Source organism: Malania oleifera, chromosome 13, assembly GCF_029873635.1.
Source record: "Malania oleifera isolate guangnan ecotype guangnan chromosome 13, ASM2987363v1, whole genome shotgun sequence".
NCBI classification, from domain to species: Eukaryota; Viridiplantae; Streptophyta; class Magnoliopsida; order Santalales; family Ximeniaceae; genus Malania; species Malania oleifera.
In genome coordinates, this window is record NC_080429.1 from 66,535,120 (window position 1) to 66,823,477 (window position 288,358).

The 288,358-nt window shown below is 35.6% G+C and overlaps 1 protein-coding gene across 1 annotated transcript; it reads left to right on the top strand.

Annotated features, from left to right (window-relative positions):
• Positions 1-135,202: 135,202 nt before the first annotated feature.
• LOC131146251 (uncharacterized GPI-anchored protein At4g28100) lies at positions 135,203-138,724 on the top strand. The gene is made up of 2 exons (XM_058095724.1): positions 135,203-136,320; positions 138,166-138,724. Exons 1-2 carry the CDS (start codon positions 135,358-135,360, stop codon positions 138,523-138,525), a joined length of 1,323 nt encoding a protein of 440 aa, XP_057951707.1. The 5' UTR covers positions 135,203-135,357; the 3' UTR covers positions 138,526-138,724.
• The last annotated feature ends 149,634 nt before the right edge of the window (positions 138,725-288,358 follow it).

A 288,358-nucleotide genomic window follows, 5' to 3' on the forward strand; every position in this document is an offset into this window, starting at 1 on the left:
ACATTTGTGGCACATGAAGTAAAGCCTGAAGACCCTAAAGATTAATTTATGTTGTAATTTATATCATTATTCAATTCAGGTCTGTAATACTAATTATTGGAAAAAAGGTTTGTAATAATCTCTGCATATCATGCATATAGGTTTATTGTAAGCTCATATACCTTAGAAAAGATCTTGGGTCCCTACACAAATGCACAAAATAGTCTCCATAATCACTTATAATATCAAGGGAATAAATTAAAGTGTAAATGGACTTAATAAGAAAAAATGTGAGAGGTCGGGCGACCGAACCCTTTGTGTTTAAAACACATCGGGTGCTTGAACCGCGGACTAGTCAACAAGTTGACCTGAGTTTGGAAAACTGAACTAAAATGAACACACCGTCCATTGGCAACCAAACCATTGAGGTGACCCTTTGTCACCAATACAGCCAACCAAACATTACATTCAAAATGGCCTCGGGTGACTGAACACTTGAGTTCGGTTAATCGAATGAGAGACCAAGCAACCGAAACGCGCACATAATGAAATCGCCTTAGTTCAGCATACCAAACATACATTTAGCATCCGAACGTTCAAAAGTTGTTTTTTTAACTAGAGTCTATTCGGGCGACCAAACCATGGTTCAGCCACTCTAAAACTCTCGGGTTGTTTATTTTTTACCAAGGATAAAATTGTTTAAACGGGGTTATTTTTTCTAATTGGCTTTTAAATAATTCTAATAATGCCCTATGAGTCCTTAACGGTTATAATTTGGGCTACCTCTATATATAGGGCCTCATTTGTGTTGATTAGCAAAAGATTAGTGAAATCAATTAGCAAAAATCCTCTCAAATTCAAAAAGTTCATTTTGCCCAATCTTCTTCAAAACCTCTCACATACTCATTCTTTTGATCAATCCTATCATTGTGAGAGTTCTTATTGTGCTTATTGTTTTGATATAGATTGCTTAACACTCTCATTAGATTGGTTGTTGAATATTTGATTTTGGAGAGTTAAGCAAGAGTGTTTCCCATAGATTTAATTTGATAAATCTTGTGTTTGGGAAAACTCATTAGCTTTTGGATCTTTGCATTGTTATTGCAAGATTCCTATAGCTATATTTTTGTTATGCAAAATATTTTACAAGCTATAATTTTTCAAACAACTCTTGTGCTTATTTCATTGAGGAAAATATTTTGAGTTGGTTTGAATGTTTGATTTGCATCTTTGAAACCCTAAACTATTATTAAAATTTGTTATACTTTGTTTCAAACAAATAGCTTATTAGAACACTCTTGAGCATATTTTTTTAATATACTTTGCTGAGTGGTTGCTTGCACAAAACCACATCACTGAGCTTACAATTTCCGATACTGTTGATGTGTGGTTGATTGATTACATTTGGTACATATTTGCTTAATTGAGAAGCATAATCACTGTACTTAATTATTATTGAGAAATAATGTTGTACTCTAGGCGTGGCCTGAGGGAGTGGTAATCCAATCCAGTAAGGATTGTATGTAAAGGTTGAGGTCAACCCTGTGCTAATTGACCTGGTTGTTTAGGTGCCGCTCCACCCGTTAAGTGAGCTTTTAGTGTAATCCTTTTGCTTGTCAGCCAAGGCGGGGACATAGGCAGTTTGCCAAATCTCGATAACATGTTTGGTGTCATCTCCATTTATTGCTTTATTGTGCATGCTTAGTTAAATCAATTGTGCAATTTAATTTCCATTGATTATTTATATAGATTTATTTTATATGCACTAGATTGACCTTAGGCTTGTGTAATACTGCTATTAGTGGATTGACTTAGGGAACAAATTTTTAAAATGCCAATTCACCCCCCTCTTGGGATTATAGTAAAGCTAACACTTATCTTCGTTCTACGGAACCAATCTTCGGTAAAATACTTGATATCTCATTTGTTCATTCAGAATTTTCAGACATCCTACCAATGTTTCAGGAAATTGGTTGGAAAAAGTTCATAGTTTATCAATCAAAAGGCCTTTATCCAAACTGAGTGAAAATATTTTATGCTAATATGGTACAAGGTGAGTCCATATTGACTACTGAGGTTAGGGGAAAGGCTATTTCCTTAACTCCACAGACTTTGGCCCCTATATTGCACATTAGCTTAAGAGAATTTGAATGTCCAACACTTGTTCAATCATGGATTTTGCAACAAGGTTTTACACCCCCCCCCCCCAAGGAACTTTTGTCGTTGATCATGGTAGAGGAACAGGTATACTTTGGATATCCTCCCTTGTATAAGCAGCTAAACCTACAAGCACAAATCCTTCATTAAATAATCACGAACAATATTCTACAACAAGCCGGCTCTGATCACATATCCTATGTTGATTGCTTTGTGTTATGATGTTTGTTAAAAGGAAAGAAACTCAACTTGTCAAGCTTAATTCTGAAATGGATGTGGACTAAATTGGAAGCCCGTCGAGTCACTTTTCCATTTGGTGGTGTTCTGAATCTCCTATTTGCACACCTTAGTGTCACCACTCCTACCGACCTGTTCATTAAGCAAACTTGATATGATTTTTTCAATTCTATGACCCAAAAACAAATGGGATATGAAAAACATCAGTAGGGTTTGTTTTTGAAAAGAGGACGACCACCAAGGCCAGCAGCTGTACCTCCACCTCCAAATCAGCAATAAGAACATGCACCTGTTACTCCATCTTGGTTTGTACATTTCCATCATTAGTTCGATACCTTTAGTAGTGACATGCCTTCAAGACTTCAGTCACTTTAGGAGAACGTGACCTCACTCTAGACTACTTACTCCTCACTTGACCATTGCCTTACTCACGTAGAGCAGCATAGGGCTAGTTCTTCTTGGAGTGTTGATCCTATGGAAATCAACTTTGTGCCCTGTAGTGATGATACATCTAATGGGGAATCAGAAGAAGCTAGTGATGAAGGTACTGTTGACCCCATGGGTCACACTCAGTTTTGACAATGACAAATACTCCTGGTATTTAACGTTTGCCAAGTTTGTGTGCAGGATCATATTAGGAAGTTCAAATTGATAGCACATGAAAGCAAAACATGAAGACCCTGAACTCTTTAATTTGTATTGTCAAATCAATGATTGTAATATGGGTCTGTAATAGTAATTAGGAGAAACGATCTATAATAATCTTTGTATGTCATGCATGTACGTATTTGTAAGCTCTCAAAAAGACTGTAGTTTGGCCATAGGGACCGAATGACTTTGGGGCACCCTTCGGTAGACCGAAGGTCGAACGACGCTAGGTTTTTGGGCTTACTTGAAAAGACCCTAGGCTCATACACTTAGGGCACAAAGTCCCCAATATCATTTATAATATCAGGGGAATTAATCAAAGTGAAAATGAACTTAAAAGACATAAAATGTGTGAGGTCGAGCGACCAAACCCCAGTTGAACAAATCACCTCGGGCGCCTGAGCTGTTGAGGAGTCAACAGTTTGACTAGACTTCGGGCGACCGAACCTATTTTGACCTTATCGTCCTCGGGCACCTGAATCCCTTGAAAGGGACTCCTCACCAACTCGGGCTACAGAACCATATAGTTCAAAAGGACCCCGGGTGACCGAACATATGAGTTTGAGCTACTGAACCCTAGACCGGGCACCTGAAGTTACGAAGAAAACTTTCTGACTTTGATTCGGGCAGCCGAAACATGACACGGGCGACCAAACCTATTTAAATCACTTATGTGTCTATTCGGGCGACTGAACCTCGGTTTAGCCACCCAAACCTCGACGGGTTAAAATTAAATTAACCATGGTAAAATTGGGTTAATGATCTTTTAACATTTTGAATCTTTTCTAATTATTCACAACAAGTCCCCAACGATTATAATTTTACCCCTGCCTATAAATATGGGTTCATTTGTGAGGATTAGTAACAGATTAGCAAAAAATCATTAGTAAAAATCCTCTCTATCTCAAATACTCTTTTTTTCCAAATACTCTCAAATTTTCTATTCCCTTGATACATTTTAGTATTGTGAGAGTATATTTGTTGTGCTAGAATATATTAAGTATTGCTAATACTCCTAGTGTGCTTGTGTGATTAAGATATTATTTTTGGGGAGTTTAGCTTAGGTTTATCCCACATATTTTCATACTATAAATCTTGTGTTGGGATAATCTAGTAAGCTTAGGATATTTGCATTATTATTGTAAGTGTCCAATAGCTTGGTTTTTGTTGTGCAAATATTTTTCAAACAAGAAAAACATTTTCAAGCTAGTATTGTGCGTATTTCATTGAGGAAAATCTTATTGAACTAGTTTTATTATTTGATTCATATTTTTGGAATATTAATTTTCTACTGAGTTATGCATTGCTTAGATTCCCAGATACTGCTTGTTTAAGAACACTCTTGAGCATATTAGCGATCATATTTTATTGAGTGTAGCACAAAAATACACATCACTAAGCTTACATCTATCTACATTGTTGATGTGCATTTGATTGATTAAGTATACTGCACGTATCTGGGTACACATTTTCTTTACATGAAAGCATTATCACTGTACCAATTCGTTGTATTTCAAATATTGTTGTATTTCTATGAACGGGCCTAAAGAGGGAGACTAGCCCTTTGAAATAGTCCCAGATTGGCTTAGACCCAGTTAAGAAAGTTAGGTGCACCATCCTGGTAAGGCGTGTAGGTTGAGGTTAGAGCTAATTGACCTGGTTAAGGTTGAGGTTAGCCCTGTGCTAATTGACCTGGTTTTATTAGGTGCTGCTCCACCTGTTAAGTGTGCCATTAGTGGAATCCTTGGGCTTGCGAGCTAGAGGTGTGGACGTAGGCACAGTTGGCCGAACCCCAATAACATATCGTGTGTCTGTTTATATTTCTACACTTTATATTTATCGCACGTGTATGTTATTGGTGAATGATGCGTGTGGTTTGAATTTTGCATATTGTACTTATCTGCGCATTTGGGTAGATAAACCTAGGTTGTGAATGTATTGTTGCTGAACTAGTTTAACCTAGGAGAAAAAGTCTTAAATTCCAATTCACCCCCCCCCCCTCTTAGGAATACACCAAAGCTAACATTTGGTATTAGAGTCTCTTTACCTAAACTTAAACGTTATTTTGTAAAAGATCAAAATGACTCAATTTGGTGTATCCTCATTCCGTGAGGGACAGTCACCCACCAGTCTTCCATTGTTTTGTGGTGTTAACTACACCCACTAGAAAATTCAAATGAGCATGTTTATAAAATTTATGAACTGGAGGGCCTAGCAGGTGATTGTGAATGGAATTTGTATGCCTGTAGAAAATAATATTACTTTAATGCATGCAAATTCATATGTCATGGATTTATATTGCCGTACTTTAGCTACGGATATTCTTCATGAGATTATGGTATCCAGTAGTGCACAAGAGATCTGGGTTGAGCTGGAAAAGAGATATGGAGGACCCAAGAAAAAGAAATTGCCACTCCAAACAATGATCAGGTAGTGGCTAATCATGGCAGGTTGCATTAGTAGATGATAAGTGATATAAATCTTACTCTACCTCATTTACTGATTCATGTAATGAAGCATGTGATGATTCTTTTACTAAAACTTATGATATATCGTATGTTGAATCATCAATTGCCTCTAATGATTGCTTTGAAAATGACACATGTATTAATTTATGTGATGTTTATTATGATGATTCTTGTGCCAAATCATGTGATGCGTGAAATGATGAATCATCTGTTGAATATCATAATAATCTGTCAATGATGCATGTGATGATTTTTATATTGAGTATTGAAATATATTATGGAATGAATCATCTATTCTATTTTGTGATAAATCTGCTAATGATGCATGTAATGATATATGTGAAAATGATTGTTTTAAATCTTGTGTTGAATCATGTGCATCAAATTTTGGAAGCATGGCATCTTATGAGAAATGGAAAAGAAAAATCCTTAATGCTCATAAGATTACAGTTAGGATGTCTAAGCAGAAAATCTTTCTGAAAAACAAAAGTAAAAAGTTGGCAGCATAATTAGAAAATCTAAAAGACTATCATGCCATAATAGAAAAGAGAAAGATAAAGAAAGTATTGAAAATTATCTGCTTAGGAGAAGACATGGATGATTATTTTGTAGTTGCACCCAAAGTTAAAAATGAAAAGAATGATCATGTAAAACATTTTGGAGTAAAAAGATTTATTTCTTTCAAAAATGGTTCATCTTTTGAAACCCATACTTGTCTGTAGGGGTGAGCAAACGGTCGGTTCGGCCAAATTTGGGTAATTAACCGAATTAACCAAAAAAATTGGTTAAATAAAAGCATTTACCGAACCGACCGAATTGGTCACAGAAACCGAACTGGACCCGACCGAATTACCCAAACGGGTAATTCGGTTAACCATTTAAACCAATTTTAACCGATTTTATTTAAAATTGATTATTATACAAAATTGGAAGAAGAAGAAGAAGAAGAGGAGGAGGAACCGAGGACTCGAGGAGGAGGAACCGAGGACTCGAGGAGGAGGAGAAGAGGAAGACTTACTGAGTTACTAGGGTCCGGCCGTCCGGGTTTGCACGGCGAGCTGGTGGGCCGGTGGCTAAGAGTCTGAGACGCTGAGGACTCTGGAGAGCCGAGGCGCCGAGATGCCGAAGACGACGAAGAGGCCAGAGGGGATTTGTTGACTCCGACTCTCCGAGAGGTGATCCGATGAGTCGATGACTCCAATGAAGAGGCCTGAGAGTTCCGGCCTATGGCTGTGCGCCGTGCGGGGCAGATCGGCACTCAGCAGAGTGCAGAAAAATTGAGAAACCGAGTCGCCTGAGTCGCCCGAGCCCGACGCCGACGGCCCCAACTGCCCTATTATAAATTATATTAAAAATATAAAGTATTAGTAATTCGGTTAATTGGTTAACCGATATTTTTTTAACCGTTAACCAAACCGAAACCGATTAACCGAAAATTTATAGATTTTTAACCGAACTGACCGAACCGGATTTTTTACCCGAACCGAACCGGCCAATTTCGGCCGGTTAATCCGGTTAATTCGGTTTTCACCGAATAATGCTCACCCCTACTTGTCTGTATGCTTCATCTAGTATAAGTAAGCAAAACTTTTCATATGCACATAAAGTATGCTTATACGGTGAAAGAAAAGGGCACATCATATACATTTATCCATCTAGAAATGCTAAAGGTTTAAGCAAAGAAATGATATGGATGATCATGAAAGCAAACCCCGTAGGACCTAAGGAAAAATAGATTTAAATTAAGATTGAAATTAGGAATAGCTTCCCAAGAGGGGGGGTGAATTGGATTCTAAAAATTTCTTTTGATTCCTTTTAAAATACCTTAAACTTCTTTTATTTCTTTTAATCAATTCTTGACTTGTTTTTTTAATTCCTTAATCAATCAAAAACTTAGTTCTTTTGTCCAATCAATTAAACACAATCTTCAAACCAAACAATCAATTTATTTGCCAAGTACAAGTTAAACAACAAACAACCAAACCAAGATATAAAGTATTCAGCACTTTGGTAATATAAGATCTTGAGATAGTTTGTTTGTTTATATAAGTCCTGTGATTATAAATTATAATTTATGCTTACTGAAGTAAAGCCCTGTATAAATAAATCCAATCACTCTTTCCAAATATTTAAAATTCAAATAAACTCTTAGCAAATTTATCTTTGGGGTGTTAACCAAGTAACGTACTCCCGTATGGTTTCCGCAAGATATGGTGTAACCAACGTACTCCCTTTCGGTTTCCGCAACCCAAATCAAAATAAGATTTTAAGTTTACTTGATTTCCAAATATGCGTAGTATGTATAATTTAGATATTTAAATCATCCACGCAGTTGTATATGAACTGAAAATAAAGAATAGGGAAAGAGAGAGTGAGACGGAGATTGTTACGAGGTTCGGCTTATACCCAGCCTACGTCCTTGCCTTTGGAAAACCACCAAAGGATTCACTAAACTTGTTCCATTGATGGGTGGAACAAAACCGATTACAACATTCCTTGGTTAAGGCTAGAGCCTGCCTTCTCCAAACGATATTCCCTCGTTCGGTCACTCCTTACATAGGTTAGAGTCCGCCTCTCTAAGTAATATCCCCTTGCTTAGCCAACGATCCAAACACCTTGGAACATCAATGAATTACAAGAAACACAAGATAAAATCTGCGTACAAGTATACTCTCTCAAAGAGCAAGTTAGTACAATTTCAGCACTATATACTTCAATGTAAAATATCAATAGGAAATAGAATGAAGCTCAAGTGTAGAATTCGCCAATATCCTTCTTAGAAGAGGATTAGCAGTAGGAATTCAAAGGAAGAAGGATTAGCACTTCAAAGTTCTCAGCAAAAGAATTTTTCATTGAATGAACAAGAGAACTTAGGAAGAACAAGAGTACTTTCAGCTTCTCAAAAATAGATTTTTCAATTCTTGGATTTCTTTTGTTTTTCAAAATCATGTATTTATAGGCTTTCAAACTTTCAAAAGTTTCCTTAAAGAATTTCCCTATTTATTAGAATATTTAAGGTTCAAGCAGCTATAATTTAAAACATTAGAATTTTAAAAATTTGCCCGTTGAACAGTGTTTAAGTGTTTGACAGCAGTGACCCCATTTCAGTGTTTTGGCCATAAATTTTTCTGTATAACTTCAAATTAGGTGTTCTTGGTGTCAAAAGAAATATAATAGAAAAGCCTACAACTTTCATGTTTACCACTCTTTAGAATAATGAGTTTTTGATAGAGAAAAATTCACCTCAATGCGGCTATATAAAAACTGACAGCATTTGGGAAAAACTCTTTTTGGTGCTCTTTATTCCAAAAATGATTCTAACCTTTTTAAAATAATTTTGGACCTTATAAAAATATTATTCAGGTATTTTAAAAAGTATCTAGGTCTAAGAAGTTAACCTAAGAGTTTCAAAATATTTCAAACGATATTTTAAACATTAAAGCACTTACATGAGACTTCTAAAATATTAACATTCTAAGTTCTTGAGTCTTCATGCTTTGTCCTTGGATTGAATTCATCTTTTCTTGAAGCTTACATATTCTTTAAGCTTTCTTACTTTGCCTTTCTTTGGATCTTTTGACTTTAATATGCCTTGACTTTCAATAACTTATTCATATCCTCATGTTCTTCAACAAGTAATTCATATATTGGCTCATTTAAGCTTCATTTGATCCTTGTGAGCACTTTGACCTTGCTTCCATCATATTTGATCCTTGTGGGCACTTTGACCTTACTTTCACATATATGAACCCTGAAATATCATTACTCACACAAATACATTAAATTTCACTTGTTTGTTAGCATCAAAACAAGATAACAAGATTTTAAGCCTTGTAAGGCCAACAAAGATTATCAAATTAGTTAATTCTTCCTTAGATCTTAAGATTAGGTTTAGGGGGTAGTGATGACGACAGGGTCGGGAAGTGGTGCGTACTTAAAATTCCTTGAAAATTTTTCCAATACAAAAAATCATGAAAACTATCCAATCTAATCACTTAATGAAGAAATATCATGATGATTGGATAAAGTATGAAAACATTGGTTGTAGCATAATTGAACGAAATCCACTTCCAAATGGACAAAGCATTATTTGCCTGGTAAGTAATTCAAAATGCTTAATTCATACTTAAATGTAAACATCTAAAGTTAAGCATACTACATCCATTGCACAAGTTTGAGTTCTAGGAAATAAATTCTTCTATTTAAACATCTTGACCTAAACTCATCTTCGAAGCCTTAAATGCCTAATAAAATTGTTAGTCATCATTTTAGGCTTAAAGCACTATTGACCATAAATGACCAACATATATTGAGTGCTTTTCATAAGACATCCTTGAAATCAAAATTAGAGGCATCCATTAGGGGATTGCTCCCTTGAGCACTAAATACAAATCCTCTGATTTTGGTTCTTCTCCTCCATAGGAAAAGCTTTACCACATCATAATCACATCTGGTAAAGATCCATTCTCTCATTGGTTCGTATCCTTGCTCCAAATATGTGATCATATATAAAGGATATTTTCCAATCACCAAAGAGCAGTGTTCAAAATTCACATACTCCTAGTTGCTCTTTGTCTAAATGGTTTGGACATATTCACTATCATAAAACTATTTTAACGATGTCCTACCTCTCCTAAATACTCTTCTGAACTAAATGATAATTTGATTGTCAAGAGTATTTACTCATTTTCACTTCACAAGCTCTCAAATTATTAAGTCATATACTTTAGAGCCTTATATACTTAGAGATGAGTTGAATGACTAACATGATTGCCTAGGTCTCAATCTAGATGAATGCATAAAATTCAAGTAGACCTATGCATATGTACTTTTAAATTGAAAGTCATTCTAACTGCCTCTCACACATATTGAAATTCATATCAATAGAGGCAATATTGGCTTAGCTCACTTAAAGAAATCTATTGTGACTGTTTGGTCCGCTAAGTCTAATCATGTACCGCCAAGATATAATCACTTAAAATACTATAACACTTGGCTAAAGAACTTGAACTCTAAGAAAAGGCATAAAATTAATAAGTACATAACTCCGGGGGAGCATCTCTTTTTTATGACTATTTATATTAAATGCTCTCACGATCATAGTTTATATGCCTTAATGAATGACAACACTGTATTGAACTCAAATCTATCCTCTACTCTCTACCATTTATATTCCTTATCGAATAAATTATATTTTATGAATTGTTGTTGGCTACCTGATTGCATGCTTAGTCTAGAATGCCTCCTGCATGGCGGATGCAGTTGATGTGTAATTGCATGCTGGTAGTGGATTATAGGTTCTCGCATGCTCAAATTGAAATATTTTTGAATTGATTGCTTGAATCTATCAGGTTTTGGTGCATGAAAATTTGGGAAATGTCCGATTTACAGACTGCAATCTGCAGAAATTTTGACAGGATTTTTCCCAAACCAAAACCTTGTGATAAAGATGATTATGATGAAATTAACTTTAAAACATTTTTTGAAAGGATGAGTGAAAACTCAAGTAGATAATTAATCTTCATCCTAGCATAATCATCAATTGTTTAGAAAGGCTCAGATCCATCCTTATAGGAAGCGCATAATTGATCCATATGCATCACTTTCATTTATTGAATATCGAGGCTCTTGAGAATACCCAAAGCATTATATCTAGCACTTAAAGGCTTATGTTTTGATATGAAATGTTTTTGGGTCATAAACACTATTGCATGCCTTAATATACACTTTTATGATGCATCTTTGGTCTATAGGGACAACTATACTGATAGGGGTAAATAGAGTTGATTAATATTCAGTATAGATGTTTTTAAAGTGTCAAAATGAATGGCTTATACTATTGAGTAAAATGAAAATAATCTTAGATAGTATAAGTAGTCAAAGAATCTAAGCACGTACTCAAATTGACAGGGGGAGCATCTAAACATAAATTCCTATTTTGTTTTGCTCACAAACTTTTTAGCTTAGATATGGCGTTGAATCAAATGTGGCATGTGCTTGAACAAAATGGTTATATTGAAAATGTTTAAGTTGAAATATGTTGTTTTGCCACTATCAGTTGTGTAGCCGTATGATCCTTGTTTTGAATTGCATGATATCTTTAGGATCTTTACGGTTATAGTTTTCTGGTTATATTATGAATTATACTTAAATGCTAAAACCAGAAAAATGTTACTTGCTTGCATGAAATTCCTTTTGGCAAGCAACCCCATAAGGGGGATATATATTTATATATACACATATATATTTAGTGTAATACTTTATGACAAGAACTAATTTCAAAACTAAAACATTTTCTCTTGCCTCATTATTACTATATATATGTTTTTAAGTCACATAACTAGTTCGGTAACTAAACATGAAAATGCATGCGAACTAGTTAGACTGTTTTTATGCTCAAACCTTAAATTTGGTATCATATGCTGTATGTTTTAAACTCATATCTTTTGCAAGTTTTATGATATGATTTAAACTGCTATGGTTTGTGGATAATTTTGGTCTAATTACGTTTGTTATGTCATTTAAATCATTTAAATAACCAGTTATTTAGTTTGTGTGCTGAATTACTAAACCTGTCAATGCTTTATACTTCATGAATTCGTTTGTGCCATGAAATGCATAACTATCATATCTCCTGCATGTTGATAGTTATATTTGTATTTTGAGAATATTAAACTGTTTGAGTTGATTGTTGTGGATATATTTTAAATTTTAAAACTCCAAACAGGTCATTTCTATACAGGTATTTTTGGGAAAATGCTCTATTTTTAAATGGCATGCTACTAAAAGTTCTAAAATTTTTCCCAATCTTATCATGTATTTAAATGATTCATACTCAAATGCCTTGCTTACATGCCTTATATTTATAGCCCTTTTTGTTGTTGCCAAAAGGGGGAGAAGAGGCAAAAATTGGGTACTTGAAAATTGAAAATGTTTACATTGACAAATCTTTAACATTAAGCATATTGCCAAGGGGAACTATTCAAGGCTGTACCCACTTTTTTCCATAGTGTATTTATCATCATCAAACAGGGGGAGATTGTTGACCCCATGGGTCACACCCAGTTTTGATAATGACAAATACTCTTGGTATTTAATGTTTGCCAAGTTTGTGTTCAGGATCATATTAGGAAGATCAAATTGATAGCACATGAAAGCAAAACATGAAGACCCTATAGATTTTAATTTGTATTGTCAAATCAATGATTGCAATATGGGTCTGTAATAGTAATTAGGAGAAATGGTCTATAATAATCTCTGTATGTCATGCACGTATGTATTTGTAAGCTCTCAAAAAGACCGTAGTTTGATCATAGGGACCCAATGACTTTAAGGCACCCTTCGGTCGACCGAAGGTCGAACGATGCCAGGTTTTTGGGCGTACTTGAAAAGACACTAGGCTCCTACACTTAGTGCACAAAAGACCCCAATATCACTTATAATATCAGGGGAATTAATCAAAGTGAAAATGAACTTAAAAGACAAAAAATGTGTGAGGTCGGGCAACCGAACCCCAGGTGAACAAATCACCTTGGGCGCCCGAACTATTGAGGAGTCAACAGTTTAACTAGACTTCGGGCGATCGAACCTATTTTGACCTTATCATCCTTGGGCACCCGAATCCCTTGAAAAGGACTCCTCACCAACTCGAGCTACCGAACCATACAGTTCAAAAGGACCCCAAGCAACTGAACATATGAGTTCGGGCTACCAAACCCTAGATCAGGCACTCGAAGTTATGAAGGAAACTTTTTGACTTTGATTCGGGCTGTCGAAACATGACATGGGCAACCAAACCTATTCAAATCACTTTTATTCCTGTGTTTGTTCGGGTGACCGAACCTCAGTTCAGCCACCCAAACCTCAGCGAGTTAAAATTAAATTGACTACGGTAAAATTGGGTTAATAAGCTTTTAACATTTTGAATCTTTTCTAATTATTCCCAACAAGTCCCCAACGGTTATAATTTTATCCTTGCCTATAAGTATGGGTTTATTTGTGAGTATTAGTAACAAATTAGCAAAAAATCCTTAGTAAAAATCCTCTTTATCTCAAATACTCTTTTTGTTCAAATACTCTCAAATTTTCTATTCCCTTGATACATTTTAGTATTGTGAGAGTATATTTGTTGTTCTAGTGTATATTAAGTATTGCTAATACTCCTAGTGTGCTTGTGTGATTAAGATATTATTTTTGGGGAGTTTAGCTTAGGTTTATCCCACAGATTTTCATAATATAAATCTTGTGTTGGGATAACCTAGTAAGCTCAGGATATTTGCATTATTATTGCAAGTGTCCAATAGCTTGGTTTTTGTTGTGCAAATATTTTTCAAACAAGCAAAACATTTTCAAACTAGTATTGTGCGTATTTCATTGAGGAAAATCTTATTGAACTAGTTTGATTATCTGATTCATATCTTTGGAATATTAATTTGCTACTGAGTTGTGCATTGCTTAGATTCCAAGCTACTGCTTGTTTAAGAACACTCTTGAGCATATTAGCGATCATATCTTATTGAGTGTAGCACAAAAATACGCATCACTGAGCTTACATCTATCTACATTGTTGATGTGCCTTTGATTAATTAAGTATACTGCTCGTATCTGGGTACACATCTGCTTTACATGAAAGCATAATCACTGTACCATTTCGTTGTATTTCAAATATTGTTGTATTTCCAAGCGTGGGCCTAAAAAGGGAGACTAGCCCTTTGAAATAGTCCCAGACTAGCTTAGACCCAGTTAGGAAAGCTTGGTGCGCCATCCTGGTAGGGCGTGTAGGTTGAGTTCAGCCCAGCTAGTTGACCTGGTCAAGGTTGGGGTTATCCCTATGCTAATTGACGTAGTTGTATTAGGTGCCACTCCACCAGTTAAGTGAACCATTAGTTGAATCCTTGGGCTTGCGAGCTAGAGGTAAGGATGTAGGCACAGTTTTCCGAACCCCGATAACACATCATACGTCTGTTTATATTTCTACACTTTATATTTACCGCACATGTTTGTTATTATGTGAATGATGCGTATGATTTGAATTCTGCATATTGTACTTATCTGCACATTTGGGTAGATAAACCTATGTTGTGAATGTATTGTTGCTAAACTAGTTTAACCTAGGAGAAAAAGTCTTAAATTCCAATTCACCCCCCCTCTTAGGAATACACCAAAGCTAACAGGTACTAAAGAAGATGTTGCAGCTGATGATGCTGATGCAGCTAATGGTGATGATGCCTTTGATGATGATTGATATATTTGTTGCCTTTTGTGTTGTGTTTCAGTTATATCTATGTATTAGCTTTGCATCTTTGCTGGTTTTGTTTATTTTTGGCACAGTTGTGACATTTTTGTTCACTGTGTTGTACAAAATGAATATGCTTATTATTGTGCATTATTCTAAATATCCTTGTGACTATACTTTTTATCTCCTTTTGATTGATGTCAAAGGAGGAGAGACCAACATTCACTTACACTGAATTATCCTAGATCTATCCTATAATTCTCCCTTTCGGTAGCAAATCACAAGACCAACATTATATAATTAAAGGCCAATTAATTAAAAGCATTAAGCACAGAATGACTCAAACAAACGTTAAAGAAAACTACTTCAGATTAGAATCGAAGAGCAAGCATAGTTTAAAACTGGGCTACATCATTTTCTTAGAATACAAAAATTGGCTCATGCCGAAATTTAAATAAAACATAAAATTTTTCACCATGTGTTCTTTTATTTGGAGAGTAGAAGAAAAATCAACAACCACAGCATTGTCGTCGCGTGCCGTAAACACCCCGAGCACCACTGTTGTTTGCCACTTTTAGGTTCCCTAAAAGATATTATTTTTTCCACATGCTGTCAACCCCTCTTTCTGTTCATTTGTTGCTTTTGTCTTCAGTGCCACCTCTCAAAGATTCCAAGAAAGACTCCAAGAAAACCTCCTGCTCATGGCTACCTGTATCTCTCCCACCAAAAATAATTTATTCAAAACCTTTCGTGTGTGTTGCAGCCTCCCTAAATCTCTCTTTTATTTTTTTTTTTTCTCATGCCAACCTCTTGTAAAGCTGTTCACGGTGTCCCCCCCCCCCCCCTTTCACCCATACAGTGGTCTCCTCCTAAAGTAATCTTAAGTCCCCTTTTCAACATAGCCCCCCATCTTTGACTTTTCTTTTCCTTTTCTTCTTTCCTTTCTTTTCCTTTCTTACTTTCCTTTCTTTGCCTCACCCAGTGCATCACGTAGTGCTCACTAAGGGGACCCAAATGCATGGTCAGGTCATATCATCCTTTATTTTTTATTTTTTATCTTTTTTATCTTTTTTTTTAAAGCACACAATCTGCCTTCCACTTTTATGCCCAATTTCGACCTTCCTACAGCCCGTAACTCTCAAAGCTAAAAACACAAAAATTGTAGAGAATTTCCTCAGTTCTCCACAACATTTTGAATTATCTCGATTGGAGCTCGAACAAGAAGTTACGCCCAGATTATGAAGTAGTGTTGAAATAGTCCATAAAAATAGAGAATGGTAACTTCACGTCTGATTTCAACCTTGATACAACTAGTATTTCTCAAAACACAAAACATGAACATTGTATAGGGTTCTCTTATCTCTCTGCAACATCTTGAATCATCTAAATTGGAGGTCAGATGTGAGATTTATGCACAAATTACGAAATAGTGTCAAAAATGGCCTCTCTTTGTGTGCATGGCTCGGCTTCCAAAAATTATCCTATAATAATAAAATATGATTGTCCGTAGACTTTCAACAAAAGTATGATAATTATCTTTAAATTATAAAATGAACTCAATGATCAAAATAGTATACGTAATTGGACATTTAATCGAAATTATGATCTTTAATGCATGAATTTTAAATGCTTAATTATGAAATTGTCATGCGTAATCACACCCCCCCAACTAGCGTTTTGCTTGTCTCTAGAAAATAATGTAAATGCAATCTACGGTGGTGCCATATCAATTTCAGAGAATGAACGCACATGCAACACAATCATACCTTTTCACATACAAGAATATCACCAGATTACACGCAAGCTCATTTATACACAATTTATGCAACCTTGAAGCAAGTCACTCATGCAAATTTCATCATTATTTAGCCATTAAGAACAATAAACTCACATAAAATTAACCAGTAAGAAAAATTCAGAGTTAATGTAGCCATATAAATTCGAGTATAAATAGATGAAATCTAGAAGCATGTGTAATGTGTGTGACTCGTTACACCCAAGATATCAATGGACACCTACAAAACGGTCATTTTGACTCAGCCTAACTGGTATACCCTAAAAAACACTAAAAAAGGATGGGATCACTCGTCATATGTGAGGAGAAGTGTCATGATCAAATATCTCACATACTGTAAGGAACAAACGCTAAATGTATGGAGTGGACTAGTCTGAAAAGGATCCAGCCTATTTAGGAGGTGTTGGGTCCTTCACCGTAACATCTTCTTACCTACTCGCCATATCCAACCAAGACCACCCTAAGTCAACTTATTCACAAACTAGGAGTGAATACATCTTAGGCATTAGGCTGTTGAAGAGTCTTCATATGTAAAGAAGATGTGTCGTGTCCCTGACTTTTGTTGTAGTTGTGTGGAGCAGGTATTAATCTTTCACCTTTTTTGGGGTATTTCTATTTCTCTTTTTCTTTCTTCTGCTCATTTTTCAATTTCTTTCTTTTCATGGTCAGTAAAGACAATCATAACACTTTTTTTTTTTTGGTTTTCATACCACCTAAGTGCATTAAGCTCGAACAAGAATCCATGAAATAAGTCTATTTCTAGGGGGTGGCTCAGACCTAGGTTTTTATCTCCCCACTAGATGTCACCCCTAGGCTAGCAAGTCAAAAACCAAGACTAGTGTACAAAGAATATCCGAAAAAAATACGGAAAGTTGAGTGTCATGAACTATGAGTTGACGTAAAAAACTCAAAAAAACGATAAATGACTCAACAGTACCTCATAAGGTGTCAAAGTTGCCACGGGTGCTCTCTCGGTGTTCACAAGGAACCCTAAGTGCTACAAGTCAAGTGAACGTGTATTTTTTTTTTTGGCCTCAAGAGATACCATGTAGATATAAGAGTTTATATAGCCATATTAACACAATTGAACAACCAATCAACCTTCAATGAGTTACAATTCATAGTTTAGCCATATAAAGAGAAAGTGCACATAGATGACCCAAGTGTGTACTCCTAGGTTATATGCAAGTATGTGAATGGCATAATTAGTGTCACTCATGGTCTAATCATCCATATTCACATTTCTTTTTCAATGTTATTTAAAGATGAGAAAGATTGAAGAAAAGAAAGCAAAACTTCCCTAGCTTCTTCGTGAATCCGTCGAGGAATTAAATTTTCAACTCTGTACTCGTGTCAAATAATATTGCATGAAAAATCTAAATTATTAAAAAGTGCACAAATAAATAAATAAAGTAATAAAGATAAAAAAAAATAAAAAAATAAACAGTTTTTTTGGTTGCCTTCCATAAGCGCTTATTTTAATGTCTCCAGCTAGATTTTTCAATCTTCATCAACCAGGATCTCCAAGAGGAATAAATGCACAGTTCATCTCCATTTCTTCTCCATAGTAGTGCTTCAGTCTTTGACCATTAACACTGAATAAATTCTCTGTCTTGTCCTTCAAGTCTATTGCTCCAAAAGGGAAAAAAATTTCAATTGTATAAGGACCTGTCCATCTTGACCTCAACTTACTTGGGAAAAGTTTTAATCTTGAGTTGAAGAGTAGAACCTATTGTCCTAGAATAAACTCATGCCTAAGAATCTGTTTGTCTTGCCACTTCTTCATTTTCTTTTTGTAGATTTTTGCATTTTCGTACGCATCACCTGAGAACGCATAGTGAAGATGCTCAGGGAATTGCTTTAACTCTAGATATATAAGTTGCTGCATCTTTTCTTTAGAGATTACAGAATCCGTATTTACTACCATAGGTTCTAGCCTCCCCACACACTGTTGTGTTGTAATTTGTTGTAAGGATCATTGTAGGTGATTAGCTGGTACATCTTTTTGAAAGGCTGTTTCTACACCTTGCTGAATGAAATCTACTCGAAAGCAAGTACTTGGATCTTTTGGGAATCTAATGTCTTGGTAGGTGTTGAAAATAACCTCTTCCTTGTCCACTCTCAATGCTAACTCACCCTTTTGAACATTAATTAAAGCCCTTCCAATGGCCAAGAATGGTCAGCCAAGAATTAGTAAAACTTCTTGGTCTTCCTCCATATCTAACACCACAAAATCAGCAGGAAAAATGAATTTGTCAACCTTTACCAATACATCTTCTATGATTCCACGTGGACACTTGATGGATCAGTCTACCAATTGCAAGGAAATGGTTGTTTGTTTCATCTCCCCAAGTCCCAATTTCCTGCAAGCAAAAAGTGGCATAAGATTAATGCTAACACCAAGATCACATAAAACTTTATCAAGAAATGAATTTCCAATAGTGTAAGGAAAAGTAAAACTCCCTGGATCTTTTAATTTTTGAGGCAATATTTTTTTAATAATAACACTACAATGCTCGGTAAGCTTCACTGTTTTAAACTCCTCCAACCTTCTTTTCTTTGAAATGATGTCCTCCAGGAATTTGACATAGTTTGACATTTGTTCCAAGGCATCTGCAAAAGGAATGTTTATGTGAATTTTATTAAAAATATCAAAAACTTAGAAAATTTCTTATCTTATTTTTGTTTTTGAAAGCGTTGAGGATAAGGAAGTGGCGTAGATTGAATAGGCGGATTGTTAGGAAATGAAATTGCTGGTGACGTGCCAGCCTCTGCTAGTGTGTCATCCACCATCTTGTCTTCTTCTACTTTATTCTTGCCTTGGCCATTATTTTCAGCTATAGGTGTGGACATGATTTCATTTGATGGTGATTTCTCAATTTCTCTTCCACTTTTAAGTGTGATGGCCTTGCATTGTTCTTTAGGATTCACTTCTGTGTGCTAGGAAAAGTTCCTCTTTGTTGGGAATTTATGGTCGTAGCTAGTTACCCGATTTGCGTTTCAAGATTCTTCAAGACGGCTCCCATGTTGTTACAATGAGTCTCAATGTTATCCAGTCGTGCATCTGCCTTTTTTAATTTTTCTTTTGTCTCTTCAACAAATGATATCATGGCATCCTTAAGTGATATATTCTTCTCACTTTGTTTACTATCAAATCCTGCAAGAGGTTGTAGCACATTCTTTGTATTTCCATAGGAAAAATTCTCATGATTTCGAAGCCCTGGATGGTAGTATTGTGACATAGGATCACTACGATAATTCTAGTTCCAATTGTTGATGTATTGAACCTATTCTTGACTCCCTCCATTGCTCGAATATGTCCTGCTCGTAGCTGCCACATATTTTGCACCTTGTGGTATCCGCTACTGGGTTGTCAAAGCTGAAATTTGATGAGACAGAGAAGCCACTTGAGCTAAAAGTGCAGCAAACAGTTCAAATTCATGAATCCCAGCAACTTTCTTAGTCATAGTTCTTTTGGTTGGCCATTGATAGTTATTTGAAGTCATTTCTTCCAAAAGAGCAGTAGCACCCTCAGGTGTCTTTGACATCAAAGTTCCCCCAGATGCAACATCAACTAAAGTCCACATTTTCCTATTCAACCCATTATAGAACATCTAAATCTACAACCAATCTGGCAATCCATATTGTGGGCAGCATTGAATCAAATCCTTATACCTTTCCTATGCATTATAGAGTGATTCAAAATCATGTTGCTTGAATTGACGAGACTCACTCCTGAGTTGAGCTGTTTTTGCAGGTGGAAAGAATTTAGCCAGAAATATTTTTGCCATGTCCTGCCAACTAGTGATACTCCCCGATTCTAGAGACTGCAGCCAACCTCTTACTTTGTCCCTCAAAGAAAAAGGGAACAATCTCAGTCTAATGGTGTCTTCAGTAACATCATTGATCTTTATAGTGTCATAAATCTCTAGAAACATCGTCAGATGGATATTGGGATCATCAAGTGATGATCCACTGAATTGGGCCTGCTGCACCATGTTGATTAATGCAGGTTTGAGTTCAAAATTGTTGCCATTAATGGGTTGGCGTCTATACCCGAATAGTTGTCATTCACAACTGGCCGTACATAATCCTTCAAGGCACGTGGCTGCACATTTTCTTTTCCATTCTCCATAGCTAGTACCTTCTTCTTCTTTCTTAGTGCTCAGAGCGTTCTTTCATTCTCCGGATCAAAAGAAATAGTGGCATGGGCTCTAACATGGTGCATCCAACACAAAAAACACACCTGAAATAAAGAAGATAAAAATAAAATAAAATAAAATAAAATTGAATTAAAAGCAATAAATAAATATAAAAATAAAATTCTAAATTAAAACCAAGATTACTTTGTATCAATATTGGAAAAAATAAGAAAAACTCAATCCCCAACAATGGTGCCAAAAACTTGATCTGTGCAAAATTGCAAGTGCACAATATTGTAGTTTTATAATATAGTGATGTGAAGAGTATTTTCCTTAAGGATTGATGTCTTAATTTTACCAAGGACCGAAATTGTACAAATCCTGATTTTATTTAGAGAGATTAATAATTTTAGAATACAAAATTGAAATAAGGCTACTTTAAATAAACTATTCTATGGAAAATAAAACTAGTTGCCATGTATCAAATTAATGAGGGTGAAAACTTCTAGGAAACCAAGTTAACCTAGTTTTTTACTATGCTTTACTCATCTAGCTAATTCGACTTCGTTTTCTCTGTTTGTTAGCAAATCTCCAATTTTTTTCCCAAAAACCTCTTTCGATAGTCTATCAAAACTTATTCTTGTTTATTATTTAACATAAGAGTATGCAAATTAATAATGCAAGAATCCAATTAGACCCTCAATTTTTTTAACATTATGTAAGTCCATACAAGTCTTTCGATCTCTATAGTCATCTTAGCTGAATTATCTTAGATCTATCCTATAATTTTCCCTTTCAGTAGCAAATCACAAGACCAACATCATCTAATTAATGGCCAGTTAATTAAAGGCATTAAGTGCAGAATAACTCAAACAAACATTAAAGAAAACTACATCAGATTAGCATCGAAGAGCAAGTAGAGTTTAAAACTAGGCTACATCATTTTCTTAGAATACAAAAATTAGCTTATGCCGAAAATTAAATAAAACATAAACGTTTTCACCATGCGTTCTTTTATTTGGAGAGTATAAGAAAAATCAACACCCAGAGCACCGCCGTCGCACACCGCGAACACCCAGAGCACTATCGTTGTTCTCTGCTTTCCGGTTCACGAAAAGATATTATTTTTCTGCGTGCCGTCAACCCCACTTGTTGTTCATTTTTTTTCTTTTGTCTTCAGCACCACATCTCAAAGATTCCAAGAAAGACTCCAAGAAAACCTCCTACTCACAGCTGCTTGTATGTCTCCCACCAAAAAGAATTTATTCAAAACCTCCTGTGTGTGTTGCAGCCTCCTTAAATCTCTCTTTTATTTTTTTTATCTCATGTCTGCACATCCAACCTCTAGGAAAGCTATTCACAGCCTCGCTCCCCCTTTCAACCCTATAGTGGTATCCTCCTAAAGTAATCCTAAGTCCCCTTTCCAACATAGCCCCCTATCTTTGACTTTTCTTTTCCTTTTCTTCTTTCCTTTCTTTTCCTTTCTTTCTTTCCTTTCTTTGCCTCACCCAATGCCTCACTCAGCGACCACTAAGAGGAGCCGACTACATGGCCGGGTCACATCATCCTTAATTTTTTTTTTTTTTAATATTTTTTCAAAAGCACACGATCTGCCCTCCACTTTCAATCCCAATTTCAACCTTTCTATAGCCTGTAACACTCAAAGCTCAAAACACAAAAATTGCATAGAATTTACTTGGATTTTCACAACATTTTGAATTATCTCGATCAGATCTTGTACAAAAAAGTTACGCCCAGATTATGAAGTAATGGCGAAATAGTCCATAAAAACTGTGAATGGTAACTTCACATCCGATTTCGACCTTGATGCGACTAGTATTTCTCAAAATGCAAAACATGAACATTGTAGAGGGTTCTCTTAGATTTTTATAGAATCTTAAATTATCTGAATTGGAGGTTTAATAAGAGAGTTATGCATAGATTATGAAATAGTGTAAAAAACGACATCTCTTTGTGTGCATGGCTCAGCTTCCAAAAATTATCCTGCAATAATAAAATATGAGTGTTTGTAGATTTTCAACAAAGGTAGGCTAATTATATTTAAATTATCAAATGAACTCGATGATCAGAATATTCTACGTAATTGGACATTTAATCAAAATTATGATCTTTAATGTGTGAATGTTAAATGCCTAAGTATGAAACTGTGATGCGTAATCACATAGCAAAAGTAAGAGCATATTTGAATAAATAGCAAGGGGAAGAAAGCCAAAATGCCGAAAATGAGGAAATATAAAAATGTGGAAATATAAGCAAATTGAGAAATTTGAGCTATAATGCAAAAATATATGAGATAATGCTCTAATAATGATATGATGTGATGACTTGAGACATGCTAATGAACTATGATGCTGTAATACTTGATTATGATATATAGATCTTTGAACGTACATCTAAAATCCTGATTTTGATACATATGAATGATTTTTCCAAACATTGTTAAAAGTATGCTTATTGTAAGGAGGAGCCTTATCAAGGCACTCTCATCTTTGCTCCTTATTTGTCATCATCAAAAAAGGGGAGATTGTTGGCCTAACATAGTTTTCAAATCTTATTTTGATGATAAAAAATCAAGGTAAATTTAACATGTTGTGGTTTAAGTGATGATGTTTCAGGAAACCAAGTCTATGAAGTTCAAAAGTTCAAGTATTAAGAGTCCAAGATCACAAGTGATTATTAAAAGATCATACTCCAACAACAAATGATCAAAAGAAAGCTTAAAGGATCAAAGACAGAAAAATCTTATGTGAGCTCAAAGGATATTGAAGCTCAAGATAAGAAGGAATCAAAGCAAAGACATACATGAAGACTTCAAGTTTAGAAAATTTTAAAGTCTTAAGGAAGTTTTGTGTAAGTACTTCATTTAAATATCAAAATGAATGCTTTGAAGCTCATTAGGGTTAATTATGGACTTAGAGACCTTATTTTGAAAATCTTGGAAAATGTCTTTGAAAAGTCTCAAAACAAGTTGGCAAGAGTTTTTGAATACAAAATTTAAAAATAGTGCTTTTAACGGTTTAGGCGACTGACCCTTGTCTAGCCAGGCGACTAACAATATTTGCTAAATTAAATTTGGAAGACAGTATAGGATCAAGTGACTAACCCCTATGATTTTAGGCGACTGACTCTATTCTGAGCTTGAAAATACGCTGATTTTCAAAGATCGGGCTGATCTCGATGGGTTCAGGCAACTGACTTTCGTAACAGCTAGTTTTAAAACAACATTGTAAAGTTTCCAAATCGAGTTGTGTGTGCCCCAAACTTTGTAAAAACTTGGGAAATAGTCAAAGTAACTTGGGCAACACAAATTTATGACATTTTAGCTCTATAAATACATGATTTCAAAATCAAATTGAATACCAAGAATTGAAAATCTCATTTCAAGCTTATATTGCTCATACTCTTTCAAAGCCTTGTTGCACACATCTACTTGCTGAGATATCTAAGAATTACTAAGTTATTGTTCACCGATCTTTGAGCACTGAGTTTTGAATCAATCAAAAAAAAAAGAATCCCAGTGATATACTATTTGAGCTTCAATTATATTCTTCATTGATATTTACATTAAAGTATTGATTTGCTGCACTATATTTTGTACTAATCTGCCCTATTGGAGATTAATTCTTCTACGCAAGAAATTTTTCTTATTTTCTTATTTCATTGACAGGTTAGGGCTGTTGAATCGTTGTACCAAGTGCGGGGTACGTTTGGAGAGGTGTACTATAGCCTATTGAAGGAGGGATTATAAGGTTGCTCCTATCCGTAAAGTAGTGTTATAGTAGAATCCTTAGGTGGTGTTGTGTAAGGCGAGGACGTAGGCAAGTATAGCCGAATCTCGTAAAAACTCAGTCTCACTCTCTTTCCCTTAACTCTCTTTAATTTTCAACACATATATAACTGCACAGTTGTTTATTTCAAATCTATAAACTGTGTGGATTGGATATTAAATAAATCAATAATTAATTTAACTTTGGGATTGCGGAAATCAAACGGGAGTGCGTTGGTTGATTAATACTTATTGCAGAAATCATAAAGGAGTACGTTGATTGATTAACACCCAAGACTCATCAATTGAAAGTTTATTTAAATTCTGAGTTTTTTTAAGAGTGTTGTAAATTTCAATTGTGCTTCATTAAATCTATCAACACAAGACTTTTTATCAAACTCTACTTTGAGTTATTCAATCATTGAATCTTGGAAGCTTTGCTGAATTCATTCTATAGTGGGACTCTTGTTTTGATTATCTTGTTGAGTGGATTAAAATATTCAAAATCTAAAAGTATTACATTGGGAATCCATTGGTTGGGTGTTGATTGAAATTACTACAAGATCAAGTTGACATACTCATTTATGGAGGCTTAAAATTTGAATTTGATTTTCAGTTGGACTAAGTGATTAAAACATAAATATTACATTTGTGATTGTTGAGTATAAAAAGGTTCAGAAAGAATTTATAAAAATATTCTTAAAGAAATTTTTAAAACCTAAATCACCTCCCCTCTTGGGACTACACCTTAGTTTTCAGCTATATTGAAAACAAACTGTTTTTCCCCCGTTGGTGCTCTGTTTCCATCCTAAACTGTCAATGGGTTTTTGAAAATGTTGACTATATTTCCTTGAAGATCTTCAATGTGAAAGTTGTGAAATTTTTTCTTACTTTCCCATAGACACCAAGATCGCCCTTTTTGGAGTTTTCTAACAAAAGTTATGCTCTAAATACTGAAAGGTGTTCAGGAAACTTTAGAGGTGCATAACTAAGGTTTTAAAGCCAACCAAAACTGAGTTTTTAAAAAATTATAACATTAATATGATTTAAAACTTGTTCCATATAAAAAATATATTTTAGTAAAGGATATTTTTATAAAACTCTTGTTTTTTACTTTGAAAACTCATAAGTACTGAACTTATGATTTGGTGATATCATATATACTCTTATGTCCTATTTTAATCAAAGTTGAGTATAGGTTATTTTCCATAAAACTCTTTGTTTTTTCTTTGAAAACTCTTGAGTGGCAAACTATGAAAAACTTATTTTTCATTTAAGTGATAACCTATAAACTCATATATACTAATATGCACATGCATTTTCCTCAACTCTTGCTCCGTAATCATGTGTGAAACAGAACTGCAAGAGTTATAATGAATGCTACCTCAAATACTCCCCATTACATATAATTTTACATTATGCTTCCTTTGATGTGCTTGAGTTCTTCCAAGTGAGTGACCTTTCGATATTTCCTACTTGAGGTCTACTCAGTCCGATCTTTGCCTTTGATCCAATACTTCATGTTTTTGTCACTTGTACCTATACTAAACATGATCTGTAAAGATAGTATACAATAGGAACTACAAATAGGTTAATATCATCAAAACACATATGATTATGTAGCCACTAAGGCTAACAAACGATTTTAACTTCTTAAGACAACTTCCTTTTGGTTGGAAAATATAAAATAATTTTTTGTTGGGTATGATTATTTGGGCCCTAGATTAAACATTCTAGACCATGTATATTACTTATAGAGTTTGATTATTTGATAAATATCCTCCCATGATAGGATATAGCTAAGGTTTTGTTTGGTTGGTCAATGAAAAAATTAAAAAATTAAAAAAACTTATGAGAAAGAGTTTAATTAAAGTTATAGTAATTTTTTTTTTTTTAATTAGAAAGGAAGAACGATCTTGAGTGTTTGACAAAATGATAATAAGTTTTTTGAACTTTTTAAACGACCAAGATAGATAAGTTATTTTAAGTGATTTTGATAATGTGTAGGTGAATTTTAAGTATAAATATAAACACAATACATACATACATATATATATATATATATATATACATATATATATATATAAACATTATCTCTTGTAAAATTTTAAAACTTGAAAAAAAAATATCTTTTTTTAAAATTATTTTGAAATCTAAAAATGAAAAATGATTTCCTTTTTTTTTTTTTTCTACTCATTGAAAAGGTCTCTTTATTTTATGTCTTTGTAATATGAATTTGAAAATTTTTAAAAGCAAGCCCAAAGTTTTATAATTTCTTTGAAAAACTTAAAATTAGATGGAAACAATTTTCTATAATTAAACGAGCTTTAACTTTTTTTTTAAAGAATTCATTGTAGAAGATATAACTTTAATATTGGAGGAATATAAGTTTTGGCACGGTATGGAATCTATACAATACATTAAAATTGAACCTTGGTGGGACAAATGTCACCACCAGGTTTTTTTATTCCTCACGTACATTGCTCTAATATTCCTCTCTCTCTCTCTCTCTCTCTCTCTCTCTCTCTCTCTCTCTCTCTCTCTCTCTCTCTCTCTCTCTCTCTCTTATGGTTCTATCATGTCTTCCTCACAAGCCCATTTTGTCTTTATCCAATGCCTGTCGTCAAAGCTCCTCGATGGTTCCTCCAATATTTCTATTTCTTTCTTATGGTTCCCACATTTCCTCCTCCATTGCATCGGATATTTCTATTTTTCTCTCACGGTTCTCGCGTCTCTTATGTCACCATGATAGAAATCGTAGCCCCTTAGAAACTAAATACACCTACAAAACATAGAGAGCATCACCTACCCTATTTCAATTCCTCCACTCTAACACTAGTCAGACTCTCTATCTGGTCTCCAATATCGCAGCTCTCTCTCTATCTCTCTCTCCCTTTCTTCTCTCTATCTCTTTCTTTGTTTCTCTCTCTCTCTCTCTCTCTCCCTCTCTCTCTCTCTCTCTTTCTATCTCTCTCTCTCTCTCTCTCTCTCTTTCTCTCACATTACAAAAAAACCCAAATATAAGTTCAATGAAAGATGCGCGTCATTTGGCACATGAATTTGTAGGAGTGAGTACTGTTCACTCATATGGTATGACATCCATTTGCAATTCATGTGCTTTGATTTCCCGATCAGTTGGGGTTGTAAGCTACTTCTGTTAATCACATATTCTATGGGCTAATTGCACTATTTTTTTCATTTTCAACGTTGTGAAATTTCAGTTGGGGACTTCCCTCAAGTTTCATGGTTTATGATCTCTAAATAGATTTTTCATTGGTCTTCATCAACAAAAGAGAAAGGTTAGTTTATACCTTTGCTTCAATATGCTCTTCTTCTTTGTGCTAACCGTTTCTATAAATAAATCAGAGTCTTCTATTGACATTTTAAGTGATTATCTCCAAGTTGTTGCACCTCTGTCCATAATTCCCGATTGTCTCCTTCTTTCCTTTTTATTTCCTTTGTTGTTAGTCATACATAATAGACTAGGATCTCTATTATTATTAGTTTGTATCTTGGTATCAGAGCAACGTTCATATCACTGCTGAATTCTTATATTTTTTGCACCTTGTCTAATGAAAAACCTGAATCAACTTGAACACCAATTATCCATTTTCAAATAGAAAACTCCGGTTTCACAACCAGCATCATTCTTACTGAAGTCAACTATGATGTATGGTTTAAAATCATGGAGATGCAGATTATAAGACGTGAGAAGCTTGAGTATATTATGGGCAAAACATCCCTTCCACAGACTACTGATACTTTTTATTTCAAGTGGTGTGCTGAAAATCAAACAGTCAAGGGTTGGTTTCTCACTTCTATTTTTAGAGATTATGAAGTGCTATATTCGATTGCGCACTACATTAGAAATTTGAAGTGCTCTTGCTAAAGGTTTTTGTGATGGGTCAAACAAAGTGTAACTCTTTGCACTGAATCAATGAGTCTTTTCACCCAAATAGGTCAGTTGCCTTTTATCATTCTACTATAGCGATCTTGTAGAAATCTTCTAAGAACTAGATCATCGTGATATGATTGTAATGAAATATCATGATGATGTTATCGCCTGTAGAAATTTAGTTGAACGATTGCATGTACACATTTTCTTGAATGAACTGGATGCAGAATTTGAACAAATTCGAGGTAAGATTCTTAGGAAGGATCCTATATTGGATCTTGAAGAAGCTTATGCATATGTACGTTGTGTCTCTATCTCATCACTAACCATAATTGGTCATTTGGATCACAAAATCGTAGCTATGAAATTGGAACAACAGTATCAAAATGTATTTGTACTAATTGTGGTGAAACTTCACATACTAAGTCACGATGCTATGAGTTGATTGGGTTTCTAGAATGGTGGAATCTTGCTGAACCACCATGCAAATAGAACTCAAAACCAAACCACCATGCTTCAATTGCAGTGGTCGAACCTTCCACCAACACTTCTAAGGAAGCCTTATCTTTACTTGCTACATCTGGTAAGGATCTTCATACTTCTGCTCCTATTAGTAATAGTGAATGGATAATTGATTCTAGTGCTACTGACCATATGACCTTTGACAATCATCATATTCAATCTTTGAAGCCATCTGAACAACATATAGTATCCACAGCAAATGGTACTCCCTCTCCTGTTGCTGGGGAAGATTCTATCACTCTTACTGAAAATTTGAGTCGAGATTTTGTTTTGGTTTTTCCTTCCCTCAACCATAACTTATTGTCTATTTCTCAAATAACTCTCACTTTGCATTGTATTGTGATTTTTTGGCCTAACCTATGTGTTTTTAAGGACATCCGAACTCGGAAGACAATTGGTTATGGTACTAGAAGGGGGAAGCTATATTATCTTGATCTAATGCCAGCAAGCTCCCATTAGTTAGCCCAAGATTTCACGGTGAATAAGTATGCAACAAATCAGAATTCTAAAATTTGGTTGTGGCATAGATGCTTAGGTAATGCATCTTTTGGATATTTGAAGAAATTGTTTCCAAAGCTTTTTACTCAATTAGCTATTTTAGATTTTAAGTGTGACATTTGTGAACTAGCTAAAAGCCATCGTGTCCCATTTCCTGCAAGTATGAATAAAAGTCTAGCTCCATTTATGGTTATTCACTCTAATGTACAGGATCTAGAAAATACCTCCTTTATTAGTGGTAAACATTGGTTTGTTTCATTTATTGATGATCATACCCGTATGACTTGGATTTGCATAATGATATTGAAATATGAAGTCAGTTCTTTATTCTAGAGATTTCACAAAATGATTGCCACCCAGTATCAATCTAATATACAGGTTCTCCATAGTGATAATAGTGGAGAGTTTCTTAATCAAGATCTAAAACAATACCTGGAGGATCATGACATTACCTATCAAACAACTTGCCCTTACACCCCTTAGCAAAATAGGGTTGCAGAATGCAAGAATCATCACCTTCTTGAAGTTGTACATGCTTCCTTGATTGAAGCTCATATGACTAACACTTACTAGGGTGAAGCTATCACCGTTGTAGCTTTCCTCATCAATCATATACCTTCTAGTGCATTACAGTTTCAGACCCCCTTTAATGTTTTTCATAAGGCCATGAGTGCTCATACTATACCAAATCTATCACTTAGAGTATTTGGGTGTGTAGCTTTTGTGCATCTTCAAAACCATTAAGAAATAAGTTGTGTTGACCTTATTAGTCACGCCTACTTTTGATTATGACAAATACTCATTGCAACTAGTGGGCGTTTGAGGTTTTATGCTCGAACTTATATTGGGAAATCACAATGCACGAAGAGAGAGTGAAGTTGAAGACCTTTTTCTAATTGTATTGTACTATATATTTATTTAAGGGGCTTTAATAGTAATTAGGATATTTGGTTTGTAATAAGCACACACAACACATGCATGGTTTATTATGTAAGCTCAAACCAAATACGAACTAAAAGTGACCGTAGAATGACCTTAGGGTTCAGTCGACCGACACCGGATCCTTTCGGTGTCTTGATTTTGGACAAAAATGACCCTAGGACACTCACCTTTGCAGTTGCATCCATTAGGCACTTGAATATGGTGAATGTGTATTGAAACAGGACCAAAATGCACACATTGTGCACTTTCGGTCGACCAGCCAAGGCAGTTCATTTTGCCTTCGTCGACTGAAACAGGCCTGGGTCAACAGTTGACCAGGGCCCTGGTTGACCAAACCAATGCAGGTCAAAACCCCCCAGTCAACCGAAACCCCCAGAGGTAAACAATTTGACCATCTGGTCGACCGAACCAATTTTGTACTCCAACTACCTAGTCGACCGAGGGTCCTCGGGAAAAATCCCAATGGTCTAGTTAACCAAACTAGCCAATTCAAAATGGCTCTGTCCATTGAACCTCGGTAAAATGGAAAATAACCTTTGGAAAAGCACTTTCGGTCGACCGACCATTCAGTTCAAAAATGCCTTGGTTGACCGAATCATATGAGATCTGGTCGATCAAAACCTTTTTGGTCGACCAGACCTCTCGGGTTGCCCCTCATTTTTTACCGCAGTTAATACTTTTAAATAGGGTTAAAATGTTTAAAATTTCATTAAATTTTTCTAACAATTCCTAATAGGTCCCTAGCGATCAAAAATCATGGGATGTCTATATATACCCCTTTATTTGGGTAAATTAGTAAGTTGATTAGCAAAAACAAAAATCCAAGTTTCTCCCTCAAGCAAAATATTTCCTATTGCTCATATTATTTCCAAATCCACTCAAACTTACTTTCTTCACCTCAGTATCATTTGTAAGTGTATTGAGTGTTATTGGTTAGAGGTTTGCTCTCTCATTTCGTGAGTGTTTGAATCGATTTTTCATGAGAAGATAACCTACGTATTCTTATGAGGCTTTTCTAATAAGCCTACCCTAAGAAGACTTGTGTTGAACTTCCGAGTGTTGCATTCTCATTACAACATCTTAGGAAGTTTGTATTTGCTTTTGACTTGCAAAAATATTTTCCAACTTACTTAAATATCTTGTGGTATTCATATTGACATTTTTGTGGAAAGATATTTTTGTTTGATATACTAATCTTTGTGGCAATATTTATTCTAGTTTATATCATTTGTTGAATACAAAGATTGCTTAGCTTTTGCAAACCAAGCATATACACTATTTGAAGTGATTGACATATTCTGCTAATTGAGATATTTGAATCTTGCATGATATCTTTGTTTGAGTATCTTAATTGAGAAAATATTGAAATACGAAGATTGCATGTTTTCACTCTCATATACGCATTACACTGATAGAAAATACCTTTGAGAGTTGAACTATCTAGACCACACTGAGCATACATTTTAAATCATCTGTGGTATATGTGATTGAACGCATTTGGGTACAAATCTACTTTACGTGAAAGCACTTTTATATTGTACCATTTGATTGAATATCTAAGTGATTTTAGGCGTGGCCTGAGGGTGCGGTAATCCAGCCCAGTAAGGATTGGTGTAAAGGTTGAGGTTAGCCCTGTGCTAATTGACCTGGTTTGTATAGGTGTCACTCCACCTGTTTAAGTGAGCAAGTTATTGTGGTAATCCTTGTGCTGGTTAGCCAAGGCGGGGACATAGGCAGTTGGCTGAACCTCGATAACATATCTGCGTGTCACCCTCTCTTTACTGCTTTCAGGTGCTTGTGTGATTGATTAAACTGCTTTATTTAAATTTCTAATATATTTATGTTATTCGCACTAGATTGACCATAGGGTTGTGAACATACTGCTATTAGGAAGAATACCTAGGGGTTAAATTTTAAAAATACCAATTCACCCCCCCCCCTCTTGGGATCACGATAAAGCTAACAATTGGCATCAGAGCCACGTAGCATAGACTAGTTGTTATTTTGCAAAAAGATCACATATGACTCATAGCTCTGTGACCCTTTTCCATGAGGGACCATCTTCCACACGACCTTCTTTTTTTAGTGGTGTTAATTACTCCTTCTGGAAACAGAGGATGCGCATCTACCTTCAGAATTTTGATTGGAAGGTGTGGAGGATTGTCTCTAAGGGAAACTATGTCCCTATGAAAACTGAAGGTGCAGCTAGGTTTCCTAAGACTGAGGATGAATATGATGATGATGATATGAAAGTTGTTAGTCTTAATGCCACTACCATGAATATTTTATACTGCAATCTTAATATATATGAATTTAACAGGATTATGGCATGTTCTACTGCAAAAGAAATATGGGATAAGTTAGAGGTCACATATAAAGGTACTAGAGATGTGAAAGACAGCAGGATAGATATGTTGACCGGTGAGTATGAGGCCTTTAGGATGAATGTAGGTGAGTCCATTCAGAGCATGTACACTAGATTCAGACACATCATAAACTCACTGCATGCATTAGGAAAGACCTATCCCACATATGAGATGATCAGAAAGATCCTTAGAGGCTAACCTCTTGTTTGGGAAGCCAAGGCTACGGCCATTGCTGAGGGTAGAGAACTTAAGGCCATGAGCTTAGATGAACTGATAGGTTCCTTGATCCCTTATGAATTGTCCATAAATGAAAGACTTAATGAGCATAACAGGGCTAAGAAAGTAACTGCACTAAAATCATCTAATAACACATCTAGTGAGTATAGTGAGTCTGACACTGATGATGAAATGGTCATGCTAACCAAAAAGTTTAGCAGATTTTTCGGGAAGTACAGGAAGCCATTTAAAAAATATAGAGACTCCACTAATGAGAAGGGAGAGTCCAGCAAAAGAAAGGAAAAATCAAATGTTCCTACGTGCTACAACTGCAACAAGGTGGAGCACATCAAACCTGACTGCCCACTACTAAAAAAGGAGGCTAAGAAAAAGAAGAAGGCCATGAAGGCTGGGACTTCATGGGACCAATTCAACAGCAACGACTCAGATTCAGATCATAGTGACACGGAGGTCGCTAATTTGTGCTTGATGGCACAAGAGGATGAGGTATTGTCTTCTTGTTCATCATCTTCTTACTATTCATCTGATGATTGTGATTCTGACAGCATGCCTACATTTAGAGAATTATAATTTGAATATATTCGTGTTTCAAAATTGTTAGGCAAAATGACTAAAGAGAATAATGATTTGAAAATGAAATGTGAAAATTGATCAAAATTATTTAATATGACAAAAACCTCTCATGCCTCTATTTTAAAAGAAAATGATACTACTATTGTTGAGCTTGAGAGGAAATTGGAGGATAGCTCCAAAACTATATTTAAATTCACCTAAGGCAAAGAAAATTTTAAAAAATTACTTGGTGCCCAAAGAAACTCCTTAAGTAAAGAGGGTCTTGGTTTTAATGGTATTGAAAATGTTAGACGACCTAATCTTTACTTAGGACATTTTACACGTGAGTCAAAATCATATTCCTTCTAAAGAACCTAAGTGTAGATTGAAATGTTTTAAATGTAAATAGATTGGTTACATTCAATTTGATTGTCCACTTAGAAATAAGCATGCTAGAATTAGGAAGATATGGGTTGTTAAGGGAGATCCTGCTACTAACCCCCGTGGACCCAACAAAATTTAGGGACCAACATCAGTCACTTAGCTTATTTTGTAGGTATGCCTAAGATCGTCCTCCTCCAAGGACAGATGGTACTTGGATAGTGAGTGCTCACGACACATGACCGGCGACAAGGGCAAATTCACATTAATCGTTCCCAATGATGGAGGTTATGTAACATTTGGAGACAATGCCAAATGGTGTATCATCGGAGTAGGTAAGGTTGGTAAGGATTCCTCTCTTACTATTGATAATGTTTTACTAGTTGATGGACTGAAGCATAATCTACTTAGCATAAGTCAGTTGTGTGACATAGGATACAAAGTATCTTTTGAAAATGACAAATGCATAGTAGAAAATAAAACAGATCACAAAGTGTTTTTTACTGCTGATAGAGATGAAAATGTTTATACTACCTCTCTTGATAATTTAGCTTCATAACAAGTGAAATGTTTTTCTGCTATAAATGAAGCTAGTTGGTTATGGCATAGGCGTTTAGGACATGCTAGCATGGATTTATTGTCTAAACTTGTTAGAAAAGAATTGGTTAAAGGCTTGCCTAAGATGTCTTTTGTAAAGGATAAAATACATGATGCATGTCAAATGGGTAAGCAAACAAAATCTAGTTTTAAGAAAAAGAAATTCATATCTACTACTAGACCTTTAGAGATGCTTCACCTAGATCTATTTGGGCCTAATTCTATGCAAAGTATTGATGGTAAATCTTATGCTTTTGTAAATGTGAATGATTTTTCTAGATTCACATGGGTGTTGTTTCTTGCACATAAAAATGAATCATGTGAACAATTCACCAAACTTTGCAAAAGAATTCAGAATGAAAAAGGATATAAAATCACTCACATAAGAAGTGATAGAGGCACAGATTTCAAAAATGAAAGCATAGAAAAATATTGTGACTTAGAGGGCATATCACATAACTTCTCTACACCTAGGACACCTCAACAAAATGGTGTAGTAGAAAGAAAGAATAGGTCACTGCAAGAAATGGGTAGAACTATGTTGAATGAGCATAACTTACCTAAATATTTTTGGGCTGAGGCCATTAATACTACATGCTATGTTATGAATAGGGTGTTAATTAGACCATCAACTAATAAAACCCCTTATGAATTGTGGAACAACCATAAGCTTAATATTTCCTATTTTCATGTGTTTGGTTGTAAATACTTTGTGCTTAGAGATAATGAACATCTAGGAAAGTTTGACTCTAAATCTGAGGAAGGCATCTTCCTAGGCTATGCACTTAATAGTAAAGCATATAGGATTTTTAATAAAAGAACTTTAACTATGATTCAATCTATTCATGTTGTGTTTGATGAGTCTAATCCATTTTCTAATAAAGATGATGAGGATGATATTGATATTAAAAAATGCTTAGATAAAATTTCTATTGAGAACAATGCAAGTAAAAATCAAGAAGCAAATGAAAAATCACTTGAAGATAATGAAAATGAAAATCAGGAGTTGCCTAGAGATTGGAAATACATTAGAAGTCATCCTATAGATCAAATCAAAGGCGAACCATCCCGCGGTGTAGCCACAAGATCCTCTTTGAGAAATATAGTGAATCATTCTGTTTTCTTATCCCAAGAAGAACCTAAAAATATTAAAGAAGTCATAGAAGATGAGTCTTGGGTGATGTCCATGCAAGTAGAACTTAATCAATTTGAAAGAAGCATAGTGTGGACCTTAGTTCCTAGGCCTAATGAGCACACCATCATTGGAACTAAATGGGTATATAGAAATAAGAAAGATGAGAATGGGGTAGTAACTAGGAATAAAGCTAGACTAGTTGCCCAAGGGTATAACCAACAAGAAGGGATTGACTTTGATGAAACATATGCTCTTGTTGCTAGATTAGAAGTCATTCGTATATTACTTGCCTTTGCCACTTTTAAAAATTTTAAATTGTTTCAAATGGATGTTAAAAGCGCTTTTCTAAATGGCTACATAAATGAAGAGGTATACGTAGAACAACCACCCAATTTTGAAAATCATAAATATCTTGATCATGTTTACCGGTTTTCTAAAGCCTTGTATGGATTGAAACAAGCTCCTAGAGCTTGGTATAAGAGGCTTAGTGATTTTCTACTAGAAAATGGGTTTACCCGTGGCAAAATTGACACTACACTCTTCATCAAATCCAAAAATGATGATATGCTCCTTGTTCAAATTTATGTGGACAATATTATTTTTGGAGCAACTAATGATGAGTTTTGTAATGAGTTTGCCAAATGCATGCAAAGTGAATTTGAAATGAGCATGATGAGTGAACTCAGTTTCTTCTTAGGGCTACAAATTAAGCAAGCTAATCATGGAACTTTCATATGCCAATCTAAATACATTAGGGGCTTGCTAAAGAAATTTAATATGGAAGATTGCAAAATTCTTAGTACACCTATGAACCCTTCCATTAAGCTTGATAAAGATGAGCAAGGAATCCCTATTGACGTAAAATTGTATCGTGGCATGATTGGGAGTCTCCTATATCTCACTGCTAGTAGGCCTGATATTATGTTTAGTGTATGTATGTGTGCTAGGTTTCAGGCTGCTCCTAAGGAATCTCATCTAAAAGCTGTTAAACGAATCCTTAGGTATCTAGTTGGGACCATTGAATTAGGATTGTGGTACCCTAAGCATACTACCTTTGAGATTGTTAGTTACATTGATGCTGAATTTGCCGGTAGTAAGGTTGATAGAAAAAACACTAGCGGCACTTGTCATTACTTAGGACAATCTCTTATTTCTTGATTCTCCAAGAAACAAAACTCGGTTGCCTTATCCACAGCCGAAGCTGAATACATTGCGGCTGTAAGTTGTTGTGCCCAAACTCTTTATATGAAACAACAACTTGTAGATTTTGGATTGCACTATGAAACAATACCGATCAAATGCGATAATACTAGTGCAATCAACATCTCTAAAAATCCTATCTCACATTCACGAACTAAACATATTTAGATTAAACATCATTTTCTTCATGATCATGTGCAAAAAGGAGATGTGGCTCTTGAGTTTGTATGCACTAATGAACTGTTGGCCGATATATTCACTAAACCATTACCTGAGGATTGATTCATACAAATTAGACGTGAGTTAGGCTTAATGCATAATAAAGAAGCTTCCTAAACATAAAAGTCTCATAACTTGAGTTAGGCTTAATGCATAATAGAGAAGCTTCCTAAACATAAAAGTCTCATAACTTGCATAATTTTAGGGGGAACGCTCTTATGGAAACTTCTTAAGTCTTAGCAAATAATTATATTTTTGACTTATCCTTTTGCTTGAGACTTTGTGAAAGTCAATTATTGATTGCGTGCACAGTTTATATTTCTATCACATGCTTATATTGATTATCATCTGTGTTACACAATTTGTCCAATTCATGTTCATATTGATATTTTATTTGCTTGATTGGACCACACTGGACTGTTGGAGTAGTTGTGGATAAACTGCTAGGAAATATAAACTCAAACAGGTTATATCTTATACAAGATTTACTTTGGAAAGTCCGATTTACAAACGGCACTATAGCGAATTTTTTAAAAAAAAAATCTTTCCAAAATTCATCATGTATAAATGTAACTCTTACCCATTGCCTAGGATTTTAATTCAAATAGCCTTTTTTTCTGTTGCCAAAAGAGGGAGATGGAAAGGGGCAAAAATAATGGGTAAAATGAAATTGTTTTAAAACTAAATTGGATGCATATTGTGAGGGGGAGCCTTCTTAGGCTTAACCCTATATTTTTGCTAATTGTATTTGTCATCATCAAAAATGGGGAGAATGTTGACCTTATTGGTCACGCCCGATTTTGATTATTACAAACACTCATTGCAACTAATGGGTGTTTGAAGTTTTATGCAGAAACTTATATTGGGAAATCACAATGCACAAAGAGAGAGTGAAGTTGAAGACCTTTTTCTAATTGTATTGTACTTTATATTTATTCAAGGGTCTGTAATAGTAATTAGGATATTTGGTTTGTAATAAACACACACAACACATACATGGTTTATTATGTAAGTTCAAACCAAATACGAACTAAAAGTGACCGTAGAATGACCTTAGGGTTCAGTTGACCGACACCGGATCCTTTTGGTGTCTTGATTTTGGACATAAATGACCCTAGGACACTCACATTTGCACTTGCATGTACTAGGCACTTGAATAGGGTGAATGTGTATTGAAACAGGACCAAAATGCACACATTGTGCACTTTCGGTCAACCGGTCAGGGCAGTTCATTTTGCCCTGGTTGACCGAAACAAGCTTGGGTCAACAGTTGACCAAGGCCTTGGTCGATCGAACCAATGCAGTTCAAAACCCCCCAGTCGACCAAAACCCCCAGAGGTCAACAATTTGACCATCTAGTCGACCGAGCTAATTTTGTACTCCAACTACCTGGTTGACCAAGGGTCCTCGGGAAAAATCTCAACGGTCTGGTCGATCGAACCAGCCAGCTCAAAATGATCTGGTTAACCGAACCTCGGTAAAATGGAAAATCACCTTCGGAAAGGCACTTTTGATTGACCGACCATTTAGTTAAAAAAATGCCCTAGTCGACTGAACCATATGACATCTAGTCGACCGAAACCTTTCTGGTTGACCGGACCTCTCAAGTTGCCCCTCATTTTTTACCGCAATTAATACTTTTAAATAGGATTAAAATGTTTAAAATGTCATTAAACTTTTCTAACAATTCCTAATAGGTCCCCAACGGTCAAAAATCATGGGATGTCTTTATATACCCCTTCATTTGGGTAAATTAGTAAGTTGATTAGCAAAAACAAAAATCCAAATTTCTCTCTCAAGAAAAATATTTCCTATTGCTTATACTATTTCCAAATCCACTCAAACTTACCTTCTTCACCTCAGTATCATTTGTAAGTGTATTGAGTGTTATTGGTTAGAGGTTTGCTCTCTCATTTCGTGAATGTTTGAATCGATTTTTCACGAGAGCATAACCTAAGTATTCTTAGGAGGCTTTTCTAATAAGCCTACCCTAAGAATACTTGTGTTGAACTTCCGAGTGTTGCATTCTCATTGCAACATCTTAGGAAGTTTGTATTTGCTTTTGGTTTGCAAAAATATTTTCAAACTTACTCAAATATCTTGTGGTATTCATATTGACATTTTTGTGGAAAGATATTTGTATTTGATATACTAATCTTTGTGGCAATATTTATTCTAGTTTATATCATTGCTAAATACAAAGTTTGCTAAGCGTTTGCAAACCAAGCATATACACTATTTGAAGCGATTGACATATTCTGCTACTTGAGATATTTGAATCTTACATGATATATTTGTTTGATCATCTTAATTGAGAACATATTGAAATACAAAGATTGCTTGTTGACACTCTCATGCATGCATTACACTGATAGAAAATACCTTTGAGAGTTGAACTATCTAGACCACACTGAGCTTACATTTTAAATCATCTGTGGTGTATGTGATTGAACGCATTTGGGTACAAATATGCTTTATGTGAAAGAACTTTTATATTGTACCGTTTGATTGTATATCTTAGTGATTCCAAGCGTAGCCTGAGGGTGCGGTAATCCAACCCGGTAAGGATTGGTGTAAAGGTTGAGGTCAGCCCTGTGATAATTGACCTAATTTGTATAGGTGCCGCTCCACCCATTTAAGTGAGCAAGTTATTGTGGTAATCCTTGTGCTGGTTAGCCAAGGCGGGGACATAGGCAATTGGCCGAACCTTTATAACATATATGCATGTCACCCTCTCTTTACTGCTTTCTGGTGCTTGTGTGATTGATTAAACTGCTTTATTTAAATTTTTTATATATTTATGTTATTCGCACTAGATTGACCATAGGGTTGTGAACATGGTGCTCTTAGGAAGAATACCTAGGGGTTAAATTTAAAAAATACCAATTCAACCCCCCCCCCTTCTTGGGATCTTGGTAAAGCTAACAAGTTGTAACCTCGAGCTCTCAGGTGTATATTTGTTGGCTATGCTCAAAATCAGAAAGGCTATTGATGCTATCACCCCACTTATCGCAAGTTGTAAGTTACTCTTAATGTTGTATTTCATGAGGACAATATGTATTATTTTACTCTCGAGTCATCAATTCAGGGGGAGAATAGAAATGAATTGTAGACCCTTAATCATCCTTTATAAACCTTGGATTTTATAAGTGGTGAAAAATTGGATAAGAGTGGTGAACTCTTAAATGGTGAATGTCCAAGTGGTGAATTTTTGGATAACAACAATGAATGTCTAGATAATACAAATTAGCATAATTTGGAGGATGAGAATAGTCAAAATTAGATAGAAGTGGTACAACAAGTTACTTAGCCAACTACTTCCTCCTTTCACAATGTACCAATTGATCAAGCCAAGCCCATGTCTGAGTCTTAGGTAACTTCTTAAACCCAACTAAAGGTACTACCTGTGACGCCCCGATCTTTGGTTCAATTTTTTTTTTCAATAATAAATAAATAATCATGTCATAAATCCACAAATTGGCCACTTCAACAATCCTACTATCATTTATACGACCCGACCCGCATTAGGTATCGGGTAAAAAATTATTTTATTATACAACCTAACAGTGGAAGACAATATACACATATCAGTCAGAATACAATACCCAGAGTATCCATATACACATGTACACAATACTATCTCATATCCAAAAATAATACAACCTCAGGGAATCACACCTCCCTAGTCCAAACTCACTTTATATATCAGGGTCCCAGCTCCTTATGATCACAGAGCTCTATCACCTGGTCTATCTCTGTCCCCTGAAAAATTTAGATAATTTGGGTGAGACACATCTCAGTAAGAAGGAATAAATTATTTACAGTGTGTGTCCATATGAGTTCAATTATAATACACTTTACTTTTCAAATCATCATTTCATTTGAGAAAATACACTGATATACACATTCTCATGATCGTATAGATATACAACACAAGCTTTTACAAGCTTTAAAATCATTTATCAAATTCAATGATTTCCAACACATATTTACCCGCGAAGTTCCTGAGAATAGGGAAGATTACCCGCCCATACATGTAGCTTCCCTCTTCCCCTAACACGTTATGCAGCCAGGTATGGCCACATCTAATACCTATCAGGGCACTCACCTTAGTCAGTAAGCCCTCAGGCGGAGAGTTTCACTTCGCCTTAATTATTTATATTATTAACTCACAAGGTTCCATTTCTCAATTTTATCATTCTTTATTTCTCAATTTCCATTCTTTATTTCGTTTCTCATTTTAGCCAATTTGATCATTCTTTCACTTTTCGTTTCCATTTTACTTTCTGGCTCATGAGTATCCTCGGTATCAAATACCAACATCGTGTCTGTAACTCATGGCCACCCTGAGGATCTTTCTATACATGCCATGCTTCCCCCCATGGTCAAGGTTGTGCGGCTCGAAGGCTGGATCTAACCGCGGTTGGCCGACCCGGTTAGATCAAATATCATATCACATATCGCGTCCGTAGTACGACTAGCCGGCCTATAACCCTGATCCGGACTCAAGGGGCCCAACAACCCTACACAATGGCACAGTCGATTGTCACTCCACACGCTCCAGGAGTCCGTGTGGTTGCACTAACACCACTAGCAACGGTACCGTGCTCAATATCATAACCATCCAATAGGGTTTACCACTACATACCTGCAATCATTATGCAGTATTGGCATTTTATCATTCATATTTCACGTATTTCCACATTTCTCATTTTCATATTGCAGAATTGACATTGCAATATTTTCATTTCACATATTCACATTTCAATATCAATATTCTCAACACATTTCATCATTTAAATGATATTTTCTCAGTTCATAATTCATCTCATCTCATACTATCATATACATATCTTATTTCACAATTACTCAATATTTCTCAAAACACATTTCAATATTTCACCTTTCTTTATTTTCTCAGAGAATACATTTTTTTGCACATTTTACTTTCATCATTTTCCCACATTTCAATTCTCATATTAAAACACATTTCAGTATCACATATTTCATAGGGTAAATCATCTAACTCAGTTTAAACATTTCTCAATATAAATCATATGCTACACAAATTTCATCTGATATTTATATCATAATAAATTTCAGGTAAAATAACATACACCATTTTCACATATTTCTCAACCCATAATTTTCATTAAAAAAACTGTTATAATTTGTTCCCCTTACCTCGCTTACTAAGAGTCTCGCTAGAATCTCAAATCCTACGCCCTTGGCGCCCAAAATATAACTCCTGCAATTCGCATTTTCCCCAGATTAATTAATCTATTTCTCCAAAATAATACTCATCTAGTCTTCCCTAGGCTCCATATACCTCAAATTAATATTTAAACTATTATTTAACACCCTCACTTAATTTTCTGAATTTTACCTGCGGGTCCCAAAATTACACCCGCGGTGCTCACCCGGGCCCTAAATTCCAAAAATCCTACTTCAGCCCTAGATGGTCAATATTTTAACATTTCTAAATTAATGCTAATTAATTAAAAATAAACCCCTTAATAACCCCCGTACCCCAAATTTGGGGTTTTGGCCCGACACCCCCCCGAGAATTCTGTCCTACTAGACTTGTAGAGAATCATCCATAGATTCTCGTGGTAGTGTCCGTTCATCAATTGGGCTTATATTTTGCAAGAAATTAAAGAAAAAGGAAAAAATGGCTTACCCCAGGTAATACACCTATGCTGCTCCTACCATCGATCCGCTCCGGTAGAAATGACGGCAGTGGAGAATGGAGTCCAGTGGTATCTTCAGATTTTTGATCGGGCGAAAATCCGTTACGAAATCGAGGAGAGAGGGAGAGAGAATAAGAGGAGAGAGAGAGAATGTTCAGAGGGGTGGGGCCTGCTCCTGCGCAGGAAGAAGAAGAAGAAGAAATTTTTTATAACATTTCATCCTAAAGCTTAAAGAACCTTCAGGATGTTAATAATAATAATAATAATAATAATAATAATAATAATAATAATAATAATAATAATGATAATATATTTTATTAATAAAAATAAAAATAAATTTTAATTATTTGTTTATTTTCTTTCTTTTTTAAATCCGATTAATTAATTAATTAATTAATTAATTATTTTTTTTTTAAATCATTCCACTAATCTTTTATATCCCTTTTTGGGATTATTACATAATGTAATAATCCCAAAAAGGGATATAGAAGATTAGTGGAATGATTTAAAAAAAAAAAATGTTATAATTTATTCCCCTTACTTGGCTTACTCAAAGTCTCGCTAGAATCTCAAATCCTACGCCCTTGACGCCCGAAATTTAACTCATGCAATTCGCATTTTCCCTAGATTAATTAATCTATTTATCCAAAATAATACTCATCTAGCCTTCCCTAGGCTCTATATACCTCAAATTAATATTTAAACTATTATTTAACACCCCCACTTAATTTTCTGAATTTTGCCTGCGGGTCCCAAATTTACACCCGCGGCGCTCACCTGAGTCCTAAATTCCAGAAATCCTACTCCAGCCCTAGATGGTCAATATTTTAGCATTTTTAAATTAATGTTAATTAATTAAAAATAAGCCCCTTAATAACCCTCGTACCCCAAATTTGAGGTTTTGGCCTGACACCCCCATGAGAATTCCGTCCCACTAGACTTGTAGAAAATCATCTATAGATTCTCGTGGTGGTGTTCATTCATCAATTGGGCTTATATTTTGCAAGAAATTAAACAAATAGGAAAAAATGGCTTACCCTAGGGAATATGCCTATGCTGCTCCTACCACCGATCCGCTCTGGTAGAAATGACTGCAGCGGAGAATGGAGTCCAGTGATATCTTCGGATTTTCGATCGGGCGAAAATCCGTCACGAAATTGAGGAGAGAGGGAAAGAGAATGTTCAGAGTGGGGGGGGGCTTGCTCCTGCGCAGGAAGAAGAAGAAGAAGAATGTTTAAAAAAACATTTCATCCTGAAGCTTAAAGAAGCTTCAGGATGTTAATAATAATAATAATAATATTTAAATAATAATAATATATTTTATTAATAAAAAAATTTTTAATTATTTTTTTTCTTTCTTTTTTAAATCCGATTAATTATTATTATTATTATTATTATTATTATTATTATTATTATTATTATTATTATTATTGTTATTATTATTATTATTTTAAAATCATTCCACTAATCTTCTATATCCCTTTTTGGGATTATTACATTTACCCAACCAAACCACAAGAGGAAAACCGAAAGTAACCTATGAACCTCATCTTAATGCCAAGTCTCAGTACCCCATAAGTAATTTTGTGTCTTACCATTGATTGTCAAAGGAAAGTGAAGCACTTGTGAATCAATTATCTACTATGTCTATTCTTAGTAGTGTTTAGGAGGCTTTGAAAGATTCTAGATTGAGGGAAGCGATGAAAGAAGAAATGAGGTCCCTCCACAAGATTTCAACATGGGAAGTGGTTGACTTGTAGGAAAGACACTAATTGGATGTAAGTGGGATTTCACTATTAAATATAAAGCTAATGGTACCATTGAACAATTCAAAGCAAGGCATGTTGCCAATGGATATACTCAAACCTATGGGATTGATCATATGGAGGCATTCGCACTTGTGGCCAAAATCAAGAAAGTTCATATTCTACTATCTCTGGCTATGAATCTTGGCTGGCCCTTACACCAGTTTGATGTGAAGAATTCTTTTCTACTGGGAGATCTCCACGAAGAAGTATATATGGAGTTGCCTCCTAGATGTATTATGCAGACCAAAGGAAGCAAATAGGTATGTAAACTAAGGAAGTCTCTATATGGTTTGAAGCAGTCCCCTAGGGTGTGGTTTGGAAGGTTCATGAACTTTTTGAAGTCTATTAAATACAGGCAAAGGAACTCAGTTCATACTCTCTTCTTGAAGAATAATAAAAAAGCTATCACAACTCTTATTATGTATGTTGATCATATGATAATGCTTGGAAATGATCCTGAAGAAAAGAAGGCATTGTAGAGTCTTCATGGCCCAAGAATTTGAAATGAAAGATCTATGTCAATTAAAATACTTCATTAGAATTGAAGTGTCAAGATCAAAAAAAGGTATCTTTTTTGTCTCAGTGAAAATATACTTTAGATCTATTGAAAAAAACTGGTACAACAGCATGTAATCCAGCCAGCACCCTTATGGAAGAAAATATGAAACTAGGTACCCATCCAAATCAGGTTCATGCTAACAAGGAATGTTATCAAAGACTACTTGGCAGGTTAATGTACCTTGCACATACCAAACTTGATTTATCTTATTTACCGAGTATGCTCAGTCAGTTCATGCACTCTCTGGAAGAAGAACATATGAATGTTGTCATCCGTATCTTGCGCTACTTGAAATCATCTCCAGGAAAGGGAATTCTGTTTAAAAAAGGGGACTTCCTGAATATTGAAGATTATATTGATGTCAATTAGGGTAGGTTAATCAAGGATAGATGATCTACATCTGGATACTTCACATTTGTAGGTGGAAATTTAGTTACATGGCGATGTAAGAAACAAGAGGTGGTTGCTAGATCCAGTGCTGAAGCTAAGTACAGGGGAATGACCAAGGCATATGTGAATTATTATAGATCAAGAATCTAATGCAAGAGTTACGTATTGAGCAAATAAGTCCTATGAAGCTATACTACGATAACAAGGCAGCATGTGATATTGCCCACAACCTAGTTCAACATGATTGAACAAAACATGTTGAGGTTGATAGGCACTTTATCAAGGAGAAACTGAAAGCAAAGCTTATTGAAGTCCCTCATGTTCGATCTCAAGATCAGCTTGCTAATGTGCTTACCAAGGCAGTGTCCAACCAAGCATTTAACAACTGTCTCAACAAGTTGGTCATGAGTGATATCTATGCACCAACTTGAGGGGGAGTGCGACGTTTTGAGTGATAATCTCCAAGTTGTTGCACCTCTATCCATACTCCACGATTGTCTCCTTTTTTCCTTTTTTGTTTCATTTGTTTTTAGCTGTACATAATAGACTAGGATCTTTGTGATTATTAGTTTGAATTTTCATAACCTTCTTTTTAACTTCTTCATTGTGGGTGTTCATCGGAGTAGCAGTGCCATTTCATTGGTCTTCATTAATAGAAGAGAGGGGTTAGTTTATACCTTCCTTTCAATTTGTTATTTATCTTTGTGTTGTTGTTGTTCTAATGCAGTGTGCATGAGCAGCAATTCCTTATTTGCTCTAATTTCCCATTATGGTTTTCACTAATCTCTTCTCATTATGCTTTTGATTATTCTATTTTTTGCTTTTCTCCTTGTTTGCTCTAATTTCCCATTATGCTTTTGATTATGGTTTTCTCATTATGGTTTTCACTAATTTCCCATTATTGTTATTTATCTTTGTGTTGTTGTTGTTCTAATGCAGTGTGCATGAGCAGCAATTCCTTATTTGCTCTAATTTCCCATTATGCTTTTGATTATTTCCTTTTTTGTTTCATTTGTTTTTAGCTGTACATAATAGACTAGGATCTTTGTGATTATTAGTTTGTATTTTCAGAACCTTCTTTTTAACTTCTTCATTGTGGGTGTTCATCGGAGTAGCAGTGCCATTTCATTGGTCTTCATTAATAGAAGAGAGAGGTTAGTTTATACCTTCCTTTCAATTTGTTATTCATCTTTGTGTTGTTGTTGTTCTAATGCAGCGTGCATGAGCAGCAATTCCTTATTTGCTCTAATTTCCCATTATGGTTTTCACTAATCTCTTCTCATTATGCTTTTGATTATTCTATTTTTCGCTTTTCTCCTTGAATTTTCATTCTATTCTCTTGTTGTGTTTTTTGAAGTAGTTTTCCATATTCCCTTTAATTATTATTGGTTGTGTTGGAGGATTGTGTTCGATTATTTTGCTTTATTATATTTATATGTGTTTTTTTTGGGTATTAAGTTTAAGCGACACTCTTTTTACTCAACCATGCTTCCTGCTATACAACAGTACTGATGCATACTCAACCACACATAGTTCCTTCACGGTGTTCGGACCCATTTGCCCCCCTATGTTTTGTATTGGAATATTTTTTTCAGACCCTGCTGTTGCTCTGGAACTTTGTCCCACTTTTTCTGTAACTTTTAGACCCTACCTTTAAAGCTTCTGATATATATTGTTGAATATTGCACAGAGAGGAAAATCTGCCCTTCAGTTTTTTCAATAGCGCACTTTATTCCATTAAGACTGTAGGTGTTTTTGAGTCTGGATTGCCTTTTTAAGTTATAGACTTTTAATTATTTCTATGGGACTGGACTTGGTACTCTAATGGCTCTTAAATTGTGTTGTGCCTCAAAATAAATCTGGACTGAACCTACGGAAATTTGTTGATATTATTGAATTCTACCTACTATATGTACTCTATCTCATGATGTTACTTTATGAAATTGTATCCACTGTTTAGCACAAAGTAGTGAATTTTTTCTCTCTTTGGTTCTTTTCAATTGTAATTTCAGGTTTTTTTTTTTTTTTTTTATTGATTTCCGTATTTGAAACTTCTTTTTGCTTTTTTTTTTTTTTATCTTTTTGTTAGACTACGAAAATATGGTAAACTGTTTGTAAATCACTAATGATTCTTATTTTTGCTGCAGCTAATTTCAATCTCCAATGACTTATTTAAATTATTCATACATATTAACTTTCTCACACTAAACACCTAATGTCCCGACGCATATGAAAGAATTTATACTATTATTTTGTTGTAAACAAGATCTTAAATTATCATGATCTTCATATATATATATACTACCTTCATGTGGAAAAATAAATAAAATCATTGTTGGCATGAGCTGTCTCGTTTCATTTATGGCTGATTGGCCATGATTGGATTTAAAATATTTGATGTATATTCTTCCTTCTATCTTTGGCACATAGATAATTTATTTTTAGGAAAGGATTGTGCATTTGCTAAAATTAACTTCCCTTGTATCTATATAAATTGATCGCTGATAATCATTGAATAATAAGAAAAAGGGAGGAGTGACCTTTCTCATGGATGTAGGCCGGAGTTAGTCAAGCCATGTAATTATCGTGTGCATTTTCTTTGTGTTTTAACATGGTATCGGAGCGGGGATTCTAGAGCTTCCGTTCCTCTTCTTCATCACGACATTTTCTACTATTTTAGCCAATGATGGCTAACATGGTTTCTCACAACAGCAACAACACCACGACGATGGTTGATGACCTGATGACCAGAATGACCGATGTTCTGACCAAGAACTTGGCTCCCAACTATGATCCAATGAATTAGATGGGGCAAACTATGCCCTTCGGTCCCAAGTTGTGGAGATGTTCATCTCCGGCAAGGACAAACTTGGGTATATCAATGGCCAATATCCTAGAACCCTTGGCGATTGACCCGGCATTCCGAAAGTGGCATACTAAGAATGCAGTCATGGAAGGATGGCTCATCAATTCTATGCACCCATCCCTGATAAGCAACTTCATTCGTTTCTCCACTGCGAAGGATGTGTGGGACACAATTGAAACAACATATTATGACAAAACTGATACCTCACAGGTATGTGATCTAAAACGACGTGTCTCACAAACATGCTAGGCGAGCGACTCCATTGAAACCTACTACAACAACCTCCAACGACACTGGCGAGAAATTGATTTTTTCCAGCCGAATCCGATGACATGTACCGAAGATATACGAAAATTTATCCCTTCTCTAGGAGGACCGGGTCTATACTTTTCTAGATGGGTTAGATGACCGATTGGACAAGGCCCGGAGTGACGTCATGCAGATGGAGTCATTTCCCAAGATGGAATAGGAATATGCATATGTACGCCGAGAAGACATTCGTCAAGCTATCATGCTTGCAAGGATCGAGACCATGACCGGCGCTGTCATGGCCTCCAAAAGCACCAAGATGGGGCCATAATAGCTTCCATCTATTCAATTGTCCCAAAAGATGCTAATGGGCGGTGACAAAGTCTCGCATCTTAACCGGGGCAAGTCCTAGACAAAAGGATGGGGATGCAGCCATTGTGGGAATCTCAGGCACACCTGCAAAACATGTTTCAAACTTCACGGGTATCCTAAGTGGTGGCACGACCTTAAGGTGCGAAAGGCCTGTGAGATCAAGGGTGGTTTGGGTTAGGCAGCACAGGTTGAGGCAACACCACAACTGTCCCTTATCCCGCAAACCGTGCCTACTACAACATCTCCTACTGATCATGGTAATGAGGGACAAGCTTGTTTGAGCTCGGCTTAAGGTAAATATGATGGTTGGCTAGTTGATTCCGAAGCCATTGACCATACGACATTCGACGACTCAAACTTTATTCAGATCACCAAACCTCGATGGACTAGCATAATTAATGCCAATGGTGTTCCTTATCCTATTATAGGAGCTGGCACAATGACCCTACCACCCACCCTCTCCTTATCCAATACTTTTCTTGTCCGATCTCTCTCGAATAAATTAATGTCAGTTAGTCAAGCTACTAATGAATTGAATTGTGTTGCCCTAATATATCCTACCTTTTCTCTTTTTCAGAATATTCTCACCAAGGAGATCATTGGGTGTGGTACTAAAAGGGAGGGGTAGTACTACATGGAAGACTTGTGTTCAGATTGGGCTCATGTGATGCAACCTGTGCAGAGTAGTAAGGAGAAGCAGATTTGGCTATGGCATCATCCGTTAGGCCATCCATCGTTTAGTTACATGAAGTACTTGTTTCCAGACTTGTTTTCGAATTACTTTCCTTCAGAATTTAAGTGCGATACTTGTGTTTTAGCAAAGAGTCATCAGGTATCATTTCCGATGAGTATGAATAAAAGTTCCAAACCATTTTCCTTAATTCATTCAGATGTGTGGGGGCCATCTCCTATAACTACCTACAATAGAACTCGATGGTTTGTTACATTCATTGATGACTACACCCAAATGACATGGTTGTGCCTTTTAAAAAATAAAGATGAAGTGTTTGATATTTTCTGTGCATTTCACTCTATGATCCAGACTCAATCTTTTGAAAAAAATCCATATACTCCGGTCTGACAATGGGAGGGAATACATCAATCAAAAATTCCAAGCGTATTTCCGAACTCATGGACTGATACATAAGACTTCTTGCCCACAAACCTCTCAACAAAATGGACTTGCTGAAAGGAAAAACCAGCATATTTTGGAAATGGCTCGTGCACTCCTGATTGGGGCGCACGTCCTTTGACAATACTAGGATGATGCATTTTCCACTACGGTGCATCTCTTAAAGCGTATACCATCAAAGGTACTCAACTATAAAACACCATTGCAAGCCTTATTCAGTTATGTCTCACTACCTGCTGTTTTCGTGATTCGTCCGCGGGTGTTTGGGTGTGTGGCCTTTGTTCATCTTCATAAAAATCAAAGGACTAAACTTAACCCATGTTCCCTATGGTCTTTCTTTGTGGGGTATGCTACCGACACAAAGGGCTACAGGTGTTATCATACACCTACCAAATGGACATACGTCACATTAGATGTCACATTTTCTGAATATGAAACCTTTTTCTCTCCTAAGTCAGATTCGTCTCTTCAGGGGGAGCGTTTAGAAGAAGAGCCAAATTGGTGAAGGCCAAATTGGTCAGAGTGGCCTAGTTTTGTAATTGATGGACCCAATGGACCCCACATGGATGGGTGAATCTGAATTCATGGAAAATGATTATGCGTTTAAATTGCGTAATTAGGTGTTTTAATTCATGCATTACAAATTATATTTTTAATTAAATGCCTAATTACTCTCAATATTTTAACATTATGTCCTATTTATAATATTTGGGTTTTATTGAGTAATTTATGAATTTTTGGTATTTTTTTATTGCAAGGCGATTATTGGAAGCTAAAAATTGATAGTATTTCGTAATCTGTGCGAAACTCTCTCATCCGACCTCCGATTTAGATGATTCAGGATGTTGTAGAAATATAAGAAAATGTTCTAGAATTTTCATGTTTTTTTTTTTTTTTGATAAATACTGGCTGCATCAAAGTCGAAATCAGACGTGAAGTTATCATACGCTATTTTATGGACTATTTCAACATTATTTCATAATCTCAGCATAACTTTCTCGTTTGAGCTACAATTAAGACGATTCAAAATTCTGAGGAAATCTAAGAAATATCTATACAACTTTTGTTTTTCAATATTTGAGAGATATGGATGTTTACTAGGTCAAAATTGGGATTGAAAGTGAAGGGCAACTGGAGCCAAATTGAGATGAATAAAAAGACCCATAAATCCTTGACATGAACCAACCATGTGGAACGTGCACTGGGCTCTGGGGGAGGGCAAAAGGGGCAGCAATGTGTTTCATATATATATATGGAAGGATTTTGACAAGTCAAAGAGGGGTGTAGGGTTTGAAAAAGCTTCTTTAGTTTTTTCTTAAGGTTTTCTTTACCTTTTCTTTTTGGGGGCAACAATAGTTGGGGCTGGAGGAGGCCGTGCACAGCTCCATAACTAAGGCTAGCTCTCTCATTCTCTCTCTCTCTCTCTCTCTCTCTCTCTCTCTCTCTCTTCCTTTCTCTCTCTCTCCTTTATTATTCTTTAATACTTGTTCAAGTTATTTTCAATGATAATTTCAGTTTTGTTTATTTAAAATATTTCTTTAGAATTTAAATATTTGTCCTCACTTCCGCAAGCTTATTTGTTCTACTCTCTCAAACTCCTTTTGATAAAATCATTTTTTATAGAGAATCATTTTTGTTGTTTTCCTTACTTGCAAATTAATTGCAAGATTAAAAGGAGATTGACTTGGTTTTATTATGTGCTTCAAATCTTTGTTTGAAGTATCATCACTCTCATGTACTACATATTTTAAAATTCTTTTGAGAGTATTTTCTTTAAGTTCCTCCCATATTTTGATTGATACACATTTAGCTTTGGGAAAAACCTTTTATTGTTGGTGTGTCTTTGCAAATTCATTGCAAGACTCAAGAGCTTCTTGTGTGATTATCGAAAATTATTTTAGAAGCTAAATCACTACCTACACTTCGTTGTTGAAATACATTTGAGGTAGAAATTATATTGTGCCTTATTTTCCTTGATGAATATTTAGAGTGCATTATACATTTGGATCAAGGATCGTATAGATATTAGCATCTCTCACATTATCATATATTTTGTTTGATTGAGAGATATAGTTGAAAATCTCACTTGAGCATTAAATCTTTTTCATTGGTGAGTGCATTGGTTGTATTGTGCTTAGTGGTACATATTTTCTTGTGTAAGAAGCTTTTTTCTATATGTAAATTTTAATTTTTGTTGTATTCTCGACATATGATTGGAGGAGGGAGACTAGCCTTGCGAATAGTCCCGGGCTTGCTTAGACCCGGTTCGGAAAGCACCGACTTGGTTCAGACCCAGTTAAGAGAATTAGGTGCACCATCCTGTAAGGTGTTGTATTCGGTGCCGCTTCACCCGTTAAGTGAGCCATAGTTGAATCCTCTTTTTTGATAGCTTGAGACGGGAACGTAAGCACAGTTGCCAAACCCCGATAACATATCTTGTGTATGCTTTTAAATTCCTGCACTTTAATTTCTTACACATGTATGCTTAGATTTAATTAATTATGAATTTGTGCATGATTTAAATATTGTGAATGATTGGGAAATACTTAGACATACCCTAGGTTGTGTATTACTATTGCAAATAGAATTGAACCTAAGCATAAATTTTTAAATACCCAATTCACCCCCCTCTTGGGAATACACCAATTCCAACAGAACCCCTCACCTCCAGAGTACCTGCTGACCCGACTCCTAAGAATATCCAGGAGGTAAGTTCCCCTACTACTTCTTTACTTACTAATGATTTACATGCTTTTAATGGCTATATGTTCACTTTATGAGTCCAATCTCTGTTTTGATGCTAACAAAGTACTGGTATCTTATATGTGCATTTAGTGTGTGAACATGTTTTCATTTTAGAACGAACATAAGATATCGAAAAATGGAAGCCACCAGGGGCATAAAGCTTACACACTCTTGGCGAATTCCATGGAAAATGAAGAGCAAAAGAAGAAGACATTTTTATTCTACTTGTACTACATTTAATTTTCATTATTTTGGTCTATAATAATGCATGTGATAACATGTCAAAGTTGCATAATTAGGCGTTTAAAATTGTGCATTCAAGATTATAATTCTAGTTAAATGCCCAATTATGTCTAGTATTTTTAATGTCAAGCTCATTTGATAATCTTGAGATAAATATCCCTATTTTTGTCATAAATTTACAGCCATTCATGTTTTAATATTGCAGGAAATTTTTTGGAAATTTAAATTTAAATTAAAAAAGTGCTTGAAGCCATGGACGTGGCTGTGAGCCATATACGTATTTGTTTCAGGCCACATGATTGAACTTGTGTCTAAGTGGCTGTTTGCATGCGTGAAAGGAAGTCGTGAAGAATCCATGCACGTGAATGTAAGAAAATTGAAGCCATGCAAAAGAAAAAAAAAAAATAGTGACCGTGTGCATGTGTGAGTAGCAGCGGATGGGCTTTATGCACATGGAGTTGTGTGTGAAGCGGGCCCATGAGCATGAAGAGGCTTGGAGGGCTTTACCGAAAGGGGAAAAAAAAAAATTAGTGGGCTGATGTGACCAACCCATGTAGCAAGCCCAAGTGAATCATGCATGAAGGGAATGGTCGTGTGCGCTGGGTCTCTTTGGGTAGCCACCTGAGGGAATAAAAGGGGGACTATTCTTCAATTTAAAAAGTAGGCTTTAGGTATGGTTTTATTTTTCTTTCGGGTGTCGTGTGCAGCGGGTTGAGGAGGAACCGTAGCAGCAGGCTTTCAGGCAATAGTTGTTGTGCTGCAACCCTCCTCCATACTCTCACTGTTTGCCATCTCTCTCTCTCTCTCTCTCTCTCTCTCTCTCACACACACACACACACACACACACACACACACACACAACTCTTCTACTCTCTCTCTTCTACTTTCTCCTTCTCTCACATATCTCTCTTTCTTTGAATTCAATTTTGTTAGACTTAATTTTACCGTTAAGTTTTTAATTTATTCAAAGTTTGGAATTTTTGTTTAAAAATAGTTTGTTTGTATAATTTAAGAATCTTCTTTTCATTAGATAAGGTTCTTTTTAAATCTCTCTCTCTTGCATTTATATTCTTGTTTGAGCATTATTATTGTTAATTTCAGTTGCCTTTTTATTTTTTAAAGTTTTTGTAAGGATTTAGATATTTTTTTGGGTGTTTTTATTATTAAAGTTAGTGTTTTTATTTAGTTAGAATTTATTTTTGTTTGAGTTTATGTTTAAAGTTACTATTTTTATTTTGTTGAATGATTGTAGAGTTTGTTTCTTTCATTATTCTGGCATTGAATCTGGTGTTTATTTAGTTATTTTCGTACATATTCAATCTTAGTTAGGGTTTAAGTTCCACAGAAAAAAATCTCAAAAATCCAAGAAACTGAATCTGAAATGTGTTCAGTGAAAATTTCTTTTCTTATTTTCTTTTGGAATTACACAAAATTTGGAATTAAACAGCATTTTCTAAGGAGACGATTTGACCCTTGGGCAAATTATTACACCACTGAACTCCCATATTTGGGATAGCTTATAAGCTGCTCATTTTTAGAGTGAGTCAAGTTTTTGGCGTCGTTGCCGGGGAATGCCAAATTTAGTTTTAAACTAGTGCTTTTCCATTTTATTTTTCTTTTCTTCATGAAAAAAAAAAGGTTTTGAATATATATATATATATATGGCTGCATCTGCACCACGCACACTTATGGATTTTCTGTTGCCCATGTAAATCACTACACCGTCTTACACTATTTTACCTAATGATGCATTTAATTTTCCAATTAAGCTTGAGAGGAGGTGAGTGATACCTTAGTTTCCATGGGACGGAATCTGAGTGTCCTTATCAACATCTGGCAGATTTTGACTTGACTTGCAATAATATTATTACTAGAGTTAGAATTGATGAATTTACTAAACTTCATTTATTTCCCTCTTTGAAGGATAAAGCGGAGATGTGGTTTAATTCTTTGAGACCTATCTCCAATTGGGCTGATATGGAACATGAATTCTGCATAATTTTTGTCCCTCATAGAGAATTCAACTTTTGTAGGAATAGATCATTCAGTTTATGCAGAAGGGTGATGGGACTTTTTGAGCTTTTTGGGGGAGATTCAAGGATCTGCTAAATATTTGTCCACGTCATGAGTTTGAATCATGGAGGTTAGTCAATTGTTTCTATATAGTTCTTACTCCTGAATGCAAACAATTTGTCCAGACTATGTGCAATGGTGAACTCTTTAGCAAGGAACTGGATCAAGCACCATCATTCTTTGATTATTTAGCTGAAAATGCCAAACACTGGAATACACAATATGATTGGGCACCAATGGCAGTACAACCTCTCAACGCAATTGGTGGTGGAGGTACATATAAGGTCAAAGAGGAGAATGATCTTTCGGCTCTTGTCGCTACACTGGAAAGGAAGGTAGAAGGATTAGAAAAGAAGAGTAGTTTTGATCAGAAACAATCTGCAAATTGGATTAACAAAGCTCCAAATCAGCCATTCTCGAACACCTACAATTCGGAATGGAGGAATCACCCAAATTTCTCATAGAGGAATGATCTGTCTTATCAATCTTTTTCACAGTTTCAGCAGCTTCCTTAGTCTTATGCCCCACCTTCGCAGCCAACTTATTATCCAAATGCTCCTCCGCATCAATATTAGGCACAGTAGATTTATCAGAGCTATGCACTTCCAAGATTTCAATCTAATGAAGCTCATGTTCCACCGATGATGTCGTTTGAGGATAGCATGGCACAAATGCCTAATACACTTCAAGAATTTATGCATATTAATACACAAACCATAAATGAACTGCGGGGCACCATTAATAAGTTGAGCATGCAATTAAGTACCCTAGAATAGGGGGTATTTCCAGCACAACCTTAGTCTGATCCTCTAGTATACTAGCAACAACATCAACAAGTACATGTTGTCTTAGGGGATTCTCTTGAGATAGAGAAGCTCGTTAGTACTCTGAAAAGTGAAGAAGAAGTTCCCTTCGTCCTTGAAATTCGCTAATCAACATATATTAATATATTATATCACACATTTCATACATTTCAATATATTCTAGCATGTGAGCAATTGCATCACCCGGAATTAAATAAAACTTATTATTTTTCTCAAACATACACACATTACCTACACCTCTAGAAGTGTCTGTTCCAACTGGGGCAAGTGTGTAAACATGCACTGGCCCGTCGCATGGCACCAGATTATTCCCCCGATTCTGATCTAGAGTGGGTGCATTGCTCAGTTGTCCGTAGTTTTGACCCAGTAGCTCAATCACAAGCTATGTGGTCATACTTGCCACATCGATAACACATAGGACCCCTACCCTGGCATTCTTCCCAATGCCTCCGATTACACCTCACACACTTTGAGGGTGTTGAATTACCCCGATGAACTTGATCACTCCTAACTGGTTTCTGACCCCCAGTATCTCTTTCTCCCTTCCATGGACTCTGTCTGACATTAGCATGGTAGCTGGGAGACATAGCTCTTTTCCTTTGCTTTGATATCCCTACACCTCCCTGCAGGCTCAGCTCTACAATGGTGGCTTTATCCACCAATTCTTAAAAGCTCTATATCTATAAGCATGTCACATGCTCGTGGATTCTTTATTTCGAGCCCCTCTCAAACTAGCTCACCTTTTGATATTCATATGGAACCATGAAAGGAGCAAAGTGAGAAAGCTCCACGAACCTAGTAGCGTATTGCTACATAGTGAGACTCCCCTATGTCAGGTTGAAGAATTCCTCTGCCTTTACATTCCTTGTGGTGGTGGGAAAATACTGGTCGTTGAAGATCTCCTTGAAACACTTCCACATCATAACAGTAGGTACTACCTACTGCTCTTCCAAAAGCTTAACTACCAACCACCACCACTCAGCCTCTCCAGTCAGTTTGAAGGTGGCGAAGAGGACCTTCTATTTCTCAGTGCAATCCAGAACTTTAAATATCTTCCCTATCTCCTACACCTAGTTCTCTGTTACGATTAAGTCAGCACCTCCCACAAAAGGAGAGGGTTTCAGGATGATGAATTGATTGATCAAACAACCCTGGTTCACTGGTGGGTAGCTCAATTCCTCGAGGTCTCGTCTCATCTCTTCCTTAACCTGTCGTACTATACCTTCAACATTCGGGAGGTTTCAATCTTATCTCCAATGGAAGCCCGCAACTCATTGCCCCCATCATCATCCATGCCTTTACCTCTAGGATCCATTCTGAAGACATAACAAAGACAAGTTTAAAATCTCCACATCTTAATATAACTGGCACAGTTATAAAGTAAGGAACTAGACTAACATTCAAATCTCCATTAAACATCCAACAACCAATTAACCACAATCATCTTAATCTTCAAGTTCAAATTCCAAATTTTAGTTTCTCTGCCTAGAAACATCACCATCGATGGATTTACAGTGGTTTTCTGAAAACGTCGATTGATTCAAAAAATTACAGAAGTCCGTCAAGGGATTTTAGCCTCCATGCTATGACATAAAGTTGTAATTCCTATCAATACCTTAGTCTACTTGTTTTTACCCTCATCCTAAATTGAACCTATACTCTGGTATTAATCCTCTTAAAGTCTACAGAATCTATAAGCTAAAGTTATGATACCACTTTATCACGCCCCAAACCCGCTAAGTGGGGCCCAGGGTGTGATGAGACCATTAGTTGTCTCTGATACCATTCACGTAGTGAAAAAATAATGAACAACCTCAAATAAAATACCAGAATACTATATATTCACCCCAAAAAGGAGAATCATCCACATATATTACATAACCAGAAATTCTAAAACATTATTTTACATATTTTAGTTCTTACTACCATTCACAAGTCACCAAAATTCTAAACCCTGCCGCGAAGCTTTCTAAGCTTGATCTCCTGAAGGACATGAAAAGATAATAATTCGTTCGGATGAGACACCTTTCAGTAAGGAAGAAATAAACTATAGTAGGGTGTGGCAGAATAGTTTTGATATACATATATAATTATAAAATCATCAATTAATCAACGACAACTGGCAAGGCACTTACAAACTGTATTCACACAGCCACAACCAATATTTATAGAAAAAGTTCCTGAGGATTTGGAAGATTACACGCCCACACATGTACCTTCCCTTTGCTCTAATACCATTACAACTACCAGGGCACTCACCTTACATAGTAAGCCCTCGGGGTTATGTTTATAAGCAAAGTCTCTGAGAATAGAGAATATTACACTCCCATACATGTAACTTCCCTCTACTCTGGTACCATTACAACTACCAGAGCATTTTCCTTTCTCAGCAAGCCCTCGGGCAAAGAGATTTACTTTCCCATATTTATTTATGCATTTAAGTTCATATACCACTATACATGCACATTCTTATCAATCATTCCACGTAGTCTGCAATGATATACACCACAATTCAGTCACGCATAATACAATAAAATCCACTAAACTCAGTACGTGGCCCACCTAGGGCAGCTACATACCTTGCAGTACATGGCCCATGTAAGACAGCTGTGTACTTTACTGTACGTGGCCCATATAATGCAAATGCGTACTTCACTATATGTGGCCCACGTAGGGGAACTACATACTCCACTATATGTGACCCACATAGGGCAGCTACACATTTCACTATACGTGACCCACATATGGCAGCCACGTATTTCATTATACGTGGCCTATGTAGGGCAGCTATGTATTTCATTGTACGTGGCCCACGTACGGCAGCTATGGATTTCACTATACGTCGCCCACATACGGGAGCTACGTATTTCACTGTACGTGGCCCACGTATGGTAGTTACGTATTTCACTGCACATTTATACTCACAACTGACAGTATTCACAATCAACCCATGTTCACCATCAAAGAATGTTCATAGCCAAGCAATATTAACAACTAGATAGTATCCACAACCAATTAGTATTCATAACTAGGCAATACTCACATCCATACAACACTAACAAGCATACGAGATTCACCACCATATAGTATTAACGACTAGTCAATTAAGAAGGATTATTTTCATGCCACATGATTTTTACCAATTATGATTTATAATCAAAATAATTATTTTCAATTGCCTAAACTGTTCAAAATATCATACTATAATTACACGATTCCTATACTTGAAAATAACCAATTCAACTTTAATAAAAAGCTTGGTATATTTTATTTCTCCTTACCCGCTCCTCGCAATTTTTCCCAAATCGAACGGAAAACGGAACCCTGTATTCCAAAATCCTTACTTAATCAATTCCAATCCTAAATTTTTATCATTTAATATCTCCTAGGCCCACACACTCCCAATGATTAATTTAATATTAAAAATATACTTTCTATCCTTATTTTGGAGTGGTGCCCAAGAACTCCAAATCAAGTTTCTGCTCCGGCTAACTTGGACAGAAACACCCCAGAAACCTTGTGGTGGTTTTTGATCATCGAATCGGGCTAAATTCGAGCCATAATTGAAGAAAAAAGGTGGGAGGACCGAAGCCTTGGGTAGATAGAGTGAGATAGGAGAGGGAATTCATGGAAGAAAATGATCCTGGGTTTCTTTATAATCTGGCTTTTGTTGATGAGTCCAAAAGGTTTGTCGATGAACCAAATAAGGACATTCGTAGATGAGAACATCAGGGTTGTCGATGAATCATTTAAAAACCTAAATTTTCTCTACTCTCAATAATTACTCGTTGACGAGACGCAGAAAGTCATTCGTCAATGAGGAAAACAAGTTTGTCGATGAGTCCCTACTTGATGCCCTTTTTGAATTTCTTTTTCCCTTCTTTTCTTTCTCTTTTTTTTTTTTTTTTTTTTAATTTTCTTGGTTCGAGTTATTACACCTCAACTTGTGATACCGAAAGATAGACAAATAGTTTCCCGGACACCTGAAGTTGCAATGGAGACAGATGAAGCTAGAGAAAAGTCTGAGGAAGCGTGCTCAGAATTAAAGGAGCCGTTATCCAAGCCCGATACTCAAGTGTAAGTGACAACCATGGAATCGTCATTACCTACTATAGTACATGTCAAGGATTGTAATGCTGAAGCAAATCTCTGCAACGGTAATGTAATTGGTGCATCAGATGAATAAGTTGAGCAGAATGGCGAGAGTTCAACTTTTAAGGAACCAGGTAAAAATTTTAATGTTGATGCTTCTGAGGAACTAAAGGTAACTGTTCTAACAAATTTTTTTCAAAAACCAGTTCTTAAAGAAGTAAATTCCCTGGAAAACATACTAAATGAAGATCCTTTCTTGTTAAAATAAGAAATTCAATCTGCACATGTATTGTCTGGTATTTTGAAGAGCATTAATTCATTTAAGGCTAACTTTTGTGCAGGTAATAAGACTAATTCATTGTGGTGGCTAAAATTTGAGACCTGCCAGTTCAATTTATAAAACTACACCCACCGGATGAAATTCCTCTAGAGCCTCCACCAGACAAACTGTGATGTTTTTCTTTCCTTTCCTTTCATTTTGTTTTACCTTGTTTTATTTTTAGTTAATTTTCAGGTACATTTTTCCTTAGTTTCAATTTTTATTTTCCCTTACTTCTCCCCCCAGGTATGCTCTACTTCCCCCGTGCATATCTTTTCTATTTCTCATATGCTTTCACATTGAGGACAATGTTCCACTTTAGTTGAAGGGTGAGAATTTGAATGTGACACTATGTGCTTCCATTTTATGAGATTTAATTTTTTTTTTAAATTGATTAGGTCATTATTAATACTGACTTACACTCTTTACATACTTACATATAACTTAGGAGTTACATAATAAAGTTATTTATGTGTAGTTTCTCTTTATATGGCTAATCTAGGAATTATAACTCTATCAAGGTTGACTGGTAGTTCATTCGTGTTAATGTGGTTATATAAACTCCTGTATTTACATGGTATCTCATGAGACTGAAAATACTCATGTAACTTGTAGAACTTAGGGTTCCTTATAAGCACTGAGAGAGCGCCTATGGTGACTTTGACACCTTGTGAGGTACTGTTGAGCCACTTATCGTTCTTTTGAGTTTTTGACGTCAGCTTAGAGTTCATGAAACTCAACTTTCCTTTTTTTTTTTCCTAGATATTCTTTGTACATTTGTCTTAGTTTTTGACTTGCTAGCCTAGAGGTGACATCGAGTGGGGAGATAGAAACCTAGGTTTCGTAACCTACTCAAGATGTGAAGGCTGAGCACCACCTAGAAATAGACTTAGTTCATGGACTACTGTTCAATCTCAATTCACATGGGTGGAATGAAGGTAGCAAAAGAAGTATAATGATAGTCATAACTAACCATGAAAAGGAAAGAATTTGAAGAATGAGTAGAAGAAAGAATAAGAGAAATAGAAATGCACAAGAATGAAGTGAAATAATAATTACTTGCTCCACACAAATACCACAAAAAGTTATGGACACGACACATGTTCTCCACATATGAAGACTCTTCAACCGCTTAGAAATATTAATGTTTGGTTTGTGAATAAGTTGATCTAGGATGGTCTTGGTTGGATATGGAGAGTAGGTGAGAAGATGCTAGGGTGAAGGACCCGAAACCTCACAAATAGGTTAGATCCTTTTCAGACTAGTCCACTCCATACATTTAACGTTTGTTCCATGCAATATATGGGATGTTTGATCATGACACTCCTCCTCACATATGACGAGTGAACCCATCCTTTTTGAGTATTTTTAAGGGTATACTAGTTAGGTTGAGTAAAAACGACCGTTCTTTAGGTGTCCATGGACATCCTGGGTGTAATGAGTCATACACATTACATATGCCTCGAGATTTCACCTATTTATACTCGAATTTATATGGCTACATTAACACTAAATTGTAATTAATAGTTAACTTTATATGAGTATGCAATTTTTAATGGCTATATAATGATGAAACTTGCATAAATGACTTGCTTCGGAGTTGCGTGAATTGTGTGTAATTTGGTTATATTCCTGTATGTGAAATGGTATGGTTGTGTTGCATGTGCATTCATTTCATGTTTGTTGGAATTAGTATTTATGGGTACCGCCTTGGATTTCATTCATATCATTTGCTAGAGACTAGCAAAACGTTAGTTGGGGGGTGTGATTATGCATCAAAGTTGTGTAATTAGGCATTTAAAATTGTGCATTCAAGATTATAATTCTAATTAAATGCTCAATTATGTCTAATATTTTTAACATCGAGCTCATTTGATAATCTTGAGATAAATATCATATTTTTGTCATAAATTTACGGCCATTCATGTTTTAATATTGTAGGAGAATTTTTGGAAATTAAAATTGAAATTAAAAATGTAAGTGAAGGCATGCACATGACTATGAGCCATGCACGTATTTGTTTAGGGCCGTGTGATCGAACTCGTGTCCAAATGGCCATGTGCGTGCATGAAAGGAAGCCATGAAGAATCCGTGCACATGAAAGCAAGAAAATTGAAGCCATGCAAATATATATATAGTGGCCATGTGCGTGTGTGAGTGGTAGAGGATGGGCTTCATGCACGTGAATTTGTGTGTAAAGCAAGCCCAGAGCATGAAGAGGCCTGGAGGGCTTTAACAATATAGAGAAAAAAAAAAATGGCTTAATGGGCTCATGTGACCCACCCATGCAGCAAGCCCATGTGAAGCATGCGTGAAAGGAATGGTCGTGTGCGCTGGGTCTCTTTGGGTAGCCACCTGAGGGAATAAAAGGGGGGCTATTCTTCAATTTAAAGGGTATGCCGGCCTTACAAGGCTTAATATTCTATTTTGATGCTAACAAACAAGTATGACTTAACATGCTTCGGTTGAGTGTTGTATTTTTCAAGAATCAATGTTGAAAGTATTCATGTAGCATGGATCAAAGTTTGAAGATCATAAGAGCATGAGAATTAAAGAGATCAACATGAAAGCTCAAAGAAAATAAAGCTTAGACCACAAAATGCCATATCTTGAAAGCTCACAAGGATCAAGGAATGTGGAAAGTTTACATTAGCAAAATGATCTAGTTCAAGAAAACTCAAAGATTATAGGAGCTCAAAGTCTAAATCAATGATGAAATATCAAGAGAATTTAAAGAGACGAAAGCTCATAGAAGTTTGCAAGATCAGAGACCAACAATAAAGAAAATTTAGAGCAAAGAAGAATCAAAGGGGTCTTTAGGACAAGACTTTGTAAGTACTTCAAGTTCATTCAAGTATGAAGTTTTCTTTTTGAAGCTCATTAGGCAAAGAGACTTAGAGACCTTAATATAAAACTTGAAACATGTTTTTTTTTTTTTTTTTATGTTAAAAAAATCTATATTCCAAGAATATCTAAGCTAAAATGAGAGAGAAGTCCAAAATGACTAGAATAGAAAAATAGTCAGTGGACAAACAACTGTCTGTTAATAGACAAACGACTGTCTGCCTATGTTTTTTACAGTTATATTATATGGACAGACGACTGCCAGGACTTCACAGTCGTCTGCTTTGCGGCATTTTTAAAACTTTCAACGGATATAATTTTTAAAATTCAAATTTTTTGAAAACTTAAATAATTTTAATATTTGGAAACAACTTTAAGTATTCTTCAGGAACAAGCAAGGAGGTTTTCTAATTCTATAAATACCTCAAGATACATTGAATTTAAGACACCAAGATCATTAAGAAATCATATTTGTTGTCTTACTCTCTCATTCAGAAATTCTGAAAGTACTTCAATTGCTCACATCCTTGCATGAAGTTAAGAGAAGTTTTGCTGAATCTCTCACTGTGTTTATGCATCAAGTTGTTAATTCTTTCATTTATTGAAAGATACCTACATATTCTGAATTTACTAAAGTACATAAGTGTTTCAAATTTTTACTAATCAGCTCTTTGAGGAGCAAGTTCTTGTACGTCTTGTTTTCCATCCTTGTAATAGGATTAGTTGACGATTCAAGTATTAAATCATTGAACCGAACAAGGGGATATTGTTTGGAGAAGGCAGGCTCTAGCCTTACCCAAGGAGTGCTTGTAATTGGTCTTGTTCCGCCTGGTAAAGGAACGGTAATTGTAAATCCTTTGGCGGTTTTTCCAAGGGCGAGGACGTAGGCTGTGTTGAAGCCGAATCTCGTAAAAATCCATGTGTTCTTCTTTCTCTACTCTGCTCTTTATTTTTCTTTTTACAAAAGATATAATCTGTGTGGTTGCTTTAATTTCAATTCTGAATGTTTGGTTGTTAAATAGATCGAAAGGTAATTCGTTTTGGATAAATCAGCATTGATTGTGGAAATCGAAAGGGACTACGTTGGCTGTTTATCCTTGACCTATTAATCTGAAAGTTTAATTAAAAAATGAACATTAAGAACAAGAATAATTGTGATACAGGGCTTATACTGAGTTCAGCAAATTTTCACATAGGTTATTGTTACATAAATTGAGTGTTTGATCTTACTGTGTTGAGTGTGATTGTTTCTAAGTCTTGATTATCATTACAACTTAAAAGAACTAATCCTAAAGGGAATAATTTTTTTTTTAAAAACCCAATTCACCCTTCCCCTCTTGGGAAGCTATTCCAATTTCAATTGATATCAGAGCCTAGTTATAGTAATTCCTAACAAGAAACTATAAAAAGATCAAATGACAAATATAGGAGTAGCCCCCTTTGGTGAAGGCCAATCCTCAACCTGTCCACCAATTTTTTGTGGACATAATTATACATTTTGGAAAAAGAGAATGCAAATCTATCTCCAACACATGGATTGGAAAGCATGGGAAGTTGTTATGGATGGAGACCTTATTCCCACTAAAATAGTATATGGAAAACAAATTCCAAAAGAAAAAAAAAGATATGATCGATTCAGACTATAAAATACTTCAAATCAATTCAAGCGCTATAAATGTTTTATACTGTGCCTTAGATGCTGATGAATTTAGTAGGGTTATAACATGCAAGATGGCTAAAGAAATATGGGACAAATTAGAAGTGACATATGAATGAACTATTGATGTTAGAGACAATAAGATACACATGTTAACAAGCGAATATGAAGCATTCAAGATGAATCCTGGTGAAACAATATCAAGTATGCACACCAGATTTACCCACATAATAAACTCCTTAAGTGCCTTAGGGAAAACTTATACTACCTACGAAATGATCAGAAAAATCCTAAGAGGCCTTCCCTCAATATGGGAACCAAAGGCTACAACTATCACTGAAGGTAGAAACCTTAAGACTACCTCTTTAGATGAACTCATAGGTTTACTTCTTACCTATGAAATGGCCTTAAAAGAAAGGAATCTTGAACCAAAGCATAAAAGATCCATTGCACTAAAAGCGTCTAGCCACAACTCTAGTGAAGAGGAAAGTGAGACAAGTGACTTAGATCAAGATGAATTAGCATTCATCACTAAGAGACTAGGTAAGTTCTATATAAGAAATAAGAGATTTCCTAGGAAGTTCAATAAAAAGAAACCTAAAAAAGGAGAGACAAATAGGAAAGAAAATAAAAGTAAGAATGAACCTCCAATATGTTATCACTACAAGAAACCAAGGCATATCAAACCGAATTGTCTGTTGCTCAAGAAAGACGAGAAGAAAAAGAAGGAAGCTATGAAAGCTATGTGGGATGATTCAAGCTCCATCGAGACAAAAAATGAATCAATCAGACAAGAGATGGAAAATATATGCTTCATGGCGAATGAAGAAGAGGTAAACTACTACTATTCCTCTACAGAATCTTACAATGAGTCGTGTGATGAGTCATGTGACAACATGCCTTCCTATAAGGAATTGCAAGCTGAGTTGTTTTCTTTGCACAAGAGATTCATAAAAATTTACAAGGGAAATATAACTTTGAAAGATCAAAATAAAGAACTATTAAAGCAACTTGAATCATTCAAAATCATTGAAAAAGAAAATGACACTTGTATTGAGAAGTTAGAAGAGGAAGTAAATAACGTAACTCAAGAATTAAGCAAAACTCAAGAAAGATAATTTGAATAAAAAGGATTTAGAAGTAAATGAACTTAAGAAATTAGTAGAAGATAAAGATAAAATTATATATGACTTTACCAAAGGTAAAGATAATTTTGAAAAGATGACTGGACAGCAAAGGCTACATGGAAATAAAGAAGGGATAGGTTATAATGGTAAGGCAAATAAAAAGAATAAAAAATTGTACATGGGATACTTCGTCAAGGAAGCCAAGCACTATGCTAGCACTTCCTCAAACAATAAACATGAACACACCACTTGCTATATGTGCAAGATTAAAGGTCATGTAATGTTTGACTGCCCACTAAAAAGAAAGTATGTTAAAGTGCAAGGGGAATGGAAAGTCAATAATGGAACTAGCAACAAAACAAAGAAAATTAAAAGAATTTGGGTTCCAAAGACTAACACAAAAAAATCCTCCATTGTAGGTATGTTTTAGGACAACATGATCAACGGATAAGAGGTACTTGGACAGCGGGTGTTCAAGGCACATGACTGGTGATAGGACCAAGTTTACCTCTGTAAGACAAAAGGATGAAGGATATGTCACCTTCGGCGATAATGCCAAAGGTAAAATTATGGGCATTGGAAAAATAGGTAAAGAATCTTCTCTCACTATTAACAATGTGCTTTTAGTAGAAGGATTGAAACACAACCTTTTAAGCATTAGTCAATTAAGTGACAAAGGTTTTGAAATAATCTTTAAGAAAGAAAAATGCGTTATTCAAAATTCTAAGAACAATGAAACCCTGTTTATAGCTCATAGGATAAATAATGTTTATTGTATAAATTTTGAGAACTTAGTAAATCAGAATATAACTTGTTTGGTAGCAATGAATGAAATAAGTTGGCTATGACATAGGAAACTAGGACATGCTAGTATGGACCTATTATCCAAATTATCAAAGAAAAATCTTGTCAAAGGACTACCTAATACAAAATTCATAAAAGACAAGATATGTGATGCATGCCAAAAGGGAAAGCAAGATAAAACAAGTTTCAAAAAGAAAAAATACATATCTACAAAAAGACCCCTAGAATTGCTGCACCTAGACTTGTTTGGTCAAACTAGAACCTTAAGCCTAGGAGGTAAATAATATGCTTTTGTAATAGTGGATGATTATTCAAGAATCATTTGGGTATTCCTAGCAAAACATTATGTAAGAAATTATAAAATGAAAAGGGTCATAATATAACAAACTTTAGAAGTGATCAAGGTAGGGAATTTAAAAACAAAAATTTTGAAAAATTCTGTAATGAATATGGAATAAACCATAATTTTTTGCACCTAGGACTCCACAACAAAATGGAGTTGTTAAAAGAAAAAATAGAACCTTACAAGAAATGACAAGAACCACGCTAAACGAAAATGATTTACCCAAGTATTTTTGGGCAGAAGCAGTAAATACAGCCTATTACATAATAAATAGAGTATCCATACGATCTAGTATAGACAAAACACCATATGAATTATGGAAAGGAAGAAAACCCAATATTTCTTACTTTCATGTATTTGGTTGCAAATGCTTTATCCTTAATACTAAAGATGATATAGGAAAATTTAATGCAAAATCTGATGAAGGAACTTTCTTAGGTTACTCAACAAATAGTAAAGCTTATAGGGTTTACAATAAAAAGAACTGTTGCAATTATTGAATCAATACACATAATGTTTGATGAATCAAATGATCATTTAACAAAATTAAAATTGATGAAAAAGAAAATAGTTCACATAAAGAAGAAGATATTGAAATAAAAGAAGAAAATAATAATGAAGTCTCAAAAGAAAACACAATTGAAAATCTAGAACTACCTAAAGAATGGAGATATGCTAAAAGTCACCTAAAAGACCAAATTCTGGGAGAACCATCAAAAGGAATAACCACTAGAGCCTCATTAAAAAACATTTGTAATCATTATGCTTTCTTGTCTCAAGATGAACCGAAGAATATAGACGAAGCCTTAAAAGATGACTCTTAGATCATAGCTATGCAAGAGGAACTAAATCAATTTGAAAGAAGTCAAGTATGGAAACTTATACCTAAACCCAAAGAAAAGTAAATTATAGGAACTAAATGGGTGTTTAGAAATAAAGAGGATGAAACTGGGGTAGTTGTAAGAAATAAAGATAGGCTTGTAGCCAAGGTTACAATCAAGAAGAAGGCATTGATTATGAAGAAACCTTTACTCCTGTAGCAAGAATGGAAGCAATAAGGATGCTTCTTGCCTATGCAGCCTATAAAGACTTCAAATTATACCAAATGCATGTAAAAATTGCTTTCCTAAATGACTATATTAATGAAGAAGTTTATGTTCAACAACCTCCAAGTTTTGAAGACTCTAAAAATCCAAATCATGTATTAAAGGTAACTAAATCCTATATGGATTGAAACAAGCTCCTAGAGCTTGGTATGACGCACTAAGCAAATTTCTACTCCAAAATAATTTTTCAAGTGGAAAGATAGATAACACTTTATTTATAAAAACCAAAGATAATAATATGCTTATAGTACAAATTTATGTTGATGATATTATATTTGGAGCAACTCAGGAAGACTTGTGTAATGAATTTGCTATAACTATGTAGAGAGAGTTTGAAATGAGCATGATGGGAGAATTAAATTACTTTCTAGGATTGCAAATCAAACAAGCTAAAAATAGAACTTTCATAAATCAAACTAAGTATATTAAAGACATGTTAAAGAAGTTTGATATGAAAGAAAGTAAACCTATAGGAACTCCCATGAGCACCTTAACTATTCTAGACAAGGATGAAAAAGGGAAACAAGTTGATACCAAGCATTATCGAGGCATGATAGGAAGCTTACTTTACTTAAAAACAAGTAGACCAGATATAATGTTCAGTGTGTGTATATATGCTAGGTTCCAATTGGCTCCTAAGGAATCACATCAAAGAGCAGTGAAACGGATCCTTAGATATTTGCTAGGCACATTAGATTTAGGGTTATGGTATCCAAAAGGAACTGATTTCGAAATGATGAGTTATTCAGATGCAAATTATACAGGATGCAAAATAGATAGAAAAAGCACAAGTGGGACTTGCCACTTCTTAGGACACTCACTAGTTTCATGGTTTTCATAGAAACAAAATTCCGTAGCATTATCTACAACTAAAGCAGAATACATAACAATTGGGAGCTGTTATGCTTAAACTTTATACATGAAACAACAATTAAGGGACTTCAAAATTCAATACCAAACAATCCCCATAAAATGTGATAATACAAGCGTGATAAATATCTCAAAAAGTTCGGTATCACATTCAAGAACTAAACATATTGATATACGTCATCATTTTTTAAGAGATAATGTAGACAAGAAAGAAATAGTTCTTGAATTTGCTAATATTCATGCTCAATTAGCTTATATATTTACTAAACCATTAGCTAAGGATCAATTTGTATTTATTCGACGAGAATTAGGCATGTTACATATAAGAGAAGTTAACTAAAAAAAGAAGGAATTCAGTTGGTCAAGGCAGATGACTGCCAGTAAGTTAGCAAGCGATTGGCAGACTACTGTCTGTGTAAAAGACAGTAGACAAACGACTGCCAGTGAGCTAGCAGGCGACTGGCAGGCTACTATTTCTTCGAAGTTCTTTCTCTCCCAAGCTATTCCTAATGATCCTCAATCACAACCCTAATCCATACACATCTAGGGTTTTTGAACTTCAACTAGTTCATCAAGATGATTCGTACCAAAACAGTGGGAAAGAAGGACAAAGCCTCCTCGTCTTCTTCAAAGCCTACAAGCAACAATGACATAGAAAAGAGGCTTGTCTCTTCGCATGCGAAAGCATTGTATCACAATCACATTTCTACAATCGAACCAATGTTCTGTAAGGTTTTAGACGTAACTTTCTTTGAAGAAAATTTTCCTGATATTATTGAAATGTTCAAAACTATAGGGTGGGACAAGTTCATTCTTCATCAAGTGAAAGGGTATTACCCAAATCAGATTAAGATTTTTTATTCAAACTTGGTAAAGAAGGAAGTTAGAATTGCTACTGAAATTTATGGTCAAAAGATTACTTTTACCCCACACTCATTAAGGAAAATTCTTCATATCAAGCATGGAAGTTTTGAGTGTACTCTAGTTGAGAAGCAATGGACTATGGAACAAGGATTTTCACCACAAGAATTTTTTCCTCTTGTGATGAACGATGCACCTATTTATTTTGGACATCCTCCACCATATAAAGAGCTCAATCTTCAAGCACAAATCTTACATAAGATCATTGCATACAATATAATTCTGAGGTCTAGATCCTTTGATCATGTATCATTCTTCGATTATTTTATTATGTGGTGCTTACTAAAAGGGAAGAAATTAGACTTATCAACCATTATACAAAAATGGAAGGTGATGAAGCTTTAATCTCCTAGAATTGGGCTTCCATACAGCAGCATTCTTTCCTTAATCTTTGCCCATTTTTAAGTTCTCTCTCCAGCTTCAAAAATAGTGAAACGAACCCATTACCATGTTTTCTCATCTACTACACTGAAACGAATGGGTTACAAAAAGTATACCGAAGGTTGGATGTTTCGAGGCAAGAGACCAGCAAGACCTGCACAAGAAGAAAGGAATCCAGCTCCTGAAGAAGCTGATATGCCACCTTGGTTTGTTCCGTTTTATCATAATTATACTAGCTTTAGTTCTGAAATGCGAGAAAACTTTGCTTCTCTTCAGGATAAAATCAACCATTGATGACAAGTATACCTTGCTAGATAATCGCATTGCTAAAACAGAGCATCATGTCATTAAACATGGCACTAATTTAGATAACGAGGGTAATGGGAATACTGATGAGGAAGAAGTTGAAGATGAAGAAGGTGAAGGAGAAGAAGAAGAAAAAGAAGAAGAAGAAGATGCAGGAGATGATGAAGAAGCAACTGAAGAATAAGAAGAAGAAGAAGAAGAAGAAGAAGAAGAAGAAGGCTCACAGCAATCCAAAGGAAAAGGAATTGCTGAAGATAGTGATACTAACTCTGATACATAGACTTTGATGGTGTTTTTGCTACTTTGTATGCTACACATCAAATTCTAAATGTATTTTATTTTTTTGTTGATGTAAAAAGGGGGAGTATGTGTACGCAAAGACCATGAGTCTTTAATTGTATTTTTTTCTAGCTCTGAAACCCTGAAACTTTGAAATGCTTTGTTCTAATGTTAATGTTAAATCTAAAACTTTGAACCTTCTGATCTTATGACTTAAAAGATATTATTGAGTATGGTGATTGACAGGGGGAGTGTTATGATTTATCACTGGCATATGATCATTTCCCTATAAATAAATTGATATCATGCATTATATTTTAAATTGGTATCACATATTTTGTTAAGTTGGTATCATGAAATCAATAATTGATATCTTGGATAAGAACAAAGGAAGAAACAGCTGTTAGAAAAGATATGCCTTTTAAAACACACTACCTATGCTATATTGAAACATTAATTGAGGTATGTACACATGCTTGATGATATACTCAACATGATATTCGAACTTGATCATCACATTTTCTTTTTTATCGAAGTCAAAAGGGGGAGAAGTGTTTAGAAAAAATTGAGTCACAAACATTGAGCTTCAACATAATATATATTCAAAAGAGCTTGAACATAATATATATTCAAAAGGAGGAGAAGTGAGCTTGAACATAATATATATTCAAAATGAGGAGAAGTGTATTGATACAATTGAAATTAATATTGATCCTATTAAGATAAAGCTTATTGAAAGGGGGAGTCTTTTTAAGGCTCACTCAAATTTTTTATTCTTGTTTGTCATCATCAAAAAGGGGGAGATTTTTGGCCTTACAAGGCTTAATATCCTATTTTGATGCTAACAAACAAGTAGGACTTAACATGCTTCAGTTGAGTGTTGTATTTTTCAATAATCAATGTTGAAAGTATTCATGTAGCATGGATCAAAGTCTGAAGATCATAAGAGCGTGAGAATTAAAGAGATCAACATGAAAGCTCAAAGAAAATAAAGCTTAGACCTCAAAATGCCATATCTTGAAAGCTCACAAGGATCAAGGAATGTGGAAAGTTTACATCAACAAAATGATCCAGTTCAAGAAAACTCAAAGATCATAGGAGCTCAAAGTCTGAAACAATGATGAAATATCAAGAGAATTTAAAGAGATTAAAGCTCAGAGAAGTTTGAAAGATCAGAGACCAGCAACAAAGAAAATTCAGAGCAAAGAAAAATCAAAGGGGTAGGACAAGACTTTGTAAGTACTTCAAGTTCATTCAAGTATGAAGTTTTCATTTTGAAGCTCATTAGGCAAAGAAACTTAAAGACCTTAACACAAAACTTGGAACATGTTTTTTTTTTAAGTTAAACAAATCTATATTCCAAGAATATCTAAGCTAAAATGAGAGAGAAGTCAAAAATGACTAGAAAAGAAAAACAGTCAGTGGACAGACGACTGTCTGTTAATAGATAGACGACTGGCTAAATTAACAAAGCCTAAAACTTAAAAACAGAAGCCTGATAGACAACTATCAAGGCTTTGACATACGACTGCCAGTGCAAAGTGAGAAGTCTGTGAATTTTTTACCAGATGACTGTCCACCTTCTGTGTTATTGAAAAAATTAAAATAATTCATGAACAGACGACTGTCACCATATGGACAGACGACTGCCACCTCATAGTCTGGTGACAGACGACTGCCACTCAAGGGACAGACAACTGCAACCTCTCTGCCTATGTTTTTTACAGTTATATTATATGGACAGACGACTGCCTGGACATCACAGTCGTCTGCCTCGCAGCATTTTTAAAACTTTCAACAGATATAATTTTTGAAATTCAAATTTTTTGGAAACTTAAATAATTTTAATGTTTGGAAACTACTTTAAGTATTCTTCAGTAACAAGCAAGGAGATTTTCTAATTCTATAAATACCTCAAGATACATTGATTTTAAGACACCAAGATCATTAAGAAATCATATTTGCTATCTTACTCTCATATTCTGAAATTCTCAAAGTACTTCAATTGCTCACATCCTTGCATGAAGTTAAGAGAAGTTTTGTCGAATCTCTCACTGTGTTTGTGCATCGAGTTGTTGATTCTTTTATTTATTGAAAGAAACCTACGGTGATAAGTTTCTAAGAGCTTCATTCTGAAATTCATATTCTGAATTTACTAAAGTACATAAGTGTTTCAAATTTGTACTAATAAACTCTTTGAGGAGCAAGTTCTTATACGTCTTGTTTTCCATATTTGTAACAGGATTAGTTGATGGTTCGAGTATTAAATCGTTGGACCGAACAAGGGGATATTGTTTGGAGAAGGCGGGCTCTAGCCTTACCCAAGGAGTGCTTGTAATTGGTCTTGTTCTTCCTGGTAAAGGAACGGTAATAGTGAATCCTTTGGCGGTTTTGCCAAGGGTGAGGACATAGGCTGTGTTGAAGCAAAACCTCATAAAAATCCCTGTGTTCTTCTTTCTCTACTCTACTCTTTATTTTTCTTTTTACAAAAGATATAATCTATGTGGTTGATTTTAATTTCAATTCTGAATGTTTGGTTGTTAAATAGACCGGAAGGTAATTCGTTTTGGATAAATCAGCATTGATTGCGAAAACCAAAAGGGACTACGTTGGTTGCTTATCCTTGACCTATTAATCTAAAAGTTTATTTAAAAACTGAACATTAGGAACAAGAATAATTGTGATACAAGGCTTATACTGAGTTCAGCAAATTTTCACATATATACAGGGTTATTGTTACATAAATTGAGTGTTTGATCTTGTTGTGTTGAGTGTGATTGTTTTTAAGTCTTGATTGTCATTACAACTTAAAAGAACTAATCCTAAAGGGAATAAATTTTTTTTAAAAACCCCAAGACACCCCCCCACTTGGGAAGCTATTCCAATTTCAAGGTAGGCTTTAGGTAGGGTTTTATTTTTCTTTGGGGTGCCGTGCGCAGTAGGTTGAGAAGGAACTGTAGCAGTAGGCTTTCAAGTAGCAGCTGCGGTGCTGCAACTCTCCTCCTTATTCTCACAACCTGCCATCTATCTATCTATCTATCTCTCTCTCTCTCTCTCTCTCTCTCTCTCTCTCTCTCTCTCTCTCTCTCTTCTACTTTCTCTTTCTCTCTCATATCTCTCTTTCTTTGAATTCAATTTTGTTAAAATTAATTTTATTGTTAAGTTTTTAATTTATTCAATGTTTGGATTATTTTTTGTTAAAAAATTGTTTGCTTGTTTAATTTAAGAATCTTCCTTTTATTAGATAAATTTCTATTTAAATCTCTCTCTCTTGCATTTAAATTCTTGTTTGAGCATTATTATTGTTAATTTTAGTTCCCTTTTTTTTATTTAAAGTTTTTGTAGGGATTTAGATATTTTCTTTGGGTGTTTTTATTATTAAAGTTAGTGTTTTTATTTAGTCATAATTTATTCTTGTTTGGGTTTATGTTTAACGTTTGTAATTTTATTTAGTTGAATGATTGTAGGATTTATTTATTTTATTATTTTGGTATTGAATCTAACATTTATTTAGTTATTTTCGTGCATATTAAATCTTAGTAAGGGTTTAAGTTCCATTGCAAAAATCTCAAAAATTCAAGAAACCAAATCTGAACTCTGTTTAGTAAAATTTACTTTTCTTATTTTCTTTTGGAATTATACAAAATTTGGAATTGAACTGCATTCCCTGAGGAGACAATCTGACCCTTTGGCTAATTATTGTACGACTGAACTCCTATACTTGGGATAACTTCTAAGCTTCTCATTTTTAGAGTGAGTCAACATGCATTTGCATGATATGGATTGAATGCTCAGATCGACCATAGATAGGGACCAATACCCTTAGACTTGAATGCCACATGCTTTTTCACCAAGGTTAAAATAGCATAGAGACCAAAGGAGGACATAAATGCTATTTTTGAGTAGACTTGGGCAACCAAACACTTGGCATTATAAATGCCTCGGTTGACCGAATAGGTTAGAGGTCAACAGTTACACCACGCCTCAGCCGACTGACCATAGATTGAACGTATTGCCCACGGTCAACCGAACCTTAGATGTGACCTAATTCACCATACTCAACCGACCGAATTAATAGTTCAAATTGACCTCGCTCGACCGGAGTTCAAGACTCGGCAAACCGAACCTCTCACCAAGCGATCAAAACCATGTTGCCTTGGAAAATTGCCTCGCTCATCCGATTGAGTATGTCAATGGTCAACCGAACTCGAAAAGTAGTTTTGATTTTGTGTGAGTGCTCAGGCGACCGGACCTATCCGCCGATCAACCGAACCTCTTGAGTTGTTCAATTTTTTACCACATTTAATTGAGGTTAATTTTAATTAAACATCATTAATATTTTTTCCAAAATTACCTCCATGTCCCCAACGGTCATATTTTCCTAAAAATCTAAAAATATCTCCTCATTACTCCAAATTAGCAACTTTGATTAACTCCAAATTTCTCTCTAATCCTTTGTTAATCAAAGTTCCCCCAAACAAATTTTTATTGCTAAAATTACTTTTTTGGGGAAAAATCTTTTAAACAAATCTCCGCAACTCTCTTCTATTCTTTTATCTCAAAAAATTCTTTTGAAGAGAGTACATTTATTTTTGGGCATTCATATTGTTAATCCATAACTTTTACTCTCACACAGCTTTTGTCTTGAAAATTATTTTTGAGTGTATGTCTTGAGTTTCTCCCAATTATTTCTTGATAAATATTTTTCGGGACATATTATTATTGCATAAATATTTTTTTTGAGCTTAAACTCCAAATTCTCCAAACATTTTTATCTGCAAAAATCTTTGTTGGAGAATATATCTTTATACACACACATATATTTTATTTGTGCATATATTATTTGATAAGCACCCTTTCTCTATTGAGCATAACTCATATCATAAGAGAATGCATGAATTTGAACTTTGAATGTGCACATCCATGCTTGGATTTTCTAGAAGCATTTCATATGTACGAAAATTAATTTTATGTACTGGCTGGGTTTAGCCCGAAATTGAACTAGGAAGTCTCAGCCTCATAAGTAAGGCTAGTTTGGTTCAGCTCGAAAACTGAATTGGGGTGTCTCTGTCTCATAAGGGAGACCAATTGGGCTCAACCTGGTAATTAAGTTGGGGGTTACCTCGCCCCGTAAGGAAAAGTTGTAACGGCTTCTGCTCCACCCATTTGAGTAGAGTTAGTGGAATCTTTGGGGGTATACCCAAGGTGGGGACGTAGACTAGTTTAACAGAACCTCGATAACAAATCTATGTGTCACACTCTCTCTCTATCTCATTTAAATTTTTGCACTTAAATTTCTATATGTGTATGCTTGTTTATTCACGGTTCCAATTATTTTCATGAACATATTTAAATTAAATGGGATATAGTGCACACGTGTATGCCTGCACTCATAGCTTAATTATTTTACATACACATTTGTATTATGAAAATGGGATATGATATGTGGTGAATCGGTATAAAAGTTTAATTTAACTAAAAAGTTTTAAAAATCCAATTCACTTCCCTCTTGGGATCACACCATTTCCAACAATTGGTATCAGAGCCTGGTTGCAAAAAGCTTAACCGCTTATGCTAAAGATTGCAATGGCTCATTTTCGGTGTATCTCTGTTTTGAGGGTCAATATTTTACAAATCCTCTACAACTTATATTATATAGATTTTCCCATTTGATTATTGAAAATGCTTTTGTAAAATCAATTTATTGGAGGATTCGGAAAGTATTTGTCAAAATTATCATATCTCATAGAAAAATGATTTTAAAATGCATAGTTTCCCAATATTTGAAAATGATTTGTGCATGACCTGTTTCTTAATGTATATCATCTTGTATGTCATGCATACTTTCATTGTACCTTAGTAGCTAATGCTTTTATAAGTTTATATTTTTCTAAGTGCTAAGGATTTTGGGAACCATAAGAATCTTGAAAATCAAGAGAGAAAAAAACACCACTTCGAGCTCAAATGCTTAAGAAGGAGTAAAACACAAAGGTATATCTTTTCTCCTTCTAATTTATTAGTTGGTTCATGTTATGATTCACTTGATGCATTTTATGTTAGATTATTATTGTGAATCATATAATATTTCTGTGATTGTATGCCATCTTATGAGAAGCTAAATAGGAATATTTTTTTTAAATACTCATTATATTTTATGCAATTGTTGTAAATAGGCTTAGAATGCCTTAAATGCTTAAATAGTGTATACTGTTTAAAATTCTAAACCTCAATATACACTATCATTATACTGAGAACCCTAAGAAAATCTAGCAAATACGTGAGTTTTAATTGATATATCCAATCTAAGATTAATATATACATATCATCATGATTGGATAATATATAAATGTATTGGCTATCCCCTTCAAATGGACAAAGAAGATTTATTTGCCAAAAGAGTTTTAATGCTATATATATGCTTTAATATAAAAATCTTAAATATAGCATAATTTGTCATTCATACAGTATCGAGTCTTAGGAAATATATCTTATGGTATGAAATGTAAAATCCTAAACTCATCATTGAGCTTAAATTATAAATTTAATCTAAGAAAATCTTAAGCTCATCCCCACATCAGAGAATATCAGTTATGCCAATTACTATAAATTTTTTTTGGGCTACATAACTTAGGGGGAGCAGAGAATTTAATTTGAACTGCAAATCACTATTTATATACTATGAGATGTTTAAACTCTTGGTGGATTGTTAATCATAATCATTACTCTGAATGCTCACAATCCATCCTTCATTCAAAGATTAATTATATAAAGATGGATGCACTATATTTTTTTATGAACGACAATGAGCTGAACACTATTGTCCATTGATTGATAAATGTTGAATTGTCTGATGGATAGTTCTTTTTGTTTTAAATGAATTGATTGTCTACTAATATTGTTGGCCCGATTGAGCGTGTAGAGGGGGGGTGAATAGACGTTTCTCGCGGATATGCAAATTTTTTACAAACACAAAAATCTTGCCAAGAACAAGCGTATTATATCTCAATATAAAAGTGAAGCAAATGACAATGAATGAGCAATATAAAAGAAAGAAGAGAGAAGAGAGAAGAGAAGCTTAACACGGCTATATTAACATGGTTCAGCACCCCGCCTATGTCCACGCCTTGAGACCAACTTAAGGATTCCCAAAATCCACTATACGATCCTCCTTCGGGCGGAGAAGCCACTACACACAGCTGCTCACAAAGAGCTTTTACAAGATACTCACTTAGAGATAACCTACAATGGCTCACAAATGGCCTTTCTATACAAGTAGTTGATGAAGGGTAGATACAATATTAAGTTCTCCTCTTGAGCTGAGTATCACAACCAAATCCTCACACACTATCCTCTTTTTCAATGGAGTAAGACAAGAGCAAGAGCAAGAGGAAGAGGGCAAGTGAGTTGCACAAAGAAACCCTAGAGTGAATGCACAATAAATAATTTTGATAACTAAATGATCTTTCTTAGTTTGAAGTAAATGAAAAAACCCTTATTTAAATGCCAAATGGGCAAGCTGGGCGCTGGAGAGCCAATGGACATTTATTGATGTAAGACAAGAGCAAAACTAGTCGTTCTATTACATTTAATGAACCCTGTAGCCTGACATTCGTCGACGAGCTCTTCAGTACATTCGTCGACGAAGCCCTGTGTTCGTCGACGAGTTGCTGGTTCTGAATTCAGAAAAGTCTCGGTTTGTTTTCATCGATGAGAAACCTATGTTCGTCGATGAAGTTTGCATATACCTCGTCACTGAGTCCCCTGTATTCATCGACGAGGGGTGCTCTGAATTTTTAGTCACTCTCGTATATTCTCGTCGACGAGAATCCTATGTTCGTCAATGAGGGCATGTGTTATACTCATCAACAAAGCCCTGTGTTTGTCGACGAGGCTCCTCTTTCTACTTTAGAAAATCCTTTTAAGTTAAAAAAAAAAGGTCCTTGTCTATTTATGAGGAATGATCCCTGATTCATTGTAAGATGTCTTAAATTTAGTGAAACATGTTTTGAGGGTTTTTAGACACCTTAAGTAGCTTTACTTGTCTTGTTGTGTGTGTGTGGGACTGTGCCTGTTGTTCAAGTGATGTGTGTGTGTGATATGCCCATTTCTTGCTCTTTATTGAGTCACTCCATATACAAGGGATTTACAAAAAATAATTTCTCTCACTCTCACACTCAATCTTTAGAACACTTGCATAATATGCAGAGTCCATGAATGCTTTGGTTTTAGTGGCTGAGCTTTCGGTCATGTCATGAGTTGCTTTTGGCTGATTTGAAACTTACTTGCTTTGGTGCCAATCTGTGCAACTGAACATGACTAGAGAAAAAGGTTAGTAGCCTTAAAGAACTGCTAATGGGTTGTTGTCATCAAAACATAGTTGGAACGAAAGGCCCTTAACCACTTGGTCTAACATTCTCCCCCTTTTTGATGATGACAATCCATTAGTGTTCTTTTTGAAAAATATATGCTCCCCCTTACTAAATGTATATGTTAAGAATTTAAGTAAATCCTCCCCCTTAATGTTTGCATTATATGAATGGAGACTTTATTTAAATTTTTGGCAACATGCCGTCTATAAGTAAGACATTTTCCAAGTTGTGTAATCCTGTATAAAATCATTATGTAACAGTCCAGTATATCAATTACAAATACAAATAGTGCATTCATGTTCAACAATTACAAATACCTTCCAAGTACAATAATTTCAGTGGAGTACTAAACTACTACATTAATCACTGTGACTACAAAGCTACTATAGCTAAAGAGTATCCAACTGATTACATCCAAAAAAAACCTATCAGTTATCTATTAGTTATCTCTCCCCCTTTGCCATTATCAAAATTAGGGGAAAGTAGGAATAAAGGACTACTCGCACGGGCGATCCAGGAGGTCGAAGAGGGAAGCAAAGGAAGCGTCAAGGTTATCAAAATGAGCTCGGTTGGTGTTTTCCTGACGGGCAAGGGATGCATCGAGAGAATCAAAATGAGCACAGTGATGCATTTCGGACTGCATCATGGCATGCTGAAGGCCGTCCAGGTGCTCCAAGATATGGCCATAGAAGGCATCCTTATCCGCTTCTTCTTCTTCTTACACCATAGCGGCCTCAACTTCATCGACTGGAGTGTGGCCCTGCTCGTGGGCTTTGACCCACATGTTGGTTGCATCATCCTTTTCAAAATGCATACGACGAAGGGTCGCCTCCATGTATGTATCCTCGGGCGCAGGATGAATGTAGAGCATGCTAGCGTGGATGAGCTCGAAATGATCGAAAAAGGTCGTGAGGAGACGACCATAGGGAAGGCAACCCCTCTGCTGTTTGAGGCTCTCTTCCATATTCTGAACAATAATGGAGGGAAAGTAGATGCCACGCCCAACCCATAGGTAGTACATACTGAAAAATATTGCCCAATGTGACCTAATCCCGTCCACCAGTCTGAGGGCAGAGATTATATGTGATCATGTGGTGGAGGACCCTAAATTCAACAGTGAGGTCCTTGGATTTGGGGCGGGCAATGGATAGGATTTGAGGGTTTCCAGTAGTGAGCTTTAGTGCAGTGTGTGAGTCAAACCATTCAAAACAAGTAGGCCAGGAAGCATTGGGGAGGCCGCGGAGTAAATAGATAGTGCAACCAAGTACGGAAGAGAATGTATGCTCGGAGAGTCGAATGATGGTCCCACGAACTGTGGAGTAGGTGGTAATGCCGCGATGTGAAGGAACAAAATTAGTGTAGAATTCACGAACCAAGTCCTCATAGACAAGCTCTCCTAGGTCGAATAGAGCATCCCAGCCGAGAGCTTTAATTTTGGAGAGGAGAGTGGGAAAATGGAGCTGAAGAAAGTCAGAGGGCACAATCTTCCCGTGAACGATGTGTTGTTTTAGAATGTCATTCTGATAGCAATAAGCGGCCTCTAGAAAGATGAAATGGGGGTCAGAGTGTGCGGGGGTTGTCGGAGGAGGAATGGCAGTGGGACGATGAGAGGAGCCTTCACCGGCCTCGGTTTGAAGGTTACAGTGCTTAGGTCTTGGAGCCATGGAAGGTTGAAGGGGATAGAGAGAGCTGGGAGATGGGAGAGATGGCAGCTACAGTGATGAGTGGAGAGCCAAGGAGATGGGAGGCTTTGGAGAGAGTGTGCATTGGTGAGACTGAAGGAGGTGGAGAAAGGTAAAGGGTCAAGAGGATGCTCGGAACAAGGTGGGTTGAGAGAAGGAGGTGAGAAAGAGAGGCAGAGGGTCGAGAGGAAAGAGAGGGATCAAGATAGGATGGCTAGGGTTTGCAAAAGAAGGGGTTGTGCGAGCGGGAATATGAAGTATTCTATTAGACTTCGTCGATGAGGCCCTGAGTTCATCGACGAAATTAAGGAAAGTTCGACTATGAGCTCCCAGTGTTTGTCGACAAATATTATAGATTTCTCAGTGATGAATACCCTGTATTCATCGACGAGGGCAGGAAGAAAGATTAAGTTAAGCCGAGGATGAGCTAAAGATTGGAGGAAGAACCAATATGAAGATCCTATGATAGATCAGAAGGAGTACACATGCCTAGGGCATGCCGAATTTTATGGAATCTTTCTTCATTGAGAGGCTTACTTAGGATGTTGGCTAGTTGATTTTCAGTAGGAACATAAACCAACTCAACGTCTCCCTTTTGGACATGGTCTCGATTAAAGTGGTGCATAATTTCAATATGCTTAGTTCTAGAATGGAGGCACGGATTTTTTGAAATGTTGATGGTACTAGTATTGTCACAATGGATTGGAGTACCCTTAACTAAGATTCGGAAGTCCTCAAGTTGTTGCTTTATGTATAAGGCTTGAGCATAGCAACTACCGGCTACAATGTATTCAGCCTCGGTGGTGGAGAGAGCTACAGAGGTTTGCTCTTTGCAAAACCAGCACACAAGTGAGTGTCCTAGGAAATGACATGTTCCACTAGTGCTTTTTCTATTGGTTTTGCAACCACTGTAGTCAGCGTCAGAGTAGTAGGTGAAATCAAAGGGAGCATTCTTAGGGTAGAAGAGTCCTAAGTCATGGGTGCCTACTAAGTATCTAAAGATTCTTTTGACTGCATGAATATGAGACTCTTTAGGACATGATTGGAATCTAGCACATAAACAAACACTGAACATTATATCGGGCCTGCTAGAAGTGAGGTACAACAAACTACCAATCATTCCATGATTGAGTTTTTGGTCAACATTTTTTTCCTTTTTCATCACCGTCAAGCTTTGTTGTGATGCTCATAGGGGTTACTTTAGACTTACCCATTTCAAGACCGAATTTCTTTAGCATGTCCTCAATGTATTTGGCTTGATTTATAAAGATTCCATGTTTCATTTGTTTAATTTGTAATCCTAGGAAGAAGGATAGTTCACCCATCATACTCATCTCAAATGTTTCCTACATGGTTTGAGCAAAATCCTGACACAAAGTTTCATTGGTGGCACCGAAAATGATATCATCTACGTAAATCTGTATAACTAGCATATCATTTTCCTTATTTTTTAAGAAAAGAGTAGTGTCAAATTTACCTCTTGTGAACCCATTATCTAGGAGAAATTTACTTAAACGCTCATATCATGCTTTTAGTGCTTGCTTGAGTCCATAAAGAGCTTTTGAGAGTTTGTATATGTAATCGGGATGAGTGTGGCTCTCAAATCCTTTAGGTTGCTTGACATATACTTCTTCATTTATGTATCCATTTAAAAATGCACTTTTTACATCCTTTTGAAATAACTTAAAGTTTTTGTAGCAAGAAAAGGCAAGTAGCATTCTAATAGCTTCTAGTCTGCCACAGGGGCATAAGTTTCATCGTAGTCGATACCCTCTTGTTGGTTATACCCTTGGGCTGCCAATCTAGTTTTGTTTCTAACAATATTTCCATTTTCATCTTTCTTATTCCTAAACACCCATTTGGTGCCAATTATTGTAGTATTTTTGGATTTAGGAACCAAGTGTCATACTTTATTTCTTTCAAATTGATCTAAGTTCTTCTTGCATGGCATTTATCTAGTTTTCATCATTTTCAGCTTCCTTAAAGTTTTTGGGTTCTAGATGAGATAGGAAAGCAATATGATTACATCCACTTCTTAGGTGAGATCTGGTGCTAACTCCTTGGGATGGACTACCTATGATAAGATTAGTTGGGTGATTTTTTACAAACTTCCAAGCTCTAGGTAGTTCATGATTCTCTTCTTTTGGCTCATTAGGCTTTTGAGGAGATGATCCATGGTGATCAATGTTTGTGTCTTGACAGTCTTTATCTTGATCATTATTTAACTTAAGTTGCTCAAGTTCTTTTTCAATTCTAAAGGTGTTTTGGATGTGTGAGGGTCTGTTTCATCAAACACAACGTGGATTGATTCTTGAACAGTTTAAGTTCTTTTGTTAAATACCCTATATGCTTTGCTATTCATGGCATATCCTATAAAAATTCCCTCATCGGATTTTGAATCAAATTTAGCCAAATGATCCCTATCATTCAATATGAAACATTTACATCCAAAAACCTTAAAGTGTGAAATTTTAGGTTTCCTACCCTTCCATATCTCGTATGGGGTTTTTCCTAACTTGGATCTAATGATGACATGGTTACTAACATAGCAGGCTGTGCTAACGGCTTTTGCCCAGAAATATTTTGGCAAGTTTTGTTCGTTGAGCATTGTCCTAGTCATTTCTTGGAGTGTTCGATTTTTTCTTTCAACTACTTCATTTTGTTGTGGAGTTTTTGGTGTGGAGAAGTTGTGTGAATAGCCATTTTCATTACAAAAGTCTTCTAGTTCTTTGTTTCTAAATTTTCTTCCTCTATCACTCCTAATGTGTACAATTGACATTCCCTTTTCATTTTGGATTTTTCCACAAAAATGAATGAATGCATTACAAGTGTCACTTTTGTTTGCAAGAAAAATTACCCATGAAAACCTAAAGAAGTCATCAACTATAACAAAGGCATACAACTTTCCACTAATACTAGCTATATCATTTGGACCAAATAAATCTAGATGAATTAACTCTAAAGGTCTTGAGGTAGATATCATTTTCTTGGTTTTAAAAGAAGTTTTAACTTGTTTTCCGTATTGACATGCATCACAAATTTTGTCTTTTACATAATTATCTTTTGGTAGGCCATTTACTAGTTCTTTAGATGATAGTCTATGAAGTAGATCCATGCTAGCATGACCTAGTCTTCTATGCCATAACCAACAATTTTTATTGGTAACTGCTAAGCATCTAACATCACAAGTTTTAATGTCATTAAATTCAATTGTGTATATGTTGGATTCACGTTTTCCCACGAGGATGGTTTTTCCATTCAAATCATTTATTAAACATTGAGTGGATTGAAAGGAAATGTTTAACCCTTTATCACATAACTGACTAACACTCAACAAGTTGTGTTTGAGAGTATCTACAAGAGCAACATTTTCAATAGCCAAGGATGAATTACCAATTTTACCTTTATCGATGATTCTTCCTTTGGCATTATCTCCAAATGTGACTAATCCTTCCTTTTTGTAGATGAGAGAGAGAAATTTTCTTGCATCTCCTGTCATGTGTCTTGAGCATCCACTATCGAGAAACCATTTGTTTCTTGTGGAGTTGGTCTTCAAGCATACCTACACACAGCATTAAGTGACTTGTTTTGGTACCCACCTTTTCCTGGGTCCTATGGGGTTAGTGTTCTTAATCACTCATTTGTAATTCATGTTCTTTTCTCTATTTCCCCTGAAGGGACAAGTAAATCATACATGACATTTTCTTTCACAATATAGGCAAGCTTTATTAGCATGTGAGGGGTTTGGTTTAGGTGCAGGGTTTTTCGTTGATGCGGAGCTTCTTTTAGCATAAATATTTGCAAATCCTATTGATTCTGATGATGATAGGGCGTATCCTAATCCTTCTTTGAAAATTCTAAACCTTTGAGCTCCAAGTAACTTATCAAAATTTTCTTTACTATTTGTAAATTTATAAATTGTATTGTTTTAATCTTCCACCTTCTTTTTCAATTTAGAGTTTTCTTGAAGAATTTCGATTATTTTTATTTTTAAGTTTCCAATTTATTTTTTAGAAGACTCTTTGCAATTTATGTATTCCTTAGTGAGATTTTCATTTTCAAGGCTAAGAGATGCATTTTATTCTTTCAAAGTGTCACATGAGCAGATTTTTTTTTGTTTGCATCTTGAATGATTTTCTTCTAAGAGTTTGTGTTTCTTTTTAGATGCTATTATTTCAATATAGAGTTTTCTACAATTTTCTTCTAGTTCTTCATAAGAGGGAGATATTCATCATCAGAGTTTAGCTCACTTTGTTTGTCTGCCATAAGGCAGAAATGGGCAATTTCTTCCTCGATTTCTTCGTCGGTTGAGGTTCCATCTAGTTCATCCCATTCGATTGCGTTCATTGCTTTGAACCTCTTTTTGTCTCCCTGTTGATTGTTACCTTTGTTTTTGAAGAGGACAGTCATCCATGTGGTGCCTGATCTTTTTACAATTGTAGCATCTTATGCTCGATTCTCCTTTCTTTTGTTTGCCACTTTGTTTGTTCATCATAAAATTCTTGAATCTTCTTGTAAGGAGAGTGACTTCATCATCATCATCATCATTTTCTTCCTCTTCTACAACCTTGTTTTGCTTTATGGCTTTTAGAGCAATTCCGGTAGCTTTCTTGGGTGCTTAAGCTTCTGCAGCAGCATTTTTCTTCTTGATCTCATAGGTCATGAGAGACCTGATTAGCTTATCAAGGGTGACCTTTGAAAGGTCCTTTGCTTCTTCAATTGCTGTGGACTTGGCATGCCAAGAAGCCGGTAATGAGCGAAGGACTTTCTGCACATTGTCTTCCATAGAGTACTCTCTACCGAGAGCTTTAAGTCCATTTATGATGTGTGTGAATCGAGTAAACATGGCAGTAATTGTCTCACCTTCTTCCATTTTAAAAATCTCATATTCTTTTACCAACATATAAATTTTTTACCTTTTTACCTGGGTTGTACCTTCGTATGTCACCTAAAGCTTTTCCCACATTTTCTTAGCCATGTTGCATCCGCATATTCGGTTGTACTCTTCATCATTTACAACGCAATGGAGGAAGTTCTTGGTCTTGAAGTTTAGTTATGCTAGCTTTGCATCCGCCTCAGGAAGTTTTCCAATAGGTATGTCATCGCCTTCTTTGTTCTTGAAGGTGTAGTCTCATTCAGTGATGACGTTCCACATTCGGTAGTCATAGGATTGGATGAAGATTGAAATTCAATCCTTCCATGCTGGGTAGATAGCTCCAAAAAATTTGGGGGGATGGTCCATGGATTGACCTTGGGCAAACATATCCGCCACATTGATCTTTTCGCCTAGGCGTTACTCCGAAATCTAGCAATTGGCGCTCTGATACCACTTGTTGGCCCGATTGAGCTTCTAGAGGGGGAGTGAATAGACGTTTCTCACGGATATGCAAATTTTCTACAAACACAAAAATCTTTCCAAGAACAAGCGTATTATATAAAAATATAAAAGTGAAGAAAATGGCAATGAATGAGCAATATAAAAAAGAGAAGAGAGAAGAGAAGCTTAACACGACGATGTTAACGTGGTTTGGCACCCCGCCTACGTCCACACCTTGAGACCAACTGAAGGATTCCCAAAATCCACTATATGATCCTCCTTCGGGCGGAGAAGCCGCTGCACACAACTGCTCACAAAGAGCTTTTACAAGGTACTCACTTGGAGATACCCTACAATGGCTCACAAAGGGCCTTTCTATGCAAGTAGTTGATGAAGGGTAGATACAATATTAAGTGCTCCTCTTGAACTGAGTATCACAACCAAATCCTCAACACGTTATCCTCTTTTCCAATGGAGTAAGACAAGAGCAAAAGCAAGAGGAAGAGGGCAAGTGAGTTGCACAAAGAAACCCTAGAGTGAATGCACAATAAATGATTTTGATAACTAAATGAGCTTTCTTAGTTTGAAGTAAATGAAAAAACCCTTTTTAAACACCAAATGGGGGAGCTGGGCGCTGGAGAGCCGTTGGGCATTTATTGATGTAAGACAAGGGCAAAACTAGCTATTCTGCTGCATTTAATGAACCCTGCAGTCCGACATTTGTTGACAAGGTCTCGCCTTCGTCGACGAGCTCTTCTATACATTCATCAATAAAGCCCTGTGTTCGTCGACGAGTTGCTAATTCTGAATTTAGACAAGTCTTGGTTTCTTTTCGTCAACGAGAACCCTGTGTTTGTCGATGAAGTTTGCATATACCTCGACGCCGAGTCCCCTATATTCGTCGACAAGGGGTGCTCTGAATTTTTAGTCACTCTATGTATATTCTCGTCAACGAGAATCCTGTGTTCGTCGACGAGGGCATGTGTTATACTCGTCGACGAAGCCCTGTGTTCATCGACGAGGCTTCTCTTTCTACTTTAGAAAATCCTTTTAACTTAAAAAAAAAAAAAAAGGCCCTTGTCTATTTATGAGGAATGATCCCTGATTCATTGTAAGATGTCTTAAATTTAGTGAAACATGTTTCGAGGGTTTTTAGACACCTTAAGTAGCTTTACTTGTCTTGTTGTGTGTGCGTAGGATTGTGCCTGTTGTTCAAGTGATGTGTGTTTGTGATATGCCCATTTCTTTCTCTTTATTGAGTCACTCCATATACAAGGGATTTACAAAAAATAATTTCTCTCAGTCTCACACTCAATCTTTAGAACACTTGCATATTATGTAGAGTCCATGAATGCTTTGGTTTGAGTGGCTGAGCTTTCGGTCATGTCATGAGTTGCTTTTGGCGGATTTGAAACTTACTTGCTTTGGTGTTGATCTGTGCAACTAAACAGGACTATATAAAAAGGTTAGTAGCCTTAAAGAATAGCTAATGGGTTGTTGTCATCAAAACATAGTTGGAATGAAAGACCCTTAACCACTTGTTCTAACAAATATGCATGCTTATACTGAATGCCTCTTGCATGGCTGATGCAGTGATGTGAATTGCATGCTGATAGATATTATAAGCTCTCACAAGCTCAAACAAAATTATTATGAATTGTATGCTTGAATCTATTAGGTTTAGTGCATAAATTTTTGGGAAATGTCTTATTTACAGACAACATGCTGCTGAAATTTTGGTAGACTTTCCCAATATAATTAAATATTATAAAACATGCACTAAGATGATAATAAGCTAATGCATGCTAAAATATTTTTGAAAGGATGAGTGAATCACAAAAGAATAATTAACTCTCATCCTTAATTGAAAACACATGCAAAATAATCAAATAGTTTTGTACATGTAAAATCCATACCGCTATATATTTTGAAAACATGTACACGTTTTCTGTGTGCCTTAGGATGAATTTAGTTCATGGACACCATTTGATTCAAATCTTTGGGTTATGTACTCTCACTCAACACCTAAATGGTAAAACATTATCCTTATAGTCAAAAGTCTTATATCTTGATGATGGTCCATTGACTAAGGAGAGTGCATGACTTAGGAGGAGTTTTCACTTCACACACACTTATTGTATTTTTGAGTTGTGTCATCCATTTTGAACCCCTACTGCATTATTTTTTAGTATAGCCTTAACTGGCTATCATGCCTTTAAATTGAAATGCAATATGTCATGCACATACGCTAAATGACCAATATTTGCTGCATACTAAAATCCTTTGAAAATGATGAATACATGATGAGTGTCCATAAATGACTATCATCCTTGAACTGTAATGCAAGTATGTGTGCACGCAAATATACAAGGGGAGGTTAAGCCCCACTATTAAGAAAACTGAATAAAGTCACCTGCCCTATGGACTCACACTATCATTGTTTCTACTTTTTGAGTCCTAAAGTTTTTTCTTCACTAAATTATCTTTGATATGGGTTGTTCCTGGTACGCACAAACACTGCACATAATGTATGCAATTTTACTTAATGTTTGCATTTTCTGGTGTATGTGTTATCCACAATATCTAAGCACATATTCAAATTGATAGGGGGAGCACCTAGAAATAAAAATTATATCTTGCTATTCTCACCAACATTATAGGCTTAGATTTGTTTAAAATTTTTCTATGGCTTGTGTACTTTAAAGCATGATGCTTTTATTGAAAATTTTAAATGAAAATATACTGCTTTCCATGACTCTTTGCTTTGTCATATGATCCCTATTTTTAAATTTATTTAATATCTTTGGATCTATATGGTTGTATTTTTCTAGTATTTTGTGATTTCTACTTAAATGATAAACTAGAAAAATAATGCTTCCTTGAGTTTTGAATTAAAATTCTTTTTTAGCAAGGATAAGCCCCCAGTATTTATCAAAAATTGTAAAGGGATATATTATTATACATACATACATACATACATACATATATATATATATATATATATATATTTAAAAGCAAGAATTGAACTTATATAGAATACACCTTATTTCTTACTTGTGTGCTTAAATGTTTCATGACTTGTGCTTTTCTGTGTAGAAATTTTGTGTCATGAAATTTCAATTTTTTAAAGGGTGTTGCATAACTAATTCATGGAATATACATGAAATGCATTTGAACTTGTTAGATCATTTTTATGCTCAAACCTATTTTTTCATATGCCGCATGCTTTAAATTTGAAAGTTCAATTCTTGCTTTTAAAAATGTATATATATATATATATATATATATATATATATATATATATATATAAGAATTGAACTTATATAGAATACACCTTGTTTCTTGCTTGTGTGCTTAAATGCTTTCATAACTTGTGCTTTTTAGTGTTGACATTTGTTGTGATGAGATTTCAATTTTTTTAAAGGGTGTTGCATAACTAGTTCATGGAATATACATGAAATACATGTGAACTTGTTAGATTATTTTTATGCTCAAACTTATTTTTTCATATGTCGCATGCTTTAAATTCAAATCTTCTGCTAGTCTTACGTTGTGCTTAAATTGCAATGGTTTGAGGATGTCTCTAGTCTAACCATGTTTGTCATGTCATTTTAAATTTAAATGACTAGTTCAACTATTTTATGTGCACAATTTCCAAATATCTTTAAAACAGTTCATTTTTTTATGCCCAAATCCTATACTAAAAAGAGGGAGAGTTTTTTTGAGAAAAAAAAATTTACTTTAAAAATGGGGAGTTCTCTTCGTTAAGTCTGTTTTAAATACTCAAAAATATTTTCTACTTAGCCTAACCCTTTCTGCTAATGCCAAAAGGGGAGAAATGTTTATGAGCAAAATAATGACCGAAAAGAAAATATTAGGCGCAAATACTATGGGGACAAATATTTAAGTGTGTGCTTTAACGCAAAATTAAACACATAATTTTATTTGTTATGTCTTCTTTCATGAATATGTTTAAGCTATTGTGTTTATTTTTATATTATGCAGATTCTTGGGGGGGGGGGGGGGAGCCTTTTCAAGTTGTACCCATTTTACTCTTGGGTGTTTGTCATTATCAAAAAGGGGGAGATTGTTGACTTTTTGTGTAGAGACCCGGAAAATAGTAATTAATGAAATAATAAGAAAAGAGGAAATTTGGTTTGGCATTGGCCAAACCTGTAATGACTCGAAAATTATAATTAATAAAAATAATAAAAGAAAAGGAAAGAAAAATGAAATTAGGAATAGCTTCCCAAGAGGGAGGGGGTGAATTGGCTTTTTAAAACTTTCTCTTTAGTTCTTTTAAAGTCCTTAACTTCTTTTTTGATTTAACCAATTCTTTGACTTGTTTATTTATTTTGTCAATCAAATAAGAACTTGATTTCTTTTGAACAATCAATCAGCAACACAATTAAACATTCAATCTTCAACCACACTTTGAAAGTAAAAATAATCAAACAATTTATCACAATTTCCAAACCAACACAACCACAATTTATTTACCAAACATAAGTTCACTGTAGCACTATTAGATTGATGAAATCATTCAAGATTTAAGACTCTTGGAATATAAAACAAATCTTTATACCATCCAATCACAACCAATATAATATATGTAACTTTCAGCTTTTAATGTTTTCAGCCCTGTGGTGAATGTGAGTTTTGAACAAAGCCCTGTATATATGAAATTTCTTCTTCAATATAAAAATCAATTACTTTTTCCAAACTTCAGAATTCAAATAAACTCTTAAGTTAATTTATCTTTGGGGTGTTTAGCCAAGTAACGTACTCCTGTATGGTTTCCGCAAAGAATGGTTCAACCAACGTACTCCCTTTCGGTTTCCGCAACCAAAATAAAAATCAAACTTTAAGGTTTACTTGATTCCAAATTTACGTAGTTTATATGATTTTAAATTTAAACCATCCACGCAATTTAAATATGTACTGAAAATAAAGAATAGGGAAAGAGAGAGTGAGACGGAGATTTTGACGAGATTCGGCTTATACCCAACCTATGTCCTCGCCTTTGGCAAACCACCAAAGGATTCTTTAAACCTCTTCCGTTGATGGGTGGAACAAAACCTTTACAAACAATACCCCACGCTCAAACACTCCTTCACTAGGCTAAAGCCCGCCTTTCCAAACGATGTCCCCTTGTTTGGTCACTCCTTAAATAGGTTAGTGCCCGCCACTCTAAGTAATATCCCCTTGCTTAGCCAACGATCCAAAAAATCCTTGGAATCATCAATCTACAAGATAAAAATCAAATAGATGTGTACAAAAACTTGCTCACACAAAGAGCTGATTAGTACAATAAGAGAGAGCCTTGAGAATTTGAGAGCAATTGAGAGAGATTTTGAATATTTGCTGAATTTGAATTCTTGGTGCATTGATTCAATGATCTTTGAGGCCTATTTATAGACTTTAAAAGATATGTAACTTGGTCCCCAAGTGACTTGGAGTATCCCCAAGTTTTCACAAAGCTTGAACCCCAAGCAAACCATTTAAAAAATGTTTTCGTTGAGGTTTTTTTTCAAATTCTGTTCGTGGCAGTCGCCTGCCACAATCCACCAGTCGCCTGCCATGTTATTTTTAAAGGAGCAACAGGGGCAATAGGGTGGCATTCACCTACTAGGACACAGCCAATCACTTGGCTTGACCACCTAGGCGCCTATCCTGGTTCAGGCAGTCTACTAGTTGCTGTCAGCTGCGAGTACCCTTCTGTTTTTAGGTCATAAAGTTTTCTATGTAACTCCAAATTTAATGATCTTGGTTTAAATGAAAGCTAAGACAAAATCCTACAACTTTTATATTGAACACGTTTTAAAATAAACGGTTTTTTGATAAAGAAAAATACACCTCAATGCAGATGTAGAAAAATTAACAACATTTTGAAAATCCTTTTTTTGATGCTTTTCATTCCAAAAATGATTCTAACCTTTTTGAAATAATTTTTGGTCTTATAAAAATATTTTCCAAGTATGTTAAAAGGTATCTAGGTCCAATAATTAACCTAAGAGCTTCATGTATCCATATTGAAATTCTTTAAAGTACTTACAAGAAATTTCCTATAAATTCTTTCAAATTTTCAATCCTTGAATTCCTTGAGGTCTTTATGCTTGCTTCATCTTTCTTTGAGCTTTCCATGTTGATCACTTGGGCTTTCATTCTTGAAGTTTTTTTATTTAGTATCAATGCTCTCATGAACTTCAAGTTAATCCATGCCTCAAGCTTTGATATAATCATCCTTCTTTGAAGTACAAGCTTTCATGAATACTTTAACCTTGCATTCATCATTGAGTCCTGAAAATACATCACTTAAACAAAGCATGTTATGTTCTACTTATTTGTTAGTATCAAAATATGATGTTAAGACTTATAAGGCCAAAAAAAAAGGAATTTTTAAAAGGAGTGCCAGCAAGGCCTCGTCGACGAACCAACTGGTCTCGTCGACGAACATTCTTCCTTGGTCTGTCGATGAGGGCACATGTCTCATCGACGAGGATTTATCGAGAGGGTTTAAGATATTCTGAAACTCATCGACAAACTCATGGTCTCGTCAAAAAATGTTCTTCATGGGATCATTGACGAATCTACGTGTCTCGTCGACGAGTCTCTGCCTATAAATAGCGAATTCTTTCATTTTTCAGTGAAGAAATCCCTCTTCTCTCATTTTCTCTCTCTAAAAACAGCCCCTTTGCCTTCTCTTTTCAAATTCGGCTTGGATTCAGCCCGTTTTGATGATCCAAAACCACCACGAGGTTTGTAGGATTGTTCTTTGCAAAGCTGCCAGAGCAGATCATTGATTTGGCGTTTTGGGGCACCATCCCAAGTCTTATTTGAAAAGCACCCTTTCTCTAGTGAGCATAACTCATATCATAAGAGAGCGCATGTATTTGAACTTTTAATGTTTGCATCCATGCTTGGATTTTTTAAAAGCATTTCATATGTATGAAAAATAATTTTATGTATCAATTAGGTTCAGCCTAGAATTGAACCGAGGAATCTCAGTCCCGTAAGTGAAACCAATTCGGTTCAACCTGGAAATTAAATAGGGGTGTCTTTTCCGTGTAAAGGAGACTAGTTAAGCTCAGCCTGATAATTGAGTTGGGGTATACCTCGCCCCGTAAGGAGAGGTTGTAACTGCTTCTGCTTCGCCCGTTTAAATGAGCAAGGTTAGTGGAATCCTTGAGGGTATACCCAAGGCGGGGACGTAGGCTAGTTTGGCCGAACCTCAATAACAAATCCGTCACTCTCTCTCTCTCTCTCTCTCTCTCTCTCTCTCTCTCTCTCTCTCTCTCTCTCTCTCTCTCTCTCTCTCTATCTATCTATCTATCTATCTATCTATCTATCTCATTTAAATTTCCGCACATAAATTTCTATATGTGTATGCTTGTTTATTCACTATTACAATTATTTGCATGCACACATTTAAATTAAATGGGATATAGTGCGCACGTGTATGCTTGCACTCATAGCTTAATTATTTTAGATGCACGTTTGTATTATGTAAATGGGATATGATATGTGATGAATCAGTATAAAATTTCATAGCCAAAATGTTTTTAAAACCTAATTCACCCCCCAACCTCTTGGGTTCACACCATTTCCAATAATATACTTTATCTTTCAGGCACAATCGCAGAAAGCCACCCAACTGGTATTCACCTAACTGTGACAAAAAGAAATCTGAATATCCCATCACTAATTATGTTTTAGGTCAAAATCTGTCTGAACCCCTCAAGTCCTTTGTGCACTCGATATTGTCACATTATGTCCCAGAAAGCATTCACGAGGCCTTGGCAGATCCAAGGTGGACCCAGGCAATAAAGGAAGAAATGGAGGCTCTATAGAAAATTTGTTTTTGATCTCTAGCCTATTTTCCAGAAGGAAATAAAATTGTTGGATGCAAGTAGATTTTTTCTATTAAATACAAGGTCGATAGATCTGTTGAGTGGTACATGGAGAGGCTCGTGGCAAAGGGGTACACTCAAACTTATGGTATAAATCATTTTAAAACCTTCTCACCGATGGAAAAACTGAACATTGTTAGATTTTTATTATCTCTAGCTGCTAACTTGGACTAGCCATTACATCAATTTGACGTAAAGAATGCGTTCCTCTATGGTAGTATTAAGGAAGAAGTATGCATGGAGCTTCCCCCAGGATACACGACTACTTCAAAGAATAAGGTTGTATGCTGTAATAACTTGAACCCAAAAAATAAAAGCAAAATAAATAAAATAAAAATGGAAAATAAATAAAAAGAAAGAAAGAAAATTTAAATGGTGACACAGCAGGGCCTCTTCGGCAAGCACCCTGCGCTCGTTGACAAGGAATTACCGAGAGCTAGGGAATTTCAAGCTTTAATTGACTCATCAGTGAATCCGTTGTTCTTGTCGATGAGTCTCCTTCTTGGACTCATCGAAGAACCTTTTAAATTCATCGACGAGAGCCAGCCTATAAATAGGCCTTGGGTCAATTTTATTTGTGAAAGATGCTCTCCTCACTCACTCTCACTCTAGGGTTTGGCCCTCCCACCTTCTCTCTTCAATTTTGGCCCAGATTTAGCCTGATTCGATGATCGAAACCCACCACGAGGTTCCCAGGGCAATTCTCTCCAAGTTAATCGAAGTAGAAACTTGATTTTGAGTTTTTGGGCACCACCCCAAAATTAGTGTAAGGGATTTTTTTAAGATTTATTAGCTATTTGAGTTGTTTGGGCCTATGAAATGTTAAATGATAAATATTTTGGGGGTCGAACTAATAAAGTTAGGATTTTTGGATTACAAGCTTCCGTTTTTCATTCGATTTAAGCAGAATTTTGAGGAACATGTAAGGGGAATAAAATTAGACTAGCTTTTTGATAAGTTAAACCGGATAATTTCAAGTATTTGAATCATATATTTATAGTATGATTTTCTAAATGGTATAGGCATTTGAAAATAATGGTTTTTGATCATAAGTCAGATTTAGGGAAAAACTGTGTGGCATGAGAATAACCTTTCATAATTAACGATTTGTAAATACCGTTCGATTGTGATTATTATTTGCTTGTGAATATTCTCTGGTTGAAAATACTACCTGACTGTGAACACTGTTTGGTGGTGAATACTGTTTGCTTGTAAATATTGTTTGGTTGAAAATATTGCCTGGCTATGAACACTGTTTGGTGGTGAAGACTATTTAGTTGTGAATAGTGCCTGGTTGTGAATAACTTTTGGTTGTGTACATAAATGTGCATGTGAGGTTTGTTTGTGAAAGCTTCATGGGTAGTACATAGTAGCCCAATGTGGGCCATGTACTAGGTAGTACGCAGTAGCCCTATGTGGGCCATGTACTAGATAGTACATATGAGCCCTATGTGGGCCACGTACTCGATAGTGCACAGTAGCTGTATGTGAGCCACGTATTGGGTAGTACACAGTAGCCCTATGTGGGCCATGTACTGGATAGTACACAATAGCCCCTATGTTGGCCACATACTAGATAATATGTAGTAGCCCTATGTGGGCCACGTATTGGGTAGTACACAGTAGCCCTATGTGGGCCATGTATTGGGTAGTATGTAGTAGCCCTATGTGGGCCATGTATTGGGTTGTACATAGTAGCCCTATGTGGGCCACGTACTTAGACGTATGGAGTTGCCCTGTGTGGGTCACGTACTGAGATCAATGGAATGTATCGTATCTAGCGGGGATGTGTTGTGATGTATGTGTATACATGGATCTTTGTGGTATGATTAATATTGGATGTGTGAAGTATACATGTGGTATCCTGTGTGGATGTGTAGCTTGTATTGTATCATGTGTGGATGAACTGTGATGTATATGTTTGCAGACTTTGTGGGATGATTGATGTGAATGTGTGCGAATACTAGTATGTGAACTTAAATGCATAAATATTTATAGCAAAATAAAACTCTCCTTCCGAGGGCTTACGAGTAAGGTCAGTGCCCTGATCAATATCAGTTGTAGCCACACCTAGATTAAAGGGTACGGTTACAAATGGTATCAGAGCAAAGGGGCGTTACATGTATAGGCATGTAAACTCTCCAATCCTCGAGAACTTTTGCTATAAATATTGGTGGTGTATGTGTGATTACGAACTGTGTGTGTGTATCCTTTCAGTTAATTTTGGTTATTTAACAACTCTAGTTTTTATACTCTAGAACTCATTTGCCACACTGTTATAGTTTATTCTTCTTTATTGAGAGGTGTCTCACCCTGGCGAATTATTGAATTTTCAGGTCCTTTAGGTCATCGAGCTTAGAAAGCTTCAGAGCAGGGTTTAGAATTTTGGTAACTTATGAGTGGTTGCAAGAACTGATATTTGTATAATTATGTTTTTAAATACTGGTTATGTAACAAGAAAAATATGGACAAATAGATACACTTTTTGGATGTATAGTATATTGTACTCTGGTATTTTATTTGAGGTTGTTTAATTATTTCGCTGCATCAATGGTATCAGAGACGATGAATGGTCTCATCACGCCCCGAGCCCCACCTGGTGGGTTCAGGGCATGACATATGCAAACTTCAACAAGCTCTGTATAGGTTAAAACAGTCACCGTGTGCATGGTTTGGAAGGTTTAGCATTGCTATGAGAAAGTATGGATTCAAAAAAAGTAATGTTGATCACACATTATTTATAAAGCACCGACTTGGTAAAGTAATCGGCTTGATCATTTATATTGATGACATGATTATAGCAAGAGACAATACAGAAGAGATTGCTAGACTCCAAGAGCAGCTAGCAACAGAGTTTGAGATGAAAAACCTCAGTGGCCTAAAATATTTTTTAGGCATTGAGGTTGCCAAGTTTAGATAAGGTATTTTCCTTTCCCAAAGAAAGTACATTCTAGACCTATTTGCTGAGGTGGGCTTGTTGGGATGCAAACCTGCAGACACTCCGATAATTCAAAATCATAAACTTGGCAAATTCAACGATCAACGGCCAACTAATAAGATATCAGTGGTTAGTAGGGAAGCTCATTTACCTATCCCACACAAGCCCGGACATCGCCTATGCAGTAGGTAAGGTAAGTCAGTTTATGAGCTATCCAAGCATGGATCATGTGGAAGTTGTTACCCGAATCTTAGATATTTGAAATCCGCACCTGGAAAAGGACTCATATTGTCCAAGAATGATCATCTGAATGTTGATGGATATACTGATGTAGACTGGGTAGGAGATGTATCTAACAGAAAATCCACATCGGGCAACTTCACCTTTGTGGGAGGAAATCTAGTTAAAAGGAGAAGCAAGAAATAGAAAGTGGTCTCTTTGTCTAGTGCTGAAGTTGAATTTAGAGGAATGGCAAAGGGACTTGGTGATCTTTTATGGCTCAAAAGACTACTAGCAAAAAATGGGTTTGATCCAAGATCTGAGATGAACTTGTTCTGTGACAATAAATCCGCAATTGCCATTGCATATAATCTAGTTCAACATGACCGAACCAAACATGTTGAGGTGGATCAGCACTTTATCAAGCACAACATTGAGACCAAGATAATTAAGGTTCAGTTCGTGACATATGAGAATCAACTAGCTAATATTCTCACAAAGGCCGTATCAAGTAAGGTGTTTTAAAACTCACTCGACAAGTTAGACATAAGAGACATATATGAACCAACTTGAGGGAGAGTGTTGGCATGACCTGTCTCGTTTCATTTATGGCTAATTGGCCATGATTGGGGCTAAAATATTTGATGTATATTCTTCCTTCTATCTCTGCCACACAGATATTTTATTTTTAGGAGAAGTTTGTGCATTTGCTAAAATTAACTTCCCTTATATCTATATAAATTGATGGCTGATAATCATTGAATAATAAGGAAAAGGAGGAGTGACCTTTCCTGTGGACGTAGGTTGGAGTCAACCGAACCACATAATTATCGTGTGCATTTTCTTCTAGTTTTAACAGTAAACATATCGGAATCAACCATTGTAACGACCCAAAAATTTATGCCATTTTGTTATATATTGTAAAATCATATTACTCTAATACCCCTAATAAAATAAAATTACCATAACATACGTATGCAGCGGAAAACATAAAGTCATACGTCCATAAATACAATACCAGAATTCAGTATTTTCCCAAACCATATATATATATATATACATCTTTCCAAAATTCCTCCACCAGAACTCCTAGATGCTACTAATAAACACACTCCCCAAAATACTTACCCTCCTAACAAAGCAGTATAAATATCATCTCTATCTCCAAGCCTCATCTGCTCGTCTAACTGGATCACCTGAAAAATGTTAAATTACTGGGATGAGACACTGCTCAATAAGACGAAATATGTTATTATCAGTGTGTGGCGGCTGAGTTTACATGAATAATATACCATTAAATGACAGAAACTGAGATAGCATGTAAATTAGTATACATAATAACTCATACCTAGGTGGCTTAAAACACAACTATTTTTGAACTTTCTATTTAAACATACTTCTAGGAATTATAAATATATCTATTTTTTTTCTTGAAATTCTATATAAATACACGTAACTATGAAAACTTTCCTGGATGGTTGTATGTCATGATTTAACATCCCCCCATGACAGGGTTGTGCGGCCCGTAGGCAAGACTTAACACTAGTTGGCCTACAAGGATAAGTCAACTGAATCTCCCTAGTTAGATCGGCCGCCTCAACCCAGACTACCGGGGAGTCTACAGTACCTCTCAAGGTACAATCGACTGTTGATAAATCCACACACTATCTGAGACATGTGGTTGCACTATGATCTGAAATAATTACAGTACCGTGCTCTAAAAAATGATCTAATCCATCAGGGTCTGATACTTTAGAATACAATTCTATATATATCGTACTGTTTTACCATGATTTCGTTTCAACTGAAATAACCATAACATTGAAATAATTGTTATGAATGAACTGTAGTATCTGAATAATTGAAGTATGTGAATAAATGAAATATCTGAATAACTAAAGTATTTAAAAGTTATGGTTATAAAATCTGTATATCATGGTATTCTGTAAATGCTGAAAAATTCTATTTTTGTGTTTACAATAAATCATGATATTCTAAAAGTTGTATAAATTTTGTACTGAATGGCATGCCACATAATTTAATAAAAAAAAAATCCATGTACTGTAATCTATAGTTTCTTGATAATAAAAGTAATTTACAATCTGTAAAATATTCCCATAAAACACATAATTTCATACAGAGTTCATATCCCAAAATACATACATTATACTAATAAAATTCCTAAAATGACTAGCATAGCATATTTCCCTTTTTGACTAACTGGGAGGCCTAACTTCAACTCTATCCTCACGCCCATAGCGTACTGCACAAAATCCTTATATATATATATATATATATATATATATATTGAAACCAAAGGTGTAGTCCCAGAAGGAGGGTGAATTGGGTTATTTAAAAAGTTTCTTTTAGGTCCCTTTCTGAAATCTTAACCTTTTACAATTCTTTTTAAAGACTTCTTATTTTCTTGTTGATTAGGCAATCCACACAAAAAAACTTACGTATTATATTCAACCCACATCCACAACATAAACAACCAAATAATCAACTATTCAAACCAATCCAACACAATACAAGTAATCAATTAATGTATGCTTTGCAGTATTCAACTTCATTATTAGCAGCCCTATATATGAATGTGTAAGTCCTGTAGTTGACCTTTGAACTGAAAATTAAAATAACATTCAATCACTCTTTTCAATAACTCAGATTTTAAATAAACCTTTAGTTAAAATAATTTAGGAGTTAATTAACCAACATACTCCCTTTCAGTTTGCGCAATCAATGATAATCATCCCAATCAATTTTAATCTTAGGTTTATTTAATATCTAATGTTGTTTGTAAGATTAACACATCCACGCAGTTTATATTGTTGCTAGAATTTAAAAGAGAATAAGAGAAGAGAGTTACACGGTGTTTTGACAAGGTTTGGCTTACCCAGCCTACGTCCTCGCTTTAGGTCAACCACCTAAGGATTCTACTATACCTTGTTCCTTCCGTGTGGAACCAAAAACCTTTACAATAACTAACCTCTTTTTCAGGAAGAGAAACCTCTCCAAGCAACAACCTATGCTTGGTGCAACAATCCAACTATACCTTGAACTGTCAAAGATCTAGTAGAAAGGAACGAATATCTGCGTACAAAAACACTCTCAAACACAGAGCAAGTTAACAAGTTAAATCACTAATCGTATTTCAAAACCAAAACTAAATAGAAAATATGAAACTCAAGGTTTAGAAGTCACCAATGGTTCTTTCTCATTGGTATTGAAATCTTAGTTGCAAGTTAGAACAAAAGCTTTTTAATCAACCAACAATTTCGTAAAGTTTCCCCCAGTAAGAGTGTGAGCAAGTATGAGCTTTAGGAGAGTTTTTAGCATAAAAATTGTGTATTGCTTAAGCGTTATTTTCATTGAGCAAGGGAGGTATTTATAGACTTCTTAAAGAAAAGTTTCTTCAGTTAACAAGTTGACATTGAGTATTTAGGTAACTTTTCAAAAGATATTAAATTAAAAACTTCTTGTATAGTTCGAAATTCAAAATCTCTGTAGAGTCAGTCGGCTGACTCACTCAACTGGGTTATTTTTGTACTAGTCAATCGGCTGGACAGGTGGTTAACAACATTCTTTCTCTCAAAAAATTAATTCTGATAAATTGTCAGTCGGCTGACTCAACTATGTTCAAAATAGTCAATCGGCTGGACAAACCAGGGGGTTAGTCAGCTGACTGATCCCAGTTCAAAAATGGTCAGTCGGCTGACTAGTGCTCTCTTTTTCATTTTTGATTTTTTAAACTCTAGCTCATTTTGAAATACTCAAGTACCATTCTTTCAAAATAATTTTCAAGGGTTTTAGAAGAAATGGTTTCTAAGTCTTCTTATCCTAAAGAGCTTCACATATCTAAATAATAATGAATTTGAAGTATTTACAAACATTCTTCTAAGCATGCTCTCCTTAATCACTAGGTCTTGTAGCCTCTTGAGGTTTAGTCTTTACTTCAAGTCCTGCCAAGCCTTTAAGCTCATCATGTGTCTTTTATTTCTTCAATATTCTGAGAAGCTTTCATTTCATTGTCTTTGATTTGCAACTTGCTTCCTTGATTAACTATGAGTGTCCTTTGGCTTGGTCCTGAAATAAAACCAACCACTGAACAACACATGTTAAAACATCCGTCATTTTGTTATCATCAAAACAAGATTGAAAAGCCCAGTTAAGCCAACAATCTCCCCCTTTTTGATGATGACAAATGAGGAGCAAAGATGAGGGTTCCTATAGAAAGGCTCCCCGTTACTATAAGCATTCTTTCAATTAAATATTCAACATGACTATTTCTACTCATCATAAATTCAGACATAGCATTCATCATAAGTTCAAGGTACATATCATCTACATATCATTCATCATAAGTTCAAACATAAGTTCAAACATACATCATATGAGAGCTTATTACATATAATCTTTGCTACATTTCACAATCTCTCCCCCTTTGAACATAATTCAAAACAAAGGGAAAGAGTTAGGCCATAAGTACAAGCAAAGTAATCAAACGGAGTTCAAGTCATACAAAATACTTAGTACATGCAAAAAAAAAAAAAACAAGATCCAAATACAAAGCAGTAGCAAAAAGAGCCCTTTCCACGTCTTCACTCCTTTCCATCAGCCTCTTCTTCTTCTTCGTCTTTTTCTTCAAAGCCTTCTTCTGCATTATCACTCTTCTCCGTGGAGTCTTCATCATCACTCCCATCATCAATGGTAGGAGTTGAACTGATATCCATAGGATCAGTGGTATGAGAGGAGCTGGCTATGTGTTTCTCCATGCGGCTCAGACATTCATCAAGTGAAGAGTAGTTGGTTTTAAGAGAGGAGAAATTGGTTTGAAGGGATTGCATCCCGTCTTGCATGTTTTGGCTGAAGGCTGTGAATCCTCTTAAAATGGATTAAATAATGCAGGAGTAGTGGTAAGAGGGGGTCGACGTTCTTGTCCTCCACTTCTTTTAGAATCCAGTCATCCCCGTACCTACTATAACCCATTAATTTCAAAGTTGTGGAATTAAAGATGTCATAATAGGTGCGTTTCACAAAGAAATCGGAAGGTGAGGATATTGGGAGTTTTGCAAAAAGCTGGTTTAGAACACCTCCATAGGGAAGAGTTACTTGTTGTGCTTCTACCCTAGATAACATCCATCTAAGCGTGAGACTAGGGAGGTCCAGTTTCTTGCCCTTGAGCAAGCACCAGAGGACAAAGCAATCAACATAGGAGATGTATGCATGTGATTCAGCCTAAGGGAGTATATTATAAGTGATGATTTTTTGCAAAATTTGAGCTTGAAGGTTCAAGTTTTTGTATAACGGAGGACTGTCAAAAGAAACAGGCACATTTTCTAGTATCAAAGGAAGGAATTCTTCTGGAGTAAAATCCTATTCTAGAATCCAAGAAGTACCAAAAGGAGGACATTCAAAATATCCTTTGGTAATTTTAAAAATCATTCCAAGGGATTCAGAGGTAAGGGAAATGGATTTTCCCATTACCTTAGATGATAGGCCAATCTCTTCCTTGACAAGGTTTGCATAGAAAATTTTTATGAGATTGCGAAAATGTCCTTTGGCTTGATATAAAATGAAAATTTTCCATTCTAGAGTGTCAAATAGGGAAATCATATGTGAGAAATCATATTATAAAAATGAAACATCGAGGATTTTACCTAGAATAGGATCCGCCGCGCTAAGATAATTTCGATAAAAGGTTTTAGCGTGCGGTGCTACAAGCCATTGTTTGATCAAAGGGTCTTCATTGGTTTGAGTAGAGGTGAACGGTTTCTTGCTTCCAACTGACTTTTGTCTCGACATTTTGGAGAATTTCTATTGATAACAGTAGGTGAAACGACCTGCTATTTAACTAGGGATTATATATACTGTAAAAATTATAATGCTCTGATACCTACTAAATTTAACCAAATCATCAACCTAAACAGTGAGAAGCGGAATCCATATAAACACCATCAAGAAAATATACAATACCAGAGTGCTAAAATGTGTCCCCAAAATACATATATGATTGTTTCCAAAAATACCCTCAACTGGGCTAGGGCTATACATAAATACTCTCTCTACTAACAGGGCAGTACTGGGGGCCCTCTATCTACGAGCCTGATTTGCTCGCCTACCTGGATCACCTGAAAAATGTTAAAGTAATGGGATGAGATGACGCTCAGTAAGATGAAATATGGTATTACTAGTGTGTGGCAAATGAGTAACAATACTTTAAAGATCTATTTCTAAATAATCATGTATAATTGAATATGAGAATATACGTACAAATAACATATACCACCACCACTTGTACCCATGTTGCTTAACATATCCGTTTTTATAAGTTCTCCATTCACAATACTTCTACTATACATAAGTACCCCCACTGTTACTATAAAACTGTATATACATCTGATAGCTAAAAACTTCCCTGTGGATAATTGTATGTCATGATTTAACCATTCATGACAGGGTTGTGCGGCCCATAGGCGAGATCTACCTTGGCTGGCCGACCAGGATAAACCACTATACTCCATCAGTTTGATCAGCCCTCCACAACCCATATCTGATGGGGAGCCCGTCCACTCGTGGGCTCTATATGGTCGACTTTCATACCACGTATTATCTAAATAGGTGGTTGCACTCTATATACTGTATGTAACAACAGTACCGTGCTCTGTAATTTGTAATGGTCCATCAGGGTCTGATACTAAATAATACATTTCTATATACAATCTATCTATTTTTACCATGATTCTGTAATATCTGTATTAACCATGACGTTGTAATAAATTGTTTCTTTATCAACTGTATTTCTAAAATGAACTGTACAACTGTATGTCATGGTACTATAAACTGTATTTGTATCAACTGTGTAATCATGGTATTCTATAATTACTATAAAATATATTCAGTGTCTGTATATTCTATAAAATATAATCTTGAAAATACTATAAAAACACGTTTTTTTTTACTATATCCATATTCTCATGTCATACAGTAATTTAACACATTTTAAACGCATTTGATAAACTGTATAAATTCCTACTGTGAAATAATAATCTGGTAAAAACATATAATTCATACTGAAATCATACTAGTATTGCCTAGCATAACATATTTCCCTTACCTGATTCCTACTAAAATCCCCCTACTATAACGGGTCCTACACTCGCAGGGTTCCCCACTCAATACCCTGAAAACTATATATGTCTCAAAACAAAATATCACTATTTTTATGTCTACAACATTTCCTACAATTACTGTAAAGTTAATTTTTTCTTAAAAGACCTTACCCTGAATTTGGCATGAAATCCAACTTCGTCCCACCGATGATCCGCTCCAGGAGACTTGGAAAGAACTTCTACAAGAGCGTCGTGGTGGCCTTCGATCATCGATCCAAAAAGTGACGGGGCCAAAATCGAAGAGAGATGGAGGTGAAGTTGTAGGAGAGAGAGAGAGAGAGAGAGAGAGGAGGTGAATTTTTGTAAATTTTCTACGTAAAAATCCAACTTTCAGATATTTATAGAGCCGGATTTGTCGACGAGTCCTGTAGAAAGTTCGTTGACGAACCTGCACCCTCGTCGACGAATTTCACATTTCCAAAAATTCTCTCTTGGTATCTTCTCATCAATGAAACTTGTCTTCGTCAACGAGACCCTCTTGTACCCTCGTTGACGAATCCCCTGTGTTCGTCGACGAGGACCTGATAAATTCTCTTGAGTCATTACATCCCAAAGTGCAACGTCGTCGACGAAGTCGGCTGCCTCCTTCTGTTTCCATTTTTCCTCCCTCTTATTATTTAAATACCATTATTCTTCGGGTCATTACATTCTCCCCTCCTTATAAAATTTCGTTCTCAAAATTTACTATTCATATAGTTCATCATCCCTTAAAGGCAAAACGGTCTATTTATTTTATTAATTGCCCTCACTTATGGCGGAGGAATACCGTGGTTACATAGGTAGTTCTGGGAGATTACAATAATAAAATAAAATTCCCCCAAAACCAAAATACTACCTATCATATACTCTACATTACAATTACATTGTGCAAAATAAAATTATCACTACTTTAATTACACATCACTCTATAACCCACTAAACAAGTGGGGGTATTTCTGTCTAATTTCATCTTCAAGCTCCCACAAGGCTTCTTCTACCGCGTGATTCCTCCACAGGACTTTTACTAGTGGTATTTTCTTACTGCGCAATTCCTATTCTTTTTTATCTAAGATCTGTACTGGAGCTTCTTCATATGCTAGATCACCCCTGAGTTCCAATTTTGCATAGCTGATGATATGGGAAGGATCTGGGACATATTTCCTTAACATAGAGACATGAAACACGTCGTGAATCCTGAATAGAGATGGTAGTAAAGCCAACTGATAAGCCACTGACCCAATCCTCTCAAGTATCTCAAATAGGCCAATGAACCTAGAGCTCAACTTACCCTTCTTCCCAAACCTCATGATCCCCTTCAATGGTGCTATTTTCAAAAATACATGATCACCCACTTCAAATTCTAGTTCTCGGTAGCAAGTATTCGTGTAGCTTCTCTGTCGACTCTATGCTGCACTGATTCTATCTCGAATGAGTCGAACTTTATCGCATGCCTTCTGAACCATCTCTGGACCCACAACTCACCTCTCGCTGACTTCATCCCAGAAAAGAGGAGATTGGCATCTTCTACCATATAACGCCTTATATGGTGCCATGCCGATGCTAGCCTGATAACTGTTATTATAAGCAAATTCCACGAATGGCATATATTGAGGCCAGCTACCCCCAAAATCCAATACACACGCTCATAACATATCCTCAAGTATCTGAATAGTTCTCTCTGTCTTACAATCTGTCTAAGGATGGAAAGCGGTGATGAATGCTAGATGAGTCCCCAATGCCTCCTACAAACTCCTCTAGAACTGCGATGTAAAACATGGATCACGGTCCGAGACTATGGATACCGGCACTCCATGGGGTCGAACAATCTCCTAAATGTAAATCTCTGCTAACTTGTTCATAGGGTAGCAAACCTTAATGGGCATAAAGTGGTGTTGTCTTCGTCAACCTATCAACAATTACCCAGATGGCATTCTGACTATGCGGCGCCGGTGGTAACCTAGTGAAAAAACCCATGGATACATGGTCCCACTTCCATTCGGGAATGAAAAATGGCTGCAACTGTCCTGCCGGCCTCTGGTGCTCAGCCTTAACCTGCTGGCACGTCAAGCACTGCTGTACAAATTCTATTATTTCCCTCTTCAAGCCACTTTACCAAAAATACTCCTATAGATCCCTATACATTTTCATACTGCCAGGATAAACAGTGCATAGAGATTTGTGTGCCTCCTCTAAAATCATCCTCCTGATGCTATCATCTACAGGTACACACAATCTAGTGCAAAATATTAAAGCCCCCTCATTAAAAATGCTGAATTCTTCTCCCTGACCGTCCTGCATTTTGGCTATCACTTCTTTCCAATTCTGGATCATTCCCCTGAGTGGCTTTAATCCTTTCATAAAGTGTAGGTTGTACAACCAAACTGGAAATAAACGCTTGAGGATCATCTGCTACTAATTCCACGCTGAGCCTTTCCAAGTCCATCTGAATTGGGTGCTGAACTACTATAGCTAGTTATGCTGTATTTTCTGATTTACGGCTCAAAACATCAACCACCATATTTGCTTTACCTGGGTGGTAACTGATGATGCATTCGTAATCCTTGATGAGTTCTAACCACCTCATTTGGAGCATATTCAACTCTTTCTGTGTAAAGAAATACTTTAGGCTCTTGTGATCAGAAAATATTTCACACCTCTTGTCATATAAGTAATGTCTCCAAATCTTCAGTGCATGTACAACCGCAGCCAATTCCAGATCGTGAGTAGGGTACTTCTTTTCATATTATTTCAACTGCCTGGAAGCGTATGCCACTACCCTATCATGCTGCATCAGTACACAACCAAGTCCTTTCAAAGACGCATCACTGTAAATCACATAACCATCACCTCTTGATGGAATTGTCAGTACTGGTGCAGTGATGAACCACTGCTTTAATTCCTGGAAACTCTGCCCGTATTCTTCATCCCACACAAATTTGGCCTTCTTCTTGGTCAAACGTGTGAGAGGTCCTGACAAAGCCAAAAATCCCTCTACAAATTGTCAGTAATAACCTACCAGTCCCAAGAAACTTCTGACTTCTTGCACGTTCTTTGACCAGGCCCAATTCACTACTGCATTGATCTTTTTTGCATCCACTGAAATACCCTCCCCTAAGATCACATGGCCTAAAAATGCAACTTCATCAAGCCATAACTCACACTTACTAAACTTGGCATAAAGCTTTTCCTCCCTAAGTGTTTGTCGTACCTACCTCAAATGCACCTCATGACCCTCAAAACTCCTCGAGTACACCAGTATATCATCAGTAGAAACTATTACAAACTGATCTAGATACTAGTGAAAAATTCTATTCATCCCGTGACCACAGTTAGGGCATTCGTCAAACCAAACGGCATAATGAGGAATTTGTAGTGCCCATATCTGGTCCTAAAGGTTGTCTTTGCAACGTCCTCTGCCTTTACTTTAACCTAATGATAACCTGATCTGAGGTCAATCTTGGAATACACCCGTGTACCCTGGAGCTAATCAAACAGATTGTCGATATGGGGTAGAGGATATTTATTCTTAATAGTAACCTTGTTGATTTCTCTATAATCAATACACATCCTCGTGTCTTTCTATTTCACGAACAATACTAGAGCTCCCCATGGTGATACACTGGGTTGTATAAATCCCTTATTCAACAAATCTTGCAACTGATTCTTCAATTCCCCTAATTCAGTTGGAGCCATACGATAAGGAACCTTAGAGATCTGCGTTGTCCTTGGAGGCAAATCTATAGCAAAATCCACCTCGCGTTCGAAAGGCAACCCTGGTAGCTCCTCTGGAAAAACATCTAAAAATTCTCATACAACTGGGGTACTGTCTATCTTTGATTCATTCTCTATCACTTCTTCTACAAAAGCCACAAACCCTGACTTTTTTCTTGGAGTAGACTGCTCGCTTGTATAGCTGATACCATCTGTAAGGGAGCACGCACACGAGAGCCAACAAACCGAAATTCTTGCTCACCAGAGGGTCTGAAAATTACTTCCTTTTTGAAAACAATCAATACTGGTGTGATTAACAGCCAACCAATCCATACCCAATATTATATCAAATCCACACATCTCAAACACAATCAGGTCTGCTAGTAGCACTCTCCCCTAAATTTCTATAAGATAACCTCTGAGCACCCTCGAACACCGTATTACTGACCCTGATGGTGCAGCTACTGACAATTCCATATCTAATAATTGGGTCTCACTTCCAGATAATTTAACATACGATGTAGAGACAAAGGATGAGTAGCACCTGAATCAAATAAAACAATAATGAAGTTTGATAAAACAGTAAATGTACCTGTCACCACATCCGTAGCAACCTCAGCATCACCCGACATCAAAGCGTAAACCCTCCTCGGGGCCACATTCCTCTATTGTACTCCATGAGGCACCTGATATCCTCCCCAATAGGGCCTGGGAGCTGGGACTTGCTCTGGCTGACTGGGGCATGCACGTGCCATGTGATCGGGTCTCCCATAATGGTAGCATACATCTCTCCCAACCTGGCACTCCCCCAAATGACATCTTCCGCACGTCTGACATACAAGGACATTCAGTGCTCCTTGATTCCCATGAGGTCCTGTCATCTACCTTTAACATCCCTTATCATGACCTCCTCTCCATGGACCCCTATTGGAGCCATCTTGAAAGCCCTAAGGTGCAGACCTCTTCCTCTGACTCTAAGCCGCTATACCTCTATGTATACCACTCTCAATAATCACAGCTCTGTCTACAATCTTCGTAAATGTCTGAGCTCTGAAGCCAATCACCTGCTCAAAAAAATTCTGCCTTAATCCCTCCTCAAACTTCCTTGCTTTTTTCCCTTCGTCAGGTGCCAAATGTGGAGCAAAACGTGATAACTCGATAAATCGAGCCGCGTACTGAGATACGGTCATCTACCCTAATACTAGATGCATAAACTCTACTACCTTCGCACTCCAAATGATAGCAGGGAAATATCGCTCGAAGAACAGCTCCTTCAATCAGCCCCAAGTCACTGGCACTGGAACCTGTCTATGCTCCTCTATCAGTCGCGCTGATCTCTACCAGCGCTTTGCCTCCCCTATCAGTTTAAATGTTGCAAACACTACCTTCTACTCATCCGACCAAGGAAGCACAACCAATGTCTCTTCAATGTCCTAGACCCAATTCTCAACTACAATCGGGTCATCTCCTCCAGCAAAGGATGGGGGCTTCATCCGCATAAACTGCTCGATCAAACAGTCACACTCCCCAGAACTCCTGGTCATCTCAGCCATCACCTGCTGAGTGACACTATGCAGTATAGCATCTGTATCTCCTCCACCTATGCTGGAAGGTCCTAGCCTATCCTCCCCTGCATTCATACCACTACTTTCCAGGTCTATCCTGAAATAAGAAACGCACTTAAGCACCTTATCTCCTATACAGACCTATCCTATACCAATTCAAAATTAACTACCTTTCCTGACCTTACTCAATATCCAGTTCTGCAACCTAGATACACGATCCGACAATAGTTTACTATGGTTTTCTTGAAATTGTCATCCTAAGAAAAACACAGAAACCACCACGGAAAGTCCTGTAACCAGACCACAGAACAAACTTTAAATCCTTTCCTATACTCTGGTATTGCTTCTGCTACACTTTAAAGTCTACAGAACCTAGCAACCCAGGCTCTGATACCAAATTGTAACAACCTGCTATTTAACTGGGGTTTTATATATATATACTGTAAAATTTATAATGCTTTGATACCTACTAAATTTAACCAAACCATCAACCTAAATAGCAAGAAGTGGAATCCATATAAACACCATCAAGAAAATATACAATACTAGAGTGCTAAAATGAGTCCCCAAAATATACATATATGACTGTTTCCCAAAGTACCCTCAACTAGGCTAAGGCTATACATAAATACTCTCAAAAATACTCACTCAACTGACAAGGCAATATTGAGGGCCCTCTATCTACGAGCCTGATCTACTCGCCCACCTGGATCACTTGAAAAATGTTAAAGTAATGGGATGAGACGATGCTCAGTAAGATGAAATATGTTATTGCTAGTGTGTGGCAAATGTGTTACAATACTTTAAAGATCTGTTTCTAAATAATCATGTATAATTGAATATGAGAATATACATACAAATAACATATACAACCACCACCTGTACCCATGTTGCTTAACATATCTGCTTTTATAAGTTTTCCATTCATAATACTTCTACAATACATAAGTACCCCCACTATTACCATAAAACTATATATACATCTAATAGCTGAAAACTTTTCTGTGGATAACTGTATGTTATGATTTAACCCCTCATGACAGGGTTGTGCGGTCCGTAGGTGGGATCTACCTTGGCTGGCCAACAAGGATAAACCACTATACTCCATCAGTCTAATTAGCCCTCCTCAACCAATATCTGATGGGGAGCATGTCCACTCATGGGCTCCATACGATCGACTTTCATATCACGTATTATCTAAATAGGTGGTTGCACTCTATATTGTATGTAGCAATGGTACCACGCTCTGTAATTTGTAATGGTCCATTAGGGTCTGATACTAAATAATACATTCTTATATACAATCTATCTGTTTTACCAGCAATATCTGTATTAACTATGACACTGTAATAAACTGTTTCTATATCAACTGTATTTTTGAAATGAACTGTAAAACTGTATGTCATGGTACTGTAAGTTGTATCTGTATCAACTATATAATCATGATATTCTCTAATTACTATAAAATATATTCACTTTCTGTATATTTCGTAAAACATAATCCTGAAAATACTGTAAAAACACGTTTCTATACTATATCCATATTCTTATGCCACACAGTAATTTAAAACATTTTAAATGCATTTTATAAACTGTATAAATTCGTACTGTGAAATAATAATTTGGTAAAAGCATATAATTCATACTAAAATCATACTAGTATTGCCTAGCATAGCATATTTCCCTTACCTGATTCCTAGCATAGCATATATATGGTTCTCCACTCAACACCCTGAAAACCATATATCCCAGAACAAAATATCACTATTTTTACGTCTATAACATTTCATACAACTGCTGGAAAATTAAATTTTTCTTAAAAGACCTTACCCTAAATTTGAGATGAAATCCAACTTCGTCCCACCGACGATCCGCTCCAGCAAACTTGGAGAGAACTTCCCCAAGAGCGTCATGGTAGCCTTAGATCGTTGATCCCGCAAATGACGGGGCCGAAATCGGAGAGAGATGGAGGTGGAGCCGTACGAGAGAGAGAAGGGATGAATTTTTGTAAATTTTCCTTGTAAAAATCCAACTTTCAACTATTTATAGAGCCGGATTCGTCAACAAGACACGTCACCTCATCGACGAGTCCTATAGAAAGTTCGTCAACGAACCTGCACCCTCATCGATGAAATTCAAACTTCCAAAAATTCTCTCTTAGTATCTTCTCGTCGACGAAACTTGTCTTCGTCGACAAGGCCCTCTTGTACCCTCGTCAACGAATCCCTTGTGTTCGTCGATGAGGACCTGATAAATTTTCTTGAGTCATTACATCCCAAAGTGTAACGTCGTCGACGAAGTTGGCTGCCTCCTTTTGTTACTATTTTCATTCTTCCTCCCTCTTATTATTTAAATACCAGTATTCTTTGGGTCATTATAGTAGGTGTATAGGCTAAGATTTGGTGAGATTTGGTAGATGGAAGATGAGATTCTTGGTGTTTTGGATGGGAGGAAGCTGAGAAAAGGGAGAGAGTGAGAGCACACGAAGAGACAAACCCTAGGTCAGTTGACTAACCACTCGAATGGCTCGGGTTTTTATAAACGAGCATAGGGTTTTTCTGTCAGCTAGTCAGCTGAGCTCAAGGTCAGTTGGCTAACTGCTTTCTGTTTCAGGAAGAATAATTCAATCAATCAGCTGACAGTAAGTATTTCTTTAAATTTTGTCCTTTCACTCAATTTCTCTACTATGTAATAGACCAAGCTCTCTTTTAATAGTTATGAATCTATCTTCTGAGAGAGGTTTAGTAAAGATATCAGTCCATTGATCATTTGTATTGATAAACTCAATAATGATGTCTTCTTTTTTAACATGATCTCTTAGAAAGTGATGTCTTATATCAATGTACTTAGTTCTTGAGTGTGAAATGGGATTTTTAGATATATTTATTGCACTTGTATTGTCACACTTAATTGGTATAGTTGTGTATTTCAAATTGAAATCTTTTTATTGCTGTTTTATGTACAGTGTTTGTGCACAACAACTCCTGGCTACTACATATTCAGCCTCAACAGTTGACAAAGCCACGGAGTTTTGTTTCTTAGAGAACCAAGAAACTAAAAATCTTTCTAAGAAGTGGCATATGCCACTTGTACTTTTTTTATCTATTTTACACCCTGCATAGTCAGCATCGGAATAACTAATCATTTCAAATCTGGTGTCCCTAAGATACCATAGTACTAAGTCCATGGTGCCTATTACGTATCTTAGGATTCTCTTAACAGCTATTAGGTGTGATTCCTTAGGTTTTGATTGAAAACGTGCACACATACACACACTAAACATTATGTCGGGTCTACTGGCTGTTAGATATAGTAGACTTCCAATCATACCTCTATAATACTTTGTTTCTACAGGTTTTCCCTTTTCATATTTATGTAGGCTAATGGAGGTACTCATAGGAGTTCCTATGGGTTTACTATTTTTCATATCGAATTTTTGTATCATTTCTCTTATGTGTTTTGATTGACTTAAGAAAGTCCCATGCTTGGCTTGTTTAATTTGTAATCCAAGAAAATAGTTTAACTTCCCCATCATGCTCATTTCAAATTCTTCTTGCATACATTTTGCAAATTCTTTACATAAATATTCATTAGTAGCACCAAATATTATATCATCTACATAGATTTGAATTAGGAGTATATCATCTTTCTTGGTTTTAATGCACAAGGTACTATCAATTTTTTCTCTTGAAAACCCCTTCTCAATTAAAAATCCACTAAGTCTTTCATACCAAGCCCTAGGGGCTTGCTTTAATCCATATAAAGCCTTAGTTAGTCTAAATACATGATTAGGATTTTCTATATTTTCAAAACCATGGGGTTGTTCAACATATACCTCTTCATTAATATACCCATTTAAGAATGTACTTTTGACATCTATTTGGTATAATTTAAATTCTTTGTAGGAATCATAATCTAACATTATTCTTATAGCTTCCATTCTAGCTATAGGGACAAAGGTTTCATCATAGTCTATCCCTTCTTCTTGGTTATACCCTTTAGCTACAAGTCTAGCTTTGTTTCTAATGACTATACCATTTTCATCCTTTTTTATTTCTAAATACCAATTTGGTTCCTATGATTGAATGATTGACAGGTTTGGGTACTTCTAATTTCCATACTTTACTTCTTTCAAACTAGTTTAATTCTTCTTGCATAGCAATTATCCAAGAGTCATCTTTAAGGGCCTCTTCAAAAATTTTAGGTTCATCTTAAGATAGGAATGCATAGTGATTGCATAGATTCTTTAAAGAAGATCTAGTAGTTACACCTCTAGATGGTTCACCTATAATTTGATCTTGAGGGTGATCCTTTATATGCTTCCATTCTCTTGGTAATTCAAGATTTTCTATGCTTTCATCTTTTGGGGTTTCTTCATTTACTTCCTTTTCTTCCTTGATTTCTACCTCATCCTCCTTTTTGAAAATATCATCCATTTCTTCATTTTTGACTTCTCTTAAAAAAAAAGGTTTGATTCATCAAAGTTTACGTGAATTGATTCAATGATGGTGAGTGTTCTTTTGTTATAGATCCTATAGGTCTTACTATTTGTAAAGTATCCTAGGAAAATTCCTTCATCTAATTTAGCATCAAATTTTTCTAAGTTATCTTTGTTATTAAGTACAAAACACTTACACCCAAAAACATGAAAGTAAGTTATGTTGAGCCTTCTTCCTTTCCATAATTCATACGGTGTCTTGTTTAGACTTGATCTAATAGAAACCCTATTAATTACATAGCAAGCTGTATTTACAGCTTTGACCCAAAAATACTTGGGTAAGTTATTTTCACTAAGCATAGTTCTTGCCATTTCTTGAAGAGTTCTATTTTTCCTCTCCACAACTCCATTTTGTTGTGGGGTTCTAGGTGCTGAAAAGTTGTGACTTATACCATTATCATTGCAAAACTTTTCAATGTCTTGATTCTTAAATTCTCTTCCTTGGTCACTTCTTAGGTTTGAAACATTGTACCCTTTCTTATTTTGAAGTTTCTTGCATAAAGTGATTAACAAATTACAAGCTTCATCTTTGTTAGCTAAAAACAATACCCATGTGTATCTAGAGTAATCGTCAACAATTACGAAGGCGTATTGTTTTCCTCCTAAGTTTTGAGTTTTAGTAGGACCAAGCAAGTCTAAGTGTATGAGTTATAGGGGTCTACTAGTTGACATATGTTTCTTCCTTTTGAAGCTTGTCTTGATTTGTTTTCCTAGTTGACAGGCATCACAAATTTTATCTTTGATAAACTTGGTATTAGGCAAGCCTTTAACTAACTTATTTTTGGAGAGTTTAGATATGAGATCCATGCTGGCATGTTCTAATCTTTTATGCCAAAGCCAACTATTTTCACTCATGATAGCTAAGCAAGTTATATCTTGAGAGATTGGGCTATCAAGGTTTATGCAATACACATTATTCATTTTATGTGCAGTGAATAGTGTCTTATGATCCTTAGAATTTTGTATTGTGCATTTTTCTTTCTTAAACGTTATTTCAAATCCTTTGTTGCTAAGTTGACTAATACTTAATAGATTATGCTTTAGACCATCTACTAATAAGACATAATCAATAGTGAGTGAAGAGTATTTATCTATTTTACCAATTTCGATGATCTTTCCTTTTGCATTGTCACCGAAGATTACATATCCTCCATCCTTTTGAGTAAGAAAAGCGAACTTTGATTTATCTCCCGTCATATGTCTTAAACACTCACTGTCCAAGTACCATTTTCCTTTAGACGGAGTGGACCTAAAACAAACCTACAAGAGAGGATTCATGTGGTTACTTTTGGAATCCAAACTTTCTTAACTCTCTTTAAGTCTTATCTAGTTTGTGTGTTTGTCTTCCATTCATTTTTCACTTTGGTGTATTTTTTTCTTGAGTGGACAATTAAACATTTTATGTCCTTTATTTTTACACATGTAGAAAGTAGTATGCTCATAAATGTTTGTGGATGAAGTACTTGCATAGTGTTTAGATTGCTTTACAAAATACCCCATAAACAGTTGTTTCTTTCTTTTGGTTGGTGTTCCATTGTAACCAATTCCTTCTCTATTGTTAGCCATCCTTTGTTGTCCTATCATTCTTTCAAAGTTTACTTTACCTCTAGTGAAATTGTAAATAATATTTTCCTTATCTTGAATTGAGTTTTTAAGATCAATTATTTCTAGCTCTCTCTTGCCATCTTCATTCACTTGAGACTTAGCTAATTTCTGAGACATGTCATTTACTTTCTTCTCAAGCTCATCAATTTTTAGGTCTTTTTCTTCTTCAACAATTTTCAAAGATTCAAGTTGATTTCTAAGTGTTTCATTTTTTTGTTTCAAACTTATGTTCCTTTTTGAGACCTTGATGAATTTATTATGAAGAGAGAATAATTCAGCTTGAAGTTCTTTATAATAAGGCATACTTTCACATGACTCATTACATGATTCATTACACGAATCTATCGAAAAAGAGTAGTAAGAGTTTACCTCTTCGTAGTGTGCCATGAAGCACATGTTTGCTACTTCTTGTTCACTAGATTCACTCTTCGATTCACTCAAACTTGGGTCATCCCAAGTTGCTTTCATTGCAGGCTTCTTTTTCCTCTTTTCCTTCTTAAGTTATGGGCAGTCCAACTTGATGTGTGTAGTCTTTTTACAGTGATATCATGTGGGTGATTCATTTTTGCTCTTGTATTCCTTTTTTATATTTTCACCTTTTTCAGTTTTTGATCCTCTGAATTCTAGTGAATTTCTTGTTTATTTTGAAGAATTTTCCAAGTCTTTTAGCTATGAAAGTTAATTCTTCATCTTCTAATTCACTGGATTCATTATCTTCTTCACTTGAATGTTCTTTCGAGGCTTTTAGAGCTATAGGATTCTTATTTTTATTTTTTTCAGTGCTTCTTTCTTTCAAAGCCATTTCATAGGTTAGAAGTGATCCTATGAGTTTATCTAATGAAGTTGTTTTGAGGTTTCTACCTTCTGCTATGGTTGTGGCTTTTGGTTCCCAAATGGGTAGAAGTGCTCTTAGAATTTTGTGAATCATCTCATGGGTTTCCTAAGGCACTTAGTGAGTTTATGATATGTGTGAACCTAGTATATATGCTTGTGATGGTTTCATCAGTATTCATCCTAAAAGCTTCGTACTCACTAGTCAACATATCAATTCTACTGTCTCTAACATCTATTGTGCCTTCGTAGGTTACTTCTAATTTTTTCCAAATTTTCTTTACTATTTTACATGCCATTACTCTATTGAGTTCATTCGCATCAAGCGCACAATATAGGGCGTTTATTGCACTTGAGTTAATTTGCAGCATTTTGTAATATGATTCGATTAGTTCTTTTTCTTCTTTAGGTACTTCTTTTCCATCCACTAGTTTAGTAGGGATCATATTACCATTTGTGACAACATTCCATGCCTTCCAATCCATTGTTTGAAGGTAGATTCGCATTCGTTGTTTCCAAAAGGTGTAATTGAGTCCACAAAAAATGGGTAGTCTAGTTGAGGATTGATCCTCACCAAAGGGAGCTACTCGTATTTGTGCCATCTAGATCTTTATATAGTTACTAGTTAGGATTTATCATAACCGGACTCTGATACTAATTGAAACCAAAGGTGTAGTCCCAAGAGGGGGGTCAATTGGGTTATTTAAAATTTCTCTTTTAAGTCCTTATTTGAAATCTTAACCTTTTACAATTCTTTTTAAAGACTTCTTATTTTCTTATTGATTAGGCAATCCACACGAAAAACTTACGTATTCTATTCAATCTGCATCCACAACATAAACAACCAAATAATCAACTATTCAAACCAATCAAACACAATACAAGTAATCAATTAATATATGCTTTGCAGTATTCAGCTTGATTATTAGTAGCCCTGTATATGAATGTGCAAGTCTTTTAGTTGGCCTTTGAACTGAAAATTAAAATAACATCCAATCACTCTTTTCAATAACTCAGAATTTTCTAACTGTACTATACACTATCCTCTATAGAAAATTCTCTACTTATTTTATTAATTACCCTCACTTATGGTAGAGGAATACCGTGGTTACGTTTATAATTCTGAGAGATTACAAGTATACACATAAAAGAAAATTTTCCCAAAACCAAAACACTACCAATCCTATGATCTAAAATGCAATTTACACATTACTTACCTTGTACTATATATACATTATCAAAACAAAACTTACTTTATTTGAATTATTGTTGTTTCTTTTCCTAATTAACATTGATGCCCACAAAACAGATGTGGGTACTTCTGTCGTCTTTCCTCCTTAAGCCCCCATGATCCCTCTTCTACTGCATGGTTCTTCCGTAGTACTTTTACTAGTGGAATTTTCTTGGTGCGCAACTCATGTTCTTTTCTATCTAGAATCTCCACTGATGTTTCTTCATATACTAAAGTATCTCTAAGCTCTATCTCCATGTAGCTGATCATGTGGGAGGTATCTAGGATATATTTCCTCAATATGGAAACATGGAATACGTCATGAATCCCGGATAAGGCTGGTGGTAAAGCTAGCCTGTAAGCGACTGAACCCACTCTCTCAAGTATCTTAAATGGGCCAATAAACCTAGGGCTCAGCTTACCTTTTTCCCAAATATCATAGCTCCTCTAAGCGGTGCTATTCTAAAAAATACCTGATCTTCCACATCAAACTCCAACTTTCGGCGGCCAGTATCTGGGTAGCTTTTTTGCTGACTCTGAGCTACATTGATTCTATCTTCAATAAGTTGAACTTTATCATACACTTGCTACACAAATTCTAGCCCTAGTACTTGCCTCTTACTTATTTCATCCCAGTATAATGGAGAACGACAACTTCTCCCTTATAATGCCTCGTATGGTGTCATCTCGATGCTGGCCTGGTAGCTGTTATTATACGTAAACTCTACCAGCGGCATATACTGGATCCAACTACCCCCAAAATCCAGCAAACATGCTCGTAACATATCCTCAAGTATCTGGATCGTCCTCTCCATCTGTCCATCTGTTTGAGGATGAAATGTTGTACTGAATGATAACTGAGACCCCAAAGCTTCCTGCAAATTCTTAAAAAATGGCAATGTAAATCGTGGGTCTTGGTCTAAAACTATGGATATTGGCACACCATGGGATCAAACTATCTCTTGTATGTATAACTCTTCCAATCTGTTCATAAAGTAGTTAATCTTAATCAGGAGAAAATGCACGGTCTTTGTTAATCAATTAATGACCACCCAAATAGCATTCTGTCCCTGAAACACTGGCGGTAACCCTATGATAAAGTCCATGGATATATGATTCCACTTCCACTCAGGGATATGGAGTGGCTACAACTGACCCACCGGTGTCTAGTGCTCATCCCTTACCTACTGGCACGTCAAACACTGCTCCACAAACTTAGCTATCTCCCTTTTCATGCCGCTCTACTAGAAAGATTCTCAGAGGTCTCAATACATCTTAGTACTTCCAGGATGCACTGTGTATAGAGATTTTTGATTCTCCTTTAGAATAGCTCTCCTAATCTCAACATCTGCAGGCATGCACAATCTGGTATGAGACCTCAGAGCTCTATTATCCGAAGTACTAAACTCCTTCCCCTATCCATCCTGCACTTTATCTATCAATTCTACCAATTTTGGGTCATTTCTCTGAGCAGCTTTAATCCTCTCCTACAAGGTAGGCTGTAATATCAAGTTGGAGATTAATGCCTAGTGATCACCCTTTACTAGCTCCACACCGAGCCTTTCCAACTCCATTTGGATCGGATGCTAGATCGTCACTGCTAACAATGCTGCACCCACTAATTTTTGGCTTACAGCTTCAGCCACCACGTTTTGTTTTCCTAGGTGGTAGTTAATAGTACAATCATAATATTTAATGAATTTCAACCATCATCTCTGCCTCATATTCAACTCTCTTTGGGTGAAGAAGTACTTCAAACTTTTATGGCCAATGAAGATCTCACACTTCCCACCATACAAGTAAACTCTCCAGATCTTTAGAGCATACACTAGTGTAGCTAATTCTAAATCATGTACTGGGTAGTTCTTTTCATATTCTTTAAGCTATCGAGAAGCGTAAGCAATAACCCTTATGTGCTGCATCAACACACACCCAAGTCCCTTCTGGGATGCATCACTGTATATAACAAATCCATCCCCTCCTAATGGAATATATAATACCGATGCAGTGACCAGTAGTTACTTCAACTTCTAAAAACTCTGTTCACACTCATTGGTCCATTCAAATCTCACATTTTTCCTCATAAGCCGCATCAGTGGACCTAATAATCTGAAAAAACCATCCACAAAATGCCTATAGTATCCTGCCAAACCTATTAAACTCCTGACCTCTTGAACGTTTCTCAGTCTCAACCAGCTTACCACTGTTTCTATTTTACCTGGATCTATTGCTATGCCATCCCCGGAGATCACATACCTGAGGAAAGAGACTTGTCTAAACCAGAATTCACATTTCTTGAATTTAGCGTATAACTTCTTTTCCCTCAACACCTACAATACCAACCTTAGATGATCCTCGTGCTCTTCAAAACTTTTCACGTAGACTAGTATATTATCAATGAATACCACAACAAATTGGTCCAAGTACTAATAGAACACCCGATTCATTAGATCCATAAATACTACAGGTGTGTTAATCAGACCAAATGGCATTACCAAGAACTCGCAGTACCCATATCTAGTTCGGAAAGCTGTCTTCAGAACTTCCTCTGCTTTAACTTTCACCTAGTGATATCTTGACCAAAGTTCAATCTTGGTGTAGACCTGAGTCCCTTAAAGCTGATCAAATAAATCATCAATTCTGGGAAGAGGATATTTATTCTTAACCATCACTTTATTTATCTCTCTATAATCAATGCACATCCTCATAGTCCCGTCTTTCTTCTTCACAAATAGGACTAGTGCTCCCCAAGGCGACACACTAAGCCTAATAAACCCTTTATCCAAAAGCTCCTACAACTGGTCTTTCAATTCTTTCAATTCGGTTGTAGCCATCTTGTAGGGTGCTTTAGATATCGGTGCTGATCCTAGTAATAAATCCACAACAAATAAATCTATCGATCTGGTGGTAAACCAAGTAATTCCTCTAGAAAAACATCTGTAAATCCTCTGACTAATGGAATATCAATTTGTTTCCATTATTCCTTTGGCATCTCCTTTATATATGTAACATATCCCTGACAACCACTCTAAAGAAGCCTCCTCATCTGAATAGCTGACAAAAACTGTGGCGAGGCGCGCACACCTGATCCTATGAATCTAAATTCCTGCTCATCTTGGGGTCTGAAGATCACTTCTTTTTTATGACAGTCAATGGTGGCGTAATTAGCTGTCAACCAGTTCATACCCAATATCACATCGAACCCCTACATGTTTAACACTATGAGATCAGCTGGTAATACATTCTTTTGAATACCCACTGGATAGTTTTTAAGTACCCTCCTACACCTCACCACTGACCCAGTCGGGTCTCAATCCCAAATAGTTTAACATATCCCGATGATACAAAGGAATGGACGGCACCTGAGTCAAACAAAATTACAACTTTATATGATAAAATATTAAGAGTACCTGTCACAATGTCTCCAGCAGCCTCAGCATCTCCCGGAATCAGCGCATAAAACCTCACCGGAACTGTATTTCTCTACTGGCCTCCTTGGGGTGCTTGATAACCTCCCCAAAATGGTCTATGAGCTGGTGCGTGGGTCGGCGGTCCCTAATATGATCGAGCCATATGGCCAAATCTCCCACATCAATAGCAGACATTCTTTCCCATCCGGCATTCACCCAAATGTTTCCGACCACATCTAGGGCAGATGGGATAAGTCTACCCACCTTGAGAACCACTGTGCCTCATCATATGCCTTTATCCTCTATTGTACTAGTCTCCTCTCCATGAGCCCCGATTGGAACCTACCTGAAATCTTAGAAGCATGGGCCTTTTTCTCTGGATCGGTGCTCCCACATCTTTCTGTTCGCTCTCCTCTACTACTGTGGCCCTACCAACCAGTTTAGAGAAGTCTTGTATTTTCACAACTGCTAATTGTTTATAGAATTCCCGTCTCAAACCCCTCTGAAACATCCTTGCTTTCTTAGCCTCATATGGGACAACATAAGGGGCGAAACATGACAGCTCGACGAACTTCAATGCATACTGCCATACCATAAGATTCCCCTGAGTCAAATTCAAAAATTCTACTACCTTAGCGTCTCTGACGATAGTAGGAAAATATCTGTCAAAAAATATCTCTCTGAACCAACTCCAGGTCATAGCCACTGGTATGGGTCTTTGCTCCTCCAATAATCTCGTAGTCGTCCACCATCTCTTGGCCTCGCCTGTCAACTTATATGTAACATAAAGGACCCTCTGCTCATCTGTGTAGTGGAGCACCATCAATATTTTCTCAATCTCTTGCACCCAATTCTCAGTAACTGAGGGGTCAGCTCCTCCTAGAAATGCCGAAGGATTCATTTTCGTGAACTTTTCTATCGTACAACCCTAAACTGCAGACAGGCCTCCCTGCTCTCTAGAGCTCTGTGCAATTTTAGCTATAACCTGTTGATCTACGCTACGCAAAACAGCATCTAAATCCCCACCTCTCATGCTAGAAGGCCCTACTCCATCATTGCCGCTAGCATGAGCACTACTACCTCCAGGGTCCATCCTGCAATATTACCAAATTATCCTAAGAATTCGAACCTCATAATGTTATTCTTATATTAATATAACTAAAATACCTTCATACCATCTATTACTAATTTAAGGCCTAGTCCTACCATATGGAAAAAGAAACCGACGATAGTTTACTATGGTTTTCCTGAAATCATCACCACAGGAAAATCAAAGAAACCACCCCGAAGTTCCCGCTTACAGACTACAAAACAGAACCCAAAATTCTCTTCTTAATTCCCTAACATTAACTCACTAAAATTTTATTCTATCTCAATTTCTATCCTTCTCAAAATTCCTTTTCATATTATGGTATTGTTTTCCGCTGTACTTTAGGGTCTACAAAACCTTACAACCTAAGCTCTGACTCCAAACTGTAACAACCCAAAAATTTATGCCATTTTTTTATACTGTAAAATCATATTACTATGATACCCCTAATAAAAAAAAAAACTACCATAACATACCTATGTAGCGGAAAACATAAAGTCATGCGTACATAAATACAATACCAGAATTCAGTATTTTTCCAGACCATATATACATATACATCTTTCCAAAAATCCTCCACCAGAACTCCTAGATGCTACTAATAAACACACTCCCCAAAATACTTACCCTCCTGACAGAGCAGTATAAATATCCTCTCTATCTCTGAGCCTGATCTGCTCATCTAACTAGATCACCTGAAAAATGTTAAATTACTGGGACGAAACAACGCTCAATAAGACGAAATATGCCATTACCAATGTGTGGCAGTTGAGTTTACATGAATAATATATTGTTGAACAACTAAAGTTGAGATAGCATGTAAATTAATATATAGTATAACTCACACCTAGGTGGCTTAGAACACAAATGTTCCTGAAGTTTCTATTTAAACATACTTCTCGTAATTATAAATATATCTGCTATTTTTTTGAAATTCTATATAAATATACGTAACTGTGAAAACTTCCCTAGATGACTGTATGTCATGATTTAACCCACCCCCCATGATAGGGTTGTATAGCCCGTAGGTGGGACTTAACATTGGTTGGCCTGCCACGATAAGTCAACTGAATCTCCCTAGTCAGACCGACCACCTCAACCTAGACTACTGAGGAGTCTGCAGTACCTCCCAAGGCACAATCGACTGCTGATAAATCCACACACTATCTGAGATATGTGGTTGCACCCTGATCTAAAATAGCTACGGTACCGTGCTCTGAAAATTGATCTGATCCATCAAGGTCTAATACTATAGAATACTATTCTATATATATCTTACTATTTTACCATGATTCTATTTCAACTGAAATAACCATAACATTGAAAGAACTGTTCTAAATCAACTGTAGTATTTGAATAACTGAAATATTTGAATAACTGAAATATCTAAATAACTGAAATATCTAAAAGTTATGGTTCTGAAATCTATATATCATGGTATTCTGTAAATGCTGAAAAATTATATTTCTGTGTGTTTACTGTAAATCATGATATTCTGAAAGTTGTGTAAATTTTGTATTGAACTGATAACTACTCATGCCACACAATTGAATAAATAAAAATCCATGTATTGTAATCTATAATTTCCTGATAATAAAAGTAATTTACAATCTATAAAATATTCCCTTAAAACACATAATTTCATACATAGTTCATATCCCAAAATACATACATTTTACTAATAAAATTCCTAAATTACTAGCATAGTATATTTCCCTCACCTGATTAATTGGGAGGCCTAACTTCAACTCTATCCTCACACCCTCACCACACAAAATCCTGAATATATATATCCAATTTCAATAATCCAAACTCAGAATAATAACTATATTTGTCCTTTCCCTAGGCTCATAATTATCTTTTATCCATAAAATTCTAAACTATTGATTATTTATCAATATTACCTAAGTTTCTGAGGAAACACCTACTAGGATCTTCAACCCATGCTTGTGGTGTTTTGAAACCCAAACCTTAAAATTACAACACCCTAGTTTAATCAACTCAAATACCAGTATATTTCTATCTTATACAAAACCTAAGTTTAGAAAAACCTGATAACTACAAAAACCCTAAAATAACCTACTTACCTTGATTTTGGGATTGTGCCTAAATTTCTCAAACCAAAATTATGTTCCGGCTAAGATGTAGAAAATCTCCTTAGGATCATTGTGGTAACTTTTGATCGTCGAATCAGAGAAAAACGGAGCCGGAAACTTAGAGAGAAGGTGAGAGGACCGATTTTTAGAGAGAGGAACAGTAAAAAAACAAAACTCTAACTGAAAATGTGATTTTTGCGTTTATATAGATGGATGGCCACGTGGCTTCATCGACGAGACACGTCGACTTGTCAATGAACCGAAGAAGGTAGTTCATCGACGAAGGTGATGAGCTCGTCGACGAACCAAAGGGTCTAAATTTCCCCCCTCTCGATATCTCTTCGTCGACAATACACTTAGACTCATGCACAAACCATATAAGGGAGTTCATCGACGAAACGAGGGCGTTCGTCGGCGAACCCTACTTTGTTCCTTTTTGAATTTTCCTTTCTTACGTCGACTCGTCAATGAACCGAAGAAGGTAGTTCGTCGACGAAGGTGATGAGCTCGTCGATGAACCAAAGGGTCTAAATTTCCCCCTTCTCAGTATCTCTTTGTCGACAATACACTTAGACTCATGCACAAACCATATAAGGGAGTTCGTCGACGAAACGAGGGTGTTTGCCAACGAACCCTGCTTTGTTCCTTTTCAAATTTTCCTTTCTCTCTATTATTTAATTGTTATTATTTTCCGGGTCTCTACAGTCATGATATATTTTAACCGAGAAGAACACTTGTAGAAACCGTAGAAATCATTCTCTTTCTTTATTTCACCATATTTATGGGAGTATGGCTGATGTACAAAGAGCTAAGATAGAGAGAGGACAATTCCTATATTCCTTCTCTTCTTTTTCCTTAAATTCACTCTGATTTTTCCCTTACAGATACTCCCCATAACAGTAGCTAATATATATATATATATATATATATATATATATATAGGAATTCTTTCAACTTCCAGCTATTAATCTCATACATGCATTTTCAAAGCAAGCTAATCTCTTTTAGTCAATCCATATTATGACCTTTCATTACCCTTAATGTATAGGACACACATCTTTCATGTGCGATCCATGTCATTCATGTAGGGACATATCCAATAGGAAAATGCGGGAAAAGCTACAAAATTGATAGATATACATAAAAAATGAGTGCTGTTTGCAATGGATCATTGATTTCCTGCGTTTGTCTTGATGCTGTGCCAATGTAATTCTTGGGAAATCTGTTGTGTTGTTCCTCCGTGTTTTACCACTCTGCTTTGCGCGACTCAAAATGGGTTGCCTGTACCGTAATTTTTCACAGTTCATGGGTTGTCTCATATACTTATGTTCTCCACACATCTGCTTAAGGCTGTGAATTTTGCAGCTGAGCTGGATTGGTAGGAATTATTCTAACCTACCATTGGTTAAGCCCTTGTGGTGTTATTTTCTATCCTAGTGCACTTGTCTCAATTTCTTCATGTTGTTATTCAGTGTTTTCACTGGCATTAGTTGCTCGTCTGAACAATTATGTGAGGCCTGTTTTGACAACGGAGATCTTGCTTGATATACAAAATGGAAGGCAACGGCTATCTAACACAAGCTCCTATAGGTCCTTTTTTTTTGTTTGCATTATATTAAAAGTACTGAAATTTAGCAATAAGGGAACTTACAGGAGTCATCACATGATTACCTGACATATTTTGCAGGGAATGACACTAGACGCCTTTAAGATTTTGGATGATGTTAATTGGATCATTTAGTTTATTCTTGCATATTTGTTCTCAAATTCTGTTCTTTCTTTCTTATATATCTATCTGTTTATTTATTTATTTATTTTTAAATTTATCTTTTCTCTTCTTTACCTAACCTAACAATGCTAAGCTCAGGTTGCGCATTTACTGCACTAGTATTATTTCCTAATCTTTTAAAGTTGTGTCATATAAGGAAGGATCAATATCATCACTAGTCTTAATTATTCAAGGAAAAGTGTCTACCTTAAGCAGGTCAGTTATTATATGAACTTTGTAATGCATATGTCATCCCATAATTTTTTCTATGAATACTAATAATAATTTGTTATGTTGTATCATCCTATTCTTGAACTTATACTTATGTTTACACCGACAGTCACACAACACACTATAAGGACCATATGTTCAATTTAGCTTTTCCTTTTGGTTATGTCAGTTTGGCAGATATATGCTAGTTCCTTTTACATGGTTATTGATGCATTCAATTTATTATTCTAATATAACACTTGCTATGATTTATGAATCCTCATTTTTTTTTAGGTGGATCTAATTGTTTTTCTTGCTCATATTAAGAGTTTTGTACCTGCAATGCTGCAACTGTGGGTTTGACTAACAGTTCTTACCTAGAAGTATTCTTCTTAGAGCACCACTTACATATCTGAATGACATTCTAACCACAATTCCATTATATAGGATATTTTGTGCAATGGGGAGCAAGCTTATGACTACTGAACAATCTACATTTATGATTGACCTCCATCAAGTAGGAATGATACTAAGGTATTCCAATTGCAATTCTCAGAATTGGGCCATATTAATATGTATGCTAAAATTTTTTGACCACTACATCAGCGAGTGAATTTACAGCAATTAAATTGGAAGGTTATTTATTATTTAAAACTTATTACTAAATTACTGGGTCTCTTTATTAGAAATTATTCAAGCTATATCGTATTCTCAAAATTCTTATGAAACAATCTTTATGTCTGTTGTGAATTTGGTAAAGCAACTATTATGGAAGGTTGGTCTTTCGGACATGATTCAACTTCCATTTTTTAGATAATTAAAGTTGGATTTTCATCTTGCAATTACTATGCAGTTAAATAATATTCTCATTTTTCATTTCAAATGGCATTATTCTTCTTGGTGGAGCCATAAATCATTCTGTTCAATTTGACCCTCCAAAGGTTTGAAGTTCTCTTTTTCTATGAGAAACACATATAAATACAACTATGATTACTACATCCTAAAAAGTAAAGTTGTGTTGGAGACTTCATGTGTTTGGGTACATGTAGTTCATGTCATATTTGACTATTTTGTTGTATTATTTTTATTTGTGTGTGTGTGTGTGTTTTTGGGTAATTAAGTTTAAGTAACACTCTTTTGCTCAATCATGCTTCTTTCTATACAATTGTCCTGATGCATACTCAACCACATATACTTCCTTCACGTTGTTGGATCCCATTTGCCCCCCTTTGTTTCATGTTGGAACTTTGCAAGCTCTTGATATTTTTTCAGACCTTGCTGGTAACTTTAGAACTTTGCCCCACTTTGCTATAACTTTTACTCAAGCTATTAAGGTTGTATGGTAGAACTTTTAAAAGTGTTAACACTGATTCCTATAAGGATCAGTGATGCTATACTCATTTGTAGGTTCTTCTGTGCATTCACTTGACTGAGATATTTACTGGAATGTTGATTTTTTCCCTGCTTTCTGCATATTTCTTGGGATCTAATCTTTCTATTCTCTGATTTGTGTATAAGAAATTTCTTTTGGTTCCTGCTATATTTCTCTACCGCAAAAAGATAAATATGCTCTCCATTCCTTTCAATCTGCCATTCTATTGTTGATCCTTTCCTTGCCTTCAATTTAATTTTAATTATTTTTTTTTTCTAAATTCAGCTCTTAGGTTTTTTCTTCTTTACTACTTTTTTCTATGCCCTCATGAAGAACAAACGTTGGCTTTTAACAGTACTATAAACCCAAAGTGTTAAATCTAATGTTTTTTTGGTCTATAGCTATGTGAAACTCATTCGAGCAAACATCAAAACCATTATCATGGTATGTTAGTACAAAATTTTTTTTCTCTGTTTCTTCTTTTCCTACTCCTTATCCAGATTAAAGTTTCATATTAAAGTTTATTCAAACAAAAAACGAGGTTTCTCTAATACTATAGTTTAGCCTTTATTTTTTGTAGGTATCAATTCTTGGAATTGTTGGGGCCGAAAAATCCCTATTGAAAGTGTCATAGGAGAAAACAACAAGCAAAGATAGAAGAAGCAACATTAAAGAATTGTGAAACAGAGTGTGTAGCAGATTGAATTCAAAACAATGAAGAAAATCAACTTTCTGTTATGTCTCTCTGTACGTATTACAGACTGAAGCCTCTGTATATATAACTAGAGGAAGAAGATTGAAAAGAAAGAAAACAGAAGAAATAGAAAAACAGAATGAAAACTAACTGATAAAACTAACATAACTGCTGTGCTGTAATAGTCCCTCTCAAAATGATGTGTAAATATTGTGCACATTCATCTTGGATAAAAGTAATGCAAAAGCTTGATAACCCAAAGGTTTAATCATTAAATTTTCAAATTGATGAGTGGAAGAAACATGTAAAGTAGTAATGAGACCCTCTTGCAATTTCTCATGAACCAAATTGCAATCGATTTCAATATGTTTAATTCGCTCATGAAAAACTGGATTACTTGCTATGTGAAGGGCTGCTTGATTATCACAAAATAAGAGAGTTGGTTGATGATGAGAATGATATAAGTTAGCAAGTAAATTTTTTATCCAAATAATTTCACAAACTGTGAATGCCATTGATCTATATTCAACTTCAGTTGCAGAACGTGAGATGGTTTGTTGCTTTTTAGATTTCCATGAGACAAGAGAATCCCCAATGAAAACACAATATCCACTGATGGACCTGTGAGTATCCGAACAGTTAGCCCAATCTGAGTCTGAAAAAGCTTTTATATGAACCTTTGATGATGATGGAAGAAATAATCCTTGGCTAGGAGTAGATTTGAGATATCACAAGATTCGCATAGCAGCTTGTAAATGAGGAATGCGAGGGGTATCCAAAAATTGACTAAGATGATGCACAACAAATGTAATATCTAGTCTGGTGTGAGTCAGATACAACAATCTTCTAATAAGTCTACGATAAGCTGAAATATCATCTACCAAGTCACCAATATCATTAGATAATTTGTTATGAGGATCCATAGGAAATGAAACAGATTTTGCAGCTAGCAATCCAGAGTCTGAAATTAACTCTAAACAATATTTTCTTTGTGATAAAGATATGCCTTTGTTCAATCGGGCTATCTCCATTCCAAGAAAGAACTTTTCAAGGCCCAAATCCTTCAACTTAAACTCAGCACTTAGTGAATTTTTAACCTGTTGAAGAAGAGCTAGATCACTGCTAGCTAGAAGTATATCATCAACATACAGCAACAAGGCAATGAAGGAATTTCCAGCCTTCTTAGTGAACAAAGAATAATCAGCCTTAGATTGTGAGAAACCCAATGTAAACAACACAGAAGTAAACTTAGAATTCCACTGCCTTGAGGCTTGCTTCAAGCCATACAAATATTTTTGCAACTTACACACTCTTTTGTCTCCCTTGCTAAGATAACTTGGAGGAGGTTCATAAAAACTTCCTCATCTAAGTCTCCATACAGAAATGCATTATTGACATCAAGACGAAATATATGCCAATTTTGTATCGCAGCAAGTGATAATATACACCTTGCTGTAACCATCTTTGCAATAGGGGAAAAAGTCTCAAAAAAATCCGAACCTTCCAATTGAGTATAACCTTTAGCAACCAGTCGTGCCTTGTGTCTCTATATTGAACCATCAGAATTATATTTTGTTTTATAAACCCACTTACACCCTATAGGAGTTTTATGAGATGGTAGTGTTGTGAGAATCCAGATGTTATTCATTTCTAGTGCAGATAATTTTGCAGACTTAGCATCTCTCCAATGAGCATGCTAAACAGCTTGATGATAAAATGAAGGTTCGATATTAGAAGAAATAGCAATAGAATGCTCTATGTGAATAAGATAATCTAGAATAAAAAAGAACTTTAGAAATGCTATGTGTATTACCTGAAACAATAGCAAGATCCTTGGGAGATGATTGAGAAGCAGAAGTAGCTAAGTTGCAATGATATGATTGCAGATAACTAGGCATCTGTGCTGTCGAGTGGATTTTCGCAAAGGTGGAAATTGATTTGCATCATGTAAGGGTATATTTGTATGAGAAGAAATGGGAGGAACAGATGTAATAGGTGGAATTGCTGATGACAATGGTTCTGAAAAAGAAATATGCACAGAAAAATATGAAACTGGCTTAGGAAGAACTGGAACTGGACTTTTTGAAATGGTATTTGACTGAATTGAAATGTCATGTCTAGAAGTTCTATTGAAATCATATGAAAGAAATATAGATTCATGAAATATGACATCTTAAGAAACAAAAAAAAAAAATTATGTTTTAAGTCATAAAGTTTATATCCTTTTATACAAGATGGATACCCTATAAAGATACATTGTCTTGCTCTTGAAGAAAATTTTGATCTAGAATAGGTAAGAGTTGATGCATAACATAAACATCCAAAAACTTTTAAATGTTTATATGCTGGAACAGAATTATACAAGACTTCATGTGGAGATTTGTTATTCAAAAGTAAGGATGGAAGTATATTAATAAGATATGTTGCAGTGAGTATGCATTCTCCCTAGAAAATCAAAGGCATGTTTGATTGATATTTTACAGATCTTGCTACATTTAAAAATGTTGATGCTTTCTCTCAACTACATAATTTTTTTTGGGTGTTTTTAAACATGATACTTGATGCAAAATTCCTTTTGAATGAAAAAAAATTTATCATGTTGAACTCTAAACCATTATCAGATCTTACACATTTTATTTTTGTCTCAAACTATGTTTCAACCAAATTATAAAAGGTAATAAAAATATTTTAAACTTCAGATTTCCTTTTCATTAAGTAGGTCCAAGTGAATCTAGAATGATCATCCACTAGAGAAAGAAAATATCTAGAACCATTATGAGTTGGAACACAAAGTACACAAAGTACATCTTTAAGAGTTAAACTTTCAGATAGTTTAATTGTGCCAAGGTGAGTAACTGGGACAATGGTTCCATTTGGAAGCATAACAGTAGTGTTCAAAACCTTTGTTATAGAAGTAAAATTATCAACGGAATGAACAATATGGTCTGTAGCACCAGTGTCTATAATCCAATGATGCTGAGATGTTGATGAAGTTACTGAACAATTCAAAGAAAAACTAGAAAGTTTCATACCTCGGGTGTTTTGTGGAGGATTAGTGAAAATAACATTGGCTGTTTGATGGCTAATGGGTTTATCAGGTTGTGAGTGGATTAGAGCTAATAATTTCTAGCTATCCTCTTGAGAGAAAGGCAAATTATTATAAGATTCAAAGGTTGTATCAAGAAGATGGCTTGTAATTTGATTAGCTTATGAAGAATTTCCTTTCTGCCGAGAATTACTGAATTTAAAACCTGAATGATAGCCATGTATTCTATAACATTTGTCAACTGTGTGATTGTTCAAACCACAATGAGTGCAAAACAATTTTGCTTTCCTTGATTGCTGATTTCCTGAAGAAAACTTGTGACCTGAAAATTTTGATTATGGCGCTTTACTCATAAGAGCAACTGTGTCAATTACCCTAGGTTTGTAGACTTCTCTTTGCTTTTCTTCTTGGACCATTAAAGAAAAAACTTTATTTATTTCAGGTAGGGGTTCCATCATTAGAATTTGCCCTTGAATGTGAGAAAAAACTTCATTCAATCCCATTAAGAATTGAATTACATGCTATTTATCCTGATATTTTAAGAATTCCCGAATGGCATCACAAGTACATGTTCTTAGTACACCATAAGAACAGGTGGGAATCTGATTATAGTTAGCTAATTCGTTCCATAAAGACTTAAATTTTGTATAGTAATCCCTTACTGACATGTTTTCTTGAACTAACATTGATAAATCCTTTTCAAGTTAAAAAATTCTTGGTCCATTTCCTTGCGTAAACCTGTTCTTGAGATCCTGCCACATATCTGTAGCAGTGTTGGAACAAATGATGCTGGCTCCAATCTCTCTTGATACTGAATTGATTATCCAAGAAGAAACCATGTTATTGCATCTTTCCTATAGAGCATTTGAAGCATCTGTTGAAGCTAAACGAATAATTGTTCCATTCACAAAACCAATCTTGTTCTTTGCTTTCAAGGCCATCATCATGGATTTACTCCATGTATGATAATTTTCCTCAGTGAGGACATTTGAAACTAGTATTATACCTAGTGAATCACCACTTTGTAAGTGATACGGATTGCTTTTTTCACTTGAAAGAAGTGGACATTGCAATGATGCTACGCAACTTTCTTTTCTTTCTACTCTCATACCATGAAATAGAGTGTGTAGCAGATTGAATTCAAAACAATGAAGATAATCAACTTTCTGTTATTTCTCTTTGTACATATTACAGACTGAAGCCTCTGTATATATAACCAGAGGAAGAAGATAGAAAAGAAAGAAAACAGAAGAAACAGAAAAATATAATGAAAACTAACTGATAAAACTAATATAATTGATGTGTTGTAATAAATTGAATTTAGAAGACGGGACTTATACATTCCACTTAGTTTTTCATTTTCTTCCCATTACACTACATTGCATAAATAATTATGGGCCAACTGTTTAAACTTTGAATTAAAGTTCAGCTTGCCAAGTTTTAAATACACATTTCAGGTACAAAAGGAAAAAAAAAAATAGTCTACAATTTCTAAATTTTTTGAAAAGTTAGATGTACTCCGGAGGGGGGGGGGGGTTGAATTGGGTTTTTAAAATTTTCTTTGAAATTCCTTTGTTTTTCAAGTTCTTTTAATTAAGAGCTGACCCCTTTTTCAATTAGAGTTAATTTGCAATCACACTCTTCAAACACAACAACTTCACAAGTACAATTAATACTCAATTCAATCAATGAAGTTAGCTTTATATCACAAAAATAGAAAATTCAACCAAGCTTCCAAAATTTAAATATCGATATCAAATAAGTATCTTGATTTTAAGTATGTAACCAACCAATATATTAATGAGTTTTGATATTAATCAATCAATGTACTCCCTTCTGGTTTCCGCAATAATATTGATTAATCAACATACTCCCTTACGATTTCCATAATTTCCAAAAGCAAATTAATTTTTAGCAATTCAAATAAGCACTCATGCAGTTTATATGTGCTGTAATTTAAATAAAATAGGGAAGAGAGTGACACCAAGATTTTTATGAGATTCGACTATACCCGCCTATATCCTCGCCTTAGGTACACCACCCAAGGATTCACTATACTACTCCCTTAACCAAGTGGAGCAAATCTTTTACACACTTCTTTAAATAGGATAGAGCCCTCCTCTCCAAGCGATACCCTACGCTTGGTAAACAATGATTCAACAACCTGAACCGTAAAAAACAATAAGAAATAAGAACAAATTCTTGTGTACAAAGACACTCTCACAATAGAGTTGATTAGTACAAATTAGAGTACTAATATATTTCAAATTAAATATCAATAAAGAATGAATTTGAAGTTCAAGAAATTAATCACCGAGTTCTTCTTTAGATTGAATGAAACGTAGTAAGAGTATAAAAATCGAGTGGTTGTATCAGAAGGAATTTAGTAGAACTTCAGTAAGGATGTGTGAGCAAGAAAGTTTTGAGAATTAGAGACTTTGATTTCTAGATTATAAGTAGTTGTATGCAAAAATCCTTCAATTTTCCATGTACTTATAGAGTTCTAAAACATATTTTCTTGTTGCCCAAGGTTCTTGGAGTATTTCCTAAGTTTTTACAAAGTTTGGAGCACAAGCAAACAATTTTGAAAACATTCCCATGCTACTTTATCTAAAATTTGGAAAGTCACTCGGCTTTCAAAAAATAGAGGTGCTATTAGCTTCAGCTACCTTTCAGTATTTTTAATATAACTCTTACTATACAACTCCGATTTGATCGTTATTGGTATTAATAGAAAGTTACTAGAAAATTCCACAACTTTCATGTTGGACACTATTTAGGATAAGAAGTTTTTGATAGAGAAAATTGCTCATCAATGCATATGTAAGGTGCTTTTCATTTTAAAAATAATTTAAACCTTTTTGAAATAACTTTTGACCTTAAAAAATATTTTCCAAGTATTTTAAAATTGGTCTCTAAGTCAATAATCATTCCTAAGAGTTTCAAAGCATCCATATTGATTTTAAAGTGATGTACTTACATAAGACTTTCTTAAAACTTAAAGATTCGAAGTGTGAAGTTTTCATGTATGTCTTCCTTTGAGTCTATCTTGACTTTGAGTTTTAACATTCTTTAAACTTTCATCAGATTTGTCAAGGTTTAATCTGTTGAACTTTCTTTTGATCACTTTGTTTGGAATGTAAGCTATCAATGCACTATTGATCTTGAACTCTAATGCTTAATTCCTGAAACATCATCACTCTAACCAGAACATATTAAATCCACTTGATTTGTTATCATCAAAATAACATTCGCAAGCTTTATACTTATGAGCTCAAAATAAATTTACCTTTTATTTTACCTTTTTATCAATTGACTATTAATGATTTATTTATATTTTATATACAAGTTGTCTGCATCAATCTATTTATTTATTCAAATCATTATTCATACATATTTCCCACCTTTATTATATACATTGAACTATCAATCTATCATAGATGCAATAAGTATACAATATGTATACATATATAATTAGTTTCCAAGTGGTGGAGAATGCCATGTTTATGAGTTCTGATGTACACAAACACAAAAAGTAATACACGCATTAAAAAAAAAAAAAAAATTGCAAACCAAACGATTCCCTTTTCTTTCTTTCTTTCTTTTTTTTTTGTTCTTTTCAATTATTTGGTAGAAAGAACAAAATGAGATTATGGCATGGGCCTCTTTATCACAACTAATGAATGATTTGTTTATGATACAATGGTGCCATCCCTCCCACAAACTTCAATTTAGAGCTACCACCAAACTTCCATTAAAAATCCAATCCCCAGCATACAACCAAACTTTCATCCAAAGCCATTCCTCCTTTCCCATCCCCACCAGCACCACCGCCTCTTTATTGCCTTACCACCCACAGTTACCCCCCCCCATAAATCATAATCGTAAACCCAACCCCATCCCCATTCCCTTCCTTCCCCAACTCCACTCCTCAGACATGTCCTCAAATCTCACCTGTCAATCTTTCTCTCCCCTTCTCCACCTCCTCCTCCATCTCTTTCTCACCCTTTCCTCTGCTCTGGGCGGCCTCCACGCTGACCCTGACCCAGCACCAGTCCAGCCCTTCCTCCCCACCTCCTCCCCTCCCACCACCATTCCGGCATTCCCGGAGCAGTCCGATGCCACCGGCTGCCCCTTAAACCTCTCCAACGACCTCTTCAGCGGCATTAAAGCTGCCTGCGGAGCTGCAACGAGTCCCCCAAGCAGCACGGGGGAGCAACAGCTCCAAAAGAGCCGATGCTGCCCTGTGCTGGCGGCATGGCTCTATGCCGCCTACTCCGGCACTGCCCTCAAGAGGGCGGGCGGCATGTCGACCCAGACAACCGCGGGATACGACATGCCGCTGTTACCGGACGACTCAGAGGCGTGCGTGGACGATCTGGAAAAGGAACTGGAGAAGAGAGGAGTAGAGCTGGCCAGACCCAACCAGACGTGCGATCTGATTTACTGTTACTGCGGGATAAGGTTGCATCCGGTGAGCTGCCCGGCGGCGTTCTCGGTGTCGGAGAAAGGGAATCTTGTCGGCGACGAGAGTGTGAGGAGGTTGGAGAGGGAGTGCAAGAATGGGAACCCAGGCCTGGATGGCTGCACGAAGTGCCTCAACAGTCTGTCCCAGGTGAGTGACTTCTCTTTCATTTAATTGCTTGCTCTTTCTTTCAATTTTTGCTGTTTCTGAATTAATGATGCAACAACTAATGGAGTATGAGCTTTGAGGGAGATGGGATTAGGGTTTGGCCTTCGGCATTGTAGGAATTTGGGAAAGTTCCTCCCCTCTTTGTTTTTCTTTTTTCTTTTCCTTTTCCTTTTTACAGTGATCACTGAAGCCGAAAAGCATAATAAAATATTGATCAAAATTTTAAAAGGTTCTCTTTTCTGACATTGACATTTCGCCTGTCAAAATGTGCTCAGCTTACTTAAATTTTAGTACTGTTTACATACAGTTCAGTCTGCTAACTTTTGGGTAGTGTGGATTTTATAAAAACTTTAGTATAATTTTATATTTAAATTGGAACAAAGCGTAAGGTTAAAGTCTAAGCTTCCTTTATATATGTAGCTATAGAATTATATTAGGAAAATAAAAATAAGTAAGTTGTAAAACTTCTCGAATAACTTATATTTAATATATACTAGTCTTGACCATTTCCACAACCGTTGAGTTGAGGATTTTTAGAAAGGTAATAGAACATTTATAAGGATAATGAGGTGATAAGTGTAATATCTAAGGAATATAAATTAATAGAATTGTTCTTGTAAGAGGAATGGGGAAAAAATAAAAATCGAAGCTCTTAGATCTTTTAATTAATACTATAGATGATCTTAGCTTGTAGGTTAGTTGTTGACTCTGTGTAGTGTGTATCTTCTTGAATAATGTTCAAATCTATTTTTAATGTTTTTTGACATTAATTAATTTTGAACATGTAGAGGTAAAGTTGTCATTTTAAAGAATTATTTTATGGAGTAAACTATTGTTCAAGTAAATTATTCGCAAATATAAGTGGATTATGGGAAAAGATTCTTTGACTACTATTTAGTTATTTCTGTTTATCGTACTGAATTCTCAAAGGTGAACTTCTCATTTAAAAATTTATCCCATAATATTAGCAAGTCAAAAGGTTTCCTTCTTGTTAGTCCAATGTATATAGGAAGTGAGGGGAAAGGGTTTAGGGTTTATAACACTAAATTTATAGTTGAATACAATTTCAAAAATCTCGAGAAAGTTAAGTATCAATGCTAAAAAGGATTTTGCAATTCATCCTACTTCATTATTCTTTGCTATCCTTTATTATTCACACTTCGCTCAACACACTTCTTTTTATAATTTTTTTTTTTCCTAAAAGATTTGATTATTCATCAATATTTTTAGTAGTTTAGCTGTAATTGGTGACAGCATTGAATTTAAAGCTGCATTTATTCAGTAGACATAGAGAGTTTAGGTTTGACTAAGGTGTCTATTGGCTATTTGCGCATGTTTGGTGTCACGAAATTTATCAGATTGGACAACCTAGGCGAGGAGGAGGTGGGGTGGAGAATTGGACGGCCTCCCCTTCACCCGAAACTGATCAGTTCATGTTAAGACATCTTATAAGGGGCAATTAAAAGGCAAGAAGGTAGAAGGAATAACGAAACTCAAGTCCTTATCCTACTTATGAATAGTACACCAAACATGGGCTGCATGGTCAATTCCTTGCAATATTTACCGAACTTTTACTCACTAAACAACCACACCTTAATACGATCGGCTGGTCATATTCTTTCATAATATTTTATGAGGGATGATTAATTTAATATCTTTCATTTTGATATTTGCTCCTACCAAATTAATATTTCTTAAATAATTTCAAGTAGATTATAAGGCATGTGCTTCAATGGCTTATTGAGACCACACACCATGCCCATGAGATGTTTATTCCACCAGCCTTGTACTGCTTATAAAGTATGAAGCTTTTTATTAATTGTGCAGCTTAAGGGTGAGAAACAGAGTGGGAACAGAAGCAGAACAGAGGAGGAGGGGGAGGATGACAAGAGGAGCAGCAAAATGAAGAGGAGAGAGTGTGAGGTGATGGGCCTCACATGGCTGCTTTCCAAGAACCGCACTGCTTACTTCCACACGGTTTCTGCTGTCCTGAGAACCATCATGATGTCTGCCGATGGCCCCGATGATGATCCTCCTCGCTCTTGCAATCTCACCACCGACGGAATGCCTCTGGCCGTCGATTCCTCTGAGATCTCCGGTCATTCTTCCTCATCATCAACAACCCTCCATTACTCCTCACTTGCTCAGTTCTTTATGCTTCTCCTCCTCATTATCAGTACAGTATAGCAGTAGCAGTATTGTTGAGTCTAAAAAGTAGAAATCCCTTCTTCTTGTCCTCTGTAACGTATTATTATCATCATTGCCATGTGCATGCCCACCACAGCAAGCTGCAGGCAGCAGGCAGCTAGCTTCTTTGTATTTTTGTTGTGTTAGTTTATGAATTTGAGCTGGAATTAATTTGTAACTTCTGTGGTTTGTGTAGAAAGGGTGTCAAGTGGGGACTCGGGCTTGCAGGGTGGGACTACTGCTTTGTTGCCAAAGGGCAAATTCTTTCATAAAGTCACATGTTCGGTGGCACCATTCCATTATATTTTTCATATATAATGTATATATGAAGTGTTGTCCACGTCCATGCTAACCATTCGAAGGTCCCGCAAGCTGTCCGCTTCGGCTGGCTAGTAGCTATCATGCATCTCCTTTCTCCTTGTGACCTGTTATCGCTTTTGTTTTCTTCCCATCATTCCTAGCTAGCTATCCCCGTCTGTTTCCTGATTTAATAATGCTATGGGTTATGCGGACAACAGTGAAATTTGACGGAGATGGAATGACAGTATCGACGCACCACAGCTTGGTAAAGCACTGGCAGAAATTAAGTCCTCTCAGTAAGAATAAGCTACTGCTCGACTGACCAAATATGGAAATGCAAGTTAATAGCATACCGGTCGTGTTTCCATAATGGACGATGCTATTTCCATAATGGACGATGCTATAATAATGGTGTAATAGATATTTAGAGATGTAATGGATATCTGGAGACGAGGAAATCCACCTGGAGATTGGGCGATCCAAAAATAAACAAGCTTAATTCTGGACATTCCTTGAGGGCTGATTCGGGCGACTTTGTAGGAGTATGGTTCAAAATGTTTTTGTTTTGGAGGTTATTCAGCTTCTAGCACAACATGAATGGTCTTGAGATAGTCTAAAAGTACTAGGTTACATTTGCATTAGCAGATGACATCATTAATGTGAAATTAAAACAACAAAACCTTGGTGACCTCACAAATGGAGTAACAGACACAAGGCATTATGTATCAACCAAGGGCTGGCTTAGCTTCCATGCAAGGATGAAAGACCGCACACCATCACCCCAAAGCTTTGGTAGCAGTCCCCAAGTAATCTCAAAGGTGAACGCAGAGGAATTGCCAACTCAATTGAACATGTTAACAAAGGAGTTGCAAACCTTGCATATGCCAACACTGGCAAAGGAACGCAAACCCTTTGGAACCAAGCCACCAACTTTGAGGGGCCATGACAATATATTGAAGCCAAGAGTAAGGTAAGTTTTCATTTCAGATGGTGTCAACAATCTGCCAGTGTGCATTAAATGTTTAAAGAAATTGCTCCAAACATGAACTAAGATTCCAAAAGGGTCAAATTAAATTGAGTGCAAAGTGCTTTGAAATGTGACATTGCTCTTGCCACTTAGGTATGGTGAGTGTAATCATACAAAAGCATACCCAAGAAGATGAATCAGTCACGCCAAATCTTTAGCTACTAGAAAATCCATCGAGTATGAGAACTAGGAAAGCCAACGAGCCCATGTATTGCAAGAAACTCCCTTTCCCTAGTGAGAAGCACTACTAAAACATTCTAAACAACCAAGAGTTAAAGGCTGTGATTATACTAGAGACAACCAATCATGTGAAAATTTTAAGACCATTTATTATGCTATACCTGTGCAATGACACTATGATGTGCCATGTATTTGCTGCTACGCTCAAAAGTCCTACCTTAACCTAGAGTGATCAGCCTACAACTAAACTCCACCAACTGCTTCAATCAACTCCTTGATAGTTGTGATAATGAAAGCATTAGTCCATACACAATAACATGCGAAGGTTCTATATAGAAGCTTTCGCATATTCTCAACCTTAACCAAGATGTGAAAATTACAACATTTGTGGTAGGAATTTAGATGTGAAGTTCAACATCTAGCTGTCATCATCTTGAAAGATTTTGCCTATTAGTTGGTATTGATAGTTATTTTTTATCTTCCAAACCAAAGGTTGAATATATGAAAGATTGAAGCAAATAAAAATGGAGAAAGGAAATTTTCTTGAGGCAGTCTATTGGTGTTCCCTCCAAAAGTTACCATTGGTGCCACCCACAGGTAGTTGATCAACCTTTCTACACGGTCAACTAGTCTAACCAATTTTTTAATTTTTGAGTTGTCGAACTCCAATTTAGTGGGGATTTTGGGCATGCCGTGTGCCCCTTTGATGCCACCTATCAACTACTAACAATAACAATTCTTTGTGTGAGTTTTGGTGTAATCCCAAGAGAGGGGGGGGGGGGGGTGAATTGGATTTTTAAAAATCTAGTTCACTTTTTGCCCTATTTTCAAAACACACAATATTTCAATCTTTGGGTTTTTCAAACAATGATAATACGATATTTAAAACATATAAAATAATTACAACAAAATAAATGTAAACATATACGTGCGGATATTTAAAGAGTGAAGGGAAAGAGAAAGCAAACAAGGTGATTTTTACGAGGTTCGACTATCCCCGACTATGTCCTCGCCTCAAGACAACCGCTTGAGGATTTCACTATCCACTTCTTCAACCAAGGTAGAGCCACCTTATACACACTCTTTCACTCAGGCGGAGCCACCCATTACACCATTCCTTATAGGCGTAGCCACCTCTCCAACGATATCCTCTCGTTTGGCACGGTTCAAACCTGAACCCCAAATTACAAATGAGAATAAGAGTTTTTGCGTACAATGAGATGCTTCTTCAAAAGCTAATTTGTACAATGAAAAACTTGATGCACTCTCACAAGATATGATTTAAGCTCAATATAGTTAGGGTTTCTCTCTCAAAAAAATTTTTGTAATAAATTAGAGTAGATGAGAGTGAATGGTCTTTGATGTAAAAATAAATGTGCAATAAATGCTTCAAAGATCTAAGACCAATAAATGATTTCTCCAAAAAGGATTTTTTCAATAAATGAGATTGGAGAAGCTAGGGTTTTGCTCTCAAGAAGATATTTTCAAATGAATGAGTATATGAGAGTAAAAATGCTTCTTTGATTTGAGAAAATGTGAGAATAAAATGCCAAAATTGTTGTTGTATATGTGTGCAATGCCCACCGCCCATGAGTTAATTGGCACACTTACTTGATGTATGGTTCATATGAGATCGAAATGGTAGAACGCAATGGTACTACGAAGACAGAAGACGTTCCCCTTCGAGATACGAGGGTCCGAGGGTAGCATCCTCAGTGAAGGGTTGCCCCCCAAGACGTTATGACCTATCCTGTGTGAACGGTGCGCATGGTATGTCAAAGATGGCCACTAATGTCAAAGATGGCCACTAATCTCAAAGACAGCCACTAATGTCAAATATGACCATTAATGTCAAAGTCGGCCACTAATATCAAAGTCGGCCACTAATGTCAAAGTCGACCATAGTAGGTGAGCTATCACCACCTACCATGATAAGTGAGCCACCTATGTGCCTCTTCCACGGACCAGAGGCTATAAATAAGACCCCCCCCCCACCAAAGCACTACACACATCTCGACTGCAAGATTGTGTCCTCTTTTGTTTTTCTATTTGCTGTCCTTTCGCCATTAAAGATCATTTAGTGGGTGCATGGTTGGACAGATTGTTGTAATAAAACATTGTGTTATCTCTTTAATCGCGTTGATCTCATAGGTCACACTTGGTTTTGATAATGACAAATACTGATATTTGATGATTGTCAAGGGCTTGTGCAGGTTCAAATAAATATCCCAAGGAAGGACACTTGAAGAAACAAGAAGACCACGAAGACTTGTTTTTGTAATTGTAATTCATATCGGTCTGTAATAATTTATATGGGTCTGTAATAGTAACCTAGGTTGTGGTTGTATGTTTATCACCTACACATCATACATACAGGATATAGCGTAAGCTTAATTAGACCATAGCAAGACCCTACGCTCCAACACTCACACACATAACATAAAATATATGAGTGTGTTATAATTGTGCTTAAAATTGGACAAATCTAAGCAAGTTAAGAGGGGTCGGGGGACTGAACCTTTGGAGTACAGAACTCCTCGGGTGCCCGAACCTTGAAAGTCAAAATGTTGACCAGCCCTCGGGTGACTGAACCCTAAATGCACACATCTTCCTCAGGTGCTCGAACCCCTCGAAAGGGACTGTTCACCAACTCAGGCGCCCTATGATTTTAGTTCAAATATATCCACGAGCGATCAAACATTGATGTTTGGGCCACCGAAAAGTTGACTGGGCACCCGAAGTCACGGACCTTGGCTACTGACTTTGATTCGGGCTGCCGAACCTATATCCAGGCGACCAAACTTAGTTGAACTACTTTTTGAACTGTGTCTAATTGGGCGACCGAACCAAGGTTCAGCCACAGGAACCTCGCCCGGTTAAAATTAGTTTAATCGTGGTAAAAGAGAGTTATTTCGGGCTTATTGGAGTTTAACCTTTTGGGACTTTTTTAATAATACCCATTCTGTCCCAAACGGTTATAATTTTTCACCTGCCTATATATATGGTTTCATTTTCATGATTAGAGAGAAGATTAGCAAAAAGTAATTAAGCAAAAATCCTCTCTACTGAAAAATTACCTTTTATCCAAATACTCTCATATCTTGCATCCATTCAATAAATCTGAGAGCGTGAGAGTGTTTCTTGTGATTATGTGATTATTGTTCATTGCTAATACTCCCATTTGTATGTATGCTTGAAACTTTTTCTTTGGGAGTTTTAGCTTAGGTTTATCCCACGGATTTCTCTTTCATAAATCTTGTGTGGGATTGAACCAAGAAAGTTTAGGATATTTGCATTCCATTGCAAGTGTCCAATAGCTTCGTTGTTTTGGTGTGCAAATATTTTTCAAACAAGCAAGTGTTATTCAAACTAGTGTTGTGCATCTTTCATTGAGGAAAATCCTTTTGGAACTAGTTTGATTATCTGTTCAGTATACTTTGAATATTGATGTGCTACTAAAAATATCTTGTTTAGATTCCAAGACTTTGCTTGTGCTGAATACGATTGTGCATCATACTGATTATACTGTGTCGAATACTCTTGAGCTTCATATTGAGTATACTGTATTGAGTATTGATTGAACAAAACTAGCAACACTGAGTTTACACTATATCCAGGTTATTGATGTGTATGTGATTGTGCGCATTTGGGTACAAATATGCTTTACGTGAAAGCACTTATCTGTTCTACCATTTGATTGTAAAATCAAAGTGTTTCTAGACGTGGCCTGAGGGGGCGGTAATCCAGCCCGGTAAGGATTGTATGTATCGGTTGAGGTCAGCCCTTGAATTGACTTGATTTGTATAGGTGCCGCTCCACCCGTTTAAGTGAGGAAGTTATAGTGGTAATCCTTGTGCGGGTTAGTCAAGGCGGGGACGTAGGCAATTGGCCGAACGTCGATAACATCTCTGTGTGTCACTTTTACTTTACTACTTTCGACTGCATGTGACATTAATTAAATTGCTTTATTTAAATTCTAGTATATTTACTTTACTTGCACTAGATTGTTCTTAAGGTTGTGAACAGACTGGTGTTAGGACATTCACCTAGGAATTAAATTTAAAAATACCAATTCACCCCCCTCTTGGGATCATGGTAAAGCTAACAATTGGTATCAGAGCCACATTGCATAGATTAGTTGTTATTTTGCAAAAAGATCACATATGGCTCAGAGCTCCGTGACCCCTTTCCCTGAGGGACCATCTTCCACATGACCTCCTGTTTTTAGTGGTGTTAATTACACCTTTTGGAAACAGAGGATACGCATCTACCTTCAAAATACTAATTGGAAGGTGTGGAGGATAGTCTCTAAAGGAAACTATGTCCCTATGAAAAAAGAGGGTGCAGCTAGGGTTCTAAAGACTGAGGATGAGTATAATGATGATATGAAAGCTATTAGTCTTAATGCCACTGCCATGAATATTTTGTACTGTAGTCTTAATGTAAATAAATTTAGTAGAATTATGACATTTTTTACTGCAAAAGAAATATGGGATAAGTTAGAGGTCACTTATGAGGGTACTAGAGACATGAAGGACAGTAGAATAGATATGTTGACCAGTGAATATGAGGCATTTAGGATGAATGCATGTGAGTCCATTCAGAGCATGTACATCAGATTCACACACATCATAAACTCACTGCATGCGTTAGGAAAGACCTATCCCACATATGAGATGATTGGGAAGATCCTAAGAGGCTTACCTCATGTTTGGGAAGCCAAGGCTACAACCATTGTTGAAGGTAGAGATCTTAAGGCCATGACCTTAGATGAATTGATAGGTTCCCATATCACATATGAATTGAGCATAAACGAGAGACTTAATGCGCATAATAGGGCTAAGAAGGTTACTTCATTGAAAGCTTCCACTAACACATCTAGTGAGTGTAGTGAATCTGATACTGATGATGAAATGGCTATGCTAACTAGAAAATTTAACAGATTTTTCAGGAAGAACATGAAGCCCTATAAAAAATATAGAGACTCTACTAATGAGAAGGGAGAATCCAGCAAAAAAAAAGAAAAAAGAAAAATCAAATGCTCCTACGTGCTATAATTGCAACAAGGTGGGGCACATCCAACCTGACTGCACACAGCTGAAAAAGGAGGCTAAGAACAATAAGAAAGTCATGAAGGTCAAGACTTCATGGGACAAACTCAGTAGCAGCGAATCAGAATCAGATCACAGCGACTTGGAGGTCGCTAATCTGTGCTTGATGGCACACGAGGATCAAGTATTGTCTTCTAGTTCATTGTCTTCATACTGTTCATCTGATGATTGTGATTCTGATTGCATGCCTACATTTAGAGAATTATAGTTTGAATATATTCGTGTTTCTAAATTGTTAGGCAAAATGACTAAGGAAAATGATGATTTGAAAAAAAAAATGTGAAAATTGGTCAAAGTTGTTTAATATGGCAAAAACCTCTTATGTCTCTATTTTAAAAGAAAAAGATGCCACTATTGTTGAGCTTGAGAGGAAATTGGAGGATAGCTCCAAAATCATTTTTAAATTCACTAAGGTCAAAGACAATTTTGAAAAATTACTTGGTGCCCAAAGAAACTCCTTAAGTAAAAAGGGTCTTGGTTTTAATGGTGTTGAAAATGTTAGACGACCTAATCTTTACTTAGGACACTTTACAAGTGAGTCAAAATCTCATATTCCTCCTAAAGAGCCTAAGTGTAGATTAAGATGTTTTAAATGTAAACAAATTGGTCACATTCAGTTTGATTAGCCATTTAGGAATAAGCATGCTAGAATTAGGAAAGTATGGGTAGTTAAGGGAGATCCTACTACTAACCCCCGTGGACCTAACAAAATTTGGGGACCAGCATCAGTTACTTAGCTTATTTTACAGGTATGCCTAAGATCGTCCTCCTCCAAGGACCGGTGGTACTTAGATAGTGGGTGCTCACAGCACATAATCGGCAATAAGGGAAAATTCACTTCAATTGTTCCCAAGGATGGAGGCTATGTGACATTTGGCGACAATGCCAAAGGACGTATCATCAGAGTAGGTAAGGTTGGTAAGGATTCTTCTCTTACTATTGACAATGTTTTGTTGGTTGATGGGTTGAAGCATAATCTACTTAGCATAAGTCAGTTGTGTGACATAAGATATAAAGTATCTTTTGAGAATGATAAATGCATAGTAGAAGATAAATTAGATTACAAAGTGCCTTTTTTTTTTTTTCTGCAAACCACGATGAAAATGTCTATACTACTTCCCTTGATAACTTGATAACTTCTTCACAACAAGTTACTTGTTTTTCTGCTGTAAATGAAGCTAGTTGGTTATGACATAGGCGATTAGGACATGCTAGCATGGACTTGTTGTCTAAACTTGTTAAGAAAGAACTAGTAAAGGGCTTGCCTAAAATGTCTTTTGTAAAGGATAAAATTTGTGATGCATGTCAAATAGGTAAGCAAACCAAATCTAGTTTTAAGAAAAAGAAATTCATATCTACTACTAGACCTTTAGAGATGCTTCACCTAGATTTGTTTGGACCCAATTCTGTGCAAAGTTTTGGTGGTAAATCTTATACTTTTGTAATCATGGATGACTTTTCTAAATTCACATGGGTGTTGTTTCTTACTTATAAAAATGAATCATGTGAACAGTTCACCAAACTTTGTAGGAGAATACAGAATGAAAATGGATATAAAATAACTCACATAAGAAGTGATGAAGGCACGAAATTCAAAAATGAAGGCATAGAGAAATATTGTGACTTAGAGGGCATATCCCATAACTTCTCTGCACTTAGGACACCTCAACAAAATGGTGTAGTAGAAAGAAATAATAGGTCATTGCAAGAAATGGGTTGAACTATGTTAAATGAGCATAACTTACCTAAATATTTTTGGGCCGAGGCCATTAATATTGCATGCTATGTTATGAATAAGGTGATGATTAGACTTTCGATTAATAAAACTCCTTATGAACTATGGAACAACCGTAAGCCTAATATTTCCTACTTTCATGTGTTTGGTTGTAAATGCTTTGTGCTTAGGGATAATGAATACTTAGGAAAATTTGATTCTAAATCTGATGACGACATTTTCCTAGGTTATGCACTCAATAGCAAAGCATATAGGGTTTTCAATAAACAAACATTGAAAGTAATTGATTCTATTCATGTTGTGTTTGATGAATCTAATCCATTTTCTAGTGAAGATGATGAAGATGATATTGATATTAGAAAATACTTTGAAAAAATGTCTATTGAAAACAATGCAAGTGAAAATTAGGAAGCAAATGAAAAATCACTTGAAGATAATGAAAATGAAAATCAGAAATTGCCTAAAGATTGGAAATTCATTAGAAATCATCCTATAGATCAAATCTTAGGCGAACCATCCCGTGAAGTAGCCATAAGATCCTTCTTGAGAAATATAGTAAATCACTCCGCTTTCTTATCCCAAGAAAAACCTAAAAATATTACAGAAATCATAGATGATGAATCTTGGGTGATGTCAATGCAAGAAGAACTTAATCAATTTGAAAGAAGTAAAGTGTGGACTCTAGTTCCTAGGCCTAATGATCAATCAATATTGGAACAAAATGGGTGTATAGAAATAAGAAAGATGAGAATGGGGTAGTAACCCGGAATAAAGCTAGATTAGTTACCCAAGGGCATAACTAGTAGGAAGGGATTGACTTTGATGAAACATATGCTCCTCTTGCTAGGTTAGAAGCCATTCATATGCTACTTGCCTTTGCTGCTTTTAAAAACTTTAAATTGTTTCAAATGGATGTTAAAAGTGCATTTCTAAATGGTTACATTAATGAAGAGGCATATGTAGAACAACCACCCAATTTTGAAAATCATAAATATCCCGATTATGTTTATTGGTTGTCTAAATCATTGTATGGATTGAAACAAGCTCCTAGAGCTTGGTATGAGAGGCTTAGCAGTTTTCTACTAGAAAATGGGTTTACTCGTGGCAAGATTGACACTATACTTTTCATCAAATCCAAAAATGATGATATGCTCATTGTTCAAATTTATGTGAACGATATCATTTTTGGAGCAACTAATGATGAATTGTGTAATGAGTTTTCCAAATGCATGCAAAGTGAATTTGAAATGAGCATGATGGGTGAACTTATTTTCTTCTTAGGGCTGCAAATCAAACAAGCCAAACATGGAACTTTCATATGCCATTCTAAATATATTAGGGACTTGCTAAAGAAATTTAATATGGAAGATTGCAAAATTCTTGGTACACCTATGAACTCTTCCATTAAGCTTGATAAAGATGAGCAAGGAATTCCTGTTGACGTAAAATTGTATCGTGGCATGATTGGGAGTCTCCTATATCTCACTTCTAGTAGGCCTAATATTATGTTTAGTGTGTGTATGTGTGCTAGGTTTCAGGCTGCCCCTAAGGAATCTCACTTAAAATCTATCAAACGAATCCTTAGCTATCTAGTTGGGACTATAGAGTTAGGCTTGTGGTACTCTAAACTTACTACTTTTGAGATTGTCAGTTATACTAATGTTGACTTTGCCGGTAGTAAGGTTGATAGGAAAAGTACTAGCAGCACTTGTCATTACTTAGGACAATCTCTTGTTTCTTGGCTCTCTAAGAAACAAAACTTTGTTGCCTTATCCTCAGCTGAAGCAGAATATATTGCGACTGAAAGTTGTTGTGCCCGAACTCTTTATATGAAACAACAACTTGGGGATTTTGGATTACACTATGAAACAATACCAATTAAATGTGACAATACTAGTGCAATCAACATTTCTAAAAATCCTATCTCATATTCAAGAACTAAACACATTGAGATTAGACATCATTTCCTTCGTGATCATGTATAAAAAGGAGATGTGGCTCTTGAGTTCATATGCACAAATGAACAATGGACGGATATATTCACTAAACCACTTCCTAAGGACACGTTCATCCAAATTAGACGTGAGTTAGGTCTAATGCACAGTAGAGAAGTTTCTTAAATGTTTCATAGCTTGCATAAATTTAGGGGGAGCTTGAAATGTGTTTTACTTGCCTTGGACCTTGTAAATGCTGATCACTGCTTATGCACACATGTCCTATATCTATAGCATGACTATATTGAATGAAATGCATATTGCTTACTACTTGTGACACATAACTCATATTAAAAATTTTACTTGAATGTTGGACCATACTGAACTATTTGGGTAGTTATGGATAAACTGTTAGGAATTTTAAACTTAAATTATTTTTTATACAAGATACATTTTGGAAAGTCCGATTTACAAACGACACTTTGCTGAAATTTTTTAAAATCTTTCCAAAATGCCTAATGTATAAACGTAACACTTCCCTTTTGCCTAGAAGTGTTAACTCCTATGGCCTTTTTTGATGTTGCCAAAAGGGGGAGATGTAGGGCAAAAACTTGGGTTAAATAAATACATGATGCATATTGTTAGGGGGGGGGGGGGGGCTTCTTTGAGCTATACCCAATTTTTTCATGGTATATTTGTTATCATAAAAAAGGGGGAAAATGTTGACCTCATAGGTTGCACCCAGTTTTGATAATGACAAATACTGATATTTGATGATTGTCAAGTGCTTGTGCAGGTTCAAAAAAATATCTCAAGGAAGGACACTTGAAGAAACGAAAAGACCACGAAGACTTGTTTTTGTAATTGTAATTCATATCAGTCTGTAATAATTTATATGGGTCTGTAATAGTAACCTAGGCTATGGTTGTATGTTTATTACTTGCACATCATACATATAGGATATAGCGTAAGCTCAATTAGACCATAGCAAGACCATACGCTCCAACACTCACACACATAGCATAAAATATATGAGTGTGTTATAATTGTGCATAAAATTGGACAAATCTAAGCAAGTTAAGAGGAGCCGGGTGACCAAACCTTTGGAGTACAAAACTCCTTGGGCGCCTGAACCTTGAAAGTCAAAATGTTGACTAGCCCTTGGGTGACTGAACCCTAAATGCGCACATCTTCCTCGGGCACCCGATCCCTCGAAAGGGACTGTTCACCAACTCAGGCGCCCTATGATTTTAGTTCAAATATATCCACGGACAACCGAACACTGATGTTTGGGCACCGAAAAGTTGATCGGGCACCCGAAGTCCCGAACCTTGGCTACTGACTTTGATTCGGGCTGCCGAACCTATGTTCGGGTGACCGAACTTAGTTGAATAACTTTTTGAATTGTGTCTGATCGGCCGACCGAACCAAGGTTCAGCCACCCAAACCTCGCCCTGTTAAAAATAGTTTAATCGTGGTAAAGGAGAGTTATTTCAGGCTAATTAAAGTTTAACCTTTTGGGATAGAATGCTATTTGGGTAGTTGTTGAAAGATCGATGAAGACTACTCATTTTATTCCAATTAAAGTCAGTTATTCTGTGAATAAACCGGAAGAGCTTTATGTGTAGGAGATAGTTAGACTGCATGGAGTGCTTGTGTCTATCGTTTTAGATAGGGACCTGTGGTTTACTTCCCGATTTTGGAAGAGTCTACCGGAAGCTTTGGGGACTTAACTCACTTTCAGTACTGCTTTTCACCCATAGGTCGATGGTTAGTCAGAGAGGACTATTCAAATCTTAGAGGATATGCTACGATCGTGTGTATTAGGGTTCGGGGTAGCACCATATGAGACGTTGTATGGTCGCAGGTGCCGATCTCTTTTGTATTAGGAAAAGGTTAGTAAGAGACAAATTTCAGGGCTGGAGCTTGTTCAGTAGGCCTCTGAAAAGGTCCAGTTTATATAGGAAAGAATAAAGACAGCACAGAGTCAGGAGAAGAGTTATGCGAAAACTCATTAACGGGAGCTGGAGTTTGAGTTAGGTGATGCCATATTTTTTAGGATTTCTTCGATGAAAGGGGTAATGAGATTTGGGAAAAAGGGGAAGCTAAGCCTTAGATACATTGGACCATTTGAGATTCTGGAGAGAGTCGGTTCGATGGTGTATATAATAGCATTATCTCCAGCACTATCTATGATTCACGAAGTGTTCCACGCGTCCATGCTAAGGAAGTACATTTTGGATCCTTCACATGTGATCAGTTACGAGTCTTTGGAGCTCAGAGACATATTGGCATATGAGGAGATACCAGTTCAAATTCTAGACTATAAGGAATAGGAGCTGCGTACTAAGAGAATTCCATTGGTAAAGGTACTTTGGCGTAATCATGTAGTGGAGGAGGCATAATGGGAATTAGAAGCAAAAATATGTCAGAATTATCCACGACTATTTGGAGAGGCTCAGCACTAATCAAGTAAGTAGAATGGCTGGAAAGTATTAATTTTGTATATAGGTTTTTTTTAGGGTAGGTTTTTTAGTTTTATCTATTGGTTATGGTTTGTTCATGGTTGGTCTTTGGGAGAATTTGGTATGGATATTGTAATCTCCCGAGACTATACATGTAACCACTGTATTCCTTCACCATAAGTGAGGGTATTTAATAAATTTGGGACGGAACTGCTATGTGGGTGGCCTTCTGCTCTTTTTAGAGTCGGATCAGTAGATCAGTGTTCATTCAATGGATGTGATGGAAATTAATTAGCAAATTTTGAAGACAAAATTTTTATAAGAGGGGAGATTGTAGAAACTCGAACCCGAAATATAAAGAAATAAATAATAAAAGAAGAAAAGGGAATTTAAAAAGGAAATTTCAGTAGGCTTCATAAAAAAATCCTCTATTTTCATTGACAAATGCTCTTCTGTGGTTTGTCGATGAAGTTTAGGGCATCATCAACGAAGAGATCCTGAACGAATGAAATTTTAGGCTAAGGGTTTATCAACGAAGCCCTTCTTTCATCGACGAATGTTCTTCTGCACTTCATTGACGAAGGCATCATTTCGTCGACGAAGGTGACTGAGTCAACGACCTATAAATTGATTTTTTGGTTGCTTAATCATTAAGAAATTGAATTTCTCTCTCTCTATCCCTCCCTCTCTCTCTCTCTCTCTCTCTCTCTCTCTCTCTCTCTCTTTATGATTTTCTCGCCTTTCGTTGCCAGATTCAACAATCGGAAGTTACCACAAGGATCTAGGGGAGATTATCTACAAGTCTAGCAGAGCGGATATTTGATTTGAGCTTTTCAGACATTACTCCAAAATCAAGGTACGTAGGATATTTTAAGGTTTTTTGTTGTTTTGGAGTATAGGGGGCATAGGAAATGTTAAATGAGGAATATTTTGTGGTTTGTGTTGATTTATCTGGGGGAAATGTGATTTTAGGATTTTAAGACGCAAATGCCATAGGGCGTGGATTTTGGGGTTTTCAGTAGGCTTTCTTATAAGTCAGGTAAGGGGATTATATTATGTCAACTTTTTGTGAAATATAGACTAATTAAAATGTAGTATATGTTTTTAGGAAAAATTATTGTGGTTGGTTTGATCATCTCCTATTTTCTAATAAATATGTAGTTTGAGTTAAATAAAACCTTGGAGATGCTCATAACCTATCTTCAGCAACTTATGTTTTTCTCAGTCAGGTTATTTTATTTATAGTTAACAAATGAAAATTGTGTAGCATGGGAACAGTTTTAAATGGCATTTGTGAATAGAAGGTTTTAACTTGCTTTTATACCGTATATGATATAATGGCCAGGGGCCGAGTTTTGATATAACGGCCAAGGGTTGAGTTTGATATGATGGCCGAGGGTCAGGTTTTATTGAATGACAATTTTTATAATACAATTTTTATTATGTAAATTGTCATATATGATTCTAGAACCTTGTGGATCTGTGATATGTGATATCCAACCTTCGGGCCACACAACCCTTCTTGGGGGGAAGCATGTCGTATGAGTATATGATAGCATGATGACGCTACTTTGGCAGTCCAGGTTGCGTCTTTTATGCATATATGGGAAAATTTATTATAAATGGGCTAAACAATGGAATTTTATTTCATACGAGAACCATGCTAGCTACACACTGATAATAATATAATCCATCTTACTAAGAAGTGTCTCACCCCATTATACAAATGATTTTTTAGGTCTTTTAGGGAACCGTTCCTAACATGTCTCGGGGTGGGAATTAGACTTTTGGGAGTAGTTATGAGTGCTGGTGAGATACCAGTTATCCTACTTTATTGTTTTTGGGGACTGTAATATGTAGACGGTTAGTGATATGTATATATTTGGGGAACAATTAGAACTCTGGTAAAGAATGCTGATGTTTTAGTAATCTTCCGATGTATGGTTTTATTTCCAGTATTGGCAGGTGCACCCGGGATTCCTTGGTTAGGGCGGGTTGCATCCTTGTATATATGTATGTGTGGTATCAAAGAATTTTTATTTATTTTACTAACACTTCGAGCCCACGTGGCAGGTCGGGGCGCTATAGGCAAAGACCCTATGTGACCGTTTTATGACTGTTTGGTTAATATAACAATAATAATAAATTTGAAATTTATGGCCATTTTACTACTCAAAATAGTGTTAACCCCAAAGTTCCTGTCGACTGACCCGAGATCCGATCGACTGACCAAGAGGAAATTTCCTTTTTTGTGCGATTCAGTCATTTGGGCTTATGATCCGGTTTGCCAGATCTTCCTGACATGAAAACCGATCGACCGAGTATATGATCTGGTCAACTAAGCCGTTTACAAAAATGAGTTTTAGCCTTGTTTTGAACTTCACAAACATTTCAAACCTTTTGCATGAGTTTAACTTTTAAGTGAAATATTTTCCATCAAAAGTTTGAGTTCTTAGGGTCAGTCTACGGTCGTTATTGAGCTTCTCATTAGTTCAAGTAAGTGCACGTACAATTTAATCTAAGTGCATGACAACTGAAATAATAAATGCTTTCACTCTTTACTCTTCAATTTTCCATCTAATAAGCCGTGTGATGTGGACTTTAAGTGCCTCATGGCTTCCATATTGTAATAACCATTTGTGTCTTTTGAAACATAAATCTATTCATACACTAAATGCACAAATGAGATACATATGATTTGTCATTATCAAAATAGGATAGGACTCAAAAAATCAACAATCTTCCCCTTTTTGATAATGAAAAATACAAGGGCAAAATAAGGTTAGCCTTACAAGGCTTCTCCTTACAATATGCACAATTTCAAAATAGACAGTGTAATCCAAGCATATTTAGAAAAAAGACATTCAAAATTTTCAAGTTGAGAAATTTTGAATTTCAGCTCAATATGCATTTAGCTTTGGCAATATAGCTTAGACACTTGTCCTATTTTAAATTCAAGAAGTATGGAGCATTAGAAATGAATTTTAATTTTGCAATTTTATTTTAGATATTTCTCTCCCTTTTGTCATCAACAAAAGGACTAAGCTAAGCACAATATCATTTAAGCATTAAAAAATCCCTTAGCTTGATAAGAGAAGAAACTCCCCCCCCCCCCTCTTTTTGACTCAAAAATGGGCTGAGATAGCAGTCTTATAGCTATTTGAAAAAAAATTGGCAATTCTGTACACAACAGCAGTATAAATGGCCATTTAAGAAAAAAAAATTTATTGAACATGGTCACTACTTTGGTGCTACATAAAACCTAGTAAAATATTTAGATTTCAAAATGAGTCTTATGGAATCATAATTTCAGTCAACTAGTCAGCATGTATGTCTGTATATGATCATTGAATCACTTATGCAATACCCTAGTCAACTACCAACATGCATTCACAAGGTCTGCATCAACCATATAGATGGCGTTCAAAGCAATCAACATGTACATATCCTAATTTGCTATCATCATTCAAGCACACATTCTACATCAATCTTGCAGATGGTATCAATCAATTCAATATAACCAATAACAATGCATGATACCAGATATTAGCCATCCGTCAGATAAAAGTGAAAAGCCAGCAAGATATGGATAATAAGTTGCAATACCATTCTTATAAAAGCATATAAGCGAGAAAAAATAGTGAGTGAATTTAGTACCACAAGATTAAAATGTTAAGGAGACAAAAATTATTGAATTTGTTGCCCCCCCTCACTGTAGCAGCCTAATCATCACAACATTATGTTCTCCCTCATAAGAACCTTCCTCACTACTTATTCAAAATTTTTAGGCAACTTTCCTAGTGTGCAATAAGCCTAATTCACGAATAATTTGGATAAATCTATCCTCTTGAAGTGGTTTGGTGAATATATCGGCCCATTGTTCATCAGTGCACACAAACTCAAGTGTCACGTCCCCCTTTTGCACATGATCACGAATAAAATGATGTCTAATTTCAATGTGCTTAGTTTGTGAGTGTGAGATGAGGTTCTTAGATATGTTTATTACATTAGTATTATCACACTTGATTAGTACTGTATCATAGTGCAATTTGTAGTCCATAAGTTATTATTTCATATAAAATGTTTAAGCACAATAACTTCTAGCGGCTATATACTCAGCCTTGGCCATGGATAGTGCAACTGAGTTCTGTTTTTTGGAAAACCAAGAAACTAGATATTGTCCTAAGAAATGACACATACCACTCGTGCTCTTCTTATCAACTTTGCTACTGGCAAAGTTTGCATTGGAATAGCTAATAATCTCAAATGAAGTATACATAGGGTACCATAATCCTAAATCAATAGTCTCAATGAGGTATCTAAGTATCCTCTTAAATGATAGTAGGTGTGACTCTTTTGGTGTAGTTTGGAACCTAGCACACATACATAAACTAAACATGATGTTTGGTCTGCTAGCAGTCAGTTATAGCAAGCCACCAACCATACCTCAATAGAGCTTAACATCTATCAATATACCTTGCTCATCTTTATCTAATTTAGTGGAAGTGCTCATAGGTGTTCATAAGATTTTACCATCTTCCATATTGAATTTCTTGAGCAAGTCTTTTACATATTTTGATTGTCTGACAAATGTTCCATGTTTAGCTTGTTTTATCTGAAGTACTAGAAAGAATATGAGTTCTCCTATCATGCTCATCTCAAATTCATCTTGCATGCATTTGGTGAACTCATTACACATCTCTTCATTAATTACTCCAAAGATGATATCATCTACGTATATTTGAATTAGGAGCATGTTTTCATTTGTAGATTTTATAAAGAGGGTTGGGTCAATTTTTCCTCTAGTAAATCCCTGATCAAGGAGAAAACCACTCAGCCTATCATACCAAGCTCTACGAGCTTGCTTTATACCATTTAAGGCTTTTGAGAATGTAAACACATGGTTTGGATGTTTGTGGTTTTCAAAGCCTGGAGGTTGCTCTACATACACTTCCTCATTTATATAGCCATTTAAGAAATCACTTTTAACATCCATTTGATATAACTTCATGTCCTTGAAAGATGCATAGGCTAATAACATGTGAATGGCTTCCATTCTAGCCATATGAGCATATGTTTCCTCAAAGTCTATTCCTTATTCCTGGTTGTAACATTGAGCTACTAATCTGACCTTATTCCTAATTACAACCCCATTTCATCCTTCTTGTTTCTATAGACCCATTTGGTTCCAATGATAGTATAATCACCTGGTCTGGGAACCAAGGTCCAGACTTTATTTCTTTCAAACTGGTTAGGCTTTTTTTACATAGACATCACCCAAGATTCATCCTCTATTGCCTTATGTACATTCTTAGAATCTTCTTGAGACAAGAATGCCATGTGACTACACATGTTTCTCAGTGATGAACGGGTGGCTACCCCACATGAAGGTTCACCTATGATTTGGTCCTTAGAATGTTTTTTCACAAATTTCCATTCCTTAGGCAATTATTGAACCTCACTCTTAATTTGATTATCCTCAGTAGATGTTTCTTTAATTTCATTGCTTTTTTCAAAATTATTTTCAATGGAAAAGATTTATAAGCCCTTTATTATCTCTATATCATCTTCATCAGTATTTTTGAAAAAGGAATTGGACTCATCAAACACCACATAGATAGATTCTACAACAGTTAAGGTTCTTCTCTTGAACACTCTATAGGCTTTACTCTCTAAAGCATATCCTAGAAATATTCTTTCATCAGATTTTGCATCAAATTTTCCTAGATTATTTTTATCTCTTAGAACAAAACATTTACACCCAAAGACATGAAAGTAGGAAATATTTGACCTATGACCATTCCACAATTCATATGGGGTTTGGTTGAGGGTTGGCCTAATTAACACCCTATTCATGACATAGCAAGTGGTACTTACCCCTTCAACCCAGAAGTATTTAGGAAGGTTGTGTTCATTTAACATATTCCTACCCATTTCTTGTAAGAATCTATTCTTTCTCTCAACTACTCCATTTTGTTGAGGGGTCCTAGGTGCTGAAAAGTTATGGGATATGCCAAGTAAATCACAAAAATTCTCCATATTCTTATTTTTAAACTTTCTTCCTTTATCACTATGGATATGTGTTATTGTATAGCCTATTTCAGTTTGGATTTTCCTACACAATTTGGCAAGTCTCTCACATGCTTCATCCTTAGATGCTAGAAATATAACCCATGTGAACCTTGAGTAATCGTCAACAATGACAAATGCATAAGATTTACCTTCTAGACTCTAGACTTGATTTGGGCCGAATAAATCTAAGTGGAGCATTTGAAGTGGCCTACTAGTAGAGATGAATTTCTTCTTTTTAAAACTAGACTTGGTTTGTTTATCGATTTGACAGGCATCACAAATTTTATCTTTTACAAATTTTGTTTTTGGTAAGCCTTTAACCAATTCTCCTTTTACTAGTTTTGAAAGCTTTACTAGTTTTGAAAGCAAGTCCATACTTGCATGACCTAATATCCTATGCTAAAGCCTGTTAGCCTCATTAATTGTAAAAAAGAATTTTACATTTTGTGAGGCTAAGTTGTCAAAGCTAATTGTATAAACATTATCATGACGATCAGTAGTAAATAGTATTTTATGCTCAAATGAATTTTCAATAATGCATTTATCATGTTCAAAAGAAACCCTATATCCTTTATTACTTAACTAACTGATGCTTAACAAATTATGCTTCAAACCTTCTACTACCAAAAACATTATCAATAATGAGAGAAGGTTCCTTATTGACCTTCCCGACTCCTATGATTTTTCCTTTGGCATTATCTCTAAAGCTGATGAATCCTCCATCTTTCAGCGTAATGGATGCAAACTTTTCTTTATCACCCACCATATGCCTTGAGCATCCACTGTCCAAATATCATTTATCTCTATAGGAGGACGTCCTAAAGCATATCTGTAAGAAAGGCTTAAGTGACTACTTTTGGTACCCAAATTCTTTTGGGTCGGTTAGGGTTAGTATCTAAATCTCACTTAACTCTCCAGACTATCTTAGATTTAGTGTCCTTATTTTTTAAAGGACAGTCAAATTTAATGTGACCTTTACTTTTACACATAAAACATGTAATGACCCAAAAATTCATACCATTTTTTATATATATATTTATAATCTGTAAAACTATATGTTGTAAATTAATATCACTCTGATACCAAACTATTAAGGACTTACTATAACATCTCGGTACCTAAATAGGTACTGACGAATCCCTGTTCGTAATAACACACCTATGCAGTGGAAAACATAAAGTCATACATCCATAACTACTGTTGACCTTATAGGTCACGCCCGATTTTGATCATGACAAATACTCATTGTATCTAATGAGTGTTTGAGGCTTTGTGCAGGAACTTAAATTGACAGATCATAATGCACATGGAGAAAGTGAATCTTGAAGACCAAATTTCCATTGAAGACCCAATTTCTTATCTTGTAATATATTTCATTCAGGTAAAGGGTCTGTAATAGTAATTAAGACTTTTCTGTATGTAAAAATTACACACATCACATGCATGGTCTAATATGTAAGTCAAAATGAAAATGACCTTAGAAAGACCTTAGGGATTACCCTTCGGTCGACCTTCAGTTGACCGACACTGTATTTTTTTGGTATCTTCAAAAAGGACCTAAAAATGACCCTAGGACACTCACTCATGCATACACATGTTTGATTATTTGAAATAGGGTGAATGTAAAATGAATTAGGACCAAAATGCACATTCTATGCACCTTCGGTCGACCGATCCAGGGATTTCATTTTGACCCTAGTTAACCAAACTAGTCTGGGACAACAGGTTGACCACAGTTCGGTCGACCGAGCTTTTGAAGCTCATTTGACCCCGGTCGACCGAAACTCCTTAGAGTCAATAGTTTGACATCTTAGTCGATCAAGCGTTTTTTGTACTGCACCAACTTGGTCGATCGAATTCCCCTGTGTGGGATCCAACGGTCTGGTCGACCAACTAACTTAGTTCATTCTAACCTTGGTCGACCGAACCACACTGATTTTATAAAATTGCCTCAGACATGCCATTCTGGTCAACTGACCAGTTACTTCATTTTTACCCCGGTCAACTGAATCTCAGTAATTTTGAAAAATCGCCTCGGATATACTTGTCCGATCGACCGACTTAGGAAGTTCATTTTTGGCCTGGTCAACAAAACCATATGAACTTGGGTCGACCGAAAATGTTTCTGGTCGACCGGTGCTCTCGGGTTGTTTTCAAATGTTACCATATTTAACTATTTTAATTTGCTAAAACGATATTATTCTTTTCTAAAAATATTGACCTTGTCCCCAGTGAGCATAATTTATGGTATGCCTATATATATACTTTATTTTCATTTTAGGAAATAACACACTGATTAGAAAATCCGATTAAGCAAATTTCTCTCGTGCATAAACTTTCTATCTCTCAATTTTTGATCTTCATTCGCTCCTACTTACCCACTATGATTGTGTAAATCCTTTGTAAGTTGATTGAGTGTTTGTATTGAAAGGTTTGCTCTCCTATTCGTGTTTGATTGATTCATTTTTACCGAGAGTTAAACCTAAGTGTTCTTAGGGGGTTTTTCTAATAAGCTTATCCTAAGAAGACTTGCCTTAAGCTTCTGAGTATTATATTTGTGTTGCAATAACTTAGGAAGTTTGTATTTATTTTTGTATTACAAAAATGTTTTTAAAACATTTTCAAATATCTTGAGTGATTTAGATCGTCATATTTTTTGAAAAGATACTTGTGTTTGTGATAGTGATCTTTGGTGCAATATTTATTCACTTACATATTATTTGCTGAACACAAGGATTGCATAATTTTTGCAAACCAAGCTTATACATATTCACGCGATTGAGATATTCCGCTAATTGATAGTTTTAAGGCTTGCTTGACATCTTTGTGTGAGGATGATTGTTTGAATGTTTTGAGATACAAAGATTGTTTGTTGGTACTCTCACGCACTCATTACACTGATAGCAAATATATTTGAGAGTTGAAATATAAGACCACACTGATCTTACGTATTAAATCATTTGTGGTGTATGTGATTGAACGCATCTGGGTACATATCTGCTTTATATGAAAGAACTTTGACTATACCATTTGATTAAAATATCTGAGTATTTCCAGGCATGGCCTGAGGGGGCGGTAATCTAGCCCAATAATGATTGGTTGTAAAGGTGGAGGTCAGCCCTGTGCTAATTGACCTAGTTTGTATAGGTGCCGCTCCACCCGTTTAAGTGAGCAACTATAGTGATAATCCTTGTGCTTGTTAGTCAAGGCAGGGACGTAGGCAATTGGCCGAACCTCGATAACATTTATGTGTGTCGCTCTTACTTTATTGTTTTATGGTGCATGCGTTGTTAATTAAATTGTTTCATTTGATTTCTGATATATTTATATTACTTGTACTAGATTGACCATAGGGTTGTGAACATATTGTTGTTAGGTGGATTACCTAGGGGTTAAATTTTAAAAATACCAATTCGCCCCCTTCTTGGGATCACGGTAAATCTAACAATTACAATACCAGAAATCCGTATCTTCCCAAACCATATATACATATACATCTTTCCAAAAATTCTCCACTAGACTTCCTAGATGCTACAAATAAACACACTCCTCAAAGTACTTACCCTTTTAATAGGGTAGTATAAATATCTTCTCTACTTCTGAGTTTGATCTACTCATCTAATTAGATTACCTGAAAAATGTTAAATATCTGGGATGAGACAATGCTTAGTAAGATGAAATATGCTATTACTAGTATATGGCATCAGAGTTTACATGAATAATATACTGATAGATAACTGAAATTGAGATAGCATGTAAAATACTATACAGTATAACTCACACCTATGTGGCTTAAAATACAACTATTTCTGAACTTTCTATTTGATCATACTTTTATTAACAATAATTATATCTACCGTTTTTCTTTAAAACTATATATATATATATATATATATATATATATATATATATATATATATATATATATATAAAACTGTGAAAACTTCCCTAGATGGCTATATGTCATGATTTAACCCCTCATAATAGGGTTGTGGCCGTAGGCAGGACTTAACATTAGTTGGCCTACCGGGATAAGTGAACTGAAACCTCTGCCATCAGATTAGCTGCCTCAACCCAGACTACTGGAGAGCCTACAATCTCTCCCAAGGCACGCTCGACTACTTATATAATCCACACACTATCTAAGATATGTGGTTGCACTCTGATTTGAATAGCTACGCTACTATGCTCTAAAATCTGAAATGATCCATCATGGTCTGATACTGTATAATACTAATTTATATTTATCTTACTATTTTACCATGATTCTATTTCAACTATAATAACCATAACACAGTGAAAGCTGATATGAATAAACTATAATATCTGATTTGAATAAACTAAATTTTTGAATGTTATGGTTTTGTAATCTATATATCTTGGTATGCTGTAAATGCTGTAAAAACATATTTCTAGTATATATGTTATAAATCATAATTCTGTAAATTCTATAAATCATCTTTTTGTATATATATAAATACTGTAAATCATGAAACTTTAGAAGCTATTGACTTTATGAGTCCAATCCTATTTTGATGATGAAAAATCACTTGGTATTTGATATATGCATTAAGATTGTGAACAGGAACAATATTTAGCATGCACGAAAGGCTAGAAAGTCATGGAAGCCATGAAGATTAAAGTATATACATCTTGGAACAATCCATGGAACAAAAATAGTAGAAGAATGAATATGTAAGTGGCAAGGTCAAGATCGTTATGGGAATGGGTATTTAGAACTGAATGTATTTACATATTTCATATGATTTAATTCGAAGCTCAAAATATACCCTAGACTGACCTTAGGACTCATGAATCTCATGAAAATCTTTTAGGGGTTATTCATTGACTTAGAGACTTTATTTAAAACCTCGGAAAATGATTTATGAAAAAGAAAAGTAAGAAAGCAAAAATGGTTTTTGAAAATAAAATAAAAAAACTAAAGTTAGACTGCCCAAACAACTGAGGATTACCCTCTGACGTCTAAAGATGCAACTTCAGACGATTGAAGTTTTACTTCAGACGTCTGAAGAATTTTCTCAGAAGATTGAAGAATTAGTTCAGTCATCTGAAAAATTAATTGCTGAAACACAGAATAGGTAGAACACCTTTAGATGTCTGAACCTTAAGTTCAGTCGTTTGAAGCAGGGATTTCAGAAGTCTGAACCTTAACTTCAGACGTCTGACCCTATGTCCAGTTCAATTTTTTCGAAATTTTAAGGAACATTAGACATCTGAACCTTAGACATCAGTTGTCTAAACCTGCGAGAAGTTTAAAAATTTAATTTTTAGTGAGAGAACACGCGGGTTATACACTTGATCAATTTGATCCAACGATCAGGACTTATCCTCTAAGGCCAAGTTTACCTATATAATCAACCTCTAAACCTTAGTGCCCCAAATTTTGGAATAGAATTGAGAGACCTGAACATATTGTAATACGCTTGCACTCCAACTTATACTAATCAAGTTTGGGCAAATCATCTCAGCAAAACAAAGGGATTTCATTTACACATCTTGATAGCAAGCTTTGGTGATTGAGGCTTGGTAAACAAGAGATTGGTATGCATTTTCAATATATAGATATCTTGAAGATTTTTCATATTTCATACTCATACATCTATTACTGTTATTGAAAAAGAAAAATCCTTGTGTTGTTACATATAAATTAATTTGTGAAAATATTTTCTAAACATTGAATATTTGGTGACTTCAAGTTCTTATTTTCATTCAAAGACTCAATATTTTTGTTATTGGAAAATCTACTTCATTGAAAAGTCTAAAGGTTCTCAATATATATATTTGTGTGTGTGTGTGTGAGAGAGAGAGAAATATTGTTGTGACAAGTAGTGTTTAAATCTTTGCAATACTCAAAGTATTTTATTTATTCAAAGATTCAACTTCACAAATTATTTGATAACAAGAACTTAGAACTTCATAATATTCAAGACCAATTTTTTAATAAGATCACATTCGGTATTCTTGCATCTAGTAAGTTGAACTAAAACCCTAAGTTCTCCAAAGCATTTACTTAAATAATTATTTTGGGAGATTTGATCAAAGGGAAATTTGTGAAGCATATTATTCATATAACGATTACATTGTTACATACATACTGAGCTTCAAGTTTTATTATATGGATATGTGTTAGGTTTTTCATTGTACTTAGTTTTGTTAGAAATAATTTTGAGTTGTTTTACAGATTTGAAATGCTATATTATAATCACGGTTCGGGTTGTGAACCGGGTGAGGAGGAAGTTGTGCCTCTTGTAAGCAGCGGATGTAAGGGAAGCTCCGTCCTAGTTAAAGGAGCAGGGATTTAGTGAAATCCTTGAGTGAGTTGCTCAAGGCGAGGACGTAGGCCTGGTTGGCCGAAGCTTGTAAAAATTGTGTTTGCCTTCTCTCTTCCCTTACTCCTTTTAATTTCCGCAACGCATTTCATTACCTATCTTGCATATGTGTATGTTGAATAACCCCACACGAACTTGATAATTAATTGGGTAAAATAGAATTTATTGAGATAATAATTTGAATCAATTTCAAACCCCTGCAATTTATTTGTTAAATATAGAAATAGGGATTAAGTAGTAAATAATCTTAAATATTTTTAAAATACCCATTTCACCCCTCTCTTGGGATTACATCTGAATTAAAATTTGGTATCAGAGCAGGTTTACATAGACTTAACTGTTCATTTTGTAAAAAGATCATATGGCACACATCGGTGTAATTCTATTCGGTGAGGGAAACTCATTCACTAGACCACCTATTTTCTGCGGTGTAAATTACACCTACTGAAAAAGAAGGATGATTATATATCTTTTAAATGTGGGTTGGAAAGTGTGGAAAATTGTTTCCAAGGGAAACCATGTTCTTATGAAAGTAGTTGATAAGGTTAATGTACCCAAAATTGAAGATGAGTATACTGAAGAGAACTGAAAATCTGTGCAATGAATGAATATGTTATTCTATGCACTAGATGTAAATAAGTTTAATAGGGTGATGACCTGTAACATTACTAAAGAGATTTGGAAAAAGTTAGAAGTTACATATGAAGGTACTAAGGAAGTAAAAGATAGTAGGGTAGACATGCTGACTAATGAGTATGAAGCATTTAAAATGACTGCTGATGAATATATCCAATTCATGTACACCAGATTCACACACATCATGAATTCTTTAAATGCTCTTGGTAAATCTTACCCTACTTATGAGTTAACCAGGGAAATACTCAGGGGACTACCATTAGTTTGGGAAGCTAAAGCTACTGCGATAGCAGAAGGGAGAAATCTCAAGGAGATGTTTGTTGATGAACTAATTGGATCGCTCATCACATATGAGCTTGCAATAAATGAGAGGAAGAATGAGAAAATCAAAGTAAAGAAAGCAACAACACTTAATGCATTATCTCATTGCTCTAGTGAGGGAAGTGATTCAGAATCAGATGAAAACATGGCACTCATCACTAAGAAATTTGGAGAGTTCATGAGAAAGAACAAGAAATACACCAGAAAATTCAGGGAAGACTACTGCAATTTACTAGGAATAGCTCATAATTTTTTGGCTCCTAGAATACCACAGTAGAATGGATTAGTTGAAAGAAATAATAGGTCTATACAAGAAATGGCCAGAACTATGCTTAACGAACATAAAATACCTAAGTACTTCTGGGCTGAGGCAGTAAATACCGCTTGCTATGTTCTAAATAGAGTTTTGATTCGACCATCTCTAAATAAGACTCCTTACGAATTATGGAATGGACATAGACCAAACATATTATATTTTCATGTCTTTGACTTTAAATGTTTTGCGCTTAGAGACAATGAACATTTAGGAAAGTTTGATGTGAAATCAGATGAAGGTATCTTTCTAGGGTATGCCTTAGATAGTAAAGTCTACAGAGTATATAATAAACGAACATTAACCATTATATAATCCATTCATGTAGTATTTGATGAGTCAAATCCCTTCTCTAAAAGGAATGATGAAGATGAAATTGAGATAAATAAGGAATTTGAAAAACTGTCCATTTAAAATGATTCAGAAAAGAGAAATGAAATTAAGGAACCATCTGCTGAAACTAATCAAATTGAAAGTGAGGTTAATGAACTACCTAGAGAATGGAAGTACATAAAGAGTCATCCCATTGATCAAATAATAGGTGAACCATTACGTGGAGTAGCCACACGATCCTCACTTAGGAATATGATTAGTCATTTTGTTTTTCAAGAAGAACCTAGGAATGTGAATGAAAGAATTGAGGATGAATCATGGGTGATGTCCATGCAAGAAGAGTTAAACCAGTTTGAGAGAAACAAAGTATAGACATTAGTTCCTAGACCTGAGGATAAGACAATTATTGCAACAAAATGGATATATAAGAACAAGAAAGATGAACATGGGATAGTTGTTAGAAATAAGGCAAGACTAGTAGTTCAGGGATATAATCAGGAAGAAGGAATAGATTTTGAAGAAACTTTTGCACCTGTAGCTAGAATGGAAGCCATTCGAATGCTTTTATCCTATGTCGCTTTTAAGGATTCCAAGTTGTATCAAATGGATGTCAAAAACGCATTTTTAAATGGTTACATAAGTGAAGAGGTAGATGTAGAACAACCCCCATGCTTTGAAAATTATAAGAATCCAGATCATGTTTATAGAATAACAAAAGTCTTGTACGGTTTAAAGTAAGGACTTAGAGCTTGGTATAAGAGACTAAGCGGCTTTCTACTTGACAATGGATTTATCCGAGGGAGGATAGAACCAACACTTTTCATAAAGTCCAAGAAATATAACATGCTCCTAGTTCAAGTATACGTAGATGATATCATATTTGGAGCTACAAATAAAGACTTGTGCAATGAGTTTGCAAGTACTATGCAAAATGAATTTGAGATGAGCATGATGGGTGAACTAAATTTCTTCCTAGGACTTCATATCAAATAAGCAAAACATGGAATTTTTATAAATCAATTGAAGTACATTAGAGATCTGCTTGAAAAGTTTAATATGGAAGATGGAAAAATACTAGGGACACCTATGAGATCTTCTTTGAAATTAGATAAAGATGAACAAGGTATACCAATAGATATCAAGCTTTATCATGGAATGATCGGTAGTTTACTATCCAACTGCCAGCAGACTTGATTTATTGTTCAGCATATGTTTTTGTGCAAGATTTCAGGCTACACCAAAAGAGTCACATTTGTTAGTTGTCAAACGAATACTTAGATACCCGATAGGAACTGTGGAACTTGGGTTGTGGTATCCTAAGTATACATGTTTTGATATTATTAGCTATTCAAATGCTGATTTTGTTGGTAGAAAAGTGGATAGGAAGAGAACGAGTGGCACATGTCATTTCTTAGGACATTTTTTAGTCTCTTGGTTTTCCAAGAAGCAGAATTCAGTTGCTCTTTCCATTGCTGAGGTAGAATACGTAGCAGAAGGAAGTTGTTGTGCTCAAACACTATACATGAAGCAACAGCTCACGGATTTTGGATTATGTTATAACACAATTCCTATAAGATGCAACAATACGAGTGCAATAAACATCTCAAAGAATCCTATATTACATTCACGAACTAAACATATAGAAATAAGACATCATTTTCTTCATGATCATGTGCAAAAGGGAGATGTGACACTTGAGTTTGTATGCACAGATGAACAATGGGCAGACATATTCACGAAACCACTTGCGAAGGATATGTTTATCCAAATTAGGTGTGAATTAGGCCGGATGCATAGTCAAGAGGTTGCCTAGAATTATATTAGATGACATAATTCAGGGGGGAGCAACGCCACTTAATATTAACAATTGGTTAAAATTTTCAAATTTGGCTCATTTGTTCCCATTTGGTATCACATTTGTTCACATTTGGTATTAAACTCATATCATGATGAGTATATATTAACTTACACATGATAATCCTCACATAATCTTTGAAATTTAGTGACTTTTTTTTCTTATCCATGTCTATGAAATTTGACACACTGTGTATGTTCACGTTGCAATTTAATTTAACAACACAACATTTTGCATTAGTAAGGGGAAGAAGTAAATTGAATTAACACAGGGAGACATATTTCATAGTACAATTTTTGAAATTTGACGGTTGAATAATTAAAAAAAAAAATTTGCGATTTAAAGGGGGAGAAGAATACAAGGTTATGTCCGATCATGTTTTGTTATATACCTTTTTGTTAATGTCAAAAGGGGGAGAAGAACATCAAGTTATAGTAAAAATAGTTTACAAAACTAATTGTGTATGAGCATATTTCGTATTGCTGCATATTTGTTTGTGCATGATTTGAGGGGGAGCTTTGTTAGGCGTAACCTAGTTTATATTTTTGTTTGTGTATTTGTCATCATCAAAAAGGAGGAGATTGTTGACTCTGTGAGTCCAATCCTATTTTGATAATGACAAATCACTTGGTATTTGATCTGTGTATTGAGATTGTGAACAAGAACAATATTTAGCATGCACAGAAGGCTAAAAAGTCATAGAAGCAATGAAAATTAAAGTATATACATCTTGACACAATTCATGGAACTAAAAGAGTAGAAGAATGAAGATACAAGAGGCAAGTTCAAGATCGCCATGGGAATGGGTATTTAGAACTGAATGTATTTACATATGTCATATGATTTAATTCAAAGGTCAAAATATGCCCTAGACTAACCTTACGACTCATGAATCTCATGAAAATATTTTAGGGGTTATTCATTGACTTAGAGACTATATTTAAAACCCCAAAAAATGATTTATGAAAGCAAAGCAAGAAAGTAAAAATGGTTTTTGAAAATAAAATAAAAAAACTGAAGTTCGACTGCCTAGACGACTGAGGATTACCCTTAGACGTCTAAAGATGCAACTTCAGATGACTGAAGTGTTACTTCAGAGGTCTAAAGAATTTCATCAGAAGACTAAAGAATTAGTTTAGTCATCTAAAGAATTAATTGCTGAAACACAGAACAGGTAGAATACTTTCAGACGTCTCAACCTTAAGTTCAATCGTTCGAAGCAGGGACTTCAAAAGTCTGAACCTTAACTTCAGACGTCTGACCTTGTGTCTAGTTCAATTTTTTTGAAGCTTTAAGAAACATCAGACATCTGAACCTTAGACATCATTTGTCTGAACCTGTGGGAAGTTTAAAAGTTTAATCTTTAGCGAAAGAACACGCGGGTTATACACTTGATCAATTTGATCCAATGGTCAGGACTTATCCTAAGGCCAAGTTTACCTATATAATCAACCACTAAACCCTAATACCCCAACTTTTGGAATAGAATTGAGAGACTTGACCATATTGGAATACGAATGCCTGCACTCCAACTTATACTCATCAAGTTTAGGCAAATCATCTCAGCAAAACGAAGGGATTTCATTGAAACATCTTGATAGCAAGCTTTGGTGATTGAGGTTTGGTAAACAAGGGTGAAATTCGAATAGCTTTCCCAAGAGGGGGGTGAATTAGGATTTTTAAAAATTTATTTCCATTTTTAATACTTTTGTGTTATAACAATAATCAATGCTCAACCACAGTCATAAAATTGAATTAGAGTAATCACAACCAAAACAAAATAATCAACCACTTAATAATAGCCCTGTAGTAATGTGTAAAGCTTGCTGAATTTGTATAAGCCTTGTTGTTAATTTCCACAAACAACCTTCTTCCCAACGTTCAAATTTTAAATAAAATTTCAGTTTAACAAGTTAAGGATGATCAACCAACGTAGTCCCTTTTGATTTTCGAAATCAATGCTGATTAAACCAAAACAAATTAACTTCCAATCTATTTAATAACCAAACACTCAGAATTTAGAAATTTATAAAGCATGTACACAGTTTGTAAATTTTTTTGAAAAGTAAAGAGTAGGGAAGAAAGAAGAACACAAGATTTTATGAGGTTCGACTTCAACACAGCCTACGTCCGTCCTTGCCCTTGGTAAAACCACCAAAGGATTCACTATCACCGTTCCTTTACCAGGCGGAACAATACCAATTACAACACTCCTTGGTTAAGACTAGAGCCCGCCTTCTCCAAATAATATTCCCTTGTTTGGTCCAATGATTCAACACTCGAACCGTCTATCAATCTGCTACAAAGATTTAAAACAAGGCGTACAAGAATTGCTCCTCAAGAGCTGATTAGTACAGATAAAAACTATATACTTCAGTAAATTCACAATACAAAAATCAAATTGAAGCTCTAGAGTTTTATCATCATAGGAATCTTTGAATAGATGAAAGAATTAACAATTCAAGCGCAATATCAGTGAGATAATCAGTAGAGCTTTTGAGAATTTCGTGGATGTTGAGAGCAATAAAGAGCTTTCAAAATTTCAGAGTGCTTGAAAGAGTTTGATTGCTGATTTGAAATCTTTGTGCGTAAATCAATGTATCTTGAGGGTATTTATAGATGTAGAATGGTTTCTTACTTGTTCCCCAAGTTTACTTGGAGTATGATCCAAGTTTTAAAATAATTTGGGTTTCAAGTAATTGAAAATTTAAAAATATGCCCGTAAAGAAATTTGAATTTTTCCGCGTGCCAGATGACTATGGGATCGCTGGCAGTCGGATGTCCAAGTATTTCATACACAATTTTCAAAAATAGAAAGATGGCAGTCGGCTGTCCTCAGCATGGCAGTTGTCTATCACTGAACAACTTAGCTTTAAAAAATCATTCAGAATGGTGCCAGTTGGCTGGAGAAACACACACAAATGTCTCATTTGTCACTGGCAGTCATCTGTCAAGAACTTGACAGTTGTCCGTTAGGCTTCTGACTTCTTAATTTAACTCCTTTAATATGACAGTCGTCTGTCCATAGACAGACAGTCGTCTGTCAAAGTGATTGTTTCTCATTTTAAGAACAAATTTATCTCTCTCATCTTTGCATAATTAATTATGAAAAACATGTTCCAAGACTTTAAAACTTCAGGTTTCTAAGTGTGTCTTTGTCTAATAAGCTTCAAAATGAAAATTCGTACTTGAATCAATTTGAAGTACTTACAAAGCTTGTCCTATAAACAAAATTGACACTTTCTTTACTTTGAGACACTTCTTTGCTTTAAGTTCTTTTTGTCACTGATCTTGGATTTTTCAGACTTTTTCGAGCTTTCGTTATTGATCATTCCATGTTCACTGATCCTTGTGAGCTTTTAAGATAGGGTATTTGAAGTTTGAGCAAATCATCTTTGCCTGAAATAGTATCACTTGAAAACAATATTAGATAACCTTACTTTGTTATCATCAAAATCAAGAGTTGTAAGCCTAGCAAGGCCAACAATCTCCCCCTTTTTGATGATGACAAAGAAAGAGCAAAGATACAAAAATAATACTCCCCCTGCAATAAGCATAGTATGAAAATAATTTCATTAAGACATAAGTTCAGAAGGTTCAAAGTTTTAGATTTAACATTGAAACAAATACATAGAACTTATAATACATAGAACTCATAGTACATCAAACTGGAAACAAATACATACATAGGTTCAACGTTTCTGAACTAGAAAACAAATACATACATAGATTCAAAGTGTCAGAACTAGAAACAATACATAGATTCAAAGTTTCAGAATGAGAAACAAATACATACATAGACTTATAGACTTTGCTCACACGCATACTCCCCCTTTTGACATCAACAAAAAGGCCTAATACATTCAGAAACTGAGCATGTGTAGTATACAAAATAGTAAAAAGGTTCAAATATCATTAAAAGTCTTTAGTCAAGTATCAGAAGCTGTGTCACTATCTTTAGCAGTGTCTTTATATGATTTTATCTGAGAGTCTTCATCATCATTTCCATTACTCTCTTTATTTGAATCAGTGTCATTTGGTGTGACACGTTGGTTGATTTTGTCAAGACGTTTATCTAGTAAAGTATATTTATCATCAATATTTGTGATCTTGTCTTGAAGAGAAGCAAAACCATCCCTCATTTCAGAACTGAAGCTGGAATAATGATGATAAAAAGGAAGAAACCATGTAGGCATATCAGCTTCTTCAGAAGCTGAATTACGTTCTTCTAGTGCTGGTCGTGCAGGTCTATTACCCCTAAACATCCATCCCTAGGTGTACTTCTTGTAACCCATCCTCTTTAAAGTAGTGGAGGAGAATATGTTGTAATGGGTTCGCTTTACTATTTTGGAAGATAGAGTGAGGACTTGAAAGTGGAAAAAAAACTAAGAAAAGAATGCCACCATATGGAAGCCCAATTCTAGGAGATTCGAGCTTCATGACCATCCATTTGAGTACAAGGCTAGCTAAATCCAATTTCATTCCTTTTAGTATGCACCACATGACGAAGCAATCAGAGAAGGAAATATGATCAAAGGAGCCTGATCTAGGAATTATATTATAGGCAATGATTTTGTGAAGAATTTGTGCTTGCAGATTGAGCTGTCTGTACTGTGGAGGGTTTCCAAAATAGACGAGTTGATCGTTCATCACAAGAGGCAGAAATTCTTGTGGGGAAAAAACCCTACTCCATTGTCCATTGTTTTTCTATTGGATTGCACTCAAAATCACCATGCTTAATATGAAGTATTTTCCTTAGTGAGTGTGGAGTAAGTGTGATCTTTTGGTCAAATACTTCGTTGTCAAATCCAACATCTTTCTTTACCAAGTTGGAATAAAAAAGTTTGATTTGATCAGGGTAATATCCCTTAACTTGGTGAAGAACAAACTTATCCCATCCTATATTTTTGAACAACTCAAGAATCTCAGGGAAATTTTCTTGAAAGAAAGAGACATCTATCACCTTACAAAACATTAGATCGATTATAGAGATGTGATTTTGGTACAAAGCTTTTGTGTGAGATGAAACTAACCATTTTTCAATTTCGTTGTTGCTGACAGGCCTTGAAGAAGAAGCTTTGTCCTTTTCCCCAATTGATTTGGTTCTTGGCATGATTATAAAGCAGTAATTCGAGAAACCCTAGATGTGAAGGATTTAGGGTTTTGATAGAGTGACGTTAGGAAGAGGTTTGGAGAGGAGAAACTTAGAGAAGAGATGAAGAGAGGATGTTTTAGTGAAGGGTAGACGAATGGACAAGCGTCTGGGGCTTTAAAAAGAGTGTTTTTCATGTTAAGTAAACTTGAGGCACCATGAGACAGGCGTCTGTCATCAAGGTGATAGTCGTCTGTCAATTCTCTTTCCATATAGATAGTAGTCTGTCAGGCGTTTGCCTGGTGTCTGGCAGTCGTCTGCCTTGAAAAAATTCTTTTCTCTCTTAGTTAACCTCTCGTATATGTAACATTCCCCATTCCCGTCGGATAAATACAAATTTATCTTTAGATAGTGTTTTTGTGAATATATCAGCTAATTGATCGTGAGTGCTAACAAATTCAAGAACTATTTATTTCTTATCTACATTATCTTTTAAGAAATGATGACGTATATCAATATGTTTGGTTCTTGAATGTGATACTAGATTCTTTGAAATATTATAGCACTTATATTGTCACACTTTATAGGGATAATTTGATATTGAATTTTGAAGTCCCTTAATTGTTGTTTCATGCATAAAGTTTTAGCACAACAGCTCCCAGCTGCTATGTATTTTACTTCAGCTATTGATAATGTTACGAAATTTTGTTTCTTTGAAAACCAAGAAATTAGTGAGTGTCCTAGAAAGTGACAAGTCCCACTAGTGCTCTTTCAATCTATTTTGCATCCTGTATAATCCGCATTTGAATAACTTATCATTTCGAAATCAGTTCCCTTTGGATACCATAAACCTAGATCAAGTGTGCCTAGTAAATATCTAAGGATTTGTTTAACTGCAATTTGATGTGATTCCTTAGGAGCCGATTGAAACCTAGCACACATACATACACTAAACATGATATCTGGTCTACTTGCTATTAAATAAAGCAAGCTTTCTATCATTCTTCGGTAATATTTGGTATCTACTTGTTTTCCTTTTTCATCCTTGTCAAGACTTGTTGAGGTGCTCATGGGAGTTCCTATGGGTTTGCTTTCTTCCATATCAAACTTTTTTAACATGTCTTTGATATATTTAGTTTGACTAATGAATGTACCATTTTTAACTTGTTTAATTTTTAACCCTAAGAAGTAATTTCATTCTCCTATCATGCTCATTTCAAACTCTCTTTGCATAGTTGTAGCAAATTCGTTACATAAATCTTTATGAGTTGCTCCAAATATGATATCGTCAACACAAATTTGTAGTATAAGCATATCATTATTTTTTATTTTTATAAATAGAGTGCTATCTATCTTTCCTCTTGAAAAATTGTTTTGGAGTAGGAACTTGCTTAGTCTTTCATACCAAGCTCTAGGAGCTTGTTTCAATCCATATAAGCCTTTAGTTAACTTTAATACATGATTTTGGTTTTTAGAGTCTTCAAATCCTGGAAGTTGTTTAACTTGAACTTCTTCATTTATATAACCATTTAGGAATGCACTTTCTACATCCATTTGGTATAATTTAAAGTCTTTATTGGCTGCATAGGCAATAAGCATCCTTATAGCTTCCATTCTTGCTACGGGAGCAAAGGTTTCTTCATAATTGATACCTTCTTCTTGATTATAGCCTTGTGCTACTAGCCTAACTTTATTTCTTACAACTATCCCATTTTCATCTTTTTTTTATTTCTAAACACCCATTTGGTTCCTACGATTAATTTATCTTTGGGTTTAGGTATAAGTTCCCACACTTGACTCCTTTCAAATTGAATTAGTTCCTCTAGCATAGCTATAATCCAAGAATCATCTTTTTATGCTTCTTCAATATTCTTGGGTTCATCTTGAGACAAAAAAGCATAATGGATACAAATATTTTTTAATGAGGCTCTAGTGGTTATTCCTTTTGATGGTTCACCAAGAATTTGATCTTTTGGGTGACTTTTAGTATCTCTGCATTCTTTAGGTAGTTTTAGATTTTCTATGGTGTTTTCATTTGAAGCTTCATTATTATTTTCTTCTTTTATTTCAAGATCTTCTTCTTTTTGTGAGATGTCTTCTTTTTCATCATTCTTAACTTTATTATCATAATTATTTGATTCATCAAACCTTGTGTACTGATCCAATAATAGTAAGAGTCATTTTATTATAAACCCTATAAGCTTTACTATTTGTAGAATAACCTAAGACGATACCTTCATCAGATTTTGCATCGAACTTTCCTATATCATCTTTAATATTAAGAATAAAGCATTTGTACCAAAATACATGAAAGTAGGAAATGTTGGGTTTTCTACCCTTCCATAGTTCATACGATCTTTTGTCTATACTTGATCTTATGGATACCCTATTTATAATATAACAAGTTGTACTTACAACTTCTACCCAAAAGTATTTAGGTAAAGTATTTTCGTTTATCATGGTTCTAGCCATTTCTTGGAGGGTTCTATTTTTTCTTTCTATAACTCCATTTTGTTGTGGAGTCCTAGGTGCTGAAAAATTATGGTTTATTCTATATTCATTACAGAATTTATCAACATCTTTGTTTTTAAATTCCTCGCCTTGATCACTTCTAAAATTAGTTATATTATACCCTTTTTCATTTTGTAATTTCTTGCATAAGGTGATTAGCATATCATAAGTTTCGTCTTTGTTTGCTAAGAATAATACCCAAGTAAATCTTGAATAGTCATCTACAATTACAAAAGCATATTATTTGCCTCTTAAGCTTAAGGTTCTAGTTGGACCAAATAAGTCTAGGTGCAAGAGTTCTAGGGGTCTTTTAGTAGATATGTATTTTTTCTTTTTGAAGCTTCTTTTAACTTGCTTTCCCTTTTGGCATGCATCACACACCTTGTCTTTTATGAATTTAGTATTTGATAATCCTTTTACAAGATTTTTCTTAGATAATTTGGATAAAAGATCCATACTAGCATGTCCTAATTTCCTATGCCAAAGCCAACTCATTTCATTCATTGCAGCTAAACAAGTTACATTTTGATTTACTAAGTTCTCAAGGTTTATGCAATATACATTATTTATCCTATGAGCTATAAACAAGGTTTTATTGTTCTTGGGATTTTGAATAACACATTTTTCTTTCTTAAAGATTATTTCGAACCCTTTGTCACTTAATTGGCTAATGCTTAAGAGACTGTGCTTTAATCCTTCTACAAATAACACATTATTAGTAGTAAGAGAAGGTTCGTTACCTATTTTTTAATGCCAATAATTTTACCTTTGGCATTGTTGCCGAAGGTGACGTATCCCCCATCCTTTTGTTTTAATGTGGTGAACTTGGTCCTATCATCGGTCATGTGCCTTGAACACCCGCTGTCCAAGTACCATTTATCCATTAATGGTGTTGTCCTAAAGCACACCTATAATGAGGGATTAATTGTGTTAGTCTTTGGAACCCAAATTCTCTTAACCTTCTTTGAATGGTTTTTAGTTTCATTATTTACTTTCCATTCTCCTTGAACTTTAACATATTTTCTTTCTAGTGGGCAATTGAACATTACATGACCTGTAGTCTTACACATGTAGCAAGTGGTGTGTTCATGTTTATTGCTTGACGAAGTACTAGCATAGTGCTTGGCTTCTTTGACAAAATATCCCATGTATAATTTTTTACTCATTTTGTTTGTTTCTCCATTATAACCTATCCTTCTTTGTTTCCATTTAGTCTTTGTTGTCCAATCATATTTTCAAAATTTTCTTTTCCTTTGGTAAAGTTATAGATAATTTTCTCTTTATCCTCTACTGATTTTTTAAGTTTGATTATCTCTAGCTCTTTTTTATTTAAATCATCTTCTTTAATTTTTCCTATCTCTTGAGTAATTTCTTTTATTTCATCTTCTAATTTTTCAAAACAGGAATCTTTCTCCTTTTTCACTGGTTTTAGATGTTTCAAGATGCTTCATTAATTCTTTATTTTGATCTTTCAAAGTTATGTTTCTCTTGGAAATTTTTATGAATCTTTTATGTAAAGAAAACAATTCAGCTTGTAATTCCTTATAGGAGGGCATGCTATCGCTAGACTCATCACAAGACTCATTGTAAGATTCTGTTGAGGAGTAGTAGGAATTTACCTCTTCATCATTAATCATGAAGCATATATTTGCCATCTCTTATCTACTGGACTTATTTTCCATCTCATTGGAGCTTGAATCATCTTAAGTGGCCTTCATAACTTCCTTCTTTTTCTTCTTGTCTTTCTTGAGTAATGGGTAATCTGACTTGATATGCCCTGATTTCTTGCAATGATAGCATATAGGAGGTTCATTTTTACTTTTATTTCCTTTTCTACTTGTCTCTCCTTTTTCAAGTTTCTTTTTATTAAACTTTCTAGGAAACCTTTTATTCCTCCTATAGAACTTGCATAGTCTTTTAGTGATGAATGCTAATTCATCCTAATCTAAGTCGCTTGATTCACTTTCCTCATCACTTGAGCTGTGACTAGAAGCTTTTAATGCAATTGATCTTTTATGCTTGGGCTCAGGATTTCTTTCTGAAATTAGGAATAGCTTCCCAAAAGGGGGGGGGGGGTGAATTGGATTCTTTTTAGTTTTAATATTTTTTAAGATTTGCTTATGACACCAAGAAAAACACAATAAATAACTAATAATCACACTTTAAAAATATTGAAATTTAAATTCACAAGCCAATGAATTAAACTTAAACAATTCAACCACTCAAGCAAGAATATTAGTACTTTTATTAATTTTCCTATAGATGTTCACAACCTTCTTTAGATAACCTCTTCGTATGCACTTCTCTTGATCAAGATTTCCGCAGATTAATCAACGTACTCCCTTTTGGGTTTCCGCTAACGGTTAATCAAAACGTACTTTCTAAATATCAAAAGACTTTCTTTCTTTCTAACTTTAGAACCTGCAACTTGCACTTTGAATCACACAACAACAACTTGTACAAAAAATAGGGAGTAAAAAAAGAAAGAAAGACACAAAGTTTTTATGAGGTTTGGCTTCAACACAACCTACGTCCTCGCCCTTGGCAAAATACCGAAGGGTTCCACTATAGTAGTTCCTTTACCGGGTGGAACAACACCTGTTTACAATCACCCCTTTGCTAAGGCTGGACCCGCCTTCTCCAAAAAATATACCCTCGTTTGGTCAATGATCCAACAGCCTGGAATCGTCCAAAATCTACAAGATAAATAACAAGAAGCTGGTGTACAAGAGATGCTCACACAAAGAGCAGGTTAGTACAAATTGAAATTATGTGCTTCAAAAGATAAATATCAAGAAAGAAATACAATTTTGAAGCTTCATAAGGATTTCACCAAATTCCTTTTCTCCAGATGAGAAATCAGCAATCTAACTTCAGGAATTGATGAACAAGAATATCAGAATCACAGCACTTTCAGTTTGCAAGAGATTGATCAAGATGAGACTTTGAGAGCAAGAGAGCTTATGAGAGATTTTCAAAGCTTGGTGTAATTTGATTTACAAAAACCATGTATTTATAGGCTTTCAAACAAGTTTCCCTGTTCCAAAAGTTTCCTTAGAGAGTTTCCTAAGTTGTTAGAAAATTTGGAGCCCAAACAGCTATTATTTAAAATATTAGATTTTAAAAAATTTTCCCGTTGAACAGTGTTTAGATGACTAAAGAGTCGAGTTTAGTCATTTGAAGTTCCTAAGACCTTCTAAAAAATGAACTAGACACAGGGTCAGAAGACCAAAGTATGGTTCAGATGACAGAGGAGTCCGGTTCAAATGACCAAAGATACAAGTTCAGTCATCTGAACGACTATTGTCTGTTTCTGTTTCTTCCCAGAAAATCTTCAGACGTCTGAGCTTATTCTTCAGACGTCTGAAGTAATTCTTCAGGCATCTGAACATGAGGTTCAGCCATCTGAAGTTACCACTTCAGTCATCTGAACTAAAAGTTCAGTCATCTAAACATACAAAAACTGCTAAAATAATTTTCTTCATTTAAAAAACTGATTTGCTCTCTTAATTTGATTTTTATAAAACTTGTTTCAGTAATCCTAAATAGGTTTTTAGGTCTTTATAATCTCTTGGAAAAGCTTCAAAACATATTTCCAACAATATTTAACTTTGAAATACTTACAATGTGTTTCCTAAGACTTTGTATGTCATGCTTGATATCATTCTCAATCTTTTTGTGCTTTTGAAGTTCTTTGGATATTTGCTTGAGCTAGCTTTATCAGCCAATGCCTTTGTTTCTCTTTGAATCACTTGTTACTTTTAACTTCCTTGATGATCCACACTTGATCCATTCTTGAACTTCACTTGATCCATACTTGATCCTTATTTCCTGAAACACAAAAACTCAACCTTTCCAAGTTAAATTGTCCTTTGTTTGTTATCACCAAAACTGATTGAAAGACCTTGTTAGGCCAACACTTTCCTTTAAAGCCATTTCATAGGTAAGTAATGAACCTATGAGTTCATCTAGAGAGGTAGTCTTAAGGTTTCTACCTTCCATGATAGCAGTAGCCTTTGGTTCCTACATGGAGGGAAGGCCTCTTAGAATTTTTCTAATCATTTTGTAGGTAGTATAAGTCTTTCCTAAGGCACTTAAGGAGTTGATTATGTGGGTAAATCTGGTATACATACTTGAGATTGTTTCATCTGAATTCATTTTAAAAGCTTCATACTCACTCGTTAACATATATATCATGTTGTCCCTAACATTTATTGTTCCTTCATATGTTACTTTTAATTTGTTCCATATTTCTTTAGCTGTCTTGCGGGCCATGACCCTATTGAATTCATTAGCATCTAAAGCATAGTATAGGGCATTTATAGCACTTTAATTTATTTGGAGCATCTTATAGTCTATATCGGTCATTTCTTTTTTCTCTTTGGGAATTTGTTTTGCATCTACTATCTTAGTAGGAATTGGGTCTCCATCCATAACTACTTCCCAAGCTTTCCAATCCATGTGTTGGAGATATATTTGCATTCTCTTTTTCCAAAGGTATAGTTGTGTCGACAAAAGATTGGTGGACGGGTTGAGGATTGGCCCTCACCAAATGGTGCTACGCCAATATTTTCCATTTGATCTTTTTATAGTTTCTTGTTAGGAAGTACTATAACTAGGTTCTGATACCAATTCAAATTGGTATAGCTTTCCCAAGAGGGGGGTGAATTAGGATTTTTAAAAATTTATTTTCATTTTTAATACTTTTGTGTTATAACAATAATCAATGCTCAACCACAATCACAAAATTGAATCATAGTAATCATAACCAAAACAAAATAATCAACCACTTAATAATAGCCCTGTAGTAATGTGTAAAGCTTGCTGAATTTGTATAAGCCCTATTGTTAAATTCCACAAACAACCTTCTTCTCAATGTTTACCTTTTAAATAAACTTTCAGTTGAATAGGTTAAGGATGATCAACCAACGTAGTCCCTTTTGGTTTTCGCAATCAATGCCGATCAAACCAAAACAAATTAACTTCCGGTCTATTTAATAATTAAACACTCAGAATTCAGAAATTTATAAAGCATGCATGCAGTTTGTAAATTTTGCTGAAAAGTAAAGAGTAGGGAAGAAAGAAGAACACATAATTTTATAAGGTTCGGCTTCAACACAGTTTACATCCTCGCCCTTGGCAAAACCACCAAAGGATTCACTATAACCATTCTTTTACCAGGTAGAACAATACCAATTACAACACTCCTTAGTTAAGGCTAGAGCCTAATATTCCCTTGTTTGGTCCAACGATTCAACACTCAAACCATCTATCAATTGTCTGCAAAGATTTAAAATAAGGCGTACAGTAATTGCTCCTCAAGAGCTAATTAGTACAGATAAAAACTATATACTTCAGTAAATTCACAATATGAAATTCAAATTGAAGCCCTATAGTTTTATTACCATAGGAATCTTTCAATAGATGAAAGAATTAACAATTGAAATGCAATATCAATGAGATAATCAGCAGAGCTTTTGAGAATTTCGTGGATGTTGAGAGCAACAAGCTTTCGAAATTTCAGAGTACTTGAGAGAGAGTTTGATTGCTGATTTGAAATCTTGGTGTGTAAATCAATGTATCTTGAGGGTATTTATAGATGTAAAATGGTTTCTTACTTGTTCCCCAAGTTTACTTGGAGTAGGGTCCAAGTTTTAAAATACTTTGGGCTTCAAGTAATTGAAAATTTAAAAATATGCCCGTTGAGAAATTTGAATTTTTCCGTGAGCCAGACAACTATGGGATCTCTGGCAATCGGTTGTCCAAGTATTTCATACACAATTTTCACAAACAGAAAGGTGCCAGTCGGCTGTCCTCAGGGTGGCAGTCGTTTGTCACTAAACAACTCAGTTTTAAAAAATCATTCAGAATCATTGCAGTCGGTTGGAAAAACACACGTAGGCGTCTCATTTGTCATGGCAGTCGTTTGTCAGGCTTTTGACTTCTTAATTTAACTGCTTTAATATGTTAGGTGTCTGTCCATAGACAGACAGTCGTCTTTCAAGTGATTGTTTCTCATTTTAAGAACAACTTTATCTCTATTATCTTTGCTCAATTAATTTTGAAAAACATGTTCCAAGACTTTAAAACTTCAGGTTTCTAAGTGTGTCTTTGTCTAATGAGCTTCAAAATGAAAATTCGTACTTGAATAAATTTGAAGTACTTAAAAGCTTGTTTTATAAACAAATTTGACACTTTATTTGCTTTGAGACACTTCTTTGTTTTGAGTTCTTTTTGTCGCTGATCTTGGATCTTTCAAACTTTTCTGAGCTTTCATTTTTGATCATTCCTTGTTCCTTGATCCTTGTGAGCTTTTAAGATAAGGTATTTTAAGTTTGAGTAAATTATCTTTGCCTAAAATAGTATCACTTGAAAACAATATTAGATAACCTTACTTTGTTATCATCAAAATCAAGAGTTGCAAGCCTAGCTAGGCCAACAAAGGGATTGGTTTGCATTTTCAATATATAGATATCATGAAGATTTTTCATATCTTATAGTCATACATCTATTACTATTATTGACAAAGAAAAATCCTTGTGTTGTTAGTGAAATGATTATCTAAACATTGAATATTTGGTGATCTTCAAGTTCTTATTTTCATTCAAAGACTTAATATTTTTGTTATTGCAAAATCTACTTGATTGAAAAGTCTAAAGGTTCTCAATATATATCTATGTGTGTGTGTGTGTGTGTGTGTGAGAAATATTGTTGTGAAAAGTAGTGTTTAAATCTTTGCAATACTCAAAGTATTTTATTTATTCGAAGATTCAACTTCACAAATTATTTGATAGCAAGAACTTAGATCTTCATAATATTCAAGACCAAATTTTTAATAAGATCACATTCGGTATTCTTGCATCTAGTAAGTTGAACTAAAACCCTAAGTTCTCCAAAGCATTTACTTATATAATTATTTTGGGAGATTTGATCAAAGGGAAATTTTATGAAGCATATCATTCATATAACTATTACATCGCTACATACATACTGAGTTTCAAGTTTTATCACATGGATATGTGTTAGGTTTTCCATTGTACTCACTAGCTTTGTTAGAAGCAATATTGAGTTGTTTTGCAGATTTGAAATTCTATATTGTAATCTCGATTCGAGTTGTGAACCAGGTGAGGAGGAAGTTGTTCCTTGAAGGAGCAGGGATTTGGTGGAATCCTTGAGTGGGTTGCTCAAGGTGAGGACGTAGGTTGGGGTGGTTGAACCTTGTAAAAATTGTGTTTGCCTTCTCTCTTCCCTTACTCCTTTTAATTTCTGCAATGCATTTCATTACCTATCTTGCATATATGTATGTTGAATAACCCCACACGTACTTGATAATTAATTGGGTAAAATAGAATTTATTGAGATAATAATTTGAATCAATTTCAAACCCCTGCAATTTATTTGTTAAATATAGAAATAGGGATTAAGTAGTAAATAATCTTAAAGATTTTTAAAATACCCAATTCACCCCCCTTTTGGGATTACACCTAAATTAACAGAAGCTGTGTAAATTCTATAGTGAAGTAATATTTACTCATGCCATACAATTAAATAAATAAGAAACCCATGAACTATTATCTGCATTTTCTTGTAATAAATGTAACATATAATTTGTAGAGTTTTCCTTGATAACACGTAATTTCATATCCCAAAATACATATATTTTACTAGTAAAATTTATAAAATTATTAGCATAACATATTTCCCTTACCTAACTAACTAGGACGCTTAACTCCAACTCTATCCTCACCCCTACAACGTACCATACTCAAAATCCTGAAATCACAACACCCCAGTTTAATCAACTCACACACCAGTATATTTCCATCTTATACAAAATCTGAGTTCAAGAAAGCCTGATAACTATAAAAACCCTAAAATAACCTACTTATCCTGATTTTGGGATGGTGCCTAAACTTCTTGAATGAAAATTCTACTCTGGCTAAGTTGTAGAGAATTTCCCCGGGATCATCGTGGTAGCTTTTGATCGTCGAACCGAGGAAAAACGGGGCCAAAATCTTAGAGAGAAGTGAGAGAAACCGTAGGTAGAGAGATAAAATAGAGAGAGAAGATTTTCCTTGCTGAAAATGTGATTTTTTGGCTTATATAGACGAATGGCCACGTGGCTTTATTGACGAACCGAAGAAGGTAGTTCGTCGACGAAGGTGATGAGCTAGTCGACGAACCAAAGGGTCTGAATTTCCCCCTATTGGTATCTCTTCGTCAACGAGACATTAAGACTCGTCCACGAACCATACAACGGAGTTTATTGACAAAACCAGGGTGTTCGTCGATGAACCATGCTTGGTCCTTTCAAATTTCCCTTTCTCTAAATTATTTAATTGTTATTATTTTTTAGGTCGTTACATTCTCCCCTCCTTATAAAATTTCGTCCTCAAAATTTGCTAACTGTTCTATACCGCATCCTTTGAGAAAAAAATTACTACTTATTTTATTAATTACCCTCACTTATTGCGAAGGAATGTCATGGTTGCATTTATGATTCTAGGAGATTACAAGTATACACATAAAAAAAAAAAAAAATCTCCTAAAACTAGAACACCACCTATCCTATAATCTAAAATGCAACTTATACAATACATACCTTGTACTGTATCAACGATATCAAAGCGAAACTTACTTTGTCTGAACTATTGCTGTTTCTTTTCCTGATTAACACTGATTCCCACTAAACAGATTGGGTATCATTGTCGTGTTTCCTCTTGAAGCTCCCACGACGCCTCTTCTACTGCATAATTCTTCCATAGTACTTTTACTAGTGGAATTTTCTTGGTGCGCAACTCCTATTCTTTTCTATCTAGAATCCACACTGGTGTTTCTTCATATGCTAAACTATCTCCAAGCTCTATCTCCTCGTAGCTGATCACATGGGAGGGATCTGGGACATATTTCCTTAGCATGGAAACATAAAATACATCATGAATCCTAGATAGAGCTAGGGGTAAAGCTAGTCTGTAGGCGACTGAACCCACTCTCTTAAGTATCTCAAATGGGGGAATAAACCTAGGGCTCAGCTTACCCTTCTTTCCAAACCTCATAGCTCCTTTCAGTTTTGCTACTTTAAAAAATACCTGATCTCTCACATCAAATTCTAAGTTCCAGCGGTAAGTATCTGCATAGCTTTTCTGCCAATTCTGAGCTACACTGATTTTATCTTTAATAAATTGGACTTTATCATAAGCTTGTTGTACCAATTCTGGTCCCAAAACTCGTGTCTCACTCATTTCATCCCAGTATAGTGGAGAACGACACCTTTTACCATATAATGCCTCACATGGTGTCATCCCAATGCTGGCTTGGTAGCTCTTATTATACGCAAACTCTACCAACGACATATATTGGGTCCAACTGCCCCCAAAATCTAGCACACATGCTCGCAACATATCCTCAAGCATCTGGATCGTCCTCTATGTCTTCCCATTAGTCTAAGGATGAAAATTTGTGCTAAATGATAACTAAGACCCTAAAGCTTCCTCCAAACTCCCAAAATTGTGATGTAAATCGTGGATCTCGGTCTAAAACTATGGATACCAACACACCATGGGGTCGAACTATCTCATGTATGTATAACTCTGACAGTCTGTTCATAGAGTAGTTGATCTTAATCAGGAGAAAATGTGCGGTCTTCGTCAATCGATCAATGACCAATCAAATCACATTCTGTCCATGTAGCGCCAGTGGTAACCCTATGACAAAGTCCATGGATATATAATCTCACTTCCACTCAGGGATGTGGAGTGGCTACTACTTTTTTTCCAGTCTTTGGTGCTCAACCTTTACCTGATGGCATATCAAACACTGCTCCATAAATTCAGCTATTTCCCTCTTCATACCGTTTCACCAGAAAGATTTTCGGAGGTCCCGATACATGTTAGTACTTCCTGGATGCACCATGTAAAGGGATCTATGTGCCTCCTCTAGAATAGCCCTTCTAATTTTAGCATTTGTAGGTACGCACAACCTAGTATGGAACCTCAGAGCTCAATCATCTGAAATACTAAACTCCTCCCCCTGTCCGTCCTACACTTTATCTATCAGCTCTATCAATTTTGCGTCATTCCTCTAAGCAGCTTTGATCCTCTCCTACAAAATAGATTGTAACACTAGGTTGGTAATAAATGTCTAGTGATCATTCTCCACTAACTCCACACCAAGCCTCTCCAAGTCCATCTGACTAGAATGCTGAATCTCCACTGCTGACAATGCTCCTTCCGCTGATTTTTGGCTCAAAGCATCAGCCACGATGAGTGGTAGCTGATAATGCAATCATAATCTTTGATGAGCTCTAGCCATATTCTTTGCCTCATATTTAGTTCTTTGTGCATGAACAAATATTTCAAACTTTTTTGGTCAGTGAAGACCTCACATCTCCCATCATAAAGATAGTGTCTCCAGATCTTTAGAGCATATACTACTGCAGGTAACTCTATATCACGTATCGGGTAGTTCTTTTCATACTCCTTATGCTGGAGAGAAGTGTACGCAATAACCCTCCCATGCTGCATCAACACACATCTAAGTCCTTTCTGGGACGCGTCACTATATATAACAAATTCATCATCTCTTAATGGAATAAATAATACTAGCACAGTGACCAGCCGCTACTTTAACTCCTAGAAGCTTTGCTCACGCTTGTCAGTCCATTCAAATCTCATATTTTTTCTCGTGAGTCATGTCAGTGGACCTGATAATCTGGAAAAACTATCAACAAAATTCTTGTTGTATCCTACAAGACCTAGGAAACTCCTGACCTCTTGAGCGTTCCCTGGTCTCACCGAACTTACTACTGCTTCTATTTTACTTGGATTTACTGATATGTTGTCCCTGGAGATCACATGTCTGAGGAAAGTAACCTGCTTTAGTCAGAATTCACATTTTTTTAATTTAGCTTATAGCTTCTTTTCTCTTAATGCCATCAATACCAGCCTCAGATGATCCTCGTCCTCCCCAAAATTCTTCGAGTATACCAGTATATCATTAATAAATATCACAAAAAATTGGTCTAAATACTGATGGAACACCCGATTCATTAGGTTTATAAACATTGCTGTTGCATTAGCCAATTCGAACAACATTATCATGAACTCGTAGTGCCTATACCTGGTTCGGAAAGCTATCTTCGAAACATTCTTTGCTTTAACTTTTACCTGGTTATATCCCGACCAAAGATCAATCTTGGCGTAGACTTGGGTCCCCTAGAGCTGATCAAATAAATCATCAATTTGGGGAAGAGGATATTTATTCTTGACTATTATTTTATTTATCTCTCTATAATCAATGCACATCCTTGGAGTACTGTCTTTCTTCTTTACGAACAAGACAGGTGCTCCCCACGGCGACACACTAGGCCTGATGATTCCTTTATCCAACAATTCCTGCAATCGATCTTTCAATTCTTACAATTTGGCTAGAGCCATCTAGTAATGTGCTTTAGATATCGATGCTGACCCTAGTAGTAAATTTACAGCGAATTCAATCTCTCGATCAAGTGGTAAACTAGGTAATTCCTCTAGAAAAACATCTAGAAATTCTCTAACTATTGGAATGTAAACTTGCTTCAATTCTTACTTTAACATCTCCTTTATATAAGCAACATACCCCTAGCAACCACCCTGAAGCAACCTCCTTGCTTGAATGGCCGACACTAACTGTGGTGAGGCGCGCATACGTAATCCCAAAAATTTGAATTCCTCCTCATCTGGGGGTCTGAAGATCACTTCTTTTTTATGGCAATCAATGCTAACGTAATTGGTTGTCAGCCAGTCTATACCCAATATCACATCAAACCCCTGTATGTCTAACACCATTAGATCGGCTGGTAATACTTTCTCCTAAATGCCCAATGGAGAGTTTCTAAGTACCCTTCTACACCTCCAATCGACGTGGCTACGGATAATTCAACATATACAGTTGTGCCTCTATCCTAGTTAGTTTAACGTATCCCAATGACACAAAGGAATGAGTGACACCTAAATCAAATAAAACAATAGTTTCATAAAGTAAAGCAATAAGAATACCTATAACAACGTTTTCGGTAGCCTTAGCATCTCCCGACGTTAACGCATAAACCCTTGTTGGAGTCGTGTTCCTCTAATAGCCTCCTTAGGGTGCCTGATAACCTCTCCGAAAAGGTTTGTGAACTGGTGCGTGGGTTGGCACTCCCTGACATGATCGTGCATATGATCGGGCCTCCCACATCGATAGTAGACATTCTCTCCCATCCTATACTCACCTATATGCCTCCGGCCACATTTAGGACAAATGGGATAAGTCTACTCACCCTGAAAACCATTGTGTCCTATCATCTGCCTCTGGCCTCCACTGTACCAGTCTCCTCTCACTAAGCCCCAATTGGAACCCGCCTGAAAGTCCATAGGTGTGGGCCTCTTTCTTTGGATCGGTGCTCCCACATCTTTTTGTTCACTTTCCTCTGCTAGTGTGGCCCTGCCAACCCGTTCAGAGAAGTCTTTTATTTTTAAAACTACTACCTATTTATAGATTTCCCACCTCATACCCCTTTCAAACATTGTTGCTTTCTTAGCCTTATTTGATATTATGTAAGGGCCAAACATGACAGCTCAATGAAGTTCGCTGCATACTGATGAACCGTGAGATTTCCCTGAGTTAAATTAAAAAATTCTACCACCTTAGCCTCTTTGACAGCGGCTAGAAAAAATATGTCGAAAAATACCTCCCTGAATTGGCTCCAAATCATAGCCACTAGTATGGGTGTTTGCTCCTCCAATAATTTCGTAGTCATCCACCATCTCTCAACCTTGCCTGTCAATGTAGCATAGAGGACCCTCTGCTCATCAGTGCAATGGAGCACAGTTAATACATTCTCAATCTTCTGCATCCAGTTCTTAGCAACTGCAGGATCAACTCCTCCTGAAAAATGTTGGAGGGTTCATATGTGTAAACTTATCTATTGTACACCCCTGGGCTGCAAGTGGGACTACCTGCTCCCTGGAACTCTGTGCAATCTCAACCATGACCTGCTGAGTTACACTACACAAAACAGCATTTGAATCCCCTCGCCCATGCTAGAAGGCCCTGCACCATCATCGCCACTAGGGTCCATCTTGCAATAATTCCAAATTATTCTAAGAATCCAAATCTCATAATTCTATTCTTACATTAATATAACTAAAATATCCTCATACCACCTGTTACTGATTTAAGGTCTAGTCCTATCATATGAAAATAGAAGCCGATGATAGTTTACTATGGTTTTCCTGAAATCGTCACTCCAGGAAAATCACAAAAACCACCCTGTAGTCCCTACCTCCAGACTGCAGAATAGAACCCTATATTCTTGCCCTAATTATCCAACATTAACTTACTGAAATTCTATTCCTATATTTTGGTATTATTTTCCACTGTACTCTAGAGTCTACAGAACCTAACAACCTAGGCTCTGATACCAAATTGTAACGTCATAAAAATTCATACCATTTTTTTTTATACTTATAATCTATAAAACTATATGTTGTAAATTAATATCACTCTGATACCAAATTATTAAGGACCTACTATAACATCTCGGTACCTAAATGGGTACCGAGGAATCCTTGTTCGTAATAACACACCTATACAGCAAAAAACATAAAGTCATACATCTATAATTACAATACCAAAAATCAAATCTTCCCAAATCATATATACATATACATCTTTCCAAAAATTCTCCACCAGACTTCCTAGATGCTACTAATAAACACACCTCCTAATAAGGCAGTATAAATATCCTCTCTATCTTCGAGCCTGATCTCTTCGTTTAATTAGATCACTTGAAAAATGTTAAAATTCTGAGATGAGACAATGCTCAATAAGACGAAATATGTTATTACCAGTGTGTGGTAGTAGAGTTTATATTTGCTTTGGTGTATTCCCAAGGGTATTTAAAATTTTGTCTTACCTAATTTTATCCAAATCAGCAGTATTACACAACCTAGGGTCTGTCTATGCAATTATAAACCCAATCAGCCCATATACAATATATAATAAATCAAGCAAACAACATACATGTTCTGAAAATGAAAGTGCGAAAAATAAATTGCGAAATATAAAGTACACTCACAATATGTTATCGGGGTTCGGTGAACTGTGCCTACGTCCCCGCCTTGGCTCACTAGCATAAGAATTCCACTAATGCTCACTTAACGGGTGGAGCGGCACCGGTTACAACCAGAACAATTAACGGAGCTAAGCTCAACCTATAACCACACTTACCAAGATGGTACACCTAACTTTCCTAACTGGGTCTAAGCTAATCCGAGACTATTCAACAGGGCTAGTCTCCCTCTTCAACCCCATGCTTGGAATACAATAAATGTACGAAAATTTACATATACGAAAATGCTTCTTACACAAGAGAATATGTACCACTAAGCACAATCACAAATCAATGCACACTAAGCTCAGTAGTGTATGTGTGCAATCTACACTCAATACAATGACAATATCAAGTATGGACAAGAGTGTTCAAACAAGCTAATCTTTGAAAGCAAAGTATATCAAATCTCAATATCATATTAGTGTTTTAAAGATGCTAGCAATAATTTTCAAATGAACTCAAAAATATTTTCTCAAATTGTATCAAGCACAACAGTTGTTTGAAATAAAGCTTTGTAAAATATTTTGCACACAAAATTTATTACTTAAAAAATCTTTCAATCACAATGCAAAGATCCTCAAGCTAATGAGTTTTCCCAACACTAGATTTATCAAGTTAAATCTATGGGAAGAACCCTAGCCAAACTCTGAATACAAAAATCAAATAATAAAAATTCAATGAGAGTATAGGGTTATTTAGAATGAAGCACTAATAATCTAAATACTCTCTCTAAGCTTGGATGATCAAAGAAAATGAAGTAGAAGAGTATTTGGGAGTACTTGAGAAATATAGGCTTTGGAAATTTTCATAGAATTTTTCACTAGTCACTTTTCTAATTTTTACACTAATCCTTGCAAATGAACCCACATATATAGAAATGGTAAAAATTATAACCGTTGGGGACATGTAAGGAATTATTAATTTTTTTTTTAAATGGTTAAATAAAAATCAACTTTTTTAACCATCTTAATTGTGGTAAAAATATAAAACAACCCGAGAGTTTCGGGTGGCTGACCAACGGTTTAGTCGCCTGAACAGACTCAATGAAAAAAAATGGTTTTTCAAAGTTCAGGTGTCCGAGTTAAGGTCCGGTTGGCTGATCAGATGTGATTTTCACACTGTCCGCGATTCGGGTGCTTGGTCAAGATTTTAGTTAACCGAACTCATGTGTTCGCTCGCCCAAGGCTATTTTGAACACGAAGTTTGGGCTACGAGTTGGTTGGAAAAGTGAAAGTCAAGGTTTGGTTGCTTGTGAACGTTGTGTTCGAAATGGTTCGGTCGCCCGAAACCAAAGTCAACATTTTGACTCATCAAATGTTCGATCGCCTGAGGTGTTTTGAACATCTAGGGTTTAGTCGCCTGAAATCTCACAGTTTTTAACTTTATGTTCATTTTCACTTCAATTAATTCCCCTAATAATGTAAATGATTATAGGGACAATTTTATGTGTTTGTGTGGGGACCTAAGGACTTTCTAAGGTCTATGAGCTTACAATTACCTACATATGTGACATACAAAGATTATTACAAACCCATTTGAAATGAAATTATTAAAGACCCTAAATATATAAAAATAATAATAAATATGTCGGGGTCTTTATATTTATTCAAGTTACTGCATGCTATCAATATGATCCAGCTAGTATGATCTTGTACACAAACTTGAAGATCATCAAATACCTGAGTATTTGTCATGATCAAAACTGGGCATGACTCATAAGGTCAACAATCTCCTCCTTTTTGATGATGACAAATACTTGCGTACTTCTTCCTATTTTGGCACATAAATAAACATTTAAGTATATATAGGCAAATTAGAGGAAAATATTATTCATATACAAGATATGGTTTGGGAAAATTTTAAGACAATTTGGCAATATGCCGTTTGAAATTAGAGCATTTCCCAAAAACATGTATGTATAGAAATGACCTCATTGAGTTCAAATTTACAAATGTTAAAAATAACTAACTCAAATAGTCTAGTATAATAAATAATCATATATATAATCTTTCAACAACCAAGAGATATAATAATCATGCAAGGCAAAATGAGTAACACAAACAATCTTACACAGCATGGAGTATAGGAATTAAGCACACAAACAGTATAACTGGTCATTTAAAGATTTAAATGACATGAAAACAAAATTAGACCATAAAATAGTTGGTTTGAGCACAAACACAGTCTAACAAGTTCGCATGCATTTACATGTGAAGTTATCAAATCACTTATGCAATTTTTAAATATATATATATATATATATATATATATATCCATATACATAATAAATATATATCCCCCTTATGATATTTGCAAAAAGGTATTGGGGGTTGCTTGTTGAAAAGAGATTTTTAAAATAAGGCACAAGCAAGCATCAATGTTCTGGTTTAGCATTTAGGCATAATTTCGTAAGATAACCAAAATATGAAAATGATATAGATCCTTAAAATTTTAGATAATTTAAATGCAGGATCATTGGCAAACACAAACAACTTGTGGCAAATCAATATATTTTTGTTTTAAAATATTCAATAAAATCCTAACAGTTAAGCGCACGCCACAAAGAGTTCAAGCTAGATGTAAGCTGAAGATATTGGAGAACACAATAGAATGGGATTTAATTTTGGATGCTCCCCATATCGATTTGAATTCATGCTTAGATAAGCTACTTATACTAGATAGAGAATTATTTCATTATGCCTAGTAGTATAAGCCATCAATCCAAATATTTAAAATCAACTATACTGAGTATTTGTCAATTACATTTGTCACTTGACTAGTATAGTTGTCCCTATAGACCATAGATGCATCAGAGAGTATATATTAAGGCATACAATAATATCCATAATCGAGAACAATCCATGTCTGTTCATTGAGCTTTTAGGAGTTGTATACGATGTTCCTGATTTTCGGAAGAGCCTCAATATTTCAAAAAGCGAAGTGATGCATTTGAGTCTTTTATGTTCTTTCTATTAAAATGGAGCTGAGCTCATCTAAATATTCTTGATGGTTATGTCAGGATGAAATTTAATTATTCAATTGATTTTCACTTATCCCTTCAAAAAAAAATTTTAACATTAATTTTATCATAATCATCCATGCACAATATTTTACTTGGGAAAATTTCTGTCGAAATTTCGGTAGCAAGCCGTCTGTAAATCGAACATTTTCCTATAAAACCTGTACCTAATAGATTCAAGCAAGCAATATATAATTCAATTCAAGCATGCAAGAACCAATAATCCACTACCACGATGTAATCATATCAACTGCATCCGCCATGCAGGAGGCATTTTAGACTAAGCATGCAATCCACTAGTATAATCAACTCAAGATGTTCAATATAGCTCAATAGTGGTGTGTGCTAGAAAAAGACATCAACTATCCATAAAAAAAAAATTTTAGCCATTTATCAAATCATGGATAGTGTGTTGTAATGCTATACACATATGAGCATAAAAACATAAATGACATAAGAATATGAGAGCATTCAAATTTATATAACCATGAAAAATATATGCTCCCCCTGAGTTATGCACTTAATCATTTTATGCCTTTTCAAAATTTTCAAATTCTTAGCCAAGTGTTGTTAAGATTTTCAATGACTTGAACTTGGCTTTGAGTTCTTAGGCTTATCGGACCAAAAAGTCATAAACAATGCTTCTTTAGGGTCATAAGCCAACACATGCCTCTTTTTTTTTTTTATGAATTTCAATGCGTGAGAGGCAGAAGACGGAATGACTTTCAATTTAAACTGCATGTGCATAGGTCTACTTGAATTTTGTGTACTCATCTAGACTGAGAGCTACTACAACCAACTTAGTCATTCAACTCATCTCTAAGGATATGAAGCTCTAAAAGATATGATTTTATGATTTGAGAGCTTGTGAGAGAAGTATAAATACTCTTAACAATTGAATTTCTATTAAGTTTAGAAGAGTATTTAGGAGGGATAGGACATTGTTTAAAATGTAGTCATGCTAGCTAAAATGTCTTAACAATTAGATTAAGAGCAACTAGGAGTATATTATTATTTATGGAACAGTGCTCTTTGGAGTTTGGAAAGTATCCTTTAGGTATGATCACAATTTAGAGCAAGGATACCAGCCAAAGAATGGGAGAAACCTTACCGAATATGATTGTTGTTTGGCAAGGAGTTCTATGGATGGGACGGTGAATCAAAAAAGAGGATTTTTATATTTTAAGTTCAAAGAGAATATTTTGATTTAATCAATAAAAATTGACTCCCTTAATGGTTGCCTCTAATCTTGATTATAGCAAGATGTCTTATGAAAGGCACACTAAATATATATTAATAATTTATAATCAATAGTGCTTTAAGCCTAGAGTGATGACTTGATTTTGATTTAGGCTTTTCATATTTAAAAGTGAGTTTAGGGTATAGTGATATATGATATAAGATGGATCCCTAACACTCAATCTTGTGCAATAGACAACAATGGCTTAACTTAAAGTATTAATTATTTACCTAGCAATGATGCTTAGTCCATTTGGAAGTGAATTTTATTCAATTTTTGAATTGGCTTGCAAATTTTATTTCATTTTAAGCACCAAACACTTCCTAAGCCTACAGTCATCACAACCCCCAAACCTAGAAACTAAGGAAAGATTAACTAGAAGATAATTTCAATTTGAATCCATTTTTCCTTAATTCCTATGGGGTTTGCTTTACTGATTATCCATTTCATTTATTTTTCCATGCCTCTGGCACCTTTAGTTAAACAACTAAACCCGCCGTGCCCTTTTCTTTTATGTTGTAAGCAAGTTTTGAATTTTTGTAAAAGTCTATGCCTACTAATCTTATGATTCCATGATGAGGCATGATAATGGGATTTATATGATGACCCTCAATCCTTTTCACAAAGTTTTTTCTTTTTAATTCCTAAGAATTTATCATCTCCCATTTTCCCCTCTTGGCAAATTATTTTTAATGTCTTTTCAATCTTATTATTTTTAAGGATGACATGATACTCTTTAAATTTGTTTAATTGTTTGGCCAACCTTTTGTTTTGTTTTTTCAGAAAAGTTTTATGATAAGACATTCTAACAAGAGACTTATGAATTTTAAATAAATCCTTTTCTAGTTGTCTAAATTTTAAATGAATACTTTTCTAGTTGTCTATTCAATGACATGCTTTCAACATAAAACTCATTGCATGATTCAATACAAGATTTTTCTCTATAACTATCATATGAATCAATGCATACAATGTCATTATCAGAAACAATTGATGATTCATCAAGTAATGTGTTGCAAGAATCAACAGATGAATCATCACATGCAATATTAATTAAACCAGAAGGAGAAACATATACCTCCTCGTTGATTATTGCAGTATGCTCATGATTTGCCACTACCTGATTAGTAAGACTAGGAGCATTTGCAGTGACAATCTCCTTTTCCTGGGACTCTCAATATTTCTTTACAAGTTCATCCCATATTTCCTATGCACTATGACATGCCACAAACTTAACAAAAATATTAGAATCTAATGCAAGATATAACATGTCCATGGCATATGAATTTGCATGCATCAAATTAATATCATTTTCTACTGGTATACAAATTCCTTTATCAATCACCTGCTAGGCCCTTAAATTCATAAATTTTAAAAATACGCACATTCGATTTTTCCAATGGGTGTAATTGACACCACAGAATATATAAGGGCTAGAAGGTGACTGTCCTTCTTTGAATGGGGATACACCAATGTGAGCCATTGCAATGTTTTATAAGAGTTGTTAAGCCTAGTGCAATGAGTCTCTGATACCAATTGTTAGTTTTGGTGTATTCCCAAGAGGGGGGTGAATTATGTATTTAAAATTTTGTCCTACCTAGGTTAATCCAAATCAAGAGTTTTATGCAACCTAGGGTCTATCTATATAATTATAAACCCAATCAACACATGTACAACATATAATGAATCAAGCAAACAACATACATGTGTTGAAAATAAAAGTACGAAAAATAAATTGCGAAAATATAAAGTACACGCACGATATGTTATCAGGGTTCGGCCAACTGTGCCTACGTCCCTACCTTGACTCATAAGCACAAGGATTACACTAATGCTCACTTAATGGGTGAAGCAACATCGATTACAACTAGGTCAATTAACAGGGATGACCTCAACCTATAACCACATCTTACCAGGATGGTGCACCTAACTTTCCTAACCAGGTCTAAGCCAATCCGAGACTATTCAACAAGGTTAGTCTCCCTCTTCAGCCCTACACTTGGAATACAATAAATGTATGAAAATTTACGTACACGAAAATGCTTCTTACACAAGCAAATATGTACCACTAAGTACAATCACAAATCAATGCACACCAAACATGTAAGAACGATAAGCTTAGTGGTGTATACAATGATAATCTCAAGTATGCACAAGAGTGTTCAACACAAGCAAATCTTTGAAAGTAAAGTATATCAAATCTCAATATCAGATTAATGTTTCAAAGATACTAGCAATAATATTCAAATGAACTCAAAAAAAATTTCTCAAATTGTATCAAGCACAAGAGTTGTTTGAAATCAAGCTATGTAAAATATTGTGCACACAAAAATTATTGCTAAAGGAATCTTGGAATGACAATGCAAATATCCTCAAGCTAATGAGTTTTCCCAACACTAGATTTATCAAGTTAAATATGTGGGAAGAACTCTAGCCAAACTCTCAATACAAAAATCAAACAATACAAATTTCAATGAGAGTATAGGACTATTTAGAATGAAACACTAATAATCTAAACACTCACTATAAGCTTGGATGATCAAAGAAAATAAAGTAGGAGAGTATTTGGGAGTATTTGAGAAATATAGGCTTTGTAAATTTTCAAAGGATTTTTCACTAATCACTTTTCTAATTTTTACACAAGTCCTTGCAAATCAACCCCTATATATAGAAATGGTAAAAATTATAACTGTTGGGGATATGTAAGGAATTGTAAAATTTGTTTTAAAACGGTTTAGTAAAAATGACTCTATTTAATCGTCTTAACTGTGGTAAAAATATAAAACAACCCGAGAGTTTCAGGTGGCTGACCCACACTTCGTTCGCCTAAACAGACTCAATGAAAAAAACAGTTTTTCAAGGTTCGGTCTGCTGATTAGATGTGATTTCCACATTGTCCACGGTTTGGGTGCCTGGTCAAGATTTCGGTTAACCAAACTCATGTATTCGGTCGCCCGACGCTATTTTGAACATGAATTTTAGGCTGCCATGTGGGAAAAGTGAAAGTCAAGGTTTGGTCACTCATTGACAATGCGGTCAAAATGGTTCGGTCGCTTGAAACCAAAGTCAACATTTTGACTCGTCAAGTGTTCAGTCGCCAGAGGTGTTTTGAACACTTGGGATTTGGTCGCCTGAAACCTCACATTTTTTTCCCTTTATGTTCATTTTCACTTCAATTAATTCCTCTGATAATGCAAATGATTATAGGGATAATTTTATGTGTTTGTATGGGGACCTAAGGACTTTCTAAGGTCTATGACCTTACAATTACCTACATGCATGACATGTAGAGATTATTACAGACCCATTTGAAATCAAACTATTATAGACCCAAAATATGTTAAAACAAATAATAAATATGTCGGGGTATTCATATTTCTTCAACTTACTGCATGCCATCAATATGATCCAACTAGTATGGTCTTGCACACAAACTTGAAAGTCATCAAATACCTGAGTATTTGTCATTATCAAATCTGAGTATAATTTGTAGGGTAAACAGTTTACATGAATAATATACTGATAGATAACTGAAATTGAGATAGCATGTAAAATAGTATACACTATATCTCACACCTATGTGTATGCTGTGCTGAATGCATTGATGTGCTTGGATGATTGGTTATGTCATGGATGTGTATTGTTTTATGATTCATTTAAATTGTGATATAGCGTTGTTAGTGGTATAAGGAGGTCATTATATCGTACCTGATATAAATCGCCATATAACGTTGGCAGTGGTATGAGGAGGTTATTATATGGGCATTTATATTAAGGGGGTAAAACATTGGCAGTGGAATAAGGAGTTTGTTTTACCGATTTACTTTGAAGGAGGTTGTGTGTGTGGATTTGTAATATGTGTTGTTGGGAAGCTTGTGTAGTAACCTGTGTGGTTGTGACTCCTGTGTGGATATGAGTCCTGTGAGGACTGTATTACTTGTGTGGATATGGACCTTGTGTGGGTGTGAATGAAGTATATGTGTATCCTATGTGGATGGGTTGTGATATGCGTCTATACGTGGATCTCTATGAAATGATTGGCATTGGATGCGTGTAACTTTAGTTACATAAGTATTTATGGTAAAATAGAATTCTCCACCCGAGGGCTTGCTGAGAAAGGCGAGTGCCCTGACAATTTTCTATTAGTAGAGTAGAGGGAAACTACTTGTATGGGCAGGTAATCTTCCTTATTCTCGAGAATTATCACTAAATATAATTATGTATGTGTGTATGAATTTAGATGTTAGTTCTGTTGTTAATGATGCATTTTCTCAACTGCTATTAATAATGAATAACAGATGATTATATTTTTGTATGTATTAAACTCTCTGCCACACACTGTAATAGCATTTTCTTCCTTACTAAGAGGTATCTTACCTTGGTAATTTAATACTCTTTTCAGGTCCTTCAGGTGATCGAACTTAGAAAGCTCCAGGGCAGGGTTTAGTTTTATAAGTGGTTAAAATAACAGATATATGTTAAGTTCTATGTTTAATTTCTTTTCTGGATATGTAATATGGAGAACTTGGTTATACTACTTTTTGGATTTATATATATGCTTATAGTACTCTTGTATTTTATTTTAGGTTGTTTAATTAGTTCTACTGCGTGAGTGGTATCAAAGATTTGTGATTGGTCTCCTAATACCCTAGGCCCCACTTGGCTGGTTTGGGGCATTACAAGTGGTATCAGAGCTTTAGGTTATAGATTCTGCAAACTTTAGGAGGATTAATATCAGAGTATAGGTTTGAGTTAGATAAGGATAGGAACGGGTAGATTAAGGTATTGATAGGAATTTGAGTTTTGTTTCATAGCCTGGAGGTAGAAATCCTTTGATGGACTTCTGTGATTTTCTGAATCAGTCGACGATTTTAGAAAACTATGGTAAATCCATCGATGGTGATGTTTCCAAGCAGAGATACTGAAACTTGGAAGTAGAATTTGAAGGTTAAAGATGATTATGGATAATTGGGTATTGGATGTTTAATTGAGGTTTTGAATATTAATTTGGTTTCCTGTTTTATGATTATGTCAGTTATATTAAGATGTAGAAATTATAAATTTGCTTTTGTTATATATTCAAGATTGATCCTAGAGGTAAAGGTGTGGACGATGGAAGAGGAAACAAGTTGAGAGCTTTCAGTGGAGATGAGATTGAAACCTCTCGACTGTTGCTAGGTATAGCTCATTAGGTCAGGGAATAGATGAGATGAGATTTTGGGGGATCGAGCTACCCACTAGTGAACTAGGGTTGTACGATTGATCAATTCACCCGCCTGAAACCCACATCTTTTGCTGGTGGTGCTGACTCGATCATGGCCAAGACTTGGATGCAAGAGATGGAAAAAATATTGGTAGTGGTGAATTGCACTGAGGATCATAAAGTTCTTTTCGCCACCTTTAAATTGACCGGAGAAGCTAAATTGTGGTGCCAAGCAGTGAACCTGTTGGAAAAGCAGCAAGCAATACTGATAGCGATGACCTGGGGTCATTTCAAGTATGTGACCGATATTTTCCTGCCACCACCAGGAATGCAAAGGTGGAGGAATTTTTCAACTTGACTCAGGGGCGCCTCACAATTCAGCAGTATGTTGCTAGGTTCCTTGAACTTCCCGCTTTGTACCTTTTATGGTTCCAGATGAATATCAAATGGCGAGATGGTTTGAAAGGGGTCTAAATCAGATGATTCATGAGCATATAACATGTTTGCAGATACAGGACTTCACAGAACTGGTGGATAAAGCCACCAATGCAGAGTCAAGTCTGTAGAGAGGTGCAGAGACGTTAGAACATAGGATGAGACTTGTGTTTCCCAGCCCCCATGCAAATGTCAGACACAACTCCTAGAGGGGTGATAAAGATACTGCAGGTCAAAAGTTATAAAGGAATGATTGAGGACAACAAGGCGATTCATCACGCCCCCACTGTTCTAGATGCAATAAAAGGCATTAAAAATAATGTCGGGGTAGGGGTATCATGTGCTATAGGTGCAGAAGATATGGCTGTATAGCCCAGGAGTGTTAGAGACCACCGAACAACGCACCTGCTCCAGATCAGAATTGGAGGAGCAATCTGGTACCTAACGGTGGCGGCGGACCAGCACATTTGTCTATGTTTCACATGACTAAGGGGGACACTACTAAAGGCACAAGTAACGTGTTTATGTTGAGATAAGTAATAAGTTTTATTTAACTCTGGGTGATGTGATTGTTTACATGTTAGAATTGATTAAACTATGTGAATGTGGTTAATAAGCTTTTAATTTGTGAAAATGAGAGACTAACGAATTTCAAGGACAAAATTTTATTAGGGGAAGTTATGTAGTAACCCAAACACAGAAAATAAAAGAAAATAAATAAAATGAAAAAGGGCAAATAAAAGAAAGGAAAAAGAAATTTAAACAAGGTATCAAGTAAGGACTTGTCTACGAATTTGATCTTCTCATCGATGAATGATCTTCTGTGTTGGTCCACAAGTATATGTGTTTCGTCGATAAAGATTTACTAAGAGAGGTTTTGAGTATTTCTGAGATTCGTCGATGAACTCACGGTTTCGTCGACGAACATTCTTCTTGGGCTCGTCGATGAATCCATGTGTCTCTTCGATGAAGCCCTACCTATAAATAGGGAAGCTTACAATTTAAACGCGATTTTCTCTCTCTTCACGCCACTCTCTCTCTCTCTCTCTATCTACCGCCCCCTCACCTTTTATCTTTGATTTCGGACCCATATCAACTTGGATTGATGATTAGGAAAAACCATGAGGTCCCTAGGAAGATTCTTAACAACATAGGTGGAGTAGATTTTTAGTTTGGAGTACTTGGGCACCACTCCAAAACCACGGTAAGTAGGGTATTTTTAATATTAAATTAAGTATTGGGAGTATGTGGGCCTAGGAGATGATAAGTGATAAATATCCTGGGATTAAACTAACTATGCTTTGATTTTTGGAGTAAAGGGTTTCATTTTCCATTCGGTTTAGGTTGAATCTTGAGAAACAGGTAAGGGGAAAACGTTATAGCAGCTTTTCATTATATTTAAACCGGTTAAATTCCAGTATAAATATATATATATATATATACATACCTATAAAATATATATATATATATATATATATATAAGTATGATTTATCTGAACACTTAGGCATTTGGAAAATAATGATTTTGATTATATTTCATATTTGGGAAAAATCGTTTGGTGTGAAAATAACTTTCATAATTAAATGGTTGCGAGTACTGCGTGATTGTGCTTATTGTTCGCTTGTGGTTACTGTTTGGGTTGCAAATTCTGCTTGGTTGTGAATATTGTACGATTGTGAATACTGTCTGATTGTGTATACTGTGGTGAATGCATTGATGTGCTTGGATGATTGGTTATTTCATGGATGTGTATTGTTTTATGATGCATGTAAATTGCGATATAGTGTTGGCAGTGGTATGAGGAGGTTGTTATATCGTACTTGATATAAATCGCCATATAACGTTGGCAACGGTAGGAGGAGGTCGTTATATGGGCATTTATGTTAAGGGGGTAAAACATTGGTAGTGGAATGAGGAGTTTGTTTTATCGATTTACTATGAATGAAGTTGTGTGTGTAGATTTACAATATGTGTGGTTGGGAAGCTTGTGTAGTAACCTGTGTGGTTGTGAGTCCTATGTGGACGATATTCCTATGTGGATGTGATTCCTGTGAGGACTGGATTACTTGTGTGGATATGGACCCTATGTGGGTGTGAATGAAGTATGTGTGTATCCTATGTGGATGAGTTGTGATATGCGTGCATACGTTGATCTCTATGAAATGATTAGACTTGGATGCGTGTAACTTTAATTATGCGAGTAATTTATGGCAAAGTAGAATTCTCCACCCGAGGGCTTATTGAGAAAGGTGAGTGCCCTAGTAATTTTCTATTGGTGCCAGAGTAAAGGAAAGCTACTTGTATGGGCATGTAATCTTCCCTATTCTCGAAGACTTTGCCTTGATGCATAACCTGATGACTTACTAAGTATAGTGAGTGCCTTGGTATTGGTACTAGAGCAGAGGGAAGCTACTTGTATAGGTGGGTAATCTTCCCTATTCTTGGGAATTATCACTAAAAATAATTATGTATATGTGTATGATTTCAGATGTCAGTGATGTTGTGAATGATGCATTTTCTCAGCTGCTATTGATAATGAATAACATATGATTATATTTTTGTATGTATTAAACTCTCTACCACACACTGTTATAGCTTTTTCTTCCTTACTGAGAGGTTTCTTACCTTGGCGATTTATTACTCTTTTCATGTCCTTCAGGTGATCGAGCTTAGAAAGTTTCAGGGCGGGGTTTAGTTTTGTGAGTGGTTAAAAGAACAAATATATGTTAAGTTCTATGTTTAATTTCTTTTCTAGATATGTAATATGGGGATCTATGTTATACTACTTTATGGGTTTATATATATATATATATATATATATATATATATGTTTATAGTACTTTGGTATTTTATTTGAGGTTGTTTAATTAGTTCTGCTGCGTGAATCGTATCAGAGACGTGTGATTGGTCTCATAACACCCTGGGCCCCACTTGGCGGGTTCGTGGCATTACACAGACACCAGTATATTTCCATCTTATACAAAATCTTAGTTCAGGATAGCCTAATAACTATAGGAACCCTAAAATAACCTACTTACCCTGATTTTAGGATGATGCCTAAACTTCTCAAACAAAAATTTTGCTTCGGCTAAGTTTTAGAGAATTTCCCTGAGATCATCGTGATAGCTTCTGATCATCGAGCCAAGGAAAAATAGGGTCGAAATATTATAGAGAAGTGAGAGAAACCATAGGTAGAGAGAGAAAATAGAAAGAGAAGTATTTTCCTCACTGAAAATGTGATTTTTGTGCTTATATAGATGGATGGCCACGTGGCTTCGTCAACGAGACACGTTGACTCGTTGACGAACCGAAGAAGGTAGTTCTTGGATGAAGGTAATAAGCTTGTCGATGAACCAAAGGGTCTGAATCTCCCCCTTTCAGTATCTTTTTGTCAACGAGACACTAAGACTCGTCCACGAACCATACAAGGGAGTTCGTTGACGAAACTAGGGCGTTCGTTGACGAAACATGCTTTGTCCCTTTCAAATTTCGCTTTCTCTCTATTATTTAATTGTTATTATTTTTCAGATCTCTACAAAACATGTGGCATGCATATAAGAAACTTTAGAGCGAATATAAGATTTTGATCCCCTCACAAAATAGCCCATGTAAAGATTTTTTTGTTTCCTATTTTCTTTTCCATTAAAACCAAGTCCTTCCTTGTCTAAAGATTTTTCTTTTAGCACCAACAACTTTTTCAAAAAAAATTTGGCCTTTTGTAAATTTTTAATTAATTTTGGAGTCATCTTCCACTTTTCTTTCTAAACTAGCATTTTTCAACTCCTTTTCCTTTATTAAAGTAGCATGAGACTCCTTTAAATTTTCTAAAAACTTTGATAATTCTTTATTTTTATTTTTCAAATAAATGTTATTTTTAGTTATTTTCTCAAGAAATTTATGAACACTAAGATACTCCTACTACAATTATTCATACGTAGGCATGTTATTTTCATCAGAATCATCACTAGAATAATACAAAGAAAAAGAGTAAGATGATTCTACCTTATGATCACTATGTGCCATTAGGCACAAGTTAGCAACTTCATTGTCACTGGAGTCACTGTCAAAACTTTTGGAACTTTTTTTGTCCCAAGAGATGGCTTTCATTGCCTTCTTTTTCCTTTTGGAGTCCTTCTTGAGTAATGGACACTCTAGATTGATGCGGCCAACTTTCTTGCAGTTTTAGCACGTAAGAGGATCTCCCTTTTGTTCTTTCTTGCTTTACTCTCCTCTTTCTATTCGCGAGCCTCAATATTTTCTGTGAGATCTTTTGTTCTTTTTAAAGAACTTGCTGAACTATTTAGTTAGCAAGGTTATGTCCTCGTCAAAGTCGCCTGATCACTTTTCTCATTGGAGCTACTCACTGAAGCTTTGAGAGTTGTAACTTTCTTTATTGTGCTTTTCTCATTTAACCTCTCATTGATTGCCATTCCGTGTGTGATGAGGGATCCAAATGAGCTCGTCCAGCATCATTTCTTTCAAATTTCTCCCCTCAGCTATAGTTGTTGGTTTTAGCTCCCAAATTGGAGGTAATCCTCAGAGTACCTTCCTGATCATTTCATAAGTAGGATATGTTTTGCCAATAGCATTTAAAAAGTTAGTAATGTGTGTGAATCTAGCGTACATGGATTGAATAGATTCATTTGAAGTCATTCTAAAGGCTTTATACTCACTAGTAAGCATATCTATATGACTATCCTTCACATCCTTAGTTCCCTCATATGTTACTTCTAGTTTAAATCTCCTTAGCAGTTTTACATGCCATGATTCTATTAAATTCATTTGCATCTAATGCACAATATGAAGCATTCATAGCATTAGCACTTACTCGTACTAATTTCATATCATCTTCACTAAAATCATCTTCAGCCTTAGGAACACTTTTTCCTCCAAATGTTGTCACAGGTATAGAATCTCCCTTGGCAACAACCCTCCACACTCTCTAATCTATCTTTTGAAGAAAAAGTCACATTCTTTGTTTAAAAAATGAGTAATCAACACCACAAAATATTGGAGGGCACGAAGATGATTGTCGCTCACCAAAAGGGGATACACCATGATGAGCGATGCGATCTTTAACACAAATGTTTAAGCTTTTTGCAACAAGTATCTGATACTAATATTGAGTTTTGGTGTAATACCAAAAGGGTGGGTGAATTGGATTTTTAAAAATCTAGGTCACTTTTTGCCCTATTTTTAAAGCACACAATATTTCAATCTTAGGGTTGGCCTAACAAGGCTTAATCTCATTTTGATGATAAAAAATCAAGGTTACTTAAAATGTTTGTTTGAGTTAAGTTTCAAAGCTCAAGTGTTTTATGAAATCAAGTGAGTTTTCTTAAAGAGTTTGAATGAAGTTTACGCTTAAAGCTATGAGCCATGATGGAAAGAAAGCATATTGAAGAATTGATTAAAGCTTGGACAAAGTGTGGAAGCTATAAGACATGGAGACGTGGGCTCTTAGATAGTTTTTATCATGTTAAAGTCTCATGTAAGTACTTCAAATTTCAATATTGAACATTGAAGCACTTAGGAAATATTATGAACTTATAGACCTAATTTTAAACATGGAAAATATTTTCATAAAGTCTCAAATAAGTTTTTCAAACTACAAGTAAAGTTTTGGAACCAAACTTTGAAAAACAAAGAGTGACCAGGTGGTTAGGTCACTGATGACATATCATCAGGCCACTGATGTGCTACCGAATTTGTTAATGAACAAACAAAACATGAGCAGGCGACTGACATATCATAACCAGTCGACTAACCCAATACTGACTAAGTGAGTTTTCTTGAAGGGTTTGAAAGAAGTTTACGCTTAAAGATATGTGTCATAATGGATAGAAAGCATATTGAAGAATTGATTAAAGCTTGGACAAAGTGTTGAACCTATAAGACATGAAGACTTAGGCTTTTAGATAGTTTTTATCTTGTTAAAGTCTTATATAAGTACTTCAAATTTCAATATTAATGATTGAAGCTCTTAGGAAATATTATGAACTTAGAGACCTATTTTTAAACATGGAATTTATTTTCATAAAGTCTCAAATAAGTTTTTCAAACTACAAGTAAAGTTTTGGAACCAAACTTTGAAAAACAAAGAGGGGCCAGGTGGTCAGGCGACTGATGTGCTACTGACTTTGTTAATGAACAAATAGAATAGGAGCAGGTGACTAACATATCATGACCAGTCGACTGACCCAGTACAGACTTTCTAAATGCGCTATTTTTAAAAGAGCTCAGGCGACTAACCCTTGGGCTTAGTTGACTGAAAATTTGATTTCTTGGTTTCCAAACTCAAAGAAAACTTGGGGAAAGTGGTAAGCAATCTTTTTTCACTATATATACATTATATTTTCACAAATTAGGTTAACCCACAACACACATACGAATCATATTTTTGAGTTAAACTACTAAAAGTTTTCCTGAAAGTGTTGTTGTGTTCTTGCTAAATTTTCTCACAAAATTTTGATTCAATCTCTCAAAAAAATTCACTCTATAATCAGAATACTAGTGATATAATCTTGATCTTTAACATCTTTATTGATTTCATTGAAGTATATTGTGAAACTAACCTATACAAATATGCTCTAGCTGAGAGTATTCTATTATACAAACAAAATTGTTTCTTGTTTTTGTTATTGATGATTTAGGGAATTTGAATCGTTGCCTAGCGAAAGGATTGTTCTTGTTAGAGAGGTGGTTCTACCTTGAATGGAGAGAGGCTTACTTCACCTCATAACAAAGTGGAAAGAAAAGTCCTCAAAGTGGGTTGCTTGAGGCAAGGATGTAGGCTATTGGTCAAACCTTGTAAAATATCTAGTGTTCAGCTCTTCTTCCCTTAACTCTTTACATTCTTGCAAGATTATAACCTACGTGTATCTTTAATCATTGAGAACTTGCTAACTATTGGGAACTTGCCGAATATTTGATTTTGGTTGTGATTGAACTAAGTTGTATCTTGGAGATTGGTTGTATGTTGATGTTGTTGGATTGAAAATTTAGACAAGCATAAATTACTGAATTGTTGAGTGAAACAGTTGAGGTAAAGGGTTTGTGATTGATCATTTAATTGATGCATATATGTTAAGATAATCATGGTTTTAATTCTGAATTTGCATCTTGAAAATATTATTGAAGTATTGCTGAAATACTAATTTTGATAATTGCTCAACTAAGTTAATTGAAGTATTGAGTTTGGATTATAATCTCAAAATTCTTATTCATATTCATATTCATATCTAGAATTCCTGATTGGTATAGTACGGTTGCTGCGTAGACATCGAAATTGTGTGATTGTGATCTTGTCAGTATTGGTAGAAATGATCTTGCCCCCGCGTTCGGCTATAGCGAGAACCCCTGGAGGACGGGTTATTCACATTTCATTTGATGGTCAAAGGCGAATTGAAAGCTAAGCAGTGGGAATTCTAAAGATTCCCCGGGGGAAAAATAGAGATGTCTCCTATGTTACCCATAATATGTGGAAGTATTAACGTAATTTCATAGAGTCATTCGGTATGAATGCTACATGAAGAACATAAGCCAGATGACGGAATGAAGTTTAAATTAATAAGGATGTTGACTTTTTGAGTCTGATCCCATTTTGATAATGACAAGTCACGAGTATCTCATGTGTGCATTTAGTGCTTGAATAGGTTCATACTTCAGCACGCACATATGGTAAGGGTAAAATGGAAGCCATGTAGCATGTATACGAACATATCTTTTGGCTTATTCCATGGATAATCTAAAGAGCAAAAGAGTGAAGAAATTTTATATTTCAATTGTATTGCATACATTAGTTCATTTCAATTCCATTGGTACACGTAATAAATAGGCTAATTCGGCAGCTTTTTGTTCAATTTCTCGTGGATTCAAATTGACCTCAGTATGAGTAAAAGGAATAATGGCCTTTTGGCCTCTGATGTCCATATAAAGAACACAGTGAGTATAAATAGCCCCTTTTAACTTCTATTCTAAGTTTTATTTGTAAATGCATGTCTTACATGATTTGATTTAAAGCTAAATATAGACCTTAGACTGATGAGGAAGAATGTGAGGTTTGAATGGACCGATGATTGTGAGCAGAGCTTCCAGGAGTTAAAGTGGCGGTTGGTCATTACATCAGTACTGTCTATACCATTAGGAGAGGATGGATTTGTTATATACAGTGATGCATCTTTGAAGGGACTCTAATGCATGTTAATGCAGTGTGAAAGAGTTATTGCCTATGCATCTCAATTTCTTAAAGAATATGAAAAGAACTACCCAGTACATAATTTAGAGTTAGCTGCCGTAGTGTATGCTCTGAAGATCTAGAAGCACTATCTATATGGTGAAAAATGCGAGATTTTTACTAATCATAAAAGTTTAAAGTATTTCTTCACGAAGAAAGATTTGAATATGAGGCAAAGAAGATGGTTAGAACTCATTACGAATTATGATTGTACTATCAGCTATCATCCAGGAAAAGTAAACATGGTGGCTGATGCGCTGAGCTGAAAGTCAATGAGTACAGCATTGTCAGCAGTGGAGATTCAGCATTTGATTCGGATGGACCCGGACAGACTTGGTGTAGTGTTAGTAGAGGGTGGTCACCAAAGATTTATTGCCAACCTAGTGATACAACCTACCTTGCAAGAAAGAATTAAAGCTAGTCAGAGAAATGGCATAGAGTTAGTAGAGTTGATAGAAAAGCTGCAGGTTGGACAAGGAGAGGAGTCAGTATAATGGATGATGGAGCCCTACGGTTTCATACTAGACTGTGCATTCCTGAAGATGCTGAGAGGCACACAAATCCCTATACATAGTTCATCTTGGTAGTACTAAAATGTATCGAGATCTCTGGGAATCTTTATGGTGCGGAGTGGCATGAAGAGAAAGATAGTAGAATTCGTGGAGTAGTGTTTGACATGCTAGTAGGTAAAGGCTAAGCATTAGAGGCCAGCAGGACAGTTGCAGTCACTCCACATTTTCGAGTGGAAGTGGGACCATATACGTAACAACCCAAAAAATTTAATTAATAAAAATAATGAAAGAAGAGAAAAGGGAAGGAATAGAAATATTTTAAAGAATGTTAGCAAAGAATCATCGATGAACCAACTGGTTTCATTGATGAGCATTCTATATTGGCTTGTCGACGAGGGCACATGTCTTGTCGATGAGGAATTAGCGAGAGGGGTTTTCAACTTACTGAAATTCATCAACGAGTTTGCAGTTTCATCATCGAACCGTGTATTAGGACTCGTCAATGAGTCCACGTGTCTCGTCGACAACCCCTGCCTATAAATAGTGAGATATTTCATTTCAGCGTGAAATTTTTCATATGTATCCTCTCTTTTTCTCTAGAAATTCAACCCTACTACCTTCTCTCTTCAATTTTGGGCTGGATTTAGCTCTGTTTGATGATCAGAAGCTACCACAAGACTCATGGGAAGATTCTCTGCAAAATAGGTGGAGCGGATCTTCAATTTGAGAAGTTTGGGAAATATCTGAAAACCAGGGTAAGTGAAATATTTTAAGGTATTATTATTGTTTTGAGCTATTTAGAGCCTAGGAAGTGTTATAAGGGTATTTTAGTAAGATTTGAGGAATTTGGATTTTTTGGATTACAGGGTCTTGTTTTGTTGATTTTAGGCCGAATTCCGAGGAGCAGGTAAGGGGAAATATTTTATAATAGCTTTTTAATAATTTTAAAGACTAATTTTGGGTATAAATTCCTACATATCCAGGCATAATTTTTCTAAACCATGCTGGTATTGAAAATGTTGCTTTTAGATAGATAAATTATATTGGGAAAAATCGAGTTGTCGAAACCATTTTTGATAATTAAATGATTGTGAGTAATGTGGAATGATAAATCATTGAGACTGCAAATGTTGTTTGACTATGAAATCTGCCTGGTTGAATTTACTAGATGTTTGTGGATATTGACGTTGTGGTAGTATTATGGATGTTTTGAATGATTAGTTTGCCATTGATTTGTGTTGTGGTTAATGTAAATTGCAATATAGCATTGGAAGTGGTATGAGGAGGTCATTATATGGGCGTTCATACTAGGAGGTAAACATTGGCATTGGTATGAGGAGGTTGTTTACCTATTTACCATGAATGAAGTGTTTGTTTATAACCCTGTGTGTTTGTGTTAGTCCTATGTGGGTCAATCTTGTGTGGACATATATAATGTATTAGTGGGTTGTCCTGTGTGGATATATATGCTGTGTGATTGGTTTGTCCTATGTGGACCATGTAATCTGTGTGATTGATTAGTCCTATGTGGACATGTATGTTGTGTGTGTTAGAGTTCTGTGTGGACAATTGCATGATAAGTGGATATAGACCCTATGTAGGTATGATTGAAGATGGTATGATTATCTTGTGTGGATTGATTGTGATATGCGTATATGTGTTGAGTTTTGTGAAACGAATATGGTTGGCTGTGTGTGACTTTATTTAATTAAGTATTTATGGTAAAGTAGATTACTCAACCCGAGGGCTTGCTGAGGAAGGTGAGTACTCTGGTAATTATATGTGGATACCAGAGTAGAGGGAAGCTACTTGTATTGGGGGGGGGGGGGGTGACCTACCCTATTCTCGGTGACTTTACTTGGATACATAACCCGAGGGCTTACTGAGAAAGGTGAGTGCCCTAGTATTAGCACTAGAGTAGAGCGAATCTACTTGTATGGGCAGGTATACTTATCTATTCTCGGGAATTATCAGTAAAATATTTATGATTGTGGGCTCGTGATTGGATGACAAAGACGTTCACCATGTTGTGATTATGAGCATGATATTTTGGGCTGCTTGTGGATCGTGAATGCATTTGGATGGATATTTTAAATATATATCAAACACTTCAGTCACATACTATTATAAACTATTTCTTCCTTACTAAGAGGTGTCTCACCCTGTCATTGGTTAAATCTTTTAAAGTTATCTAAGTGATCAAGCTTAGATAGCTCCAGGGCTGGGTAGTTTTGTGAGTAGTACCAGAACAGTTATGTTTTTATTTTTTTATTTTTTTATGTTTAATATATTTCATCTAGGCTTTCGAAATATGAAGAAGGTGGTTGTTTGGTATGAGTTTGTTGATATAAAAATATAGAACTCTGGTATATTTTGTTAAGGTTATATTATTATTTTTCGCTGTGCAAATGGTATCAGAGATGCGTGTCGATCTTATAACACTCCGAGCCCCACGTGGCAAGTATGGGGCATTACAGTTGGTATCAAAGTATAACGGTCTTGCAGACTTTAGGAGGATTAATACTAGAGTTAAGGTTTGTGTTGAATGAGGGTAGGAATGGGTAGATTAGGGTGTTGACAGGAGTTTAGTTTGTTTCGTAGCTTGGAGGCAAAAATACCTTGACGGATTTTTATGATTTTCTGAATCAATCTACGGTTTCAGAAAACCACAGTAAATCCATCGACAGTGATGTTTCCGAGCGGAGGAACTAAAATTTAGAATTAAATTTGAAAGTTAATATGATTGCAGATAATTGGATGTCAGATGCTAATGGTGGATATGGATATTAAAATGATTACTTGTTATGTGATTTTGATATATTAAGATGCGGAGATTCTAAATTGCCTCTGTTGTAAATTTATATTTAGGGTTGAATCCTAGAGGCAAAGGCATGGATGAAAGAGGAGGAAGCGAAATGGTAGCTTCTAGAGGGGACGAGATTGAAACCTCTTGACTATTACGAGGAATAGCTCGTTAGGTTAGGGAAGAAATGAGATCGGATTTTGGGGGAACAAGCTATCCATCAGTGCAACAAGGTTGCACCATTGATCAATTTACCAATTTGAAACCTTCATCTTTTGAGGGTGGTAGTGATCCTATTAAGGCTAAGATGTGGATGCAAGAGATGGAAAAGATATTGGTGGTCTTGAACTACACCAAGGAGCAGAAGGTTCTTTTTGCCACTTTCAAACTGGCCGGTGAAGCTGAACGATGGTGGCATGCAATGAAGCTGTTGAAAGAACAACAAACGGTACCTATAGCGATGACCTAGGGTCGCTTTAAGCAGGTCTTCTACGACTGATATTTTCCCGCCACCACTGGGAATGCAAAGGTGGAGGAATTTTTTAGCTTAACTTAGGGTGCCTCACTATTCAGCAGTATGCTGCTAAATTTCTTAAGCTATCTCATTTTGCACCTTCTATGGTTCCAGATGAATATCATAAGGCGAGGTGGTTTGAAAGGGGCCTGAATCAGAGGATTCAGGAGCATATGGCGTGTCTGCAGAATTAGGATTTCATGGAGTTGGTGGAGAAAGCTACGATGGCAGAGTCGAGTCTGCAAAGGGGTATAAAGGCATCAGAACGAAGGAAAAGGCCTGCATCTCCACGATCACAAATGAATGTCAAAAAAGGGTCATGGAGGGGAGACAGAGATGTAGCACGCCAGGAGTGAGAAAGAAGTGATCGGGGATGATAGGGCGATTCGTCACGCCCCCACTGCCCTAGATGTAATCAGTGGCATAGGGGAGAATGTTGAAGTAGGAGTGTTGTATGCTGTAGATACGACAAATAGGGTCACATAGCTTGAGAATGTCGAGAACTGCCAAATAATGCACGAGCTCTGAACAAAAATCAGAATCAAAGGAACAATCTGGTGCCTTGTGGCGGCGGTGCCCCAACAAGTGTTTATATGTTGGGTACGCGTGAAGAGGGCAACACTAATGGCCCAAGTAATATCTTTATGTTAGTGTGTGTGTTAATGTTGTTTAATTTTGCACGATTTGATGCTGTATATGTTTGAATTGTTTGAAATTCGTGAATGTGATTAGTTAGCTTTTTGGTTGTGAAAATGGGTGATTTACGAATTTCGAGGACAAGATTTTTTTAAGGAGGGGAGAATGTAATAACCAGAAAAATTTAATTAATAAAAATAAAAAAATAAAAAAAGAAAAGGGAAGGAAGAGAAATATTTTAAAGAATGTCAGCAAAGAATCATCGACGAACCAATGGGTTTTGTCGATGAGCGTTTTGTCCTGGCTCGTCAACAAAGGCACATGTCTCGTTGATGAGGAATTACAGAGAGGGGTTTTCACATGATTGAAATTCATTGACGAGTTTGCTGTTTCGTTGCCGAACTATGTATTAGGACTCGTCAACGAGTCCATGTATCTCGTCGATGAATCCCTACCTATAAATTGTGAGATCTTTCTTTTCAACATGAAATTTTGTGCATGCATCCTCTCTCTCTCAAGAAATTCGAACTTACTACCTTCTCTCTTTGATTTCAGGCTAGATTTAGCTTGGTTTGATGATCGGAAACTACCACAACACTCCTAGGAACATTCTATGCAAAATAGGCGGAGCGGATCTTCGATTTGAGAAAGTTTGGGAAATATCCCAAAACCAAGGTAAGTGAAATAATTTAAGGTATTATTATTATTATTTTGAGATATTTGGAGCCTAGGAAGTGTTATAAAGGTATTATACTAAGATTTGATGAATTTGAAATTTTTGGATTACATGGTCTCGTTTTGTTGATTTTAGACTGAATTCCAAGGAGCAGGTAGGGGGAAATATTTTATAATAGCTTTTTAATAATTTTAACAATGAATTTTGGGTATAAATTTCTACATATCCAGGTATAATTTTTCTAAACCATGCTAGTATTGAAAATGTTGCTTTTAGATAGAAAAGTTATATTGGGAAAAATCATGTGGTCGAAACCATTTTTGATAATTAAATGATTGTGAGTAATGTGGAATGATAAATCATTGAGACTGCGAATATTGTTTGACTATGAAATTTGCCTGGTTGAATTTACCGAATGTTTGCGGATATTGATGTTGTGATAGTATTGTGGATGTGTTGAATGATTTGTTTGATGTTTATTTGTGTTGTGATTCGTGTAAAATGCAATATAGCATTGGCACTGGTATGAGGAGGTCTTTATATCGTACCTAGTATAACCATCATATAACGTTGGCAGTGGTATGAGGAGGTCATTATATGGGTATTCATATTGGGAGGTAAACATTGGAAGTCGTATGAGGAGGTTGTTTACTTATTTACCATGAACGGAGTGTTTGTTTATAAACTGTGTGGTTTAATTAATCCTGTGTGGACCATCCTATGTGGACATATATGTTGTATGAGTGGGTTGTGTTGTGTGGACATATATGCTGTGTGATTGGTTTGTCTTGTGTGGACCATATAATCTGTGTGGTTGATTAGTCCTGTGTGGACATGCATGTTATGTGTGTTAGAGTTCTGTGTGGACGATTACATGATAAGTGGATATAGACCTTGTGTGGGTATGATTGAAGATGGTATGATTATCTTGTGTGGATTGATTGTGATATGCGTATAGATGTGGAGTTTTGTGAAACGAATATGGTTGGCTATGTGTGACTTTAATTAATTAAGTAATTATGGTAAAGTAGATTACTCCACCCGAGGGCTTGCTGAGGAAGGCGAGTACTCTAGTAAATAAGTGGATACCATAGTAGAGGGAAGCTACTCTTATGCATGAGTGACCTTCTCTATTCTTGGTGACTTTACCTGGATACATAACCTAAGGGCTTATTGAGAAAGGTGAGTGCCCTGGTGTTAGCCCTAGAGTAGAGGGAATCTACTTGTATGGGCAGGTAGACTTCCCTATTCTCGGGAATTATCGGTAAAATATTTATGACTTTTGGCATATGATTAGATGACAAAGACGTGGGCCATGTTATGATTATGAGCATGATATTTTGGGCTGCTTGTGGATCGTGAATGCATTTGGATGAATATTTTAAATATATATTAAATACTTCAGCCACACACTATTATAAACTATTTCTTCCTTACTGAAAGGTGTCTCACCTCGTCATTAGTTAAATCTTTTCAGGTTATCCAAGTGATCGAGCTTAGATAGCTCCAGGGCTTGGTAGTTTTGTGAGTAGTACCAAAATAGTTATGTTTTTAGTTTTTTTTTTTTTTTTATGTTTAATATATTTCATCCAAGTTTTTGATATATGGAGAATGTGGTTGTATGACATGAGTTTGTTGATATACAAATATAGAACTTTGGTATATTTTGTTGAGGTTATATTATTATTTTCCGCTGCGTGAATGGTATCAAAGACGCATGTTGGTCTCATAACACTCCAAGCCCCACGTTGCGGGTCCAGGGTGTTACAATATATCTATGGACTTCGTTACAATATTACCGCTGGCACTACATGGTTAGAATGCTATCTAGGTGATTGTAGACTGGCTGACAAAGACAACCCACTTTCTCCCTATCAAAGTTGGCTACCCTATGAACAGACTGGCTAAGATATATATTCAAGAGATAGTTCGACCTCATGGAGTGCCAGTATTTATAGTTTCAAACTGAGACCTGTGTTTCACATCACGATTTTGGAGGAGCTTACATAAGGCTTTGGGGTCTCAGTTATCATTCAGCACATTTTTTCATCCTCAAACTGATGGGCAGACAAAGAGGACGATTTAGGTACTTGAGGATATGCTTCAAGAGTGTGTGTTGAATTTCGGGGGTAGTTACACCCAGTATATGCCACTGGTTGAGTTTGTGTATAATAACAGCTATTAGGCTAGTATCGGGATGACACCTTACTAGACATTGTATGGTAGGAGGTGTTGTTCTCCACTATACTCGGATGAAATGGGTGAGAGACGATTTTTGGGACCTGAATTAGTGCATCAGGTGTATGATAAAGTCCAACTAATTAAAAATAGAATCAGTGCAGCTCAGAGTTGGCAAAAAAGCTACGCAAATACTCACCATCGAAAACTAGAATTTGATGTGGAAGATCAGGTGTTTTTGAAAGTAGCACCACTGAGAGGGGCTATGAGTTTGGGAGGAAGTGTAAGTTGAGCCGTAGGTTTATTGGCCCATTCAAGATACTGGAAATAGTGGGTCTAGTTTCCTACAGGCTAGCTTCACCACCAGCGTTATCTAGAATACATGACGTATTCCATGTTTCCATGCTGAGGAAATATGTCCTGGATCCCTCCCATGTGATTAGCTACGAGGAGATAAAGCTTAGAGATACCCTAGTATATGAAGAGACGTTAATGAAAATCTTAGATAGAAAAGAACATGAGTTGCATACTAAGAGCATTCCACTAGTAAAAGTCTTGTGAAGAAACCATGCAGTGGAGGAGGCTTTGTGGGAGCTAAAAGAATAAATATGACAGAGGTACCCACATCTGTTGAGTGGGGAACAGTATTAGATAGAAAGAACAATAGCAATTCAGGTCAGGTAAATTCAACTTATGTAGTTTGGTTTTATTTTATGCAAAGCAGAATGATGTATGTACAAGTTGTATAATAGACTATAGAATAGGTAGTGTTCTAGGTTTTGGGAGAATTTTTATTTTATGTATATATTTGTAATCTCCCAGAACCCTAGTTGTAGCCACGGTATTCCTCTGCCATAAGTGAGGGTAAGTAATAAAAAAAAGTAGCCAATTTTTCTTCAGGGGATGGGTATAGTATAGATAGTGAATTTCAAGAACGAAACTTTATGAGGAAAGAATGTAGTAACTAGAAATTATAATGATAAAAAGGAAATGGAAAAAAGTGGATTTTTGGATAAGGCAGGAGGAAACCGACGACGGTTTTCTTAAGGAGTGAGAAAATCGGCGATAGTTTTGGGTTTTAACCGCGGCCGGGTAAAGGTAAAATGGTAATTTTAGAGCTGGTTAATAGAAAATCGGTGACAATTTTATGGGAAGCATAGAAAACCAGTGACAGTTTCCTAGCCAGTGTTCAAAGATATAAAAGAACCGAGAGTTTCATTTTTAAACAAATCAAATTACTTTCTCTCTCTCTCTCTCTCTCTCTCTCTCTCTCTTCAGAAACCCACAAAACCCCTCCCCTTCTCTCTATATAATATCACATCGTTAAGCCTCGTTTCAACGATAAATAACCACCACAGGGTTTCTGGGAAGATTCTCTACAATGTAGGCGAAATAGAATTTCAATTTGGGGTTTTGGGGCACCATCCCAAAATTGAGGTAAGGGTGTTATTTGAGTGTTTTGGGTTGATTATTTAATTATAGAAGGTATAAGCTTAGATGTGAATGTATTTATGAGGTTAAATTGAGAAATTGAGATTTTTTATAATTCAGGGTTGGTGTATAAACGACAGGCAGGCTAGGTTTTCAGTAGGTGTTTTTCCTCAGGGATCCAGGTAAATGATAAATAGTTTATAATTCAAGAAATGTGAGTATGGAACTATTCTGTGAAATTCAATTGATTGACAAGGAAATCTAAGTCATGCCCACAGCATTCATAATTCCATAATCCTAAAATTACACACACACACACACACACACACACACACACATATATATATATATATATATATATATATATATATGTATGTGTACTTTTAGGAATATGGAATTATGAACGCTGTGGGCATGAGTTAGAATTAGTGGCGAATTTAGTTAGCCGGGTAAGGGAAATATGCTATGTTAGGAATTTTAGAAATTTTATCAATAATATATATGTGTTTTGGGGTAAATTCTACTGATTATAATTATTTTCATTATCAAAAATACATATTTTAGTACAGAGGTTTTTATTTATTTAATTGTGTGGCATGAGTTAATATCAAATCAATTCAAAATTTATACACTTTTTCATAATACCATGAATTACAGTATTTTTACACAGAAATATGTTTTACTAGACTTTACAAAATTATAAATTACAGTGCATATACAGACATACATTATACGGACAAATATTTTTCAGAAAAATATTTTTTAGTATTTACAGAATACCATCATTTCAAGAATTTCAAATCCATAACATTTAGATATTACAGTTCATTCAGTCAGATAATACAAATAAGATATTACAGTTATTTCAGTCAGATATTATAGCATGTACATATCAGAATTACAGTGTAATGGTTATTTTGGAATCATGATGAAACAGTAAGATAATTATATATATATATTAGTATTATATAGTATCAGACCCAAATGAATTATTTCAGTTAAATTCAGTCAGAAGAGCACCGTACCATAGCTATTTCCTATCAGAGTGCAACCACATATCTCAGATAGTGTGTGGATTTCTGTCAATCGTGCCTTGGAGGGATTGCAGGCTCCCCAGTATTCTAGGTAGAGGTGGCTGGTGTGACAAAGGAGAGCCACTACCAAGCCTTTTAAGGGATTGCAGTAAGTTTGGTCTAAGAATTGATAGAGTATCAGTTGACTTATCCTGGTGGCCAAATAGATTTAAATCCTGCTTACGGGCCACACAACCCTATCATGAGGGTTAAATCATGACATACAGTTTTCTAAGGTAGTTTTCACAATTATATATATATATGTACATATTTACATGATAACAACAGATATATTATAATATTAGCAGTACGAATAAATAGAAAGCTCAAATAATACAATTGTATTTTAAGCCACATAGGTGTGAGTTACACAGTATTATATTTTACATGATATCTTAATTTAGTTATTTATCAGTAAATTATCTATGTAAACTCAATTGTCACACACTGGTAATAGCATATTTCATCTTACTGAGCGTTGTCTTACCCTAGTAATTTAACATTTTTCAGGTGATCCAGCTAGACGAGTAGATCAAGCTCAGAGATAGGGAGGTCGGTTACACTGCCTTGTCTATAGGGTAAGTGTTTCCAAGAGAAAAGTATTTTTGGGTAGATCTTAGGGGTCTTGATAGATGATACTGGGGAGTTGTGTTTTCTTTTGTGTATGTATATTTTGGGGAGATACTGAATTCTGGTATTGTGCATACGGTTGTATAGTTTTATGTTTTCCGCTGCATAGGTGTATTTCAGTAGTCATTACTGGGGTGTCAGAGTAAAATGAATATGAGTATATTTATATTTTATATTTCTTTTTAAAAAAATGGTATAAAATTTTAGGTCATTACAATTTGAATAATAATTCATAATATAAAATCTGTTTGGGAAAACTATATTGTTAAAAATAATGGTATAATAAACTCCACAGTTTTACCCAATCCCAAAGTACTTATTTCCCACAAATATACTTGTAATCATAATAATCCAAAATTCCCATGTGCCTAACCATTTGGAAAATTACGTATAACATTTCGATACTTAAAATCTTAGTTTCAAATGGTTAAGCTTCAAAAAATAAGCTGACCTAATTTATTCTCCTTTCCTGATTCCTAGAGAAATGTCCGCAAGGATCCTAGAGCAATGCCTGCGGCATTCGCACAAATCTTTGTATTCACACACCCTAGTTTAATCAGCTCAACCTCGTAATAATTACTATCCTAACATCCCTAGGCTCACAGGCTCTCATTAATCGATTAAATTCTAAAGAAAATGCGAGTATGATCCACCTTCCATATTTAAATTTAATTTCTAACATATTTAAAACATCAATATGATCAAATCCATGTAATTTAACCTAGTTTCAAAATATTCCCCAAAAAATATATTTAATCAAATCCCTACACTTTAATTTAATCCCAAGAATATTTCCAAAAATCTAATATAATCCAATCACGAACTTTAATTTAATCCCAGGAATATTTTCAAAATCTAATATAATCAAATATTAAAATTTAATAAATAAACCGTAATTTTCATACCCGTAAAATTACTCAGAAATCCATATACAATATTCCAGTAATTATATACCATGATTTAATCGGGTGAATTTATAAAATATCAAACATAATTTGTACTTCTAACCTTAGCCTTGAAGTGGTGCCTAGGATCCCCAAATCAAAAATCCGCTCCAATTAAATTGACGAGGATCGAAGCCGAAACCCTATGGTGGTGTTCGATTGTCAATTTGGCTTAATATTAGGGAGAAATTGAAGAGAGAGAGTGGGTTTACCTTATCCCAAAAGTGGTTTCTATGACGCCCTGATCACAAATCCACTTCGGTTAAAATGTTGGTGGCTGAGAACGAAACCCAAGGGTATTTTCCATTCTTCAATCAACCGAGAATTCGTCGAGAAATTGCGGAGAGAGAGAGAAAGAGAGAGAGAAGAAAGCTAGAGAGAAACAAAATTTTGTCTCTGTAATGACTTTCTTGAAGGATTGAAATCCTTTAGGCTAGGTTCACCTAAATATTTTTTGGGTCATTACATTCTCCCCTTCTTATAAAAATTTCGTCCTTGAAATTTGTTGATCAATACTAAGCAAGTCTATATATAGACTAACCAAGCAACCAACTAAACCGCCACGGTTACCTGACTAGCATTGACCTGCGTTAAATAACTGTGGGTACCTCCGGTATATACTGCTTCATCCAATGCCATTCGATACTAGTGTGATAGTTCTTATTATCGGCGAACTCTGCTAACGATAGGTACTGAATCTAGTCTTCCTCGAAATCCAACACTCAAGTATGTAACATATTTTCTAGTATCTGGATTATTTTCTCTATCAGTTCATCATTCTAGGGGTGAAATACTGGGGTAACTCCATTACAAAATCCATGATGATGTGCACCCATCACGCTTCAAGCAATTTCTTTCTTTATATTATTCCCCTACCTACATATTAAACATTGCTCTACGTATCAGGTAATTTCTTTCTTTATATTATTCCACCAGAAAAATTCCTGCAAGTCTCGATACATTTTGGTGCTTCCTGGATGCACTGAATAAAGAGAACGATATGCCTCATCCAGAATGGTTCTTTTAATCTCAACGGTATCAAGTACACATAGTATTTTATTAATTCAAGTTATTTCCTCTATCTCACATTCAACTCCTACTATGCGAAGAAGCACTTAACACTTTTGTGGTCCATAAAAATTTCGCACTTAACATTATACAATTAGTGCCTCTAAATTTCAACACATATACCATTACTACCAAATAGAAAACATGTATAGAAAAACTCTACTTGTACTCCTTGAGTAGCAGAGAAGCTTATGCTACCACCTTCTCCTATTGCGTCAAAACACATCCAAGCTCTTTTCTAAACTGCATCACTATAAATCACAAAATTATTTCCCCTTGAAAGAATTGTTAGTATTGGCACAATGATGAATCGTTGCTTTAAATCCTAGAAATTTTGTTCACATTCATTTGTCTATTCATACTTCACATTCTTCCTTGTTAACTTATCGATGAACCTAATAACTTAGAAAACCCTTCCATGATTTGGCAATAATATCCTATCAAAGCCAAGAATTTTCTAATCTCATGAACTTCTTCAGTTTCGTCCAATCCATTACCGCCTCTATCTACTCGGGTCAACTGAATATTCTCTTGTCTTGATCTTCACGTTTTGGTACCCTATTTGAAGTTTGATTTTTTTTTTTTTTTAAAAAGAAGACTTGTGTTCTAGAAGTTGGTTAAACAAATCATCTGAATGGAGTAGTGGGTACTTGTTCTTAACTGTCACCTTACTTATAAATGTATATACATCCTCAACTACCCATATTTCTTTTAACAAAGAAAAAAACCAATGCTCCCCATGGTGACATTCTGAGTCAGATGAATTCTTTACACATTGAATCTTATATCTGATCCTTTAAATCTTTCCAATTTTATTGGAGTCTTAGAGATTGATGTCGGGTTATCTTCCAACTTTAATTCCTCCTCCTAACACTTCCTCCACATGAGTTAGGTACCCCTAGCATCTCTCTAGAGGCAACCTTCTCGCTTGATTAGCTGACAACATTTGTGGTAAGGCGCGCATGCATGACCAAACAAACTTGTACTAGTCCCTTGGTGGTCTGAACACCACTTTCTTCTTATAACAGTCAATACTAGCATAACTGAAAGTTAGCCAGTTCCTCCCCAAAATCATGTCAAATCCATGCATATTAAAAACCATTAGATTAGTAGGTAGCATCCTCCCTGGAATAATAACTAGATAATCCTTGAGACCCTTCTATAAGCTACCACAGTTCTCGTCGGTGTGATCACAAATAAATCTATATTTAAAAACTGAGCTCTGTCACACACAATTCGACATATTCCTGAGATATAGATGAGTGTGTTGCCCCGAAATCAAATAATACAACAACTTCATTTGACAAAAATATTAAAATATTACCTGTCACCACGTCATTTGTATTTTCTGCTTCTCCCAGTGTAAGATAATACACCTGAGCCGGGGTAGTGTTCCTCTGATGGCCATCTCAAGATGCTTGACTATCTCCTTGAAATTTCCTAATAAGAATTTCCTAGATTGGCTGCACATAACAGTCTCATGCAATGCGGCTGGGTTGACCACACAGATAACATACATTCGTCCCAACCCAACATTCCCTTGAATGTCTCCTTTTACACCTTGGACAAAGAGGGCGTAATGGATTACCCTGCCCTGCTCGATTCCCTATCTTAGATCTATAACCCATATTATTTTCATTTATTTTGCACGAACTATAATTTGTATCAGCTTGGAAATCAAGAGGCACAGACCTTTTCCCCTATCTCTATACTTTCGTGCCCCTCTGCAGACTTGCCTCTGCATCAGTGGCTTTATCCACTAGTTCTGAGAAATTCCACACCTGAAAAACTCCCACCTGCTCATATATTTCCTATCTTAGCACCTCTCAAACCTCTGCACCTTTCTAAATATATCCAGAATCATATATGTGAAGAAACGAGACAGCTCCATGAACTTGGCGGCATACTGTGGCACTGTCAGATCTTGAGTTAGATTCAGAAACTCCACCATCTTAGCATCCCTGATGGATGCGGGAAAGTATCGGTCAAAGAAAATCTCTTTAAAGTGGCCCCAAGTCAATGCTACGGGTACTAGCCTCTGTTCCTCCAAGAGTTTCACCGCTAACCACCATCACTCGGCCTCACCCGTCAATTTGAATATAGCACAACGAACTTTCTTTGCATTAGTGCATTGTAGCACTGTGAGCATCTTCTTAACCTCCCATACCCAAGTCTCTACAATAATTGGGTTGACACTTCCTGAGAAAGCAGGGGGATTTATCCGAGTAAACTGCTCTATGGTGTAGCCCTGATCAGCAGGTGGGAAACCTTGTACCCTAAAGTTCTGTGTGATTTCCGTCATGAATTTATGCACAACACTATGCATTACTAATTCTAAATCACTACCATCCCTGCTAGAAGCCCCCATGTTACCACTACTCCCAACATTTGCATCGTTATTCCCAGGGTCCATCCTGAAATTTAGATAGAAAACAATCTTAAAATTTGAATACCTTAACGTAACTGACACAATTATCAAACTAAGAAAATAGTTTAACATCCACATTCTCAAGGTAAGCCTTAACACACAACTCAATCACAAAACCATCAACGATTTGTACCTATCACATAGAACAGCCAACGGCTTGGCCCAAATACCCTCACTATCCTCTTTCTCATGTACCCTTAGTCATTTTAAGGACCAAACCCTGAATCCATAGAAATTATGACCTATCCAATCAACTAACATCTCAAGTTCTAGTCCTTCTACTCAAAAACAAAAAACATCAATGGTTTGCCATAATTTTCCTAAAATCATCGACTCGGTGATTACACACTTAAACTACGTAATTAGGCATTCTAATATAAGCACTAGGGCTTATATTTTTAACTAAATGCCTAATTACTCTCAATATTTTAATAAGGTTTCCTATTTATAATAATTGGGCTTTATTAAGCAATTTATGAATTTTTGGCATTTTTTAAAAGCAAGAAAATTTTTAAGAGCTAAAACCAGCATCGATTCGTAATTCGTGCATAACTTTTTCATCGAGCTCCGATCGAGATGATTCGAAATTTTGGAAAAATGAGAAGATTATCTACAACTTCCATGTTTTGAGATTCAAGAGAAATGGGCTTGTTGACCATATAGGTCACACCCGGTTTTGATAATAACAAATACTCATTATATCTAATGAGTGTTTGAGGCTATGTGCAGGAACTTAAATTGACAGATCAAGATGCACATAGAGAAAGTGAAGATTGAGGACCTAATTATTTTATATTGTAATATATCTCATTCATGTGAAGGGTCTGTAATAGTAATTAGGGCTATTGGTTTGTAATAATCTCACACACATCACGTGCATGGTCTAATACGTAAGCTCAAACAAAAACTAAATGAAATAGGACCTACAAACAATCCTAGGACACTCACTATTGCACATGTATGTGTTAGACCTTTGAATAGGGTGTTTGTTGCATGAAACGGAGCCGAATTGCACAAAATGCGCACCTTCGGTTGACAAGCCCTTCATGTTTATTTTGCCCCCTATCGACCGATCCTGGACCGAGTCAATCGGTTGACCACTGCCCGATCGACCGAACTGTGTAGTTCATTTGGCCCCGGTCGACTGAGCCTCCTAGGAAGTCAACATTTTGACTTCGTGGTCAATCGAGTGAAAATTGTATACCACCAACTTGGTCGACTAATTTCCCACGTGTGAGAACCCAATGCTCTGGTCAACCAACTAGTATGGTTTAAAATGACCCTGGTCGACCGAACCTCGGGCATACAGAAAAATCACCTCGGACATTCATGATCGGTCGACGGAACCAACAGATCATTTTTGGCCCGATCGACCGAACCCCAAGAATTTGGGTCGACCGAACTTGTTCTGGTCGACTGGTGCTCTCGGGTTGGACTTATTTTTTACCGTGGTTAACTTGGTAAAACAGGTTTAAAATAATTAAAAAGTCATTAAATATTTTCTAATAATTCGAACCATGTCCCTAACGGTTATAAATCAGAGGAAGTTTATATATACCCCTTCATTTGGAATGATTAGGAACGAGATTAGCAAACTTGATTAAAAAATTCTCTCTCAAGCTCAAAATTTCTACTACTCATTTTCACACTCCATTCACTCGTACTTACCTTCCACCAGTGCCTAAACTCTTCCTAAGTTGCTTTAAGTGATTGTTTGGAAAGGTTTGCTCTCCTTGTTTTGTTTGGTTGATATGATTTTCTTGAGAGTCAAACTTAAGTGTTCATAGGGGACTTTGTTAATAAGTTTCTCCTAAGAAGACTTGTATTAAACTTTTGAGTATTGCATATTCGTTGCAATATCTTGGGAAGTTTGTATTTGTTTTTAGATTCTAAAAACTCTTTAAAAAAATTTTCAAATATTTTTAGTAATTTATCTTGACATACCTTTGAAAAGATATTTGTTTATGTGATTTTGATCTTTATTGCAATATTCATTGACTTACATATCATTTGCTGAATACAAAGGTTAAATATCTTTTGCAAACCAAGCATATACATTATTTGATATTTACATGAATGAGACATCCTGCTGATTGGTATATTTGAGACTTGATTGATATCTTTGTTTAAGAACGTTGATTGAATATCTTGTGAAACAAAGAACATACTAGTTTGCACTCTCATGCACTGATTACATTGATAGCAAACATATTTGAGAGTTGATATATTGAACCACATTGAGCTTAGATGTTAAATCATTTTGTGGTGTATGTGATGAGCGTATCTATGTACATATCTGCTTTACACGAAAGCACAATCACTGTATCAATATCTTTGATTGTAAAATCTTAGTATTTTTAGGCATGGCTAGAGAGGGCAGTAATCCAGCCCAATAAGGATTGGTTGTAAAGTTTGAGGTCAGTCCTGTGCTAGTTGACCTGGTTTGTCTAGGTGCCACTCCACCCATTTAAATTAGCAATTATAGTGGTAATCCTTGTGCATGTTAGCCAATGCAGGGACATAGGCAATTGGCCAAACCTCGATAACATTTCTGTGTGTTATTCTTATTTTACTACTTTATGGTGCATGGTAGCTTAATTAAATTTCCTTATTTAATTTTTGGTATATATTTACATTACTTGCACTAGATTGACCATAGAGTTGTGAATATACTGTTACTAGGATATTTACCTAGGGATTAAGTTTCAAAAATACCAATTCATCCCCCCTATTGGGATCACGGTAAAGCTAACAATTGGTATTAGAGCCACGTAGCATAGACTAACTGTTATTTTGAAAAAGATCACATATGACTCATAGTTCCGTGACCCCTTTCCCTGAGGGACCATCTTCCACATGACCTCCTATTTTCATTGCTGCTAATTACACCTTCTAGAAACAAAGGATGCACATCTACCTTCAGAATACTGATTGGAAGGTAAGGAGGATTGTCTCTAAGGGAAATTATGTTCCTATGAAAACTGAGGGTGCAGCTAGGGTTCCTAAGACTGAGGATGAGTATGATGATGATGATATGAAAGTTGTTAGCCTAAATGCCACTTTTATGAATATTTTGTACTATAGTCTTGATGTAAATGAATTTAATAGAATTATGACATGTTCTATTGCAAAATAAACATGGGATAAGTTAGAGGTCACATATGAGGATACTAGAGATGTGAAGGACAGTAGGATAGATATGTTGACTAGTGAGTATGAGGCATTTACTATGAATGTAAATGAGTCTATTCAGAGCATGTACACTAGATTCACACACATCATAAACTCACTTCATGCATTAGAAAAGATCTATCCCACATAAAAGATGATCAGGAAAATCCTTAGAGGCTTACCTCCGGTTTGGGAAGCCAAGGCTACAACTATTGTTGAGGGTAGAGACCTGAAGGTCATGAATCTAGATGAATTGATACTTTCCCTGATCACTTATGAATTAACCATAAATAAGTGACTTAATGATCATAATAAGGCTAAGAAAGTGACTGCATTGAAAGCTTCAACTAACACATTGAGTGAGTGCAGTGAATTTGACACTGATGATGAATTGGCCATGTTTACCAGAAAATTTAGCAGATTCTTCAGGAAGAACAGGAAACTGTATAAAAAAATATAGGGAGTCTACTATTGAGAAGAGAGAGTCTAGAAAAAGAAGAGAAAAATTAAATGCTCCTACATGCTATAACTGCAACAAGGTCAGGCACATCAAACCAAACTGCCCACTGCTGAAAAACGAGGCTAAGAAAAAGAAGAAAGCCATGAAGGCTAGGACATCATGGGACAAACTTAGCAGCATCAACTCAGAATCAGACCACAGTGACTCAGAGGTCGCTAATATGTGCTTGATGACACACAATGATGAGGTATCGTCTTCTAGTTCATTATCTTCATATTATTTATCTGATGATTGTGATTTTGATTACATGCCTACATTTAGAGAGTTACAGTTTGAATATATTTGTGTATCTAAATTGTTAAGAAAAACGACCAAAGAAAATAATGATTTGAAAAAGAAATGTGAAAATTGTTCAAAATTGTTTGATATTACAAAAACCTCTCATGCTTCCATTTTAAAAGAAAAAGATGCTACAATTGTTGAGCTTGAGAGGAAATTGGAGGATAACTCCAAAATCATTTTTAAATTCAAAGAGGGCAAACACAATTTTTAAACATTACTTGGTGCCCAAATAAACTCCTTAAGTAAAGAAGGTCTTGGTTTTAATGGTATTGAAAATGTCAGACGACATAATCTTTACTTAGGACATTTTACTTGTGAGTCGAAGTCTCATATTCCTCCTAAAGATCATAAGTGTAGAATAATATGTTTTAAATGTAAACAAATTGGTTACATTCAATTTGATTGTCTACTTAGGAATATGCGTGCTAGAATTAGGAAAGTATGGGTAGTGAACGGAGATCCGGTTACTAACCCCCGTGTACCCAACAAAATTTAGGGACCAGCATCAGTTACTTAGCTTATTTCATAGGTTTACCTAAGATCGTCCTCCTCCAAGGACAGGTGGTACTTGGATAGTGGGTGCTCATAGCACATAACCGGTGACAAAGGAAAATTCACTTCAATCGTTGCCAATGATGGAGGCTATGTAACATTTGGCAACAATGTAAAAGGATGCATCATCGGCGTAGGTAAGGTTGGTAAGGATTCCTCCCTTACTATTAACAATGTTTTACTGATTGATGGACTGAAAATAATCTACTAAGCATAAGGCAGCTGTGTGACATAGGATATAAAGTATCTTTTGAAAATGATAAATACATAGTAGAAAACAAATCAGATCACAAAGTGCTTTTTACTGCCGATCGCCATGAAAATGTTTATATTACTTCTCTTGATAATTTAACTTCACAACAAGTAACATGCTTTTCTGCTGTAAATGAAGCTAGTTGGTTATGGCATAGGCGCTTAGGACACGCAAGCATGAATTTATTGTCAAAACTTGTTCGAAAAGAACTAGTAAAAGGCTTGCTTAAAATGTCATTTGTAAAAGATAAAATTTGTGATGCACAAATGGGTAAGCAGACTAAATCTAGTTTTAAGAAAAAGAAATTCGTATCTACCACTAGACCACTTGAGATGCTTCATTTAGATTTGTTTGGTCCTAATTCTGTGCAAAGTCTTAATGGTAAATCATATGCTTTTGTAATTGTGGATGACTTTTCAAGATTCACATGGGTGTTATTTCTTGCACACAAAAAAGAATCATGTGAACAATTTACCGAGTTTTGTAGGGGAATTCTGAATGAAAAAGGATATAAGATAACTCATATAAGAGGTGATAGAGGCACGAAATTAAAAATTGAGAACATAGAAAAATATTGTGACTTAGAAGGCATATGACACAACTTCTTTGCACCTAGGACACCTTAACAAAACGGAGTGGTAGAAAGAAAGAATAGGTCACTGCAAGAGATGGGTAGAACTATACTGAATGAACATAAATTACCTAAATATTTTTGGGTCAAGGCCATAAATACTGCATGCTATGTTATGAATAGGGTGTTAATTAGACCGTCAATAAATAAAACCCTTATGAATTGTGTAGCAACCAAAAAACTAATATTTCCTATTTTCATGTGTTTGGCTGTAAATGCTTTGTGCTTAAGGATAATGAAAACTTAGGAAAATTTGACTCTAAATTTGATGAAGACATTTTCCAATGTTATGCACTTAATAGTGAAGCACATAGGGTTTTCAATAAAAGAACATTGATTGTCATTGAATCTATTCACATTGTGTTTGATGAATCTAATCCATTTTCTAATAAAGATGATGAAGATGATATTGATATTAGAAAATGCTTACAAAAATTATTTATTGAAAACAATGCAAGTGAAAACCAAGAAGTAAATGAAAAATCATCTGAAGATGATGAAAATGAAAATCAGGAGTTGCCTAGAGATTGGAAATTTGTTAGAAATCATCCTATAGATCAAATCATAGGTGTACCGTCCCATGGTGTAGCCACAAGATCCTCCTTGAGAAATCTAGTAAATCATTTTGCTTTTTTATCCCAGGAAGAACCTAAAAATATCAAAGAATACATAGAGGATGAATCTTGGGTAATATCCATGCGAGGAGAACTTAACCAATTTGAAAGAAGCAAAGTGTGGACTCTAGTTCCTAGGCCTAATGATCACACAATTATTGGAACTAAATGGGTATATAGAAACAAGAAATATGAGAATGGGGTAGTAACTAGGAATAAGGCTAGACTAGTAGCCCGAAGATATAATCAGAAGGAAGGGATTGACTTTGATGAAACATATGCTCTTGTTGCTAGATTAGAATCTATTCATATGCTACTTTCTTATGCCACTTTTAAAATTTTTAAATTGTTTCAAATGGATGTTAAAAACACTTTTTTAAATAGCTATATTAATGAAAAAGTATATGTAGAACAACCACCAGGTTTTGAAAATCATATCCATATCATATTTATCGGTTGTCTAAGGCCTTGTATGGATTGAAACAAACTCCTAGAGCTTGGTATGAGAGGTTTAATGATTTTCTACTAGAAAATGGGTTTACCTGTGGCCAAATTGACACTACACTCTTAATACAATCCAAAAATGATTATATGCTCCTTGTTCAAATTTATGTGGACAATATCACTTTTGGAGCAACTAATGATGAGTTGTGTAATGAGTTTGCCAAGTGCATGCAAAGTGAATTTGAAATGAGCATAATAGGTGAACTTAGTTTCTTCTTAAGGCTACAAATTAAACAAGTTAATCATGGAACTTTTATATGTCAATCTAAATATATCAGGGACTTGCTAAAGAAATTTAATATGGAAGATTGTAAAATACTTGGCACACCTATGAACTCTTCCATTAAGCTTTATAAAGATGAGCAAGGAATCTCTGTTCACGTAATATTGTATCATGGCATGATTGGGAGTCTCCTATATCTCACTGCTAGTAGGCCTGGCATTATGTTTGGTGTGTGTATGTGTGCTAGGTTTCAGGCATCCCCTAAAGAATCCCATCTAGAAGTAGTTAAAGGAATCATTAGGTATTTAGTTGGGACTATAGAGTTAGGCTTATGGTACCCTAAGCATACTACCTTTGAGATTATGTGTTATACTGATACTGATTTTGCCGGTAGTAAAGTTGATAGAAAAAGTACCAGCGACACTTGTCACTACTTAGGACAATCTCTTCTTTCTTGGTTCTCCAAGAAAGAAAACTCAGTTGCCTTATCCACAGCCAAAGCAGAATATATTGCGGCTAGAAATTGTGTTGCCCAAACTCTTTATATGAAACAATAACTTATGGATTATGGATTGCACTATGATACAATTCCAATTAAATGTGACAATACTAGTGCAATCAACATCTCTTAAAATCCTATCTCACATTCACAAACTAAACACATTGAGATTAGACATCATTTTCTTCGTGATCATGTGCAAAAAGGAGATGTGGCTCTTGAGGTTGTATGCACAAATGAACAGTGGGCGAACATATTCACTAAACCATTTCCCGAGGATAGGTTCATACAAACTAGACATGAGTTAGGTCTAATGCATAGTAGAGAGGCTTCTTAGATGTTTCATAGTTTGCATAAATTTAGAGGGAGCTCTCAAGTTAAATTTAAATTTAAAAGTCTTCACAACTTATATTATTGTTAATATGTCTTTGTGGATTAGACTTGATGAATTTTGACTATTTCTTGTGTGTATGACTCTTATATCTACAATATGATCATATTGAGCTTTATGTCTTATTGTTTGATCATACTGAAACTGTTTGAGTAGTTGCGGATAAACTAGTAGGATATATAAACTCAAACATGTTACTATTTATACAGGATTTGTTTTGGAAAGTCCAATTCTCAAATGGTACTCTGTCGAAATTTCTTCAAAATCTTTCCACAACTTCTAATGTATAAATGTAATACTTACCCATTGCCTAGAGTAATTAACTCTTATAGCCCTTTTTTGCTATTTCCAAAAGGGGGAGATGGAAAGAGGCAAAAATAATTGTAATTGGGTAAAATAATAGTACTAAAATAAGTGGATGCATATTGATAGGGGGAGCCTTCTTCGGCTTATACCCATATTTTTGCTTGTTGTATTTGTCATCATCAAAAAGGGGGAGAATGTTGACCTTATAGGTCATGCTCGATTTTGATAATGACAAATACTCATTATATCTAATGAGTGTTTGAGGCTATATACAAGAACTTAAATTGACAAATCAAGAAGCACGTAGAGAAAGTGAAGATTAAAGACCCAATTATTTTATATTGTAATATATCTCATTCATGTTAAGGGTCTATAAAAGTAATTAGGGCTTTTGGTTTGTAATAATCTCACACACATGACGTGCATGGTCTAATACGTAAGCTCAAACTAAAACTAAATGAAACAGGACTTACAAACAACCCTAGGACACTCATTATTGCACATGTATGTGTTAGACCTTTGAATAAGGTGTTTGTTGCATTAAATAGGACCGAATAGCACAAAATGTGCACCTTTGGTCAACCGGCCCTTCATTTTTATTTTGTCCCTATCGACCGACCCTAGACCGGGTCAACCAATTGACCACAACCCAGTCGACCAAATTGTGTAGTTCATTTGGCCCCGATCGACCAAGCGAAAATTGTATACCACCAACCTGGTTGACCGAGTTCCCATGTATGGGAACCCAATGCTCTAGTCGATAGACCAGTATGGTTCCAAATGACCCTGGTCGACCGAACCTCGGACATACAGAAAAATCGCCTCGGACATACATGTCCAGTCAACCAAACTGACAGTTCATTTTGTGGCTAGGTTGAACGAACCCCAAGAACTTGGGTCGACTAAGCTTGTCCTGGTCGACCGGTGCTCTCAGGTTGGACATATTTTTTACCATGGTTAACTCAGTAAAACAGGTTTAAAATAATTAAAAAATCAATAAATCTTTTCTAATAATTTCAACCATGTCCCTAACGGTTATAAATCAGGGGAAGTCTATATATACCCCTTCATTTGGAATGATTAGGAACGAGATTAGCAAACTTGATTAAAAAATTCCCTCTCAAGCTGAAAATTTCTACTACTCATTTTCACACTCCATTCACTTGTACTTACCTTCCACTAGTGCCTAAACTCTTTGTAAGTTGTTTTGAGTGATTGTTTGGAAAGGTTTGCTCTCCTTGTTTTGTTTGGTTGATACAATTTTCTTAAGAGCCAAACTTAAGTGTTCTTAGGGGACTTTGTTAATAAGTCTCTCCTAAGAAGAATTGTATTAAACTTCTGAGCATTGCATATTCGTTACAATATCTTGTGAAGTTTGTATTTATTTTTTGATTGCAAAAACTCTTTCAAAACATTTTCAAATATCTTGAGTAATTTAGCTTGACATACCTTTGAAAAGATATTTGTTTATATGATATTGATCTTTGTTGCAATATTCATTAACTTACATATCATTTGCTGAATACAAAGATTAAATATCTTTTGCAAACCACGCATATACATTATTTGATATGTACATGATTGAGACATCCTGCTGATTGGTATATTTGAGACTTGATTGATATCTTTGTTTGAGCACATTGATTGAATATCTTGTGAAACAAAGAACATACTGTTTTGCACTCTCACGCACTGATTATACTGATCGAAAACATATTGAGAGTTGATATATTGAACCACATTGAGCTTACATATTAAATCATTTTTTGGTGTATGTGACTAAGCATATCTGGGTACATATTTGCTTTACATGAAAGCACAATCACTGTACCAATATTCTATGATTGTAAAATCTGAGTGTTTCTAGGCGTGGCCTGAGGGGGCGGTAATCCAGCTCAATAAGGATTGGTTGTAAAGGTTGAGGTCAGCCCTGTGCTAATTGACCTGGTTTGTTTAGGTGCCACTCCACCTGTTTAAGTGAGCAATTATAGTGGTAATCCTTGTGCTTGTTAGCCAAGGTGGGGACATAGGCAATTGGCCGAACCTCGATAACATTTCTACGTGTCATTCTTATTTTATTGCTTTATGGTGCATTGTAGCTTAATTAAATTGCTTTATTTAATTTTTGGGATATATTTAAATTACTTGCACTAGATTTACCACAGGGTTATGAATATACTGTTGCTAGGGTATTTACCTAGGGATTAAATTTTAAAAAAACCAATTCAAACCCCTCTTGAGATCACAGTAAAATAAAAGGAAGAAGAAAAAAATAAAAAATAAAAATAATAGGAGACATGGATGTGACCCGGCCATGCAATCGAGTCGGATGGCTTTCATGGGTCTCGCGGGTCATAGGGCAGCCACCCCCCCCCCCTCCCTTTTATATTTTCTTTTTCCTCCTTGTGAAACAGAGAGCAACCCCGAGAACCTTCTTCCCTTCTCTCCCTCTCTCTCAATCTCTACCCTTCCTTCTCTAACCCTCTCATTCTCTCCTTTTCTCTCCCTCAGTCTCTCTCTCAGCTTCACCTTGCTCTCTCTTACTCTCTCCTTCTCTTTCCTTTGCCTCCTATAACACCTTCTCCTCCTTTTCTCGCTTCCAACCAGAACTCTCGCTCCTCCCCTCCCTCGGCTCTCTCTCTCTCTACAGCTGCTGCAGCCTCAGCCTCAGCCACAGCCTTGGCCAACCCCCCTAAGCCACTGCTACTCCATCAAACCAAGAGACTCTCTACTACTATGAGCTTCCCTCCAGTCACCGAGACTCTCAGTCAGACCTGCTGCCAGCCGAGGCCATAATTCCTCTAGCCGGCTGTCTCCATTCGTTGCTGCTGCTGATTCCCCCCGAAGCCTACTGCTGCCTACTTCAAAGTGCTGCAACTCTCCAACCACCACCCACAGCCGAGAGTCTCCTCCTACAACCAGCAGCACCCGTGAGGACAACCAGCCACGTGTGAGGAACCCAGGCCACCACTATAGCTGCCACCAGCTCAAGACTCTCTCTCTCTCTTACCACATCTTCTTTTTATTTATTTATTTATTTTACTTTAATATTGTTAATGTTTTGTTTTGAGGTTTATTTAAAAGTTTAAATTTTAAATATTATTTAAGGTGTTTTATATTTATTGCAGTATTTATTTATTTATTTTCTCAAGCAGTTTTAGTGGTAGATTTAATTAGCAGTTCAAAATTTAATTACTACCGTTAAGTCTGGTTTGATTCCAAAAAAAATAAAGGAATAAAATACAAACATAAATTTTTTTTTTATTATTTTAGAAATTAAATTAGTTGTCTTTCTTTCTTAAGATTTAATTTTTGATTGAAGCTTGATTTAGTTTGGGGTCCATCTTATTAAAGTTTGTATTTTTATCGTGTTTGGTTATTGTTTAAGTTGTTAAGGCGTTAAATTTTTGTTCAAATTCTTGGTTGCCTTTAAATTTTGATTTTGGGTCCAAGTTCTTGAATTTTGTTAAAAGTTCGGTTTTTATCATTTGCGTTTGTGTTTGTGTGAGTTTCTTTATTGCGTGTTTTAATTACGTGTTAAAGTTACCGTCTTTTCTATCCCAAAGTTTAAAACATGTTTCGATGTTTTGCTTATTAGACATAGGTTTTCCGCTCTTCTTATTTAATTCAGTGCATGCTAGGATTAGGATTTAAATTGTGTGTTCATTTAATTTGTCAAAAGTAAATCTGAAACAACCTTGAAAATCCCAAATTTTAACTGAGTTCAATAACCTTTTATTTTTCAATTGGAAAATCATAAAATTTGATATTAAAACGCATTCCCTGAGGAGACGATCTGGCCTTTGAGCTGAATATTTCACGATAGAACTCCTATACTTAGGATAGCTTCCAAGGTGCTCATTTTTAGAGTGAGTCAAGTTTTTGCCGTCATTGCCGGTGAGTGCCAGTTTTAATTTCAAATTTTGTGTTTTTCCAATTATTTATGATTTTTCATTAAATAAAAAGATAAACAAAATAAAAAAATAAAAAAATAAAAAATTGAAAAGATAAATTGAAAATTTTGAAAAAAAAAATTAATCATGCTTGTTTGCTGTTGTGTTAGTGGATTTCCATTGCCTGCATTGATGTTTGATGCCCTGGGTTTAAGATAATTTGAATAGACTGTTTAAAATTTCACCTAGCACCAGTAAGGATACACAAAGCAAAGAATCTAAGTGTTCTCCTGTTAGTTTTAAGAGTGATTCTGAAATTGATTTGAACAATTTGTTTGACCAATTCTTTAAGGAAGTCATGGCTGCACCTGCACAATGTACACTTCAGGATTTTCTAGAGCCCACATGCATATCTACACCTTCATGCATTGTGTCGCCACGAGATGCACTGAACTTCATTCTTAAGCATGGCATGTTATCTATGATATCACATTTTCATGGGATGGATTCTGAGAGTCCATACCAACACTTGATAGATTTTGAGTTGGTCTGCACCTCTTTCATTAATAGGGTTGGAACTTATGAATATATCAAATTTCTCTTGTTTCCCTTTTTCTTTGAAAGATAAGGAAAAAATATGGTTTAATTCTCTACAACCTAACTCTATTACTAACTTATCTGAAATGCAGCGTGAGTTCTTACATAAGTTCTTTCTTTTTCAAAGAACTCAATACCTGTAGGAGTAGATCAGTCAATTCATGCAAAAAGATGACGAGACATTCTAGGCCTGCTGGGAGAGATTTAAGGACCTAATGAACATATGTCCACACCACGAATTCGAATCTTGGAGGTTAGTGAATTAATTTTATACTACTCTAACCCCTATATGTACAAAATTTGTTCAGACTATGTGCAACGAGGAGTTCTTACGCAAAGAACCATATGAGGCTTTATCATTCTTCGACTATTTAGCTAAGAGTGCCCAACAATGGAACACACATCATGAACAGGCATCGATAGTAGCACAACCTCTCCAAGCGATCAATGGTGGAGGCAGATACGAGGTCAAATAGGAAACTAGCTTACAGACTCTTATTGCTACGTTGTCTAAGAAATTGGAGGTTATGGAATCAGAAAAAGTTAAATTTTAGGATTGCTCTACCTGTGAAACCTCAGACCACAGACCTCAGGACTATCAATTCCTACCAGTATGGCAAGAGAATAGATTTGATCGGGTGCCATAAGCAAATTAGGCCAACAAAACACAGAATCAACCGCTCTCGAACACTTATAACCCAAGATGGTGGAATCATCCAAACCTCTCATGGAGAAATGATCAGCCCGGTCTATCATCCTTGCAGTATCAGCAAGTTCCACAACCTTATGCACCGCCTTCACAACTGACATATCATCCAGTTCTAGCTCCTCAACCGTACTATTAGCCGTAAGAGATTTCTCAGAGCTACGCACCACCGAAATTCCAACCAACTCTAGCTCCTATTCCAGCAAAGAAATCTCTTGATGATACCATGGCATAGATGGCAAACATGCTCTAACAATTCATGCAGCTTCAGGTTACGACCAACGGAGAATTGAAAATGTCATGACTAAGATAAGTATACACCTGAACACCATAGATAAAGGGAAATTCCCTGCACAGCCTCAGCCGAATCCCCAGGTATATGGACAGCAATAGCAACCGGTGCACAATGTTTCAGGGGGTGCTTTTGAGTCAGCTAAGGCCATTATTACCTTACGAAGCGGAAAAGAAGTTGCCCATCCTGAAATGCCCACTGATCAACAACAAGTTGCGCCAAAACCTGAGGTGACATATGAGACCAATGAGGGAAAATAAAAATTAGGTGATGTCAGCTCAAGTTTAACAAAGTTAGATATTAAGGAGGATGAGTCGGTTAAGGAGTGTCAACTTGTGGTACCGTATCCTCAGCGGTTGACATCTAGTCAAAAGAATAACTATCACATGGAGATCCAAGAAATATTCAAATAGGTGAAGATCAATATTCCACTTCTAGAGGTCATACAACAAATCCCTGCATATGCAAAATTTTTGAAAGACCTATATACAATAAAAAGGAAATTGACCGTGAAGAAAAAGGCTTTCTTAACTGAACAGGTTAGCACGTTGATATTAAGTCAGACTCTGCGGAAACTTAGAGACCCTGGTTCTCCACCCATTTTGATCATGATTAGTGAATCTCGCATCGGGAGAGCTCTACTTGATCTGGGGAGTAGTGTGAACTTGCTCCTGTTTTCGATATATGAACAACTGGGTTTAGGTGAGCTGAAGAGAACTACTATGATGCTGCAATTAGCAGACAGATCTGTCAAAGCTTCGCGAGGCGTTGTTGAGGATGTATTAGTTCAGGTTGACAAATTTTACTACCCTGTGAATTTTGTTGTTCTGGATATGCAACAGCCTATTTCCACCACATATCAGGGTCCTGTCATTCTTGGGCGACCATTCCTTGCTACTTCTAATGCCCTGATTAATTGTCGAAGCGGAGTACTTAAGCTCACATTTGGGAACATGACATTGGAAATGAACGTGTTCAATGCTCACAGGATTGCAAGTGGGTGCGATGACACAGACACACATGCAGTCAATGTAATAGATAATTTGGATATTTTAGAGCTACGGTCAGTACTTGATGTTGATGACGCGTTTGAAAATGACTCTTATGCACAGCTTGAGGAATTTGATGAAAAATTTCCAGGATCAAAGGGGCAGATTCCAGAGATAGATCGTACACCTCACGTGTTGGATGCAAGTTACACAAGTAGTTGGTGTAAGCCTACATTTGTGGCCATTGATCTGCCAAAAATTATGAAGTCGTCATAAGAAGAAACTCCAACACTTGAACTGAAACCATTGCCTAAAAAGTTGAAATATGCTTTCTTGGGTCTAGTAGATGGCACATTCCCTGTGGTATTTTCTTCTTACCTTACTATTGAATAGGAAACTAAGCTATTGCGGGTACTAAGGGAGCATCGCGGAGCGATAGGATGGACCATTGCAAACATCAAGGGTATCAACCCCTCGATTTGCACTAATAACATCTTCCTTGATGAAGATGCTAAACCAGTTCGAGATGCACAATGGAGGCTAAATCCAACCATGAAAGAGGTGGTAAAGACCAAAGTGCTAAAATTGTCATCTATTGACATCATCTATTCGATCTTCGATAGTAAATGGGTAAACCCAACACAGGTAGTTCCAAAAAATTCTAGTTTGACTGTCATTGAAAATGCTAATGGATAATTGATCCCCTCTAGGAAAGTACGGGTTGGAGAATGTGCATTGATTATAGTAAATTGAATTCGGTTAGCTGAAAAGACCACTTTCCGTTACCCTTCCTAGATCAGATACTAGTAAAAGTAGCTGGTAATTCCTTTTACTATTTCTTGGATGGATTTTCTGGTTATTATCAAATTTTTGTGGCACCTGAGGATCAAGAGAAGACTACCTTCACTTGTCCTTTCGATACCTTCGCCTTTCGTAAAATGTCATTCGGTCTATGCAATGCACCTGCTACTTTCCAACGCTATATGGTGAGTAGTTTCTCTGATATGTTAGATGACATGTGTGAAATTTTTATGGATGATTTTTCTATGTTCGGTAAGTCCTTTGATAGTTGCTTGACAAATTTGACTACTATTTTGAAAAGATGTGAGGAAAAAAATTTGCTTTTGAATGGGGAAAAATGTCGATTTATGGTATGCAGTGGTTTAGTACTTGGTCAGCTGGTTTCTGAGCGTGGTATAGAGGTTGACAGGGCTAAGGTAGAGCTGATTTCCCAATTACCGATCCCTAAGACAGTTAGGGATATTCGTTCTTTCCTTGGTCATGCCAGCTTCTATAGGCATTTTATTCAAGGTTTTAGTAGTATTGCTAAACCATTATGTACTTTATTGCACAATGAGACTGAATTTTTGTGGACTGATGAATGTCAACAGGCTTTTGAAATGCTAAAGCAACATTTGACTATTACGCCTATCATGCAACCTCCTCAGTGGGACTTGTCATTTGAAATCATGACTGACGCTAGTGACTAAGCCCTTGGTGCCGTTTTGGGTCAAAGAATTGATAACAAGTCGTCTGTCATTTATTATGCGAGTCGAATTTTAAATGATGCTCAGAAAAATTATACCACCACTAAGAAGGAATTGTTAGTTGTTGTATTTGCCTTAAAAAAATTTCATTCTTATGTCATTAGATCGTTATTATTATTTTTATTGATCACTTTGCTCTGAAATATTTGCTGGCAAAGAAGGATGCTAAACCCAAGTTGATCAAATGGATTCTATTTCTCTAGGAATTTGACATCACAATTTGAGATAAAAAGGGCATAGAAAATGTTGTAACTGACCATCTCTCTCGTTTGCAGCTACCTGAGGTACCTGTATCTCCCCCTCCCTTAAATGATGATTTTCCTTCTGAGCTTTTTTTTGTAGTGTCACGCATTCCATGGTTTGTTGATATTGTGAACTACCTTGTCATCGACCGAATTCCTAAACATAGGCTAACTTAGTTGGTCCGTAAATGTGTTCTTGATGATGAATTCACTTCTGTGATGCATTTTTGTCATAGTGGGGCATGTGGAGGCCACTTTGCTGCAAAGAAAACAGTTTCAAAAATTTTGCAATGTGAACTCTAATGGCCTACTATGTTCAAAGATGTTGAGAATTTTTGTAAAACATGTGAGGCCTGTCAAAAGTTAGGAAAAATCACTGCAAAGAATGAAATGCCTATGTCCCCCATTATGACTCTTGAAATTTTTGACTGTTGGGGAATTGACTTTATGGGACCATTCCCAACCTCTTTTTGGCATTCTTACCTTTTGGTTGCTATGGAATATGTTTCCAAATGGGTAGAAGCTATAACTTGTAAAACTAATGACCACAAGGTTGTCATCCATTTTCTTAAGGAATTATTTGCATATTTTGGCATGCCCAAGGTGATCATTAGTGATGGAGGGTCGCTTTTTTGTAACAAACCTTTTGAAAAACTTATGCAAAAGTATGAAGTCACCCATAAAGTCTCTTCTCCCTACCACTCTTAGACTAATGGTCAAGCTGAGTTGACCAATAGAGAAATCAAAATTATACTTGAGAAAATCGTGCGTCCTAATCATAAGGACTAGTCAGAAAAACTTGTTGAGGCACTCTGGGCCTACTAAATAACTTTCAAGAAAAACTTAGGGATGTCTCCCTATAGGTTTGTTTATGGTAAGACATGTCATTTACCTGTTGAAATTCAACATCGTGCTTTGTAGGCTATCAAACAGACTAACTTTTCACTTGAGGATGCCAAGGGTTTAAGGAAATTGCAGGTATGTAAGCTTGAAGAGTCTAGGAAGGAAGCTTACGACAATGCTCACTTAGCCAAGGAGTGGATGAAGTTGCTACATGACAGGAAAATCAAATACAAATAACTATTCCCCTCTTAACAAGTGCTTCTCTATGACTCTAGATTGCATGTGTTTCTTAGGAAATTGAAGTCTCGATGGGGTAGCCCATACGTCATTGAAAAAGTTCATTATCATGGCATGATAGAGATTGTAGATCCAAAGAGTGGAAACTACTTCACAGTCAATGGACAACGTCTAAAGCCCTTCATGACTCTATTCGATTCCAATAAAGAGGTCTTGCTTCTGCGGAATCTTTTGACCTTTCTATTTTATTGCTCACTTTTTCATTTTTTTTCTTTTCGTTTTATTTTTTTTTATTTGCATTTTTCTTTTCTTTTTTCTGTCGCATTAGTTGGTAGTGATTTTCTATTAGTTGTTCACCCATGCACCATTTTTTCTATTTTCCCTATGCTTTCACCTTGAGGACAATGTTCCATTTTAGTTGGGGGAGGGTGAGCATTTGTATGTGACACTGTGCACGTATACTTGCTGGGTTTTATTTATTAATTTGAAAAAAAAAACAAAAAGAAATTCAAAAGAAAGAAAGAAAGAAAGAGTAGAGAGGAATTACATGACTATGTCATGATTAACAATGACTTATACCCTTCACATATTTGCATATAACCTAAGAATTACACACTTGAGTCATTTATGCATAGTTTCTCTTTATATGACTTTGTAACTCCATGAAGAATTAATTGGTAGTACACTCATGTTAATATGGCTATATAATTTCTTGAATTTACACGGTATCTCACGAGATTGAATAGACACATTCACATGATTCATTGCACTTAGGGTTCCTTGTAAGCACTGAGAGAACACCTGTGGCGATTATGACACCTTGTGAGATATCTTTAAGCTATTTATCATCCTTTTGAGTGTTAACATCAAATCATAGTTCATGGAACTCAGTTCTCTTTTCTTCTAGATGATTCTTTGTACACTAGTCTCAATTTTTAATTTGCTAGCCTAGAGGTGACATCTAGTAGGGAGATAGAAACCTAGGTCTTGTAGCCCTACTCAAGATATGAAAGCTAAGCCACCCCTAGAAATAAACTTAGTTCATAGACTACTGTTCGAGCTTAATTCCCATTGATGGTATGAAGACAACAAAAGAAGTGTAATGATTGTCCTAATTGATCAAGAAAATACAGAAAATGAAGAATGAGTAGAAGAAAGAATGAGAAATAGAAATGTACATGAAATGAAATGCTAATGCCCGCTCCATAGGAATACCACAAAAAGTCAAAGACACGACACATGTTTTCCACGTACGAAGATTCTTCAACTGGTTAATGCCTCTAATGTATTCATGACAAGTTTGTGATTAAGTTGATCTAGGGTGGTCTCAGTTGAACATGACAAGTAGGTGAGAAGATGCTACGGTGAAGGACCCGACACCTCATAGACAGGCTAGATCCTTCTTAGACTAGTCCACTCCATATACTTAGCTTTTGTTCCTTTCAATATGTGGGATGTTTGATCGCGACACTCTTCCTCACATATGACAAGTGAACCTATTCCTTTTGAGTGTTCTTGAAGGTATACCAGTTAGGCTGAGTCAAAGCGACTATTCTGTAGGTGTCCACTAGTATCCTAAGTGTATTGAGTCACACAAATCACACACACCTCGAGATTTCACCTATTTATACTCAAACTTATATGACCGCATTAACTCTGAATTGTACCATCGGTTAACTTCATGTGAGTATATTGTTCTTAAATACTATATAATGATGAAACTTGCAAGAGTGACGTGCTTCGGAGTTGTGTGCATTGAATATGAACGAGCTTGTGTTAAATTCAGTTATATTCCTATATGTGAAATGGTATGATTATGTTGCATGGACATTAATTTCATATTTTCTAGAGTTGGTAATTGTGGACACCGTCCTGAAATTCATTCACGTTATCTGCTAGAGACTAGCAAAACGTTAACGTTGGGGGGTGTGATTACACACTTAAATTGCGTAATTAGGCATTTTAATCCGAGCATTAGGACTTATATTTTAAATTAAATGCCTAATTACTCTTAATATTTTAACAATGTGTCCTCTTTATAATAATTGGGCTTTATTTGGAAATTTATGAATTTTTGGCATTTTTTTATCACAGGAAAATTTTTGGGAGCTAAAACCAGCATCAGTTCGTAATTCACACATAACTTTTCCATCCAAGCTCCAATCAAGACAATTTAAAATTTTGGACAAAGATGAGAAGATAATCTACAACTTTTGTGTTTTGAGCTTTTAGAGAAAAAAGCTCCAGAAGAGTCAAAATGGGGCTCGTTCACAAAGAAATAAAAGAAAGAAGAAAGAAAAAATAAAAAATGAAAAAAAATAATGGGAGACATGGAAGTGACCCGGCCATGCAGCCGGGTCGAATGGCTTTCATGGGTCTTGTGGGTTATAGGGCAGCCACCCCCCTCCCTTTTATATTTTCTTTTTCCTCCTTTTGAAACAGAGAGCACCCCCGAGAACCCTTCTTCCCTTCTCTCCCTCTCTCTCAGTCTCTGCCCTTCCTTCTCTAACCATATCATTCTCTCTTTCTCTCTCCCTCGGTCTCTCCTTCTCTTTCCTTGTATCCCATAACACCTTCTCCTCCCTTTCTTGCTTCCAGCCACCACTCTCCCTCCTCCCCTCCCTCGACTATCTCCCTTTACAGCTGTTGCAGCCTCAGCCACAGCCTTGGAAAACCCCCCGAAGCCACTGCTGCTCCAACAAACCAAGAGACTCTCTGCTACTGTGAGCTTCCCTCCAACCACCGAGACTCCTAGCCAGACCTGCTACTAGCCAAGACCAAAATTCCTCCAGCCGGCTGTCTCCATCTGCTGTTGTTGCTGATTCCCCCCCCCCCCCAAAGCCTACTGCCTGCCTGCTTTAGAGTGCTACAACTCTCTGACCACCACCCACAGCTGAGATTCTCCTCCTAAAACCAAAAGCACCCGTAAAGACAACCAGCCACACATGAGGAACCCAGGCCACCACTACAATTACCACTAGCTCAGGACCCTCTCTCACTCTCTCTCTCTTTTACCTTTTTTTCCTTTTTTTTTTTTTTATTTAGTTGAATGTTGTTAATGTTTTGTTTTGAGGTTTATTTAAAAGTTTAAATTTTAAATATTATTTAAGGTGTTTTATATTTATTGCAGTATTTATTTATTTATTTTCTCAAGTAGTTTTAGTGGTAGATTTAATTAGCAGTTCAGTATTTAATTACTACCGTTAAGTATGGTTTGATTCTAAAAAATAAAGAATAAAATACAAAAATAAAAGAAATTATTTTTATTTTAGAAATTAAATTAGTTGTCTTTCTTTCTTAAAATTTAATTTTTGATTAAAGCTTGATTTAGTTTAGGGTCCATCTTATTAAAGTTCGTATTTTTATCACGTCTAGTTATTGTTTAAGTTGTTAAGGCATTAAATTTTTGTTCAAATTCTTGGTTGCCTTTAAATTTTGATTTTGGGTTCAAGTTCTTGATTTTTCTTAAAGGCTCGGTTTTTATCATTCGCGTTTGTGTTTGTGTGAGTTTCTTTATTGCATGTTTTAATTACGTATTAAAGTTACCATTTTTTCTATCCCAAAGTTTAAAACATGTTTCGATGTCTGCTTGATTAGACATAGGTTTTCCACTTTTGCTATTTAATTGAATGAATGCTAGGATTAGGATTTAAATTGCGTGTTCGTTTAATTTATCAAAAGTAAATCTAAAACAACCTTAAAAATCCCAAATCTGAACTGAGTTCAGTAACCTTTTATTTTTCGATTGGAAAACCGTAAAACTTGAGATTAGAACGCATTCCCTAAGGAGACGATCTGGCCTTTGGGCTGAATATTACACGACAGATCTCCTATACTTGGAATAGCTTCAAGCTGCTTATTTTTAGAGTGAGTCATTCGGGAAAATCACAAAAGACTGTTAATGGATTTCTGCCTTTTGGCTGCAAGACAAAACCTAAAATTTCAACTTAGTTTGAATACTCCATTTCACTATACATCCTTAGCCAAATCAACCATACAACCATAACCTATTCCATTTCTATTCCCATCACCGCTCATTCCTATACCTTGGTAGTATTATCCATTAAGGTCTACATAACCTAGCAACCTAGGCTCTAATATCAAAATTGTAACGCCCCAAAAAATACCTGCTGATATAATAAATAAAATCATAATAATACACCATCGTGACATCAACATAATATCTCTAATATCATACTATCACATTCCCCATATTTTTTTTTTCCTTCATTTTAATCACAACACAGACTGCTAACCTTGGTGCAATCTTAAGAGCGGGGTGAATTGGAGATTTAAAAAATTCTTCCTAGGTTTATCTAATCCAACAATTAGTATTACGCAACCTAGGGGCAGTCTAAGCAATATCAAGCTCAAACAGATGTTTAACCAATAAGCGTAAACATACAAATGTAGAAAATAAAATGCGAAAAATAAATTGACACCATATATGTTATTGGGGTTCGACCAATACTGCCTACATCCCCGCCTTAGCTCACCGGCACAAGGATTCCACTATAGCTCACTTAAGGGGTGGAGCAGCACCAGTTACAACCAGGTCAATTCACGAGGCTGACCTCAACCTACAACTGAACCTTACCAGGATGGTGCGCCTAGCTTTCCAAACTAGGTCTAAGCCAATCCAAGACTATTCCACAGGAATAGTCTCCCTCTTCAGGCCCACATCTGGAATACAAAATATGTGAAAATTTGCATACATGGAAATATGCTTCTCAACAAGAGAATATATACTACGATATAGTCCAGATAATATGCAAGCACAGATGATAGTAAATATGGTCAGTTCTTAATATTGTGCTAAACACTCAGTCTAATGTAAATCAAAAGATAAGATCTAGAGTGTATTTGCAAGCAAATGTTGAAACAAATAAATAATATAAATCAATCACCACAAGTTTCAAAGTGTTTCAACAAGTATATTCAAAATATCTCAAACAAGATTTTCTCAAAATAATGGTTCAAGAGATATTTGAAAATGTATAAGCTTGTGCAAAAACTATTTTGCAACTCAAAATCACAAGCTTGATGAGTCTTGCAATTATTATGCAAAGACTCACTAGCTATAAGGGTATTCCCACTCAAAGATTTATTATTTAAATCGAGGGAAAAACCCTAGTTAAGAACTCTCAATGAAAATAATAATCAATGAAAACAACGAGAGTTTTAGCGATATAAATCACTCAATAACACTCTTGGGAACTTGATCTATCAAGGGAATAGCAAAACAAAGAGTGCATAGGCTTAGTATAGGAAAAATAAGCACTTGAGATTTGAGAGGATTTTTGGCTAATTGAATTTTCTAATCTCCCTTAATCCTTGCAAATAAAGCCCTATATATAGACTTGGCCCAAATTATGACCATTGTGGGCTCATAGGGAATTATTAAAAAAGTTTTAAATGAGTTTAAGGATTTTAACCTTATTTAGCCCCAAATTACCGAGGTAAAAATAAAAACAACTTGAGAGTTTCGGGTGGCTGAGCCACACTTCGGTCGCCCGAACAGACACAACACGAAATGGTATTTTCAAGGTTCGAGTGCCTGAAATTTACTTCAGTTTGCTGAATGAAGCGATTCCCCAATAAGACTGCAATTCGGTCGCCCATTCTAAAGTTCGGTCACCTGAGGGAAAAATGAACGTGAGGTTCGAGCTGCTGAGTTGGTGGGAAAGTTTTTGACACAGGTTCCGTCGCCCCGTGGAAGATACGTTCATTTTGGTTTGGTTTGCCAAAATCAGGTCAACATTTTGACCCATCCATGGTTCGGTCCACGGTAAGGTCCTTTTCTTTGCTCTAATTTTTCCCTAATAATATGAGAACTATGTTAGGGCTTTGTGCACTCAAGTGTGGGAACCTAAAATCCAACTAAGGCCATTTAAAGCATATCATCCTACCATGCATGATGCAGACTATTACAAACCATATTGTCGTACATTCCATAATTAAGTTACAATCCTGAATGAAAAATATAATAAAATAATTACAAATACAACACAATATTCTTCAATCTTCAGTGTGATCACCATATGCCATCATTATATAGCAATCTGTTCAATTTCACATGTAGAGTGAACCTGCATGCAAGCTCATAACAAACATCAATAAAAAGTGTATTTGCAAGTATCAAAACTAGGATATGACCAACTAGGTCAACACACACACACACACACACACACACATGTATATATATAACCATACACTGCCTCCGGAAGCTAAAATGTCCCTATCCAAAGCTATACATACCATAATACTACCTCTCAACCAATACTATACCATTTCCCAAGACAACTATAATCCAAAAATTTAAAACATTTATATATATAGATCCATACTAGGACTTAGACTATCTGTAATATCTGCACCCCAACCTTGAGCTTCTATGCGTGGTTACCTAGTGATCCTGAAATGTTAAAATATTATCGGGGGTAAGACACCTCTCATTAAGGTGAAATAAATTAGTGCCAGTGTGTGGCAATGATTCTATATATATAAACATATGATTCATCTTCTAATTATTGAAATGACATAGCAATTTAAACTATACTCATACTTGCATAATTTCATATCGCATATTCTTTTTCAGTTCATAACTCGGCTTAAAAGCCCTAAATATATAAATCACAAGTCACATGGTGTGTACACGTATAAATCAATTGTTAAGATTGGGGAATTGCGTACCGCTGTCCCCCAATCAGCCATTCATATTCAATTCACAATTCATCACATACATTTGCTATGATATATATCAACATTTTCTGCATAATTAAGGCATTTTGTACTGCCGTCCCTCAATCAGCTATTCATATTCATCACATACATATACCATGATTCATATCAAGCATTTTCTTCATGATTGAGGTGTTTCATACCATCATCACTTAATCAGCTATTCATACTATGCTCTCGCTAAGTTTGAGGCATTTCGTATCGCTGTTCCTTAAACCAGCCAATCATCATATACATTTGCTGAGTCTAAGGCATTTCGTACCCCGTCCCTCAGACCTTTCATTCATACTACTACCATGACGAACAACATTATGTTTCGGTGACCATTTTCGTTGTGTAGTTATATTTGCAATCAGGGTTGTCCTAAGCGTAATTTGTGTGTTATCATTATTGTTATTACATGTTCCATAGTTTAAGATTATATGTTTCATGTTTTATAATTTGTCTAATTTAGGTTATATAATTTGTGTGTAAGGTAAGGGTTTCTAAATGTATTCATAAGTGGTCGAGCTACAATTTTCCAATCATCCACATAAATATAACAAACTATCATACCACAGATCTTGTATATAAAAACACTGTCATGCTAATTCTCTGTATTGAACACTTTCTATAACTCTTTTAAATTTTATCATATATGTATATTTGTATAAAATATTGTCATATCACAGCTGATCATGACACTTGGCTAGCTATACTGATCACGACACTGGGTCGGCTATACTGTCATAATATACTGAACTATATCGTAATTTATGTAATATTCATTGTTGAATTTAGTGTAATCCCAAGTAGGGGGGTGAATTGGATATTTTAAAAAATTTCTTTCTAGGTCAATTAACCAGCAATAGTATTTCACAAACCTAAAGTCAGTCTAGAGCATTTAAAACATAAACAAGTAGATGCAACTGTAATTAATTTACTCCAAATAAATTTTAAACAAGCAAGCACAATATAGCAAAGCAAATAAAGTAAAGATGACACAAAATGTGTTATTGAGGTTCGGAAAATGGGCCTACATCCCCACCTCTAACTCACAAGTCAGAGGATTCCACTAAAGCTCACTTTTGGGTGGAGAGACACCGAATACAACACCCTTTTCTTACCAGGAAAGAGAAACCCCAGGTCAAATTAACAAGGCTAACACCAAGCTTTACAACCAATCCTTACGGGCTAGATCAACACCCTCTCAGACCACGCCTAGAATACAACTGGTAATGAAATATAAATTTTCGTGTACAGTATACGTGCTTCTCCAATAAGCAAATATGTACCAGTACAATCAATGCACTTCAATATGATAGGATTTATAAGCTCAATGAAGATTAATGTAACTATTCTCAAGATATTGCAAATATAGCAAGTAATATGTGAAAGTGTGTTATGATAGATTCTTTGAAACAATATATGTATATATGTACCAATTACAAATACGATTTCAAAGATTTTAAGAACATAAACAAATATCTCAAAAATAATTTATCAAGTATTAAGTATAAAAGATATTTGGATTTATAGCTTGTCAAAAATGTTTTACTAAAAGCATAAGACAAGCTCTTAAATCTTCCAACAAAAATATAGGACTATTAAGCCCTAGAGAGTTTTCTCAAAGAAGACTTATGAATTAAATCACAAGCAAAAACTTAAGCTCACTTTCAATAAAAATCTACAACAATTAGAGAATATGAGAGTATAAGCATATATGGAAGATCTTTAAAACACTCTTACCAAAGTATTTTAACAAGAAGGATAAGTAAGAATGGGATTTGTAAGCTTGTATGAGAAAAAAGAGTATTCAAAAATTCAGAGGATTTTTGCTAATGATGTTTTCTAAACTAATACTAATCAAGACAAATGAAGGATTATATATAGACACTCCAAAAATTATAATTGTTTGGGAGTCAATGGGTATTTCAAAAAATGTTTAATTATGTTTAATGAAAAATAACCCAGTTTAACATCAGTAAAAATTTCACCAAACCGAGAGGTTCGGTCGACCATTTTCAAGGTTTAGTCGACCATATTGCTAAGTTCAGTCGACCGTGGCAATTTTGAACTATGAAAATGGTCGACCGTTTCAAGGCGATTTTAAACCCTTCGTAGGTTCGATCGACCATGGCTCAGGTTTAGTTGACCGCTCATCTAGGTTCGGTCGACCGTGCCCAAAATTAACTACACATTTGGTCGGCCAAAAAGTTAGGGGTCAAACACATTTTGGCTTAGTTGACCTAGGATGATACATTCATTTCAGAATAGTCGACTGCGTGAAGTCAACATGTTGACTTCTAACTGGTTCAGTCGACCAAGGCTTAGTCAACAATTTGAATTTTCAGCAATCAAAGTGTTCAGTCGACCAATCCAGTTATTAGTTGTTTGGTTCGGTCGATCGGGGCTATTTACAAGCATAATTTTGACCCTAAATTTTATCCCTCTTTGTATAAATGTGACATTTTTAGTTTAAGGGATTTTTCATTTATGTGCGTAGGGTCCTAAGGTCAATCTATGGCCATTGAGCTTATTTTACCTATCATGCACACAATGCATCAATTATTACAGACCTAAAATAAAAATGCAATTTACAATAAATAAATGGTCTTCATTTTTTTTTTGTTCTTCGGCCTCTTTACTCTTCAAATGCCATAATTGATGTGATCTTTGCATTCCTTATGGCTTCCTTGTGTTCCTACCCTTAGTGCATGCAATGGACGATCCTATTCAAAGAACTCAATGCACAAGTAAGAACAATTGGATTTGTCATAATCAAAACGGGAAGGACTCATAGAGTCAACATTCATAACCTTCTAAAATTGTTATCAAATTAACCGTGCTTGTTCTATGCAATCATAACATAATTCGACATACTTCTATACACAATAAAAATATTTATTCTCATGCCACACAATTGGAATAATAATTCATAATATAAAATATGCCTGGGATAACTATATTATTGAAAATAATGGTATAATAAAGTCCAGAGTTTTACCCAATCCCAAAATGCTTGTTTCCCACAAATATATTTATAACCATAGTAATCCAAAATTCTCATATGCCTAACCATTCAGAAAATCACATATAACATTTCGATACTTAAAATCTCAGTTTTAAACGGTTAAGCCTCAAAAAATAAGCTGACCTAATTTATTCCCCTTACCTAATTCCTAGAGAAATCCCCGCAGGAATCCTAAAGTAGTGTCTGCGGCGTTAGTACAAATCCTTGTATTCACACACCCAAATTTAATCAGCACAACCTCAGAATAATTACTATCTAATATCCTTGAGCTTACACACTCCCGTTAATCGATTAAATTCTAAACAAAATGCGGGTATGATCCACTTTCCATATTTAAATTTAATTTTTAACATATTTAAAAACATCAATATGATAAAATCTTTGTAATTTAACCTAATTCCAAAATATTCCCCAAAAATTCTATTTAATCAAATCCCTACAATTTAGTTTAATCTTGGGAATATTTCCAAAAATCTAATATAATCCAATCCTACAGTTTAATTTAATCCTAAGACTATCTCCAAAAATCTAATATAATCAATACTGCAATTTAATAAATAAACCATAATTTTCATACTCGTAAAATTGCTTATAAATCCATATACAATATTCCAGCAATTATATACCATGTTTTAACCAGGTGAATTTCTAAATTAACTAACATAATTTGCACTCCTCACCTTAGCCTTGGAGTGGTACCTAGAATCCCCAAATCAAAAATTTGCTCTAATTAAATTGACGAGGATCGAAGTTGGGACCTAGTGGTGGTGTTTGATCGTCAATTTGGATGAATATTTGAGAGAAATTGAAGAGAGATAGTGGGTTTACCTTATCCCATGAGTGATGCCTACGATGTTTTGATCACAAATCCATTCCAATTAAAATGTTGGTGGTCGACAATGGAACCCATGGGCATTTTCTATTCTACAATTAGCCGAGAATTCGCCGAGAAATTGAGGAGAGAGAGAGAGTTGGCAGAGGAGAGAGAGAGAGAGAGAGAGAGAGAGAGAGAGAGAGAGAGAGAGAGAGAGAGAGAGAGAGAGAGAGAGAGACGAGAGAGCTAGAGAGAAAGACAAAATTATGTCTCTGTAATGACTTTCTTGAAGGATTGAAATCCTTCAGGTTAGGTTAAGTTATATATATATATATATAATAAGCTGACCTGATTTATTCCCCTTACCTAATTCCTAGAAAAATGCCCGCAGAAATCCTAAAGTAGTGTTTGTGGCATTAGTACAAATCCTTGTATTCACACACCCTAGTTTAATCAGCAGAACCTCAGAATAATTACTATCCTAACATCCTTGAGCTTACACACTCCCGTTAACCGATTAAATTCTAAATAAAATGTGGGTATGATCCACTTTCTATATTTAAATTTAATTTCTAACATATTTAAAAACATCAATATGATAAAATCTCTATAATTTAACCTAATTCCAAAATATTCCCCAAAAATTCTATTTAATCAAATCCCTACAATTTAGTTTAATCTTGGGAATATTTCCAAAAATCTAATAAAATCCAATCCTACAGTTTAATTTAATCCTAACAATATCTCCAAAAATCTAATATAATCAATACTCCAATTTAATAAATAAACTATAACTTCCATACTCGTAAAATTGCTTAGAAATCCATATACAATATTCCAGCAATTATATACCATGTTTTAACCAGGTGAATTTCTAAATTAACTAACATAATTTGCACTCCTCACCTTAGCCTTGGAGTGGTACCTAGGATCCCCAAATCAAAAATCTGTTCTAATTAAATTGAGGAGGATCGAAGTTGAGACCTAGTGGTGGTGTTTGATCATCAATTTGGATGAATATTGGAGAGAAATTGAAGAGAGATAGTGGGTTTACCTTATCCCAGGAGTGGTGCCTACGATGTTTTGATCACAAATCCATTCCAGTTAAAATGTTGGTGGCCAAGAATGGAACCTAGGGGTATTTTCTGTTCTACAATTAGTCGAGAATTTGCCGAGAAATTGAGGAGAGAGAGAGAGATAAGAGAGCTAGAGAGAAAGACAAAATTATGTCTCTGTAATGACTTTCCTGAAGGATTGAAATCCTTTAGGTTAGGTTAAGTTATATATATATATATATATATATATATATATATATATATTATTTAATTAATAGTAATTATTTTTAAAATTTTAATTATTTAATTAATTAATTTGATTTAATTTAGTTTTTCTTTTCTTTTTTTTTAGGAATCACTAGACCTAAATATTTTTGGGGTCATTACATGAATAGGTTCATATTTCAGCACACACATATGGTAAAGGTAAAATGGAAGCCATGTAGCATGTATATGAACAAATCTCTTGGCTTATTCCATGGATAATCTAAAGAGAAAAAGAGTGAAGACATTTGATATTTCAATTGCATTGCATTTAGTTTTAATTGTAAATGCATGTCTTGCTTTATTTGATTTAAAGCTCAATATGGACCTTAGACTGACAATAGGGAATCAATTTTTTCATGGAAAACCTTTTTACTTAAAAAGCTAAAATCATACAAAAGTTTGAAATGTTTTTTTAAAGTTAAATCAGGGCCAAAATTGCATTTTATAAAGGGCTTAGTCGACCGCCTTATAAGCCTAGTCGACCGGACATACCATATGGCCAAAAATGCATATTTGTAAAGGGCCTAGTCAATCGGACAAGAAAAATGGCTAGACTTGCTTTTTTGCAAAGCCCAAGTTGACCGACCTATTGAAAGCCTAGCAAAGCCTAGTCGATCAGCCTTTATACGCATAATGATCCGGCGGACTAGATCATATGCCCGGCTGACCGAAGCTCACGAAAATTAAAATCGCCTTGGGCTAGTTGATCGGACCAAGTACTAGTCAACTAGACATGTCAGGTTGAGCTTATTTTGAGTTCCCAACAACCATAAAATTCAAATTTAATATTATTTTAATGTTCCAACGGTCATATAATGGCTAGAATTTGGAAAGTCCTATAATACCTTGCCCAAAGCAATTAAAATGACTTTTGCACATATTTTTTTTATACTCTTACATTTGTGGGCATTTATTTACAAATCAAAGCTCTCTTGCTTTCATTTATTGTAAAAATCTTTTGAGAGCAAATCTATTGCTTCTCTTGCGCTTTTCTTTGAAAACATTTTTGGAGAAACCATTTATTGCAAGTAAATCTTTGAGCTTTATTTTAACTCATCCTTTCTAAGACAAAGAGGCATTTACTCTCTTCTACTCAATTTTTTAGTATCTTCTCTTGAGAACAAAATCAAATTTCTCCAAGCGTCTTTTATTGCAAAAATCTTCTTTTGGGAAAAAATATATTGCATCCTAGATCTTTGAAGCATTTATTGCATACATACTTTTAAAATCAAAGATCACCTACTCTCATTTATTTCAAAATACTTTTGAGAGAGTAAACACACAAACTCTATTGAGCTTTAAATCATATCTTGCGAGAATGTTTAGAATTTCATTGTACAACTTGGCTTTTAAGAAGCATTCATTTGTACGAAAAATTGTATTCTCTTTGTATCCCTGCAGTTTCGGTAGTGAATTGTGTCGGGTGTGGGGTATCGCCTAGAGAGGAGGGCTCCATCCTATTGAAGGAGGATTGTAATTAAAGAGGGGCTCCACCCTACTGAAGGAGTGTGCAATGGGAGGCTTTGCCTAAGTGAAGGAGTGGTGTAAAAGGTGGCTCCACCTTATTTAAGGAGTGGTATAGTGAAATCCTCAAGCGGGGGCTTGAGGCGAGGACGTAGGCGGGGATAGCCAGACTCGTAAAAATCCATGTTTTTGCATTCTTTTTCCCTATACTCTTTATTTTCAACACTTGTATATTTATATTTGATTTATTGTGATTATTGTATATGTGTTGAATATTTGCACACTTAAATATTCATGGATTTGTGATTGTTTAGAAAAATCCTAAGTTTGCGAAATACTGATTATGGTTTTCAAAAATAGGATAAACTTGACCTAGAGGTTTTAAAATATCCAATTCACTACCCCTCTTGGGAATATACCAAAAATCACAAAGGATTTAAGGTAATCTAAATTTCTGCTAATAAAATTTTTAATTACCCAATTCACCCCTCTCTTGGGAATACACCTTTAATCTCACTTAGGGTTTTTCAAACAAAGACAAGAGAATATTTAAAATATATAACTTAATCACAACAAAATAATTGTAAACATATACGTGTAGAAATTTAAAGAGTATAGGGAAAGAGAAAGCAAACAAGGTGATTTTTACGAGGTTTGGCTATCCCCACCTACGTCCTCGCCTCAAGACAACCGCTTGAGCATTTCACTATCCACTCCTTCAACCAAGGTGGAGCCACCTTATACACACTCCTTCACTTGAGTGGAGCCACCCATTACACCACTCCTTATAGGCATAGCCACCTCTCCAATTGATATCCCCTCGTTTGGCATGGTTCAAACCTGAACTGCAAATTACAAATGAGAATTAAGAGTTTTCGCATACAATGAGATGCTTCTTCAAAAGTTAATTTATACAATGAAAAAATAGATGCACTCTCACAAGATATGATTTAAACTTAATACAGTTAGGGTTTCTTTCTCAAAAAGATTTTTTTAACAAATGAGAGTAGATGAGAGTGAATGATCTTTGATCTAAAAATAAATAAGTAATAAATGCTTCAAATAACTAAGACCAATAAATGATTTCTCCAAAAAGTATTTTTGCAATAAATGAGATTGGAGAAGCTAGGGTTTTGCCCTCAAAAGGATATTTTCAAATGAATTAGTATATGAGAGTAAAAATGGCTCTTTGATTTGAGAAAATGTGAGAATAAAATGTCCAAATATGTAAAAGTGTAATGTAAGATTAGAAAAAGTTGTTTTGAGGGTTTTGGGCTTGGTATTTATAGGAAAAGACCCTATGTGACCGTTTTATGACCGTTTGGCTAATACAATAATAATAAATTTGAATTTTATGGTAGTTTTACAACTCAAAATAGCGTTAACCCGAGAGTTCCAATTGACTAACCCGAGGTTCGGTCAACCAAACCGAGCTAGAGGTGATTTCCTTTTTTACATGATTCAATTGGCTGGGCTTGTGATTCGATCTGTGAGATCTTCCTAGCATGAAAACTAGTCGACTGGGCTTATGATCCAGTCGACCAAGTCCTTTACAAAAATGAGTTTTAGCCTTGTTTTGAACTTCAAAAACATTTCAAACCTTCTGTATGAGTTTAACTTTTAAGTAAAAGGTTTTCCATGAAAATTTTGAGTTACTAGGGTCAATCTATGGTCATTATTGAGCTTTTCATCAGATCAAGTAAGACATGCACATACAACTTAATCTAAATGCATTATAACTGAAATAATGAATATCTTCACTCTTTGCTCTTAAATTTTCCATGTAATAAGCTATGTGATGTGAACTTAAGAGCCTCATGGCGTCCAAATTACAATGACCATTGTACCCTCTGAAACATAAATCATTTTATACACTAAATGCATAAAGGAGATACATATCATTTGTCATTATAAAAATGGGATAGGACTCAAAAAGTCAATACTTCGTAGTTGGTAGCTATTGCTGGTTAATTTTTAAATTTGAATTTTCAAAATTCAAATTCAAAGATGGTTTTCCTCCACTCAATAAGAGGTCTATAAATAGACTCCTTTGGGAAGAGATTAGGGCATGTCCAAGTGAGGGCAAGGTAAAGAATTTCCTAAGGAAAAAGGGTTCAAAAGGGGTGTTTTTGTTTGAAAGAAACATGAAGAAATTCTCATTCTTTCAAACACATTGACATGCATGTTTATATACATGATAATTCTACACTACATGCATGCATTTACATATAAATATACACATGTTTGTTGACATAGATATTGCATGTAAGAAACTAGTGTGAAAGAGACTGGCCTGCACTAAAAGAAAACGGTAGTCTAACAAAGTGATCAATTGAGGACCAAAGATTAGGTAACTGAGGGTGGTCGGTAAAAGGACACTGACCGGACTAAAACTAAGAGAGAGAAAGAATAAAGGATAAGGTAGAGGATGAAGAGAGATTGAGACACAAAAACAAAGGGAAAGGGAGAAAAATTTGTAATGCAAGAGAGTGTAAAGGGAGAGAGAGAGAGAGAGAGAGAGAGAGAGAGAGAGAGAGAGAGAGAGAGAGAGAGAGAGAGAGAGAGAATACTACACTGGAGAAGAGCTTGTTGGCTTTTTGAGTCTGATCCTTGTTTTGATGCTGACAAACCACCAATATCTTATGTGTGCATTTAGTGTGTGAACAGGTTTTCATTTTAGCATGAACATAAGATACAGGAAAATGGAAGCCAAGATGGGACTTAAAGCATACACACAACTTGGCGTATCCCACAAAGAAAGAGCAAAAGATGAAGAAATTTATTGTATTTTTATATGCATTTAATTTTTTTATCTTTGGTCTGTAATAATGCATGCATTTGCAGGATATGTTTGAATGCTCAGTAATGACCATAGACAGACTTTAGGGCAGTTGACCGGCGCCAAGTTTTTTTAGGCTAAATTAAAATTCCTTGACCTTAGATGGACCCTAGGTCCCTACATGTTACTTCAAACTCAAATCTAGACTTAAATGCACAATCTTTGTGTGTTTGGTCAACCGAACCAGAACACACATAGACCTTCGGTCAACCGAACCTCCCTAGGGTCAACAATTAACCATTTGGTCGACCAAGTTTGAAATGAACTTCAATGCTTTGGTCAACTGAACTAGCACGTGCGAAATCCCGATGCTCTAGTCGACCGAATCTCCAATTATAATATGCCATGATCGACCGAACTTATGAAATTTGGTCAACCAAACCTACCTTGGTCGACTAAACCTCAAAGGGTTCAAAATTGCTCTAAGATGGTTGACCGAGCCTATAGTTCAAAAGTTCCTCGGTCAACCGAACTTATCTATATGGTTAATTGAACCTTTAATATCGTTGACCGAAGCTCTCGGGTTGGAATTTTTTAAAAGTTCTAAAACGTCATTAACTTTTAATTAAAATTTTCTAAAATACCAAGCGTGTCCCCAACGGTCATAATTTTCGTAAAATCTATAAATACCCCCTCATTTTCTTTGATTAGAAACTTTGATTAACCCAAATTTTCTCTCTAATCCATTATTAATTAAAGTTCTCCCAAATCAATTTTTATTGCTAAAATCTCTTCTTTAGGGCAAAATCTTCTATACTAATCTCTCCGACTCTTTTTTATGCATTTATTTCAAAATCATTTTTGAGAAGAGTATTTCGTTTTGGCCATTTTATTTGCACATACTCTAACTAGACATTTAATCTTTAAAATACATTTTTGAGAGTATTGCTTAGGTTTTCTCCCTGTTATTTCTTTGATAAATATTTTTTGGGAGAAAATTATTTATTGCACAAATATTTTCTTGAGCTTAAATTCCTATATTCTCCAAATATTCTTTATTTGCAAAAATATTTACAGGAGAACGATAATACTCATTTTTCATATATATTTTATTTATACAAAATTATTTTATAGCACCCTTACTCTACTAAACATATTTCATATCATTAAAGAGTGCGTGTTTTGAGCTTTATTGTGTACATTTCTCTTGTATTTAGAAGCATTGCATTATGTTAAAAAAAAAAGAAGGTTTTTATTGTACCAATTGGGTTCAACTTGAAATTGAACTGTGGAGTCTCAGCCCCGTAAGTGAGACCAGTTCAGTTCAGCCCGAAAATTGAACTGGGGTTTTTCTTAGACTTGTAAAGAGAGGATGTAAACGGTTTATCCTCTTCCCATTAAAGTGAGTAGGTTTAGTGGAATCCTTGGTGGTATGCCCAAGGCGAGGACATATGCTGGTTTGGCCAAACCCCGATAACAAATATCGTGTGTTCCTCTCTCCCTATCTCATTTACTTTCCGAACTATAATTTTAATATGTGTATGTTTGTCCATTTATAGTTATAATTATTTGCATGCACACATTCATTTAAATGAGATATGCTGCACATGTATGTTCGCACTCATAGTTTTATTATTTACATACACGTCATTATGTTGAATGGGATATGAACTGTGGTGAATTGGTGAAACGTTTAAATTAGCTGAAAATGTTTTTAAAACCCAATTCACCCCCCCCCTCTTAAGATCACACCAATTCCAACAGAGCCTCCTTTAAATTTTTATAACGAAAGAGAAAGGTTAAGGGATATGGTGGATAGAGAGTTAGACACTTAAAAAAAGGATGAAAGAGCAAAGTTTTTGTAAGAAAAAGGAGATGAAGAGATAGAGAGAGAGAGAGAGAGAAAGAGAAAGAGAGAGAGAGAGAGAGAGAGAGAGAGAGAGACAAAGAGAGCACGAGAGAGACTGCAAAGAGATAAAAAGAATGCATGGGAGAGAGAGCCCCTTTCAATTTTTATAAAGAGAGAGAGAGAGAGAGAGAGAGAGAGAGAGAGAGAGAGAGAGAGAGAGAGAGAGAGAGAGAGAGAGATATGCATGGTTGTAATTAGGAGGTTAATGGAGGTTAGTGAGATCTTAGTGGTGGAGTGGTGGTTTGGGTAAGTTTGAGGTTAAGTGAGGTTGGTGAGAGAGTGGAGAGTGAGGTTTAAGGGTTGCAAGATGGGTGGGAAGATGGTTGGCTTAGTCGAAAAAAATAGAGGAGAGGGGCACCAACCAACAGTTGTTTGCAAGGAAGGAGAAGGGGAAACGAATAGGACCACAATGACGTTGTTTTGGTCTCCTCCCCCTTTTGTTTTTAAAACAGGAGGATGAAATAGTGTCATTCCACTTATGGGTAAGTGTGTGGGCTTCATATGCGACCACGTGCTTGCACACGTCAGCCTTTTTAATTTTAAATTTTTTTTACGGAAGGTTGTTGTTTGGTTATGTGCATGCATACCCGCATGCTCATGCACATAGATGACCATGCCCAGGCATGTGCAACCATATGCTAATTAAAATTTTTTATTTTAATTAATTAATTATTTATTTATTTATTTATTATTAAATTTTTTTAATTTACTAAAATGAAAAAAAAAAAACAAGTGGGTTCTGAGGAAAATACTCAAAAACAGTTTTAAAAAATAAAAAATAAAAATGATAGAAAATAGAATAAAAAGGAGAAAGACCTTAAAGGATAGGGGTTTTCTCATTTTTTGTAAAAATCACAAAGCTTCCCCTCTTAATAATTTCAAACCAATTTTGATGTCGAGAATGGTGAAAGAATAAAAATGCCCCAAATGGGCAAAGGAAAAGAGAGAACTAGAGTTTAACCTACTCTAATACTTGGTTTAGTGTACTTTATGGTGCTAACTGTTCGAGCAAAATAGCCATTGAACAGTGTCAACAATGATTAACTTTAGTCCAAGTGGATGATTTTTTTTTTTTTTTTATCTACCCTAAAACCAAATCAATTGACTAGGTTATTTTTATTTTTTATTAATGAAGGCTAATTAGTTGTTCATGTTCTTCATTTATAATCTTTGTTACACAAGTTAGGAAATAAAATTTAAGTTTAAAAAAAATTATTATGTAGACTAAGAGCATGTGGGACTTAAATATTGTTGGCCTAAATAGCAATCCAAGAGGGGGCTAAATTGGGTTTAGTAAAATATAAGTGTTTGATATAAAAACTTAAGCAAATAAAACAAACCAAGAAAAACACACAATATTAAAGCAAATAAAAGAGAGAAGAGAATATAAATGCAAACACTTTTAAAGTGGTTCTTCTATCTCTGCCTATGTCTTAATATCTCTCAAGACCAACCATCTTGAAGTTTCACTATTCCCCCCTTGTTTTAACAGAGACCAAGGAAACCAATTACTACCCCTTATTTTTCAAAGACAAGGCAATCAACTTGCAATCCTTGTTTTCCAAAGACCAAGGAACCAATACAATAAAGATTTACAAGAGAAAATTCTTCATAAGGAAGGATACACAATTAAAACTCATAAAATAAACTCTCAAAAAATAATCAAAACAAAGCTCAAGATTTTTCTCTTAAAAATGAGCAATATGGAGCACTAAAAGAGAATTTGAGGTTAGAGCACTTGGTAGTTCAATATCTATTAGTCCTCTAACGTTTCTGAGGCTTAGGAGGGCATATATCCAGAGTTTCGAGGAAAACTAACCATTTTTTGCACATTGGAACCTTTTTGCTGGTTAGACTAGTCAACCGCTTGCTAGGTCCAATTGACTACTTACTAGCTATTAGAGACAAGAAAAATATCGTTGCAAACAAAGGTTACCAAACCAATCAACCACTTTCAGGGATCAATCAACCACCTCTGGCCTCTGCCTAAGCCAGTCAACCACCCCTGGAACAAAGACCAAGTTTGATCTTCTTCTTTTTTTCTTTTTTTTTTTCCCTTAATTTTTCATTTTAAGCTCATTTATGTTATGTCTTACATTTTCTTAGAGTTTTACAAATTAAATTATAATAAAATTGAGAGAAAAACAATACAAATAAATCAAATTAAATCTTCAACATTTTCTCTCAATTATTCAATTTTTCTTTAACTTAATGGCTTAAATCATGTAGAAAAAAACTTAAACACAAAGTCATTAGTTCATAATAGTTTGTGTTAGCTTAATAAGGCTTTCACCTCTTGTTTTGATGGTAACAAATGAAGGAAAGGTTTGATGACATTGTGTGTTCAAGTAATGATGTTTTTAGGCAACTTAAAAAGCCAAAACCAACAAAGTTTCGAAAGATCACCAACAAGCTTAAAAGTATGTGATTTGTCATGAAGTGATCAAAAAGGGAAGCTCAAAGACATCTGAAGATGGAATGAACTCAAAGCTTCAAGATGATCATGAAGTTTTCAAAGAACAAAAAATGTTTAATTTGTTAGGAAATCTTCATGTAAGTACTTCAAAGGTAAAAATATCATTATAAGTGAAATGAAGCTCATTAGGGGACATAAATGGACTTAAGAACTTTATTTTAAAACCACAGAAAATTTCTTTCAAAAGTAAGAAAGCAAGGAAACCAAATGTCTTTGAAAAAGAAAGAAGGAAACTGAATTTTTACTATCTAAGCGACCGAGGATTTTTTATAAAGAAAATTAAAAGTAGGCAGTGTATCTTTAGGCGCCTGACCCTGTAACTTCACGCTCCTGAACTCACTTCAGGTGACCAAGGTTGCACTTCAGGCAACCGAAGTACGGCAACGGATAGATTTTTTAAACTTCTAATTTTCAAATCTAATTGACTTGCGGCCCAATCTTTTTAGAAACTTGGAGGGCACTCCAAGTAAACTTGGGTAGCACGAATGTGAATGTTTTTCAAGTCTATAAATACATGTTCACATACACACCAAGCATTGAATATTCTTTCAAGATCTCTTTCACTCAAAGCTTCTTGCTATCTGTTTTAAAGCTCTGAATTGATGCAAAATTTTTGAGAAATCTTTGAGCTTTTACACCTTCTTTGAAGTATCTGATTTAAGTTCTTAATTCTCATCAAAGAGAAGTAAACCAATGATATTTACATTGAGCTTCCTACTTCTTTCTTTTGGTATTTTGAATTTGAAGTATATCAGTTTCTAAAGTGTACTAATCAACTCTTTGTGTGAGCATTATTTGTATGCATCTATTTGATTTATTTCTTGTAGATTGACGATTCCAAGGATTGTTTGGATCATTGGCTAAGTAAGGGGATATTGCTTAGAGAGGCGGGCTCTAGCCTAAATGAGTGACCGAATTAGGGGATATCGTTTGGAGAAGGCGGGCTCTAGCTTTAACCAAGGAGTGTTGTAAAGGTATTGTTCCGCCTGTCAAAGGAACAGGTTTAGTAAATCTTTGGGTGGTTTTCCAAAGGCGAGGATGTAGGATGGTATAAGCTGAACCTCGTAAAAATCTCCATCTCACTCTTTCTTTCCTTTACTCTTTATTTTCAGTACATATTTAAATTGTGTGGATGGTTTAAATTGAAAATCATATATACTACGTATATTTGGAAATCAAGTAAACTTAAAGTTTAATTTTGATTTGGGTTGCGGAAACCGAAAGGGAGTACATTGGTTAAACCATATTATACAGGAGTACGTTACTTAGTTAAACATCCCAAAGATAAATTAACTGAGAGTTTATTTGAATTTTGAATATTGGAAAGAGTGCGAATATTGTGTTCAATTTTATATTACATATCATATTAATAAAATCAATTAATACAAGGCTTCACATCAGAAAACACAAATTATCATTCACTACAAGGCTTAATTCAAATTTATATCCAAGGTTGACAACAAAAGTTATATTATGATTGAATGGTTTAAAATTTGATATTGAGTAGCTTGTGTTTATATTTCAAAGAATGTTGAATCTTGCAAATTTCCATCAATCTAAATTGTGCTGCAGGTAACTTATGCTTGACAAATCATTTGGTTGTTTACAATAGTTGTGTTGATTGATTGAATTAAAAGAACTAAGTTCTTGAGTGATTAAAGAATTAAACAAACAAGTCAAGAATTAGCTGAAAGAAATAAAAAAAGGTTAAGGATTCTTAAAAGGAATTAAAAGAAATTTTTATAGTCCAATTCACCCCCCCCCCCCCCCTCTAGGGACTACACCTTACTTTTTAGTTTGCTATCATCAAAACTAGATTGATGAAACCTTAGGGCTAACATATACTTCTCATCACTTATGAAAGTTAAGGAGTTGTCCCAAGAGGGGGGTGAATTAGATTATTAAAAAATTTAATTTAATTCTTTTTATGAATTCTTAATCTCTTGTTGATTTATCAAACACACAGCAAAAACTTAGTTATTTATTCAATCCACAAACCAACACTTCAATACAACACAAGTAATACTTAAACAATCAAACAAACAAATAAGCAACTAAAGTAATCAACCACCCAATCAAAATGTAATATTCAGCTCTATGGCAATTCTCGGTTTTTTACAAGAACTCAAGATATTTAGTTATATGTAGCCTTGTGAATACATGTAAGCCTTATAGTGAATGAAATTTTTTTGCATTCTCTTAACTTAGATTTTTGCAAATGATTAAACAACGTACTCCCTTTTGGGTTTCCACAAAAGTTTAATCAAAACATACTTTCTTATATTAAGAGTCTTCCTTAATCTTAGTTTCCATCTTTCAGCAACCCGCACTTTGCATACACCACACAATTTATATATGCTGAAAAAAAAAAAAAAAGAATAAGGAAAGAGGGTGACGCCACGTTTTTTACGAGGTTCAGCTTATCCCCAGCCTACGTCCTCACCTTAGGCTAGTACCACCTAAGGATTCCACTAGAACACTCCTTTCCGGGCTAAGCAAACTATTACAAGTGATACCCCATGCTCAGTCACTCCTTCAATAGGCTACAACAGTGCCTCTCTAAATTTCTGCTAATAAAATTTTTAATTACCCAGTTCAACCCTCACTTAGGAACACACCTTTAATCTCACTTAGGGTTTTTCAAGCAATCACAAGACAATATTTAAAACATATAAAATAATCATGACAAAATAATTGTAAACATATACGTGTAGAAATTTAAAGAGTATAGGGAAAGAGAAAGGAAATAAGGTGATTTTTACGAGGTTTGGCTATCCCCGCCTACATCCTCGCCTCAAGACAACCGCTTGAGCATTTCACTATCCACTCCTTCAACCAAGGTGGAGCCACCTTATACACACTCCTTCACTCAAGAAGAGTCACCCGTTACACCACTCCTTATAGCCATAGCCACCTCTCCAAATGATACCCCCTCGTTTGGCATGGTTCAAACCCAAACCGCAAATTACAAATGAGAATTAAGAGTTTTTGCGTACAATGAGATGCTTCTTCAAAAGTTATTCTCATTTTCAAAATGTCTAGAATAATAAGAAGATGATGAGAATAATGATTATACCTCAAAGTCATTATGTGCCATTAGACACAGATTTGCAATCTCGTCATCACTAGATTCAGATTCTTAATTACTTGTGTTGTGCGTATCCCAACCGAATTTTAGCGCCTTCTTCTTTTTCTTGGAGGCTTTCATTAGTTTGGGACACTCAGGCTTGATGTGTCCAACCTCTCTGCAGTTCTAGCATGTTGGTAGATCCTCCTTCTTTTTCTTCATGCTTGACTCTCCTCTTTCTGATTTTGAGTTCCGGAATTTTCTGTTGAACTTCTTATTTTTCTTCAATAACTTCCTGAACTTCTTTGTTAGCAAGGCCATGTCGTCTTCTGTATCAGAATCACTTTCTTCACTAAAGTTATTTGACGATGCCTTAAGTGTTGTGGCTTTCTTTGCTTTGCTTTGCTCATTCTTCATCTCATTTATTGGAAGCTCATAGGTAATGAGTGATTCAATGAGTTCGTCAACAAACATCTCCTTGAGATTTCTCCCTTCTGCTATTGCAGTACCTTTAGCTTCCCAAACTGGAGGTAGTCCCCTGAGTAATTTCCTAATCAACTCATAAGTAGGGTAAGATTTACTAAAAGCATTTAAAGAATTTGTTATGTGTGTGAATCTAGTGTACATGGATTGAATAGATTCATCTGCTATCGTTTTAAATGATTCATACTCACTAGTGAGCATGTCTATCCTACTATCTTTTACTTCCTTAGTTCCTTCATATGTAACTTCTAATTTTTCCCAAATCTCTTTAGTTAAGTTACATGCCATTACCCTATTAAATTCATTTACATCTAGTGCACAAAAAAGCAAGTTCATTGCAGTAGCATTTATTTGCACTGATTTCTAGTCCTCTTCAGTATACTCATTTTCAGTTTTAGGTACATTTACCTTATCAATTACTTTCATGGGAACATGATTTCCCTTAGTAACTATTTTCCATACCTTCCAATCTACATTTAATAGGTATATGCTCATCCTTCATTTCCAATAGGTATAATTTACACCACAGAAAATTGGTGCTCTAGTGGACGAGTGTCCCTCCCCGAATGGAGTTACACTTATGTTTGTCATGTGATCTTTTTACAAATGAACAATTACATCTATGTAAACCCGCTCTGATACCAAATGTTGATTTAGGTGTAATCCCAAGAGGGGGGGTGAATTAGGTATTTTTAAATTCTTTCAGATTAATTACCACTTAATCCCGATTTCTATGTTTAAAAAATTAAATGCAAGAGATTGAGGCTGATTTAAATTTATTTTATCAATGAATTATTTTTACCCAATTAAGTGCATGTAAGGTTATTCAAACATACACACATGAAATACGAGTAAAGAAATGCAATGCGGAAGATAAAGAGAGTAAGGGAAGAGAAAAGGCAAACACAGTTTTACGAGGTTCAACCAACTCGGCCTACGTCCTCTCCTTGAGCAACCCACTCAAGGATTCCACTAAATCCCTGCTCCTTAAATTGGGGTGAACTTCCCTTATATCTGCTGCTTACAAGAGGTACAACTTCCTCCTCACCTGGTTCACAATCTGAACCATGATTACAATTACAATTTCAAATCTGCAAAAAACAACTCAAGATACGCTTCTAACAAATCTAGTGAGTACAATCGAAATTCCTAACATATATCCATATGATGAAACTTGAAGCTTAGTATGAATGAAACGATAAAATTGTTATATGAATGAAATGCTTCAATCGATTTCCCTTTTATCAAATCTCCCAAGTAATGATTTATGTAAACGCTTTGGAGAAAATTAGGGTTCTAGTTCTCTTTGCAAAAATGTACGAATATCAAATGTGAACTTATCAAAGACTTTGTCTTGAATGTTATACTCCCTCCACTATTGAACCTTCGACATTCAAACAGGCCCAGCAACACCTCTCTTGGCGATGAGCCATGAGCGATGAATACAATGCCTTACTCTCCAAATACACATGGTCTCTTGTTTCACGCAATCCTACACAAAACTTTATTGGTGTAAGTGGGTCTATAGGATTAAGAAAAATCTTGATGGGTCCATAGCTCATTATAAAGCTCGCTTAGTCGCTAAAGGTTTCTATTAACTACCTAGGATAGATTTTTCTGAAACCTATAGCCCCATTGTCAAACCTACAACTGTTCAGTTATTACTTACTCTTACTATGACTAATGATTGGCCTCTTCGCCAACTGGATGTAAATAATGCGTTCTTACAAGGGCTTCTTTATCTGGGGCAGTTTTCATGGATCAGCCCCTTGGCTTCATGAACCTCGATCTTCCTGATCATGTATGTTGCTTACACAAGGCCATATATGGGCTTCGACAAGCATCTCGCACATGGTACTATGAACTTCGCAATTATCTTATCTCGGAAGGCTTTACCGACTCTCAGTCGAACACCTCTTGTTTATGCTTCACTCTTCCGGCACAGTTCTTTATCTATTAGTTTATGTGGATGACATCATCATCACTGGATCCTCTGCTACTCATGTGACTGCCTTCATCACCAATATTTCCAAACGATTCTATCTTAAGGAGCTTGGTAATCTCACATATTTTCTTGGGATTGAAGCTCACTTTACTTCTAATGATTTGTTTTTGTCTCAAATGAAATATATCCGAGACCTCTTGCATCGAGTTAACATGGCCAATGCCAAGCCTATCTCTACCCCTTTTGCAACTACTGAAGCTCTCATATTGTCGGATGGCTCTCCACTAATTGATGCTACTTTGTATCATCAAACTCATGGGTCGTTACAATATCTCTCGTTGACACGTCCTGACGTGTCCTTTGCTGTTAACAAGTTATCTCAGTTCATGCATTCTCCTTCCACCCTTCATTGGTTTGCTGTTAAATGCTTGCTCCGCTATCTGGTTGAAACTCTTGACTTTGGCATCATGCTTCACCAAAAATCACCACAGATACTTCATGCATTTGCCGATGTTGATTGGGCTGGTGATCCTAATGATCGGACTTCAACTTCTACTTATGTTCTTTCATTGAGGATATTTTCCAACTATATTTTGATATTCAACATTTGCCAACATAGGCTAGAAGTGGAATCTTAAAACTGTTGGAAGCAAGAAAAAAAAATCTAGGAACCAATTCGGTAGGAAAATGATACCTTACCCTGATTTAAAAGTGTAAGCCTATGCATTAGTTTGGTATTGAAAGGAATTAGATGATTAAAATTCTAGGGAATGTTTGGGAGTTCGTATAATTTTTACTCAAACGAATTACAAAGTTATGGTGAGAGTTTTGAAGTGTCTGTTATATAATTGATCTAACAGGTAAATGATTACACATCCTGGTCTGAGATGTTCCAGCAAGTATGGTTCTTGATAAGTATGAGTCACTATTACAAGTTCTCTGTTTAAATATGAGGCTAACCATTGGTGGCTATCTATTGATCATTCACTTAATTGTTTGTTTTTTCAAAAGAACATAGTACTCAGAGATCCAAATGAGGTAAGGGTTTTCTTTCCAACTAACAAACTCTCATATTTGACATCTTGAGTGCTTGTGAAAGGATAGAATTTAGGCACACGTTTAGGGTTGTAACAGCAATGAAAGAAATATACGAGTTAACAAATTCCAAACTTATTTACCTATAGGTGATGAATTTTTAGATATTTTTCTCAAATGATTTATCAAGGTTACCTCCAAGAGGAGATTGAATTTAATATTGATTTGGTGTTAGAGACGAAGCCCACTATAAAAAAACAGGTTTTTAGTGATGAAAGTATTAATGATGGTTTTAAAACCGTCACTAATAGTGTTGTATTAGTCACGGTTCTTTAAAACCGTCACTAATAATGTAAGTATTAGTGACGGTTTTAGCAGTCATCACTAATACTTTCGTCACTAAAAACTGCACGTCAAACAATTTTTGCGCGAACTTTTTCCTGGGAAAATATTAGCGACGATTCTATGGTATTAGTGATGGATTAAATTCATCACTAAAAGTCACTTATTAGTGACGATTAACCAACCATCACTACTAATATTTACGAATTTTGAAATTCGTCACTATTGGTCATTATTAGTGACGGATTTGACAACCGTCAATAATGCTTCATTTTTTTTTTGAGTTTAGAGTATTAGTGCAACCGTCACTAATACTTCATTTTTTTTTTATAAAAATAATAAAATTTGAGTTTAGAGTATTAATGACAAATTTGTAAATTCGTCACTATTGGCATGTTATTAGTGACGGATTCAAGAACCGTCACTAATACTTCCTGTTTTAAAAAAATTAAAAATTTTAAGTTTAGAGTATTAGTGGTGAATTTATGAATTTGTCACTATTGGTCCCTTATTAGTGACAGATTTGAAAACCGTCACTAATAATGCCTTTTTTTAAAACAAATAAAATAAAGTTCAGTTCAGTATTAGTGACGATGTTGTAAATTCGTCACTAATAAGGGACCAATGGTGACGAATTTTTAAATTCGTCACTAATACTTCCTTTTTTAAAAAAAATTAAAAAAAAATTTAAGTTTAGAATATTAGTGACGAATTTATAAATTTGTCACCATTGGTACCATATTAGTGACGAATTTCTAAACTCGTCACTACTAGGCCATTATTAGTGACGAATTGTGGATCGTCACTAATGCTATGTCATTTATAAAAAAAAAAAATAGACGGAGAATAATAGTGATGGTTTTGAAACCGTCACTAATGCCCAAAATCTCTTATCCCTATCCGCGGGATATTTTCCCTCCTAGTCTCCTCGCTCCTCCTTTTCCCCTCCTACTCCCACGCGCGATCGTCTCTCCTAGTCTCCCGCTGCTCTCTCTCGGCCTAGTGCGCCCTGTTCACCGAACATTGCAGGCTTCGTCAGAGCCCTAGCAGACTGACGGCCTGGTACGCCCACTCCTAGTCTCCCGCTACGACCCCCGTCAAACCCGGCCCTTTCCCAGTCTTGCTCCCACTGTTCCTAGACGACTGACGGCCTTAGCTTCTCGCCAGACACCTTAGGTTTGTTCCCTTGTCTTTCTTCTATGTTTATTTTTATTTTGGCTAGAACCTCAACAATATATTAAATTTCTAGGGTTATCTCTTGCTTTTTAAAATAGTCAATCCCTAACCATGTTTTTGGGAGCATGGAAAATTTTTAATTGGTTTGCTCAGATTTAGATAGAATTTAGTGTTTGTATGGAGTTTATTTAATCTATAGAAAATAGAAAAAGAAAACCCGCATACCACGAGAAGTGGGAAAGAGAAAATGGGGAGCACGGGAGTCCAGACAGCAGAGTTTGTGAAAATTATGCTAGTGGATACTATGGATTGTGGAGCATCTCAATTCCACCAACCAATTTACGAGTAGCTCATCAATCAGTCTCTTCGTCAGTAATTTTTTTTTCTTTAATAATTTCATTTTTATCCTTCCTCGTTTTTTCATAATTTATTATTATTATTATTATTATTTATTGTTTTCGATTCGGCAAAATCGCAAAGGGAAGAAGGGAACATGGCTGGTTTGTGCACAACCCACCACAGGTGTTGTAGCTTTAATTCAATTGAACCCTTCCTTTTAAACGCTTTCGATTTTGTTCCATTATACTCTTGCTAGATTACTTGGTATTCGTTCCCTTGAAATTCATCCACTTCGAAAAAAAATCGTGGGGTGTTGATAATTTATTTGATGATGAGGGCATATTTCAGTTTATTTAGATAAGTATTGCTTATGGATTTTTCCTGTGTTGATTTCATACTTTCCTTTAAATTTTGATGGGCTATTGTTTTCTTGTGCTCAAAATCTAATAATTCACTTCAATAGTGCTTGGGTGTATAGATTTTTATTTGTATGGCTTTGGAATAAGCTCAATATAATTATATATTATGTTGTGCCTAAATTTGTACAAATCCAAAATTCATGGTCCCAAATGCAAGGTTTGAGAAAATGGAGGGAAGTCAAATTTTATCTGACTTGAGAGTGAGTTTAGCTAGATTACACTTCTGGTTTATGACATAATTTAAACTCAAAATATTTTCTTTCAAAAATACATTATCACTTTATTTTTTAATTTTTAATAGTAATACTTAGTCTTAATTATGTATATTTAAATAAGCTACCCCTGCTTAATAATACATTATAATTTTTTTTGTTTATTAAGACTAAGTATTTACATTATATATGTATATATTATAATTATTTCGTTTAACATGTAATAAGAAAGGGATATATGCAATTATTAGATTCTGTATTCTAATCACCTTTTTTTTTTTTTTCATTTCCTTACTTGAATTTTAATTCCTGGTTTCAACAGTGTCCATCTCTTGTTTTCAACAATGTTAAACTCATATACTATTCAAATTTATTATATACAATTTCATCTCATCCAAGCCCCTCCCACCACTAATAAATTTAATATAAGTCCCTAATATATTAACTTAAATGGTACATTCTGATTTACACATAAATAATGCACAATATGCTCGATATAAATCCATTCAAGGCAAAAGGATGCAAAGAACTATGTAATTTAAGAAATAAAATTACATTTGGTTGGTTTATTTCCTTATGCAAAATTTCATTATGCATAATATATTTCCTTGTGGCTTGTGTCTCTATTTAAAGGTATTCTTGTCCTTGTGCATGAGTTGCATATTTATGAGCTCCTCCATGGCTTCTATAGTTTGGTGTTCGTTTATGGAATTTGTTGTGGATTAACAGCTCATTTGCCAAAATTAATTCATACAAATAATTTCATACTTTAGGATGTTTTAACACGTAGTGATAAAGGTACTTTTATTTCCCTTAATATAATTAAGTATATTTAATGAAAAACATTGACACTTGAAATTCTTAGGATATTTCTTGAAGAAATTGTAAATTAATTCAAGAAAATAAATATGCTGGAGGAGTGAGAAAAGAAACAAAGAGGAATCATTTGGCTTTGCACTGTGTTTGTTAGGTAAGAGGAAGGAAAAAAGGAATGAAAAGGTGAGTGGAAAATCCTGTTTTTCTCCATTTGGTAAATACAATAGCTTGAGTGTTTTTAGGTTAAAGGGTTGGGAGTTGGAACTTCCATGCTGGTCTCAAGTTTGAATTATTGAAAGGGTGGGAATTTTTAACCCTACTATAATGGTAGAATAGAATACTTAGGGCCTATTTAGTTGTAAGAGACAATTTTTATTTTCATTTTTAGTTTTTTTTTTTCAAATAATTAAAAAAATCCAGATTATGAATTTTTATTTTCTAACATTTATATAAAAAATTTGAAAAACAATAAGTTTTGGCATTATTCCCTCACGAAGAATACTTTTATTTTCATTTTTAAAAATTTTAAATAATTACAAAAATACCATATTGTTTTTCAATTTTCTAAATTTGCGTAGCAAAGTTGGGAAATATCTTTCTCTTATTTTCTTGATTTCTGATTTTTTATATATGATTTTTGGAAATTTTAATAAAATTATAATTTTCTATATTCTAATTATTTGGAAACCTAGAAATAAAAGAGTTAGCATTTTTTTTTAATTCTTTTAAAAAACTAAAAATGAAAAATAAAAACTATTGAATGGTTTCCTAGCATACTGAAGGTGATCTAATCTTTTAAAGGCCTAAGCTGTGAATTCAAGTTAGAAGGTATGCATTAATAGGTTATGCCTCACATAGTAAAACAAATAGGCTCATAGACCTTGAAAACAACCTTGCGAGGTTTAAAAATTGCTTAAGAGGATATTTCTTGAATTCAGGCTCAATGCTCGCAATTGAACGATGAACTTTCAAATTTATGTAAATTTTAAAGTATCAAACTCAATGCACATTATGAATAATTCTGATGATTTGTTGCCCAAAATAGTGTAGCTTGCGAACAATCTTCAGATGGGGCACATCTACGTGCACAAAGTTGAGTAGGTCTGCTAAGTGCTAATCCAAATGAGTAGCAATTTGAACAGTAGACCTAGTTTGGTTACACCAGCCAGCTGGGTCAACTGGGGAGAGTAGAATTTTTGGATTTTGTATTTTTAAGGTTTTTCAACATTGTGAATTGCATGCTGGTAGTGGAATAAAGTTCTCGCATGCTCAAACTCACTAGTATCTACATGATGCGTATTATTGTGATTTGTTTGTTTGAATCTATCAAGTTTTAGTGCAAGAATTTTTTGGGAAATGTCCAATTTACAGACGGCATGCTGCCAAAATTTCATTAAATGGAATATGAAGTAAAATGCCAAATTAATTACTGTCATTTCATGTATTCATTGAAGCTTAGACCTGTCCAAGAACGGTTACTATACATTCATTCCTAATCGTACATGTGAGACAAATCAATTGTTATATTTCAATTGATTATTAGTCATACTATGTTGACTAATAATCACTTGAACATGTTAATTATTTGTTTCACTTACGATTAGTAATGTTTGTATTTCAACCATTCTTGGATTGTCCAATGTGGACAGTTTAGGAAGTTGTATTTATATTGTTGTCATCATTCATGCTTTGACAATTGTCATATATATTTCGAGCGTGTCTCTACTTGTGTTCTCTGGGTGCATAGTGGGGTGTCGTGACAATTTTTTAGTGATGGAAAACTAGCAAAATTTTCACTTCCCCCATCTCGTGTACTTGGAGAGCCATGGGGAGATGCTACCAAAATTTATAACGACTACGACGAAGGAATTTGAGCGATTGATCGCAATGTAAATGCAACATTCCTGAATGGGATAGGATCCATACCCTTTAGAGTATGATGATTAATTATAGGATTCACGATCCAAGCATGATAAACATTATGAAAATATAATGAACACCATTTACTTGAACATATTATAGGGTAATTAATGAACATGGATAAGAGTTGGATAAATGCTCGGGGTAGGTTTTTTCCAGAATACGTGAAAGGGGTACATGATTTCATAAAGTTCGCGCGTCCTCGTGTAGACAAAGCCAGTAGAATAAGGTCTCCTTGCAAGAAATGCTAAAACATAACATTCAAACACATTGATCTGGTCCATTCACATTTGTTAGACTTTGGAATGGAGAAAAGGTACACAAGGTGTGTGTTCAACGGTGAAGATTAAGCAGTTCAGAGCGATAATGATGACAATGAAGATGAGGGGGTAAATATAGTAGGTGGTTATACACGTTCGGAAGGGTTAATTGAAATGTTTGGTGACTTGCAAAGGGAGATTGCAGTGGACACGGGTGATGTCAATGTGTCGCATATTGGTGATGAAACTACTTCAGCGGGTACCATACCTTGCGATCCTAGTACGTTGAATTGATTCGATAAACCCTTTGCTAATCTTATGAGGGATGCACGGGTGCTCCTATATTCAAACTGTAAAAAGTTCTCAAAATTAGAGTTTCTGATAAAGTTGCTTCATGCAAGGACAATGCATGGTTATCTCAGAGCGCATTCAACATACATTTAAGCCTCATTAAGGCAACACTACCTGATGGTGAAACACTTCCCAAGTCTTTTTATGAGGCAAAGGCATACATGCGTGAATTGGGTCTCGGTTACACTCTAATAAATGCGTGTAGGTATGATTGTGCACTTTTTTATGGTGAACATGAAAATGTGAACAAGTGCCCAGAATGTGGTGAACCAAGGTATACAACTAATCAAAAGAAGGATAAAAAGATCCCCAAAAAAGTTTTATGATATTGTCCATTAATCCCGTGACAGCAACAATTATATATGTGCAAAAAGACTGCTACAGATATGAGATGGCATCAAGAGAAACGTCTTCAAGATGGAAACATCCTTAGCCATCCAGCTGACTCTGAAGCTTGGGCCGAATTTGAGAAAATGCATTCGTGGTTTTTTAGTGATCCTCGCAACATCAGACTTGGCCTTGCTTCAGATGGGTTCAATCCTTTCGGTAACATGACCAACCCATATAGCATGTGGCCAGTTATGATGATGCCATACAATATGCCGCCATGGCAATGTATAGACACCCCATTTTTACCCAGGCCCAATATTATTATTATTATTATTATTATTATTATTATTATTATTATTATTATTATTATTATTATTATTATTATTATTATTATTATTATTATTATTAGGGTTTGGGGTGGATTAAAGCCTATAAAAGGCTAGCAAACACACAAGAACTAAGGGGGAGGCGCACAGCACAAGAGCGCAGCACAGGGCAGCGCTGAGCAGAAAAAGAATACAAAAAAAACAAACCTAGGACCTCTCTTCGGTTCCTCTCTCCCAGGCGTGCCCCTGCAACCCAGCCACCCATCCTGCTCTCTTCTTCCCTCACTCTCCCTTGTCCATCCTTGTTGCAGCTGTCAGCCACCACAGCTCAACCTAAGCAGACAACACCATCTTCCCCCGCTCCACAGTCCGGCGAACTTCTGCACCAACGCCAACTCAGGCCGACTCCTCCAGCCATCAACTCTGATGAACCTGCACAACCTCCATCGACGCCACGCTTGAGCTCCGACCACCGCCACACACACAGCCTCTCTACACAACTCCAGCCATGCGGATCCTTCCGTCACAGCCCCAAATAGCCATCGCCGTCGTCCCCTGATTCAGGCCACCGCCATTGCTAGTATACCCGGATCTCTCTGGCAAGCCTCTCTGCAACTCCTCGTCTACTTCCCAGAACCAGAGACCTAAGCACCTCTGCACCAGCCTTCACCACCTCCGACGAACCAGCAAAGCCGAACCCAGCAACTCCAGCCCCAACTCCGGCTGTCTCCTTTGCTCCACCACCCAAACTCCGGCCCCCTCTGTAAGCCCCTCTGCAAACACACGCACACTATGCATACACAGAACACACACACACACATTCACGCACTAAACACACAGTATACTTAGGCATATACATATATACCGTATTAGTCTTATTAGTTGTATATAATTGTTTGTATATTATTAGTAATAATGTTATTATCATGTGAATATCATTATTAATAATGTTGTTATTATTATTTGTATATTACCATCAATAATATTATTATATGGTTTGTACATTATTTTTAATATTGTCATCATATTATAGGTGTGTTGTTATTATTAGTCATATTGTTATGTAGTTGGCTCATTATCATTAGCATTATTATTATATTAATTATATTAGTATTAGTATTATATTTGTTTATATAGCATTATTGGTAAGATTACTATATAATTAGCATGTTACTATTATTGGTTATATCATTGTTAATTTATTAAGTATTACTATTAGATGAATTGTGTTAGTATAAATGTTATATTATTTGTACATTATTGGTAGTATTAAGTACATTGTTTATGTATAAATACAAGCATATTGTTTATTATTGTTAAAATATTATTATTATTATCATCATTATTATAATTAGCATGTTATTGATATTTTTAGGGTTTGATTGCCTCTGTATAGATTGTTTACTAAGTTTAGGGTTATGAGTGTTTCCATATTATCATCACATTTTAACTTTAGGATTTGTTATGTTTCCAAATTATTAGTACGTGTTTTTTAGGATTTTTGATTTTTTTCCATTTTATTGCACGTTGAATTTTTTTAGGGTTTGATTATTTCCATATCTTGGTATATTTATTTTTAGGTTTGTCTAAATGTCATAATTTCGTCTTATTTGTTTCCATGTTTGTTTATATTTAACTTTTAGGGTTTGATTTATTGTCATATTTCCTTTATTGTTAATATCAGGATTTTGTTAGTGTTATGTCAAAGTTTTGATTATTTATAATTAGGGCTTTTGCCTGTATTTGTTAGGATATATTATTATCATATTGTATAGATATTAAAATTATGATATATGTGTATTGTTAGTCTAGTAGTATTATTATGGTATAATATTAATATTTACGTGTTATGATATATATATAAATGTTAAAGTGGTATTATAATATTGTATTGATATTTATGTGTTATTAATATTATGAGATATATATGTATTATTATTATAGTAGTATTATTATTACAGATAATGTATTATCATTGTAATATATTAGGGCTATTATTATCACATATTTTTGGAATTTTCAACTATATCCTATGTTTATATTTTATATTGAGATATCCATTATTTCTAAAATTTTGGTATTATTTTAGTAAGTATTTTTGTGTGGGTATATCCCTATGATTTTAATGCTAGGGTATGAGCCTTTGGGTTTTTACGTACCTTTAGTTCTGAGCGAATATGTAAATATTTAGATTTACATATACTTTTGTATTATTTATTTACTTATTTATTTATTCACTTTGCACGTGTATTAATAAATTTACTAGAGGAGTAATTTTAAAGATTTTTTAAATTAACTTAGGGATAATTTTTAATTAATTAGGTACCATTCGTAAGAACGGACGCGTAGGGGGTGCTCGTACCTTCCCCTCACGTAACCAAACTCCCGATCCCAGCTCTGGTAACGTAGGCCCATTCTACCCCTAACGGGGTAGTAATCATGTGTTCTAACCACACTAAAAGGTTAGTGGTGACTCTGACATTCCCTATTTTTTCTTGAAAATTAATAATAATTTTTATTTCGCCACCCGAGGCACACGCGCTTCCGGGACGTCGCGACAGATAGGCAACTCCGCTGGGGAATTAGAGAGTCGAGCCATTAATTAATTAGAAATTATCCCAAGTTCAAATTTAATAAATCTTTTAATTACTCCTTATTTTGTGAATATTGTAATTTGTAAATAACCTTGATTAATTGTAAATATTTTACTTCCATAATTTAGAAACAACCGTAATTAATTAAAAATATTTTGTTTTCTAATTGTTTTTTGTGAATATTAATTGTAGATATTTTGTTTCCAAATATTCTGAATAAGCATATTAAATTGTAGATATTTTGAATAAGCATATTAATTATAGATATTTTGTCTAATCGTAATTATTTCGTTTCCATATTTTTTTAAGTAAGCATATTAATTAAAAATATTTTGTTTCCAAAATTTTTGAATAAACATATTAATTGCATATATTGTCTTTCCCTATCTTTTGAATAAATTTATTAATTGTAGATATCTTGTTTCCATATTTTTAATAGCATGTGAATAAATGTGGGGATAGCGGGATTAGGTTAAAATTAAATTCACACTCTCACGCTCTATACCCGAGCTTTACCTGTTAAGATTAGAAAGGAGTGTAATACCGTTTGTCCCCACATGGCAGGGCTTGTGGGGACCCGCGAACCACTCCACTCAGTTTAAACTTTGTCCAAACCCTTTTTGGGTGAGGATGGAGGTTAGATTGGGAACCTTTTTATCAATAAGAATTAGAGCCTACCCACACATACTTGTCTATAGTTTTCCCTAATTAGGGTAGAACCATGAAGAACCTTGTATATAAGTACCTACCTTGGGTCGAGACAGGAGCCACATCCTTCTCCATGTATAGTATGTTGTATATATGTTGTGAGATACTTTGTATTATATCATGCATTTGGCATCCATTTAGACATACATACTACTTAACCAGTATTCTGGAAAAGCCCAATAATGAGACCATGGTCCATCTTTTCAAAAAAAAAATATAAAGCACTTGGGCCAAGTATTTTAAAATATGGGTCAGCCCAACCCTTTTCAAATAACTCGGGCCCAGTTTTTTTAAGAAATAACAAGCATAGGCCTGACCTTTTCCTAAGTAAAAACTTGGCCTAGACCTGATTTTCAAAAAGGGTCAAACCCAGATTTCGAAAATGGGCTTTGGCCCTATTACCTAAAAAAAGTCGAGCCAATATTTTCTAAGCAATCCAAGCCCAAGTCTTTTTAAAACTAGGGTCTGATCCCATCATAAAATAACTTGAAGCCCATATTTTAGAATACTCAAGGCCCAAGTGCACACTAAAGCAGTCCACAAGTCCTCATTGAACAAATCCAACGGGTTGACTACCTTGGGTCAACCCAACCTCAGATCATAATCTGACCCTTCATAGAATCTGAGGTACATAGACCATCAATAAGGAAAGGAATGGTTGAGGGAAGATTTGAACTAAAATTGTCGCCCATCAATGGTCGTGAAATCATTCATTAGTGGAATTTTTCTAGAATTTTGGCAAAGTAGTCATTTAGGTTACATCGCATTCATGCACTTCCTTTCATGCATAGCCATACAGGATGGGCTACATGCATGTTCATATCTTTGTTTGAATGTATAAGTGTACTAATTAGATCCATACATAAACACTCATTGCACAACATAATCATTGCATCCCATGGTCATGCATTAAATACTCACACATTCATGCATTACATAATCATGCACTTGATTCTAAAAAGAAAGTTTGGTCCACGGCTCTCTCAAGAAAAGAAGTTGCCTGAATAATTGAAAGCAATATTGAGACCACTTCACACCCGTACAATACTCGGAGAAAGGCAAGAGAAATGAGCAAGCAACTAGAAAATAGGGTCATGGGCATAGAACAAGGACAGGAAGAATTGACTAAGAAAATGAGCAAAATTATGGAATTGTTGATGAACAAAGGAAAAGCGATACAAAATGATCCTAAGACAGATATAGACCCTACTCATCCTCCAGGGTTCACCCCCTCGGGGAGCAAAGCTACACAACATCCAAAGTAGGCAGTTGAAAACAAACCTTCATTCAAACCACGATCGATGAAGTCGTTGTCTGGTCTAGGTTTAAGCCTGCACACATTTATCCTAGCAACTCAGGACCTGAGACCCCAAATGGTGAGCGATGTCCAAATTCCACCCTTTATTTATCCTGATATTCAAGAAGAGAGAATAGTTGAAGAAAGGGGCAAAGAGCAGATACCTCGTCAAGAAATGAATCATAAGAATGAAGTTTGGGAAGAACAGCTGCAAGCTATGCAAAAAAAAAGCATATCTGGTTCGTTGGATGCTTTCAATTCTTATCTAATGCCAAATTTGATCTTACCCCCAAAGCTCAAAGTCCCAAATTTTGAGATGTTTAGTGGGTCCGAATGTGCACTAGCTCACTTAGGGACGTACTTACAGAAGATGGCTGCGCATTGTGACGATGACGATATGCTCATCCAGTATTTCCAAGATAGCTTGACTGGGGAAGCCCTAAGATGGTATAACAGAGTAAAGATCCGCACATGGGAGGATTTAACTCACGCATTTATCGCTCAGTACAACAATGATATAGCTTCGGACAAGCGGACTTTACAAAATGTGGAAAAGAAAGCAAGTAAGTCCTCTCATGATCAAGAAGAAATGACAACACAGAGTTATCCTCGGGTGGAAAAAGGAAAAACAGTTTGTTCATGTGATGACTTTGTCAAAGATCAAGGTGTTGACAACCAAATCAGTGGCATTTCTCAGAATTTGGCTTACTTGAGGATCACCAGAAAGAAGGTTAAGGAAGCAGTCAAAATAAAAGGAGTGCAATATACAAGGCTAGGACAAAGTTCTTTTAAAGGGGTTGAAAAAAGGAAGGAAAGGTGGGCAAGTAATGTAGCACCCGGCAGTGCAGGACAGCACATGGATTCCTTCAGTCCTTCACGAACTTTGGAGCAACGTAACTTACAGATGCCAGGGATGCTTCTAAAGGAAAAGAAAAGAAAGGAAATTCAATCTATCCCGATGACCTATGCAGAGTTATTCCCACAGTTGGTCAAAAGGCATTTAGTTGCGCCTACACCAGGAATGTTGATACAACCCCCTTACCCAAGGTGGTACAACTCAAATGCTCGATGTGAATATCACGATGGGACAATAGGCCATTCAATTGAAAAATGTTGGACCTTTAAGTATAAAGTGCAATCATTGAGGGATGTCGGTTGGTTGGTCTTCGATGATAAGCATCCAGGAATCCAGAGTGATCCCTTACCCAATCACGGGGAAAGAAATGGTTAATATGTTGTACGAAGGTCTGGGAGTCGAGGTCAGGCAAAAGAATATGTCAAGTTATGGATCCTAGAGTTCTCGTAAGGAACCTAAACGGAGCAAAAGTACACAAGGGCTAAGTTTTTGATTATCTAGTTTATTTCATGTAATGATGTTATTTTAATTCCCTTTTCTTCTAGAAGTCTATTGACACTATTGTCTCAGACAATTTCCCTTTCATCAATAAAATGAATTATGCATTTTCTCATATCACTTGTTTCATGAGTTCAGTTGACCAAAAATTTGTTTACTGATGTTTCGTGTAAAGATAAGGAAAATGATAATACCAATATTCATAAGCCAGAAAGTGATGTTAATTTTGAAAACCAAACACGGGAGGTGGAATCAGAAGAAGATAAAACAATTTTCCTCACCCTATGAAGTCAAATGTTGTGAAGAAATAAAGAATCTCGAAGGAATTCAGTAAAATATATGTGCTGTGCCAAGAATTTGAAGTCAATTCGCTATTCATGTTTTGATCAAATGATAGATGGCCATCTTTGGCTGACAAGTTATCCCTAAAAAGAACCAAATATTGATTTACCAATTGTTAACCAAGTTGAGCCTGAATGTTAAACTAGTCTTTTCTTAAAAGCCAGTTCACCAAAAAGTTAACCTGGGTTGGGTCTCTTAGCGTTTGGCAAGTTATATGAGACAATAATGGGCTATCGAAATGATGGCAGGCCATTTTTCCGCTACCCAAAAGAAATTCAAAGAAGAAATCTTTTGCAAGCCCTTTTGAGCCTTAAAAATTCATTTATTGATTAACCCGTCAAAGGATCACACCCCACACTGGGGCAGTTTAAAAGAAATCAGTCCCAAAGGATGTCCAAATAAAATGCTAAAAAAAGTCCTTCATAAAAGGAAGAGCAAAAGTGCAGTTAAAATAGAATATGCAGGGAAGAGAAAGAAGAAAAAAAAAAGGAAAGAAAGAAATAAGAGACATATTACATATGTGATCTTTGACCAAATTACCCTTGATGAAATTGACAATTTTGAGCCTTATTTAATCTTTTTCTTCTTTAACCTATAACCCCCCAGCCTACATTACGGTCCAAATGAAGTCCTAACAAGATTGGTATACATTGTTGTCTCTAATGATTTGTCAAACTCAATGACGAGTCTGAACTACGTAATGACCTAATCCTGCAAAGGTACATAGGCAACTTGTCCAAGTGACAAGTTCAGTCCATATCTTGCGAGTGCCTCAATTCAAACTGGGAGTATAAAACATCATTATGAGATGAGATTTTTGAGCCTTAGTTTCCCTCCTATTCTGAAAACTTATATCCCTTAGCCTACGTTTCGTCCCGAGTCTTAAAGACCATCTTGAGATCAAAACATGAGTTGAACTTGACTAAACTAAAGGCAACATTTAAATATGAGAAATTTCTAATGGTTTCACAGTAGAACGAAACAAGAGAAGAGAGGTGGCCATCGATAAAGTTGGGACAGTCGAAGAAAAGATCAGCCATTCAGTTTGGTAAATTAACATCAATGTCATATGGTTTTTGAATACTAGTATGAATTTTTCTTGTAATAGCATTGGAACATGGTAAAACATCTATTTTTGGGTGGGTGACCTTTTGGTTTCACAAGTTGATGTCATAATTGCATAATCATTCCTCATTGCAAAAAAAAAAAAAAAAAAAAACCACTTTCTTACACTTCCAAGCTTGAAAAGAGGATGGATAGTCAAAAAGTTTTAGAACCACTAGTGTGCTTCTTATAGAGGAGGTCCCCATTGAGAATAAACGATGCGTGTAGAATCATTCAACCTAACTGGAGCAAATATCATGTCAGACTTTAAAGATCTGCTTATTCAAGAAGAATCTAACCACCAGGTCAAGATTAGTGGCAGATAAACTCATCTGGGGCAAGTTTCGAGTTGAGTTTCAGTGGGACCCATTCAAGCACCTTCTTATCATTGGATGAATAGGAAAACGGGGCCAAGAGCAGTTATAGATCCATTCAATTGGGGCAGATTTTGTGATTTGTATTTGAGTCAAGTCCATCACCTTCATGATCGGATGAATCAAGAAAATCGAGCCAAGGTCAGTTATAGATCCATTCAAATGCGGCAAGTTTCATACAGAAATTCAAAAACATGGTCAAGATGAAAGATGATGTTATTGATCAAAAGCGCTCTGGGATAAAAGATTCATTACCATACATGCATTACCATACATTTCTCGTATTACCATACATTTCATGCATTGTCATGCATTTCATGCATTACCTTACATTTTATGCATCGTCATGCATTTCATGCGTTACCTCACATTTCATGCATTGTCATACTTTTCATGCATCATCATGCATTGCATGCATAGTACAAAAAATAAAAAATAATAATAATAAAAAATAAAAATAAAGAATGCATACATAGCATCATAAGTAGCAATATGCATGCACCGCATAGCATCATTTCGTTCACATTTTTCTTGTCATCCTTGTTAAGCAATCCATGTTTTGTCTAAAAAAAAAATAAAAATAAAATTAAAAAAGGGGGTTGGTGCAATTGGCTCAGGTACAAATCAATCCATCTACCCTGCGACTAGGGCAACTGACCCAAGTCTTAGTCAAGTCTTCTACCCCAAAATTGGGGCGATCGGCCCTAGTCCAAATTTTAGCACCCACGTCAAGCTGGGGTGCCAGCCTTTAGGACCAAATTAGGTCGTATGGCTCTTGGGATCCTATACCGAAGTATTCATCGTCGTTCGAAAATTCACCCGGCTTCTCTCACGATCCTATATCTAAGCATTCATCATCAAATCGACAATTCATCTGGCTCTCAGTATCCTATACCCAAGTATTCATCATCAATTCGAAAATTCATCTTGCTAATCGGGATTCTACACCCGAGTCATCATTAACCATCGGTTCAAAATTCCCACCGAATAGTCATCAAACTCTTAGAATCCTACATCTGAGAAATCCTCAAGATCCTACACTCGAGCAATCAGCAGACTTTCGAAATCCAACATCTGAACTATAGCTCGGGTTCCTACACCCGGTGCGAGTCACCCTCTGTGAACTATAGCTCGGGTTCCTACACCTGGTGCGAGTCACCCTTCGTGAACTATAGCACGCGTTCTTACACCCGGTGCGAGTCACCCTCCGTGAACTATAGCTCGGGTTCCTACACCCGATACAAGTCATCCTTTGAGAACTATAGCTCGGGTTCCTACACTCGGTGCGAGTCACCCCTCATGAACTATAGCTCGGGTTCTTACACCCAGTGCGAGTCACCCTCCGTGCACTATAGCTCGGGTTCCCACACCCGGTGCGAGTCACCCTCCGTGCACTATAGCTCGGGTTCCTACACCCAGTGCGAGTCACCCTCCGTGAACTATAGCACTGGTTCCTACACCTAGTGCGAGTCACCCTCCGTGAACTATAGCTCGGGTTCCTACACCCGGTGCGAGTCACCCTCCGTGAACTATAGCTCAGGTTCCTACACCCGATGCGAGTCACCCTCCGTGAACTATACCTCGAGTTCCTACACCCGGTGCGAGTCACCCTGCGTGAACTATAGCTCGGGTTCCTACACCCGGTGCGAGTCACCCTCCGTTAACTATAGCTTGAGTTCCTACACCCGATGCGAGTCACCCTCCGTGAACTATAGAACGGGTTCCTACACCCGGTGCGAGTCACCCTCCGTGAACTATAGCATGGGTTCCTACACCCAGTGCGAGTCACCCTCTATGCACTATAGCTCGAGTTCCTACACCCGGTGCAAGTCACCCTCCGTGAACTATAGCAGGGGTTCCTACACCCAGTGCAAGTCGCTTTCCATAAACTATAGCATGGGTTCCTACACCCAGTGCGAGTCACCCTCCATGAACTATAGCACGGGTTCCTACACCCAGTGCGAGTCACCCTCTGTGCACTATAGCTCGGGTTCCTACACCCGGAGTCACCCTCAGTGAACTATAGCAGAGTTTCCTACACCCAGTGCAAGTCGCTTTCCATAAACTATAGCATGGGTTCTTACACCCAGTGCAAGTCGCTTTCCATAAACTATAGCATGGGTTCCTACACCTAGTGCGAGTCACCCTCCGTGAACTATAGCTTGAGTTCCTACACCCAGTGCGAGTCACCCTCCATAAACTATAGCTCGGGTTCCTACACCCGGTGCGAGTCACTTTCCATGAACTATAGCTCGGGTTCCTACACCCGGTGCAAGTCCCCATCCGTGAACTATAGCTCGAGTTCCCACACTCGACGCAAGTCATTCTCATGTGCTCGCAAGCATACATGTAAATCGGTTTTCACAAATCATTTTGATCTCTTTTGTTACATTGAGCCCAGTCCAAAATCAGCGTCTTTTATCTTTGCAAGCTTGTTGCTACAAATAATGTAGGAGAGTTCCTACTTTTACTTTGAAACGACGAAGCTTACAAAGAGGGGCAGCTGTAGACATCCCATTTTTACCCAGGTGCAATATTATTATTATTATTATTATTATTATTATTATTATTATTATTATTATTATTATTATTATTATTATTATTATTATTATTATTATTATTATTAGGGTTTGGGGTGGATTAAAGCCTATAAAAGGCTAGCAAACACACAAGAACTGCGGGGGGGGGGGGGGGGAGGCGCACAGCACAAGAGTGCGAGCATAGGGCAGCGCTGAGCAGAAAAAAAATACAAAAAAAAAAAAAAAAAAAAAAAACCAAGGACCTATCTTCGGTTCCTCTCTCCCAGGCGTGCCCTCGCAACCCAGCCACCCATCCTGCTCTCTTCTTCCCTCACTCTCCCTTGTCCCTCCTTGTTGCAGCTGTCAGCCACCACAGCTCAACCTGAGCAGACAACACCATCTTCCCCTACTCACAGTCTGGCGACCTTCTTCACCAACGCCAACTCAAACCGACTCCTCCAGCCATCAACTCCGACGAACCTGCACAACCTCCATCGACGCCACGCCTGAGTTCCGACCACCGCCACACACACAGCCTCTTTGCACAACTCCAGCCACGCGGATCCTTACGTCACAGCCCCAGATAGCCATCGCCGTCGTCACCTGATTCAGGCCACCGCCGTCGCCAGTATACTCGGATCTCTCTGGCAAGCCTCTCTGCAACTCCTCGTCTGCTTCCCAGAACCAGAGACCTAAGCACCTCTGCACTAGCCTTCACCGCCTCCGACGAACCAGCAAAGCTGAACCCAACAACTCTAGCCCCAACTCCGGCTGTCTCCTTTGCTCCACCACCCAAACTCCGGCCCCCTCTGTAAGCCCCTCTGCAAACACACGCACACTGTGCATACACAGAACACACACACACACACACACACACACTAAACACACAGTATACTTAGGCATATACATATATACCGTATTAGTCTTATTAGTTGTATATAATTGTTTGTATATTATTAGTAATAATGTTATTATCATGTGAATATCATTATTAATAATGTTGTTATTATTATTTGTATATTACCATCAATAATATTATTATATGGTTTGTACATTATTTTTAATATTGTCATCATATTATAGGTGTGTTGTTATTATTAGTCATATTGTTATGTAGTTGGCTCATTATCATTAGCATTATTATTATATTAATTATATTAGTATTAGTATTATATTTGTTTATATAGCATTATTGGTAAGATTACTATATAATTAGCATGTTACTATTATTGGTTATATCATTGTTAATTTATTAAGTATTACTATTAGATGAATTGTGTTAGTATAAATGTTATATTATTTGTACATTATTGGTAGTATTAAGTACATTGTTTATGTATAAATACAAGCATATTTTTTATTATTGTTAAAATATTATTATTATTATCATCATTATTATAATTAGCATGTTATTGATATTTTTAGGGTTTGATTGCCTCTGTATAGATTGTTTACTAAGTTTAGGGTTATGAGTGTTTCCATATTATCATCACATTTTAACTTTAGGATTTGTTATGTTTCCAAATTATTAGTACGTGTTTTTTAGGATTTTTGATTTTTTTCCATTTTATTGCACGTTGAATTTTTTTAGGGTTTGATTATTTCCATATCTTGGTATATTTATTTTTAGGTTTGTCTAAATGTCATAATTTCGTCTTATTTGTTTCCATGTTTGTTTATATTTAACTTTTAGGGTTTGATTTATTGTCATATTTCCTTTATTGTTAATATCAGGATTTTGTTAGTGTTATGTCAAAGTTTTGATTATTTATAATTAGGGCTTTTGCCTGTATTTGTTAGGATATATTATTATCATATTGTATAGATATTAAAATTATGATATATGTGTATTATTAGTCTAGTAGTATTATTATGGTATAATATTAATATTTACGTGTTATGATATATATATAAATGTTAAAGTGGTATTATAATATTGTATTGATATTTATGTGTTATTAATATTATGAGATATATATGTATTATTATTATAGTAGTATTATTATTACAGATAATGTATTATCATTGTAATATATTAGGGCTATTATTATCACATATTTTTGGAATTTTCAACTATATCCTATGTTTATATTTTATATTGAGATATCCATTATTTCTAATATTTTGGTATTATTTTAGTAAGTATTTTTGTGTGGGTATATCCCTATGATTTTAATGCTAGGGTATGAGCCTTTGGGTTTTTACGTACCTTTAGTTCTGAGCGAATATGTAAATATTTAGATTTTACATATATTTGTGTATTATTTATTTACTTATTTATTTATTCACTTTGCATGTGTATTAATAAATTTTCTAGAGGAGTAATTTTAAAGACTTTTTAAATTAACTTAGGGATAATTTTTAATTAATTAGGTACCGTTCATAAGAACGGACGCGTAGGGGGTGCTCGTACCTTCCTCTCACGTAATGGAACTCCCGATCCCAGCTCTGATAACGTAGGCCCATTCTACCCCTAACGGGGTAGTAATCATGTGTTCTAACCACACTAAAAGGTTAGTGGTGACTCCAACATTCCCTATTTTTCCTTGAAAATTAAAAATGATTTTTATTTCGCCGCCCAGGGCACACGCGCTTCCGGGACGTCGCGACACAATGTATGAAAGAACCTTTCATTTATATGTCTCTGCTGATTCCCGAACTGAGAGCACCTAGTAATGATATTGATGTTTACCTACGTCCGTTAATTGACAACTTGAAAGAATTATGGGAAAAAAGAGTGGAGACATTTGATGTGGAAACCGGGACAACATTTTGGATGTATGCTGCAGTCTTGTGGACAATTAATGATTTCCCCGCATATGGCAACCTGTCAGGTTAAAGCACAAAAGGTTGCCTAGCATGCCCAGTATGTAATAAGGATGCTGGGTCCTTATCCTTGAAGCATGGCCGCAAGTTATGCTTTATGTGTCATCGTCGTTTTCTATGAACTGGACATTCTTGGAGGACTCATGGCGTCAGAAGCTTCAATGAAAAACCTGAATGAAGGTCACCGCCAAAGTGGCTAAGTGAGGAAAAGATATTAAGCCAGCTAAGGTTGATCGAAGATGTGAAATTTGGGAAACCACATACCAGTAGAAAAGGAAAACGCGCTGAGTGGGAGTTGAATTGGACAAAGTGAAGCATCTTCTTCGAGTTGCCATACTGGAAAGATCTTCTACTACGCCACAACTTGGATGTCATGCACATCGAAAAGAACATATGTGAGAATGTCATTGGTACATTGCTTGATATAAATAGGAAGAAAAAGGACACCGCAAATGCTCGCCGAGATATGGAAGGTATAGGAATACGACCTGAGTTGCACCTGTTTCGTGATGGGGAAAAAATTCTCATGCCATCATCTTGTTACACATTTTCAAATGATGAGAAGAATAAATTCTTCGAATGGTTGTAATCAGTGAAGCTCCCCAATGTATATGCATCAAACATAGCTCGATGCATAAACACGAAGGAAGGGAAGATGCTAGGAATGAAAAGTCATGACTGTCACATCCTTCTACAATGGGTTCTACCTGTTTTCCTTCGTGGACACTTAACTGAAGATGTTCGCTCGGTGCTGATTGAGTTGGGATTCTTTTTTCAGAAATTGTGCAAAAAAAAATTGAGCGTAAACGTACTTGAACGGTTAGAGGATGACATCGTGATCATACCATGCAAGCTGGAGAAAATTTTTCGCCAGCATTTTTCGATGTGATAGTCCACCTAACTGTCTATTTACCAAGGGAGGCTATAATTTGAGGACCAGTTCAATATCGTTGGATGTATCCTATTGAGAGGTAAAGTATAAAGTCCTTGTATAATGGTCACGTGATTTCCTTGTTTTTATTTTTTTTTTCTTTATTGTGTCTACAAGTCTATAATGCTATGTAAAATGCACAGATTCTTGTCCACTTTGAAGGGATAAGTGCGCAATAAGACACAGCCGGAAGGTTTAATCATTGAGGCGTACATTGATAGTGAATGTCTTGCATTTTGCTCAATGTATCTACATGATATTGACACAATGTTCACTCATGATAAGCGAAATGCAGACATTCATGCTATTAATGTCGAAGATGAAAAACCCAGGACCTCTATATTTCAAGAAAATATTCGACCTCTCGATGCACGTTACGATTTCACTGATATGGACGACCTAGAAAAGGCTCATTTTTACGTCCTCAACAATTATGATGAAATTGTTCCATATATCGAGTACATGGTTCCAAACTCCTTACTTTGCATTATATTTACATATGCATAATTATATACTTACTTGACATTAACATGTACTACTGTTGCATATAGCGAACATAAAGCTGAACTCCTGACCCAAAATGAACGAAATGTTGACGAAAGACATAAGAAGGAATTTATCAACTAGTTTGGGACTCGTGTAAGTAACAAAAACTACTTGAGTGAGAAGCAATGTACGTTTTCACTATTGACGATTTATTCTTCTAAACTCATGTTTATTTAATAGATGAAAGTCATGTATTACAATAAGGAACCAACGACAAGTAAAGATTTGTACGCATTGGCATGTGGCCCCGATCAATGAGTTAATCGCTACAATGGTTGCATTGTCAATGGGTTACAATTTCATACAAAGTCCCTCAAACTGCATAGAAGAACCCAAAATTGGGGGTTGCGGTGCTAGGCACAGAAGGAGATGAAGAAATTGACTACTTTGGTGTGCTGGATGACATTATAGAGCTTAGCTATGGAGCAAATAGAGTCGTCCACCTGTTCAAGTGTACCTGGTGGGACATCTGCAATAAAAAGACTAGGATAAACACTGATGCCTACTTCACCAGTGTCAATTTTAGTAAGACTTGGTATCAAAATGACCCTTTCATGGTTGTGATGTAGGCAGAACAAGTTTTTTACCTTATAGACACCAAATTGAAGGGTGAATGGCATGTGGCTGATTACGCACCGAAATTGCGTAATTGGTCGTTTAATCCGAGCTTTATGATTTATATTTTTAATTAAATGTCCAAAATTGTCCAATATTCTAATAAAGTTCCAAAATCATCTTTCTTGAACTTTATTGCACTATTTATGAAGTTTTGATAATTTTTTGTCGCAGGAAAAATTCCCAGGAATCAAAACCGACACCTATTTGTATTTCGTGTATAACTTTTCCGTCCGAGCTCCGATTGAGACAATTAAAATTTCTAAAGAAAGAAGAAAGGATTATCTACAACTTTTGTGTTTTGAGTTTTGTGAGATATGGGCTCCAAAAGAGCAGAATTTGCAACGAACAGAGAACAAATAAAATGAAAAAAATTAAAAAAATGGATAGTTGATG

Excerpts from the sequence above, each read along its gene's own strand:
- LOC131146251 (XM_058095724.1), top strand. The coding sequence starts at position 135,358 with ATGGCATGGGCCTCTTTATCACAACTAATGAATGATTTGTTTATGATA. Across the intron at positions 136,321-138,165 it reads GCCTCAACAGTCTGTCCCAG|CTTAAGGGTGAGAAACAGAG; the intron begins GTGAGTGACTTC and ends TTAATTGTGCAG.